Below are 287,558 nucleotides of genomic sequence, written 5' to 3' on the forward strand. Positions count from 1 at the left end.
TAAATCTGTTTTTGTCTGTTATTTCTTCTGTATTAACCATAATGGAATTACCTCCATGTTCATATTGACGGTGATGCCGGACTGAACAAGGACTGAACCAGGTCCGGGACCAGAACCGGGACTGAGACCGATATAAGACCAGAACTGAAACCAGGATTGAGATCAGGAACAGGACCAGGACTGAGACTGAGACCAGGACTGAGACCGGGACCGGACCGGGACATGACCAGGACTGAGGCCAGGAATGAGACCAGGGCTGAAAACAGTTTAGTCCTGGTTTAATCCTGTTTTAGTTCTGGTTCAGTCCTGGTTCAGTCTGGCATCGCAGTCACAGAACGTCATGGAACAGGCAAATGACCGTTAAACATGTTTTTCCATTATTCATTTAAACACAAACTCAAAAACTGAAAAAAACAAATCGATATGTTTGTTCATTTTGGTTTTGGAGACAAATAATGAAGAAAATAGTTATTTTTTTGTTTTCTTATTTTTGGTTTCATATTGAAAAATGAGTGAACAAATGATAGACGGATTTGTGTGGCCTATTGGCCTAATTGGTTTGACCATCTCAAAAGAAACAGGCATAAATGTCCTGAGTAAGAGTAACTCTCATGATCATGTCGCACCTGAATCTACTTTCATACAGGCAGCTGCTGTAATCCCATGTTTGTCCACACGAGGGCAGGCTGTGTCTTTATTTGCATGGCTCACCCTTTTTAGTTCAGTGTCATAGTTTTTATAGCTGTAAGCTTGCATGCATTCTTTCAGTAAATAAACCACTTCTCACACGGTGCCTTTTTGCTGTTTCTGTGTAGACAATAACAGAACATCGTGTTAGGAAATGTTTACCTCTTATCTCTTATCAAAAACTAGTCTTGGTACTAGTCCTGCCACCTGTTTTACCACCGTGTAGCGTTTATCTTCACAGGAGCAAGCAGGTCACGCCACGAGGTCAAGTTACAGCTCAGATCTGTGGAGAGGTGACTCTGCTCACAGTAAGAATAGATTGTGTTTCAATAAAAACACCTGTAACTGAATAAATGAAAAATGTGAACGTGTGATAATGCCCTAGAGTGGAACATTCCAGGCAAAGCAATCACATTTCAAACCCAAAAACCATCAACCCAAGACATGCTGTATAGGTCTCCAGGAAGAACAGTTGATAGCTAAGGTCAATTAAAATACAATCAATCAATGAATCAGCCCAGAGACGACAGGTGGAAATAGCACTGGTGCTACAACCTGATGTACAACGCATCTCTCCTGTTAAGGTTCATGTAAAAATTGTGCGCTGTCCCTGACTCAATAAAGAAAATAAATAAATTTAATTAATAAATTATAAAAATAAATAAAAATAAATAAAATTTAAAAAATAAATAAAAATAAATGACAAAAATAAAATAAAAAATTAAATTAAATTAAATTTTAAAAAATTAAAATAAAATAATAAAATAAAATTTAAAAGAGAAAATTCAGTTGGTCGAATGGACAAAAGTTAGTTTGGTTGAAACGTTTCGCACCTCATCCAAGCTGCTTCTTCAGTTCTGGTCAGAATACTGGTGATAAAAAATAAATAAATAAAAATAAAATAAAAAATAAAATAGATCCCTAAAAAAAACTCTTTGGAGAAACAGGTGAGGTGGGGTTACAGGTCAGATCTGTGGAGAGGCGACCCTATTTTTCTAAGAGTAAAACACTTGTAATATTACACATATATGAAAATGTAATACTATTATGACCCAGCTCGTTGGGGTGAGGGAAGTAACAAAAATAACCAAGATGTAAAATGTTATATATTAAATAATGTTTAATTAACAGAGATGTAACAGGTAAATTAACAAAACCAGACTAAAATATACATGAAAATAACCTAAACTAAGAAACAGAACAACAGAATTACATAGTTTGGTGCCACAAAACGGGTCATGCAGGCTTACACAAAAACGAGGTTAAACTGAGGGACACACACAAACTAAAACACAAGTGCCCCAAAGTAAAAACCACATAAACCCACAAACAGAATCGACTGACCAAATTAAAAAAGGCACAAAACAGAACTAAAGAAGGTGTATTTGGGAAAAGAACTCACCCTAAATATGCAGGTCTGTTTGTAATGAGGAAACATTATAATATATATCAGAAAATAGCATAATATGGGCCCTTTACTACCAATATTCACTTTTGGGACTTAGCCTGAATCGGTTTCCCAGTGTCTTTTTGGTAAACGTGTGCGATTCCAGGCAGTGATTCCCAGCTGCGATTCCCGGCTCCTCGCTCCAGGGGAATCCAAGAGAATACCTAATGTTCCGAGCAGATTTTTCTTTGATTCTGGGCCAGATATTAGTCAGCAGCAACAACAATGTGAAAAGTGGAGCTCTATGTGAAATCAAAACCACACGAGTGAAAGTACAAGAGAAAGTCCGGCCTAGAGTGAAAATTGGCCCTGTGATAAGAAGAGGTGCGTTCACTGGCTTCACGGAAAAGACTTGGATCACTGGAAAGGAATGGGGCTTGGGTGTTCTAAAGGGAGATACTGTAGTTTAGTAAAATTTGTATTGGAATTTCGTATTTAAAGCTGAATATTTTTGTAGGTTTTTTGACTCTTGTGTGTTATAATGTTGTTACTTCATCACAAACAGACCTGGAGTTGTGTTTTGTTTCATTCACACACATTTGACACACATATTTAGACTTCTTTTCTCAAACAGTAAACACTCTGTTCCACCTTGTGATGTTATGTGTTAATACAGGAAGTGCTCCAATCCATACACCTTCACTAGAATCATCTGGATAATTTCAGCCCTGGAATTGCCAATCTCTACTGAACTAAAGATAAAAGGAGCTGTTGACTTGAAACTACTGCTTCATGACATCACAAGGTGCAGCAGAGCATTTTGAGCTTTGGAGATTTAGACAGACTAATGATAAATGGTTGTGTGAATGACACATACTTCTTCATTTGTACTTGTGGTAAAAATATAATGCATAAGCCGGTCTTGGGGTTAAAATAAGTCCATTCACCCATTTTCTTCTGCTTATCCTGGGCCGGGTCGCAGTTGCAGCAGTCTAGACAGTCAGACTTCCTCACCCCGGACACTTCCTCCAGCTCTTCCGGGGGGACCCCAAGGCGTTCCCAGGCCAGCCGAGAGACATAGTCCCTCCAGCGTGTCCTAGGTCTCCCCCGGGGCCTCCACCTCCCGAGGGAGACGCCCAGGAGGCATCCGGAACAGATGCCCGAGCCACCTCAACTGGCTCCTCTCAACGTGGAGGAGCAGCGGCTCTACTCCGAGCTCCTCCCGTGTGACTGAGCTCCTCACCCTATCTCTAAGGGAGCACCCAGCCACCCTGCGGACGAAACTCATTTCAACCTCTTGTGTCCGCGATCTTGTCCTTTCGGTCATTACCCAGAGCTCATGACCATAGGTGAGGGGAGAATCGTAGATTGACGGTAAATTGAGAGCTCTGCCTTTCGACTCAGCTCCCTCTTCACCACAACGGTCCGATACAGCAACCACATCACTGCCAACGCTGCACCGATCCACCTGTCAATCTCACACACCATCCTCCCCTCATCGTGAACAAAACCCAGAGATACTTGAACTCCTCCACTTGAGGCAGGGACTCTGCATCCACCCAGAAAGGGCAAGACACCTTTTTCCATTCGAGAACCACGGCCTCAGACTTGGAGGAGCTGATCTTCATCCCAGTCGCTTCACACTTGGCAAACCGCCCCAGTGCACACTGCAGGTCCTGGTTCGATGAAGCCAATGGGACAACATCATCTGCAAAAGGCAAAGATGAAATCCTGTGGTCGCACAAACCATAGTAATTATAAAGAGTTTTATTGTCCAATAATCAGTAAGTATGCGTTAGCATGCCAGTTGTTATCAGCATTACTCTGAAAATTTAAAAAAAAGTGCTTATAAACTCATCATGGTGAATAATTAGGATGCTCAAAATGCCTCAAGTGAGGAATAACTCTGGACCACTGCAAATTCAGGTACAGTGCCTTTAAAGGTGCAGGGCGTAACTTTTTTGGTGGAGGGTCCATCATTACTTTACATTTATTCAATTACAGGTGGTTTTATAGCTCAAAAATACTTGGAAAACCAGGCATTCTGACTGTGTGCGGGGTCGCCTCTCCACAGATCTGACCTGTAACGTGGTTTGGTTTGATCTCCATGAAGAAACATTCCAGACAAAACAATAACATCTCCACGGAGAAAAGCTTTTGATGGATCCTCCACCAGAAAAGTTTCACAAAGCACTTTTAAATCAGCAGAACTACCTTAGTCTAAAACTGTTTACAGACAGTTTTATTCTTAGATGACCCAAAATAGCGCTTAAACTTGTCGAGAAGTTGCTAACACGATGTTTTTTCTTCTCCTCTGTACACATCACCAGACCAGAGCAGACCTCATTTGGAGATTGGGGCTGGAGAAGAGGTCTGGGGCTCAGGGGAAATCTGCTCCTCGGTGCCCCTCAGCTCATTACGGTCTGGACTAATTGGGCGACTAAGTTTAGCGAGCGCAGCCTACTTCCAGCTGTCTGAAGAGGAGGAGGCGGGGGCGAGAGCTTTGTGAAGTTTCTCAATATTACCGTTTTTTTAATATTACACGTCTACGGGGTATCATCTGCGAACACACATTTAGATCACCATGTTACCTTTGATTGTTTTGAAAAAAAAAAAAAAAAAAAACATATTAGCATATTCAGTTCAGTTTCTGATACTCTGAGTCTTTCCACCCTTTGCTCCCCATGCTAAGTCACTCCCCCTTCAGAGAGATGTTGAAACTACTGCACATTGCATCAGGTTTGTGAAGTTGTAGTGTCTCGTTTTGTTGCAGATAATGGGGCCTGGGAGAGCTCGCTATATTACTCAAACGTGAATCGATGACAATTAGGTTACATTCAGACTGCAGGGCTTAATGCTCAATTTGTATTTTTTGTGTGAAATCCGATGTTTTTGCGAGGTCGTTCACATTTCCAATTAAATGTGACTTGTATGTGATCTCCAGTGTGAACATTAAATGACCCAAAAGTGTCCCGCATGCGCACTGGAGGACACGATGACGTCAAACGCAGCGAGCGTGCTCTGTGTTTACGGAAGTTGACGCGAGCATTGAGCACCTGGAGATTTTAAAGTTTCTCTCGTACCGGAGCCAGAACATGAACAACTTGTTTGTTTTAAGGAGGAGATTGAGAAGGAGAAAGGACGAGGTTTTTGGCCGTGGTGTTTTGTGACACAGCGGCAGCGACGTCCGTTGAAAGGAACGTGTGGATGCGGAGACGTAGCCAAGAGTGGTGAGTGGTGATGTGCTTCACTTCAGTGACACGGAGTTCATTAACAATTTTCACCTACTTCAGCGCAGAATAGTGACGTTTGTGGCTTGTTGATAACGTGTAAGTCGGATGAATGCACTTTGGCCGTTCAGACTGAAGTTGCATGTCAAAAGATCAGATATGTATCCGTTTCAGGAGCACATATCCAAGTGTCCTGGGTCACATTTGAAAAAATCTGATCTGTGTCGTTCAGACTGTCATTAAAAGATTAGATACAGGTCACATAGAAGCCAAAAAATCAGATTTGGGTCACTTCAGGCTGCAGTCTGAACGTAGACTTAGAACCTCTTCAGAAATTTTTGATTAGGGAACAATGTTTATTTATTTATTTATTTATTTATTTTTGCCTGTATAACATAACAATAAAAATACATACGAGATAAAAAAAAAAAAAAAAAAAAGTAGGTGCTGGAAAAGGCAAAAAACCAAAAACCTCTGAATACATTAAAAATTGAACATTATCGCTGTGCATCAAAAAAAAAAAAAAAAAAAAAAAAAAGTCTGGTGATGTTTTATGGACTTAAAAACTGTGCAGGGTCACTATCTATGACTTCACGATCCTGGAAAAATTAAAACAGATTTTTAAGGGAGGACATTTTACAGAGGATTACTGAAACCAGTGTGAATAACATGAGCTACAATGTTTGTTTTTAATGAGAGAACAATATTCTAACATGATTAAAAGCTCAAAAATGACCATTATAATATGTGTAGTTTAAGATGATCTGAATCGTTGGACTCACTGTCGAACTCCAAAATCCTACAAAAGCACTGCGGTATTTGAAGTACAGACAGTTGTTTATGGAGAGTAAAGTTTGCCTGAGGTGAGTGGGTCTGTTGGGGTTCATTGAGCTCGACTTGTCCCCGTGGGTCCAGTGATGAGAGAAACAGAAGTCCCACCCCCTCACAGATCATGTACTGAAGCCCATCTGCTGCTGCTGGAGACGCTCATACCTGCCATAGTTTCTGGAGATTTCACCTTTTTTTTTTTTTTCTGTGTCATAAGTCAGTCAAGCAAAATAGAGTCTAGGGTTGTCAAAATAATCGAAAACCGTATACTAATCAATAAGAGAACTACCTATTCACAGGACAGATTTTTAGAAGGCGCCAGTCCAGTAAAAATCTACGATATTTTATGTTTTTTTTTTAAATCAAAATGATGCAGAATCATGTTATTAACATTGACGCCGTTTATAATCACCTACGGTACATAAATAATAGACTACAACACATGAACCAGGTCTAAACCAGGACTAAAACAGGACTGAATCAGGACTAAAACAAGATTAAAACAGGACTAAACCAGGACTAAAACTGGACTAAAACTGGACTAAAACAAGACTAAAACTGGACTAAAATAAGACTAAATCAGGACTAAACCAGGACTGAACCAAGACTACACTAGGTCTAAACCAGAACTGAACCAGGACAAAACCAGGTCTAAAACAGGTCTAAAACAGGACTAAAACAGGACTAAACCAAAACTGAACCAAGATTAAAAGAGGACTAAAACAGGACTGAACCAGGTCTAAACCAGAACTGAATCAGGACTGAACCAGGACTAAAACAAGACTAAAACAGCACTAAACCAGGTCTAAACCAGGACTGAACCAGGTCTAAACCAGGACTAAAACAGGTTTAAACCTGGTCTAAACCAGGACTAAACCAGAACTGAAACAGGGCTCAACCAGATCTGAAGCAGAACTAAAAGAGGACTAAAACAGGACTGAACCAGTTCTAAACCAGAACTGAATCAGGACTAAACCAGAACTAAACCAGGTCTAAACCAGTCCGGAGTGCAGGAGGAGAGCTCAACACACAGATCAGGCACATAACAGGCGACCCACAAAAAATCTCTTGAGACACACCTGACGTTCGCGACCCAGTCTTTAAGAAATAATGTTTTAGACTGTATTTTGCAAATATCTGTGAACTGTGGAACTCTCAAATGTGAACAGTTCAACATTGCATTTAGAAAACTGTATTACCAGTGCTGTAAAGCATTTTTTTGCATGTAGTTCTTAACAAACTGGTCACAGATGGATGGTCCTGACTGTGGGAATCTCCGTTGACGTGTTGTATGTTACAGTTACAGCATCAGTCATGGGAAAAGGGTCTCTGTGTTGAAAGCGCAGGAGCGGGCTGTCATATAAAAGCTCTGCGGTGTTATCACGTGATGTTAAACTGAGCAGAGCAATGGCCTGACAAATGGCCGTAACCGAGACGAGGTAAGATGACACTACTGTTCGAGAGGGAGTCCTGATGAATGCGATGAAGTTAGGAAAAGTACACCAAGTCTGAGCTACTTCCACTGCATGACATCACCGGACACCTGATACTGGGAAGGGCCAGAGCTGGAAAACGCCAGAAAAATACATTATGATAAACTATAGGCTGAAGTTTTGAATGGGTCTAATTGTGAAGATTAAACTTACTTTACTGTTTGGTTTAGGGCTGTCAAAATTATCGAAAATCACAGACTAATTGAGAAGATAATAAGTGTGTTTACATGGATATCAGTATCCCAGTTATTAGCCATATCCCGGGTATTGCAGTATTCGGGATACTGCGTTTACATGCCACAGTATCTCAGTTACTATCGGAAAATCCTCGCTACCGTATCCTGGTCTCTCATAACCGGGATACTGGCTTATTTGGAATACTAAAACCGGGAAACTGTGTCTACATGCACCATGAAGAAACCGGGATACTCAAAAAAAAAACTATCATAACCGGGATATTGATGTGCATGTAAACACACTCATTGATACTAAAAATGTTCCATTCATATTCTCAGGACCCTCTGTTCCACTCTATACACCTTCCCCAGAATAATTTGGATCAGTTCAGCCCTAGTTATGCCAATCTCTAGGGAATTAAAGGTAAAAAGCAACTTGAAAACTGCCACTACATGACATCACAAGGTGGAACAGAGCATTGTGAGCTTTGGAGATGTAGACTAGTAAAGCAGGGTCACTCTGACATGTGTGAACGAAACAAAACACAACTGCAGGAATGTTTTTGAGGAGGAACAACGTTATTAGTCAGGCTGGCGCCACCTACTGCCTCCACTCAATTTCATTTCTCTCCAGCGGCTAGATCAGGAATCAGAATACACTAAACGGTTTGCAAGAAGCCCAGAAGTTGTAGACCGCACACCGGCCAATCAGCGAAGAGCTGTGAAGCCATGACGTCAAACTCAAGCGTCTGTCTGGGTGCCTTTCTTGGTACAACACAACAGTAAACAAAGCGTCGAGATGGATGTAGACGAAGACAGACATTCTGTGTTGGCAACGATTCCCGACACTGAGGATTTAAAGCCGAAACTAAGAGAATGTTTGGTTAATTTTATCAAGGGGAAAGACGTTATTGCCCTTCTTCCTACGGGATTTGGAGCATTACATACATCATGACCAAATAGCAGCGACTGGTTAAATAAAAAAGTACCTGCCTACTGTCACAGCACAACAGTAAACAAAGCGGTCGAGATGGAATGTAGACCGGGGGTGGGCAAACTTTTTGACTCGTGGGCCAGAAAGGGATCTACAGGTGTTTTTTGGTAATCCACCTCATAAGAGAAAAAATGACACGTTACAATATTACATTATTGAAATATCCCACAATTGAAAATCATTACAAAGCATGACAACAAAACATCTGTCTTTCAAGTCCCACGGTATTTACTATTTATTGAAATGACTTAAAACACTGAAAATCATAATTATTATTATTCAAGTTCGGTGGGCTAGATTAAAAAGATTAAAGGGCTGCATATGGCCCCTGGACCGTAGTTTGCCCACCCCTGATGTAGACGAAGACAGATATTCTGTGTTGGCAACAATTCCCAAGATCAAGGATTTAAAGTTAGAACAAAGAGAATGTTTGGTGAATTTTATCAAGGAGAAACACGTTATTGCCCTTCTTACGGGATTTGTCGCATTACATACGTCACGACCAAACAGCAGTGATTGGTTAAATTAAAAACGTACTCGCCTACCATCAAGCGAACGAATTCCTAATGCTGCGAGGTCAGACCGCCTGATGAATCAAGCTACAACATTATAGCCTGGCTTAAAGTTCACAAGAGTCCATTTTGAGTAATATAAAACCTTTCACTTGAGCGTGTGTCCTCATTATAAAAACAACTTCAGACCAGTCTATACATATGAAATAAAGAACTATGACATATTGAGTAGTTTTTAATTGCAGCTCCGATATATAATATGGAGGTCAAGTGAGTTCCATTGTGACGGGTGAACCCTGTCAGACAAACGTAAACCATTTGGGATTTGACTTATGTTTTGCGCGCAGCCCGTTTGTGCTGATAAGATTTAAAATGGCTCAGTTCCAGGAAACAGCTATAGGGAACAACAAATCAAAACTGTGATAGAGAATTATTATTAAGTGTTAGTAAAAATGTGACTGTTCTGTTGGGAGAACCACCATTTGCTCGGAATGTTACGCAGTGTGACATTAAAATAGTCTATCTTGTGTTTATTCAATTACAGGCATTTTACTGAATTTGTGTATCATTCATTCAATCGTTTTTTCAAAATAAAATCAAAAATTAAGAAAACGAAAAAACAACTATTTTCTTCTTTATTTGTCTCCAAAACCAAAATGAAAAAAACAGATAATGATTTGTTTTTTTCATTTTTTGATTTTGTGTTTAATGAAAAATGGAAAAAACGGATAACGGCCATTTCCCGTTTCTGTGACTTAAATTGCGATGCCAGACTGAACCAGGACTAAACTAGGACTGAACCACGTCCGGGACCAGAGGCGTGCTTACTTTTTAGATTTACCTGACGCCAACTTCCTGTGCCAGAGGAAGTCGGGCTTAAATACCCTGCAAAGTCTCTGGCTGGTGTCAAAGATTTTAATGATCTCCTTCATTTTAATTAATTATATAGCTCTTTTAAACTGGTTTTAATGGGTACTTAACTACATTTTTTACGACAGGTAGATTTTAAACTAGTTTAACATAGTTTTAATCCTTTTTAACACTTGTTTATCCTTTTATCGCAGGATTATTCTGCTACTGTCTCCACAAAATATTTCAATAAATACTGAAGTGAGAGGTATATCGTGAAAATATCGTACACAGAGATTTGGATATTGTTACATTCCTAAACACAACTATTAGTTATCTCAGGCAGTTCATCTTTTTGCATCTCCATATTTACTCTTCATAATGTGACGGTCTGACCCGCCCCTTTAAGGCATTTCCTGAGTCTGTGCGTCTCAGCTGATGGTGCAGAAAAAGAAGTCAAATGTTCAGGCAAACACTGTGTCTATGTCGGGCCCACGGGGACAGAACACCACAGCGTTCTCACACAGAAGATCAAGAAGATAAGAGTAAAGCACCACCAATCACTCATACACACACTGCATCTATACATGGGAAAAGCAGATTAAGTGTCTTGCCTAAGGACACAGCAAGAGTAAGCACCAGAACCACTGCTGCCCCACTGAGGCACCGAGTGTTTTCAGAAGTCTCTCATCCCGAGTACTGACCAGCCCAGCCCTGTCTAGAGTTCAAGTTCAGACGAGATCTGGCTTTGATAAAACATCCTGCTAACAGCTATGGTTTTTAGCTTTATTTAAACAGAAGAGGGCAGTTTTTCAATAATTCTAGGTAATTAAAGGTAAAGTATGGAACATCTTGAAGTTGGCACATCACCTGTATGATTTCATGTGGTTAAAGTTCAAATCAAACTTCGGAACATTCTCCATGAAGATAGATGTTTTATGTCATACTGTCAAAAGATTATAGCCACAGGAACATTTCCATGGAAACAAGAGTCAGGTTTGTGGAGATGCAAGTCCCCTCAGAGTAAGGACGCATGTTTTTCAGTGCAATAAACACAACCAAAATGAAATAAATATTATTTTAGTCTATTGTTAAGCTGAAAGGTTACATACTGTGGCCATATCGGCTTGTCAAAGCCTAATCTCATCAATATCTCAGAAGCTCAGAAGGGCCGGGGCTGCTTAGTATTTGGATGGGAGACCACAGGGAATTCCAGAAGAACAACCGGAGTATTTGATGATCATCAAATACGATGATGATGATCTCTTGGCAGCAGTAGACCTATTGTATCAATACAACTTAATGGAAGAAGAAACCGACCTGTGGAGGGCTTGTTTTTAACTGTCTATGCTTGTATTTGCATTGTACTGAATTAATCATTTGTGTGCTTGGATGTACCCTGTACTTGGCCCCTTAATGGCCCCTGTGTTCAAAAAAATCCTAGAACCACTACTGGCTACTGAACTGAGGTTCGAGGGTAGCTGTTAATTTGAAAACTAGCACTTCCTGACATCACAAGGTGGAACAGAGCGTTTTGAGCTTTGGAGATATAAAGAGACTAATAATAAAGAGTTACTCAAACATGTGTGAATCAAACAAACACAACTCCAGGTCTGTTTTTGAGGAGGGAACAACATTCATTATAACATGATGTTGCTTAACCTTTAAAACTGCTCAGTGTACCAGCCAGTCAGCCACAAGAGCAGCGAACTACGGCTACATTTTCAAGTTTGCATGTTACACTGGGAAAAAAACAATATCTAGGTATGTTAAAATGAGTTCAATTAAGAACATTTTACTTTATTTGAGCAGATTCAGGTTGACAGGTAAAATTATCAAGTGAGTGTGTTTCTCTTAATTCAAGCAACATTTCGATTTTGTTTCTTATTTTAAGTGCAAAAAGTTGTTGTTTTTCTTATTTTAAGTGTAGTGAGATGCATTTTCATATTTTAATTACAAAAAGTTTTGTTCCACTGGTAGATCATTTTACTTGTTAAGTGAAATGCACTCAAATCATGCTCAAACTTTCTTAATTCAAGTCAACTTAACTTGACTAGATTTTGTTTTTTGCAATATATGGATCAATAATATCTAGTTAAGAAAAATCTACCTGCGGATTTTTGCCCACCTTTTACTATTATCACACGTTGAATAACTGTTTACAAGAAACCTCTTGAACCTTAAACTATGCACTGTTTGGGCCCTGAGTGCGTCGGTCCAGGCAGGTCCTCACACGTCTGGAGAAAACACTTATTATGTGGCCATCATTTGTGAGAGGGGCTGTGGGACTGACATGTGGTTAGCTGAGCCTCGTCCTCGGCCTGTGTTTGTGTCTGTGCTCTGTCGCTGCGGGGCTCAAACTCTCACAGCGCCACTCGGGATCGGGAGGTTTCACTTGACAATGAAGTCATGGGGCTGTGGGAAACACCATATAGAATAGCAGAGTCAATGGAGAGCCTTGTCTGAGGTGTTAGTCATTATTTGGCACGAGCACTGCGGTACAACGCTGTGAAAAAAAAAACACAAATCCAGGAGAGTGATTAAAGCTACAACTTGGAATTTTGTGGAGATGGCTCGTCACTTGTATGATTCCATGGAAAAAGAAAGAAGCATTTTCCCTGGAGGTAAGTTTAAAGACATACAGTGGAAGATTAAAGCCAAAGGAACAAAATGGAAACAAGCCAAATAAGAGTCAGGTCTGTGGACATGTAAGCTCACTCACAGTAACAATGCATCTTTCTCTACATTTTTTCAGTGCAATAAAAAAAAAATGGAAGAAAACATTTTTATCTTTACTTTTAGTTTATATTTTGGCTAAAAAGTTGCATACTGTGACTTATGCATGTATGTATCCTGTACTCTTACTGTTTGAAAATGGACACCCTCATGTGAAAGCTCAGAACCTCCAGAATTCCCTCCCTGAGCTGCAGAGGCTGCACTAGCACTGATTTATGATTGGCTGTAGGTGCTGGGGTTTAGGTAGTGAACATTCAGATCAGAGAGAGGACTTTTATGTTTGGATAAACTGCATTTCAACAGTGAAACCGTGGAAGTATAATAAAATCTGGAAGATGAACCACGATGGTGTCATGTTCATTTTCAGTGGCTTGAGCTCATGATGTAAAAGGCTTAAAAAGTTTTTTTTTTTTTTTTTCTTTTCTTCTGCATTACTTCTGGAATACTGGCCTACGACTGCCTGCTTTGTGACGTCAGAACTATGCACTCAGAGCGAGAGTAGCTAGAGTTAGTAAGTATTTATTTATATAGCACTTTTCACAGACATTAGTCACAAAGAAGCTTTACAGAGCATTATTCAGTCACTCCTAACCCAATGGTGGTAAGGTACTATTGAAGCCACAGCTGCCCTGGGGCAGACTGACTGAAGTGCAGCTGCCATGCCAATATGCACCACTGGTCCCTCCAACCACCATCATCACTCACACACGCACGCACGCACACACACCACTTTCATTCTAGGCAATGTGGGTGAAGTGCCTTGCCTGAGGACACAACAACAGTTTTTATGACTGGCACCCCCCGTGGCACCTGGAATTCCCAGGTTTCCCATTCAAGTACTGACCAGGCCCGGCCCTGCTCAGCTTCTGAGATCTGATTGGATCAGGCTTTGACAAACCAGTAGGGCCACAAGAGCAGAGCTCGAGTGGACTCAGATCAGGGCTAGGCTGAATGTTACAAACCTTTAAGCATTTCAAGGATTTAAAAATTCTAAAAAGTTCATGTGGTAAAAATACATTCATTACAAAATCTGACCTTTGTGACGGCTTTAAATCTTATTTTACACTCACTGTAGTCAGACTCAACTGGTAACATCTTTACAACACCTTTACTTTTTACCATTGTCATAACCAGACCTGGGATTTGTACAGCTCCTGGGTCACCTACGGCCCTTTGGTTGACTCTGACCAGCCCGTTTAAGCTCATTTGGAATTACAAAATAAACATATTTTATAATTTTACCTCATGCATGGACAAAAGCTGCATTGTTTTTATTTTAGAGGTGTTTCTTTAAATGGCATTTTTTGTAAAGCAGCCTCACTTTTTCATTGCTTAGTCATAACATAAACTCTGACCAGTCTTTCCATCTTGTCAAAAACAATGATATTTACTACTTTTTGTAAAGAAATACAATTAATATTATGCAGAATTGAGATAAGCATTTCCACAATATTATCATATTGCCCCATGGAAAAAATAATTGCCCACCCCTGGTCATAACCAACATTACATTAAAGTAAAAGTACTAAGGTATTAAGTACTTGAAATTATGTGAAAAATGTCAGATCTTGATTTGCATATAAACAGAAAGTTTTAGTTTTGTTTTCTCAGTGACCTAAAGTGTGCACTTCCCCTGTGGGCCGTCCTCTGTGACCTCCGCTGGCCCCGCCTTCTCTTTACACTGTCTTTGTGCACTAATGATGCCTATTAATACAACAGCAGAGGAGCGCAGTGGTATAGGGTTTCCTCAAAGGTTACTGCTGGAATCACTTACCTCCAGAGGCCAGTCCATTGAGCCCGCGCTTCAAAGGAACAATGTGGCCGCAGATGTCCCCCGATAACTGAAAACATCACAGTATGATCCCGGAGTTTAGTGTTTAAGTCTGCAGCAGCTGCGTTAATACATGCTTAGATCTTAAAACATTTCAATACAGGCTGATTGGGATAAGATTAAGTCAAATATCAAATAGCCTATTCAAACTTAAACCCTACACATGTTAAAGAGGCCTGTATGTGATTTGAAAGCGCACACCAAAGTTCTTGTAGAGGTGAAAATGAAAAGAACAGCAATATAAAAGTGAAAAAATGCATAGCGCACTCAGACGGGCGATGTCCAAAAGCTTTTTAAAAAATTTTAAATAGCGTTTCAACAAAAAAGCCTTCGTCAGATCATTTTTCTTGCTTTGGACCACAGTCTACAAAATGGTTGCCAGTCCAGCTGCTCATATCCCTCACAAAATGAATGGGGGATCCCAAAGTGAGGTCACCCAATGAGATCAGTCCACTATATAACGAGAAAAAACAGTTTGATATTTATATAAAAACATTCTCATAAAATACAAGAAATAGTTTGACCATGTCACAAAAACAGGGTGACCAGATGCTCCTATTTACTCGAGACAGTCCCAGTTTTGAGCCCTGTGTCCCCTGTCCCAGAAGATACACCCTGTGTTCAATTATCTTCCGACTCCCACTTGGACCTCGGATTTGACGTCGTGTCCGAGCTTGAAACGTATTATTGTATTTCGCATGTCGGACTCAGAGAGACTCACCACAACACCGACTACCAAACCTACAGGCAGTGATATGGACGTGGTAAAGTACTGCAGTAATAAGACTTAATGAAATTGTCATTTAAACCACCAAAGTGTCCAAACACAATGAAAACACTTCATATTTACACGTCACAGTGGGCGCAGTCATCTTAGAATCTGACTTGGAATCCTTGCTCGGTCTACTTTTTCCACCACTGAGGTCCGAGTTGCGATGTCCCAGGAAAAGGGGCGTGTCACATGTGTCACTAGGCAACTTCCTAGGAAAACCGATTTGGAAGGATAATCGAACGCAGGGTCATATTCCCCACAAAACCAATAGGAGGTTCCAAAGTGAGGTCACCCAGTGAGATCAGCCCACTCTACAACAAGAAAAAACAGTTAGATATTTATATAAAAATATTCTCATAAAATACAAGAAATAGTTTGACCGTGTCACAAAAATAGGGTGACCAGATGTCCCTACTTACCCGGGAGAGTCCCAGTTTTGAACCCTGTGTCCCCTGTCCCAGCAGATTTATCCAAAACCAGTGATTTGTCCCAGTTTTATACAAGAAATGTCCCAGGTGTCACTATTCATTCAGCAGCTGTCTCCCCTAATCTCTGGAATGAACTGCCTCCTTACCTACGCACTCTAGATCGTGGAGTTCAGGAGTGTCAAACTCAAATTCACAGAGGGCCAAAATTAAAAACTGGGACTAAATCGTGGGCCAAACTAAATATTTATTGAAAAATTTCAACAACATCTGCATGTTTTCTCTTCTTTTGATATATGTAATGTTAAACCTTTTCTTATTAAAATAAATATTTAATAATAGTTTTGCATAAACATTGAATCCAGAACAAGCATAATATAAAATTATATATAATTATGTTATAAATCTAACATTTTAAATAAATAATGTCTCTATAGTCTATCTGTAGCCGGCCAGCAGCTCTAATACAGATTTGATATGATCTTGCAGGCCAAATATAATTATATCTTGGGCCAAATTTGGCCTCTGGGCCTGAGTTTGGCATGTCTGGCATAAGGTAAGTGAGGAATAACTTTGGACCTGCAGACTGATTAGAATTAACTTTTTTTTCAGTAATCAGGTAGGCCTATAGTGCCTATACGCAACTTAATTACTAATATATTTTAACAGGGTAAAAGATAACACAATTTGATCATAAACAGGAAAAAAAAAACTGAGAAAAAATTACCCAGATAATTATTCAAATTATTATAATTATTTTGGGGAAATAGGCTACTGGGATACATGGAAATTTTTGTTTTTCTCTTTAGTTATTTTTGGCTAGCATAATTATCAATAGCTAACGCTGTATGCTATTAATAGACACTAAATAGGCTAGTTATTTATTTTCATTAAGATGCTATTTTCTATTTTATTTTTGAGAGAATATAAGTAACAGCAAATGAATCAAAACTACTTACATAAAAATAAAAAAATAAATGAAGTAAATAACAGCGTGACCTTTGACCCTGATTGCGTTTTCCGATGCTGGCGTCAGACGACATGGAGCACGCACGACGCCACGTTTTTTTGTTTTTATCACCAACACCACTCAGCAGCGCATTTTTATCAACGCATTTTTGGACGAGCAACACGGTCAGTTTTCCAGTGCGACCAAACCGGACCGAACCGCGTTTCTGTTCCCGCTGAATAATGAAGAACGACTGGGTTTGGTTTTTATCACCTGCGCGACGATCTGCAGCTGCACGGAGCCCCGCGCTGCGCCTGCGCCGTGGCACGACGTCTCGACACAGGAAAAGCGGTAAGTTCAAATCAACAATGTGTTTAATTTATTTACTGCGCAATTCGTGTGTTATTAGAAAAAAAAAAAAAATGTGTACATGGTGTGATTCTCAAACGGCGGGCAGGCCTGTTACGTGTGGCTTTGATTTTGTGACTATAATTTACAGATGCAACTAAACCAGGACCGAAAACAAAGAATAAAACTTGACTTCGTTCATTCGTTTTTCAAAATAAAACTAAAAATAAGAAAATGAAAAAAACAATTATTTTCTTCATTATTTGTCTCTCAGGCCCGGTCTCAGGCCTGATCTGGACCTAGTCTCAGTCCCTGTCTCCTTCTCGGTTTCAGTCCTGGTCTGCTCCTGGTCCCGGTCTCAGTCCTGGTCTTAGTCTTGATCTTGTCCTGGTTTCAGTTCCGGTCTAGTCCCGTTCTGGTCCCGTTCTAGTCCATGTGGTCTTATACTTCTGCTACAGCTCAAGATCATTCTAAAGCCTCAGGAAACATTTTTGCCCTGTGAATCTGACTTTTTTTAGTATCGATACTTGTTCAGATGAGAATCTAGTTTCGATACTAGTTTTAATATCAGTTAGAATCTGATTTTCGATACTTTTTACAACCCTAGTCTGTGTTCAGTTCCAGTCAGATAAAAGCCCCGGTGTCTGTGCACAGCCGCTGAACGATGACAAAGCCTAATTGGTGCGGCTTTTCAATTGCATAATACTGACAAATAATGGATAGGCAGTGTCTCCAAACATCGTTAGCATGACGGACATCGAAGAACACGCGGGCCCGCTCTCAATAGAGTTATGTCCCCCTGACAAAACCCAGTGAAAAATTACAAAACTGACCCCAGACGTTGCATAACCCGAGCTTCAATTTACCAAAAGGTCACTGAGGGAAAGATTGATGGTTTGTTTTTTTCGAAAGACATATTTTGAACAATTCCGAACATTTAATTTCATAGATCAGATCTGGACAGGATTCAAAGAGCGTTTCTTGTGTAACCGCGGCAGATGGAGCAGGCGACGAGCAGGTTTTTTTTGCAGGTTGTTTTCACACTTTAAAATATTCTAAAGATGAGTCATGTGGAGCTTGGAGGTCAAAGGGCGCCCGTTCTGACTGACGAGGAGCGCTGTGATGTTTTGCATGAAGATGTGTGGAACATTTGGATTCTTTTCAAGGTTACGTGGAGTCGGGGATGCGCGTCCTATTTTAGATGATGGACACTGTGGATGAGTACGTTTTTAAGACCTGATTTGCAGAATACCAAAGATTATGGGTGGGTAATATATCCAAAAAAATAATAATATATATTTTTTCCTCCTCCGTTTTTTTTTTTTTTAACCAGTATTGGTATCGGATATTTGGTCTACTGTCGTGGCCAGTAACCGATATTAGCTTTTAAAGTCCATGGCACGAACTTTTGTAGTAAGTAGGGATGAGCATTTGATTCAATTTTCTTTAATCGATCATCGGAAGACTTAACAATCGATTTTTTTTATTAATCATTGACGTTTTTATATTAAAATTATCATCATTATTATTTCTATTACTAAGCTGCAGAGGTGAGGACTTGCAAGTCGTGACTTGGACTTGAGTCAGACTTGAGTCACTATTTTTTCGGACTTGAGACTGAACTTGATAAAATGGATTAAGACTTGGGACTCGACTTGGACTTGAAGGTCAGTGGCTTGAGAAGACGTGAGAAGCACTTTAAAATTTGAATTCTTTCTATTCTGACCGTAATGATTCACTCCAAGTTCTTGTCAAGACATTTAAAAAGGAAAAATAAACATTTCTACAACTCTTTTTACTCATATATAAATATACTATTATTTTTTAAGTACAATTTAATTTAAAATTCATATAAATTGCAGAAATCTTTGGTTTAAAGGCTTGAAATGACTTTAAGTTCAAAGCAGACAACTTGGACTTGACTTGGACTTACCTGTATTTGACTTAGGCAAGTCCAAGGCACAATTACCACTAGTAGCACCTCTTGCGTTCGGTCTGTGTGTCCATTTTATGGTCCTGGCAAATTCTGAATACAGTGGTGTATCACAGTTAAGACACTTAATTTATTTAAGATGATTAAAATTGAAATTTTTTTTAACTTTAAAAGGTTATGTTTTTTTTTAATTTCGCAGTGGTGCCAGGGTCTGGGCTTTTTGTCAACGACCTTAAGGGTCAGTTTGATAAGATAGATACAAAAAGATCATTGCATTCATGAATAGTTTTGAAGTCTGGAACATAATCTTTACGTATAAAACGAAAGCAATTGAGACTAGTTTTAATCTTCTTCAGTATTTTGTGTGACTGATAAATTAGAAGTATTTTTACTGCCTTAAAAACATATAAAGCAGAACTCGTTAATTTTAAATGGGGCATAGTGTTCCAAAGTTATTCCTCACTTATCTTACGCATTCTGAACATCCTAATTATTCACAGTGATGAGTTTATAAGCACTTTTTACAACTCTGAGACCAGCAAGGAGTTTCCTTCTAATTCTTAAATTATTTTGACCTTAAGAGCTGCTTATACAATATATCTGTACTGGAGCAAGACAAATTTTGCTCAAATACATGGAAAAAAATAAGGAGCTGGGCTTTTAATGACTAGACACACTTAAACTCTTGCAACTATTCAGCTTCAAGACCTGTGACTAGAGTGGTTTCTAATCCGTGTATCATTCATTCATTCATTTTTCAATACAAAAACAAAAATAAGAAAACAAAAAATCAGCAGTCTTCTTCATTATTTGTCTCCCAAACCAAAATTAAAAAACAGATAATGATTTGTTTTTTTCATTTTTTGATTTTGTATTTACATTTTTAGATTTTGTATTTAAATGAATAATGGGAAAAAAACGTTTCCGTGACTTAAACTGCGATGCCGGACTTTTGCACCGCATACGGACTAAACCAGGACTGAACCAGGCCTGAACCAGGACTGAACCGTTTTCAGTCCTAGTCTGGTCCCAGTGTCAGTCCTGGTGTCAGTCCTGGTGTCAGTCCTGTTCTGGTCCTGGTCTTCTCCCGGTCTCAGTCCCGGTCTTGGTCCTGGTCCTGGTCCTGGTCTCGGTCCCTGTCTCAGTCCCGGTCTGGTCCCGATCTGGTCCCGGTGTCAGTCCTGGTCTGGTTCCAGCCTCAGTCCTGGTCTCGATGCCTGTCTGGTCCTGGCCTCAGTCCCTGTCTGGTCTCAGTCCAGGTCTCAGTCCAGGTCTCAGTCCAGGTCTCAGTCCAGGTCTCAGTCCAGGTCTCAGTCCAGGTCTCAGTCCAGGTCTCAGTCACGGTCTCAGTGCCGATCTGAGTCCCGGTCTCAGTCCTGGTCCTGGTCCTGGTCCAAGTCCTGGTCTCAGTCCCAGTCTGTTTCCAGTCTGGGTCCCAGACCTGGTTTAGTCCTGGGTCAGTCCAGCTTCACAGTTTAAGTCACAGAAATGTCTGTTTTTTCCATTATTCATTTAAACACAAACTTGAAAACTGAAAAAAGGCAATCTGTTTTTTCATTTTGGTTTTAGAGACAAATAATGAAGAAAATAGTTGTTCTTTTTTTTTCTTTTCGTTTTCTTATTTCTGCTTTTATATTGCAAAACGAATGAACGAATGATACACGGATTGTTTTGCTCCAGGAATGAGACAAAAATGGATCAAGAGCATTCTCTGAGTAATACATGTTGACGTATGATGGTTAACCTCAAGTTGGAGGACACTACAATAATCACCTCTGAATCTCTCCTCCCATACCGACCCCAGCAGCACATTAACACTTAACTTCACTCATCCATGTTTATTTGAGTCCTGCTGCTGCTCTCAGAAGGTGACAGGTGCTGTGGATCTGGTGAGAAGGTAAGGCGAGATGGTTTGACCTCCACACCTCCACAGCCCAGAGTGGCTCCTGGTAACACGACTCTTATGGTACGCGACAGGGGGGCCCGCTCTCCTCTCTCTTCTCCTGCGCGCTCCTGTGGCTGATTTATAAGGTCTGCACTTGACTTTGTGGCCTGTGTTTTTATATAGCACGCTGTGTTCGTATTGTATGTTCAAAGGTATAAGCTCCCAACATGGCTGTAAAACGGGGGAGCATGAACAAGCCAATATAGTTTGAGATAAATGAGGTGCATCGCTATATTGACAATTGTGAGAATTCAGTGGCTATTGTCCATTTTAGTGTTGTTAAATGTGTTTTTTTGTGGTATGTTTTATCAGGAGGAACATTTAAAAAAGCTTTAGTGAATTATTGGCCTATGGAGCTCAGAGCAGTATTTTTAATATAGACAGATTGTGCCTTTGTCATTTATACAGTTACATTGAAACCATTGGACATTTTGAATTGCAATACTGACTTAAAACAACTTTAATTAAAGGAATGAGTCCACTGACTTCAAGTTGAAAACTGAAAGATCGATTTCCACAGCCTCTTTACATGTTTTTGTGCTGAACCGTTGCAGTACAATTCGGTGCAGGACTGCGCACGGTGCAGTGAATTAGCGCAATTTGTGTGTGTTTACATTCTGCCACTACATGAGCAGCTACATGGAAAACTCAGCTCTTTAATGTTCACAAGGGAACTCGTTCATGATTGGAGTGGCAGTGTTTCCCGCAGCGCTTTAGTTAGGATTGACAACAATTGCCTTGACAACAATTGCCCCCCGCCTTGACTTGCGTCCCTCCGAACCACGTGAATCCTCGCGAAACTATGATCGTCACGCTCCGGTCCTCACTTTAGTCTTTCGCCGACATGAAATCTCCAGCAGATCTGCACTTACTGCAGACAATGTGGACAAGTTGTTTTTTTCTGGCCAAAAATATGAAGATTGAGTAAAATTTCATGCTGGAATTGTTAGTGCTGTGTTTACTGTTTACTGATTTTTTTTTTTTATAATATTTGAAAATTTGTTGATTATTTGAGAATATATAATGTTAAAACAAATTGTTGGTTTAATTAAAACACAAATAAACAACAAGAAAATTATTTAGCATTTTGTTCCCAAACTGTACCGAAAATGAACCAAACCGTGACCTCAAACCCGAGATACGTACCAGACCGTGATTTTTGTACCATTACTCCCCTACTCTTTAATTTAATAAAGTATTAAGTAGTTTGTGTTGATGGGGGGCAATTTTTGAAACAATGATGTCTTGAATACAGGAGAACAGAGATTACTCAAACATGCATGAAGTTCCCTACATGAAACTTAAAGTAGGTAAATGAGAAGGTAAATAATTATGGGTAAAAAGCTCTTCACATTCGACATTGCAGAATATGATGAGAAATATGAAAATAATGACGCAAAAGGAAATGATTAATCAAACTCTGTGGTTGCAAGAAAGCAGATGTCCAAGACCACAGAATGAAATGTTCTGTAAAACTAAATCTCATGTCAATACTAAATCTTGTCCTTAAAGCTCCACTGCGTAACTTCATCCAATAAAATGGACCAAAATAAATGCCATTTCCACGCTCTTTAAGTCACCATAATCTTACCGTGCTAAATTTTGCAAACAGCTGTCATGCGGATATCTCTGTATCCCTACTGACTGATGTCTTTATGGTACACTTCGAGATGGTCGCCTCCGCAGGAAGTCTCCGGTATCACCTTCCTCTTCTCCATCCTAAATCACTCCTCGTCCTCCGTGCTTCCCTGTATTCTTCCCCCCCGTCCAGATGTTTGCGTCGCTGCGTCGTATTTGATGGCTGCGTTTTATTGGGAGCAGGGTTTCCGACGAGGACGCGCTCCTGTCCAGTGTGTAATCGAGGACTTCATAGGTCTGCTCCCGCCCCGGGGCTGTGCATGCGGAGTTCAAACGCCGAGGAGGAAGAGGAAGAGGCCCGCTGAGCTTCAGAGGAGGCAGTTTCAGGGCCTGTGGGGGAGCGCTGGTGATCGAACAGCTGCAAGGCGCGAGGAGAAGTACACTGAAGGGCTCGCTGGATGGTTCAAGCAGGGTCAAGTCCATTCAGTAAAAAAACCCACTTATATCATACCATACACTTTTATATCTGGTGTTTAGTCGTTTCACATGTTCATTGCTGCTTTTCCTGCCTCTTGATCTTGGCACCTCACTGTAGCAAACTGTAGATTTTCATTTATAGTGTATTTATTTTTGTAGTTTAGCATTTTTAACATAATTTGGATGTATGACCCCTGAATTTTTCAAAGTGCAGAGCAGTGGATGTGGTAGGACGAAGGTGAAAACTGAAAATTTCAAATTCAGTCCACTAAAGCTGGATAATGGCATACTCAAACTTGGATATAGGGGTGGGCGATATCTCGATATTTTAAATATATTGAGATATTTAAAAAACTCGATATGGATTTTGACATATCGTATATATCGATATAACGCTTATATATTCTGATTTCGCCTCTTTGATTGTTTGCTGTCTCTGTGCTTGTTCCCGCACGCCTCCGCCTCCTCGCTTTTGTTCCCCCTCCTCTCTCATGCTCCCCTCTCGTGTCTCATTCAACACGGCGGTGCCCAAAACCAGTCCAGAGGATACAGAACTCGTCTCAAAAAATTACAGCTGGCTCCATTATACGGAGATACTTTGATTTTAAGGCGTCGGACGAACAGCAAACACGTGTCTATTGCCGTGAATGCCGAAAGTTACTAGCACCACATACCTTTTCCACCGTTTAGACGTTGTTGTTTTTTTCACCAAGCCCCTTTTGACTATTCTGTAATTATTCTGTTTTTTGTGGGGCAGTGTACAGTAGGAATGTACCGATTTTCAAATTTCTCGATATGGTATTTTCATGATATACATCCCACGGTATGATATTTATTGTGATATTTTGTAGAGGCTAACAAAATTGTGAAAATACAACTTTTTTTTCTTCTGAAATACCTTACCAAGATGTTTTGTCAAAAAAACCCCCAAATAATTAAGATTTAAATGTGCTTTAAAATTATGATGATTATTATTATTTCTATTACTTTTCATGTAGTCTGCACTGTAATGTAGTAAAGGATCATGGTGTAGTAGTAGTAGTAGTAGTAGTGACTTGTAATTCAATATACGGTATTGTGAGACTTTTGACGATACAATATCACAATATTTCAGTTATTGTTACATCCCTAGTGTACAGTAATGAACATTATGTGATTGTAAACGTAAACAAATTAGCCACAACAATAGATATTTTATTGATCCCAAAGAAAATTCATTTTTTTGTCAGCAACAATGGAAAATAATAATAGTAATAATAAAGCAGTAATTAATCATTTATAGCGATGCGTTGTACAGCCGTATGGTGTGTGGAATAAATGACTTCTAGAGTGTGTCTGTGGAGCAGGACAGGGGCAACAGCCTGTCTCCTGGAGAGATGGTGCTGTGGATGCGTTGCTGGTGCCGTGGAGGGGGTTCTGGTGCCGTGGAGGGGGTTCTGGTGCCGTGGAGGGGGTGATGGTGTCGTGCAGGGGGTGATGGTGTCGTGCAGGGGGTGATGGTGTCGTGCAGGGGGTGATGGTGTCGTGCAGGGGGTGCTGGCGCCGTGGACGGGTTGATGGCGCCGTGGACGGGGTGATGGTGCCCTGGAGGGAGTGATGGTGCCGTGGAGGGAGTGATGGTGCAGTGGAGGGAGTGCTGGGTGTCATCCAGGATGGACAAGAGATTGTTTAGGGCCGCCTTCTCAGCCACAGATGTGAGTGAGTCAAGCTCTGCACACACTACAAATCCTGCCTTCCTCACCAGTTTATCCAACCGCACGGCGTCCTTCTTCTTGAGGATTCCAGTCCAGTCTGTGGTCGAGCTGTCAGCCCAAATACTTATAACTCTCTACAGCCACCACAGTCTTCCCCCTCAGTGGTCACAGGTGCAGTTGTGGCCGGTTCCTCCTAAACTCCACCACCATCTCTTTGGTCTTTGCAGTTTTCAGTTGAAGGTTTTTAGCCCTGCACCAAACCACAAAGTCCTCAGTGGGCTGCCTGTACTCCTCTTCATCACCTTTCCAGATTCACCCCACAATGGCTGTGTCTTCAGAGACTTCTGCATGTGACACAGCTGTGAGTTGTATCTAATGTCTGACGTGTACAGGGTCAACAGAACTGGTGACAGTAGTTAGTTTTCTCTCAGGTGGTAATGCACTCCCTCAAAATAGTTACTGTAAAAGTCACATGCATAACACATGCATAACAATAAACAAAACAGAGCCCATACCTTTGTGTTTGTGTCTGAGTCATCTTTTTGGCATTTATTTGATAACACTGAAATGATGGGTTCTCCCTCACTGGTCAGGATACTCCCAATTTGAGGTTTTGTGGCACCAGGGGAAAGAAAAGCTCCATAAACGCCACTTGAGTTTAAAAGCGTCACTAGACCTGACCCAATATTCAACAGTTGGCCTAGAAACAGCACTCCTCTGGTTTCCTCTTCAGTTTGTTTTCCCTCCAAAGGCAGGGATTTTCTGCTCTTTCTGAGCTCTTGTGTGATGTGATATCCCACTGTTGGGTTAATCTGTGCTTGGGGCTGAGCCTAAGCTCTGTGTGGAGAGATGAGGAGGTGACCTTATACCTGCTGCTGGGGTCACACTGACGCTGAGGACTCCTGACTGGACCATGGAGCTAGGGCTGTGGGAGAGACTGGGGGGATTTAAGTAAAGGGTAAAGGTTAATTCTTTGTTAGTCAATGTCCACATATGCCACATTTACTCAGTGTTTGGGTGGAGTTGACTGAGTGCTGTAGTTAACAGAGTTGAGAATATCTTGAATCTGAATAGTTTAAAAGGCAAATATGCTAAACTGGCTTCACCCAAAGCAGACTTTCTTTTGTCCATTTTGAAAGCATATTTAGGTCATCTCGTTCTGCAAAGTTCATATGCATCAACATCATCATCATGTATGTAATATTTGATACAGTATATTTATATATTTTTACCATACTCTGTTTCAAGACCGAACAGGAGTTCCCCACACAGTTAAGCGCTGGAGTACGCAGAGTCGACAGCAGCCAAAAGGAAACCTGTTTATGTCATCTCCATGCTGGTGTGTGATTACAGAAAATTAGGTATTAAAACAAACAAGCATGTCCAACTCAGTACATGTTCAGTTCAGTATCTAGGTTTGATTAGTGTCTTGTAAGGATGGATCTTGTTAAAGCTAAAGATAAAATTGGTAGCAGATTGTACACACATCACAGGAGGAACTCTTGAGTAGAGCTGCTGCTCCTCCAGGTGGAGAGGAGCCAGCTGGGATGTAATTCTTAACTGAACTGCACAATTTATTCTTGTCTTGTCTCAGGTTACGTTTATATGATGATGGTCTGAACAGAAGACGCAAAAGTGGCATCGCGTCTTCACTTTTTATTCCGCGTTTAGACAAGCGTTTTCGGGAGGAAATCTGCGGGCATACGGTGATGCAAAAGCATGCCAGGTGGTATTCACTTAAAGCAACAAGGGCATCTTTGGACATAGAGAAGTTTTCTCACCACGCATTTTCATCAGCTACTCCTTCCACAGAGTTGTCCCAGCATCCACTGGTTCTCCAGGTCTCGTCCATATCTGTCTGATTCACCTGCGAACAACTGGTGCATCCAGAATTTTGACAGAGGTGATTGCAGATCCTTCTCTGTTCACTAATAGTATCTCTGCAGATTCTGTACATTTGTTGGGAGCCTCCTGTAAGTTTATTAGAGCTGCCAGAGCAGCTTGAAGGTCTGACACGTGGAAATGATTTGACATGTTTGTTTCTGTGTACTGTATGTATGTGAAGTAAACATGTACGTGACCTGAGCAGATCTGACCAAAGTTTTGCATCTTGGGCAGTGTAGACAGAAATAGTTACGGCGGAGCGTATTCAACTTTTCCACTCTGGAGGGTGCTTTCAGACTTTTTCGCATTTTTAAGCCCCAAAAATGTCTAAACAAAAGGCACATTGATAAAATATTTTGTCATTTTTACCCGCAAGCGTTCTCATGTAAACAGGCCCTCATTCTTGTGGACCCTATCTCATGTTTCAGCTCGTTTCAGTATGTCCCATCCATTGTTTCTGGATGTACATTTTTGGATAACTCATAATATGCCCACATTTTGGCATTTTATAAAAAGAAAAGCACAAAGTTTCAGTGACAGATCTACTACTGTCATGACTTTACATGTAAAAAGTCATGTTTTGTGTTGAGTCCAAATAAGCCTTTTGTGATGACTGTCAGGACCCTTTAATTAGAGGATTTGTGCGTAAAGCTGCCCCACATACAGATGTCAGTGTAACACAAAGGAGCACCTGTCCTGTAGTGTTACGCCCGTGAGAAGTGCTCTGGGCCTGGGCACACCATGCAAAACTCTGCCCCTGTCTCATGCAAAACACCCATACCTCACAAAAGGAAGAAAGGCGGCTGCAAATATGGCAGCCACAACAAAGAGGGTTTATATCATTTATATCAGCATGTATGGAGTTCTTCAGCCTGAGGTGTTCTTTGTAGGTGAGTTTTTATGTTTATCATCCTTGTAGCTGAATACTTACACTACGAAGCAAAGGTTTGATTGTAGTAGATGCGGTTTCACTTGGCGGGTTTCAGACGATCACAACATACAGACCAGTATTATGTAATGTAGATGGGGCAGCTAAACTTATTACTGTTAAAACATAGATTTGTTGTACTACGGTGAGTTATTGGGACCAGTCAATAATATAAATGATCAGACTCAGTTCAGTTTGAGAATTTACATTTTGGCTATTTTGTGGCAAAGTACAGTAATAGTAAAACTTCTGAAAATCACACATTCATATTGACAGCCTTTAAATCAGTGTAGATTAAGGGTAAGGGCCCATCCACACTAGTACGTATTGGAGTCGTTTTTGTTGTGGATGCAGTGTTCGTCCACACTAATTCGATTGAAAACGGCTCCAGAGTCGGAACGATCTAGTGCCGCCAGCTCCCATGAATTCATCTGAGAATGGATCTGATCCAGCACTGGATGACTGAAAACGTTGATATGCTGATGTAGGAGCTCTAGTTGCGTCATTCCTGTGCCTCAGAAAATAGACTTTAAAGCAGCTCTGCTTGTGTACAAGTCTCTCCATGGTCGAGCACCAAAGTACATCTGTGACATGTTAGTGTCATATGAACCATCTCGGACTTTGAGGACCTCAGGGACCGGCCTCCTGCTGGTGCCCAGAGTCAGGACTAAACAAGGGGAGTCAGCGTTTCAGGTTCATGCAGCTAAAACCTGGAACAGTCTTCCTGAACATGTGAGACAGACTCTTCTGTGACGCTGTTTAAATCCAGGCTCAAAACATTTCTGTTTAACTGTGCAAATAACTGAAAGGTTTTCATTCCGCACTCTTCTCTCCAATTTATGTCTCTCTTTTTTAATTTTAATCTTCATGATTATTTATGTTTTGATTTGTTTTTATTATGATTTTTAATGTATTTCTTATTCTGTAAAGCACTTTGAATTACTTTGTGTACGAATTGTGCTATACAAATAAACTTGCCTTGCCTTGCCATTATTGGACCACGTCACTGTGATTTGCACCTTCCTGATTCGCTGGGTTTGTGACATTGGTCATGTGACGCTATTGCGGAAATATTAAACAAACCAGAGACAAACGTCTTAAAATCCAGTGTTACGTTCAGTAACAACTGAACCTTATCAGTACACGAAAATTTTTCACACTTGCCATCGTCCTCGACTTGAAATTGGCTGCTGCAACTTCAGACACGGTGCTCCACTTCCTTGTTTTTATCACCCACATGACTTTGTAATGACGTGACACCAGCCTAGTCATGTGACTAGCATTTTATGTGGTTTCTCTTTACTGTGTGAATAGGGAAGGGTTTGATTGTGGACACGGAAATGATGTGTCTGGACGCAAATCTTTTCTGATACAGTGAATCGTTTCAGTGTAAACGTAACCTAAGAATAACTTCATGTTCTAGTTTTGGAGACATTTGAGCTTTTCGCCAGTCATTCATTGGAATTTAATACAATTGGAATGAGTACCAATATTTTATGGCACTTTTGATATTTTTTCTTTTTGTAAGGTGTGCTATTCAAAGATTTTTTTTCTAAGTACACTGATTAGTAAATTTTCTGGTCAGAATAATTAACAATAGTTTTCAGACACCATACTTCTGCTCACACCTAAGTAATATATTAAAAGCTAAATATTTTGTATTTTAAAATGCCAGACTTCAAATTATAAATCAGGTACCACCCAGACTCTTACACTTGCTCATTCTTGCTCATCGAAGATTGATGGATATCTGTGTTTCTTTTTCTGTATGAACCATTTCGACCCGTCTTAAGAGCTGAAGGCCGTCTTGCACAGACCTGTCCTCAGCTATATTTGGACTTTAGTTTGACTACAGCAAACCAAATGATTTTTCACAAAGAAAACTTGAGCTTATTCAGATTTAAATTGTTCATGAAAACCCTTGTTTACTTTTCAACATCTGTGATATACAAATTCTTGAATCAGGTTAGTATTTGGTGTGTAAAAACATTAGCATGCAAATTAATGGACTTGACCTCCTTACCTTGTAACTAAATACAGACAGCCCACATACAGTTGTAACCTTGACATACAAGTCTGCAGAGAAACCAAATGGGACTGAGGAGGTGGTAGGTGCGAGTTTAATAGGTCTTTTGAGTTATATTTGCTCAGCTGGTAATACAATAAAATGTCTTAATGGGTTTGGAATGAAGTAGGTTGCCTATAGTTGTTTTGCCTGTTTATTTATGTAAAGATGAACACCAAAATTACTGTAAATGCAACCTCGTAATGAACGTTTCTTAAAGATTTTTCTTGAATTGGATATTATTAACATGTGTTAACACATAACTTATTTGTATCACTATATTACCTTTTATTAGCCAGGTTGTCGCCGTCTAGTGCCTCCACTCAATTTCATTTCTCTCCAGTGACTAGGTCAGGAATCGGAATACATTACACAGTTTGCATGCACCCAGGAAGTTGTAGACCGCACTCTGGCCAATCAGAAAAGCTGTGAAGCCATGACGTCAAACTCAAGCGTCTGTCTGGGTTCCTTTTGTGGTTCAGCGCAACAGTAAACAAAGTGTCGAGATGGATGTAGACGAAGACAGACATTCTGTGTTGGCAATGATTCCTGAGATCAAGGATTTAAAGCCAGAACAAAGAGAATCTTTGGTGAATTTTATCAATAGGAAAGATGTTATTGCCCTTCTTCCTACGAGATTTGGCGCATTACATATGTCACGACCAAATAGCAACGATTGGTTAAATAAAAAAAGTACCCGCCTACCATTGAGCGAACGAATCCTAATACTGCGAGGTCAGATGAAGTGAAACCGGCTGATGAATCAGGCTAATCTTTTATTGTTTTGAATGCTATATTTCAAAAGAAACACAAAATGCACACCAAAATTCTTGTAGAGGTGCAAATGCAAGGAGCAGCTAGACAAGGGTGAAAAAATGCATAGCACACTTGGTTGGCCGATGTCCAAAAGCTTTTTTATTAACAAAATAACGTTTCGGCAAAAAAAGCCTTCATCAGATATTTTTCTTGTTTTGGACCACAGCACACAAAATGGTTGCCAGCCCAGGTGCCCATATACCCCTGGGCATTTTTTTCACCCTTGAATGCTATATTTGCCAAAAATTTGGTTTCAAAGAAGAAGTTTCTGCTTGAAATCATCACCATCTGTGCTCTGCAGCTCCGTGTGCCGTTCACTTTAGCTTCTATGTCTTCCCCCTTTTGACTCAGTGTAGACCAGGGGTGTCAAACTCAAATTCACAGAGGCCAAAATTAAAAACTGGGACTAAGTCATGGGCTAAACTGAATATTTATTGAAAAATGTCAACAACATCTGCATGTTTTCTCTTCTTTGGTGACATGTATAATAATAGTTTTGCTTAAACATTAAATCCAGAAAAAGCATAATATAAAATAATAACATTTTAAATAAATAATGTCTCTATAGCCTATGTGTAGCCGGCGGGCAGCTCTAATTACATATTTGATATGATCTCGCAGGCCAAATTTGGTCCCCGGGCCTGAGTTTGACACATCTGTGGTAGACTTTTATTTGACTGTTTTTTTTGTTGTTGTAGTGTACATCCGTGCTCTTGTACACAACTTCACTCTGTGCCCCAAACTCACTGGCGGATCTAAATACACCATGCAGAAACATGCTTTGTGCGTGACTTTGGATCAGTTGGCTCGAAATTAACGTTTTTTCATTCAAGTCATAGTATGTCAAGCGTAATTAGGCTTACACAAAACCACATATTTTTCTAGTGTAGCCCATAGTGAATAATCCTGTTCCTTTTGCACTTGTAAACACACTAATGGAAGCGTGCTATTTTACAATCTCGGTGGAGCTTATTAGGATTACAATGTGCCATAAACGCACAACTGGTAAAAGGTTCACTGCAAGGTTGTGTTTACGCTCCATCAAACTTGACATGCAGCCATCACAGAAACCGTCGCTAAATTCATAAATTACTCCTATCTGACCAGTCGGAAGCATTTGGGCAAGACCTGTGTTTAGACTACCAGTTCCACTAAGCTTATTTCCTTGATAGTTTTAGGCCACAACATTACAAATCGTCTGCAGAATTACCCCTTCTATCATTGCACCACTTGACACACATTGCGCAGTAAATCTCGTCTTCGCGGTGGGACCAGAACAGTAGTGCTCTTAACCGCCGCGCTATGTAAACCAGATGACATGTCTGACTGGCTCATCTGATGCATTTCTGTGTGTGCGTTCCAGCCCACTTCACATGTCAAATAGAGTATGTAAAGAGAAGGATTTGTCAAAACAATTACCTCTGTCTGGTCCCTATGGCGTTCCTCATTCCTACCAACTTGGACCGAATCAGAATGGAGGAAATATGTACTGAAATTGAACTAGTTCCATGCTCTCTCAAACTCTTCCCTCATATATTTTTTGGGGGTGTGGACAGATTTAGAGCAGCTTTTTCAGACGGACAAGTGAAACAGGGTGGAATGCCAAAGCACAATCTATCCACGTTTGTCCCAAAATACAAAACATGGTGGTGCAATGAATCACAATTACATTTTGTCACACAGGACTTTTACAATATACTCTATGGTGGGAATACAAAATGTTATCATTTACTACATGAGAGTCAAGTAATGTATAAAACTAACCCTAACCAAAACTACATAAACGGTGTAAGTAAAAAATTAATGAAGAAGAGCAGAAAGAAGAGTCATCTTATGTTATCTGCCCCCTTTTCCAGGATATTTAACTTCCAATCTGGTTTGTGGAGCCACCAAAACTTTTATATCTAAACGAAAAGTAAAAATGTATAAATAAACTATCCATCTATGTATCTGTATTTGTTTATTAGTCAGCAAATGTTTCTGTGCCATTTGAGGAGAGTAAACAACCCTCAGGACAAGAATGCCCTTACAAGAAATACTTAAAATTAAGCATTAGGGGTGTAATGATATCCAGTTCTCACAATACGATATCATCATGGTATGAACCTCACTGTACGATATTTATTGCGATATTTTGTGGAGGCTAACAGAACTGTTAAATATGCTTCTTTTTCCTCTTAAAATTCCTTGAAAAGACTTAATCCAAAGAACTAAGACTTAAAAGTGCTTAGAACTGTTATTTCTTCTTGTAGTCTACACGGAAATGCAGCAAAGGATCATGGTCTATGTAGTTCCATCTGTCTTTTTTTAACTATTGCTGCACCATAACTCTTAATTTAAGCAAAGAGACTTGCAATTCGATAGCTTGTGATGGTCCATGATATTATTGTGAGAACTTTGACGATACAATATTTCAGTTATTGTTACATCCCTATTAAGCATATAAGTTGTATGCGTATGTGGCTGAGCGATATGGCCAAACAACAAACTCTAGATTTTTTTTTTCTGACACTGGATGATTACAAATTTAATCGATTTTAATCGAGTCAGAGCAGGGACTGCTGGTCTTTCAAACAGGGAAGCTCTTTACATTTTTATTATCATATCATATTATTTAAGACATTGTAAACTGCATTCAAAGCCGTAATAAGATTTTTTATTTTTTTTGCAATATCGATTGTTTAATTGCGCAATAACCCTGCTTTGCAAGAACGTCAGGCTTAAACTTGTTCCCTTGTAGTTGTAGTCCTCGATTTCACAATTTTTAAATTTTTCAAAGTAAAATCTCAATTATTAAAAGCATGAAACAATCACATTCATTTGAGTAACTGCTCAGGCTTGTGTGTGTCTGTGTTTATGTGTGTGGCAATTTTTATTTTATATTCTTTCCAAATGAAATATGGTGGTGAATTGTGATCTATGTTGCGATCTAGGGAAAGATAGTATATGTAGATTCAGTGGTCTTCCCAATAACCCTGAGTTATTGGGTAGAGTGAGTGAACTGAGTGAGTGACTTTAGCTTTAACCACATTGAGGTGCAAACTCTCACAATAAGCACATAATAAACATAAACATCTGCATATAAAAGAGAAAATTTCAGCTTCAAGACCCAAAATAGTGGTACACATTTTTCAAACTCAATTTTAAGTTTTATTTAATCACCACATCAGTTTTGGTCATTACTTGGGTCATAAATAAAATGAGCAGGCTTCTGGCTTCTTCTTACATCAATATAAAAGTGAGCCACTATGTCTAAACTGTTTTTTGAAGATTTGCAGATTCCAAAAAACTCTGCTCCCATGTAGAGCCATAAATCCGCGGTGAGCTCCAGACGTTGTGCTGCGCAGCCTGTGATTTAGCCTGCACTTATCAGGCTTTAAGAGGGGCACTGCCTAAGCATGTCTGCCCCAGGGAAAGTCACACTCAAATCATAACTGGGTTTAATGGCTACCTCTGCACGCTCAGCTGGTTTGACTGAGATTTTAGAGTTGTTTTGTGGGATTAGTCGTGGTACTCCTCTGTTTTTGAATTCTTTTTAGAGGGAGTGCAATGCTCAAGGGGCTTATTGTAAATTGGTAGTCTCATAATAAAGTGCAGTGTTAGAAAACAGTCTAAATTGATCTCGTGTTGTGAATTGGATTTAAATGAATAATAGTTTACATAAAGAGGGTTTTGCAGGATTTCTGACGCTTCTTCCAAAATGTGTGAGTGCATTGTCTGACAGAGTTGGAATATTCCACATAAGAGTGGTTGCCATGTCTGGAGCTTTGACTTGGCAACGTGTGGGGTTTCCTGTAGGATTTAGCCAAATTTGGTCCTGCCTTTGACTAATCTGCATCCTACCTTCCAGACTCTGGAGAAGCACTGCAGTCCTTTAGTCATTTCGTTGATTAATCAGAGTAGTCAACCAAAATTTATATTGGTCGACTATAGTGCTGTAAAGATAATAAATAATTCAATTAATGTCATGATAACTTTTAACGAGCTCGATAGCTTTTCCAGACGCGATAATTTCTGTTTGCGTGCTTGTTTGTTTTTCTCGTCTCTCTCTCTCTACCAAAGAGACTGAATGTCAAAAGGCTTCTGTCTCTCTCTACTGACTTCTCTCGTCTCCTTAGCGTAATGACTCTTGGACAAACATGCCAATTACGCTACGTGCCAGCATAGACTGAATAAAAAAGTGGACTAAGCGAGTGAGTCACCCAAAGCGTTCTGCTCCACTCAAATGAAGCTCCTGATCTGAGTGGTTACAGGGGTGAATTTGGAGCGAGTCTCTATATTATGAATAGGATTTTTTGATGAGCAAAATGTTTGTTTTCATACCTGACAGTTTCGACTGCTCACTTACGCTCTTCCTCAGAGTCACGTGTTGTTGCTGTGACGTGTCTGGTCAGCTGATTTATACAGGTTTTGGAGGGACTGTAAACCAGGACGAGGGGGCTTTTTTACTCTCACACACCTGGGATACTGTCTTAAGGAAGTCTGACTACAGATGGCGCCGTCGTTCTGCTTCCACCGGTAGGAAGACAGCGCCAAAACCTGTTTAAATCAGCTGAGCGACACGTCACAGCAACATCACGTGACTCTGAGGAAGACAGAGAGTGAGCAGTCGAAACTGTCAGGTATGAAAACAAACTCTTGGTCTGAAAAAAGAACCTAATAATACGAACATAATACCTAATTGAACATTTTAAGCTGCAGTTGCAGAGAGAGGCGCCACAATATTCCAATGTAAGTCAATGGTAGCCAGAGTCAAAAATGGTAAATGGTCATTTTTATACAGCGCTTTTCTACTTTCAAGGCACTCAAAGCTCTTTACAACAAGGAATGACTCACCTATTCACACACCAATGCACGCAGAAACTGGGGGTGAGGTAGGTTAAGTGTTTTGCCCAAGGACACAACGACAGCATTCATCTGTGGGAGCTGGAATCACACCTCCAACCTGTGGGTCAATGGATCTGACCGCTCAACCAATGATGTTTATGTTGAGAGCGGGATTCAAACCGCCAACCTTCAACCAACTGAGCTACTGTCACCCCCACAGCGCAACATGTCCAACAGAAGGAGCCAGAAGAGCAAATAAGATGTGAGCTTCTTATTTGGTTTCGTATCACCACTGAGTAGACAGAAGTGCAAGGAGTAGAGTGTCACAAATTCCTTGAGGTTTGAAAACAAATGGAATAAATTTCAAAGCCGAACACAAAAGCTGCAGTGTCGGGACCACTCTGGATTACAAACCGAATGATCGGGGTGAACCGCTTAACCTGTGCGAGCCAGTACGTCGCATTTGTGCTAAAACAGCGTCATCTAAACATGGCAATACAACGAACATGCAACTGTACTTAAAACATAATCACCCGGTGTTTTCCCTGTCAGAGCTTGTTGATGTTTAATAAATTTTAAGGGCAATTTTGTTAGAGACTTAATAATCCATTTTATTTATTGTTTTGGTTGTGTTTGGTTCAACAATGGTTTATTCAAGTGCATTTTTTGTTAACAAGTCCTTGCGGTAAGCCAGACTACATTAGGTTATTAGTCTATTTTATTTAAGCCTGTTGTTTTTGGTTGTCTTTCAGGTTCTGTGTTAAATGTTCTTTAGAAAGTAACGTATTGATCTTTGAAAGGTTGTATTTGCATTTTTATTCCATATTAGTTGAAAAAGGTCTCAAAATATCAATATTATCGTTTGTCGCCATAATTTCTTGGCCAATTAATCGTCTAGCAAAATCTGTTATCGTTATAGGCCTAGTTGACTAATTATTTTATGTAGATTATAAGGTGAACATTTGTTATCTTTTAGTATTTATATACAAGAAGTCAAATTAAACTCATAATTCATGAGTACATTGTTTTATATGATTTTTATTCTGCATGAATAGTTTTTGCATGTACTCCCCCTGCAGGTGTAGGCTTGTAATTGCAGTTACAGATACAGAGATGCATAATAGTTTTGAGAGCTTTTGCCACCTACCCTTTTTAATCGACTGAATTGGCAGGACATGTCGAGTCCAATCTAGAATGTTTTTTTTTCAACTACAGTCCTACTCTACACAATAACATCTGACTTGTCTGTTCATGGACCTTGTACCATATTTTTAGACTATAAGGTGCACTGGATTATAAAGCGCAATATGAATAATGTTGAATTTTCAAGTCTAGTTTCATACATAAGGTGCATGGAGGACTCAAATATACACTGAGTACTAATGTGTTTAATATAGCTTTGTGCACATTTGTTTACATTTTACAGAAACTAAACGTAAAACCACATGGCTCATTTGCATAAACTATATGTGCTGATAAAAACAGCTCGCTCCTTGTGCGCTGATGCAGTCAGTTTCTGTTGGATTAACTCCACAAGGCTCCTGACTACAGCAGCCGTAATGCTCCGACAATCCTTCAAGAGGTGCGGCTTCGTAGTTTACCAAAGTCGTACTAAAACATTTTGACAGATTTTTGAGCACCATCTACCACATAAAATCGGTTCGAGGTCACAACCAGATTTAATACATAAGGCGCACCGGATTATAAGGCACACTGATGATTTTTGAGAAAATTTAAGGATTTTAAGTGTGCCTTGTAGTCCGAAAAATACATTATACTAACTTGACAAAGACTAAGCTCTTAAAAAACTGAAAATGGAATACATTTTATTCTTAGCATTGGCATATTAGCTGTTTCTGGATGGGTTAACTCTGCCCATGCACTTGTTTCACTCAGTGCTATTTGAGTATGCAAACTGCAAGCCGAGGTCAGAGGTCAGGGCCTGCGTGAGACCAGAATACCCCACGCTGTGACGCAGACGGGCAGAATGTGGATACTGTGGCAAGAATTCACGTGGGACCGGCTTTATGAAGGGCCTCCTCAGGTATTACTGGACAGTGCTGATCTCTGTCAAACCCTGTGTCACAAGGAGGACTCTGTAGACATGTTTTTTTTTTTTTTTTTTTTTTTTTCAACAAATAAAATGTAAATTGTACCCGAGTTATACTTTTTCATCACAAGTATAATTTCAGTAATTCAAGAAACTTCTGGTTTATCATCAGCTTTGTTTATTTCATGTCTCTGCAGCTCTACATTGAGTTGTAACCTCTATGTAATACAGTGAGATTGACTAATATTAAATGCATTGTGAACAACAAATATCAGATTGTCTGTACTGTGATAAACAGAAACCTGTCGATAAACAGAAAACTGCTGTTGTTAACGTTGCCCATATTTATAGCTTTGATTTGTGAAGCATGTCAACTCATACACACCAGATATCAGCTCATCTGTTGTAGTTCCAACTAAATCAGCAATTTTTGGTCAGATTGTGTTAAATAAAACTCAGATTATAGTTTAAGGGCGCACTCACTCTAGGACTTTAGAACTGTGCCGTTCTCAAACATGATTGCGTAGGGTTCTATGTTCCGCACTTACACCTGCGCAACCGAACCTGGCCATGACCCAATGACGTCATCACACGGCGCTGTTTGTTTACATGTACTATTGCTTTTGGCAGAGAAAATAAAATCCAGCAGCAGAAATAAGTGAGGCAGGTGTGTGTCCTCTTATGATACGCGCTCCTCCGTGAGTTTATGGATACAAAAACAGCACGAAGCAGTGATGACAGCAGCAGACGAGAGGCAGCTAAACTTCTGTCTGTCTGCAGGTAGTCGCGGCTTCACTGTGTGTTTTGGAGCGGATTCCATTCACTGTTTTCCTCGTAAGAGTAACATCAGCGCACACACAAGGCTCATATGGTAAAGTCATGCATGTGCGCGTACATCAGCAGCCGTGCCGTGCTTTGGCCCACCTCCTCCAACCGGGCCAAAGTCCCAACTGTGCCAGGCCTGGGCACAGTTCAATTGCGCTCACACTGGACAAACGTACCGCACTTTAGGGGCGATTCATGCCTAGCCACAGTTCTAAAGTCCTAGTATGAGTGCACCCAAACTACAGTAACAGAACTTCAGACAGAGCCTTCAACCTTCACACTTTCACACCCTCACCTTTTACCTTTTAGTATTTGATTCAGCTATAATTGCTGAAAACTCCATAAAGCATGTTTACCAAATTTTTCGGACTATGAGTCGCTCCGGAGTATACGTTGCACCAGCCAAAAACTTCATAATGAATAAGAAAAAAGTCGCACCATACTGTAAATCGAACTTTTATTTTATAAAATCAGAGATCAAGAACAGACATTTCATCTTCAAAGTCAAGTTGTAGTAATAACAATAGAAAAGAGAACACCAGACTGTTAACGTCACATATGAACAGTTCTTCAGATAAACTATAACATAAACAACAGAACAGAACAAGTTTACCAAACTCTCCATCTCACTCCAAATCACTAAATCCATTCAATTCTTCATCCTCTGTGTCACGTCTGAGCAACTCTGCGACCTCCAGAGGTAAAGAGAGTGCCGCTTCCTCTTCTGTGTAGCTGTTGTCAGACTCAGCATCAGTTCCACTTAGAATTATTCTGGCCTTTCTGAATCCCGACAGGATGGTTTCGGTGTCACTGATCCATCCAATGACGTCCAGGAAAGTTGAATGTTGCATCCTCCCGGTGTCACAAGTTTCTTGCTCACTCCAAACTTTCTTTCTGCTGCTCGATTATTGCTTTCAGCTGCACATTTCACGACTTGCAGTTTGTAATCTGCAAAATATGATTTTCTTTTTGGGGGCATTTGTGTTCAGTCTTCTCAGTCGTCTTTATACGTTTGTTCAAATTTAAAATTTTCAGTAGTACAGAAGTAATGGTGCGATCGACTGACATGATACAGACAGAACAGAGGCTTTTTTTGCAGGAGACATGCGCAGTAGAGCCAAGTGACAGTGGTGCAGGAGGAACAGGAGCAGCAGATACTGACACACAAGACTAGAGCCTCTCCACGCTTCAGTGTGAACATTGTGATATATAAATCACACCGGAGTATAAGTCGCAGGAAACACCCAAACCATGGAAAAAAAAGTGCGATTTATAATCTGAAAAATATGGTAATTGGTTTCGGTTTTAGAAAGCACAGGATGCCAGCACTCAACAGCCACGGAAATATCTCGCCAATTCCACTGCAAACACATTATTAGTTCCCGCTCATAAGTCTGAACAATACCTCAGTATTCCATGGTATCTATTTATAGCATATACATTTACAGTTCCTTTCAACAAGACAATTTCCCCCATTCTACTTCCCTAAATCCTGGAAGAGGCAATTACTCATTAGTTGGCTGGACCGTACATGTCATCAGGTGGTTTACATTAGATTAATATGTGATGAGTGAGGCTATTAAAAAGACAAGGGGATTTCTGTGGTAAGGCTGTAAAGATGGTTGTATCAAGTCAGCGCTGATAAAACCACTGGACTTGTTTGCCTTTCATAATGAAGAAGAACATGACGTGTTTTATTGTGGGTGTTATCAAGTGTTTGCTACGGCCCTAACCTTTGGACGCACACTTTTTGAATACACATTTGATTTATGTAGGAAGACGACTGACAGCGGTGCAGAGGGTTAGGCATCCGAAGCTGTTGTTGTGTTCCTGGGCAGGGCTCCTTCAGGGGATTGCAGCACAGAAATGATCAGAGTGAGTTTGGTTGACTGGATGACATCATGAAGTGAGACCAAGTATTTTCAGTTTTGGAGTGAGATGGTCTAAATGTATAGAATTGCTCAAACAAATGTTGTAATGTTCCCTCATCGTAAACGAGCTTTATTTTCTTTCATTCACACATATTTAATACACAATCCCTGCATATTTATTTGAGTTCTTCTCTAAAACACAAAACACTCACACACACTGTTCCACCTTGTGATGTCATCTGGTCATACAGGAATTGCTCCACTACATACACCTTTTTCAGTGCTATAATTTCTAATCTCTACTGAATACCATACTCCATTGTTTCCCAAAGACTGGGTCCTTGAGTCACCACCTTGCCTAAGCAATTTTCTGTGGGAAACACTGATTACTGTTTTTCATTGTTTAAAACTTGTGTAATACTAATGGTGAGAGACAAAATCACTTAGTCAACAATAAAATATCCTCATTAATGTTCAATAATGGTCCCAAATTTATTTTGTGACTTACCAATATTGCCTATTGACTTGAGTCGCAAAGATTTGTGACTTTTAAAATATGGGTGCCCAGAAAAAAAGTTGGGGAGACACTGCCATACTCCATGTAGATTTACAACAACTCACCTCTATAGTATAGTCTAAACTTTTTTCATCAAGGGCCACATATCTAAACACAGATGAAGTAGAGGGCTGATTGAAGGCCATAGAATGTATATAACTTTACACATACACATACACATAAAAAACCTACAGTGATGTAAGGTCCATACAGTTAAAATACATACAGCTGGCTTTTCCAATATTTCCAGATGTCAGAGTAATATTGAGTGTCACTTTCCTTTAATAAAAGTCAAGCACGTTATAATTCCATTTCTTGATTCATTTAACCTACAGATAAATTCATACATGAGGTTCCTCATTAGAGCATGGAATGTGGGAATATTTGCAGTCACAAACAAAGCACTCGCACTTTCTCACCTTGGAGTCTTTAGCAGAATTGTGAGAGCATCGTTATACTCCACCTTGATCTTATTCATCTTTGCTTTGCTGGTGCTCAATACAGTGAACAGTGAATAATGGAAATAAGTGCATGTTTAACACGTTAGAATGAGCCATCAGTCTTTATTCATGCTAAAAGCCTTAAAACCACACACTAAATATTAACTATTAGCATTATTAAAGTATATATTAAAAAAAAAAAAGTTTACTAACATTACTAGCAGCAAAAAGTTAATTTCTAACTGATGCAAGGTAATTTGGGCCAATTCACCTAGAAGCCTGAGTCCCAAGAAAAATGTCTCTGAGGGCCGCATTTGGTCCACAGGCCATAGTTTGGAGATGCCTGATAATAACAGATAAGCCTGTGTTTCTGTCGTCATATCATCTTTGCACTTGTTTTCCTTACGACCTCTTGTATATAACTGAAATACTGTATTTATTATTACTCTATTTGGTTTTTACCTATCCTAGTCCATTGCTATTTTTCACTGCTACTTTTTTAGAAGTTTATTACCATTTCTTATATTTTTACTCTTTGTTATTGTAATATAATGACATTTGAGCTACTGTGTCCAAGTAATTTCCCTTGTGGATCATTAAAGTCTAAGTTTAAAGGTAAACGGGAGTGGTTATATTGAAAATTATGGCTTTATGGCATCACAAGGTGGAACAGAACATTTTGAGCTTTGGAGATGTAGACAGACTAATAATAAATGTGTGAATGAAACAAAACGCAACTCCAGGTGTGTTTTTGAGGAGACAAAAGTATAACAACATGTCTTAAAGCTTGTGCTATACAGAAAAATCCAACTTTGGCAAGGTTTTGATGTAGAAAATGTCCACGTTTGAAATCTCAAGTCAATTTAACACAATACAGGACTTTTAACAATGTTACGTGAGGTTTGAATATTTATTAGTGGAATCGCAAATATGAAAAACCTCACCGTTAGAGTGGGCAAGATGACAGAACATTTTAATATTACATAAAGTCTTAGTCACATGACTCAGAAGATTCCTGTTTTTTTTTCTCCCTGACTCCCGTTCTCGCCCACTTCTCTGCACTTACTCAGTTCTCTTGTTTAAAAAATGCTGCATGCTGTGTTGACATTTACTGTGATGTACTGTAAAAGGGGCAGGAGGAAATCAGCGCGACACTTTCCAAAAGTCAGTGGATTTTTGGGGTTGTTTTTTGCTTTTTATTTATTAAGTTGTTTTCAATATTGCAACTTAAAATGTTCAAAATATAACACAAAGATCCACGGGGGTCCTTTATTACACAAAATGATTTCTTGTGAGCTATAAGTGTTGTTAGAGGTGGAAAAAAGCTACAGTATATAAAAATCTGACCATTTACCGGTGTAATCAGGGTTTGAGGGTTTGAATAGGGTCCAGGAGAGATCACTGGATTACTCAAACGTGGATATCTAAAACCTGTACAGGCATGTTTTTGAGAGAACAAAATTAAACATAGTAGAAAGCTCATAAAAGTTGATTTTGCATAAAACCACCTCTTCAAAGAAGACATGCAGACACAGACAGGATTGATTGCGTCATTTCACTGTGGCTGTGATCCAAAGTCATTCCTCACGTACTTTATGCATTTTGAGCATTCAAATTATTTACAGTGATGAGTTTATAAGCGCTTTTCATAACTTTTACAGCCATGTTTTTTCACCATGGTCTAATAACTAACACAAATACACACTTCCTGATTACCAGACAATAAAACACTTAAAAATAATTTGTTGCAGACAGCACGCAGCTGACTAGTTTTGACCTCAATAACTGTTTATACAATAGTTCTGTACTGGGGCAAGAAATTAAGGCTACCTTCAGATTTCAGTGTCTAATGCTCAATTCAGATTTTTTTGAGAAATACGATTTTTTTTGCGAGGTCATTCACATTTCCAATTAAATGTGACTTGTATGTGATCTCCAGTGTGAACGCCCCAAAAGTGTCCTGCATGTGCATTGGAGGACACGACGACGCCACACAGTGCTCAGTGTTTACGGAAGTCGCCTAAACGCTGGGCTCGTCTCCCAAAATACCGTCTAGTTCTTGGTAAAATGGACAGGTTACACGTTCACAGCTGCTTCGTTTGTTTGAGTCTTTAGTCTCTTTATTTTTCATTGACACTGGAGCCAGGACGTTTGTAGCCGCGCTCGGACATTTCTTTGGCAATCATTTCCAAAATTGCCCTGTTCCGATAAGACCCCTCCAATTTGTCCTGAATACAGCAATCCCCTCAAATGTCAATAAACTCACTAACCTCGCTTTCCCTCCATTGATTAGACTCTGAGCCTGACGTGTAGGTGGGATGAATGTGACCTGGCCGTTCAGACTGAAGTCCCATGTCAAAAGATCAGATATGTATCGGTTTTAGGAGCACATATCCAAGTGGCCTGGAATCGGATCTGTGTCGTTCAGACTGTCATTAAAAGATCAGATACAGGTCGTATAGGGGATGAAAAATCAGATTTGGGTCACTTCAGGCTGCAGTCTGAAGTCCACTTTTCATACTTTAACACTTTCCATTTTGCTGTCCTTAACTGTACTACAGAACTCTGCGCGTGTTTGATCTCGAGTTTGTCAGGTGACGAAAATTCAGCGGCATGTAAATACATCATATAACTATTTACATATAAATTTAAATATTTCATATAAATATAATTTTTTTAAATTGAAAAAAGCTACAAAATACAAGATGCCGACATATTATTTGCCAAAAAGTACCATATTTTCCAGACTATAGGGCGCGCTCTTAAGCCTCCAACCCCATCATAAAACGATTGCGCGCCCCACAATCCAGAGTGCCCTATACACAAATCCACTCAGGTGTCCCAGCACGACTTCAGTTAACTACAAAGCCTCACCACCCGCAGTGCAGCGAAAAACACCCGCAGACACACTCATCACTCCACGCCGACGAGGAATGCAACGGAGGAACAAACCGAAAAAAGCGAGCGCAATGTGCCACTTCTAGACACAACTGAACAACTGAGTCACTGCGAACATGCCCACAATCCGTTGGTCCCAGACAGCACCCTCCCTACACGCCACAACTGAACAAAGCCCAGAGTCACCTGTGAACACCACAAACAAAGTCCCACTGACCCATCCAAACTGTTGTGTTTCGTATAAAGTCTGGTGCGGTTTATTTGTGAGAAAAGTTCGAAAATAGACCATTCTATGACGTTTTATAATCCAGAGCGCCTAATAGTGCGGAAAATACGGTAATAAAAAAAAATAGGCCATGACAACTTTTGAGGATTGCTTCAATTGTTGGGGGTCAGATGGGCTGGGGCGCCGGTCAAAGGGGCGTGGAGGGCCAGAGTCAGCCTGTGGGCCTTAGTTTGATGACCCCTGCGCTAATGTTTCAGGGAATAATCGGGAATATGGCCCTTAACACAATTCCATATAATGCTATTACGCCCACTTGTCAACAGAAAAAACATATCCGATTACTTCCTGTTTTCCCTCAAACAGTAACAGGACGTGGAAGTAGATCACTATATTCTAAACCTGAATGTGTTGTATTGTTAGCTCTGGCCCCTCCGTCTCTCCTCCTCCTCCTCCTCCTCCTCTTCCTCTGCAGTGTTACTCCCTACGGATCTATATGTCTGCTTTTCTTCATCATTTTGTTATGTCTACAGTCGTGCCCTCGAAATACATGGCACTATTTATGGCACCGCAGCAGTTTCAACACCAACGCGCTGGGCAAAGTGGTGGGGAAGTTGGCATATTGGACCCAGAGGTTTATAGTATTAAGTAACAAGCAGTTTTAGAGTTTGCAGCGTCTTTTTATGGCGGTAACAGCTGTATTTGGGGGTTGCTATGGACCGAACCAAACAGTGCTATGCCAAATGGTCAAAAAGAAAAAAAAATACTCTAACTAGCTTTCGTACAAGATCTATTTAAAATACATTAAAGTAGAGTTATTGTCAGCTTGGGTGTATTGTAATTGGTTGTTAAAGGGCTTATATTGCCCTATTTTCTGATCTTTTATGTCGTTTCCTCATCAAAAACATCGGCAGAGTTGTGTTTTGTTTCATTCGCACACATGTTTAACACGCAAAGTTCTTCTCTCAAATGAAAAACACTCTGTTCCACCTTGTGAAGTGCACCACTGTGTTTTTAAACTCCAGACATCTTCACTAGAATTGATTTTATCTTTATTTATTTGACTTATTTGGAGGATAAGCCCCTTGAGATGTCTCACCATCTCGTTTTCGAGGGGGGTCCTCATAGTTACAAAACCAAAAGACGGATACAGTAGAGTAGAGAGTCGACTACGTAAATTCAAATAAATAGAAAAAAACTAAACAACAAAATCAACACAACCATGACTGTTACTTTTGTTCAAATTTGATTATGTGTCTAAGACAGAGTTCAAATATAGTCACAAAATACAACAAGATGAACAACAAAATTCAACAAAATGATCAAAAACAATTACACGGGTTATGTAAATATTGAACCAGAGCATTTTTAAATGAACGGATAGAAGTTAATGTGCAAATCGATCAAAGAGTGCTTTATATTGAAATTAGTGTTTTCCTAGTTGTTTTTTGACTCTTGGGACAACAAAGAATATCTGATCTGCGAGACATAAACTGTAAGAGGATCTGCATGGAACTATATACTAGGGGTGTAACGATATCCAAGTCTCATGATACGATATCATCACTGTATGAACCTCACGGTACGATATTTATTGCAATATCGTAGGAAAGCTCATGATACGGTGGGGAGGCTCATGATTAGGGATATAACAATATCCAAATCTCTCTCTGTACGATATTTTCACAATATACATCTCACGCTACAATATTTATTGCGATATTTTGTGGTGGCTAAACAGCTAAAACTGTTAATATGCTACTTTTTCCTCTAAGACTTAAAAGTGCTTAGAACTGTTATTTCTTCTTGTAGTCTGCACTGAAGTGGAGCAAAGGATCATGGTCTATGTAGTTCCCTCTATCTTTTTTTTAGCTGTTGCTGCACCAGAACTCTTAATTTAAGCAAAGAGACTTGTAATTCAATATATTGTGATCTACGATATTATTGCGAGAACTTTGACACTTTGATATATCATGATATTTCGGTTATTGTTACATCCCTATTAAATACTGTTTTAAGATATTCAGGATAACTGAGATTAATGCATTTAAAGATAAATAATTACCAGTGAAGTTGGCGTCGTGAGGACAGAGTGAGCAGGACAGCTGGTGGAACATCACACAGTGGTGAGTTCTTGAAGGGACAGCGGAGAATGAATTTTCACAGACTGTTATAACATTGCGTGGTTGGAGGACAGAAGGACATTTTGATGATTTCAGCTCTTTCAGCCAGTCTCTACTGAACTAAAGCTCGCTGTTTATTTGAAAACAACTGCCTCATGACATCACAAGGTGGAACAGAGCATTTTCAGCTTTGGAGATGTAGGTACGGTAGCTATTGTTTAAAAGAGCGTATAGCACGTAAACATTTAGATCATCGTGTTACCTTTTATTCCACTGAAAATGCTGTATTCGCAGAAAACATTATGTATTAGAATATTAGCTTCATTAGTTTCAATTTTGGTTTTGATGTTCTGAGTCCTCCCTCCCTTTGCTCTCTGTGCTAAGCAACTCTTCTACAGAGTGCTATCACAATCAGCGAGTGTCCCACTAAAGAAACTACTGCACATCACACCAGGTTGTAGTGTATTGTTTTGTATCATGTATATTTTTGCAGAATTAACCTGTATATCGTATTGTTTAATGTGATGATACAGTATCGATATCGTGGGCTGCTGTATCTATATATCGCCAAGAGTATTTTCTGGTATATTTTACTAAATTATTTTGTTAAAGCGCGACAGTTTTGTTGCTTGTTTAAAGGAAGGAAACTCGTTTATGCGACACATTTGACATTTTCACTGTTTTGATGATTAAAATGTTTATTGCTTGTATAAAATGCTTATGAACTCTGCACAAGAATTGGTTTAACAAAGAGTTTTAGTAGCCTTTTTTTTTTTTTTTAACCGTATCGAATCGATTTGAAATGTATCATATCGAATCAAAAGTGCACTGTATTGAGGTATGTATCGTATTGGCAACTTCTTAATGATACCCAGCCCTATTAACCTGTGGGATTATGGGTGCGTAGGCTTTTGAGCAGAGCATTGCACAGAATCTTACAGCTAAAGGTTTGAGGGTTTGAATAGGGCGCGAGAGAGATCACTAGATTACTTAAACATGCAGGGATGACGTCTAAAACCACTGCGGGCATGTTTTTGATGGGGGAACAACATTAACAACATTATGTTTTGAAAGATATAGAGCTCTGGAATGAACAAATTAGGCTACGTTTATATGATGACGGTCTGAACAGAAGACGCAAAAGTGGCATCGCGTTTTCACTTTTTATTCCGCGTTTAGATAAGCGTTTTCGGGAGGAAATCTGCGTGTATATGGTGACGCAAAAGTGTGTGGAATTCGATTGGGTATGCATGCCAGGCGGCACGGTGGTGATTGTATGTGACGTAAACGTGTACGCGACATGAGCAGATCTGAGCAGTGAGCAGTTTTGTGTCTTGGGCAGTGTAGACGGAAACACTACAGCGGAGTGTATTCAACTTTTCCACTCTGGAGGACAGTTTCAGATTTTCGCGTTTTTAAGCCCCCAAAACGCCGTCACCAGTCTAAACAAAAAGCACTTCCATTAAAATATTTTGTAGGTTTTACCCGCAAGTATTCTCATTGTAAATAGGCAGGCAGTTTGTTTGAATTTATATATTTTCTCTTAGTCGTACGTGAAATTGTAAATGCACACGTGCTCTTCATACACTGCTTTTTTTTCTTGGAATTCTGTCATAGTTTAACAGGGTTTGGCATTATAAGTACTTTTTACTTCAGCCTAAACCCTTTAGATCATGATCCATGGGGTTGTACTATATGTTTTGTTTTGTTTTGTAGTGCTGAAAAATCAAATAAAAAACTACTACTAAGGTGGTTTAATGTTGAAATTAGATGCATGAAAGTTTGGGGGTTCAATCAGCAGGCTGCACATTAGTGAATTAACCAAGAGCCACAAAGTCTTCTCAACCTTCAAAATGTGTTATTGTAACAAAACAAAAAAAAAAATCAGCCATAATTTTCTAGACATAAAACATGAAATCCATTTAATCACTCACATACTTCATACTTCATATGAGCCTGTTGTGCTGAATGGGAATTGTTGACATTCCTGGTTTGAATCTGGCTGCAGTAAATAAACTGAAGCACCACAGCGTAATGAGCCCGAGTCGTAAAGCATCTGTACAAACTGCTGATGTACGACCACATGTGTTTGGCTCGAGTCCAGCATGCCCACTCCTCCTCCTCCTCCCCGCACGCTTTTTAAAGAAGCTGTCAACACCAATCCGCCAATATAAGTGACTGACATGAGTGTGAAGTGATTTGCGACGCGACGGAGGAAAACACGTGAGGAAATTAAAGAAAATACACAGATTTAAAAGGTCATACAGAACTCCAAGAAGGTTTCGGAGGTGTATTTTGTACAATTCTCACCTCTTTCTCACGTCTTTCCTTTGAGAGCTCAGAACGTCTGCTCCCACTGCATGATGTCAGCAAGTGGTGCTAAAAACAACTAGCATGCAAACAATGCAGACCATAGATACTCATAGACGTTACGTTTCATGTCAGTGTCTGTAGCTACAACTCAATTGCTTGGCTAGTTGATATCTGATGTTATGTCAAGTTGAAGGTTCCTTTACATACAGTATGTAAGTACTAAAGAAGACATTGTGGGCGGCTGTAGCTCAGTTGGTAGAAGGTTTGGCCACTGATCCGAAGGTTTCAAATCTTGCTGTTGTGTCCTTGGGTAAAAGACTTGTCCTACATCGCCTTTAGTGTCTGCGTACACTGGTGTGTGAATGGGCGAATGGTTCCTTGTTGTAAAGCGCTTTGAACCTCGAACGTGGAAAAGTGTTGTATAAAAATGTGACCATTTACCATTTGTTTGCGTTTACTGCAGTTATAATCTATGACACCAGTGGATTATTATTTTATAATTTCCATCCATCCATTTTCTTCCATTTTTCTGGGGTCGGGTCGTGGGGGCAGTAGTCTAGGCGGGGACTCCCATACTTACTTCACCCCGGACACTTCCTCCAGCTCCTACGGGGTGAGACTAGTTCAAGAACGATGCCAGTTACCTCACCCGGATTGGCCTCACTGGGGCCCAACCTACAGCCAGACGTGGGGTGGGCGCTTAACAGTGAGCGTCTGGTGGCCAGACCTTCCCCCCACAGGGACCAGCCGGGCACAGCTTGACGGAGTGACGTTGGGCCGTTCCCCCATGGACCCACCACCCGTGAGAGGATCCTTAAGAGGCCGGCGCAAAGAAATCTGGGTGGCAGTCGAATGCCTAATTTGGACATTTTACATAGCGATGTTCATCTAAAACGACTTGATAACTGAAACAAGTCTGCATTAGAGTCTGCACAACTGCATTAGAAAACTGTAGTGCCAAATGGGAGCTGTAAACATCATCACAACACAAAGCCATGCAGCTGCTGGCACCTCTGATGGACAGCCGCAGATCAAGCTGGCAAGTCGATATTTTTCATTTGTATCAAAGTGATGATTCCTATGCGCATCACTGATTAAGGAAATAAAATTGGAGAACATAATAAATACAGAATAGTGGCAACAAGATTACTCATGTACAAATCACTCCAAATACAACTTCGAGAGAGGAAATGAGAAGGAGGAACAACTATAACATGGCTTAAAAGCTGTGAAAAGTTCATATAGATCAGCTTTAAATAACAAAGAGCTAGGCGTTATGCAGAGTCGTAGAACATCACGACACACACGAACTCAAAGTGTCGGTTGTAATTCTTTGTCTTTGAGTTGAGATCCATCATGTCCGCGCTGGAGGCTCGCCCCAAACTCGCAGTGAACATTAAAGTAATTTATTTCACCGACACAGAATAGAGAAGCGCCCTGCTTTTCTCTCTCCCCTCTCCCTCTTCTCCTCCCCCATCTTCCTCCTCTGTGCACCCACTCAGCAGCTGTCCCTCTCACTTCCCTCAGACGGCTGCTGTAGCTGTGACCCCCCCATTAGGGCTTTGTTTCATTTCAGCGTGGCGTTTGGGACAGGGAATCCCCCATCTGAAGTGGAGCAGTGGGCAGGGACAGATGCAAGAGAAAGTTAGATTTATAGTTTTGGCACCGCCTTTCACTCTTGCAGCCTGTTAATGTGAAAACGAGGAATCATTACTTTTAAGGCTCCTATATTACACAGAATTGACTCTTGTGAGCTTTAAGACGTGTTATAATGTTGTTGTATTTTGTTTCATTCACACATGTTTGAGTAATCCTGGTTTATTATTAGTCTTCTCTACATCCCCAAAGCTCAAAATGCTCTGTTCCATCTTTGTTTGTTTTTTTCCATGTAGCTTTAGTTTCCATGTTAACAGCTCTTTTTACCTTTACTTCAGTAGAGATTGGCAATTCTGAACAGAGATGGGACCAAGTTGTTGTTTTGCAAGTCCCAAGTCTTTGACCTTAAGTCCAAGTCAAGTCCCAAGTCAAAGAGAGGCAAATACAAGTTAAGTCGTCTGCTTTCAACTTCAAGTCATTTCAAGTCTTTAACCCAAAAAAGTACCAAATATAGCTTAGATTTTTGTTATTTATATGACTTTTAAACAAAATTGTACTTAAAAAGTCATGGTATATGAGTATTTATATGAAAGAGTTGTAGAAATGCTAATTTTTTCTTTTTAAATGTTTTGACAAGAGTGCCAATTATTGCTGTCAGAATAGAAAGAATGGAAGAAATGGAAAGATCATGTTCTTTGTAGTTCCCTCTGTTTTACTACTGTATTATACTGTATATTATTCTATTGTACTGTTGTTCTGTACATTACTGTAGTACATCTGAAAATACCACATCACAGTACTTCAGTTACATCCAAAGTAACAAACAGAAGTGGGAGGAACATGTTCCAGTTTGTTCCTGTAAAATTAAACACTGCATATATCAACGGTAAAGAGAAAAGTATTTTCTAAAACATATTTTTTTCAGGAGAAGCATCAAGTCTTCTCAAGTCACAGGTCTCAAGTCTGAGTCAAGTCCCAAGTCACTGACCTTCAAGTCCAAATTGAGTCCCAAGTAGGGCTGGGTATCATTAAGAAGTTGCTGATATGATACATTCCTCGATACACAGGCCATGATACAATACATAGATCGAAAACTCACTCCATCGAGATAAATCAGTACAATATGTTTCAAATCGATTCTATACGTTTTAATAAAAAATAATGTCTAAATCATGGCTGTGATACTAAAAGTGTTTGTTAAACCAAGTCTTGCTCAAAGTTAAAATGAAACACCCATTTTAATCATCAAAACAGTGAAAATGTCAAATGTGTTGCATAAACGAACTTCCTTCCTCTGAACAAACAACAAAACTGTAGCTCTGTAACAAAATAATTTAGTAAAATATACCAAAAAATACTCTTGGCGATATATCAATACAGCAGTCCCACAATATTGACTCTGTATCATCACATTAAACGATACGATATATTGATATTGCGATATTTTTGCACAACCCTAGTCCCAAGTCTTTGTCTGTTCTAAAAGGAGTGACTCAAGTCTGACTCGAGCCCAAGTCACGACTCTGATTCTGAAATCATCCACATGATTGTAGTGAGTGTGTGTGACGTTTAAAAATACAAAATGGCTTTGTTCCAGAAAAAACAAGAGTCTGAAGAGAGGAGGGTAATTCATTGTATTTTCCATGACAACATTTTTGTAATTGAACAGAGTTTTCATTCAGTCATGATTATAAATGTGATTAGTTTCGTAGCCTTAGTGCCAAACCACCACATTAACAACACACAACACCACATTTTGAGTAAATCTATGTTAAATGATTAAATGAGTGTTTTCTGTTTGAGAAAAGAAGGTTTGTGTGTGAAATAAAGATTGACTAATATGGGTTTTTTCGTGGCCAAAAAGCGATAATGATTGTGTGAAAGAAATAAAACATAACTCCAGATACATGATGACTAAACTACAGTAACATAGATCAGAAAATAGCCTAATATGGGCCGTTTAAGTTTCAGATTTGCCCCACTTTTTCAGATTACCGGTCGTATTTAAACCAAGACGTTACATTTGTTATGGTTGCGATTGTGAGGAAGTATTTCCAGATTAGTGCTGACAGATAACTCCCTTATGACTATATTTTATCTTCCACAAATACCACTTCTGTCCTTATTCTGGGATTAGGAAAACATGTCTCCTGTATCAGCAGTCCAGCTCCTGTCACGCTCCTTCTAAACTGTCTGAAAAAGTCCCCACAACGGAAACGGGAAATAAACAGCGCTGTCAAACCACCTCCTTCCTGAGCGTAAGGAAAAAAAAAAAGAAGATGGAGCTGTCTAGTGATCCGAGCCAAAGCTAACATTTTGAGAAGAAAAATTAAGAGTGTAGATTTTTGTGATTAAGAATATTTATGTTTTGCATCTGTTTTGAGTACAATTTAATGGCAACTCAGAATCTAATGTCCTCCATTCGTTTAGACTTAGGTCTCCAAATTTCTGACAAGTTTCTGGCTGCAGGGGAGCACGATGATGAGTTGAATTACTCTAGCTCCATTTCCAGTTAGGTTTAATACTTGATTATTGACCCCTAACCTTAACCAACGTAACTATGCAGCTATTGTACTGTATTTTTCAGACTATAAGGCGTACCGAATTATAAGGTGCAATATGAATAAAGTTGAATTCTCTTGTCTATTTTCATACATAAAGTGGACCAGATTATAATGCGGATTAAGCGAAACAAATGGACGACACTTGAGACTGATCCTTAGCCCAGGCATCCACGATCCATCTGCAGATCATGGCGTAATTTGCCCGGCATTACCTCCCTGTCTTGGTGAATGTGTATTATGAATGTGACTGTGGGTGAATAATTTAAGTTTTTTTTTTTTTTTCCTACAAGGACGACTCAAATATACATTGAGTAATAATGTGTTTAATGCAGCTTTGTGCACATTTATTTATGTTTTACAGAAATGAAACTTAAAACCACATGGCTAACTTGCATAAACTATAAGCGCTGAAAAAAACAGCTCGCACCTAGTGCGCTGATGTGGTTCAGCTTCTGTCGGACGTACTCCAACTGTAATCCTCCGACAATCAAGTGGTCTGGTTTCGTAGTTTACTGAATTTGTACTTAAACATTTTGACAGAATTTTGAGCGCCGTGTACCACATAAAATCAGTTCGGGGTCAAATCATATAAGGTGTACAGTCGATTTTTGAGAAAATTAAAGTATTTAAGTGCGCCTTATTGTCTGAAAAATATGATATATTAATGATAACGCTGAAAATAATGCTGAGATACTCTTCACAGGCTTGCAGAAGTCCCTTAAACTAGCGACTGACTCATGTTTGTTTTCATGGCTGATGCCGATACTGACTGTTTAGAATTCAGAGAAATCAATGGTCGATAAGCTCTGCTGATGTTTTTGGGCCAATGTGTACAGTGCTGATGATTCTACATAAAACACTGGAAGATGAGGGGCACAGGGTGTGTTTAGTTTGCACATGGTTCCTGTTAAAATAAACAAACACGTTCATCTCATAAAAGAAGAGATGCTTTACACCAGATTTAACATAAGCTTGTTTCTATCTACAGACTGAGAGATCCTATGCAGAGAATATTCAGAGAAACCATGACCGACCTAAAAAGTGTGTTGTGAAACTGCATCCAGTCTGGTGTTGTATTGCACCATAACCGTGTGCCTCTTCCACGCTCCTCTCTGCGGTCAACCATACACATACGCACACGTACAGCACTTTTACTGTGTGGTGTCCAGCAGAGAGGCCAGAGCCTTTACAAACATGTGGGCTGCTTTCCTGTTCCCCTGAGCATTTTATAGAGACAATATTACACCAGCTCTTTACGCCTCGCTCAGACTGCACGCGCTGCAGCTGCGATTCCTGTCTCAGACCAGTTTAGTTGTGGTGTGACATTCAGATGAGGACCAGCCTGTGGTCTGTGCTCCTTTTGTGACTTTAAATTATACTCAGTAATTGCGGCCACTGGATCAGAGCTGTCACATGTGCAGTCTGAGAATGTGTTTATATGATGACGGTCTGAACAGAAGATGCAAAAGTGGTGTCTTCACTTATTTTTCTGCTTTTCAGGAGGAAATCTGCATGCATATGGTGATTCAAAAGTGTGTGGAATTCGATTGGGTATGCATGCCAGGTTTCTGTGTACCGTATTTTCCGGGCTATTGGGCGCGCTCTTAAGCCTCCAATCCCATCAAAAAACTAATGCGCGCCCCTCAATCCAGAGCACCCTATACACGAATCTACTCGGGTGTCCCAGCACGACTTCAGTAATCTACAAAGCCGCAGCGCACACAAACGCACACGGAGCAGACAGCGATCGCACAGGGAAAACACCCGCAGTCACACTCATCACTCAATGCGAACGAGGAACGGAACGGAGGAACGAACCGAAAAAGCGAGTGCAACGTGCCACTTCAAGACACAATTGAACAACTGAGTCACTGCGAACACGCCGACAATCCGTTGGTCCCAGACAGCACCCTCCCTACACGCCACAACTGAACAAAGCCCAGAGTCACCGTGAACGCCACAAACAAACAAAACCACTCACCCATCACACTGTTGGGTTTCATTTAAAGTCTGGTGCGGTTTATTTGTGAAAAAAGTTTGAAAATAAACCATTTGATGACTGTGCACCTAATCCAGAGCGCCTAATAGCCCAAAAAATACGGTACTGTATGTATTAGGGATGTAACGATATCCAAATCTCTCGACACGGTATTTTCACGATATACATCCCACGGTACAATATTTATTGCAATGTTTTGTAGACTCTAACAAAATTGTGACAATGCAACTTTTTCTTTTTAAAATGCCTTGACAAAACTCTTCTTCATAAACCCAAGAATTAAGATTTAAATGTGCTCAAAAATTATGATTATCATTATTATTATTTGGATTACTTTTCATGCAGTCTGCACTGTAATCGAGCAAAGGATCATGGTATATGTAGTTCACTTAGTTTTTTAAGCTATTGCTGCACCAAAACAATGAATTTATGCAAAGAGACTGACTTGTAATTCGATATATTGTGTTGGCCCACAGTGGTATTGTGAGACTTTTCACGATACGATATCACTATATGTCAGGTATTGTTACATTCCTAGTATGTATGTGACGTAAACACGTATGCGACGTGAGCAGATCTGACCAGAGTTTTGCGTCTTGGGCAGTGTAGACAGAAACACTACGGCGGAGCGTATTCAACTTTTCCACTTTGGAGGGTGGTTTTCGATCTTTATGATTTTAAGCCCCAAAAACACCGTCACCATCTAAACAAATTTACAGGGGGCCTAAATTAAAAACTGGGACTAAGTTTATTGAAAAATTTCAACAACAACTGCATGTTTTCTCTTCTTTCGAGATATGTAATGTTAAACCTTTTCTTATTAAAATAAATGTTTAATAATAGTTTTGCTTATACACTGAATCCAGAACAAGCAGAATATAAAATAATAACTAAATTTTAAATAATAATGTCTCTATAGTCTGTAGCCTGCGGGCAGCTCCTAAGATATATTTGATATGCTCTCTTGGGCCAAATATAATTATATCTTGGGCCAAATTTGAGTTTGACATGTCTGGTCTAAATGAAAGGCACTTCCGATCAAATATTTTGTCGCTTTTACCCGCAAGCATTCTTGTGTAAACAGGTTCTGAGCCCGGGGTAAACATTGTTAAATAAACTGGTGAAGAAGGAACTGAGTTGAAATCAAAGCTATCAAAGTTATTTACCGCTAAATCTACATTCCTGCCCTCACCTATGGTCTTGATCTTTGGGTAATGACCGAAAAAACAAGATGGAAGATACAAGTGGTTGAAGTAAAGGCTTGGCACTCAACTGCAACTTCATTTCAAAAGGTCAAACAAAATGTCTTCTGCTTGACCTTGTTAATGTAAAGAGTGGCTCAGTTTTCTTTTCATTGGCCAGAGGGTTTCTTGGAAGTTTGTCCTAAGTGAAGCGATCGACTTGGTTATTAGCGGTGCAGAGCCTTAAGGCCACGGAGGTGAGCGCTGCCCTGAGTCTTTAAAGCTTTTATCAGACTTCCTGTGGCATTAACGTTGACACCAACAGGCTGCTCGGAGCTGTCGTCTCACTCACTCCATTTCAGTGTAACAGGCCAGTCTGGACAGTTGGTACAAGGTCAGGAGAGCCAGAAGAAACTTAAATGATGAAGTTTTGTAAGTACGTTTTGGCAGCTGGGGACAGTTAAAGTTACATCATTTCAAACCATGAGTCAGGAACATTTTTTATTTTGACGTTTAGCCCCGCCTATTTAGTCATTTCTGTCGTTGTGATATATCGCACCATGACACAGAAACGAGTCTGGAAAAGTGTCAGACAGTTGGTTTCCCGTGATTGTTAGTAACCAAGTGCCTGATGGATGAAAAAAAAAAATGTTATTTGTCTGTTATAGGCACCTGTATATAGGAAATCATTGTATTGATAATGAATTGGTCCCTTTTATTGGTGTAACTTTTCTGGAGGAGCGTAAAACACCTGCTTTTGTTGTGGACATATTTTATTATATTATTATTTTATTTGTTTATTTATTTAGTGGTCATGCTATTATTTTGTTGGCATCAATTTAAAGAGAACAACAACAACAAATCTGAAAATTAACATGAATACTGTATTTTTCGGACTATAAGCTGCACTTTTTTTTCATAGTTTGGGTCTTTCCTGCGACTTGTACTCCGGTGCGACTTGTACTCCGGTGCGACTTATATATTAAAAATTTCACTCTGAAGCCACGAGAGGCTCTAGTCTTGTGTGTGAGTATCTGCTGCTCCTGTTCCTCCTGTACCACTGTCACTTCACTCTACTGCGCATGTCTCCTGCAGAAAGAGCCTCTGTCCTGCTGCAAGTAGTGAAATATGCAGCCGAAAAATGGTAATCAAGCAGCAGAAAGAAAGTTTGGAGTGAGCGAGAAACTTGTGAGGAACTGACGGAAAGCGGGGATGGAGAACACAGCTTCACGGGAACCGGGAGGATGCATCATGTAACTTTCCTGGAAGTCACTGGATGTATAGACAAAGCTTGAACGTCAGTGACACCGAAACCATCCTGTCGGGATTCAGAAAGGCCTGAATAATTCTATGCCGAGTCTGACGACAGCTACACAGAAGAGGAAGTGGTGCTCCGTTTATCTCCTGAGGTCATGGAGTTGGTCAGAAATGACACAGAGGATGAAGAATTGAATGGATTTAGTGATTTGGAGTGAGATGGAGAGTTTGGTGAACTTGTTCTGTTCTTTTGTTTGTTATATTTATCTGAAGAACTGTTCATATGTGACGTTAACAGTGTGTTGTTCTCTCTTTTATTGTTATTACTAGAACTTAACTTTCAAGACGAAATTCGGTTCCTAGTCTCTGATTTTATAAAATAATTTTCCTCCACAAAGTGCATCTTATACTTTGGTGCAGACACTTGTTAGCTGTTATCTCCTCAAAAACAAACCTGGAGTTGCGTTTAGTTTCATTCACACATGTCTGAGTAATCCTTTATCATTAGTCTGTCTACATCTCCAAAGCTCAAAATGCTCTGCCCACCTTGTGATGTCATGTAGTGTTAGTTTTAAGCCTTAATATGCAGGGTTTGTGTGTTAAACATGTGTGTATGCTTGTTTTTGATGAAGAAACATTAGATCAGATAAAGCGCTATATAAATAAAGTGTGTTTACATACCAAATATATTACGTGTTAGCAATTAATATCCCACAGAAGTGTAAGGAACAATGTTTACTTCCAGTCTCTACTCTGGTTCAGGAGATATTTAAGCCCTAAGTATAGTATTGGGAGAGAAAACACTGGCTTGATAAACCTAAATTAAACTTGTGTGTGTGTGTTTGTTTTCCATCTTTGCCAGTTGAGGAATGCCATTGTGTAACAGGTGGTGAAAGCAGAGATATTTACTCCAAAACAAGAGCTATTTCCTTTTGGCGTCTGCACCTGCTCATGGCTCAGGATTTCAGAGAGTCATTGCTGGAGACGTGAACAGGGCAGATGGATCCCAAAGTCCGCAAACGACAACTAAGTCAACGCTAATTTAAATGTCCTATATTACACAACATTGACTCTCCTGAGATTTAAGTCACGTTATAATCCAAACCATACTTGGATTTCGGAAGAGAGTCTTTTCTGTTTGAGATTCTCTCTCTCACTCTCAAGTCCAAGATTAGTTCTGATTTGGACCTGGTTTAATCCTGGTTCAGTCCTGGTGTAGTCTTGGTTTAGTCCTGATTTAGACCTGGTTCAGTCCTGATTTAGACCTGGTTCAGTCCTGGTGTAGTTTTGGTGTAGTCTTGGTTTAGTCCTAATTTAGACATGGTTTAGTCCTGGTTCAGTCCTGGTGTAGTCTTGGTTTAGTCCTGATTTAGACCTGGTTCAGTCCTGGTTCAGTTCTGGTTCAGTCCTGGTTTAGACCTAGTTTGGTCCTGGTTCAGTCCTGGTTTAGACCTGGTTTAGACCTAGTTTGGTCCTGGTTTAGTCCTGGTTCAGTCCTGGTGTAGTCTTGGTTCAGTCCTGATTTAGACCTAGTTCAACCCTGGTGTGGTCCTGGTGTAGTGCTGGTTTAGACCTGGTGTAGTCTTGGTTCAGTCCTGGTGTAGTCTTGGTGTAGTCTTGGTTTAGTCCTAATTTAGACCTGGTTCAGTCCTGGTTTACACCTGGTTCAGCCCTGGTTTAGACCTGATTTAGACATGGTTCAGTCCTGGTTTAGTTCTGGTTCTGACCTGATTTAGTCCTGGCGTAACCATGGTATAGTCCTCATTTAGATCTGCTTTAATTCTGGTTCAGTCCTGGTTCAATCCTGGTGTAGTTCTGGTTTAGACCTGATTTAGACATGGTTCAGTCCTGCAATACAGCAGGAAAATGTATTTAACAAGTACTAGTGCAAATTGTTACAAGGATTTTTTTTTTTTTTAAAGTAAATCTTACAACTTATTTTTTTCAGTGCACCTGGGACATTTCTTATGTAAAACTGGGACAAATCAGTGGTTTTGGATAAATCTGCTGGAACTGTCCCGGGTAAATAAAGACATCTGGTCACAGTAGCAATATTAGTTCTTTCTGGTCACATTGTGTTAAAATAAAACTCAGATTGAAGTCTAACAGCATTACACAAACAAGGAATGAGCTGCAAAGTGTCATTTACATCTCGATTAACCGGTTAGAAGCCAGAACTTGGAATCGCTCTCGACCAATGAACCTTTCAACCTTGACATGTGTGTGGTCAGTTCTCTGCAGCGGCCATTGTCCTTGCGCCTGAGCAGATGTGTCCTGGACAATACAATGGGAAGTTGTTTAAAATAGGCCTGACCTCCCCCTGAGTGCAGCTCCCAGTCTGTCATGGTATTTGAGTTTTGAACTGTAATCCAGGAAGTGCCACTGTAACACTAAAACGAGGACGGGATGGACAGTAATGAGGAGCGGGCGTGTGAGGAAAAGGTGAGGTTTAAGCAGTTTTTTTGAAGGTGTTTAGTGAATCCTAGAGATGAGAGATTTCCAGAGGGTGGGGGAGGTCATGGCAAAGGCTCGGTCCCCCAAAGTGTTTGATTTAACTGTGGGATTGAGAAGGTTAGAGTCGGCTGTACAATAAAAAAAAATAATGAAAAAATACACAATTTTATTCATTATTTGTCTCCAAAACCAAAATGAAAAAACAGATAATGAATTGTGTTTTCAGTTTTCGATTTTGTGTTTAAATAAATAATGGAAAAAACTGATAACGGCCCGTTTCTGTGACTTAAACTGCGATGCCGAACATACGGACTGAACCAGGACTGAACCATGTCTGGGACCAGACGGGGACTGAGACGGGGACTGAGACGGGGACTGAGACGGGGACTGAGACGGGGACTGAGACCGGGACTGAGACGGGACTGAGACCGGGACTGAGACCAGGACTGAGACCAGGACTGAGACTGGAAACAGGGCCAGGACTGAGGCCAGGACTGAGGCAAGGACCAGACCAGGACTGAGACCAGGACTGAGACCAGGACTGGCATCACAGTTTAAGTCAGTTTTTCTGGGCCTTCAAGGTATTCGGTGAAGGCCCAAGAAAAAATACTGAAAGAATTTTTGTACTAGTAATATATTTTTTCAATATTTTTTATTCAGTGAGTAGTAAACACAACACTAGTAATAATTTCTAGATCATTGCCATAAACTTGAACTGATATTTCTTGGGAAACAAAGGGTTAATATAATGGGATGGCAATGGACCAATGAACAGTTTTTCTTCCAGTGGTATCTGGGTAAATCAGTGACTCTCCCTGCAGCGCTGAACTAAAGAAACACCTGCAGGACCTTTGCTTGCTTGTAGAGAAGGCCCGTGGAATTCAAGTCAATGTGGGGATGAGTTTGAGATTGACAGTTGTCTCTCGGTGCCCACGGCCGGACTGAAGCTTGCAGAGGCGCAGATCTATCCATCTGTATTTGTTGAACAGTAGATAATGGTTTTTAAAGAAATATATGAAGTAAGCTTTATTTCTTCACTAGGACCAGCAGTTGGTCCTAGTGAAGGCCCGGGGTCCAGGTCCACAGTTCGCCATTGTTTTTTCCATTATTCATAAGCTGCTCATGAGAAGTCCGCTCATTAGGAAGTGCACAATTAGCATGCCAGTTGTTAGTTTTACCATCGTGACAAAGCTCTGGTCTCTGAAAAGAAATAATTAGAATGCTCGGACATGCGTAATGTGAGTGAGGAATAACTTAAGTCCACTGTAAACACTTCAGTTTTCACGTTTTTAAGAAGTAAACATCATCTACAGCACATTTTAAAGCATTCATTATAACCTGCCACTTTTCATATTTGTCTTGGAGCCCACAGGATTCCCACACTATTCTATATTTGAGCAATATGTAATTCACAAAAATACAACGCTGTAATCACCATGTCGTTTTCATACGGTCCACTGCAGTCACATGTACACACTGCTCGCTCTTACTGTAACCTCAGCACACTCAGCACAACACGGCCCGGAGGAGGCGAGATATTGGCTTGTGGCGCCCTTGGGTGCTTCCTCCGTCGCCCTTGGGTGCTTAAAGTGCTGGGTCAGGGCGTCTGAGGGTGTTGAAGTCTTTATGGGACCGTCCTTCTGCTCACATCTGGAACCACTCAGGAGCCCGAACATCTGTATTTATTGTAAACACGAGGAGACCTTTCACTACGAGCTTCCTCCGCTGTTCAGACGTATTTCCATCAGCACAACTTGACCTGTAATCCAGCTTCTGTTTTGAAAAACCTAAAGATGCTCTACCTGATTTTTACCGTCTTAAAATCGTGAAAAACAGAGCTAGTCCATTTTAAAAGGTTTGGAGTCGTCTTACCTTATGATTTCCAAGTATCAGTCAACATTTATTCACCGTAATGGGTCTACAAGCATTTTTCATAACTTTCAGAGGTCACAGTAATGCTGACAACAACTAGCATGCTTACACACACTTTCTGATTATCGGTCAAAAAAATGCTTGGCAATTTAATTAGACACAGCTGAATTATTTTGACCTCAACAGCAAAAATATCGAAATATCAATACACTGTATCGTTTAAAGTGATAATACAGTATCGATATCGTGGGCTGCTCTATCGAAATATCGCCAAGAGTATTTTTTGGTATATTTTATTTGGTTAGAGCTACAGTTTTGTTGCTTGTTCAGTGGAAGGAAACTTGTTTATGCAACACATTTGACTTTTTTTGATTAAAATGTTCGTGTTTCATAAGAACTTTTCACAAGAAGTGGTTTAGTATCACAGCCATGATTTAGCCTTTATCTTTTATTGAACTGTATCAAATTGAAATGAAATATATCATACTGAATCGTATCGAATCATAAGATCACTGTATCGAGATATGTATCGTATCGTATCGTGGCCTATATATTGAGGAATGTATCGTATTGGCAACTTGTGAATGATGCCAAGCCCTTTTCAACGGCTGGGTATAAAATATATCTACTGGGGCAAGACACATTTTGATCAAATATAAAGGCCGCATGCTTTTTATTTTTTATAATAAGAGTTATAACATTTATTTAATTTTAACAAAGTGGTGGAGTCAGTTTCTTCAAATCATCTGGGTTCATCTAACTTCTTAAAGCTTCTTATCAAACTGAACTTTATTGTCAATTCGACCATGTAACAGCCATTACATAAGAGGATTGCGGTTTCTCCAGATCTCAAACTGTGCTTTTAAAAACTAAAAACACACACACAGAGAAATGAAATGTACATAGACATCAATAATAAATAAAATAAACACAATATACAGACAGACCAGGACATATACATTTCCACAATCTACATTTCAGGTTTTCTATGGAAGGAAATCAGATACAAGCACAGTTTTTCTTGCAGTCTGTGTCAGATCTTAAGAATGTTAAAATCATATTTCCATTTTATTAAGGACTATGTTTGCAATTACAAAACATTTTGTAAAAGTTGTTGATGCTTGCATGTTATGTTTTGGTTTTAGAGACAGTCAGAAAGCAGCATGTACTCCTCACTTTGAGTTGCCAGATCCTGCGTCTAAAACCAGTTTACAATAAATCAAAGATTTGTTTATGATATGATGTTTCCTCAGGGTATGACAGATAATGGCATCCAAAGGTCAGTTGTGTTCAGCTTAGGGGAGTAACAGTGCACAAAAATCAGTTTGTGAGGTATGTACCTCGGTTTTAAAGTCACGGTTTGGTTCATTTTTGCTACAGTATGGGAAAAAAACAAAACTATTTGCTTGTTGTTTATTTGTGTGTTTATTAAACCAACAATTTGTTTTAACATTATACAAATGGAAATTTAAATAAATGAAAAGTGCTGCTTGGTAATACTAAGAAGTGAAATAAAATATTCTCAAATAAGCAACAAATGCATGAAATATAAAAAATAAATTCCTTGTAAACAGTAAACAAAACTTTTCAAAAAAGTAAATCACAGCACTAACAGTTCCAGGATGAAGTTTTACTCAATCTTCATATTTTTGGGGTTCAGTTGCAGACTGTAGATACCAGACATGGGGACTTGCTATTTGTTACTTGGACTCGAGTCAAACTTGAGACACTATTTTTAGGACTAGAGACTTGACTTGGTAAAATGGAATAAGACTTGGGACTCAACTTGGACTTGAAGGTCAGTGACTTGGGACTTGACTTGGACTTGAGGCCTGTGACTTGAGAAGACTTGATGCTTCTCCTAAAAAATATATATATATCAAACGTGAAGAGAAAAGTATTTTCTAAAAACATATATGCAGTGTTAAATCTTACAGGAACAAACTGGAACATGTCCGTCCCACTTGTGTTTGTTACTTTGGATAAAACTGAAGTACTGTGATGTGGTATCCTCAAATGTACTACAGTAATACACAGTACAGTACAATAATACACAGTACAATACAGTAAAACAGAACTACATGAAATATGATCCTTCCATTTCAGTGCAGAATATGACAAAATAACTGTTATTAAGCACTTTTAAATCTGAATTCTTTTTATTCTGGCTGTCATGATTCACACTAAGATCTTGACAAGACATTTAAAAAGAAAACATTAACATTTCTACAACTTTAATAGAAATATACCATGACTTTTTAAGTACAGTTTAGTTAAAATTCATATAAATCACAAAAGTCTGAGCTATATTTGGCACGTTTAGTTTAAAGCTTGAAGCTCAAAGCAAATGACTTGGACTTGACTTGGACTTATGGGCCAGTGACTCGAGACTCGACTTGGACTTGCCTGTGTTTGACTTTGGGCTTGACTCAGACTTGAGGTCAAAGACTTGACACTTGCAAAACAACAACTTGGTCCCACGCCTGGCAGATACTAACCCAGAAACTCATTGGTATTTATATTTGGTCATTTGTTTTTGCAGAAATGTTTGTATAAAATCTGAACCTTCTGGTCAGAGGGCAAAGACTTACTGACTGCACCAATGTATCCATCATCAGCATACTGTAGTACAATAGAAATTCCACTGCAGATTATAGTTATAAACAAAACTGGTGCTGGCAAAGTCCCTGTAGACATAGCGACATTACGCACCCAATTTGTCACTGTCGGCTCGTCGAGTTGCTAAGAGACTATTTAAAAGCTTTTATGCTAATCTCTTGAAATATCTGGGCAGATTAATCTTTTAAATTGTGCATAATAAACGTGTGCTTCATTAACATCTGAATGCCTATATGCCAGGGTTTAAAAGCACTGTACGTTATCAATTGGGCCCTTTCAAGTCCGGTTTCCTTTGTAGGCTCATTCAGTATGGAAATACATTCAACCTCAAAGACCGTCAGACCTGCTGTTCGTCTTGTCACGATACCAAAACTTCAGACTTCTCAAGACTTGATACTCAATATTGATACTGACACCACAAAACACTATTTATTTAGACAATAAAAGGTGATTTTCAATACTTTTAACAACCACACCTACTATTTTCATTTGACAAAACTACAACTGTAATGTTTGGTAACTTTTGCGTCGCCTCTTGACCGATTTTGTCGTAATGGGCAGGATTTTTACACAGCTCCATAAGGATCTGCAAATCCCCTCTCCTAATTTCGGGCTTAGCGGATACAAAACCCACTATTTGGCTTTTTATTATGACCTGGCATGGGGGCCGCACCGATGGTTAGCAAGACGGACAGACCGATGGGACGGATAGCGAGCCGGGAGCTGAGAAAAGATCGGAAAGAATTGGGAAAAGTAGCAAGAATTACGAGCAGAAAGAGAAGTCGGAGGAGGGGAGGCGGGGGCGGACATTTTTCTTTTGGTACTGTAAATAATAGCCCCTGCTTGAGTTGGAAGGCTTTCACGGAGGCCTTTGTCCGCGCTGACATCTTAGGTTCCCCGATAGGCTGAGGAGGCAGACGAGGCTGGGGTTTTGGTGCCATGGGAAAAGAGTGCAGGGGGGTGGAAGAGGGGAGGAGGGCTAACAGGCTGTCAAGGTGAAGGGCAAGTAATGACGTTTGTTTTAATGGTCCTATATTAGGCAAATTGACTCCTGGGAGCTTAAAAAACATAACCTTGTTTCATTTGCACATGTTTGAGTATTGAATTTTCGGACTATAAGGCGCAATATCAATAATGTTGAATTCTCTTGTCTATTTTCATACATAAGGTGCACCGGATTTAAGCCGCATTAAATGAAACAAACGAACGACACTTGAGACTGATCCTTCAGCCCAGGCGTCCACGATCCATTGGCAGATCGTGGTGTAATTCGGCTCACCAGTGTTAGCCTCCCTGTCTTGGTGAATGTGTATTATGAATGTGAATGTGGGTGGATCATTAAATTTTTTTTTTTATTTTTTATTTCCTACTGAGGACGACTGAAATATGTACATTGAGTAATAATGTATTTAATGCAGCTTTACACACATTTGTTTACGTTTTACAGGAACGAAACTTAAAACCACATGGCTAATTTGGATAAACTATAAACGCAGTGAGGTTCATAACTACGGTAGCCGTAACGCTCTGACAATCCATCAAGCGGTGCAGCTTCGTAATTTACCAAAATCATACTAAAACATTTTGATTGAGTCATAAAAAAGTCAAAAATAGCGGTACTGGAGCTCTACGGGGGTTAAACTAGTACATGTTGCCCTTACTTAAAAATATAAAGATACAGAATCAAGGCACTGCAATTGAATATACTGAAAGTTCTTTATTACATGGAGGGACGCCAGCGCATTTGTCAGGACATCAAAAGCTCACTGTATTGAGATATGTATCGCTTTGTGGCATCATATCGGCAACTTAATGATACCTAGCTCTAAGATTCAATATTATTATTTTATCACAGTATAACTCTGGATCAATATATTGTGCTTTAAATTTTGTTATTGTGACAGGCCTAACATAAAGTCGAAGATGAAGTTTGATCTGAACAGCAGTGAACAATTACCTGTGAAAAATAACAATCACTCAAGAAGAAGAGAAGTCTGAGAGGATGGTTAGGTCTTTAATGAACCTGATCAAAGGATGTTGAATAAAGAGGAACTCCCCATGTCAAGATTGGAATCATTTGTGTATCATGCAAAAGGACGTCCGGGCAGTGCAGGGCCTTTCTGTGCTGAGTTTGCATGTTCTCCCTGTGGCTCTGTGGGTTTCCCCCAGGTTTCCATGGACATACTTTCTCTTTCTGTGTTGTTATTTTTTGTTTACTACTTTCTACATTTTAGATTGTTTGCGATTTCGATTTGTGTGTCAAGCGATCTCCAAACTAATAGAATCAAATTGAAACATAAAGCTTAACAAAGTTTATTTTGACATATTTTTTATATAAATAAGTATATTTATTTCATATTTTTTTAAATATAGAGGTTGTAGAACAGCTGGATATATAGTTTATTTTGGATACATTTACGTTTTTCTATGCCTTATTTCATGTTCAAAGTATATTTTCAATTTGAAGTTTTGTGTAAATTATCATTAACTTGGAAAAAACAATATCTAGGTAAGTTAAAATGACTTAAATTAAGAACATTTCACTTGATTTGAGTAGATTCCTCTTTAAAAGTAAAATTATCTTCCAGTGGAATAAGTGTTTTTCTTAATTCAAGCAACATTCGAATTTGTGTCTTATTTTAAGTGCAAAAAATTTTTGTTTTTCTTATTTTAAATGTAGTAAAATGTATTTTCATATTTTAAGTACAAAAAGTCTTATTCCACTGGCAGATCATTTTAGTTAAAAGGCTTTTTTTTTTTAGAGAGAGAGAGATAGAAATGCTGAATAAATCCATCGTGCAACCAAAAAATTATTTGAGATTTCACTATTGACCAAAATAATCGTGATAATGATTTTTTCCATAATCGAGCAGCCCTACCTCATATATGAAGCAAGATACAGTGTATGGAATCATGAAGTAAAGAATAAAAACTTAAATAACACAACAAAGCAAAGTGTGGAGACATTGAGGATGTGAATAGCAGAAAAAGTGCTTCTCGTGAATCTCCTGAAATGGTTTTTCAAGCCACAGCTGTGCCTTGTCAGGGTCGAAAAATGTCAAATTAACCAGTTTTACATGATCCTAGTGTTTTTATTTTGCCATTTTGCCCGTAAATCAATTTCCAAACATGAAAACTCTCTCACACTTTTCCATGACCCACATTGCCAAAGTGATTCTGCCTCATTGCCTGTCGTTTAGATCGCAATCGTCCGTAAGCCCTAACGCCAGGGCTCTCTAAGCTTCCACTAAAACCTTCAACATCTTCCATGACCAAACCACGAATCTGCGTAGAGACCATGGCGCCTCAGATCACCCCCCCTCCTTCCTGCAGATGTCTTCACTCAGCCCGCTCCATCTGAACAGGGCCCATAACGGAGCTCTGGCTTGGACTTCAGACAGCAGCTAATGTCAGTCTTTTCATCTTAACCCCAAACACATGCAGACGAGGGATGGCCCGTTCGTATTTATAGCTGAAGAGTTGGATCAGTTACATTAAATATGAGTCGAAATGGGTTTGGGCGATGGCAACGTGGAGTTAGAGATGTTATTAAGATTCAGGAGTCAACAGTGATTTAAATGTCTCGTGAAATCAAAGAGCGCTAGATAAGACAGAACAATAACAAAATCTTGCAGAATCTTGATGGACTTAAAGGCCCTGTCCCCGGTTTGCTTTTCAAGTATTTGCAACATTTGTAGAGATAGATTGTCAGTCTGAAAGTGGTGAAAAAAAGCTCTGAATGCATAAGGCAAGTGAGGAATAACTTTGAACCACTGCAAACGGTCTAAAAGGAACTATGGTAGTCCTGTTTTTACGTTTTAAGACCATAAAAACTGGGCAGTGGGCATGTTATAAAGCTGTTTACCTCCTCAAAATTATTTTTGTATTTTTCGGATTATAAATCACTCCAGACTATAAGATGCACTTTTTGGGGGAAATATATTTTATTTATTTCATTTTCTTGTTGAAAGTCAAGTTCTAGTAAAACAATAGAACAGAAAACAACAGACTGTTAACGTTACATATGAACAGTTCTTCAGATAAACTATAACAGAAACAACAGAACAAGTTTACCAAACTCTCCATCTCACTCCAAATCACTAAATCCACTGCATTCTTCATCCTCGGTGTCACTTCTGAGCAACTCCACGACCTCCGGAGGTAAACAGTGCCGCTTCCTCTTCTGTGTCGCTGTTCTCAGACTCGGCATCAATTCCAGTTAGAATTATTCGGGTCTTTCTGAATCCCGACAGGATGGTTTCGGGTGTCTTTACAAGTTTGTTTACATTTTTAATTTTCAGTGATACAGAAGTAATGGTGCGAATGACTGACATGATACAGACAGGACAGAGGCTCTTTCTGCAGGAGACATGCGCAGTAGAGCCAAGTGACAGTGGTACAGGAGGAACAGGAGCAGCAGATACTGACACACAAGACTAGAACCTCTCGAGGCTGTCAGTATGAAAATTTGTATATACAAGTCACAGGAAACACCCAAACCATGAAAAAAAGTGCGGTTTATACTCAGAAAAATACGGTAATCCCTTATTCATGTACACCTCAAAAGCTGAAAATGCTCTATTCCAGCATGTGATGTCTCGCTGTGGTTTGAGTGAATGAATAATGATCTGTAAAGCGCTTTGGGTAACTTGAAAGGCGCTATATAAATGCAATGATTAATGTGATAGCTTTCAAGTTAACGGCTGCCTTTTTGCCTTTTTAAAACTGGAGCTGAAATTATCCAAATGATTCTAGTGAAGGTGTGTGGAGTTAAAAACATAGCGGAGCACACTTGACATCACAAGGGGGAGTGTTTTCCATTTTAGACACAGAGAACACAGCCTAAATATGCAAGGTGTGAATGAAAACTGAACTCCAGGTCTGTTTGTGATGAGGAAACAACATTATAACAGATCAGAAAATAGTGTAATATAGTCCTTTTAAAAGTGAAGACAAATTAATATAAGAAATAAATTTCAGAACATGTTTGTACAGATCTAAACTTCAGGCATAGCAGCTTTTATGCAGAATAAGGCAGGAGATGTTGTTGATTGTGACGGAAATTATGGCACTTAAAAAACTGCAGACTTTGCGATTTGCTAATTGCTTTCATTAGAGATTTTGATCTTGCTCAAAAATACCGTAATAATCACATGACACCATTAGTAAACACTGTCCGCTCAGGAAATGCGTGTGTACCACCAGAGATAAAAAGCTCCATTAGCGCTAACTGCAGTGTGACAAGGCGACATCACATGATCACATGACTCACCTGCGGCATGATGTCACTTCCTGTTTTCCCCATGTGTAAACACGGGATCAGGCAGGACGGGAAATGGCCGCCGGTCCCATCCTGTTGGTGATTAGGGAAAGTCTGTGGCTGTTTTTTTTCAGCAGTGTCCCCTCACAACAACAACAACATGTCCATCTGTGTTCCTCAGAAACAGTTTGGAAAGTTTGGTGATGATGGAGGTTTTGATGTAGTAATTGGTATTTCAACAAGCTGTGACTTTCAAATGTATTTGCTTTTTCGAGTCATTACACATCTGTAGTAAGTGGTAAAAAAAGATGTATACACTTTTTGATATTAAGTTTTTATTAGGGCTGCGCTGAATTGCTCCTTTTTTACCTAGAGATTCAGTCATTTTTAATTGTGAATGGTATTCTTGGGTCTTTTTAAGGTCCATAATTCCAGATTGTGGCTAAAACTGGCACCTCACAACAAGAAGGTATAGGCTAATCCTCCAAATTAGTATCCCTGAGCGTAATAGTCCAGTGAGGTTAATTTGGTTTTCCGATAATTTGTTATTTGCCTCACTATTACTGGAAATTATTTTGATAGTTTTGAAAAAAGTGAATATGAATTTGATTTATACTTTTATTTTTTATAGATTTTTAGAGCTTTTAATTATGTTAGAACTGTTTACCCTTTGAGCAAGGTACAACCAAATCAACAACAATAACAAAAAAAACAACAAAATAAGCATATGTACATGTACGTATTACCTATGCATGTTTGAGTAATCTTTATTCTCCTGTATTCGAGACGTCATTGCTCCAGTTTATCCCCTTATTTTCACTGCCACTGGTCCACGCCTAATCTAATTCTAGTTTTTAAATCTGTGATACACTTCAGCATCGGCGGCATTGCATAGTTATTTCAGCACAAATGTAAAAATACCCATTGCTCGGAAACATGATCTTCAGCTCTCCATGGGAGGGGCTGACAGCATGGAAAATTGAGATGCCCATCACAATTGAAAATCCGAATTGTTTTTTATTTTTAGATTAATATTGTGATAAAAAAAAACAACAAAAAAAACACACTGTATTTTCAGAATATAAGGCGCAATATTAGTAATGTTGAATTCTCTCATCTATTTTCATACATAAGGCGCACCAGATTATAAGGTGCATTAAGTGAAACAAACGACACTTGAGACTGATCCTTTAGCCCAGGCATCCACGATCCATTGGCAGATCATGGCATAATTCGCCCGGCATTGCCTCCCTGTCTTGGTGAATGTGTATTACGAATGTGAGTGTAGCTGGATAATTTAGTTTGCTTTTAATATAGTTAGTTTTTTTAATTTCCTACAAGGAGGACTCAAATATACTTTGAGTAATAATGCGTTTAATGCAGCTTTGCGCACATTTGTTTACGTTTTACAGAAAGTCACATGGTTAATTTGCATAAACTATAAGCGCTGAAAAAACATCTCACTCCTTGTGCGCTGATGCGGTCAGTTTCTGTCGGACTTACTACATAAGGCTCCTGACTATGGTAGCCGTAATGCTTCGACAATCCATCAAGCGGTGCGGCTTCATAGTTTACCAAAGTCGTACTAAAACATTTTGACAGATTTTTGAGCGCCATGTACCACATAAAATCAGTTCGAGGTCAGTAAGCACAACCAGAATTAATACATAAGGCACAGGATTTAAAGTGTGCCTGATAGTCTGAAAAATACGGTATATAAAATTCTGAAATAATGATCCACATGTGTTATAGATTATAATGATATCAGACACAAGCACAGTATGTCTTCTTTAAATCTATATTTGTATCTGAGTACTGCAGACCCCACCCTCGTGCCCTCTGTGGAGACCAGTGCCTGTCTGACCGGGGCGTATCTGGCCGCTCTTCCTCTTGGCCCACGCTATCGTCTGTCATGGTGCCTGTGCTTCTGTGTTTTTAAGTGTGAGGTGTGGTGTTCCATTACAAAGGGTAGCCCGAGTGTGTTTGGGTTTGCATTCGGCCCGCTGACCCACATCTGCTCTGTTTGTGTGCAGGCCAGGTCAGAGAGCAGAGCCGCTGATTGACGCGCTTGCTATTTTAACGGTATTTTGGATTCTTTGTACTTATCAAAGGTCAGCAAGTGGCTAATATTAACAATCGCTCCAGTTCACGTGTCGGTGTGTTTTGCTTGGAAAGGACAAATGGTAGTTTCTTGAAGTGACTAAGCGTGGCGTATTTGACTTAAAGCGTTTCCCAAACTAAAAGTGTTTCTAGGGACCTTTTTTTTAAAAGTCACAAACCTTTACAACTTAAGTCAATAGACATTATTCGTAAATCACAAAATAAAGGTGGATTTGAGCATTATTGAACATTAATGAGGATATTTTATTGTTAACTGAGTGATTGTGTCTCTCTGAAAAATTTGTATTACTGAAAGTTTTAAACAATGAAATGAAGCAATAAAAGGATCTATAAGTCGCCTATTTGGACTTTAAATGAAGCCCATTTCTTTTTCTTTTCAACATTCAATTGAACCAGCAATATTGGAACAAAATAGTCAATAAAATAATTACAAAAATATTCAATATTTCTGATGAGTTTTTGTGGCTCTTTCCAGTCCGGGCTGCAGGAGAGCGCAGCGGCAGATTAGGCGACCCCAAAAAAATCTTTTGCGCACCCAGTCTTTGGTAAACAATGCTCTAAATGATTTCTTTCATATAATAAAGTAAAATTCAAACAACATTGAACAGCGCATCCAAAACACCATAATTCAACAAACAAAGACAATCAACATACAGTGTGATAATAATAATAATAATAATAATGAAATATTAATCATAGTAGAAAAACATTGAATAATAATAAAATAATAAAGCATCTGCGAACCAAGAAGTAATGCTAGTGCTCTGTTAGAATGCTAGTTGTTGTATAAACATTACCATGGCAGCAAAACATGCTGGCAATGAATGTTGCATTTTACATTTTGCATTTAACACTATATCACAATACCAGGGTAAATGGTCACATTATTAGGTAGCACTTTTCCAGACACTCAAAGCACTTTACACCAAGTAACCACTGACCCATTCATGCATCAGTATAAGGAGAAACTGGGGGTGAGTGGGGTTAGGTGTCTTGCCCAATGACACAATGACACCATTCATCTGTGAGAGCTGGATTCTCAGGGCCAACCTGCGGGTCAGTGGATCTGACAGCTCTGCCAATTTTGTTTATACTTAAAGCGTGATTCGAACTGCCAACCTTCGGATCAGTGGACAAACTGTTTACCAACAGAGCTCCTGTCGCCCCATATCACACTTACTGTCGCCTCCTTTGTGAAAATATGGAAAGCATTTAGTTTGACAAGTCACTTCTGCTGCTTTGAAAGACAGGTCAAATGTATTTTGGCTAATGTTCTCTAAACTCATCGCAGTGAGTTTAAAATAAACTGGTTCTGATTTTCATATATGTAATCCAGTAAAAATGAACTATGAACTGAATAAAAATTTGTCTTGTTTCGTTAAAATACTTTGAAAATCCTTGGAAGCCTTGAAATGAGTTGTGTGCACAGAGGCTGCAGAGCTGCTGTTTGAATCCCAGGAAAGAGGCAGGAACAGCGGGGTGAGCTGGCCCGGGCGGTGGGGACTTTCCTCCGTCCGGTCTGGCTCTGCTTTAACAATGGCTCTGAGTCACAGCGTTGTGAGTGGCGGGGCAGATATGTGGTTGGCTCACGGCGATCGCAGCAGGTGCTTTAGTAGTTTTGTGGTGTTTACTTTGGGCAGTGTCACAGGTTTGTACTGTCACACTGGAGCTTTGATGTGGAGGAATAAGTAGGGTGGGTTTGTGGAAAACACTAGGCTGCTTTGATAGAATAACCGCCTAGTACAATTTCGAATTTGCAACTGCTTAAAGTTTGACGTGGTACATCACCTACATAATGCCATGGAAATGGAAAATTAAAACCATACTTAATAACTTCCTCATGGAGATTTTAATCCATACTGTAATATTATAACCAAAGGAACATTTCTATGGAAACAAGCTGGAGCGCCTCGTTTTATTTTAGTCTATTTTTGACTCAACATTACATACTGTGGCTTTAAAGGTTCTATATTACGCAGAATTGTCTTGTTACCTCCCCAAAACATACTTGGAGTTGTGTTTTGTTTCATTCACACACCTCTGTTATTAATGTCTGTCTTCATCTCCAAAGCTCAAAATGCTCTGTTCCACCTTCTGATGTCATGAAGCAATAGTAGAAGTCAACAGCTACCAGCTTTTACGTTTTGTTCTATAGAGATTGGCAATTCCTAACCAGGCTGGTGCCACCTAGTGCCTCCACTCATTTTCATTTCTCTCCAGCGACTAGGTCAGGAATCGGAATACACTGTACGATTTGCAAGAACCCCGGAAGTGGTAAATCGTGCACCGGCAAATCAGCGAAGATCTGTGAAGCCATGACGTCTGGGTCCCTTTTGTGGAACAGCACAACAGTAAACAAAGCGTCGAGATGGATGTAGACGAAGACAGACATTCTGTGTTGGCAACGATTCCCGAGATCGAGGATTTAAAGTCGGAATAAAGAGAATGTTTGGTGAATTTTATCAAGGGGAAAGACATTATTGTCCTTCTTCCTACGGGATTTTGTGCATTACATACGTCACGACCAAATAGCAGCGTTTGGTTAAATAAAAAAAGTACCCGCCTACTGTCGAGCAAATTAATCCTAATGAATGAGGCTATGCAATTCCAGGGCTGAAATCAAAGAATGGTATATATATGTATATATATATATATATATATATATATATATATATATATATATATATATATATATATATATATATATATGCTCTTTAAAGAAATATTTCTCTATTTTTTGCTGGTACAATAACATTTTTGTTTACATCCATTACATATCATTATGATTATGCTGTGATTATGTTCAAATCAGGGTCAAGCTGACTAGTCCTTTCTAATGTGAAAGGAGAGAACGCTTTGACCGTTAAAATAGATTTGATAATCAGATATAAATTTTCATGTTTTTGTTTTTGTTTTTTTGTTTGTTTTTTTAAAGTAAACTACTCTCATTTAAAGTCATATTGAGAGAAAATCAAATTGCTCTGAGGCCATTAGTGGTATTGTGGGCAATTGGTTGGGGTCCCTCCAGGTTCGGGGGCCCTAGGTTACCGCCTGCTGTTGCCTAATGGTAGTGCTGCCTCCGCCTACAGACAAATTAAGTGATTGGTTATTATGATATGATACACTGAATTCAAGTGATTTAAACTACATGCATCTCTATTGGCGTAATATTCAACAGTTACCATGGTGACATGATGTAAACACAGCCACAAATGTTTTAATATAGTCTGAAAACTCAAAAATGAAAATACACGATGGATTTTAAAAACATATTTTCAGGAGTCTGCGATCAATACGACCGTTCGTGGTACCAAGTCAGCTCTTTCTGGCCAAATTGTATTAAAATAAAACTCAGATTAAGACTAACTTGAGTCTAACAGAGCAAGTATGAATACATTTAGGCCTTTGCAGTCTTTCTGAACCCCTTCATAGCCTTAAACATGTTCTTTATTTTTCCCTGACTGTTCTCCAGCCTGCCCCAGTTCTGTAGCGGAGTGACGATCGGAGTGGGCCTTAGTCGCGATGCGGTAATTGGTCAGGAAATGGGCTGCCCTCCCCTCTTCTCCTCTCCTCTCCTTTCCTCCCCCCTCCCGGCGGACATCTGCTCGTCTCTCTCTCTCTCTCTCTCTCTTTCCCTCCCTCTCTTCCTCCAGTGTCTCTCCATCGCTCTGAAGTGGACTACGCACAGACCGGAGCGCACTTCAGTCGGCCCCTAGACAGGTCTACCCCGTCACTCTGTTTTGGAACCTAAAGGATATGGAGCTAAGCTGGAATAGGAGACTGCACACTTATTTTCTGTTCTTGGGAATGGTCAGTTTAAGGTAAGTGATAGGACAGCTTATTATTATTTTATTTTTTTATATTATTATAGGAATTATTTATATTTTTTGTCAAGTTTAATGCCACATTTAAGTAGAATTTTTGTGTTTTTTTAATCAGTTTTCAGTGCTACTATTTTGAAGAATTGATCAGAAGTTTGGATCATTTTTTTAGCCGTGGATTTAGAGTCTGGTTTGGTCTTGGATTGACCTGGTATAGTCCTGGTTATGTCATAGTTAAGTCCTTGTTTAGTCTTGGTTTAGTCCTGGTTTAGTCTTGGTTTATTCCTGGTTTTAGAAGAAGTTTGAACCCAGTTTTCATCTTTTAGTTAGAACCTCTTTAAGATCTGGCTTGGTCCTTCTTTGACCTGGTTTAATCCTGGTTATGTCATAGTTTAGTCCTGGTTTAGTCCTGATTTTATGAGAAGTTTGAACTTGGCTTTTGGTCTTTTAGTTAGACGCTCATTAAGATCTGGTTTGGTCCTGTTTTGACCTGGTATAGTCTTGGTAACATCCTGGTTTGACCTGGTTTAGTCTTGGTATTTCCTGGTTTAACCCATAGTTTAGTCCTGGTTTAGTCCTTGGTATTCCCTGGATTAAGCCATAGTTTAGTCCTGATTTAGTCTTGGTTTACTCCTGGTTTTAGAAGAAGTTTTTGATCCGATTTTGGTCTTTTAGTTAGACCCTCATTAAGATCTGGTTTGGTCCTTCTTTGACCTGGTTTAGTCCTTGGGGTGTCCTGGTTTAATTCCTGGTTTAGTACATTAGAAGTTTGAATTCAGCTTTTTTGGTTAAGATCTGGTTTGGTCCTGCTTTGACCTGGTTTAGTCCTGGTAACATCCTGGTTTGACCTTGTTTAGTCCTTGGTATTCCCTGGTTTAAACTGTAGTTTAGTCCTGGTTTAGTCTTGGTTTAGTCCTGGATTTATAAGAAGTTTGAACCCAGTTTCTGGTCCCAGTTTGACCTGGTTTAGCCCTTGGTATTCCCTGGTTTTAGTCTAGGCCTGGTTAAGTTCTGGTTTATTCTTGTTTAAATCCTGGTTTTATCACATTTCAGTGCTACTCTTTTGAAAAATACATTAAGAATTTGGACTGGATTTAAGTTATTCTGGTGAGCCCCTCATTAATACCTAGTTTGGTTTTGTTTTGACCTGATTTAGTCTTTTGTTTCTGTAGGGATTTTCTTTTGGTTTCATTTTGATTTGGTCCTCCTAGTTTAGTTTTGCTTAATCCTTGTTTCGACTTGATATAGTGCCGCTTTAGTCCTTCCAACTGTTGTTCTGGTTTAGTCTTAGCCTCGCTCTAGTCAAGTGCGTTCCTCCAGTCTTTAAAACCGCCACCTCTCGTCAATTCTAATCACAGAGTTCGGTTCCAGGTGTCCATAAATTAGCCTGCGCACCGTTTCATTTCAGGGTGTCTGCGACGGCACCTTTTCCTCACTCTGCATGTTTATCAGGAAGATGACAAGAGTTCTCAAACGGTGGGACAAAACTAGGCCTGTGTGTTGGCGTAAAAAGTTTGTAAAGAGATTGGCACATGCTTGTTTCCATGGAGATGTTATTGCTTCGCCTGGAATGTCCCAAACTGTTTAATAGGGATGTAACAATAACCGAAATATCGTGATATCGTATCGTCAAAAGTCTCACAATATATCGAATTACAAGTTCCTTTGCTTAAATGCATGAATTTATAGAAGGAACAGCTTATAAACATCATAAACTATATATCTCATGATTCATTTCAGTGCAGACAACATGAAGAAACATGCTTTTTACTTGAATTCTTGGGATTATGACAGTAATAAGTCACGCCAAAATCTTGTCAGGGTATTTTTAAATCCCTTTGCGAGTTACTTGGAAGTGGGCGGAGAGCTACTGGTATCTCCCGAGCTACAGGTTGGAGACCCCTGCACTAAGCTGTTGATGTAACACGACTGTGACACGTCAGATTTTTCATACAACAAACATGAAATATCGGAAAAGATCTAATAATTTTAACTAGGGATGTAACAATAACGAAATATCGAAATATCGTGAGATCGTATCGTCAAAAGTCTCACAATATATCGTAGGCTGTCACAGTATATCGAATTACCAGACAACAAGTTGAAAAATGGTTTTGACTTGAATTCTTAGGATTATGACGGAAATAATTCACGCCAAAATCTTGTCAAGGTATTTTAAAAGCAAAAAAGTGTCCTATCTACAATTATATCAGCCTATTCAAAATATCGCAATAAATATCGTACTGTGAGATTTGGATTTGGAGATATCGTTACATTCCTAATAATAAAAGTTTAATAATAATAAATGTGAGATTCAGTACCTTAATATTCAGTGTCAATGTATAGAAGCAGGCGGCAAACCACACTGAAATTATGGTCTTAATAAGTTAGATCTGTAATTTAAATCTGGAATAGAACTCGATGAAATAGATGGAAGACAAGGGACTTCCAACATTTTAGTCAATCACGACAGCCGTCCGTCAAGCTTCAATCATGAAACAATGTGGGTTTGGCTAAATCAAAGTGCAGCATCATGCAGTTTTACTTTTTCTTTCTTGTTGGCGAGTATGAATAGAATGTTTGTGTTGGAAAATATATGCACCAAAAGTCGCGCCAACTCAAGAACGGACCAGCTGGGATCCGTATAAGATGGATTATTGTGTCTGAAAACTGCTTTAATAACATGATGTAATATAATAACGCTAAATAAAGCCATTAATTCTTGTTCTAATGTACTACAATGTGAACTATAATAAAAAATAGTGCATATACAATTATTTATTTAACTATTTTCTATATATTTTCCCAGCTTTCAAGTATTCCTTATGTCAATTTTAGGTAGAGCCCCAGTATTTGGACTTTTTCGAGTGTCAGCAAACGACCTTAAATCTCCAGCACAGGCCGATATTTTGTTTAACATTTAACTTTAATATTTTTGTGCAAAGAGATAACTTCACAAAACATGTCTCCACAGCTTTCTTACAGGTTTGTGATTAAAAACTGGCTGTGAGTGAGTTTGTAATATCATTAAATGACATAATTTCAGGAAAATTATATAAATCGGTTCAGAAATATTGATTGACAGAGCTTATCCCCCACCGGTTTCTCTGAATTCTAAACAATCACCACGGGCCAAAAACTCATACTGGTTTTTGTCAACTCCTTGTCTCCTTGAAAATGTTATTGCTTTGCTTGGAATGTTCTACAGTATTGCCTTGTCAACTTATTTATCTTCATTTAAAAGCAGAAATACCTTGGGAAAAATATTCTTACTGTCAGAATGTTGTGAACAATTTTTTTTTTCCACACATCACATCACACAAACCCTGCATATTTAGGCTGAGGATCTGTTTACACGAGGACGCTTGAGGGTAAAAACGACAAAATATTTTTATCGGAACTGCCTTTCGTTTAGACGGCGTTTTTTGGAGCTCAAAATTGCAAAAATCTGAAAGCACCCTCCAGTGTGGAAAAGTTGAATACGCTCCGCCGTAGCGTTTCCGTCTAGACGCAAAACTCTGGTCAGGTCTGCTCAAGTCGTGTACACGTTTACGTCACAAACATCACCACCGAGCGTCAACACCTCGTCGCCTGGCATGCATACTTAATCGAATTCCACACACTTTTGCGTCACCGTATGAACGCAGATTTCCTAAAAACACTCGTCTAAACGCAGGATAAAAAGTGAAGACGCGATGTCACTTTTGCGTCTTCTGTTCATACCGTCATCATATAAATGTAGCCCGAGTTCTTCTTTCAAACGGAAAACACTTTTTTTTCCCACCGTGTCATGTAATACAGGAGGTGCTCCACTGTGTTTTTAAACTCCATAGACGTTCACTAGAATCAGTTGGATAATTTCAGCCTTGGAGTTGCCGAGCTCTACTGAATAAAACGTAAAAGGTAGTTGAAAATTAACACTTTTTTTGAGCTTTGGAGATGTAGACAGACTAATGATAATAAATGACGACACAAACACGTGCGAATGAAACCAAACACAACTCCAGGTACGTTTTTGAAAAGGTAACGACACTCTAATGCGTCTTAAAGCTCACAAGAGTCCGTTTTGCGTAATATAGGACCTTTTAAAATGTCCTTCCTAATTGCAGATCCTCCTGTTTGCCATCAGAGTGAAAGTCCTTGGTAGATTCGTCTAACCTGACACACGCGCTCCTCTGTGGGCTGTCCTGGTTCAGATCGGGCTAAATTCAGCTGTGGAGGCGAGCGCTCCGATGGGTGAACTAGTTTGTGGTGGTCCGCTTTGGCCTGGCTCTGTCTCTTTTATGTAATCTTATTGGTTGCCAGATTTGAGGTTTTTTACCGCGTATGGTCAGTGGGTTTCCTGTGGCTGGTTTTGGCTCGAGAGCAAATATTAAGTCATAGGGTCTCGTAAATGACATGTAGACGTTTTTGGAAAAGGACAAACTATAGCATGTTTTGGGAAATCTATATTTACATTAAAGAGTGGATATTTTACTTCTATGCGGTATTAACTGCTAACATGTCACATTTAAATCAACATTTTTACCTTTTATTGTTTAGAAAATGCTGTATTTGCAGAAAACAACGTATTAAGAAACGTATTGTCTCCTTTCCTCCTCCTTCAGAGCGCTATCACAGCACAATCAGCGTGCATCCGGGTAATGAAACTACTGCACATCACATCAGATTTGTGAAGTTGTATTGTTTTGTATCCTGCTTTTGTATATTTATGGAAAATTGGCGCACAAGGGCATGGATAATGTAGACTTGTGGACTGAGCTTTGGAGAGGATTGTACTGCTAACCATAAAGAGAAGAACAGAGCCTGGGAGAGATCACTAGATTACTCAAACATGCATGGATGACTAAAAAACCTAAAACCTCTCCAACAATGTTATAAAATGGTAGAAAGCTGCTGAAAATGCATTATACTCCCTCTTTACTTCAAACATTCATGGGTTAAATTTCAAGTTTTTCCAATTCAAAAGACGGAATATTTTGTTTAAATTGTTATTTGCTCTCAATTATGAAATCCCTGTCGTTCAGGTAGGTGCCATAGTGGTCCACGGGTGCATAGTCTGTCTGTTTTTTCAAGTTTTATTAGTAGTGGTAGTAGCAGTCGTAATCGTCATAGTAGTCATTGGAGTAGTAGTAGCAGTCGTAGTATATTTGGTCCTTTGCAGCACTAAAAGGATATATACTACATCTATATTTGGATCTTGCCAATTATCGATTAATATCTGATTTTCTGTGCTTTTGATTACCCTAGTACTAGGAGCGTAACGGTACATATTTTCACGCTGAACCGTTTAGATACAGGTTCGGTCTAGGTCTGTGTACGAGTGAGTTCGCACAATTTGTGTGTTTATATTCCGGAATTACACATACAGCTACACGAAGGCTCGGCTCTTTAATGTTCACGAGGGAACTCATCCATAATTGGGCTGGCAGTGTTTCCCACGGCGCTTTATAGTTAGGACGGCCACCTTGACAACAATTTCCCCCCTCCTTGACTACGTCCTTCCGAAGCACGTGAATCCTCGTAAAACTATGGATGTTGTGCTGCGGTCTTCATTTCTTTCACCAGCACAGAATCTCCACTCTCTCCATACCTGCGACCACTGTACCTAGCAAAAGTGTATTTTCAACCGCTGGGACGTTGAAACTGCAGCAGATCTGGACTTACTGCAGACAGTGTGGACAAATTGTTTTTTTCTGGCCGAAAATCTGAAGATTGAGTAAAACTTCATGTAGGAACTGTTAGTGCTGCGCTTTACTTTTTGAAAAGTTTTGTTTACTGTTTACAAGGAATTAATTTTTTTATAATATTTAATACATTTGTTGCTTACTTGTATTACCAAGCAGCACTTTGCATTTATTTTATTTTCCTGTTTGTGTTATGTTAAAACAAATTGTTGGTTTAATTAAAAACACAAATAAACAACAAGCAAATGGTTTTGGTTTCATTTTGTTCCCATATTGTACTGAAAATGAACCAAACTGTGACCTCAAAACTGAGGTACATACCGAATCGTGATTTTTGTGTACCGTTACTCCCCTAACTAGTACTATACATGAAATCCTTGTAGTTGTAGTATATTCGGACATTTGCACCACTTAGAAGAATATCTATTACAATTGCATTTTTTTTATTTTTTGTACTTTTGACAATGAAAACCCTAGTATTAATACATGCGAACCTTGTAGTAGGAATAGTAGTATATTCAGTCATTTGTAGTACTAGAAGGGTATCGACTACAACCCCATTTGGATCATGCCTGGTATTGATTAGTATCAGATTTTCAATACTTTTGGCAACCCTAGTACAAATGCATGCAAAGCTTGTAGTAAAATAAGTGCGTGTAGTTGTTGTTGAAAAGTCCCTGAGCACTGGGGTCTCTTCCTGAGTCGTGTACATGTTAATCTGGGGCCAAGCACACTTCCTCCTCCCGCCCACATCCGGAACACAACTCTGTCCTCTATGCACAAATCTTAAAGTCAACATAAACACAGTCAAACCTCTGCGCTTTTACTTCAGATATCTGTTACTCTGATACTAAATACGGCCACTAATCTCAGTCTGTATAATGTATTGTTTTGAATGCATGCTATAGGGCTCCAAGGTCCATCATAATTGAATCAAAATTGCGATACGGATGGAGGCACTTAGCAAATCGCAAAGGCTGCAGTTTTTAAGTACCATAATTTCCTCCACAAACAGCACAATCTCCTGTCTTATTCTGCATAAAACTGCCAAGCCTGTAGTTTACGTCTGCACAAACATGCTCTGAAATGAGTCTTTTTGTCGTTCTTTTTAGCACGTTTAATATGTGAACTTTTACACGACGGTTTTAGAACACCACACTTTTTCCAGTTTTTTTTCCAGTTTACTGTTGACCAAAATGTATTCTAAACTTTTGATTCATGAAAGTGTCCATCTTTGGCAGATACAACAGCTGAACACACTCGTGGCTCGTTCTTTTTACAATAGAAATCAAGATATTCTTCAGAAAGTTCTTCCCAAGTCTGTTGCAGAAGTTCCCATAAATGTGTGGCACTTGTAGGTTGCTTCACTCTTCTGTCCAGTTCATCTCAAACCAGCTCGATTGGGTTTAAGTCTGGACACTGTGCTGGACATTCCTTGTGTTTTGTTTTTTTTAACCTCTGGCTGTTCAGTATTTATCTTTGTACCATTTCAAGCGCTTCATTGGACTTGCACGACTTGAATTGCAATAAATAACTGGAAAAATTAGGATGTTCTAAAACTTTTGACAGGTAGTGTAGATTTAGATTTTAGATTTTAGATTTTGTGATTCACTAAACCGTGAATCGCAAATCTAATCACAGTCACTTTTAATGATTGTCAGAAAAATCACAATTACACATTTTTCACAAATGGTTCCGTCCTAATTCTTTACTGACAAACATCTTATGCTGAATTGCTCTTTGCACGGCCAGAGATGTGTGAATCAAATTGCCCTTTGGGATTAATAAAAAGTTATTGACTGATTGGATTTTCCCAATAGTATTATCAGATGGTGCTTGTTTTTGCAGTATGAACTTTTTAGAAATGTGCTAAAATGTTCCTCTAAATTGTTTGGTTTAGGTTAAAGTTCCTAATTGACTCTTGTGAGCTTTAAGTCACGTTAAAACGTAGATACCTCCGCAAAAACAGACCTGAGTTATGTTTTGTTTCATTCACACATGTTTTAGTAACCCTTTATTAGTTTGTCTACATCTCCAAAGCTCAAAATGCTCTGCTCCACCTTGCGATTTCATGAAGTGTAAGTTTATGGAGTTAAAAACACAGTGGAGACATCACAAGGTTGAGTGTTTTCTGTTTCAATATACAGAGTTTGTGTGTTAAACAACATGTGTGAATGAAACAAAACACAACTCCAGATCTATTTGTGTTGAGGAAATTATATTCTAAAATGACTTAAAGCCCTCAAGAGTAAATTTTGCGTAATATAGGACCTTCCAGATTTATATAGAGGATTGTCTTGCCCAAGAACACATGATATTCACGCTTTTCTGGGTAAACAAGAACTTTTGGGGTAGTTTTTTTCAGAAAGTTGGGTTTCGTGGTCCACTTTGTCTCACTTTTGTTTTGAAATTTGAATGCTTATTGAAATTTAATTGCTACTTCAGGAACCAACGTTACCCATTGCCTCTTTGTTTTCCCAAATTATCCAATTCAGAATGAGCCCATCTCCTGTCTGCTGCAGCTCTACGGTTTGGTTTTCAGGCATTTCTTTTGTTAGAGGCTCCGATTGGCTTGATTTCTGCCTAAACCACGTCTCTCCGCTGTTGCCAAATCTGCGGCTGGACGGAGCTGGAGATTCCTGGAGTTCTGCTGGCATTGAACGCAGCATTTAAGCCCCAGGGAACACCTACAAGAATGTGGAAAACCCTATACAAACACAACTCAGGAAAAGTCATATTTCACACTTAATCAACATTGTTAGTTTAGTGTTATTAGCTTCAGTTTGGGGCATAATTTGGTGTTGGAGATGTGTTATTGTAAAAGTCTGCGCATGATTTATGGGCTCTCTCAATCAAGCAAAGTCTCGCAGTGGTGTTGCTTCTCTAGCTGGGCCGTCAGAACAGTTTAGGATTTTGCAAAATTCATGTATTGGAGCGCAATTAAATAAGAGAAGAGAAAACAAAATGAAAATCAGTTTGTATTAAAAGGTGCTTTGTGTAGCTTTTACGGTGGAGGGTCCGTCAAATGCTTTTCTCCATGGAGATGTTATTGCTTTGTCTGGACTAGGGATGGGAATTCGATAAAATTTTCTTAATCGTCGGGAGAATTAACAATCAATTTTCGATTAATCATTAACGTTTCTTATTATTATGACTAATCTGCATTAATAAATTCAACTTTACAACATGTAAACCATAACAATTACAGGGTCACGTCAGCCCGTTTGAGATAATAATGTGTTTAATGCAGCTTTGACACATTTGTTTACGTCTTATAAACAAACGTGTTTAAAAAGTTAGAACCACATGGCTCATTTGCATAAACTATAAGTGCTAAAAAAACAAAAATAGCTTTTTCCTTGTTGCGGTTCAGCTTTTGTCGAAATAAAGGGCGTAACTGTTGATGATGATAATGGTGAGTCTGTTCTGTGTGTGTGTGTCGCGTTGGAGATGGTTCATGTTTTCAGAGATCAGACGTGTGCAGGTTTAGTGCAGCTAAACTTGCACACCTAACATCATTTCACTCACTTTATTTATGTTGGTCACTTTATTTATTTTGGCTTCTGTTGTGATGGAAAGACTGAAAAGTGCTTGTCTTTTGGGCGCATGCACACTCAACTTTATTGTGCAGTAACTGGGATACTGCGTGTACATGCACCATGACGAAACCAGGATACTCAAAAATGCTCTTATTGAGTGTTACAGTGATCTCCAAGGAGGTGCCAGAGCCCAAATGTGGGACTGTGATGACACAACTCCAGTGTTTGTGTCAGATGCAGCCTCCTTACCCTACGCACAGCAAATTACATTCAGTTTGTTGATTAAAAATGAATGTGATTGTCGAAATTCTTAATGATCAATTATCAATTAGTCCACTAATCATGCCCATCTCTAGTCTGGAATGTTTCACAGTTTGTTATTAAACCATTCTATCTTCATAAAGACCAAACCAAACTAGGTTACAGGTCAGATCTGGGGAGAGGCGACCCGCTCACAGTCAGAATGTCTGTTTTTCTAGTTCTTAGCTATAAAACCACCTGTAATTGAAAAAATGTCAAGTAGAGCTGTTTAATGCCATGCTGTGGAACATTCCAGGCACAGCAATGACATATCTCCACCAGAAAAGTTACACAATGCCCCAGTATGTAAACTTTCAGCCACAATAGCAAAGAAAAGAAAAGAATACGATGGACCCTCCGCCAGAAAAATTACACAATACACATTTTAAATTATAAAAATATATTGCTGACAGCCGAATGAGAAGACAATGCTGAATTTGTGGGAGTGAATAATGAGTTTGTTTTTGTACTTACAAATATATATAGTTTACTGGTACTTAGTTTTGTGAGCCTGTGGCGTTTGAGTGCAGTTTAGGTCAGAGACGTGGTCAGGTCATAAAGATACTGAAGCACTATTCTGGGCTACGCATCTCCACCCTTTTAGTCCATTAACTGATTTATTTAGTCTGCTATGGCCTAGGATTGTCAAAAGTGTCCAAAATTAGAGACGAATTGATACTAAAAGTGGTATCGAAACTAGACACTCATTTGAGCAGGTATTGATACTAAAAAGTCACATTTACAGGACAGAAATGAGCCTTTGCTGAAGAGATTTAGAATGATCTTGAGCTGTATCAGAACAAGTCTTATGGCCTGTTTACAAAAGAATGCTTGCAGGTAAAAACAGCTAAATATTTTATCAGAAGTGCCTTTTGTTTAGACGGTGATGGTGTTTTTGGGTCTTTAAAAATGCAAAAATCTGAAACCACCCTCCAGAGTGGAAAAGTTGAATACTCTCCGCCGTAGTGTTTCCGTCTACACTGCCCAAGACACAAAAACTCTGGTCAGATCTGCTCAGGTCGCATACACGTTTACGTCACATACATACAGTACACAGAAACAAACATGTCAGACCTTCAAGCAGCTCTAATAAACTTACAGGAGGCTCCCAACAAATGTACAGAATATGCAAAGATACTATTAGTGAACAGAGAAGGATCTGCAATCACCTCTGTCAAATTCTGGATGCACCAGTTCGTCGCAGGCGAGTCAGACGGATATGGACGAGACCTGGAGAACCAAGTGATGGCGGGACAACTTTGTGGAAGGAGTAGCTGATGAAAATGCGTGATGTGATAACTTCCGTATGTCCAAAGACGCTCTTGTTGCTTTAAGTACAAACATACCCAATCGAATTCCACACACTTTTGCGTCACCGTATGCACGCAGATTTACTCCCGAAAATGCTCGTCTAAACGTGTAATAAAAAGTGAAGACGCGACGCCAAACCATCATCATATAAACGCAGCATAAGAGCAAATAGACGAGTACACGCCCATGGACCACTGTGGAATCTACTTGGACCACTGAGAGATTACACAGATACACAGATAAGACCACATGGGTATATAAAAGAAAGTACTACTATTTAATGTTGAAAATAAAATTGTTTTTTCATTTTTTCATTATCATTGTGGTATCATAATCGGTATTCAGTATCTATTCTAGTCTAGTCTAGTGTATTCTTTAGTATGAAAACAAGTGTAAAATGTTAGTATCATTACAACTCTACTACTAATATTTAGAATTATAGGTTGTACCAACAAGGATCCTTAAGGTTGGAGGGTAAACACTTGACTTACTACTCCACACCTTTGCCTTGTTATTTTTGGTATTTTTAAAGGTTCAGTCACTCTAGTTTACTGTAGTAGTGGAAGGCTGGATAAATACTAGAACGCTTCCTCATTGAAACCTAACTTTGAGTGACAGGCACGACTGGACCTGCCTTATTAAAATAAGCTTTTGGCTGTTTTTGTTTTGGTGTGAAGTCTGTACCCATGCATCACTGACATGAGCCCGCAGAACCAGCTGCTGTGTTACATCTACAGACTTCCCACATGTCCACTCCCAGTACACTGTGTCTGTATCATGACTAATGACAGTTTAACTGAAAGCAATCTTTGTATTTGACAGGAGTGTGGTTATTGACAATGAGTTTCTCTGATTGACTAATCGGCAGGTAAATCACACCCATCTGATCTGGAGAAGGTGTGATATGTTGCTCAGACTACCTGTCTTTGTCAAGTATTGGAAAAGTGTGAATACTTGTCCTCAGTGTATTACCCAAAAGTATGAGTCAAATGCAGTACGGCTGAACAGTTTTGGCAAAATATCTTAAGGCTACGTTTATTTGATGAAGGTCTGAACAAAAGTGGCATCGCGTCTTCATTTTTTATCTCACGTTTAGACAAGCATTTTCAGGAGGAAATCTGCGTGCACACGGTGACGCAAAACTGTGTGGAATTAGATTGTGTATGCGTGCCAGGCGGCTCGTTGGTGACTCTAGGTGGTGATGTATGTGACGTAAACGCGTACACGACGTGAGCAGATCTGACCAGAGTTTTTGCGAAACACTACGGCGGAGAATATTCACCTTTTCCACTCTGGAGGGTGGGTTCAGATTTTTGCGTTTTTAAGCCCCAAAAACGCCGTCACCATCTAAACGAAAGGCACTTCTTATAAAATATTTTGTCATTTTTACCTGCAAGCGTTCTCATGTAAACAGGCCTGAATTGCAATTTCTCTGTGATGAAAAATGGAGCGACAGTGGCTCAGCTGGTAGAGAGTTCCTCCTCTGATCTGAAGGTTAGCGGTTTGAAGTCCCTCTCTCGACATAAACATCGTCGGTAAAGCGGTCAGATCCACAGACTCATAGCTCCCACACATGAATGCTTTTGTTGTGTTCTTGGCCAAGACACTTAACCCATCTCGCCCCCTCTGTGTGTCTGTGAGTCGTTCCTTGATGTAAAGTGCTTTGAGTGCATTGAGTGCCAGTAGATTCAAATTGTGAATTAATTAATGATAAATCTTGTAAAGTTTCCTTATGTAATACCTTCTGGACATGAACATTTCAACAGTTATATTTTCTGTTCTTATGTTATGTCCCTCAACAGCCAAAGGTAGATTAGCTTTGCCATTTCCTTGAAAATGGACTAAGGGACTGTGAGGTCACCCATAGCGTTCGGCTCCAGGCAAATGAAGCTCTTTGAGGCTAGTAAAATACTGAAAATAAATAGGAAAATAACAGGATGACGGGTCTGACATTAGCAGTTACAGAGTGAGGGAAGATCACGGATACAAGCGGTCGAAATGACTTTCCTCCGCAGGGTGGCTGGGTGCTCCCATAGAGATACGGTGAGGAGCTCAGACACATGGGAGGAGCTCGGAGTAGAGTTGCTGCTCCTTCATGTGGAGAGGAGCAGCTGAGGGTAAGGCATCTGTTCCGAATGCCTCCTGGACGCCTCCCTCGGTAGGTGTTCCGGGCATGCCCCACCAGAACGAGGCCCTGGGGAAGACCTAGGACACGCTGGAGGGACTATGTCTCTGGGCTGGCTTGGGAACGCCTCGGGGGGCCCCCACAGAGTAGCTAGAGGAAGTGTCTAGGGTGAAGGAAGTCTGGGAGTCCCTGCTTAGACTGCTGCTCCTGTAACCTGGTCCCAGATAAGCATAACAAAATGGATGGATAGATGGAGTGAAGGAACAGTTTTTCAATAGGAAGTGAATTGGAGCTAGTCTATGGAGCCGTAAGTGCCCCCATGTTCACTTCCTATATGGAATGCATGGGCTGGGTTAGCTATGTCCATTATATATATATACAGTCTATGGTACACACCCATGTGATTCCGGAGAGCTCTTTTAAGTGACTTCACAGTGCACACAGTTAGACCTTCCTCGGCCCCCTGCTTTTGTTTACAGTAAGAAGACCACCTCCGCTAGACTGACTCCAACCCTCCACTTCACTCGCTCTCTCTTTCCGGATGCCATTTTGAGCGAGTGACCATCTCCATAGGCAACAAGGCAAACTGCACACGCCTCAGTGGCAGCTCCCCCTGTGTGCAGAGCGTGTTTGTGAGCAGAGGGGCTGTGCTGGTGAGGACAGTGCACAGGACAGAGGGAGATTGGGCAATGTTTTTTCAGTGAAGAGAGGAAGAAAAGAACAGGTTAGGTAATAGTGGACAGTAGAGATAAACATGGCTCAGTCCCTCTACTGTCAGGGTAAATATTATGACCGGTATCCCTTTGAAATAAATGGTAGTATTGGATTAAGCAATATTACATCGTGGTCTGTACCAGTGTTTCCTAAACTTTTTTTGTGGGGACCCATATTTTAAAAGTCATAAAACTTCACAACCCAAGTCAATAGACATTATTCATAAATCACAAAATAAAGGTGGATTTGACTATTATTGAGCATTAATGAGGATATTTTATTGCTGACTGAGTGATCGTGTCGCTCTGAATAATTAGTATTACTCAAATTTTAAACAATGAAAAACTGTCATTGAAGCAGCAATAAAAGGATCCATAAGTCGCCTATTTGGACATTAAATGTATCCCACTTCTTTTTCTTTCCAACATTCAATTTAACCAGCAATACTGGAGCAAAATAGTCAATGAAATAATTACAAAAAGATTAGAAATGATACAAAACATGTCTTGACATTTCTAATGAGCTAGGTTGGCCTTACCGTATTTTTTGGATTATAAGGCGCAATATCTATAAGGTTGAACTCTCTCGTCTATTTTCATACATAAGACACACCGGATTATAAGGCGCATTAAGCGAAACTGAGCGAAATTGAGACGTTGCAGCTTTGCGCACATTTGTGGTTTTAAGTTTTGTTTTTGTAAAATGTAAAATTTTACAAAAACAAAACTTAAAACCACATGGCTAATTTGCATAAACTATAAGCGATTAAAAAAACAGCTTGCTCCTTGTACGCTGATGTGTTTCAGCTTCTGTCGGACTAAAGATCACGACTCAGTTAAATATGTGTGAAAATCGGTTTGAGGTCAGTAAGCACAACCAGAATTAATACATAAGAGGCGCATCGGATTATAAGGCACACTGTCAAGTTTTCTGAAAATTAAGGGATTTTAAGTGTGTCTTATAGTCCCAAAAATACCGTGCTCAAGTTTTAAGCAAGGAAAAACAGTAATCAGTGTCTCCCACAGAAAATTGGCTAGGCAAGGCGGTGCTGCCAAAAAAATGAGGAGCAGTGCGTGCGCGGAGATGTATGTATATGTATGAGAGACAAGGCGACCAAAAAAAAAATCTCTTGCGACCCACCTGAGTGTCGTGACCCAGTCTTTGGGAAACAATGGTCTATACCTTTGAGAATCGTATAAACATAATTATTGTACTTAGGGGTGTTCAGTTATATCGAAGTAGTGATATATCGAGATACTAAATTTGGTGATACAGTGTTGTTATCGTGGGCTGCTGTATCGATATATCAGCATGAGCATTTTGTGGTGTCTTCTAGCAATTTTTGTTGTGACTGCACGGCAAATTTGTTTACTTATTTAGCTCAACAAGCAAAGAAATACTGGGCCAAATCAAGTTTCAGTTAGGATTACAAGAACATTTGTAGTTGGCTTTAAAACATGAATTACAAAATGTTACTAATATATTCAAATTAGAGCTCGACCAATATGGTTTTTTTTTTCATGGCCAATGCTGATGGTTTAGAATCCAGAGCAACAGATGGCCTAAGCTCTGTTGGTATTTTTGGCCCAATATGCGGGGCCGAGTTTGATTTTTTTTCTCTCCCAAATTATGTAATTAAAATTGACTAAAAACTCACCCACAGCCCTTTTTTTTTTTTTTTTTTATCACAAACCCATAAAAGAGCTGTGTAGTCACATTTTCAGCAGTAATCTCTCCACTAAAGTGACAAATAAAGCTCTGTGGGTATTTTTAGGCTGCATGTCACCCAATACCAAAAATATTACACTATGCTGGAGGTTTATATAAAAGCCAATACACAAAAAAGTCCAAATATTGGCCCAAAATATCTGTAAAATGTATTTCATAGTAGTGACTAGTAATTTTGTAGTGATTTTTGTAAAGAAATTGTTGTTAAAATGTATTTGGTTCTTAAAAACAGTAAAGTATCATGTGCAATACATCAATTATCACATGTATTGCCATATCTTGATAATATCGTATCGTGTATCGATTTGTGAGAGACTCTGTTATTCCCAGCCATAACTGTACGTAGGCCAATTGTCCAATTTTTGAAGGTAGCAGTACTTGAAATACTGTTACCGGTTCCTGAATGGTATTTTTTTCTGGTACAATTTCTAGTATTATGATCATCTAGAGAATAATAAGAGTTACAATGTTCATAAATTCTATGGGAAAGCATTTCTTGGAGGGAAAAACAGTATTTTCCTTTCATTCATTTGTGGTCACACTGCCCAGGAACTTTCTGCAGCTCCCTTCCAGCACAGACCACTCGCATAAACACTGTTATCAAGAGGAAAATATTATGTTTTTCTAATATTTGTACCTTGACTCCTCCGTGGTACCGCACTGGTCAGTCTGGTCAGTTTGGTTTTTGAGTATATAAGCTTTCATGTGGAAACAACAAAACTGTCCGCTCTGTTTTAATAATTACATTTAATCGACTTGTCTCCAGAGAGTTATATGGAACATTGTAACTTCAAAGGCTGTTTTCTCAAAATGCATTTCCCGTCATGGATCAGCTCTTCAAGTAGCAACTACATCACCACAATTTGCAATATACAGAGGAGATTTAGGATATATTTTTTTAGTATTTGAGCAAACTAGAGGTGAGTAAAAGTCATTCAAATTTTGCCTCATTTTTTTAGAGTAAACTTTAAACTTTGATAAGACTTGAAATTAGATTCTTTGCATTTTGTCAAAATACAAGAAATTGGAAAGTTTGGTGTGTGTGTATTTCAAATAACACCAGAAACCAGAAGGAATAAAATGTCAAAATTGAAATAGGCACAATGGCTGTTTTTTGATTGGTGCTATTTGAAATAAACTTTAAATTTAATATTGGAAATGGAGGTTGGTGTTTTGTTTTTGTTGACACTTAACGGAATAATGAAATAACAAACTCTTTTCCCATTTCATTGTTATTGATTCTTAATTGAAAAGAATGAATGGTACACAGGCCATGCTACATTAAGCCCTGATCCTTACTGTATGTCCCTATGGAGGAAATGCATTTTTACAAAACGGTCTTTGAAGTTACAAAGTCTCATATAACCTATGGATGGACATATAAATTTATGGATGCAAGCTGATTAAATTAAATATTGTGGACAGTTTTTTCTTTCCACATCAAAACTTGCTAAGAGACCAAACTGACCAAAAAAAAAAAAACATATATAAGGCGCATTGAACTATAAGGTCGTTTTCACACCGCTAGTTCGATTATTTGGTCCGCACCAGGCAATAAAATTGTTATTATGTAGCAAATACACTCCAGTGTGGTCCGCGTTCACACCGGCAAACGAACCAAAACTGGTTCGATTCACGTGTCTCTGTTTCCCCGGTAAAACAGCGATACTCCAGTTACCAACACCGATGTTCCTGTTAAAACCACGGGCCGTCCTCATCTCAAATTATCACCATGAACTCATAAAACAGCAACATGTAGAACTTTGTACAAACTCACCGCATCAGCCCAGAGCTCGGGTGACAGCAGCAGCCAACAGCGCTCACAGTAGCGCGCAGCTCCTCAGGACGGGGCTGGGGTCTGGTCCTTGGTCTTCTGTTACAAGCTCGTTGGTCAGATGGTCTGGAGGCTCCATCCTCCATGTGCTGGTTCCAAACGGTGGCGAGAAAGAAAAGTGGCGCAATGACTGGGTCTGAGCGGGTACGTTCCGTCGTCTGCGCGCTGGTTCTGTGCGGGAAAAGCGAGAATGCGCTATGGACTACAGGTCCGGGCGCTGCTCCTGTCCTCCGCGCTCAAGAACCGCGGCTGGTTCCGAGGTGGTGCAGCATCCGGACAGAAGCGTGAGTCCAGTTTGGTTTGTTATATGTTGTTCTGAGCGTCCGTCTCCGCGCGCATTTGGTTCTTCCTGGGGAAAGTGCTTCCTCAGGTCGAGGCTCCCCGCTCCAGCTCCTCTGAGCCCGGCCTGAACCGGAGCTGCCCCCGCTGGTTCAGGACTCTGGTTTGGATCTAGTCCGACTGTATTTCTCACACTAGGCTAAAAACAGGGACTTTTTTAAGTTGTATCAATTGAATGGGCGATTGCCTATTGCCATGAAATTATTTGGTTAATTAAAGCCTAAAATAACAAATGTTGGTTGCTGCGTGATCACGGGGAACACCGGGTCGTCTCTGTGCGTGTAGGTCCAGAACAGGGGTACGCACCCCCAATTTTGACTCACTCTGGAGCCACACGTTCGCACACTGGTTCTTGCTCTGATCTTCGTGTGTTACATTCTCTGTATTGCCCATTGTTGGTAAAATAATTCGAAACTGAATCGCGTCTGCGTCTGGACAACAATCTGTTACTGCGCTGGAGTCGTACAGCGCGTCATTTCAGGCAGAGGAGACGCGTGTCCCTCCCATGATGCATTTCGAATAGTCTGTTTGTCCATACTGTCTATGGCTTGGACCCGGGTTCGCGTTCACACCAGAGGAACTGCACCAAAGTTGGTCATTTGGTGCGGATTCAAGCGAACCGAGACCACCTCATTTTTGCGGTCTCGGTCCGCTTCATTTGGCTCGGGTCCGAGTCCGATTGACGCTTTCACACCAACGCAAACGAACCGAACTAACCACTTTTGGTTCGAATGGAACGTTTGGTGCGCACCAAATACTGTCGGTGTGAAAACGCCCTAAGTCACACTTTTTAGGGTAAATTTAAAATCAGAGACCAGGAACTGACATTTCTTGTTGAAAGTCAAGTTTTAGTAAAAACAGTAGAACAGATAACAACAGACTGTTAACGTCACATATGAACAGTTCTTCAGATAAACTATAACATAAACAACAGAACAGAACAAGTTTAACAAACTCTCCATCTCACTCCAAATCACTAAATCCATTCAATTCTTCATCCTCGGTGTCACTTCTGAGCAACTCCCTGACCTCCAGAGGTAAACAGAGCACCGCTTCCTCTTGTGTGTCGCTGTCGTCAGACTCAGCATCAGTTCCAGTTAGAATTATTCCGGCCTTTCTGAATCCCAACAGGATGGTTTCGGTCTTCTTTATAAGTTTTTCAGTTGCACAGAAGTAATGGTGCAATCGACTGACATGATACAGACAGGACAGAGGCTCTTTCTGCAGGAGACATGCGCAGTAGAGCCAAGTGACAGGAGGAACAGGAGCAGCAGACACTGACACACAAGACTAAAGCCTCTCTCTGTCAGTATGAAAATTTCAATATATGTCACACTGAAAAAAATACGGTACTCAAAATTGACTCTTGTGAACTATTCTCCTATTATCTATCTTTCCCTGTTGTGTGAATGAAACAAAACTCCAGGTCTGTTTGGGATGAGAAAACGACATAGATCAGAAAATAGTGTAATATGTGCCCTTTACGTCCGTCTCTGTGAACAGTTAATAAAAGCATCGTGGTGCTCAGCAAGTTTAAGCTGAAGGAAACCCAAATGATTAGCTATGTTAACACTAGAGATACGCTAAACTCACAGTATTTGTTTTTCATACTGTTGCTGCTGTTAGTATTGGACTGGAGCGTAGCAAGGTGCCGAGTGGAGAGGCTTGTCCGTGCATATGTCCGTGCTCAGACGTGTTGAAGACTGTGAAGGACTTCTCGTTTTGGTTGGAGTCCAGCCCAGAAGCCCAGAGCCTTATCCTGGTTTTTCTAGCGGCTGAAACTCACTTATCTCCTCAACATACCTCGTCTGTTTGTATTCAAGATCATAATCAATCCGTATCCTGAAAAGTATCCTTATGTTACCTGCTATTGTTAAGACTTAGGCTCCAGCTGGATTGTACCACGATCCCTGGTGATTTACTGTGCTGAATGAGCAAAGTTATTCCGTGTAATGAGTAAAAAAGAAGTAAAACCACTTCAGTTTCTTCCATCACAATAGGTCAAATCTTCAAGTAGTCCTGACCAAGACTAGACCAAGATCTGGAGATGGGTCCCACTGCTCCTGAAGGCCTTGATGGATGGGTCAAATGCAGAAGACAATCTCTCTCTAAAGTCTTTGGAACTTTTCTGGTTTATTAAGAAAACCAAAGACCAAATTAAATAAGAAATATTTAACAGTTCAAAGGTGTGTTGTGTAACTTCTGTGATGGAGGCCTGACACTTTGGCGATGTTATTGCTTTGTCTGGCCTTAAATGTCTTGAATTAATGCTCAAAATCATCATGACAAACATTCTTACAGTGAGCTTGGTTCGCCTCTTCACAAATCGGAACTGCAACTTATATTGAAAGGCTGTTAAAGATTATAGACCGATATATTTTATAGACCTATATATTGCATATCGACTTTTGGTTGTAAACCTCCAGCATAGGGCAATATATTTGGTATTGCTGACCTGCAGCCTTCAGCCGGTTTCACTTCGTCACCTAATTAGGATTAGTTTGCTCAATGGTACTCTACGACGGGTACTTTTTTTATTTAACCTATCGCTTCTATTTGGTTGTGACGTATGTAATGCGCCGGAATGGTCAGTGATGTCCAAGCATGGATCTGTCCAAGTAATTGCCGGCACAACAGCAAACAAAGCAGTGAACATGTCTGTCAATGACCATTGTCGTTTCTGCGAGGTGAACTTGCAAATTAAAGGTGCAATAAAAATGCAAAGTTTGTATTTGACAAAGAAAGTCCAAAGGAAGATAATGTCTGCAGTCTGCTATTGCAGCTCGGGTTGGTTCAGCTTTTCGCTGATTTGCCGGTGCATGGTCTGCAACTTCCGGAGTTTTTGCAAACCGTTTAGTGTATTCCGATTCCTGACCTAGTCTCTGGAGAGAAATGAAATTGAGTGGAGGCACTAGGATGGTGCCAGCCTGACCATCTAAAAATACCCATAGAGCTTTATTTGTCGCTTTGGTGCAGAGAGATTACTGCTGAAAATGTGGCTGCACAGCTCTCTTATGAGTTTGTGATAAAAAGGGGCTGTGGGTGAGTTTTCAGTCAATTTAAATTACATAATTTAGGAGAGAAAATCAAAATTGGCCCCACATATTGGTCCAAAAATATCGACAAAGCTTAGGCCATCTGTTGCTCTCTATTCTAAACTATACCTCGTATTGGTCGGTCTCTAAGTTTAATACATTAGTAACAGTTTGTAATTCATGTTTTAGAGCCAACTACAAATGTTCCTGTAATCTGTTCACCATCTTTGTAATCCGGACTGAAACTTGATTCGGCCTTGTGTTTGTGTGGCCTAGTATTTCTTTGCTTGTTGAAGTTTTCTGGGGTCATCAGATAAGCTCGACTCTTGCTGCAGGTTTCTGTCATCGCTCGGTTGCGCTTGCCTGCTCTGGGAGACTGTTTGCCCAGGCAGAGGTGCTCATTATGGGATGTCCCGAGTGTGAGGAGGGGGCGGGGGACAGATTGTGTTTGGGACCGGGGTTTAGGGGCGTCACGGGTCACTGGGCGCTCAGCAAGCAAACTACCCCTACACTAACAGGATAGGAACGGTGATGTTATGGGCCTTTGGGATGAATTGAAAAGCAGATTAACATTTTTTTTATACTGCTGCTGTAGTTCGATTAGGGCTTGGTTAATCGTGTTGTATGCTAATATGAAAGTTCTGTTGTTTATTGAGTTTTCGCAGCTCTTAAAGCTCCTATATTACACACAAATGACTCTGATGATTATGTTAAGATGTTGTTTCCTCATCACAAACAAACCTGGAGCTGTGTTTTTCTTTCATTCAAGCATGCGTCTCCAAAAGTTCCAAGTTTAGTTCAGTAGAAATTGGCAATTCCAGGTCTGAAATTATCCAAATTATTCTAGTGAAGGTGTGTGGAGTGTTTTCCAACTGAGAGAAGAACCCTAATCATGCAGGGTTGTGTGTTAAACATGTGTGAATGAAACAAAACACAACTCCAGGTCTGTTTGTGATGAGAAAACAACATTATAACAGAATAAAATAGTGTAATTTCGGCTAGATCTTGAGCTAGTCTTGGTCAGGACTACCTTAGCTGGAGGATTTTACTTTAAAAGCTGTAAGTCTAAAATCACAAAAGCTTTATGTGGACAATATGAAATAATTTGAACATTTGTGTTTCTTGCAGCTCCTTCAGATGATTTAGTTTGTCTTATTTTAATACTAAATAATAATGTCTTAGACTTAATACACTTTACAGGTTGGTCAAAGCCTGTCAGATTTTTATACTGTCGTCATTACTCATTCACTCCACACTCGCTGATGGTGAGTTACTGTTGTGGCTGACTGACGGAAGCAAGACTGCCTCTGACCAACACTCACACACTGCTTTCACACTAGGCAATGTGGGTGAACTGTGATGCCTAAGGACACAACTGTAGAACTTGGTCTGAGCGGAACTTGATTCTCCTAATTTTTGGCTTTTTTTTTTTTTTTTTAACATCATTAATAATAATAATAATAATAATAATACAGAAATTTAAAATGATGAATCCCATGTTACTTTCAGACAGTTGCTCTTACAGTTACTCTTCATTAGGGATGTGCAAAAAAAAAAAAGTTTAATGTGATGATACAGTATCGATATTGTCGTGGGCTGCTGTATCGATCACCTAGAGTATATTTGGTGTATTTTATTAAATTATTTTGTCACAGCGCTAAAGCTTTGTTGCTTGTTTAGTGGAAGAAAACTCGTTTATGCGACACATTTGGCATTTTCACGGTTTTGAGGATTAAATATTTATTTTTCATATTAACTTTGCACAAGAAATGGTTTAACAAAGACTTGAGTTGGCCTTTATTTTTTACTGAACCATATCGAATTGGTTTGAAATATATCGTATCAAACCGAAAGTTCACTACTTCGAGAGATGTATCATATTGAGGTATTTATCGTATCCGCATCTTCTTAACGATACCCAGCCCTACTCTTAATTGACTTGTAGTTTCCCAAAATACTATACTCTTACTTTGTACTTCTACTTGAGTAATATTATTTTAAGGTATTGTTACACTTACTTGAATAAATATTTTGGCTTTTCTTTACCAAACTCTGGTACCAGGACGTCATAGAAGTCTCATTCACATTACAGAATTCTATGTGAAGTCAATATTTATTTATTGATTCAGATTGGACCCAGGTTAATTTTGTAAATAAAACAACTTGACAACTTATAACCCTAGATCTCTAATGAGCAGATCTAGTACACTGTTCATGTTGAAGGTCTTTGAGGTATCGCAAAGGTTAAAATGACTTGCAAAAGGAAAATTTGAATAAAATATGTTGCCAGAGTTGTGAGTGGGATGCTGCCAGTTCATGTCAGTGTGGATTCTTAGAGGGGGGTGGTATTATCTTGACTCTGGGGGGGTGGGGACTTGGTGGGACCCCTGCTGCTGGGACCTGTGCGTGTCCTGAAAGAATCTTGACTAATGGCTGACACATTTGTTTTGGAGATAGACTGAGGGCCATTGTGTCACGTGTCCTCCCTGTGTCCCCCGAATGTCCCCTGTAGTGGTGTTTTTACTGTCCTGCTGTAGACCTGCCCAATACAGAACCACACACACGTACAGTTGGGGTAATGACCATACACCACCTCCTCTACAGGTCTCTACAGAAGTCTTAAAGCTCCTATATAACACACAATTGACTCTGATGAGCTTCAAGTCACGTTAAAATGTTGTTTCCTCGTCAAAAACAGACCTGGAGTTGTGTTTTGTTTCATTCACACATGCATCTCCAAAAGTTCAAAGCTTAGTTTAGTGGAGATTGACTATTCTAGGTCTGAAATTATCCAAATGTTGATTGTAGTGAAGGTGTGCGGAGTTAAAAAACACGATGGAGCAATTCAGAATGTGGAATAGAGTGTTTTCTGTTTGAGAGAAGAACCCAAAAAATGCAGAATTTGTGAGTTAAACCTGTGTGAATGGAAAAAAAACACAACTCCAGGTCTGTTTGTGATGAGCAAACAACATTCTAACTTTTTTGTTTGTTTATTTCATTCTTAAAATATAAAAGACATTAGACATTAACAGTGTCACAACATCAAACATACAAGAAACTAATGAAAAAGAGCATTATGTTATCTTATGTTATCTGCCCTATTTTCCTTTTCCAGACAATACATCAACACATCAACAATAGTTACTTTATCACATCAATTGCAAACAGAAATCTTCACTATTTTGCACAACAACTTAGTTTCATTTTTCATACATACACATTGCACTAAATTTTATGTGTTTTTTTTTTTAATGCCATCATTGTACTTGATACTTTTATATTTCACAACACATAGATCAGAAAATGGCGTAATATAGACCAGATCTTAAGCTAGTCTTGGTCACGACTATCTTAGCTAGAGGATTTTACATTTTGTGCATGTTTTGAGCTTCAAACCTGAGATTTATAAAGCAAACATGCATGGTAGAAAACACACATCTCCATCTTATGTTTTCAGTGACGTGAAATACTATTATTTGTATTATTTTTAAGTGCAGTTTCTTCATGGAGTAACATTTCTTCACTAGTGCTGGATATATGATGTACCTTGATACATAGGCCACGATACGATACATATATCAATACAGTGCGCTTTTGATACGATACGATTTATTTCAAATTGATTAGATACAATTCAGTAAAATATAAAGGCTAAATCATGGCTGTGACACTAAAAGTCTTTGTTAAACCACTTCTTGTGCAAAGAATTTACAGATTTTCTTCAACAAAACAGTGAAAATGTCAGATGAAAATGTTGAATGATGTTTCCTTCCACTAAACAACAAAACAAACAACAAAACTGTAGCGCTGTAACAAAATAATTTAGCAAAATATACCAAAAAATACTCTTGGCGATATATTGATACAGCAGCCCACGATATCAATATTGTATTATCACGTTTAAAGAATAGGATATATCGGTATTTTAATATTTTTGCAAAGCCCTATTCTTCACGCAGTTACTCAAGTAAAAGTATGGAATTCAAAAACTACTAGTATAAATTTTTAAGTTGCTCAAGTAAAACTATGGGGTTCAAAAAGTTGTTTTAGGTTAGTCTTGTTTTAAAGTTGCAGAACACACCAGAGCACCCAAACTCCAAACTCAAGACAGCACACAAACTGCACACAGAATGGCCCCACGCGATCCGGGAATCCAACCCAAGACCCCCTGCCGCGAGGCCCGAATGCTACCCACAATACCGCCGCGCCACCAAAATACGTCTCCCTTTTAATCCAATCAGCGGCCTCCAACATGGCAGACCAGCTTTCAATGGACCAGAACCCCCGAGACAAAACGCTAAACAAGTCTTCAAAATCCCATAACGATTGGAAACCCGGACAATGGCCTTCTCTGGACGCTCAAGTGTATTCAGCCCGTCTAATTGCCACGGTGGAAAATGGCCGACGTTCTTTGACAGCTCTGAGTTCTCCTCGTTGCTCTGATGTTCTACACAAAGCCTGCGTGAAGAGGGGGCTTTGGTCTGGGCTTGTCTCTTTGCCGGACTTGGACCTTATGTTTCTCTTTGTACGCGCGATCTATAGAGTCGGACACTGTAGGATAAAAGTGAGCCAGCTGCCTGTTATGTCTGGTGGGCCTATAGTTCACTGATTCAAGGTTGGATACTTTGGGTTTTGAAACCTAAAGCTCCTATATTATACGCAAAGTTGGTTCTCGTGAGCTTTAGTGAGTTGTTTTGTTTCATTCACACATGTTAGAGAAATCAGAATCCATTTAAAAAGTGTAATCGCTATTGTCTAGAGATGAGACAAGATCTCGTGCCACAAGATCTCGCCAATCCAAAAGACTGTGCACATGTGAGAAAAATGATCTCTTGACATTTTTTTCTCCTTTTGCTTGGACAAAAAAAAAAAAGTTAAGAGCTGGTGAGTTACAAATTTGGGAAGCCATAGTTGCAAAAAGCAGTTCTACAGTAACTGCTAAAGTATTACATAAAATAAATAAAAATATTGAAGTCAAAACTGTGAAATGGATTGCACTACGTTATTACTTATTACAAATTATGTCAAAATCCGTCTTGGGAAAATTGTGTCTCGTCCGACCCCTACTATTGTCAAAAACTAGGAATGAGCTTCAGAAAGGACTAATAGTACAAATTAAACTAATCAATTCAAGATTCAGAAATTGTACTTTAAATTCTACATTTGAAATACGTGTTTTTAAAGATACTGTATGCATCTACCATACAAGGATTAGGAAAAGACATGACTCCGTTTGTAAATGCTGTTATAAGGCTTGTTTTAATGTACACTTACACAAGACATTTCCCTTCGTTTGTATTCATCTTTTACACGCAAACGGCAAATTCACCACTGAAAATGAATCTTTCTAAAAACTCTGGCTAGAGTGGAGATTCTGAAAAACTACGGTTTGGCATTTACGTGTAAAGTGACAGAAACTGAGTTTTAGAAGCTGACGCGCCAAAAGTGTGACCAGTGTTTCCCTTTTGCTCTGATGATGATGATGATGATGAAGCATCAAAGCAGCAGTCGCATTTCTTCGTTTTTCAGGGTTTTTGTGTGTAACACAACTGTTATGGAATAAATACTACAGGTTTGAATCCAGGTGCTGCCCAGAGGTTTGGCGTAGTTATGACGGCGCTCGATGGCCTATTTATGCGAGTTGATGTAAACGAAAAGTTTTTTGAAAATGTTTTTCGAAATAACATCGTGCTCATAGCATCAAAGGGAGGGAAATATTTGTTTTTCAACATCCCCTGACAGTTCTTAATAGTTGTCTCAAACTTTTAGGTAATGACCATTTCCCAGTTGTTTCTGATGTAGTTCTGTGTGGTTTGGTACTATTCTAGTCCTGGTTTAGTTCTGTTGTAGTCCAGGTTTAGTCCAAAGTTTGTTAGCGACAAGCAATAATTTCTTAGACTCAAACATCATATGATTTTAACCCTTTTTTTTTTTTTTTTTTTTTTTTTTTACTTTTACTATTCAACTTTTTGGAAATACCAGAATTTGTGCAAGTTTTAGATCCTCTGGCAATTCTGAATAGCTACCCAAACTTTATGGTAGTGACTTTTAGTTGTTTTTTTTTTTTTTTGCTTTTTGTGCCTTTTTGTGCTTTTCTACACTCAAATATTCCACTAATCAAACATAAAAGCACAACTCAACCAAGGCTGGAGCAGGAGTAAAAAAAAAAACACAGGGAGCGGGGATGAAAGCGGAGCTGCAAACGGCCTTAATGTGGAACTCCTGTGCAGCTCCTTGTAATTTGCAGCTGGGGCCCGAGGGGGAGGGGCCTGCGTGCGACGGGGGCGTGGCTTCGACCCGGGGGGGAGGGGCCAGAGTGCAGAGAGCAGAGGCTATTCATTCCCGTGCAAACACACAACTGAGGCAGCCTCGCACTCATGTTGTCTCTGGAAGTTTGCTCAGAAGCATTTCGCTGGACGTTTCGCTGGATATTTACAATGAGCGGAAGAAGTACGTGAGGACTACTTCACTGCTACTGCTGCTACTTCAGCTGCTAGTACTGCAGTTTGTACCGGGGAGCTTGCATTTGGAAGTACTTTGGATATGTGTACTTGGATATTCAAATCAGAGGTTGACAATTGAACTCTGACTGATACTGGTGAAGGAAGATACAATGCCTACCGGTAAGCAAATAAATTTGTGTTAATTCAGAAAAAATTTGCATAATTTTTACCTTTGGCTTTTTGTACAATTGTAGTTTTCTAACCACTATTAAAATCTGAAAAAAGAAAAAAGAAAATCATTATTCAAATAGTTGCTTATACTGTTTTCTAATGGTAATTTCAAGTGTTTACAGTGTCTGGTTTAGTTTAAAATATGATCAAAATTGCAGTTTGTATGGTGAAACCTTTATGGTCCTCCTCCTTGTGTGGGATTTTTCACAACCGGAGTCTTAACAATAGTGGTGGAGTGGCCAGCCCATTTAAAAGTCTAGGCTACTTGCGGTCTTGAATGCACCGCTTTGTTGGCTTCTAAGTTTAGTGACAGTCTAGATGCTTTAAAAGAAATTGTACCTTTAAGAGCCGTACTTTTAACTTCTACTTGAGTAATATTTTTGAAGTGATAGTCTTACTCGAGTATAAGATTTGGTTACTCCTCCCAGTGTAGTTTTAGATGTTTTTGCACTTGTCTTGGTTTGGTCTTGATGTAGACTTGTAGTCCTGGTTTAGTCCTGGTTTAGTCCCGGTTTAGTCTCAGTTTAGTCTCAGTTTGGTCCCAGTTTAGACCCAGTTTAGACCCAGTTTGGTCTCAGTTTGAGTCCCAGTTTAGTCCCAGTTTAGTCCCAGTTTAGTCTCAGTTTGGTCCCAGTTTAGACCCAGTTTAGTCTCAGTTTGGTCCCAGTTTCGACCCAGTTTCGACCCAGTTTAGACCCAGTTTGGTCTCAATTTGGTCTCAGTTTGGTCTCAGTTTAGAACCAGTTTCAGTCCCAGTTTTTCTTCTCAGTTTGGTCTCAGTTTAGAACCAGTTTGGTCCCAGTTTGGTCTCAGTTTAGAACCAGTTTGGTCCCAGTTTGGTCCCAGTTTAGACCCAGTTTAGACCCAGTTTGGTCTTGGTTTAGACCCAGTTTGGTCTCGGTTTACTCCCGGTTTAGTCCCAGTTTAGTCCCAGTTTAGTCCCAGTTTAGTCTTGGACTAAACCGGGACTAAACCAAAACTAAACTCAGTTTTGTAGCTGTTTTGTCTCAGTTTTGTAGCTGTTTTGTCTCGGTTTAGTCTTGGTTTAGTTCAAAACTAAACTGGTCCCAGACTTAACCAAGACTTAACCAAGACTTAACCAAGACTTAACCAAGACTTAACCAAGACTTAACCAAGACTTAACCAAGACTTAACTTAATCCAGTTTAGTCTCAGTTTAGTCTCAGTTTAGTTGCAGGTTAGTCCCAGTTTTATCATCTCAAGTCTGGTAGCAACAAAATCTATTTTATGTTTCTCAAACTTAACCTTCAAATATGATTTCACCCTTAAAATTGTTGTCAACTTTTTGAAAACACCAGAATTTGTGGAAGTTTTTTCTGTCACATTATATTAACTTATGTCCAGTTCCTTGGATATTTTCCCCAAATACTTTTATACTGAAATAAATATTTGAACTTCTTAATTCTACTTTTATTTTAGCACACTGTTTGACCACATTGTCCTCTCTGATCTTTTGGTCTTTTATTACCCCCTATAACGTTAACAACATTACATACGCCTGCTAACTGACCGATCGTAAAACTCATTATTTGACTATCTCTTCTCTTGATTGCTCATTACCAGACTTTGTAGCTGGACAGGTAAGAATTCTCAGGTGGAGTCTGCGGTGTCATAGATTTTTTTTTTACCTGGTTTATGGCTCATATCTCTGTAATTACGAAAACTGTCACAAAGTCCAACCTCTTTTCTCAAAAGGAAGAACAAATGAGATTATTTACTTATTACTTGTACCCGATTCTTACTCTTTTACTCTGTTTACAATGAACTAGTTCTGTTATTCACATTTTTAAGACCAAAATATCCTGATGTGATATATCGTCAAAAGTCTCACAATATATCGAATCTCAAGTTCCTTTGTTTAAATGCAGGGTTTTATAGAAGAGACATCTTAAAAACATCGGGAACTACACATCCCACGATTCATTTCAGCGCAGACAACATGAAGAAATATGTTTTTGACTTGAATTCTTGGGATTATGACGGAAATAATTCGCACCAAAATGTTGTCAAGGGGTTTCAAAAGCAAAAAAAGTGTCCAATCTACAATTATATCAGCCTCTTCAAAATATCGCAATAAATATCGTACCGTGAGATGCATATCGTGATAATATCATACATCCCTAATCCAAAGTTATTCCTCACTTACCTTATGTATTTGAGTTTATAAGCACTTTCCGCAAATTTCAGACCTGAGAGCGTAGTTTTGCTGTGACGGTAACCCTAACAACTAGCATGCCAACGCTCACTTCCTGATTCTTGGACAATAAAACACGTTATAATTGCAGATGACAGACTTATTTTGACTTCGAGCTGCTTATACAATATATCTGTACTGGGGCAAGACACATTTTGCTCAAATATATGGGGGGGGGAAAAAAAATCATGTATGGTTTTGGACCCAATCCCTAATGACTAATAACGTTCAATGTTTGTTTATTTCTATTTTGGATATTTTTTCAAAATACTAATTCCCAGCTCTATATTGGAGATTCAGAGTCCCTCATGATTCGATACGATACATAATACATGGATGACGGTTCGATATTATCACGATATGGCGATACAAGGCGATAATCGATTCATTGCAGGTTTTATACTGCTGTTTTTTGTTTGTTTGTGCAAAGTTAATATGAAATACCTCCTATTTTACTTTCAAAACAGTGAATATGTCAAGTGTATTTCATAAACAAAAATAAGTAACAACTAAATAAGCAACAAAATTGTCACAGTCACACATAAATTTGCTAAAAAAATATAAATATACATGTACTCTAGCCACGATGACAGTACTGTATCACCAAATTAGTATCACAATATATTGCTATTTTGATGTTTTTGCACATTCCTGACCTAATCAAATTGTAGAATGCGAGTGATCCCGGCCTGTTGTGTTGTTTATGGTGGTCCCCGTGCAGCTGTCAGTGCGTATAGTGTGTTTGAAGCTCTTGTGTGGACAGGCTTGTTTTCCCTCCAGCCCCCGGCCCATAAAACGACCGTCCCCTCTTGTTTGCTTTCTCGCACCGAGCACGGGCCCTGTCCCAGTGCAGGTGAAGACCACACTGCCCCCTGCTTGGACCAGTGTCTGTAATGCACAAAGATTGAAGTTTTAAAGGTGCTCTATATTATGCAAAGTTGACTCTTCAGAACTTTAAGACATGTTGAAGTGTTGTTACCTCCTCAAAAACAGACCTGGAGTTGTGTTTTGTTTCATTCACACATGTTTGAGTAATGTTTTTATTGCTCTGTTCCACCTTGTGATGTCCTGAAGCGGTTCAAGCGATATTGGCAATTCCAGGGCTCATCCATTAATCTTGTCCTCCTGTTCCTGTTTTACCACATGACATCACAAGGTGGAGTGTTTTCTGTTTGAGAGAAGAACTCTGCAGGATTTGTGTGTTGTGAGAATGAAACAAAACACAAATCCAGGTATGTTTTTGATGAGGAACCAACATTATAACATAAAAAAGCATAACATTGGCTATTTTTAATGTGCCCATGTCATGCAAAATAACTCTTTTCACATTGTATCTTATGCACAATTTGGGTTTTGGAACATCCATTACACAATAGTTATGAAATCTTACTGATTTCTTGGAGGCATCACAGACCAGGAACTATGAAAGGCCGACTATTGCTCATCCCCCCGCCCGTCCTGAGAAAGCACAGGCTCCACCCTCCAAACCTGACGTAGGTGACGAGTGAGCCGCCCTTCCTCCGCCATCTCAGGGAGGGAGGGGGAGACAGACGTGCACCCTGATAGTGGCAGGAATAAACTTTTATTCATCATGGCGTTCAGCCGCATGTGTTGGACCCGGAATCGGACGAGGAGTTTGAGGAGCACGAAGCTCAAGCACCGCGTCGACATCAGCTGAACATTACTGATTGGTAAAGTATTAATAAACACTAAGTAGATAAACTTACTATATCGTGTTTACTGCAGTGTAGAACAATGATCTTATGCTGTCGCTTTTGTTCAGGTGTTCATGTGGAGCAGGGGAGGGCTGCAATTTGTTTAAAAAAAATGCCGAATCAATCTAAAAACCACTTGGGTGACATATACAAGGCCCACACATCATTCTTAGAAGGTAGAAAGCTCTGAAAAGTTGATTTTTGCATGAGATGGGCCCTTTAACAGTTTGAAGTGGTCCAAAGTTCTTCCTCACTTCCCTTTTGATTTTATAACATCCTAATCCAAATACTATTAAAAAAAAAAAAGTTTATAAGCATTTCAAAACTCTTAGAGAATAGTGTGGAGTTTTACCGTGATGGTAAAGCTAACTGTGCACTTCCTGATTAAGTGTTTGGATTAAGGCTTGGTGTCTTTTTAATGCAGAGATCTACTGCCAATCCTCTGTAAAAGCATGTGGTTTGGCACAGAAGGAAAACTTTGGAGGAAGTAGTTTGAGCTGTTTTTAGTGGTTAATTGCCGTAATTTCAAGTCTGCATTGTTTATTTAGACTTAAGTCTGTGTTTATGTTTGAGGAATCAGTCTCGCAAGACATTTTTATTTGTGTTTAATTTAACAAAATAAAATGCAAAATGTGTGATTCATTTCAAAATGCCCTGCCCTGTAATCAACCATAAAATTATCAACCGTTTTAGGAACTAGTCAATGTTAGTCATATTCAGGAACAAAATGTGGCTTGTTGTTTGCTTTAAAATGTTGCTTTCACTTAACAAAGAATAGATTAAAAAAGTACTAAAACAATTAACAATGGATGCAAAAGTGTATATTTTGAGCTTTTAAAATGTCTCTGATATGTGACAGTGATAGATTTAGGGTCCTACCATGTTGTTCTGCAGACTCTGTACTAAATGTTATTCTGTTACTGTACTGTACTTCTCGTTACTGTAGTACTTCCCATTACAATTGTACTTCCTTTTACTATTGTACTTCCCTTTACTGTTGTACTTCCCATTATTGTAGCCTCCGTATGTTTTCTGTCTAATACATCTTTGTGAGTAACTAGTGGATCAGTTCTCAAAAGTTGGTTAAAAATACCTGTATTTCATTATTTCAATTTCCTCACTGGACTATTTTAAAAGAGAATTAAAACAAACATTGATTTTGCAATGATCTTTAATATTTGGACTACTGAAAGTCAACTTGCCTGTTCATGACTGTTGTGGTAAAATCATGTTTATACAGGAGGTGATCTTATAAGACCAAAAGCTCTGCTCATTCTCTCCTGCACAGTTATTTTCTTTTGTTTCTACCTGTTTAAAATTATGTTTTTAATATATGTGCAAATAAAATCTGTCTACCTATTACTTTTACACTCAAATTAAACAAATCACATTTTCTTACTCCTGTTACTACATGTTTAAGTAACTCATTATTATTAGTCTGTCTCTCAAAATGCTCTGTTCCACCTTGTGATGTCATGACGCTGTAGTTTTCAAATCAGCTCCTCCTTTTACCTTTAGTTCAGTCTAGGGGTGTGCAAAAATATTGAAAAATCGATATATCGTATCGTTTAATGTGATGATACAGTATGGATATCGTGGGCTGCTGTATCGATATATCGCTAAGAAGATTTTTTGGTATATTTAACTAAATTATTTTGTTATGTTGCTTGTTCAGAGGAAGGAAACTTTTTTTTTTATGCGACACATTTGACCTTTTCACAGTTCTGATGATTAAAATGAGTGTGTTTCAACTGGACTTGGCACAAAAAGTGGTTTAACAAACACTTTTACTCATTAGTGAATTGGTCTTTATTTTTTCGATTGAATCGATTTGAAATATTTTCCTATATCGAATCGTAAGATCACTGTATCGAGATATGTATCGTATCATGGACTATGTATTGGCAACTTCTGAATGATACCCAGCCCTAGTTTAGACAGTAGGGACATTCCAGGACTGTAATTATCCAAAGATTCTAGTGAAGTTTTTTTTTTTTTAATTTGAGAAGAACTTCAGCTCTAAAATTTTGCAGGATTTGTGTGTTAAACATGTGTTGAATGAAACAAAACACAACTCCAGGTCTGTTTGTGTTGAGGAAACAAGATTATAACAGAGATATTTAACTTTTTTTTAACCTCATAATACCTGTTTATGTATTTACTGTACTTCCAGGATGTTTTGGTATTCTCTACACTGACAACTATCTCGTTGTCATTCCGTACAAACTTACTGAAACCTGGCCAGCACACATGGTTTTGCTTTGCTCCTTCTCGGGCAGTTTTGACAAAGTATTGGGATGCCAGTCTGCAGCCTGTGACCCAAATTAGGGGCTGGGGGATTGCGGGAGGCGGGTGGGAGGTTTGGGTAGTTTGAGGGGGGTCGGAGTTGTGTTGTGTTGGCTACAAATGGGAAAAGCCCTCAGTGAGGAGTGAGGAGAGAAGAGGGAGAGAGACCATCGGGGGTGAATAATGACTGTGTTTAGAAGGTTTGATTTGAAGGTGCAAACAATAGGCCCCTCCTCCAATGCTACGCCCACTCCCCCTGAACAGCTGCCCCCCAAGAAGAAGCAATCACGTGCAGGGGAGTCAGGATTTCAACACTAAACTAGTTTGAAATGTTGTCTAAATAAATAAAATGAAAATACTCTCAGATGGAGGCAAGAGACCGATTTCCCTTTTGATTGCGTTCTACTTTGCCATGAAATATCCAAAAGGTAAACGCACAAAAATCCATGTATCATTCGTTCATTCATTTTTCAATATAAAACCAAAAATAAGAAAATGAAAAAACAACAATTTTCTTCATTATTTGTCTCCAAAACCAAAATTAAAAAACAGATAATGATTTGTTTTTTCAGTTTTCGATTTTGTGTTTAAATGAAGAATGGAAAAAATTGATAATGTTTACGTGACTTCCGTGACTGCGATGCCGGACTTTTGTGCCGCATACGGACTAAACCAGGACTGATCCAGGTCCGGGACCAGAGCGGGACCAGAGCGGACTCCGAGCTTTGACTCCGAGCCTCAACTTCGAGCTCTGGACCTGCCGTGGGCTCTGAGCCTCCGGTCTGGTCCCGGCCTGGTCTCGGTCTCGATCTGGTCCCGGTCTCAGTCCTGACCTCAGTCTTGGTCTGGTCCCGGTCCGGTCCTGGTCCTGGTCCTGGTCTGGTCCTGGTCTCAATCCCACTCTGGTCTCGGTCTGGTGCCGGTCTCAGTTCTGGTCTCAGTCCTGGTCTGGTTCCGGTCTGGTCCCGGACCTGGATTAGTCCTGGTTCAGTCCGTATGCAGCGCAAATGTCCGGCATCGCAGTCACGAAAACGGGAAACAGCCATTATCCGTTTTTTCCATTCTTCATTTAAACATGAAATCAAAAACTGAAAAAACAAATCATCACAAATCATTATCCATTTTTTTCATTTTGGTTTTGGAGACAAATAATGAAAAAAATAGTTTTTTCATTTTCTTATTTTTGGTTTCATGTTGAAAAATGAATGAACGAATGATACACGGATTCACAAATGTTGAACCTGATCATAAATTCGATTAGTGTTTCAACCCAAGAACTCACTGCATTAAAACAGAACTATATTCACTTCAGCTGCCCAACATCTGTATTAAATATGATTGGCCTATAGAAAGTTGCGATGCCGTCTGAAACCCAGATGTTCATGGATTACACTCCCCACATTACTGTCGAATTACTTTTAATTTACTCTCATCAAAATAACTGGAAATGTGGATTTGGCGATCGAAATGTAGCTCATGACGCTCGATCCGTGCGCTGTGTGGATGTAAACAGACACACGTGAGGAGCTACTCTTGCCTTTTTACTTTCAAAGAACACGTCAAAGTGGATTAAAAGGGCTGTTGTGTGGACTAAGTGTCATTATTTACGGAGGACAGTTTCTATAGATAATGTGGATGAGATGCTGCAGTTTATATTTCCAACTTTATGAGAGGTGAGTAATAGTTATTTTCGCCATTTCCTGTGTGACTCCTCTGCCCCTGTCGCTCTGTTTTATCATTGTTACCGTAGCGTTGCTGATGTTTAGTGGTCATAATCTGACAGAGCAACTCAGAGTCACACACACGAGGCCAAAATCAGGCAAATTCTCCTGTAGTGTGAAGCGGCTTTTAATAATACATTTGACGTGATTCACAATGACTTTATGCATCTGTTTCGATCTGATCGGACGTTTCACCGCTGCTGATCTTGCGGTGATTTTAGAAAATTTGTATGAAGAATAACAGAAATACACCACTTCAATCCAGGTTAAAAATGCATTGTAGCGCGCATTACTGACATTTGTACCAAGCAAAATATTACCAGTTATTTTTCTGTGATGCCTTACATTACTGTGTTACCGCAAAAAGCAATGCATTAAGAGTAATTTGTTGCTTTTATAATGCATTAATCCATTAAAACACTGATAATTAGGATGCTCTGAATGCTTAAGGTAAGTGAGGAATAACTTTGGACCACTGAAAACCGTTTTAAATGAACTAGTTTGTTTTTCAGGATCTTTTTTTTTTTTTATTTTTGGATCAGTTAGAAGTTTTCAAGTTTTGTTTACCTTGCATGGACATCTGCCCCCCAAGTGGAGGAGCCCTCACGTGCACAGGAGCTGGGGAGAGGTGTGGGGGTTGGGGGCCCTTGGGTGGCTGATGGTCTCGGAGGGGGGGGTGCTCCCTAAGGTCATCCCTGGAGCAAAACAAGTGTAACTTACATGATGGATGTAGGGAAAGAGCAGCGGTGCAGAGGTTTTATATATGGCTGCTTTATTATTTGAGCATTTTCAAAACACAAAAAGTTCACATGTAACAGGATATCGGCTGAACCTATATTTGGAAGCCAATATCCGATCCAGAAAATGTATCGGGATCAGCAACTACATGCATAACCAGTATCAGATTGCTGCATCCAGAGTGACATTCAAACTTAGACCTTATGGAAATACAGTGTGTTGTCATTCCTCTATGTGATGATGGGTGTAATTTTTTTATGGACTAATATTTTACATGGAAAACAGTTGTTAAACTTTACCATGGTAATAAGCCTCCAGGGAGTTCTAGTTTAGACCTGGTTTAGGCCTGGTTTACATATGGCTTTCACGTTTTGTCCTTTTTTCTTGAGAGCTAGTCCTGGTTTAGTTTTTTTAATAGACTAAGTTTTGTCAGTTTTTGTACTATTATTATTATTTTTGGTGGTTTAAATTTACATAGAATCCAAATGCCTTATTGAATTATTTAAAGATGCATTATGTAACTTTTCTGATGGAGGGTCTGCCAGCTGCTTGTCTCTATCCAGAACCAGACCGGGACTGAGACCGGGACTGGGACCGAGACTGGGACTGGGACCGAGACTGGGACTGGGACCGAGAGCGGGACCGAGAGCGGGACCGAGAGCGGGACCGAGACGGGACCGAGAGCGGGACCGAGATCGGGACCTGACCGGGACCTGACCGGGACCTGACCGGGACCTGACCGGACCTGACCGGGACTGGACCGGGACCAGACCGGGACCAGACCAGACCCGAACCCGAACCAGACCAGGATCAGGCCGAGACCAGACCGGGACCAGACTGGAGGCTCAGAGCCCACGGCAGGGCCGGAGCTCGAAGCTGAGGCAAGGAGCCAAAGGTTGGAGGCCGCTCTGGTCCCGGACCTGGTTCAGTCCTGGTTCAGTCCCTATGCATTGCAAAAGTTCGGCATCACAGTCACAGAAGTCACGTAAAGGACCATTATTTGTTTTTTCCATTCTTCATTTAAACACGGATTACCCTCAACCAAAAAGTTACACAGTGCACCTTTAAATCTCACTATTTTAAAATAATTAATTGCTCTATAAGTTAAATGTTTGAAGTTTATGTGAGCAAATGTGAGCCTTGTGGTGGACCTCACATTGCTGCTTTGGGGTCTTCGGTTATCGGAGAAGGGTCCCGCGCGCTGCAACCCGAGCGCGGTATCCCAGAACGGGGTTAGTGTGTCGGGGTGGGCACGGGGCTCCCATGGGCGGGTGCCACGGTCCAGAAATAGGGTGTTGTAGGTTCAAGGGGGAGGACATTTTCCCACAGACGCTGAACATGGGTCCTGTCATCTATCAGGCTTTAAACGGTGCATTCCTACAGCATGTCACTTGTGCTAATACTAACACTAACTAGGATAAATAAACACAGGAACTGGACGAGTGTTAACCTGTGTTGGAACTTGTTGAAGTGTAAAAAAAAAAAAAAAAAAAAAGTTAAAAGCCCTGTGCTGGATTTTTACTGTCTTGTAAACGTGAAAAACTGGAAAACGGAACTAATTTGAAGTTATTTCTCACTTTCCAAATGCATTCCCAGCATCTTTTTTATTCACCGCAATGATTTTTACAAGTTTTAGAGCCCATATTGGAGCACTGTAGTCACAACTAGCATGCTAACAATGCACTTACTGATTCTCAGACAATGATAAAAGCTCCATTTCATAATTTTGACCTTGAGAGCTTTTACAATAGATCTATACTGGGGAGAAAACTGATTTTTATCAAGTGTGTTTTGAATTTATTGAATGATTTAAAGGTGCACTGTGGAACTTTTCTGGTGGAGGTGGTACTGCTTTACCTGGGATTTTCCGCACTATGGCTTTAAACAAATATATCTTGGATTTATTCAATTGCAGGTGTTTTATTTCTCAAAACTGCTGAAGAAACATGTATTATTACTGTGAGCGGGCCCACTTCTCCACAGATCTGACCCCTAACTTGGCCTGGTGATGTGGCTGCTTGTCTCCATGGAGATAGTTAAATTAAATGCCATACTGTAGAGAATTTCAGGAAAAATAACATGGTGGAAAACTGACATAGTGCACCTTTTAAGATATGATTTTAGCCTTACTGAGAAAATGAAAACTGAGCGCATAAGAGAAATATTTGGCAAATCTTTAAAATTGTTGGAATAAACCTTTTACATTGACAAACTAAATCCAAATCCACTTTATTTCTGTAGCACATTTTACAAACAAAGCAGTTTCCAAAGTGCTGCTCAGAAATCGTTAAATGAAGACAACAAAAAGGTAAATTGCTCAAATTTAGTGATACGAGTCCTAAGACAATAAAACAAGTAAAAGCAAAAAAACTTAAAATTATATATAAAAAAACAAAACAGTAAAATCAAATAAAGCAAAAAAAAACACCATAGAATTATAAAAAACAGTAAAAGAAAATAAAAGCAAAAAACATAAAATTATAAAAATCAGTAAAATCAAATAAATGCAAAAAAACATAAATTATTAAAAAAAATCTGTAAAAGCAAAAAATTATATTTAAAAAAACTAACAAAAAAACAGTAAAAGCAAAAAAAAAAAAAAAAAAAAAAGTCTTATCGCTTACCAGATATTATTGCAGTAGTTAAAGGTGCATTGTGTAACTTTTCTGGTGGAGGGTCCGTCAAATCCTTTTCTTCATGGAGACCAAGACCAAGTTACAGGTCAGATCTGTGGAGAGACGACCCCACTCAACCTTGTTTTTTTTGTTTGTTTGTTTGTGTTTTTAAGCTCTAAAGAATTATAAAACCACCTGTAATTGAATAGAGTAAGTTTAAAAGAGCTGTTTAATGTCATACTATGGAACATTCCAGGCAGAGCAAATGACATCTCCACAGAAACAAGCAGGCAAAAAGTTATGTAGTGCACCTTTTCACATATGTTAGGAGCAGGTTCAGGCCTTGACGTCGGCGCGGTTGTGACATGTGGAAGTGCTCTGTCTGAATGAGCAGCTGTCTCTTCTGCTTCGACAAATAAAGTTGGAAGGTTCGAATTCCCCAAGGCAATGTGGAGTTGGGAATCTTTCAAGACCAGTGTGGGTGAAATGGAAAAAAAAAAAGACTAATGGCTTGATCCTTTGGACGTTTTTGGCGTGTTTTGTTGTGTTTAGAAAAATGTCACTTTTCGTCCGAATGCTTGGAATCTTGGACGTGTCTCTCTCTTCCCCGGTATTGGCAACGTTGGGGTTTTGTTGACGTGACAAATTGGAAACACGACATGATGCTTTATAGTGAAGACAGCTTTAAAGCACTGAAATGAGGATAGATTTTAAAACCATTCAGGGACGCTTCCAGGTTCAAAAGTTTGCACATACCTACGCATTCAATGTTTTTTACTACTTTCTACATTTTAGATACACATAGAAGAAAGTTAAATATCTGAAGCGAGATATATGGAATTATGTAGCAAAGAAAAAAGTGAAATCACAAAATATTTTTATTTATTTTATATTCAAATCACAGTATCCACCCTTTGTCGAGGCCTTGACCTTCTCTCGATCAGGCGACGTTTATATGATGACGGTCTGAATAGAAGATGTAAAATTGGTGTCGCATTTTGACTTTTTATTCCGCATTTAGACAAGCGTTTTTGGGAGGAAATCTGCGTGCAATGTAGACAGAAATGCTACAGCGGAGTATATTCAACTTTTTGTTTTTGGAGGGTGCTTTCAGATTTTTGCATTTTGAAGCCCAAAAAATGCCATCACCGTCTAAACGAAAGGCACTTGTGATAAAATATTTTGACGTTTTTACTCGCAAGCATTCTCGTGTAAACACATCCTTTGCTCAATGTGTGTTTTCACTTCAAAATTCACTATGTGATCTTAAAAGAATGCCAAAATCCAAAGCAGTGACCAATTTAAAAAAAAAAGAAATCTCAAATCTAAAGCAAGTTTTAAGGTATTTTGCGTTTCTTTTGTTTACAACATTATGCTATTCATAGTTTCAATTAGGGATGTAACAATAACTAAAATATCATGATATCGTATCATCAAAAGTCTCACAATAATATATCGAATCACGAGTTCCTTTGCTTAAATTCATGTTTTTTTATTCGCAACAGCTTATGAACAGCAGAAACTACATATCCCATGATTCATTTCAGTGCAGACAACGTGAAGAAATATATTTTTGACGTGAATTCTTGGGATTATGATGGAAATAATTCACATCAAAATCTTGTCAAGGTATTTTAAAAGCAAAAAATCGCAATAAATATCGTACCGTGAGATGAATATCGTAATAATATTGTACGGAGAGATCTGGATATCGTTACATCCATAATTTCAATACATTTTGTGATTAAGCTACATTGTAATAAAAAATGTAATAATAAAAAAAAAAACCCACATAAATTAAGTAGAGTGTCTAAACTTTTGACTGGTTGTGTACATTGATCAGACTGTGCACATAATTTCAGAAGAAGAGCAAATGGTATTAAAAACGTGGACAAAAACACAACTCATAATAACTTAATTAAAAGTACAAAAAACTGGATTTAGTGTAATACTTTATGTTCCATTTCGCTTTTTCAATTAAAATCATTCACAGTAACATTTTGAAGCATATGTGTTTCATTTGACTTGCTTTTTTTATGCTTTATTTGCCTTCAGACTCTGGCAACAGCTCCCGACATATGGTCAAAGCAGCTGCCCATTGTTTTTGCGGTGACACCCGCCAAGGCTGCCCCCTCTCTCCTCTCTTATTCTCCACAGCTCGTCCTCTCCCTTCGCCTTTTGGTCATTTGTCCGCTCTGTGAAATCCCCCGTGACACTTTCGGGCCGTTAGCGTCAGCGCGAATCAAGCCAGCGTCTCTATCACCGACCGCTGGATGAGAGGAGGTGTAAAAAAGAGCAGAATTTCAACAAAAGGGAGGATTCAGATGTAGAAGAGGATGAGCGAGAGAGACGGAGAATGGACAGAGTCACAGGCAGTGGGTGGCGTTTGACCTCTGACCCTTCATCTGTTCTTCCTACTTTGTCATTCCGCTGCATCGTCCTCCTCGTTTCTCATTGTCCCAAATCCTCTTGTTTCTAAAAAAAGACAAAAAAAACATCTAAATAGTGCTACAAATTTTGTCTTTTTCACTTATGTCAAGGGAGCATTATGCATTTTTGAAAATTTGAACACACAATAGGATTTAAACTGACCGCGTGTTATTTGGAAAACATTTTTAAAGGCACACTGTGTAACTTTTCATGGGGAGGGTCCACCACCTGCTTGTTTCTGTGACGACATTACTGATTTGTCTGGAACCACAGTACGCCATTAAATATGTCCATCTTGCTTTCATTCAATTAAAGTTGTTTTTAGTGCTCAAAAATATGTATTGTTACTCTGATTGTGGCCACCTCTCCATAGATCTGGCCTGTAACTTAGCTTGGTAGAGTCACATGCTTGTTTTTATCAAAATGGGCAAGACTTAGCCCACCTTTAAAGTGTTGTACCTGAATTTTACCATCTTAAAAATGGGAAAAACAAATCTAGTTCATTGTAAAGAGTTTGCAGTGGTCCAAAGTTATTCCTCACTTATATGCACTCAGAGCGTCCTAATTATTCACCATGATGAGTTTCTATTCTTTTATTTTTATTTTAGCAATTGCTTCTACAGTGAAACACAAAGAAAACATTTTCAACATTTTTTCAACTTCTATTTTTTATTTTTATTTTTTTTAGAAAACAAAAAGTATAAAACAAAGTATTAAACAGTCTCTGCCCTTCCCACCCCCAAACAAACAATACATATTATACAAATACATTATACATAGACATATATATATATACATTTATACATATACAACCACATACTCTCCTACCCATCCACTCGCTCGCACACACTCATACAGGCTCACAAATATAGTTGGTCCATTATAGGGCTGCACAATATGGAAAAAAAAGAGAAAAAAGAAGTATATAAATAAATGCATCAAAATATTTTGTAGATTCACCAAAATTGTGATACCAATTCAATATATGGTGCCACCCTACCATATACACATAAGTGTGTATATATTAAAACATATCCATATACATGTATACAAAATATTTAAAAAAATAAAATACAAGAAAGAAGCAATGCTCAAAAGGACATGACAGAAGCAAAAAGTTATTTAAGCCTACCCCCTTTCACATGGAACATTTGCTGAAAGACGTTATACTAACTAATACTAACAACAACTAGCAAGCTAAAGTGCACTTCCTGATTATCAGACAATACATGCATTCTAATAGGCTGCAGACACTATACTTTGGACTATTTTTGACCTAAAATCTATATTGGGACAAGATACATTTAAATTTAAATTGCCTATATTATGATTTTTTTGGTATTTTCTGATTTGTTATAATATTTTCTCATCACAAACAGACCTGGAATTGTGTTTTGTTTTGTTCAAAAAACACTTTGAAAACACACTAGAAAACACTCTGGAATTGCCAGTCAATACTGAAAAAAATTAAAAACATGAAAACTACAGCTTCATGGCCATTTTGAGCTTTGGAGATGTACACAAACTAATAATAACGGGTCTGTTTTTGAGGAGGTAACAGCATTATAACATGACTTAAAGCTCACCAGAGTCATTTTATTATTTATTTTAGGACCTTTAATTATTTTAATTGGAAGGAACAATTGGATTACACGCCTGCTTTACCTTCAACTAGCAATGATGGAATGTTGTTTTCATAACAAAGCTTAAAATATTATACTTGCTCACTTGTTTTTAAGTGCGTGGGAATTAGCGTTGAAATGATGACGTATACAAAAGGACTCTCAAGGTCTTATCATTGGCATTATTCACAATTTTTAAGAACAGGATTCCCAAGACGAGATCTGGAATTTGAACTTTTGATCACCGCAAACCCATCCGTCAAAGCCCACGGTGATTTTTGCGACGTGAAATGGTCCGTGGAGGAGGCCGGGCCTGTTCTGAACACATGTGCTCCAAATGCAAAACCCAGCCGCGGTGGTCTGAGCTGCCAACTGCTGTGTATTTTTACATAGAAAAGTATATACTGGAGAAGGCACGGTCCAAGCCTATAGGAATGTCCTGCTCAAATGGGCCAAAAGGTGTTGAAAAAAAGTGGAAGAAGATTATAGAGAATTACGGAAACAATATTGGACAATACTAGACGGAGATAAGAGCTGGAAAGAGTGAATACACCAGAACAAAAGCTCATTGTTTGGAAGTAAAGTGATCTATTCTTCTTTGTCACCTCTTTGTAGTACTGGCCAGTGGTTCGTCTGCTGTGGTATTTGAGTTTCTTCTGATGCTACATTGAACTTTTTTGCAGTTCTAGAGAAGGCAGAATTGTGATTTTTACTGCCAAGATTTGCGTTTTATGTTTTAATAATAGGATTCTGTTTAAAGTTCACATTTAAAAGTAGCCTGATTCATCAACCGGTTTCACTTTGTGGAAAATTTTTGATCTCGCAGCATTAGGATTCATTAGTCATAGGACTCGACGGTAGGCGGGTACTTCTTTATTTAACCAATCGCTGCTATTTGGTCGTGACGTATGTAATGTAAGCTTTTCCCAACCCTCATAGGAAGGAGGGCAATAACGTCTTTTTCCTTGATAAAATTCACCAAACATTCTCTTTGTTCCGGCTTTAAATCCTCGATCTTGGGAATTGTTGCCAACACAGAATATATGACTCTTTGCTGATTGGCTGGTGCCCGAACTCGCACTTCTGGAGTTCTTGCAAACCATCTAGTGTATTCCGATTCCTGACCTAGTCGCTGGAGAGAAATGAAATTGAGCGGAATCACTAGGTGGTGACAACCTGGTTAATACTGTAGAGCATTTCAGGAAAAATAACATGGAGCCAAGCAAATGGTGGAAAAGTTACACAGTACAGTTTTAAGATATGATTTTTAGCCCTACTGAAAAAATGAAAACTGAAAGCACAAGGGAAATATTTGGCAAATCTTTAAAATTGTTGGAATAAGCATTTTAAATTGCCAAACTAACACAAATATATTAACAATAAACTAAACAAACAAAAAGTCTTACTGTTTACGAGGTATTATTGCAGTTTACATCCATCTCGACGCTTTGTTTACTGTTGTGCTATTCCACAAAAGGGACCAGACAGGTGCTTGAGTTTGACGTCATGACTTCAAACTCTTCGTTGATTTGGCCGGTGCGCGGGGTTCTTGCAGACCATCTAGTGTATTTTGATTCCTGATCTAGTCACTGGAGAGAAATTAAATTGACTGGAGGCACTAGGTGGAGCCAACCTGAGTAATTTAAAGGGCCCATTTTACGCTATTTTCTGATTTATGTTATAATGTTGTTTCCTCATCACAAACAGACCTAGAGTTGTGTTTTGTTTCATTCACACATGTTTAAACTCACAAGCCCTAAATATTTGGACAGAAAATCCTTCATTCCACCTTGTGATGTCATGTGGTAATACAGGATGTTCTCGATTGTGTTTTTAGAATCATTTGGGTCATTTCAGCCCTGGTATATTTGGAGATCTAGGCAGAGTAATAAACCAGGATTACTCAAACATGTGTGAATGGAACAAAACAAAACTCCAGCGATGTTTTTAAAGAAGGAACAGCATTATAACATGGCTTAAACCTCACAAAAGTCAATTTAACAGAATATTGGACCTTTAAACCACTACAAGTATTGACAAAAAGACTGAAATATGAACTGGGAAGTCACGTTTCAGGACACGTCCGTACAGATCTAAACCAGTACCAGTTTCATCCAGAATAAGACAGGAGATTTTGTTGTTTGCTGAGGAAATTGTGGTATTTCAAAAATGGCAGCCTTTGTGATTCGCTAATCGTGTCCATTCAGATCGCGGTTTCGATTCAGATGTGATTAATGTCGCTGCCCTAGATCTACTTACTCTACATTTTAGACCTAGATTAGCCCGTATTTAGTCCTGGCGCTGTTCAAATATAAGGCAGTACTTCCTATTCACGTGAAAAACTATTGAAGGTAGATAAACATTGGATGCAACGTGAGGGAAGAGTCTTGCCCAAGGACCCAGCAACAGTATTCATAGGTCTGAGCGCAAAAGTGTTTTTACCACTGAACCACTCCTGCGCCACTATTTCCTCTGGTATTCCAAGCGGTCTCCCATCCCAGTACGTACCAGGCCCAACCCTGCTTAGCTTCTGAAATTAGATGAGATTTTGGCATTCTCTAGATCTCTATCTCGGGAACTTCTCTAACATATTTTGATGGGTCGCCTTGTCACGATCTGCATGCAGGTCTGCGATAAACATATACATACATCTCCACGCTCCTCACTTTTTCGGTAGCAGTGCCTCGCCTAACCAATTTTCTGCGGGAAACGCTGATTACTGTTTTTCCTTGCTTAAAACTTAACTACCGTATTTTTTCGGACTATAAGACGCACTTAAAGTCCCTTAATTTTCTGAATAATCCAGTGTTTCATGTATTAATTCTGCTTGTACTTTCTGACCCCGAACTGATTTTCACATATATTCCACTGAGTCATGTTCTTTAGTACGACAGAAGCGCACAAGGAGTCAGCTTTTTTTTTATTGCTTATAGTTTATGCAAATTAGCCATGTGTAAAATGTAAACAAATGTGCGGAAAGCTACATTAAACACATTATTACTCAATCTATATTTGAGTCCTGCTTGTAGGAAATAAAAAAGTCTCAAGTGCCGTCCATTTGTTTCGCTCAATGCACCTTATGTATGAAAATAGACGAGAGAATTCAACATTATAGTCCGAAAAATACGGTAATACTAATTGTTCCAAGAGACACGATCACTCAATCAACAATAAAATATCCTCATTAATGTTCAATAATGGTCGCCAATTTATTCTGTAATTTACGAATAATGTTTATTGACTTGGGTCGCGAAGATTTGTGACTTTTAAAATATCGGTCCCCAGAAAAAAGTTTGGGGAACACTGGTCTAGACGGTATGGCCTCATCAAACCTCATAAAAAATGCAAGTGCTTTCTGTTTCTTCAAAATAAGTGTAGCATCCAGTCGAATTGAGAAGCCCAGATCTGATGGTTAAATGACTTTTAATCGTTTCCACGCCGTGTCATAGAACCAACGTAAGAACTAAAGACAAGAAGAAATTAACAGAAATTAAGGTATGATCATCGTATCACTAGCTCATTACGTTGTTTAACCGTTACCCATATTTTAATATTAATTCAATAGAAATGATAAACTCAAAACCCTCAAACCTCTGCGGACTGTTGCTATCTTTAGGTTTTTTATTTAACTTTTCACCTTTTTTTTTTTTTTTTACCATTTACTGCATCTTTTCTGTATCTCAAGCTCACGTTTTTACCGTCACTTCTTCTTACACAGGAAGTCACCAAAATAAAAGCATAACCTTACTATTAAATGCCATGGACTGAATGTTAATGTCTAACTTTTAGAATAAGGTTTAATAATCATTTTTGCATCTGATTTTTGCTTCGTAAAAATGTAAAAAACTGAAAAAAAAACAACATTTAAACAGTTTGCAGTGGTCCAAAGTTATTCCACGATGAGTTTCTAATCGCTTTTCACAACTTTCAGAGACCGGAGCGGAGTTTTGCCGTTACCGTAAAGATGATAACTAGCATGCAAACGTGCGCTTCCTGATTATCGGACAGTAAAACTCTTCATAATGAGATGCAGACTGTACACAGCGGGCGTATCGTAGAAAAAAATCATGTACTCCCACAGCCCACAGTACAAGCAAAACGCATTCATCGGTCAGTGCGGTCATCCCATTTTTACTCATGGGTATTTTCCAGATTCCATTTTTACGCCGAAATTCCCTTTTTTAATGTCCCATAGTTGTGTTTTTTTACTGTTACACTACGAAACTAAACTACATGTCTGTTTGGTCACTGCACGTTTTATTACTCCAGCTCAGACCTAGTCATTACGTCCACCGCACGAGCAAAAAATACTGCTATTCGCTGTTATTTTCGACCCGACATCTGTGACATAAGGCGTGTTTTGCGATGGTGAAGCCTGCATGTGTACACAGCTATTACCCGGCCTCAGAGTGGTGTTTTAAGGGTCGCTGAGGTTACAAGGGTAGGCCTAGGTGTTTGTTGACAACTTGGTGCTAAAGTGCACTTTGTAGGGAGGGTCCAGTTTGAAGTGGACAGGTTAAATATCTTTGAAAACGTATAGGCCTAGATTCAAATGAGCAAATAAGGGGTTATGCATTTCATAAGGAATGCCGGGTCACAAGACGAACCATTCATTTTATATTCTCTCTACATTTAAACTGCAATTGAACTGTGGATGCAGGAATAATAAGTCTGCGCTCAATTCAGGAGTCTGAGTCTGCCCTCCCATGATGCATTTCGAATAGTTTGTTTGGACCTACTGTCTACGGTTTGGACCCGAGTTCGCGTTCTCACCAGAGGGAGTGCACCACAGTTTGGCATTTGGTGGAGTCTCTCTTTTTTGGGGTCTCGGTCCCCTTGATTTAGTGCAGATCAAGTTCCATTGAGGCTTTCACACCAACGAAAACGAACCAAACTAAGAGCTTTTGGTTCGAATCAGCCCTTTGAATCCGGTCTTTTATTGTTTTGTGTTATGTCTCTTTGAAACTGTTTTGTATTTTGTATTGTTCTATGTTACCTGCTGAGGAACAACAGATGGAAGGGAGAGTTTTTACTATAATTTGGCACTGTCAAGTAAAACAGTAAAGTGCTTGCATGGTATCCAGTAGCTTGATTCACTAGCCGGTTTCACTTCTCGCAGCTTTAGGATTCATTCACTCGACGGTAGGCGGGTACTTTTTTTATTTATCCAATCGCTGCTATTTGGTCATGACGTATGTAATGCGCCAGAACGGTCAGTGGTGTCTGTCAGGGAATTTACCCTAAGACATCAAAATACATTAAATAAAGACACACCAAAACGAGTTAAAAGTAATCACTTGCGCAAGGGAGAGAGAGCTGTCAGAGCCTGTCAATACCACTGGCTGAGCCTACTCTACTCTGCCAGCTCTCCTCCCAACAGCAGGTTTTATTGCAGTCATTTCACAGATAACAATACAGTACATTATGTTATATCACACAATGGTTACAATGATCACATGCTAACAATCTTTAGGCTAAACCACCCTCCCATTTCACACTTGATTACAGGCTCCAGGTGATAAACAATTTGGTCAGTTTTCTCCCAAAAACTTATGCTAACCACATGAGGGAAAAAACCCTTAGCTGTCTTCTCATGGGTGACTCAGTAGATTAGCTTAATGAGTCAGGAGTTCTTGTACTAGGACATATGATATACATATGGAAAAACCCTAAAACGCAATTGTTGATAACTTTACAAATGATTATGATTTTAAATGATTCATAATATTTAAAATAACACAGAAATTCTTTCACAGTGTCCAAGTATATGCAGGCATAACAGCGAACAAAGCAGAGCGTGAAAATCCTCGATCTCGGGATTCGTTGCCAACACAGAATGTATGCCTTCATCTACATCCATCTCGACAGCTTTGTTTACTGTTGTGCTGTACCACAAAAGGGACCCAGACAGATGCTTGAGTTTGACGTCATGGCTTCACAGCTCTTCACTACTTGGCCAGTGCATGGTCTACAACTTCGGGGGTTCTTGCAAACAGTCTAGTGTATTCCGATTCCTGACCTAGGCGCTGGAGAGAAATTAAATTGAGGGAAGGCACTAAGTGGTGCCAGCCTGCCTAGGTATCCAGGAGACTGAAACACACAGATGCAGAAACAATGAGCAAAGCTAAACTGATAATCTGAGAGGGAAATGTGATTTTATTTGTAAATGATGGGTAACCAATGAGCTCCTTGGTTTCACACGCATCATTGAAATAAACAAATCTGATCTGACTGTGAGTGAGTCTGGCCCAAGGCGTGAAAATTCAAATTGCTATTTTATTTTGGAGCTAAATGATCTAATAACATTAAAAAAGGGTGTAATTTGTGTACATTTTTTAACAGTTTTGAACTATGAACTACATTTTGTGCAATACTTAGACTTTAAACAAGACAATTTAGCACATTTTTGTTGGATTGCCATAAAATTGTGATCTATAGGGATAACATCATTGCAGTATTTTATAGTCATGGGACGAGATACTATTTCCACAAGACGAGACAAGACACAAGACTGGATCTACGAGCAAGAGACGAGATGTGATTTTGACATAATTTAGGCTATAATAAACACATCATGCATTTCAATTCCCAGTTTTAGCCTCACTATTTTTAATTTACTTTATTTAATATTTTTGCTGTCATTGTAGCTGTACTTTTTGGGACTAGGCAATCTCAAAAAATATAACTCGCCAATACTTTATCTTTTCAATCCAAACATAAAAACATGAGGGAAAAACCCACTTATGACAGGAGATCTTGTTCCATCCCTAGTCTTTTATATTGCCATAACTCACTAGTCAATACAAGCACTATTTATTTACCCATTATGTATAAAAAAGAAAAAGATTTAATCCTCTGTCAACGTTTCTATGATATACAAGTCTCTTCAAATATTGGTACTGGCCTGGGTTAGCTGATATTGACATAATTTCACAATCCATTTTGCGGATTTACTCCCTGGTTTCACCTTGTTTTATTAGGCCATGTCACGAAGAAAAACTGCTGACATTGCCTGATCTATATCCAGGATCACGGCTCATCCCTTTGACCGTGTTATGGCTTTATGACTTTTTATGGCTCACAGGAAATGATCCACAGTTTCTCAAGGCAACTCAATAACAAGGAAATGAAGGAGATGACCAAACCAGAAGTGACCAGTGTTATTATTTGGACAAAGGGCTTCTTCATCTGTGTGGTTTAAAAGAGCAGATGGAGCACAGGGGGGCTAACCGTGCTGTTAAAAGAAAGTAAATGAGATGTGAGTTTAACTGCTGAATCAATATCAGGGTTCATAAAGCATGTCAGGACTATCCGGGTCTGTTTTTCAAAATAAAGCCAAAAGTAAGAAAACGAAAAAAAACAAAACAATTTTCTTTATTATATGTCTCCAAAACCAAAATGAAAAAAAAAAAACTGATAACGATTCGTTTTTTCGATTTTGTGTTTAAACGAATATTGGAAAAAACAGATAATGGCCGTTTTCCGTTTCAACCAATTTTGACCATGGATCCGTAATAAAAACTGGAGATGCCGGACTTTTGCACCGCATACAGACTGAACCAGGACTAAACCAGGACTAAACCAGGACTAAACCAGGACTAAACCAGGACTAAACAGGACTAAAACTGGACTAAAACTGGACTAAAACTGGACTAAAAACTGGACTAAAACTGGACTAAAACTGGACTGATTCCAGGACTGAACCAGGGCTGATCCCAGAATTGAACCAGGAGGACTAAACCAGGACTGAACTAGGACTGAACAAGGACTGATCCCAGAATTGAACCAGGAGGACTAAACCAGGACTAAAACCAGGACTAAAACTGGACTGAAACCAGGACTGAACCAGGACTGAACCAGGGCTGATCCCAGAATTGAACCAGGAGGACTAAACCAGGACTGAACTAGGACTGAACCAGGGCTGATCCCAGAATTGAACCAGGAGGGCTAAACCAGGACTAAAACTGGACTAAAACTGGACTAAAACTGGACTAAAACTGGACTAAAACTGGACTAAAACTGGACTGAACCAGGACTGAACCAGGACTGAACCAGGGCTGATCCTAGAATTGAACCAGGAGGACTAAACCAGGACTAAAACTGGACTAAAACTGGACTAAAACTGGACTAAACTGGACTAAAACTGGACTAAAACTGGACTTAAACTGGACTTAAACTGGACTCAGCCAGGACTCAACCAGGACTGATCCCAGAATTGAACCAGGAGGGACCAAACCAGGACTTAAAACTGGACTAAAACTGGAAAAACTGGACTTAAACTGGACTTAAACTGGACTCAGCCAGGACTCATCCCAGAATTGAACCAGAAGGACTAAACCAGGACTGGACTAGGACTGGACTAGGACTGGACCAGGACTGAACCATGACTGAATCAGGACTGAACCAGGATTTTTATTTTGAAAAACTAATGAACGAATGATACACGGATTTGGGACTCTACCACAAAATTAGGGTGCTTTGTCGTAACATGAAGTCGTCAATATAAGATGTAAAGTATTACAAAATAAATCAATACCCAGATACTATCATCAGTAGGTCATAGTTTAGTCGATTGAAGATGTGCTTTTGGTTGGGTGTCCGTCGCCTGCTTGTTTCTATGGAGATGTCATTGTTCTGCTTGAAATGTTCCACAGTATAACATTAAACAGCTCTACTTTATGTTTATTCAATTACAGGTGGTTTTATAGCTCAAAAATACCTAGAAAAACAAATATTCTGATTCTGTGCGGGGTCGCCTTACCACTAAGAGTGTAACAATAACTGAAATATCGTGATATCGTATCGCCAAAAGTCTCACAATATATAAAATGACAAGTTCCTTTGCTTAAATACATGGTTTTATAGTAGCAACAGTTTATAAACATCCGGAACTACATATCCCATGATTCATTTCAGTGCAGACAACATGAAGAAATATGTTTACTTGAATTCTTGGGATTATGACGGAAATAACTTGCACAGAAATCTTGTCAACATATTTTTAAAGCAAAAAAGCATCCCATCTACAATTATATCAGCCTCTCCAAAATATCACAATAAATATCGTACCGAGAAATTTGGATATCGTCGCATCCCTGCTTTCTACAGATCTGGAGAAACCCATTTGTCAAGCCCTTCACCTGAAAAGTTGCACAATACAGCATTAATCAGTTGATAGCTAATCATTTATAGCTTTTTATATTTGGGTGATAAGGATTTCTGTGTGGAACAACAGCAGAAAGGAGAAGTGAGTGAGTCAGTTACCCGGTATTTAAAAGGCAGATTAAACAATTTGTATTCGTCTTTATATAAATACTTTGTGCAAATAGTAGTTTTTGCACGAACTCCAGTGCAGGTGTAGTCTTGTGAGTGCAGTTTAGATTAAAATACAAACAGTTTTTAGAGCTTTTGCCACATTTTAGTCGACCAAGATTAGTTTTAGTCGACTACAGCCCGAAAAACTAGTGAAAATGAACAGAATTAAAGTGTTGATACTGAAAAAAATCATATATATGAGATCTGATTTGAGCTTTCTGGAATAGTTTTAGAAGAATATGATTGCAACTAAGATCACTCTGTAATATTATTTAAGAAATTTGCATATTTTATTATCATTACTGTGGTATTTAAATTCATCTTGAGCCACATCTTCGGTATTGAAATCAAGTTTGAAATGTTTATTATGTGACAGTTCTATAGGACAGAATAGAATCTTTCTGGAAATTGTTCAAATTCTCTCTCTCTTTTTTAATGTAACTGCTCCAAATTTTTACACCTGATGCCCTTTCTCTTACAACCATTGATACATATACGATTTGAGTGGTTACTGTGGGTGTAGTGTTGAACCCAGAGACATGTTTGTACAGAACCTGCAACCATATAGAAGAAGGGCACTTGACTACTGCACCACACAGTTGCACAATCACTACTGTAAAGCAGAAGTTTATAATATACAATGGAAGGTTTTGCAGCAGTACTATGAAAATACTGTTGTAGGAGGAGGAGTAGTAAGAGGAGGAGGAGGAATAATATTAGTATTAGTATTAGTATTAGTATTAGTATTAGTATTAGAAGGGGGAGGAGGAGGAGGAGGAGTAATAGGAGGAGGAGTAATAGGAGGAGGAGTAATAGGAGGAGGAGGAGTAATAGGAGGAGTAATAGGAGTAGTAGTAGGAGGAGGAGTAATAGGAGTAGTAGTAGGAGGAGGAGTAATAGGAGTAGTAGTAGGAGGAGGAGTAATAGGAGTAGTAGTAGGAGTAGCAGTAGTTGGAGGAGGAATACTAGCAGTAGGAGTAGCAGGAAGAGGAGTATTAGTAGTAGGAGGAGTAGGAGTTTCAAGAGAAGTAGGAAGAGGTGGAGTAGTAATAGGCAGAGGAGGAATACTAGTAGTAGGAGTAAGAGGAGTAAAAGTAGTAGCAGGAGGAAGAAGAGGAGACGGAGTAGTAGAAGGAGAAAGAATAGTAAGAGTAGTAGGAGTAGAAGGAGGAGGAGTAGTATCCATTTTAGCCCATATAGTTCAAATGAAATGCTTTAAAATGAATCAGAACTGCAGCTGGATGCATTTTCGATCGCTTTTCCTAGAAGTATTTTCAAATCTCTTACTCTTATTTCCACTGTGATTGGATCAAGTCAATTCCCAAAGACTATTTTCTGTAAAACACGTGACTTATTTGTCTGTTTTGGCTCCAGTCTGCTTTCCCTTTGTGACCAGACAGACCCGATGTTCGCCATATTAAACTTGGATGGACAGCTAATGCGTCGCAGCTCTCTGAAGTTAAATGAGGGCCAGACTCGGACTGGATGCAGGCCATTTCTCTCGGATTCATTCTCTCTCTGTAAACTGGCCCATGCACAGTCCTACTCTTGCACACCCTGCTAATCCCTGTACACAAACACAAGAAAACAGTGCAGGTATTATGGGTCGTTTACACAGATCAAGTTCAGGGTAATCTCATAACAAAATCCTGCCATTTGAATTGCAATATGTAAACGGCAAAAGATATACCTTAGAACTCCTGAAAATCCTTTAGGGCGATGATTCATATATAAAAAAAGTATATTAAAATAGCGACTGATCTTGTTTCAGTTGCACAAAGAACTCTTGGATTACTCCCATAGAAAAGGCTGCTGTGCAAACTCAACGCTCAGTCCAACAAGTCTGGTCTTTTGTCTGTCTTTTGTTGTCTTTGTCTGTGGAGCAATGCAAAACAATGACAAGTTTTGGCTGAATTGAAAGGATTAATTCAGTATTACAGACTGAGATCATTTAACCCTTCCAGACCGATGGTTTTGTACACGACATCGACAAATATGTTTTATATAACCATGCATAACGTTTCAACCATAAAAGGTAGAAACTTACTTTTTTTTCCCTTGAAGAGCTGAGTTATGGTAGCCTGATTCATCAGCCGGTGTCACTTCGTGGACACCGTCTGATCTCGCAGCATTAGGATTTGTTCGCTCGACGGTAGGCAGGTACTTTTTTTAATTTAACCAGTCACTGCTATTTGGTCATGATGTATGTAATGCGCCAAATCCCGTAGGAAGAAGGGCAATAACATCTTTCCCCTTGATAAAATTCACCAAACATTCTCTTTGTTCCAGCTTTAAATCCTCGATCTCGGGAATCGTTGCCAACACAGAATGTCTGTCTTCATCTACATCCATCTCGACGCTTTGTTTAATGTTGTGCTGTTCCACAAAAGGGACCCAAACAGACACTTGAGTTTGACGTCATGGCTTCACAGCTCTTCTCTGATTGGCCGGTGCGCGGTCTACAACTTCCGATGTTCTTGCAAACCGTCTAGTGTATTCTGATTCCTTGACCTAGTCGCTGGAGATAAATGAAATTGAGCGGAGGCACTAGGTGGCGCCAGCCTGGCTAGAGTTACGGTTTTCCAATGATATTTCTGTCATTATCCTCCTTCACACGCATGCTGTTTGATGACGTAGGGAAAATGAGTGTGCAATAGGAACTTTGTTTTCCACCAAACTCATGCACTCCGTCCATTTTGATTGGCCCAAACTTTTCAAAGAGTGTAGTGAGTCAAAATAGTCGACTGCTCTGAGTGTCTGTGCTTGTAACAATTGAAAAAAAAAAACACTCTAAGTGCAGTTATTTCGCAATTAAATGGCAAATTACACATCCTGATTTTTTGAAAGGTTTATTTCAGTCAAAATGTCCAAATCCAAATGTAATAAACACCATGGAAATGCAGGAAGTGATGTGGCTCTGTGCCCTGGACCTGACATGAGCTGTTTCCATGACATGTTTCCAAGTCATGGGGCAATTGCACTTTTTTTGTTTTTATTTTGAGGCAATAAGTATATTTTTATTTTACATACAGACTTGATATTTTGCCCTAAACTAAACATTTATTATGTCCAAAAAAGTTGTTTACATGTGTTTGCTGTGTGTTTTGTATGAAAGAGTGTGAATTTTATTTTCCAGCATGCAGATTGTGAAATAACAGGTTGTACTGAAAAAAAAACAAAAAACAATTCATTAAGGAGTAAAAGGAGGAGTTTTAATTGCAAAATGAAAAAAATCCAGGCAAGGACAAATGTACTAAAATCATCCTTAGGTCTGGAAGGGTTAAGCTGCATATTTTGTCGACAAATTATTATTTTAAAATGACTACATCTTGAAGTCCACCTGCTTTTCACCCTAGAGATGTTATTGCTTTCTTGGAATGTTTAACAGTTTGGTCTTTTGTTTCCATCTGTGAAGTGGTGCAATAGATTAAGTGATTATAAATGACTTAATTGATTCAAGTTGCTCATTTTGTTGGCTAAAACAAAAAATAAAATACAAAATCTTAGCACGGTAACTCCTGGTGAAGAGTTTTCCACCTGCTTGTCTCTGAGATGTTATTGCTTTACCTGGAATGTTTGAACAGTGTGATATTTGTCATTAGTCACCATAAAGACAAGCAGGTGGCGCCTCCCAAGCCAAGTTACTGGTCAGATCTGTGGAGAATCAACACTGCCTCTCCAAATAAGACACTTTGTATGTGTTATAAGAAAACCAGTGGTCCTAGTATGGAGCCAAGGTGCACTCCACACCGGCAAAAATGCTGGAATGGTCCCGTATCAGCGCTCGTGTTTGGGTTTCAGTGTGAGCGGAAACCTTTGCAGTCCGTGTATTTGCTCTGCGGTGGGTTTGTCGCACGTGCACGCACTGACCTGTCTCCTATCAGGTAGCATTAGCCCGCCCGGGAACCATTAAGCTATTAGCTCACTTAGCCTTATCTGCACGTTGATAAAAACTAATGCATTTTCGGTGAAATATACACACACAGTTTTCAAACACTGACGATAAGCCGGGAGATATTGGAGTTAGGTATTTACTGTGAGAGGCAATAAGGGAGAGCTTTGTGCTGATGGCAACAGGTGGGGCATTAAAGGAGCTGTAACATGATTGTACAGAGATTGTGTAAAATTCTCCTTTTGGTGCACTTCAGTGTTCACTTCAAGCTGGCGCTGCCTAGTGTCTCCGCTCAATTTTATTTCTCTTCAGCGACTAGGTCAGGAATCAGAATGCACTGAACGGTTTGCAAGAACCCCAGAAGTTGTAGACCGTGCACTGGCCAATCAGTGAAGAGCTCTGAAGCCATGACGTCAAACTCAAGCGTCTGTCTGGGTCCCTTTTGTGGAACAGTAAACAAAGCGGTTGAGATGGATGTAGACGAAGACAGACATTCTGTGTTGGCAACGATCCCTGAGTCGGAACAAAGAGAATGTTTGGTGAATTTTATCAAGGGGAAAGACGCTATTGCCCTTTTTCCTACGGGATTTGGCGCATTACATACGTCACGATTAAATAACAGCGATTGGTTAAATAAAAAAGTAAATGCCTACCGTTGAGTGAACAATTCCTACTGCTGCGAAGTCAGACGGTTTCCACGAAGTGAAGCTGGCTGATGAATCAGGCTACTTCAGTGTAGGGACCAGTCTCAAATACAAAGATAAAAATACTGAGGCACTCAAAAAGTACAAAATAATTGACTTAAAAGCCTTTAATAACACATGGCAGATAAAGTTAAAATCACGCCAACGCATTTCAGTTCTTCGGCCTTCGAGACCTGATGAAAGCTGAAGAAATTTGGCATGATTTTAACTTTATCTGTCATGTGGTATTAAAGACTTTTCATTATTTTGTACTTTTTGAGTGCCTCAGCTTTTTCAACACAAACACTTCATAATTAGGAGTTTTTCTCTCAAACAGAAAACACTCACCTTGCGGTCCACTGTGTTTTTAAACTCCATACACCTTCACTAGGATCATTTGGATAATTTCAACCCAATCTCTACTAAACAAATGGTAAAAGTTAACTTGAAAACTAGTGCTTCATGACATCACAAGGTGGAACAGAGCATTTTGAGGAGATGTAGACAGACTAATGATTCAGAATTTCTCAAACGTGTGAAAACAAAACACAACTCCTGGTATGTTTTTAATGAGATAACGACATTATAACATGACTTAAAATTCACAAGAGTCAATTTTGCGTAATATAGCACCATTAAGCCAAAACCAAGCAAAACATTATGATGCCAGGAAACCAAACGACATTACCACAACCTAGCCTTGTGTGTGTTTGGTGCTGGACTGACACTGCTCAAAAGTAGGTCAGATTATGTTAGGGAGGGCGGTATTACATGTGCTCCTAATCAAGTAGTCTTGTTCTGGAGGAGACGGTTTCATGGCGCGGTGCTTTCTGGACGCTTTATTTCCCTCTTTGTTTTCTTGGGAAATCAACGGGGCCAGATGAAAGACGGAAAACTCAACATGTGTACTTTGTGTTTATTATTTTCACTGAAAAATGCTGAACTTTTAAACATGGGGACACTGTAAGGTATTCTAATGCAACAAGTGGTAAGAGCAAGGGTTATTATAAGTATTATACGAAAACTAATCTTGATTTGAGAATTTATCAATACTAAAAAAGTCTCATTCACAGGACAGAAATGAACCTTTTCTGAATAGCTAAAATGATCTTCAGAACAAGTATAAGAGCACATAAACTAGTGTAGACCCCTGGACCTCTATGGAACCTACCTGGACCACTGAGGGATTACACAGATATAAATACACAGCAGTTTATCCTTCAACAAATATCTTTTTCTCTCCAATGTTAAGTATTTTTAAACCTTGGTACTGACATTCCCTTCCATGACATTAAAAGTAGTTTCTTTGCAATAATAAGATAAGAAATTAACTATTTAATGTCATATTATTATTAGACACTTCCGATCGGAGGCGGTGCTACCAATAGGCAAAAGAAGGCAGTTGCTTAGGGCCCCCAAAAGCTAAAGGGGCCCCCAAACAATTGCCCTCCGAGGTCTTTGATTTTCTCTCAATATGACATTAAATGAGAGTAGTTCACTTTTAAACAATAATCATAAGACTGCATCCATTACATATTATTATTATTATTATTATTATTATTATTAAACAAAAATGTACTACAATTACATTTTTGTTTAATAATAATAATAAGCAAAAAAAAAAAAAAAAAACTTTTGTTCAGCTTTTGTTATCTAGTAGGCGACCGAAATAATAAGACAAGTTTCCAATCCATCATAATTTAAAAAAATTTGAAATGTGCATGTCTCAAGAACAATGGGGGAAAACAGACAATAAATATACACAATTTAAAGAAACAAAAAGAAAAAACGATGCATGATACGATGCATGAACGATGCAAACTCAAGTTCACCTAGGATGTACCAAGGATAATTGGCAAAGGTTCCAGCAATAATATAATTTTAACAATTTGTAAATAAATATTATAGTAAACACATCAGACCAGTAAACAAATTCATGGTAGAGTGTTGAAGTCAAAGAGACACTGGGGAAAATGTGATGGATTTTCACTTTTGAACAGTGAAGCACATTTATAATTTTATATTGTATGAAACGGTGTCTTGCATTTTTGGAGGATGAATGTATTTATTCAAGACAATCTTCGTGCAAGCAACAGTTGATGCCAAATATGTCTGCTGTGTACTCTCTGTGTCCATTTTAAAGCATTTTATCGTTAGTTGTCCCCTGAAAGTTATGAAAAGTGCTTATAAACTCATCATGGTGAATCATTAGGATGCTCTGAATGCATACACTGCAAAAACCAAAATCTATTTAAGATGACTTGAATTAAAGTTTTATCATGATTTGAGTAAATTTCACTTGACAAGTTAAATTATTTGCCACTGGAATAAGACTTTTTGTACTTAAAATATGAAAATACATCTTGCTACACAACAACTTGCACTTGCACTTAAAATGAGAAACAAAATCGAATGTTGCTTGAATTAAGAAAAACACTTATTCCATTGGTAGATAATTTTACTTGTCAAGTTAAATCAACTCAAATAAAGTAAAATGTTCTTAATTTTAGTAATTTTAACTTGTCTAGATATTGTTTTTTTCAAGTGTAAGACAAGTGGGGATTAACTTTGGACCACTGCAAACTAGTTTCAAATAAGTGAAACAACAACTTTTACACTTAAAATAAGAAATTAAATCGAATGTTGAAACACACACTTATTCCATTGGTAGATAATTTTACTTGTCAAGTTAAATCAACTCAAATAAAGTAAAATGTTCTTAATTTTAGTCATTTTAACTTGTCTAGATATTGTTTTTTTCCAGTGTAAGGTAAGTGAGGAATAACTTTGGACCACTGCAAACTTTTAAGATGGTAAAAATCAGGTACAGCACCTTTTTTTAAATCTTCAAACATTGCCAACACCTATCGCTGTAACGATCTCATATTATGCAATCGTCAATAGAAAGACTTCCCATTAAGGTAAACTTCTCCTAACTCGCTCCCCACCTATAGTCAGGATGTTAATAACACAATAGACGGCTGTAAATAGTGAATGTGGTATTGTTTAGTCTCTCATTGGTTCCCGTACACATGTAATCCTCCACCACATCAGACGCACTGCTCCATTGTCCCTCCTCGTCTGAGATGATTGTTCAAAGGGATTCTCATGTACTTGGGCTGCCCTCAGGATTAACATGGGGTTTTCTATTCAAATCATGTTAGCTTTGGACTTTACTGTAAAACACGAGAGGAGCGTCACAGCGGGAAGTCTGTGCGATTGGCGGTTTTCAGATTCTGACGCGACGATGTCATACTCCCAAATGGGAACAAGAGTCAGTTTTCCGATTGATTACGTTGTACTTTTCTGTGAAACAAAGGTGGGGACCAAGTTGTTGTTTGGCAAGTCTCAAGTAAGTCTCAAGTCTTTGACTTATGGGCCAGTGACTCAAGACTTGACTTGGACTTTAAGGTCAAAGTCGAGTTGTGAGTCACTGGCTCGCAAGTCCAAGTCGACTCTCGAGTCACTGGCCCGCTAGTCCAAGTCAAGTCATTTCAAGTCTTTAAACCAAAAAAGTACCAAATATAGCTTAGGTTTTTGCGATTTATATGACTTCTAAATACTTAAAAAGTGATAGTATATTTATATATGAATATTTATATAAGAGTTTTGACAAGACTGAATTATTACGGTCAGAACAGAAAGAATTACGATTTAAAAGTATCAGTTATATTGTCATGTAGTCTTCACTGAAATGGAAGTATCATGTTCTTTGTAGTTCTCTCTGTTTTATTGTATTGTACTGTATATTACTGTAGTACATTTGAGGATACTAGGGATGTAATAATAACTGAAATATCATGATATCGTATCGTCAAAATTCTCACAATAATATCGTGGACAGATTTTTCTCCTCGCCATTTTCCACTAAGGGAAATTTTCAGTTTAAAGTGGGAAGGACATGTTCCAGTTTGTTCCTGTAAAATTAAACTCCACATTTATCAACTATAAAGAGAAAAGTATTTTCTAAAAACATATTTTTTTTTAGGAGAAGCATCAAGTCTTCTTAAGTCACAGGCCTCAATTCCAAGTCAAGTCCAGAGTGACTGACCTTCAAATCCAAGTAAAGTCCCAAGTATTTGTCCCTTTTTATCAAGTCAAGTCTCAAGTCCTAAAAATTGTGACTCAAGTCTGACTCGAGTCCAGGTCACGACTTGCAAATCCCCACCTCTGCCATGAAATATAAAATAAAACATAAGCACACGAACGTTTCACTCTGTAATTTCTTTTTCAGACTAGACCCATAAAGAAGTGGAATAAGGGAGCGTGATGTAACTACTGCAGCTTTCATTTTTGGGATTGTGACAAATTCAAATGGCAATTTCAAATGTATTCTGATTATTCTTTTAGATATGTTATTAAATAGTTGAAGTGAATAAAAATTCAGGTCCAGCGTTACAGTTAACTCCCTAAAACTGCATCACATAATTTCTGTCAATCCCATAGACTCATAGTACGTTTAAATATGAGAAATCTTTGTAGTCTTGTCCCATATTCTTCTACCTTTTGTTTTAGTTTTCCGTTTCATGTTTCTGACTCTGATCTGTTACCGTGCAGAGCTTTGAAGTGACAGAAGCTTCTCGTGCCCTCAGACCTCTATCTGTGGGACCATCCTGCAGGGCATCTGACTGTTTTCACAACACGCCAGCTCGGGGCCAGTACCACTCCGCTCGCTTTGATGGTGAACTCTGACTGCTGGTGGAATCGACTCGGTTTTCCCCTCTCACATACTCAGCTTTGTTATGGAAATCGGACATGGAATTGGATACAAGATGGTTATGTTTAAAGCACGGGTCTCCAACCTTTTTCCTCCAGTGAGCTCCTTTACAAGAAGAAAATGCCAGAGAGCTACTAGTTTTAGCGGTCACCAGAAATTGAGTATATTTAAGAGCCACAGTGAGCCTTAAATGAGATGATTAGACGCCTATAAACCATAAACCATGTGTCATTTCTGAGCAACTGCGCGGCCTCTGGAGGTAAACTTACTCTTCTGCGTAGCTGTCATCAGACTCGGCGTCAGTTCCAGTTAGAATTATTCCGGCCTTTCTGAATCCCAACAGGATGGTCCAGGTTTTATCGATCCATCCAATGACTTCCAGGAAAGTTGCATGGTGCACTCTCCCGGTTTCACAAACTTCTCCAACCTTTCTTTCTGCTGCTTGATTACCATTTTTGGCTGAATATTTTGCTACTTGCAGCTTGTAATCTGCAAAATATGATTTTCTTTTTGGGGGCATTTGTGTTCAGTCTTCTCAGTTGTTTTTATAAGTTTCAGTAGTACAGACTTAATGGTGCGATCGACAGATACAATACAGACAGGTCATAGGCTCTTTCTGCAGGAGACATGCGCAGTAGAGCTAAGTGACAGTGATACAGGAGTAACAGGAGCAGCAGATACTGGAAAAAATTGCACCGGAGTATAAGGACCACCCAAAGCATGAAAAATAAGGGATACTAAATTGAGTAAATTGTAATGAACTTAATTATTAAAGAATGTGGAAGCATAGACTGCATGAAGCTCAGGAGACTAGCAGCTATAGCAGTGATTTTGGCCACTTTCATATTAAATAGGAATATGTTTATGGATAAAATAGTGAAATAAAAACACCATGATCACGTAGAGCAGGTTAATACGAACATTTTAAGACTAAAATAATGAGGCTCACTGCAGCAGTTTCAGAGAGAGGGGTGACAGTTTCTCATTAGAAAGTGAATTGGAGGTGGAGTCAATGGAGCCGATAGCGTGCCCAAGGTTACTTCCTGTTTGGAACGCAACGACTTGGGCTAGACTAGCTATGTCCATATACAGTTTTATGTCTAAAAGCGGTTGTTTTTGTCAAAAACCACCACAGGAAACCAGGATAAAACAGACCAGCTGAGGTGTTTAGCCCAGAGTCAAAACAATGGCAAGTTTTTTTGGCTGAACATTGTTGTTTTTTTTTTGTATCAGAATATTAAAATGTGTTTTTGGAGATGGATATCATGGTAATGTGTTCATAGATGCATGACCTTGTATGTCTTTCTTTGCTTTAATTGTCTTTTAGTAACAATTGTTGCCAAATTAGACAAGACAATGCGACCCATGTTTTGTTTACTGCAGAACTTTAGTATGATTAGAAAGTTGGATCCCTTCTTTCAACTGAGTTCTTAATGAAAATAACTTTCATTAAACCATGAAAGCCATGTCACACCGTCTCTGTTAGTTCTCTACTGTCCCTCTCTGTGTGTGTTCCTCTCTTTTGCCAGCTGGCCCTATGCTTTCTAACGGATCTCTCTCTCTGTGGACATGAGGTTTGGCACCAGCCCGGAGCCAAAGAGCCAAAGAGCCTCCTGTCCTGTCTGTATACATCCACCACAGGGACGTGCTTCACTCCACACAACCGGGGAAATAGCGTCCTCATTCACCAGGGCGTCCAGCACTCGAGAAGAGACGTAATCCTGTTAGCTCAGGCTGTTTGCGAGTAATGCTTTGGAAAACATCACAGGGACGAGTAAATGGGACTTATTCAAGTTACTTCAGAGACATTCTGAAAAGTAGTTTTTTTTGGGTGTAATTTATGTCAGTGGGTGGAGGAGGTTGTTAGTAGTATTAGTAGTTGTAGTGTTAGCAGTAGATATAGTACTAGTTAGTAGGCAATACTTAGTAGTTGAGATGGCTGTAGTTATTGTTGTTAGTAAGAGAAGTAGTTAGGAGGTAGCAAGTAGTGGTAGGTGATAGTATTAGTAGTAGTGGTAGTAATGGTAGTCATGTAAAACATCACAAGGATAAGTAAAGAGGTTTTGTTCATTTATCTAAAAAAAAATATACAAGTAAAAGTAGAATTAAAAATAGAAATAAGGTAACAGTAGAGGTAGTTTTTGCACAGATAGTAGTAGTAGTAGTAATGATGAAATATTATCCAGTAGTTTATGTTATTAGGTTCTTTTTTCAGACCTAGAGTTCAGTTTCATACCTGACAGTTTCGACTGCTCACATAATAATAACATAAAATATCGGAAGATCAAATGAATTTCATTGGACTTTTCCAGTAGATGTTATGTTTGTATAGTAGCTGAGGTTATAGTACTAATAGTAGGTAGAACTTGTAAGTACTAATAGTGTTAATATTAGTAGTAGTTGGTAGTAGTTGATGGTAGTTAGTAGTTTCATAGTACTCGAGACTGGCCTTTAGACTGGCCTTGAGATCGCTTTTTTACAGTCTTGGACTCATCTCGGAGTCGAGCGCTTTTGGACTCAGTCTTTTCTCGGTCTTGATGGCGCTCGGTCTCGGTCTTGTCTCGGACTTGAGGTCTGACACTCGACAAGTGTGATCATATTTCATTCCGGCTGGTAAATGTGCAGAGGCTGCTCAATATCACTGCAAAACCAGTAAGATAATGCAACTGTAAATGTTATGAACCTGAAATAACTCCACTGTTTAACTTCAAAGTTGTTTTCTTTAAAGTGCCAGTGAAAGCGGGATTAAAGAAGTGGTTCTCAAACTGTTGGTCCGGGTCCAAAAATGGGGCATGTTTAAGTATTTAAGTGCAGTACAGTTTGCTTGGCTTATTTTAAGCCTAAATGAACATTAACCAGATCAAACGGAGATAGATTCATAGAAAGCATTGATATACAGTATATGTGCCAAAATAACTGTAAAATATAAATAAATGTAGAAAATGACAAAGATGGTCTTGAGTTGATCTCAAGTGGGCCGTGGAATTGGTCTTGTCTCGATCTTGTCCTGGTCTCGGGATCCTGTGGTCTCGAACTGGTCTTGGTCTCCATTACTGCGGTCTTGACTCTAATAATAGGAGTTTGTAGTAGAGTAGCAGAGAGTAATAGGAAACAGTTATACTAGTAGTGGTAGGTTAAAGTAGTTCTAAGTTATTTCAGTATTAGTAGTAGGTGTATTTCAGATTGTAGTTGTAATAGTAGGTACTGATAGTAAGTATTAGTAATAGTATGTATTAGTAGTGGCAGTGTAGTTATAAATCAGTCAGCATGAGTTGGCTTTGACACTAAAATGGTGGTGTAGCTGTAGTAGCACTAACCAGCTTGTACTTTTTACTTCCACTTGCAGTATTTCCAAAGTACTTGGACAGTTGTTGCCCTATTAGCCTGCGGTCGCTGGGAATGCTGGGAATTGCGTTGCCAAATACTGCTTAGAGGCCAAGGCTGTGGAATCTCAGAGTGTGGATTGTGAGAGTACCCGGGGTCCACAGTGGGCCCTTTTAGCCCAGCGCAGAGAGTGGAAAGTGCTGCCGTTTGGTGCATACATTTGAATGAGTTAAGTCTGTATTTAAGTCTGTGAGTAATGTATTTAAACAGCTGGACAGATGAAGGCGGACTGTACTTTTACCTTTAATTATAATTACTGGAGTCACTTTTTTAAGAAATTGTGTTTTTCAAACTTTTCTACCAGCATACTTTAAGTCCTTCTTGTGTAATACTTCAATTAAATATTAACAGTACTATTGTGTGAGTAAAAGTTGTGCTTCCTTTTCCCACTGTGAGTAAATCTACAAGTGACAAAAGCTTTTTGTTGACAATATGAAATGATTTGAACATTTGTGTTTCTTGCATCGCTCCTTCACGTATAATGTAGTAGTTTTCATTTTTGTGCCTATACTTTGAACAAAAAAAAAAAAAAATGGATTTTGTCTTTCTAAACAATTACATGAACTCTTTTAATGTTTTAATCTTCAACTCTTTCTTGAGTTGTAGATTTGTTTAATTTCTTTCTCCTTCCACTACTTTGTACTTCTACTTTAGTAATATTATTTTGAAGTAACATTGCTCTCACTTGAATATCATTTTTGGCTACTCTACCATCTCTGCCTATATGCACTATGGCTGTTAAGTACTGCAATTTTTTTTACATATTTTTTTTTTTACATATCAACATTCTATTGCTGCAAATCACAAAGGTTGTGATATTTTTTTTCCTCAAGCACCTTAGTATATAGTACTTTCTTCTTCAAATTCAAGAAGTTTATTATAAATTTTCACATGAAACACATGAAGAATTGAAATCATGTTTCTCACTCCCAATCTTCTAAATAAATAATAATAATACTAAATGGAAAAGTTCAAGTGTTCATCTTTGGGGATAAACAGATTCCTGTTTCTTGGGCGCCTGGTGGATAAAGAGGGGAGAGAGTTCAGCATCCTAACAGCCTGGTGGATGAAGCTGGTGGATATGAGTCTAGTGGTGCAGGAACAGAGGCTCCTGTACCTTTTCTCTGAGAGCAGGAGGCTGAAAAGATTGTGTGCGGTGCCACTTGCATCACTCACAATTGTGATGTCTTTGTGGGTGAGACGGGTGGTGTATTTGTATTGCAGGAGGGGAGTGGTGCACCAAATGATCTTCCTGGCTGTGTTCACTATGCGCTGCAGAGCTCTCCTCTCCTTTACTTACTTTTCCTTATACCATGTTTTCTTATATCTGTGTAATCCCAAGTGGTCCATGGGTGTATAATAGTCTCTGTGCTCTTATACTTGTTCTGATACAGCTCATTCTAAAACTATTCAGGCGAGGTTCATTTCTGTCCTGTCAATGGGACTAACTGTGACATTGAAATCTGAAATTTTAGCAACTTGACATTTCCTTATTTCGTCTTCCCTCTTTTTTTTTCAGACGACTACACCTACCTCCCCGATGTGCTGCCGCCTCTGCCTGAAGTGCCGGACTCCGTGTCGGACCTGAGCTCACGGTGCCTGCGTAGCCCCTCCTACCGCCAGGCCCCCTCCCGCTACAGTTCCTCCCACAGCATGGACTCCGCCCTGGACGCTACCGACCGGCCCGTCAGCTACACCTCCACCTCGTCTTCAGCGTCGTCCCGGGACAGCCACTGCTCGCTGGGCAGCCGCTCCACACTAGTCTCCGCCCCGATGTCGGACAGAGATTCTGGGGCGATAAGGTTGGAGCTGGTTCCGACCAAACAGCTGGAGGACGAGAGCGATGTGGAGTCCAAAACGGGGCAAAGGAGACAGAGTAACCCACAGACGACAACTGCGACAGAGATGAAGGAGGTGTCCACGAACGGGACAGGGGGACAGGGACAGAGGACGTACGTGGACAGGGTGGTGCAGGAGATTCTGGACACGGAGAGGACGTATGTGCGGGACCTGCAGAGTATTGTAGAGGTAAGACTTTTGGATTTAGGGCCTGTTTACACGAGAACACAGGTAAAAACGACAAAATATTTTATCTCAAGTGCCTTTCTTTTAGACGGTGACAGCGTTTTTGGGGCTTAAAAACGCAAAAATCTGAAACCACCCTCCAGAGTGGAAAAGTTGAATACGCTCTGCTGTAGTGTTTCCGTCTACACTGTCCAAGACACAAAACTCTGGTCACGTCGCGTATGCGTTTGTCACATACATACAGTACACAGAAACCTGGCATGCATACCCAAACGAATTCCACACACTTTTGCGTCACCGTATACATGCAGATTTCCTCCCAAAAAAGCTTGTCTAAACGCGGAATAGAAAGTGAAGTCACAATGTCACTTTTACGTTTCTCTTCAGACAGTCATCATATAAACGTGAACAAGTAAACAAAAAAATCTTAGAGCTGGACCGTGATTACATGCTTAAATCACAATTACTCACATGCTTTAACTTTTTGAAGTCGTAACTGTTTTTCAAATCAACAGTCTTTGTTTTTGACTGATACACGTGATCTGCATCAAAATATTTGATCACAATTGATTATTAATGCCGTTAATGCAATAAAATGCACTAACATGCTCTTTGAGGTCAGATGGGCATGATTGACAGGTGGATTAGCCAATCAGGGACATGCATCATCTATATCAAACAAACATGGCTGCTTACAATGAAAAAAAAAGACAAAAAAATTAATGAAAGACATTGCAGATTTCATCAGAATGAGTGAGCGAAGCACTAAACTCTGCTAATTTGAGGTGAGAGAAATGAGATTTTGTTTTGACCAGTGAGCTCATTTGTTTCACATGTGTCATTGAAATAAACACATTTGATTGGACGTTTGTGTCTGGCTCGAGCTGCGACAGAAGGAGTGATGACCAGATTGATTCAGGACTTTTACTCGATTAAAATGTATGTAAGTTTAGTCATAGTTGTAGCCATTATGATTATTTTTATGTAGTTATTTTAGTCAGCAAATATGACATTGACTTAATATAATATTTTGGTCATAGTTTTACGACTGAGTAAGAGAACGATATAAGAAATGAAGGAGTAATTGAAAGCAGCAGAGGTAGAGAATGGGAAACAGGAGCAGAGGAGATCAAAGATGGAGCATGAAGCTTTGGCACAACTATAAAAAAAAAACAGGATCAGGTCAAAACATATGAGGAGCAAGATGTTTTAATGCCTGACAACATCAACTTTAGAGATAGGATATGATTGCCAAGGACATCAGATTTATTTTAACCTTTGTACACCAGAAAAACATACTTGGCATAGTGTGTATTTCATTCACAGACATTTAGGTAACCGCATTTCTCAGGCCTGTTTTAAAAACACTTATGTTTTTAAAGTGAATACATTTTCACAAGATATTTTTGGTAGGGAGATTATTATCAAAACAAGACCCCATCTTTTAAGGGCCCATATTACTCTATTATCTGATCTATGTTATAATGTTGTTTCCTCATCACAAACAGACCTGGAATTGTGTTTTGTATCATTGAGAAACTCATAAGAGTCAATTTTAACTACCATATTTTTGGGAGTATAAGTCACCAGCCAAAAATGCGTAATGAAGAAGAAAAGAACATATATAAGTTGCACTTTTGTGGGGAATTTATTTAAAAAAATCAGAGACCGGGAACCAACATTTCATCTTGAAAGTCAAGTTCTAGTAAAAACAACAGAACAGAGAACAACAGACTGTTAACGTCACATATGAACAGTTCTTCAGATAAATATAACATAAACGACAGAACAGAACAAGTTTACCAAACTCTCCATCTCACTCCAAATCACTAAATCCATTCTTCTTCTGAACAACTCAGCAACCTCCAGAGGTAAACAGAGCGCTGCTTCCTCTTCTGCGTAGCTGTCGTCAGACTCCACATCGGTTCCAGTTAGAATTATTCCAGCCTTTCTGAATGGAGGATGGTTTCAGTCGATCAACAATGCCTGGACTTAGGCTTTGTTGATCCATCCAGTGTCTTCCAGGAAAGTTGCATGGTGCACTCTCCCGGTTGCCATGAAGCTGTTCTCCATCCCCACTTTCTACCAGTCCCTCACAAGTTTCTCGCTCACTCCAAACTTTCTTTCTGTTGCTCAATTGCTGTTTTTGGCTGAATATTTCACTACTTGCAGCTGGACAGTGGCTCTTTTTGCAGAAGACATGCGCAGTAGAGCCAAGTGACAGTGGTACAGGAGTAACAGGAGCAGCAGATACTGACACACAAGACTATAGCCTCTCCACGTTTCAGTGTGAAAATTTTAATATATAAGTCACACCGAAGTATAAGTCGCAGGAAACACCACACCATGAAAAAAGTGTGACTTACAGTCCGAAAATAAGGTAATATGACTTTTAAATACATGACCAGTATAGTGTCTGTCTCTCTCCTCTTGTTTTTGGCTCTGATTCTTCTCAACAATAAAGTCACCTGCCTTGGCTCGCGGGTGTGGTGCGCTCACGTTACACGCTTGCTCTGCCTTTGTGCCTCTAGCTACGCACTTTTCAGCAAACTCCCATCACATGAACAGTTTTTGTGTCCTCCGCTTTGAACTGCAGTGCCACACATTGCATTCATTCTCCTGTGATGGGAACTCATTTGACTGGAATCAAAGCTGTTTGTTTGTGAATGTTTGTCTTTCTGCAGGGACTTTTCATTTTTGCCATTGTCTGTTGCACAGATGGGAGTTGTGTACATTGCTGAAGCTCCATTCAAATTGCGTGTGAAAACTCATAAAACCCAGTCTCTCATACAAATACTAATCATTTTACATGTGGTTTTGTTCACTTTTAATAATTTTTCTCACCACGTTGTGATTCATAAAGGTCAAAATGCTATGCTATGCTGTCTTGAAAAGTTGTCAAAAGTATCAAAGATCAGATATTAATCATTACTGATACTAATATCGAAACTACTCATTTGGGCAAGTATCGATACTAAAAAAAGTCCTGTACCACTGAGGGATTACACAGATATAAGACCATATAGGAATAGAAAAGAAAGTACGACCATTTTGTCTAAAGAAAGAGTGTTTGTTATTATTATTGTGGTATCATAATCAGTATAGAGTCTGTTCCTTAAAGGCCCCATATTACATTATTTTCCGATTATAAAGTTGTTTCCTCATCACAAACAGACCTTCAGTTGTTATGTTTCATATCACACGTTTAACTCACTAACCATGCATATTTAGGCTGAGTTCTTCTCTGAAAACACTCTGTTCCACCTTGTGATGTCATGTGGTAATACAGGAACATGCTCTACTGTGTTTTCTAAACTCCATACACCCTGCCAGTCTCTTCAGAACAAATATAAAAGGTAGGTAGATAGATATAGATAGGAAAAGATCACGGATACAAGCGGTCGAAATGAGTTTCCTCTGCAGGGTGGCCGAGCGCTCTCTTAGAGATAGGGTGAGGAGCTCGGTCACACGGGAGGAGCTTGGAGTAGAGCTGCTGCTCCTCTACATCGAGAAGAGCCGGTTGAGGTGGCGCGGGCATCTCTTCCGAATGCCTCCTGGGCGCCTTTCTCGGGAGGTGTTCCGGGCATGTCCCACTGGAAGGAGACCCTGGGGAAGACCCAGGACATGCTGGAGGGACTATGTCTCTCAGCTGGCCTGGGAATGTCTTGGGGTCAATAAATAGTCATTAAAAGTTTGTGCAAGACATTTAAAGTTCGTGTGCATGAAGTGCTAGTTCTGCAGGGTGACAGGCTGGACTATGACAGGTTATAGAGCCTGCTGTCTGTGGGGTCAAAGGACCGTTCATTCCTACACTGGAGTGAGAGGAGCCGTCTGCCTTTGCTACTCCTCTGTGCTGGAGCTCTTAACTTGAAAATTACCACTTCATGACATCACAAGATGGAACAAAGCATTTTGAGTTTTGGAGATATAGACAGAGTAATAGTAAAGTGTTAATAAAACAAAACACAACTCCAGGTCTGTTTTTGAGACAACATAAGATGGTTTAAAGCTCACTAGAGTCAATTTTGCATAATATAGGACCATTAATAACAAAAGAGTTTGAAATAGTTGTATTGTGACAACACTACTAGCTAGTAAGATCCAAACAAATCAAAATCACACTTTAAATTAACACATTTGTCAATTCCAAGTTTTAATGGAATAAAATGTGCTAATCTCATATTCATATCTCTGCAGACCCATTATGAAACTCATGGGACTCGTTTAGCAGTTCATATTTCAGTTTTCTCTCAAATGTTCTTGCTCCTGGAAGTGTTAAAATGTGTACTGTCAACTGAATTCAGATTTAAAAACAAAAATCACAGTATTTGTCTAATTTTTTTACCCATAAATGTTGTAGCTCTCGTTTATTTTTTTGTTAGGCCTTCATCTACAAACTATAGCCAACCACTTTTTTTTTTTTTTTTTCCCTATTGATACTAAGATGAAAACTGAGGCAAAAACAGCACATTTTCAGGAGCCTGTGATCAATACAATTTGTGTATCATTTGTTTTTTCAAAATAAAACCAAAAATAAGAAGAAAAAAAAAAAGATTTGTCTCCAAAACCAAAATGAAAAAACAGATAATGATTCCAAGAGACCAGGACTGAACCAGGACTGAACCAGGACTGAACCAGGACTGAACCAGGACTGAACCAGGACTAAATCAGTCTCACTCCTGGTCTCAGTCCCGGTCTCAGTCCTGGTCTGGTTCCTGTTTCAGACCCGGTCTCACTTCTGGTCTGATCCCTGTTTCAATCCTGGTCTCAGTCCTGGTCTGGTCTCGGTCTATGTCCTGGTCTCACTCCCGGTCTCGGTTCTGGCCTCAGTTACAGTCTCAGTTTCAGTCTCAGTCCTTGTCCTGGACCCGGTCTGGTCCCGGTCTCACTCCTGGTCTGGTCCCGGTCTCACTCCTGGTCTGGTCCCGGTCTCAATCCTGGTCTCAATCCTGGTCTCAATCCTGGTCTCAATCCTGGTCTCAATCCTGGTCTCAATCCTGGTCTCAGTCCTGGTCTCAGTCCTGGTCTCAGTCCTGGTCTCAGTCCTGGTCTCAGTCCCAGTCTGGTCCTGGTCTGATCCTGGTCTCAGCCATGATCACCTGACAATCTACGCGGGTGCACTTCCAAGCTCGTCCCGATACTCAGTCCTGGTTTAGTCCTGGTTTAGTCCTGGTTTAGTCCTGGTTTAGACCTGGTTTAGACCTGGTTTAGACCTGGTTTAGACCTGGTTTAGACCTGGTTTAGACCTGTTTTAGTCCTAGTTCATTCCTGGTTCAGTACTGGTTCAGTTTCAAAAAAATGAATCTGTCTGTTTTTTCATTTTGGTTTTGCAGACAAATAATGAAGAAAATTGTTTTGTTTTTTTCTACATTTTCTTATTTATGTTTTTATTTTGAAAAACTAATGAATGATACACGGATTCTTGTTTAACGGCACGTATCAGCTCACCTGTTGTCATTCCAGCTGAGTCGTTTCTTTCTGGTCAGATTGTGTCAAACAAAGCTCAGATTAAAGTCTTAACAAAGCCTCAGACAGAGCATGCCTACAGTTAGCATCACACCCTCAGGCAACGTTGATGACCTCAGCTGAAAGGCATCAACGCGATTCACGACTTGAGACGACTCCTTAGTAATTCTTTTGGCTAACCCACTTTGCTTGAATGCGTTCTTCTAACACCTCAGTGATTTGTCTGCTAGCATTAGTTAGAAATCATTCCAAAATTCCAAAATCCGTCTTGACACTGATCCAGATTCCACCTCAGCGTGCCGTCAAAAGATCTCATTTTCAAGTTGAGCTCCAAGGCCTTTCTGTCCAACATGGTCTGAAATGTTACACCCTCTTCTATTCTCTACGGGTCATGTGCACCAAAGCGGGAATCAAATAGAAAATGCGTACAGCGCTTTTAAATCCCTATAAGAGGCCTTTAATTGTGAGTTTTATCCAGGGGTGGAGTGGGGCTCTGAAATCTACCGGGAGCGTGAGCAATGCAACGGCCCATATCCAGTCTGACAAAGCCCCTTTTATTCAGCGTGGTTGTTTTAAAGCGGATCTATTATACAAAATCGACTTTTTAGAGCTTTTAACCGTGTTACACTACCGGTTAAAAGTTTTAGAACACCCTGATTTTTCCAGTTATTTATTGCAATTCAAGTCGTGCAAGTCCAATAACGAGCTTGAAATGGTACAAAGGTAAAAACTGAACAGACAGAGGTTTAAAAAAAAAAAGATAAAAATACAGAACACAAGTCCAAGCTCTGCCAAAACTACTTCAAGAAAAAAAGAACAAAATGGTAAACTTGAAAACATGGAGTGTCCAGCACAGTGTCCAGAGTTAAACCCCATCGAGCTGGTTTGGGATGAACTGGACAGAAGAGTGAAGCAACCTACAAGTGCCACACATTTATGGGAACTTCTGCAATAGACTTGGGAAGAACTTTCTGAAGAATATTTGATTTCTATTGTAAAAAGAACAAGCCATGAGTGTGTTCAGTTGTTATATCTGCCAAAGGTGGACACTTTTATGAATCAAAAGTTTAGAAATACCTTTTGGTCAACAGTAAATAGTAAAAAAAAAATGGAAAATGTGTGGTGTTCTAAAACTTTTGACCTAGAACAGTGGTCACCAACCTGTTTTAGCCAAAGATCAAGAAAAGAAAGGTCTAAAAGAGCAAGATCTGCTAACATGAACATAAATAACAGCAACACAAGTGATCATGTTTATAGATTCAAACTGCTTTATTTTATTATTTATATTTAACTTAAAGGAATGCTCATTACAGAATTACAGTTTCGGTAATTTAACTGTTTTCTGGAGATTAAAACACTCACTGCAAGAAAAAATGTGGAATATAATAGAATTGCAGTACAAACAAAATGCAAACCAAGTGCAGTAGAAACAACCAAAATAGTGCAACCACTAACTACCACTAAACAGCATTAACAGTGTATCAAAGGGCCAATGAGAGAAGTTCTATTATTATGGTATGATGGTTGAGACTGAATTTCCTCGGGTAGTGCTTTGAAGTTTGGTTTATAGTTGCAGACAGTTAATCTGAGACGATCTGCGAGGTGCCTATCAGTCTGTTTCTGTGCTTGGATTTGAAGATTTTCATTTGTGAAAGGGCCACCTCACACGGGTAAGTTGAACTGAAGAAAGCACTCACTTTCAATGTAGAATTAGTAAGAAGAGAAAATGCCACAAATGTTAACATACATGCAATGATCAGTCCTTGAAGTGCATCTTGACTGCGCAAATTCTGCAAATTCAAGTTCGTCACTTTGCAGTCACAAATGATTGAATTAAGCTGGAGATCTACCGGGGACACGGCAAAGATCGAACTGTCAATCACAGTCTACGGGTTGGTGACCATTGCTCTAGAAGTTGTATTTCAAGTGATTTGTGCTTGTTTGGGTAATCTTCTTTTATATGCAAGCCGTAAAATTGACGCTTTTGAGCTTTTAAACATGTTAAGAGTGTTGTTTCCTCCTCAAAACAGACCTGGAGTCAAGTTTTGTTTCATTCACATGTTTGAGTAAATCTTTATTATTAGTTTATCTACTTCTGCAAAGCTTAAAATGCTCTGTTCCTCCTTGTGATGCCATGAAGCTGTAGATTTCAAGTTAACAGCTCCTTTTACCTTCAAATCCCGGGCCGAAATTATCCAAATGATTCTACTGAAGGCGTATGGAGTTTCAAAACACAGAGGAGCACTCCCTGTGTTGCCACGTGTTGACTGTTTGTGAAAAGAATTCGGCCTAAATATGCAGGATTTGTGTGTTAAACATGTGGGAATGAAACAAAACACAACTCCAGGTCTGTTTGTGATGAGGAAACAACATTATAACAGAGTAAAATGGGCTCTTTTAATCTTTGGTGTTTTTGGCCTGTCGCTCTGATGGATCGTTCACCCGCTCTCCCCCCTCCCTCCTCCTCTCACGGGGACGGAGGTGAAGAAAAGCTGTGGAGGAGGAGGAGGAGAGGAGGAAGAGAGGAAGAGGGATTTCACTGTCAAGATAACTGCGCTCGAAGTGGGTTAGAAAAACACTGAGCAGAGCCGAGCGGCCGCACCTAATAAAACTGACAAGTGCTCCAGACCACCCGTAGATTCAAATGGAGATGGAGACCAAAATGTGTCCCACAACTGTCCTAAAACGCAAATGCTTTAAAGGTTCACTCACCTATTTCACTATTCCTTGCTTGTCTCCATGGAGATGTTATTGCTTTACCTGAAATTTTCCACAGAATGGTATAAAACTTGTCCATGGCTGTAGTTCTTTAGTCATTTGTGTGTGTGTTTTTGGCCTTATTTCAACTAAAATTTGTTTAAGGCATGTTAAAATGCTGTTATCTCCTCATAAACATACCTGGAGTTAGGGCTGAATGATCTTTTGTTTTGGATCGAAAATTGCAATCTCAGAAGATTTTGGGAGTGTCAAAGCCGTGTTTTTGTTTTGTTTTTCTTCATTACTCCTAAAGCCCAATTTTAAGACCGAAGTATAGTTCTCTGTCGACTCAACGTACACTGCCACCGTCACCTTGTCGCCGTCGGTTTTTATTTATGGGTCTGCGTCGAGGGCTATTCGCTGCGAAGTAATTCACAACCACAATGCGAGGAGGAGGCGAGGATTTAAACCTGGCATTTGTGCAAAGTTTAACATGAACCATCTCCAACGCGATAGAAGCACAGAACAGACTCACCATCATCAGCACATCCTCTGTCACAGAAAGAGCACTCATATTTCCACTGAGTCGTGTCCTTTTGTCTGACAGAAGCTGAACCGCATCAGGACACAAGGAGCGAGCTGGTTTTTTTCAGCGCTTATAGTTTATGCAAATTAGTCATGTGGTTTTAAGTTTTGTTTCTGTGAAATGTAAACAAATGTGCGCACAGCTGCTTTAAACACATTATTACTCAGTGTATATTGAAAGAAAGGAAAGAGGAGTACAGGAAATGTATGTAGAGCGGTGGTAGAGAGGACCAATCACAGCCTTTATTGTCTGGGCAAATCGGGCTTTTACGATCCAGCGTCAAATTCGTCGGTGCAGGACTCTGGTATGATGTACATTTCTGTGATAAGCTTTAGGGGCAGGAGTGCTACTTGGATATACAAAAATTGTGCAGAATTGTACTTTTGGTGCTCTTCAGTGTAGATAAAAAGTAGTAAATAAAAAGTAGGAAAAAACTGAGGCAGTCAAAAAATATAGAATAATTAAAAGCCTTTAATACCACATGGCAGATAAAGTTAAAATCACGCCCTTCGGCCTTCATCAGGGCAAACTTGAGATGGATATCACAGTGAAGTCCGTCTCGAGTTAATTATTTTGTACTTTTTTAGTGCCTCAGTTTTTTCCTACTTTTTAAATTTCTCTGATGTTTGCAAATGTTCATGTGCACTGAAACTTGATTTAAAAAAACATTGTGGATAAAATCGAAATAGCAATATCTGCCAGAAAAATCACAATTCAGTTTTTTTTTTTTATCTTTCAGCCCTGCCTCGAGTTATGTTTTGCTTGATTCAACGTCTGTCTAATCTTTTGTTATTTTGTTATCTTTGTTGTCTCGTCTTTTGTTGTCTGGCTACATCTTCAATGCTCAAAATTCTCCGTTCCACCTGGTGATGTCATGAAGCAGTACTTTTCAAGTTAGTCACTCAGTCGGCTACCTATCTTTTGTTCAGTAGAGATTGGCCACGGAGATAGAAAAGGTGAATCCCATACCGTGGTGCAGTCTAGCCAAAGCAGTTACATCATCAGACGAGCAAGTACATAGTAAGTCCACTTTAACTTTTCAAGATAAGGTTTTAGTTTCTGAAAATAGTCCCATATCTGATCGGGTTAGAGCTGATCCATGACTGGAGACGATCACTTCTCCACAGATCTACAGAGGCTCCTCCTGTCTGCACAAACCAACTTCTGTCTTATTTATGTGGCAGGACATCAGCTCAGTCAGCTCTGAGGTTTTATCTCTGTAAACGCTTCAAACCTCAAAGTCATCCTTAGGGTTGTCAAAAGAAAATCAGATATTAATACCAGGAATGCAACGATAGTTTTCCCAAGATTCGATACGTGTCTTGTCATAATATCGATTTGATTTTGATAGGTTTTAAGACACACACAAAAGATCTTATGTAATTTTTTCTGTGTATAATATAATAACACAATGATATTAATAAAACATTACATACATTATATACAATACATTACAGTACAGTGTTTTAGTTCATTTGGTTCGATGATTTACAGCTCAGAATTTTTATTTAGTGAAAATAAGAAGGTTGAAATTTTTGTATTTTGACAACACTTCCTCTTTGAGATTTAAAGTTGTTGTGTAACTTTTGTGTAACTTTTCTGGTGGAAGGTCTGTCAAATGTTTTTACTTTCAAACCTTTCTATCTTCATGGAGGCCAAACATACCAAGTTACAGGTCAGATCTGTCAGAATGCCTGTTTTTCTAGGTATTTTTGAGCTATAAAACCACCTGTAATTGAATAAATGTAAGGTAGAACTGTTTAATGTCACACTGTGGAACATTCCAGGCATATCCATTGAAACAACACTGCAAAAAACAGAATCTATCCAAGTTAAGATGACTTGAATTAAGAAAGTTTTATCATGATTTGAGTAAATTTCACTTGACATGTAAAATTATCTGCCAGTGGAACAAGACGTTTTTGAACTTAAAATATGAAAATGCATCTTGTTACACTTAAAATAAGAAGAACAACAACTTTTTACACTTAAATTAGAAACAAAATTAAAGTGAATATTGCTTAAATTAAGAAAAACAAGCTTGTTCCATTGGTAGATACTTTTACTTGTCAAGTTGAATGAAGTAAAACATTCTTAATTTAAGTTTTTTTCCAGTGAAGCAGGTGACAGACCCCCAACCAAAATTTTCCACACCTGCATTTAAACCGTGTCCCTGTACAAAGGTCAGACTGGCTGGTCCCACTGCATGATGTCATCAAGATGAAATTCAGGAAGTGTCTCTGATAATTTCTGCCCTGAAAATGCCTCGCGTATGAATCACCTCCTGCAGTGTTCTTCAACCTGTTTGAGTCACGGCACAATTTCTGGGTTAAAAACATGAAATAACGCACGCACAAAGTCTGGTATTTTCAAAGGGTAGACACAACAATTTTGAAACAGAATTATGTCTGTAGAAGTTGTGCAAGAAACAAAAACATGCAAATCATTTCATATTGTCGACATAAAGCTTTTGTTACTTTAGACTCACCCACAGAGGGAAGAGTAACCACAGCTTTTGCTTGAGTAGGAGTACTGTTACTTCAAAGTATTACTCAAGTAGGAGTAAAAGTATGCAGCTAGAAAAGTACAATTTCTTTAAAAAGTTACTCAAGTAAATGTAAATGTATAAATGTTACCAGTGGTGGAAGAAGTGCTTGATTTTTGTACGTAAGTACAAGTAAAAGTAAGTAAAAGTGCAGATACTGGAGCAAAACAATACTCAAAAGTATCACATGAAAAAAGTAAAAGTATTAAAGAACTTGTTTAAAAATGTACTTAAAGAGTAAAAAGTGCAAATATTTTGTGTTGATTTTGAGATCTAATAAAGCATCTAATGTAGTGAGTTTGATTGAAAAAAAAAAAAAAAAGTTTTTTTTTTTTTTTAACAGAAACAACCGAATCAGTACTTTTTTGTAGCTACTGTTTTTTGTTTTGTTTTGTTTATTTTTGTTTGCTCAATCTACAAATGTGTTAAGAAATAAGCCGTCTTTAAATATAAACTGACTTTTCAGCAGGTCTCAAACAAAAATAAAAATGTGAGTTTGATTTTTATTTTTTTTTTTAAAGTTTTTTGTTCAACAGAAACAATTGAATCAATATTTTTGTAGCTGTTTTTTTTTTTTTTCCTTTTAGTTTGCTCAAACTACAAATGCGTTAGAAATAAACCCTCAGCCTTTTCAGAAGGTCTCAAACAATAATAAAAATACTTTTTTTTTTTCCTCTTCTTCCTCTTTTCAGATCTGTTAAAAATGTACTGGAATAGAAAGTACAGATATCTGCTCTCAGATGTAGTGAAGTAAAAATAAAAGGTATCTACTTTAAAATTGGCTCAAAGGTGCAGTGTGTAACTTTTTCAGTGAACCAGGACTGAACCAGGACTGAACCAGGACTTAACCAGGACTTAATCAGACCAAGTTACAGGTCAGATCTGTGGAGAGACGACCCCGCTCACAGTCAGAATACCCGTTTTACTTTACTACTTTTACTTCATTACATTCCACTACTAAATGTTTCTGAGTAGGGATGTAACAATAACCAAAATATCGTGATATCGTATCGTCAAACTTCTCACAATAATATCGTGGACCATCACAATATATCGAGATAAAAGTAAATGAATAGTTTTGGTGCGACAATAGCTAAAAATAACAGAAAAGAACTACATAGGCCATGATCCTTTGCTCTGTTTCAAGGCAGACTATATTTCTAAACACTTTTAAATCTTAGTTCTTTGGATTATAAAGTAGCATATTTACAGTTTTTTTAGCCTCAAATATCGCAATAAATATTGTACCGTGAGATGTATATCGTAAAAATATCAAACCAAGAGATTTGGATACATCTTTATTCCTGAGTATACGACCCACCTCTGTACATAATGTTTTGTGCTCTTCACTGTTAGTCCAGCTCTAATCTACGACTTCAAACATGAAAAAACATACTTCATAAGAACATGAAAACACAAGCATTTAATGAAATCTTGCCATAAATCTACATTCTATTTAAACACTATTCAACATTGTGCGCTTAGTATGTTTGCCTTGTGTATTGTCTAGACTTCCTTCCACTCTTCTGTTGGAAAAAAAGCTCCTCCGCTAATGGTTAACGTGAGAACGCATCAAGCCGCTGCATGTTGTGTCTTCTGGAGTTAGCGTGCGTTCTGCTAAATGCTGCCCTTTGTTCGGACTGGCAGGCTCGAGCTGCTGAGTGACTGGGTCGAGGGCGGGTCAAATGCGCGACCCCGCGGCTAATAGGGCATCGATTTACAACTAGCGTGGCAGAAATCTCGACACGACCCCCGTCTTGACCCCGAGATTTAGCGGCGTCTTACCTGTCAATATGACTTAGCTGCACTTCCTTAATCCTCAATGCTAAATATTTGCTCAAAGCTCATACCGGATAGTATTCATCCTCCACAGCAACTATTCACATTATATGAGGTCAAATGTAATATGACAACAGAGTAATTATATTTGCTTTGTCAGTGTTTACTTAATGAGATACAATACATAAAGGTGTAAGGTGTCGAAGTTTATTTAAAGGACCCATATTACACAAAACTGACTCTCGTGAACTTTAAGTCATGTTATAAAGTTGTTACCTGGAGTAACCTGGACCTGGAGTTGTGTTTTTTTTTTTGGTTAACTTTAATTTATTCATATTTTTGCATATGACAACACACAAAACGTTTTTCTAACTTGACACGTTAACTTTTGTTTCATTTGGTACTCCTAACAGGTTTAAGCAAGTCTGAATTAGTCTTGTCACGATACTAAGATTTCAAACTCTTGTTCAGTATTAAGGAATAAATTCGATACTCAATACCGATTCCAATACCACAATGATAATAAAAAAACTTTACTCTTTATTTTGATAATAGAATGTGATTTTCAGCATTCATGGTAGATAGAGACATGAGCATCCAACTAAAATTGTGACTGCGTGCTGGGTTCAAAGATAAAAACAATACAAAAAAAGGAAAGAGATCCGCACTGCAGTTCTTTGAAGCTCCCAAATTTTTATTCCAGTGACACTACAATGTGACGTTTCGGGCCAAGCCCTTTTTCAGACTGTCAGGCTGGTGCCACCTAGTGCCTCCGCTCAATTTCATTTCTCTCCAGCGACTAGGTCAGGAATCAGAATATACTAGACGGTTTGCAAGAACCCCGGACGTTGTAGACTGCACACTGGCCAATCAGCGAAGAACTGTGAAGCCATGACCTCAAACTCGTTGCACCTGTCTGGGTCCCTTTTGTGGAACAGCACAACAGTAAACAAAGCGTCGAGATGGATGTAGACGAAGACAGACATTCTGTGTTGGCAACAATTCCCGAGATTGAGGATTTAAAGCCGGAACAAAGAGAATGTTTGGTGAATTTTATCAAGGGGAAAGACGTTATTGCCCTTCTTCCTATAGGTTTTGGTGCATTATATACATCCCGACCAAACAGCAGCGATTGGTTAACTAAAAAAAGTACCCGCGTACTGTCGAGCTAATGAATCCTAATGCTGCGAGGTCAGACGGTTTCTACGAAGTGAAACTGGCTGATGAATCTTCAGACATATGTTGGCCTGAAACATCACCTTGTGGTGTCACTGAAATTAAAATTTGGGAGCATCAAAGAACTGTAGTGCAGATCTCTTTCCTTTTTTGTGCTATTTTCAGCCTTCATCCCTCCGTGGTCCAGGTAGGTTCCATAGTGGTCCATGGGCGTATACTAGTCTATGTGCTCTTATACTTGTTCTGATCCAGTTCAAGATCATTCTAAAACTATTCTGGAAAGGTTCATTTCTGTCCTGTGAATGGGACTTTTTTAGTATCAACACCTGCTCAAATGAGTATCTAGTTTCGTTACAAGTTCTAGCATTGATTGGCGTCCGTAGTCTGAACAACGCAAGCTACAACATTTCAACTTTCTGTACTTTCTCTGGCTCAGCTCCATGTGGCTGTAATAATGGGGTAATTGGGGCATTACAGAACATAAGACGCTGCGGTAGACTGGTATTAGCAAACACGCTCGGGGCAAGAACCGGCTAAAAACCACCTTTATTTTCCTTCTTTTCTTGTCTCTAAACGAAGCACTTTTTGTTTGCTTTCGTCGGACCACAGTGGGAGTTTTGTGTAGTCTTCTAATGTCTGGCCCAATGCTATATACAACGTTTTACAGCCAATGCTACAGTCACACGCACAGTTTAACGGATGTATGTTAACCGTAACGCACTGTTTACAGAAGCCCCGTGAGGCTCGCTGTAAAAACTAATCAGGTGATAACAATATGCCCACGGTTCTTCTGGGTAATCGCCTGAATGAAAGTGTAAATGAAAGGGTGGTATTTTCTGATCTGTGTTTTAATGTTTCCTCTCACAAACATACTGTATCCGGAGTTGTGTTTTGCTTCATTCACACACGTTTAACACACAAATCCTACATATTTTATTATTATTTCTGAGGCTGAGTAAACAGAAAACACTCTATTCCACCTTTTGATGTCATGTGGTAATACAGAGAGTGCTCCACTGTGTTTTTAAACTCCATGCACCTTCACTAGAATCATTTGGAACACTTCAGCCGTGAAATTGCCGGTCTCTACTGAACAAAAGCTAAAAAGGTAGTTGTTAACTTGAAAACTACCGCTTCAAGACATCACAAGGTGGAACAGAGCATTTTGAGCTTTGGAGATGTAAATAGACTAATAATAAAGAGTGACTCAAACATGTGTGAATGAAACAAAACACAACTCCAGGTCTGTTTTTGGTGAGGTAACAAAATTTGTGTATCATTCGTTTTTCAAAATAAAACCAAAAGTAAGAAAATGAAAAAACAACTATTTTCTTCATTATTTGTCTCCAAAACTGAAATAAAAAAATGGATAACGATTTGTTTTTGCAGTTTTCGGTTTTGTGTTTAAATAAATAATGGAAAAAATTTATAACAGCTGTTCCCTGTTTCTGTGACTTTTGCGCCGCATACGGACTGAACCAGGTCTGAAACCAGGTCTGAACCAGGTCTGAACCAGGTCTAAACCAGGTCTAAACCAGGTCTAAACCAGGACTAAACCAGGACTAAACCAGGTCTGAACCACAACTACACCAGGACTACACCAGGACTACACCAGGTCTACACCAGGTCTAAACCAGGTCTAAACCAGGTCTAAACCAGGACTAAACCAGGTCTGAACCACAACTACACCAGGACTACACCAGGACTACACCAGGACTACACCAGGACTACACCAGGACTACATCAGGACTACACCAGGTCTAAACCAGGTCTGAACCACAACTACACCAGGACTACACCAGGACTACACCAGGTCTCAACCAGGTCTCAACCAGGACTAAACCAGGATTAAACCAGGACTAAACCAGGACTAAACCAGGTCTGAACCAGGTCTAAACCAGGACTAAACCAGGTCTGAACCAGGTCTAAACCAGGACTGAACCAGGTCTAAACCAGGACTACACCAGGACTTGAATGAGAGGGAGAAACGAATTGTTATCCGTTTTTTCATTTTGGTTTTGGAGACAAATAATGAAGAAGATAGTTGTGTTTTTCGTTTTCTTATTTTTGGTTTTATTTTGAAAAATGAATGAATGAATGATACACGGATTTAACAACTTTCAAACATGACTTAAAACTCACAAGAAGCAATTTGTGCGTAATAGAAGGACCCTTAATGGAATTACAATGTCTAATTACACCAGGATACAGCGACTAGCAAATTAGTTATGTCCACTTACAGACTATGATTGCTATTTAATTGTCGTATATTGTTTTGTTGTGTGTGCAGGATTACCTAGAGAGCCTCAGCGAGCAGTCTGTGTCCGCTCTGAGCCCCGAGGACAAAGGATCACTGTTTGGGAACATCCAGGACATCTACCACTTCAACAGGTCAGTGCTTCATTCTTTCTCATGTGGCTAAAATTAAAAACTGGGACACTTTGGGGACAGTTTGTGGTGGTTTGTAATAATAAAATTGTGAAACTAACGCGCAATTAAGGTAAATCGTTCTGCACTTTTCCCATTTATGATTAATGTGAGTGAGTATAGTCATATTTTCTTTGTGTTTTGGTAAATTTTAAACAGTTTTTCTGTATTTTACCTAAACAAGTGACAATTTATGCCTCTCTTTACTGTTGGTAGGGATCAAATTGGTCAAAAATAGGGACATTTTTTGTATAAAACTGAGACAAATCACTGGTTTTGGAGGTAAGGAATCTGCTGGGACAAGGGACACAGGGCTCGAAAAAACCTAAAACTAACTTTTTCCCGTTAAGTTGGTCCACAAAAGACAAAGCAACCAATGACGAAGCAACGAACCAGTTTAAATGTTCCTCAAACTCACCCACAGCCTTTATTTACTACAAGTCTGTACAAGAGCTGAGTAGTCGCTGAAGTGTTCAAATAAAGTTTTATGGACGCTTTAGGCAGCCGGTCAGCCAAAACTAAATACTGGTCTGTGCCGGGGAATTTTCCTCATAGTTCTCCAATCTCTGCCTACTTTTCAATTGATTTCCCATGATTATTGTAGCAAAGAAAAATCTTGACAAGAGTAAATTTAAATCAGGTACAAACTTTTTAAAGGGCCCATGTTACACTATTTTCTGATTTGTTAAAATGTTGTTTCCTCTTCAAAAACAGACCTTGAGTTGTGTTTTGTTTCATTCACACAAACCCTGCACATTCACGAGTTCTTCTCTCAAACAGAAAACACTTGGTCCCACCTTATGATGTCATGTGGCAAAACCGGAAGCGCTCCACTGTGTTTTTAGACTCCATACACCTTCATTAGAATCATTTTGGATACTTTTAGCCCTGGATTTGCCGATCTCTACTAGGGATGTAACCATAACCGAAATATCGTGATATCGTATCGTCAGAGTTCTCACAATAATATCGTGGACCATCACAATGTATCGAATTACAAGTATCTTTGCTTAAATTAATAGTTATGGTGCAGCAATAGCTAAAAATAAGACGGAGAACTACATTGACCATGATCCTTTGCTCCATTTCAGTGCAGACTACAAGAAGAAATAACAGTTCTAAGCACTTTGGATTAAGTCTTGTCAAGGCATTTTCAGAGGAAAAAGTAGCACATTAAAATATCGCAATAAATATCGTACCATGAGATGTATATCGTGAAAATATCATACTGACAGATTTGGATATTTTTACATCTCTAATCGTGAGCCTCCCCACCATATCATGAGTTTTCCCACGATATCGCAATAAATATCGTACGGTGAGGTTCATACCGTGACAATAGCGTATCGTGAGACTTGGACATCGTTACACCCCTAATCTCTACTGAACAAAAGATAAAACATTAGCCAGACTGGCGCCACCTAGTGCCTCTGCTCAATTTCATTTTTCTCCAGTGACTAGGTCAAAATACAATAGACTGTTCGCAAAAACCCCGGAAGTGCAAGGTCAGGCACCAGCCAATCAGCGAAGAGACATATATTCTGTGTTGTCAATGATTCCCAAGATCGAGGATTTAAAGCCTGAACAAAGAGAATGTTTGGTGAATGTCTGGTGAATTTTATCAAGGGGAAAGACGTTATTGTCCTTCTTCCTACAGGATTTGGTGCATTACATACGTCACAACCAAATAGCAGCGATTGGTTAAATGAAAAAAGTACCCACCTACCGTCGAGCGAACAAATTCTAACACTGCAAAGTCAGACAGTTTCTACGAAGTGAAACAAAGTGAAACCGGCTGATGAATCAGGCTAATAAAACGGAGCTGTTCACTTGAAAACTACCGGTTCACACAGTGGAACAGAGCGTTTTGAGCTTTGAAGATGTAAACAGACTAATTATAAAGATTAACTCAAACATGAATGAAACAAAACACAACTCCAGGTCTGTTTTTGAGGAGGTGACAACATGACAACATGATTTAAATTTAAACAGTTTTTGACCTTTAGAATTTGAATTCCAGACTCTGACATAAGTTTTGCGTTCACCTAAAACACCCTTTGCCTCCAGAAATAACTCCGTGTTTTTTTCTTAACCAATAAAGCGTGTCCGTCTGGGGTCGTGAAACCAGCTTCCTCTGCGCACCTGTGGACTTCTGGGAAACATCTCAGGCTTTATAATGATCAGGTGGAGCTGTAATCGTCTCCTCCTCCTCCACAGCGGTGTCTGTACTGGCCCGGCTCGCTCATGTGGCCACTCAAGCACAGCCATGGTGGTCCTAAGCTTTAAGTGCACATGTTCCTGACCACACCTATTGGTTTTGTGGAGTGACAGGATTGTTGTTCTAAAATATATGGAGAAAACCAAAATCCTAAATCTTAAAGGGCCCATATTACATTATTTTCTGGTCTGTTATAATATTTCCTCATCAAAAACATACTTGGAGTTGTGTTTTGTTTCATTCACACATGCGAAACACACACACAAACCCTCCATATTTAGGCTGAATTCTTCTCTCAAACTGAAAACACTGTAATACAGGAAGACCTCCACCATGCTTTTAAACTCCAAATACCTTTAATAGAATCGTTTTTATTTGTAATTTCCACCCTGGAATGTCCCATTTCTACTGAACAAACAGCAAAAATGTAGTTGAAACTTGAAAATTATCGGCACAAGGTGGAACAGAGCTTTTAGAGCTTTGGAGATGTGCACAGACTAAAGCCCTATTCGCACTGGATTAGTTTTACCTGTGGACCTTTGGTGATTTGTAATAATTGCGGAGGATGCCTGAGATCTTAATCCCGAGTGAATGTGCCATGTGCGTCATTTGTCAAGTCAAAATTTTGCCGCAAATGACCTACTATATTTCACCAAACACAGACGTCCAGTGATAACACTAGTCTCGTGCGAATCTGCATCTCAGTGTTTGTTTTGCGTCTTTTCTATCTCTTTCTTTTCTTTCCACATTCTTTTCTCTTTCCATCTTTGTGTCAGTGTCAGTAAAATAGAGTAATTTATGGACTTTGCTTATCAGTAAGTAACACAGAAGTGGGGCGGTAATTTGCAAATTTCCAACGCCCCCAGGTTGTACTTATCCCATGCAAATACGGCTTAACAATAGAAGTTTACTCAAACATGTGTGAATGAAACAAAACATAACTCCAGGTCCATGTTTTTGAGGAGGGAATAACATTCAAGCATGGCTTAATGCTCACAAGAGTAAATTTTGTGCAGTATAGGACCTGTCTGCAACTAATTATAAAGCTTTTTATTGTCAGATAATCAGGAACTGTGGGCGTTAGCATGCTAGTTGTGAGACTTACTGTCAAGGCAAAACTCCTCTCAGGTCTCAGAGTTGTGAGAAGCGCTTATAAACTCATCACGGTGAATAATTAAGATGCTTTGAATGGATAAGGTAAGTGAGGAATAACTTTGGGCCTCTGCAAACTGTTTGAAATGAATTTACAATTTAGGACTGCAAAAAGTAGGTCATTTATTTCATTTGTTTTAAGTCACTGTTCTAGAATTTACTTTCTGAAAAGGTGAAAAACAGAAGTAGTTCATTTTAAATCAGGGGTGTCCAAACTTTTTTCATCAAGGGCCACATGTCAGAACATAGATTAAGCAGAGAGCTGATCGAGGGCCATCGACTGGTGGTCAGTACAGTGAATAATTGAAATATTTGCATTTTTAACACTTTAGAATGAGCCACAAGGCCTCTGTTCAAGCCTACAATCTCAAGGGTACACACTAAGTATTAAATATTGGCTTTATCAAGGTAGATTTTCACATAACTTATAGTAAAAAGTATTGAAGGTAGCAAACTAGTCAGTCACCACCATGAGTTTATAAGCTATTTTCTCAGATTTTTTCTCTTCTTTCAGATTCCAGAGCGGAGTTTTACCTTCATGTTACAACAAACAACAGCTACCATGCTACCAGCCTTACTTCTTAGTTCACGGACAATAAAAATGCTTCATAATTCATAATAGCGGTCTCATGTTGACCTTAAGACCTGCTTTTACAATACATCTATGCCGAAACAAAACAAATTTTTATTTTGTACACGAGCGAAATCGGGTACAATCCCTTTTAACCATCAACCTGGCACAAACCCCATCACTGACTGCACCTACTTATTTGTGAGGATCAGCCTAAACCAGTAAAAAGGAAGTGGTTTCAAAGCAGTTTTAGTGACCTCATGCCGGAGCTATGCAGCAATCAACGTAAGCCTAAGTGTTCCACAGCGAAGGACAAAGAGTGACGCGGCGGTTCAATAGAAGGAAGTGGGTGCAGAACGGCCGGACTTAATATGGATGACTCAGAGATGATAGAAGCTCGGATATGTCAGATATTAAGGATTAGTCAGATGAAAAGGGCCCGTCACGCCTCATGAATCCTAAGTCATCATGTGATTGTTTCGGCTGTATAGTTATAATCTGGATCGTGGATCATTATGTTGTATTTTGGACGTTTTAAATCGCAATATTGATCTTGAATGACTTAATAAAATAAACAAGTCTTGTGATTTATGTGTTAGAAAACTGCCCACGTCGCTGTAAATGTCTTCACAACAAAGCGCTGTGAAGTTGTGAGACACTCTGATGGATAGAAGTAGATCAAGTTAGTAAGCAAGTCCGTGTACCATTCGTTCTTTTGAATTTCAATTAAGAACCAATAACAATGAAATGGGAAAAGGGTTTATTTCAATATTCTATTTTAGTGTCAAACAAAAAACTGATTTTGGCCTCTATTTTCAATATGTAATTTAAAGTTTATTCCAAATACCGTATTTTCCAGACTATTAGGCGCATTCTTAAGCCTCCAACCCCAAAAAATCAATCAAAAAACGACTGCACGCTCCGCAATCCAGAGCGCCCTATACACGAATCCACTCGGGTGTCCCAGCACGACTTCAGTAAACTACAAAGCCGTACCACCTGCAGCGCACACAAACACACACGGAGGAGACAGCAACCGCGCAGAGAAAAACACCCACAGCCACACTCATCACTCCACGCCGACGAGGAACGGAACGGAGGAACGAACTGAAAAAGCGAGTGCAATGTGCCACTTCTAGACAGAACTGAACAACTGAGTCACTGCGAACACGCCGACAATCCAGCGGTCCCAGACAGCACCCTCCCTACATGCCACAACTGAACAAAGCCCAGCGTCACCGTAAACGCACCAAAGTCCCACTGACCCATCTAACTGTGTTTCATTTAAAGTCTGGTGCGGTTTATTTGTGACAAAAGTTCAAAAATAGACCATTTAATGACAAGTGCGCCTTATAATTCAGAGCGCCCTATAGTGCGGAAAATATGGTAACACCAATCAAAAAACAGTCTTGGTGCCTAATTTTGATATTTTATTCCCTCTGGTTTATTTGCCTACTTGTTTCTCGTCATGGAGTTCAACAATTACTTTCTAAGATGCGAAAATGAACACATCGCAATAAAAGAAGACGGCATGTTTATCCACAAAATTGCAACGATTTTTCAGCTGAGTCTTTCTAGCAGCAGAACTTCTGCGGTAAATAAACCAGAGAGAATAAAATATCAAAATTAAAATAGGCACTCAGACTGTTTTTTGATTGTTATTTAAAGTTTATTTCAAATAACACCAATCAAACAACAGTCTTGGTGCCTAATTTTGATATTTTATTCTCTCTGGTTTATTTGCCTACTTGTTTCTCGTCATGGAGTTCAGCAATTACTTTCTAAGATGTGAAAATAAACCCGTCGCTATAAAAGAAGACAACAAAATTGCAACGATTTTCAGGTACGTCCTTCCAGCCGCACAACTTCCAGGGCAAATAAACCAGAGAGAATAAAATATCAAAAAGATTGTTTTTATTGGTGTTATTTTGAAATAAGCTTTAAATTAAATATTGGAAATCGAGGTCGAAATCTGTTTTTTGTTGTTTTTTTTGAGACACTAAAACACAATAATGAAATGACAAACTGTTTTCCCCATTTTTTTATTTTTCATTATTCAAAAGAACGAATGGTACACAGACCCAAGCTGCGTTTTTTCTTTTGTTTTTGAGTTTTTTTTGACTACTTAATCCTACATGTATCACTGAAAATAGGAGAACACAGTAAGTGCAGTGGGCGTGTACCGGAGACACTGAAATTGTGGGTTGATCTGAGCATTGACATCTTGAATTCTGGAGAATAAAGATCATTCAAACATGCACAAATCATTCTAAATAAATACAACTTCAGAGGGTCAGTGAGAAGAAAATAACTATAACATGGCTGGAAGTCCTTTTTGCACAATAGGCTCAATAAATAAATAGATACAGAATAAATAAAGTTATAAATAAACACAATAAATACTTTAAACTAAATGCGATTTCAAGATGCTTGGATTTTGTACAGAGAGTTTGGTCATCAACCTAGTTCAAACCCGATTGCAGGAAATGCAACAAATACTGTAGTAGGATTTTTGTGTTAATATTGTCTAACGTCTTAACTTTTATTTCAGAAATCTTCTCGAGGAGCTGGAGAGGTGTGACGCGGACCCTGTGGCGATCGCAGAGTGTTTCGTGTCTAAGGTAAAACATGGTTTGACCCCTGACCTCTGTGGTTTTCTCCCGTGTTAAATGTGAGTGAGCCGGGCCTGTCTGAGCCTGTCCACGCTCACAGCTGCTTTACGGACACACACATACGCACACGGACACATGCACACGTACACACACACACACACACACACACACACACACACTGACATGCAGTTATGCAAGGAGCTAATCATACGGTACGCACAGGGCTGGCTAAAAGTGTTAAAAGTGTTAAAATTGCTGTATGTAGCCTGAGCTCTTACGGATAAAATAATAATGAAAGTACCAAATCCGTGTATCATTCGTTCATTCGTTTTTCAATATAAAACCAAAAATAAGAAAACGAAAAAACTACTATTTTCTTCATTATTTGTCTCCAAAACCAAAACGAACAAACAGATAACGGCCATTTCCCAGACTTTTGCGTCGCATACGGACTGAACCAGGACTAAACCAGGTCCATGACCAGACCGGGAGTGAGACCAGGACTTAGAAACTGGACCAGACAAGGACTGAATCTAGGACCGGGACTGAGACCGGGATCAGACCAGAACTGAGACCTGGACTGAGACGGGGACAGGACCGGGACCAGACCCGGGACCGAAGCTAGGACCAGACCGGGACCAGACCGGGACCGAAGCTGGGACCAGACCGGGACCAGACCGGGACTGAAGCTGGGACCAGACCGGGACCAGACCAGGACTGTTAAACCTTTTCTTATTAAAATAAAATACTTAAAAATAAAAGTTTTGCTTAAACATTGAATCCAGAACAAGCATAATATAAAATAATAACTAAATTTTAAATAAATAATATCTCTAAAACTTTTCTGTAGCCGGCGGGCCAGCTCGAATACACATTTGATACGATCTCGCGGGCCAAATATAATTATATCACGGGCCAAATTTGGTCCCCGGGCCAGAGTTTGACATGTCTCCTCTGTATAATAGCAGGAAGTTTTTGGACACAGAGCCCACATCACCCTCATGTTTACCTCTCTGCTCTGCTTCCTAATGCTTTCCTTATCTCTCCATCACCCCCCTCCCCTCTCATCCGGACCGTATAGGCTACTTCCAGACATCTGCACAAGTTTGTCGTTTTGGGACTCATTATGTAAATTAGCATCGGGAGCCGCTATGAAACTGAGTCACCGGCGCAGAGTTCAATGTTGTTGTGTTGTGTGTATGGTCAGGCGGTTCGGTGCGAGGGCGGAGAGGCTTGGGTTGTGGGGAGGAAATGGTGAAATACACAAGAGACGTTATCATAGGACATCATCTATTTTTACAGGGAGACGGCAGCGGGGGAGGATGGGGCTGTAACATGTGGTAAGAGGTAGGGGAAGTATTGTTTATGACGAAGTTGCTGAGCTTGGGTTTTGGGTGAAGAAACATGCAGGTGTAGCGTTCAAATGGTGATTACAGGTTTGGGGCGTCATTCAGCTGTGTTGTACTGCAGAAACAAAGTATAAGAATGTGATCAAATACAAATCAAAAGTCCGATATTATGCAAAATTGACATTTGTGACCTTTTAGCCATGTTATAATATTATTAATTCATCAAAAACATAACTGGAGTTGTGTTTTGTTTAATCTACACTTTAATTATTTAGCTTTTATTATTAGTCTACATGTACTGTCTACATTTCCAACGCTCAAAATGCTCTGTTCAACCTTGTGATGTCATGAAGTGGTCATTTTCAATTTAACAGCTACATTTTACCTTTTGTTCAGTAGAGATTGGCTATTCCAGGTCTGAAATTATCCAAATTATTCCAGTGAAAGTGTATATCAGACATGTCAAAGTTGGGCCCAGGGGCCAAATTTGGCCCACGATATAATTATATTTGGCCCACGAAATCATATCAAATATGTATGAGAGCTGGCCCACCGGCTACAGATAAATGTTATTATTTTATATTATGCTTGTTTTGGATTCAGTGTTTAAGCCAAACTATTATTAAACATTTATTTTAATAAGAAAAGGTTTAACATTACATATCTTGAAAGAAGAGAAAACATACAGATGTTGTTAAAATTTTGCTATAAATATTTTGTTTGGCCGACGACTTAGTCCCAGTTTTTAATTTTGGCCCTCTGTGAATCTGAGTTTGACACCCGTGGTGTATAGAGTTTAAAAACACAGAAGAGCACTTCCTGTGTTACCACATGACATCACAAGGTGAGATAGTGTTTTCAGTTTGCTAGCTTACCTACTAAATATGCAGGGTTTGAAAATAAGAGTCAGGTTTGTGGAGATTCAAGCCTACTCACTAAAAGGACACGGTTTTCTACATTTTTCAAACACAGTTTTTAAAAAAACATGGTTGTATTTTAGTAACTTTTCCTGTAAATGTGTAGCTTTAAAAATAACAACAAAAAAACATCCAACTTTTTACAGTGTTTTATTTATAATAGAACTAATACTAACTCTATTTGTTCTCATTCAGTTACATTTAATATTTGTCACCACATTTAACTGACCAAAGGGCTATAAATAAAACACCATCATGAGAAAATGCTAAGATACTTGATCCTTTTACCTCAAAGCTCCACTATAAAAATCATTGTATACTACTGTTACTTATCCTTATATTGTAGCCTGTTTTACTGTTAACGCCTGAAGACACCTCTGCTTCCCATTTACTGGAATTTAACTTTATTTTACAGCTTCCTCTCGACATTGAACCCCTGCTCGTATTGTTTTGTCGGGTTAGCCTGTGGTAAAAACGCCCGGTAACCCGACACCTAGCCGTTAGCCGTTAGCTCCTTTGTGTTATTTTAGGTTAGCCACAGTGGCTAATTCTCTGCCAAACCACTGAATCCTTCTTTCACTACCCACACACAAAGACCCACACTATTATACACACACTCTCTCATGTTTTAGCTGCTTTTCTTTTGTCCACAGCGCCACAAATCACAAAAAGCAAGAAGATACCGGCCCAGTTGTAAATCTTTTTTCGATAATTACCTAACTGTTTCATTCTGTTGAGCAAGGCTGGATGCGTTTATGGGTTGCTACTTGCTGACTAAGGGCCACTGGTTTTAATTTGTTTCTTGCAAGGTTCACCTCCTACCTGTGAGTCACTGTGACCCGTCTATTCTTGAAAAATCTTAATCTAGCTTTCAAAACATTTGCCGTTTTCCCGTATGTTATGTTGAAGTGGTGTTTTACCAAAGAAACGATTGCTCATGATGTGTTTCAATCTTTAAGAGGAAAATGTACTGTTGGTCTAAAGCTATTCTTGTTTATTTCTAGTTAAAGGTCCTATATTGTGCCAGCAGATTTTTTCAGAACTTTTAGCATAGTTTCTCATCAAAAATGTGCATGGAGTTATGTTTTGATTCACACGTTCCTTAGCAATCCTGTAGTTTGTATTTAGTCTGACTTTCTTTTCAGAGGTCAAAAAGCTTGAATCAACCTTATGATGGCATTAAGTATCATCAGAAATTGCTAATAAAATAAAAAATAAAAAAAGAAACTGGCTATACAATACATATATTGATACTTAGGTTACGATATCAATCTCAACAGCGCACTTTCAGTTGTATATAATCTGATACAATATATTTCAAATCCATTCGATGCGCACCAGTAAAAAATCAAGTCTAAATCATGGCTGTGATACTAAAAGTCTTTACTAAACCTCCACTTGTGCAAAGTTAATACGAAATACAACCATTATGATCATCAAAACAGTGAATATGTCAAACGTGTGTTACATAAACAAGTTTTCTTGGTCTAAAAACGCAACTAAATTTTAACGCTATCACAAAATGATTGGTTAAAACCATCTCAAGCAATGCTCTTGCTGATATATATTCATACAGCAGCCCACGATATCAATACTGTATCTTCAGATTAAACTATGTGATATATATCAATATTTTTGCACATCCCTATTGGGTAGTAAACCACAAAGTGCTTCTTTGTTTTTGAAGAATACATATTATGCATTCTTGTGGCTTCAATTCCCCTTTAAACATGCTTTTCAAAATAATATTTGTATCTGTCTATCTACAAACTACAGCTCTATTTCCAGTGAAGTATTTTGGTGTTGGAGCTTGCTCTGCTGTCAGCACTGAGAATGAACAAAGGATAAATAAACATCTTTATCCGTGTGAATGCTACACTAATAGAGCTATATGTTTGTTGTGAACACAGTTTGACCATGGAATGAGTCTGGAGATGGTTTACGGTAACCACGGAAGTCTGTATTTGTACCTACGACTCTACAATGCAGGCAAAACGCAAATGAATATTTGAGTGCTCAGAGAAGATGAAATTGGATGAATGGATTAATTAAACAAGGGTGAATGAAGCAAAGTACAACTCCAGGGATGTTTTTGACGAGGGAACAGCAATATAATGGTTCCATACACGATCAATGCACTCATTCTGGCCATTTCAAATTTCCAGCACCAAAACCCATGTAAAGTCCACGTTTCTTCCAAATTCAATTACGTCATTTCATAAAAGCCATGTTCTGAATATACGGTAGGTGCAGTCCATTGGGTCATGTTGTTCCACCATAGGGAAGTGCAGTCTGTCATTACGGGCTCTACTTGCACTCAGGCGGAGGCGCAGTACTTTATTATATAATCATGTGGAGAATATATACTTCCTGAGGTACAGTATCGTACACTTTGGTTACTTCAAGGTTTCCTGCTTTGGATGGATTTGTTTTTCCAAGTGGGACCAACTTTCCGGATATTCAGCGTACTAGAATTGCAACAATTATGGAAGATGTTGTCAAAGTAGAGCCGATTGTATTTACTACTTATAGTGGTGATGTTTCATTTATTACTAGTACTACTACTACAACAACAACAAATACTGCTGCAAGTACTACTATGACAATAACTAATACAGTGACAACTACAACTACTACCACCACCACTACAACGACTACTTTGGCAACTTCTACTGTAACTACTATTACTACTACTACAATTACGATAAGAACTATTACACCTGCTACTACATTTATTACTACAACTACTATTACCACCATCACTACTAGTACTACAACTACTACTACTACTATTTCTGCATCTACTACCACCACTACTACAACTACTTCAACAACTTCTACTGCAACTATTACTAAGTTTACTACAACTACTACCACCACCACTTCAAGTACTTCAACTACTACTACTATGACAACCTCTACTGCAACTACTACTGCTGCTACTACTACAACTATTACTACTACTACTACTACTACTACTACTACTGTAACAACTACCACTATGACAACAACTACTAGTGCTACTGCAACTAAAACTACAACTACCACCACCACTGCAAGTACTACAACTACTACTACAACAACTTCTACTGCAACTATGACAAGAACTGCTACAGCTACTATTAAGTTTACTACTTCTACAACTACTACCACTACTACTATTTCTACCACCACTTGCAGTACTACAACTACCACCACTATAACTTCTATTAGTACAAAAACAACTATAACAATCATAATATAGTACGACTATTAGTGCTTCTACTACTTCAAGCCTATTTTTACTACTACTACTTACTACTATTACTACTACTATTACTACAATCAGAATTATAGACTTCGTATAAGTTGTAGAAAGTGGGTTTAACAGTATTATGTGTAAATATTTAGAGAATATTATAATATTAAAATTAAAATACAAAATACTTACATTGAGTATTTGCATATGGATGTTGAACTGGCCTGTACGTGTCATCAGAAGTGGACAGAGGTCGGGTGGAACATCTGCTTGTGTTTAGGTTCAGAGAGACACAAGTCAACTCTGCTCTTCAATTTACTCCATTTCCCAGAAGCACCTGGAGGCACTGCTGACTCTGCATGTTCCCCTCATATTTGAATGACTAAAGGTTAAACCATTTGTAAACATGCGACAAAAAGCGCACACCACAGACACGAGGAGAACCTAAGATTTTAAATCTCTGATCGCAAAGACTGCAGCGGGATATGACTGAGGACCACAGGATACAAATTTGTGAATGCACCTACAGTTTCTACAGTAAAACCACTCACTCTGAGACTCTTAACTATTAAAAAAATCAGAGCACTGTACTTATAGTTTAGATAAAAGTCAAGACTGTGCGATACTATTGTGTGCAGTACTTCAGATGCGTGATTTTTAAGGCACAGAAAGTTGAGGATAAAGTACACAGGACGTAGAGTCTTGATTGCTAATCTGCATCTTCACCTCGATCCGTGCCGTGTGGATGTAAACAGACACGCGTGAGGAACTACTCTTGCCTTTTTACTCTTCAGATGCTTCAAACTGGATTAACAGCTCTGTTTTTTGGACTGGATGTCAATGTTTGCGTACGACAAATTGTATGGATGATGTGGATAAGATGCTGCTCTTTAAATGTACAACTTTACAAAAGATCCTGAGTTTGTATATTGTATCTTGTGTTCGTCGTTCCGTCTGCCCCTGAGGCTCTGTTTTATCCGCTGTTACCGTGGTTTGGTAGCCAGGCTGGCGCCACTTAGTGCCTCCGCTCAAGTTCATTTCTCTCCAGCAACTAGGTCAGGAATCAAAATACAGTAGACAGCAAAAAACCTGGAAGTGCGAGTTCGGGCACCAGCCAGTCAGCGAAGAGCCATACATTTTGTGCTGGCAATGATTCCTGAGATCGAGGATTTAAAGCCGGAATAAAGAGAATGTTTGGTGAAAGATGTTATTGTCCTTCTTCCCACGGGATTTGGGAAAAGCTTTTAATATACCTGTTAGCCCTGTTAGTGGCACATTACATACGTCATGACCAAACGGCAGCGATTGGTTAAATGAAAAAAAGTACCCGCCTACCGTCGAGCGAACGAATTCTAAAGCTGCGAGGTCAGACGGTTTCTATGAAGTGAAACCAACAGATGAATCAGCCTAGTGGTTTGGTGGTTATATGACAGAGCAGCTCAGAGTCACACTGACACTTCAAAATCGCACACAAAGACACAAAGTCGGATCACAACTTCTGGGAAGAAGCAAATCGAAGGCTAAATTGGGCAAATTCCCCTGTAGTGTGTGGCGACCTTTTAGAAAACAACTATTTATCTCCCTCCACATACCATTAGCCGAACAGAGCACACGCGGTTTTATGATGGTGATGCGTGAGGCCGTTTCCTGTTTGTTTAATGATGAGTTTGCAGATAGTTGTCGTGTTCCTGGGACCCCCTGCTGTTTGGGAGCTCATTTAGACTCCCATGTTATGTAAGTTATGTTGGGGTATGACTTTTTTAAACAAACACACAGTAAATAATGTTTAGAAGGTGTTTTGCTGAGCAGGAAATGAGAAGTAAAATCTGCATAGCCTGTGGGGAGTAAGGCTGAGTGATTAAAATAGTTTGGTAATTTAGTACCAACAAGACACGTCAGTTTTGTGTTTGTTGAAGGATTAATACAGGAATTAGTACAGTGAAAGGTTTGTGTACCGTCATTGTGTAAATGTCAGTACCAGCAAACATTTTCACATGAGTATCTTTTGAAGGGGTTTGCAGTTCAAATACAGCTTTCTCCAGGTCATATTATTATTGTGTCCTTAGGCAAGACTCATCACGCATCACCTCTGTGGTTGTGTTGTTCGAGTGAGTCAGTGATTGCTGGAGAGGCAGATGACACAGAATGGCAGACATGTTCATTTTTGTTTGGTGTAGCTTTCTCCCACAAGTGAAGAGTGAATAAAGACTGACCTACATTGTTTACCACCAGAATTCCCACATCAATGTTTCCCAAACTTTTTTCTGGGGACCCATATTTTAAAAGTCACAAACCTTCACGACCCAAGATAATAGACATTATTTGTAAATCACAAAATAAAGGTGGATATGACCATTATTGAACATTAATGAGGATATTTTATTGTTGACTGAGTGATTGTGTCTCTCTGAACAATCAGTATTACTCAATAAAAAACAGGAATTGAAGCAGCAATAAATGGATCCTTAAGTCACCTATTTGGACATTAAATGTAGCCCGTTTCTTTTTCTTTTTAACATTCAATTGGACCAGCAATATTGGAACAATATAGCCAATTCGCTGACTCACTAGCTGTCATGTGTCAGAACTGTGTAGTGCAGACCTACATGCAGATTGTGACAAGGCGATCCAAAAAAAAAATCTCTTTTGCGACCCAGTCTTTGGGAAACAATGCAATTCCTCAATACAGTGAGCTTATGATTTGATACGATTCAGTACGATATATTTCAAATTGATTCAATGCGGTTCAATAAAAAAATAAAGGTTAAATCATGGCTGTGACACTAAAAGTCTTTGTTAAACCACTTCTTGTGCAAAGTTCATATGAAACACAAACATTTTTATCATCAAAACAGTGAAGATGTCGAATGTGTTGCAAAAATGAGTTTCCTTCCTCTGAGCAAGCAACAAAACTGTAACGCTGTGACAAAATAATTTATTAAAATATACCAAAAAATACTCATGGCGATATATTGATACAGCAGCCCACGATATTGATCCTGTATCATCACATTAAACGATACGATGTATCGATATTTCAATATTTTCGCACACCCCTAACTAGCACAGATTCATGATTTGGCTGCAAGTGCTGAGGCATTTTAGGTTCAAACCAACTGGACTTAAGCATGATTCTGATTTTACTTTCTGATCTAATAATCACCTTGAGAAACAAAACACCAAATTAGAACAACTTGACCATCATGTCCAATGTTTTTGTAATTAAGAATAAAAAATTAAGTCAAAATCTCAAGGCCGTCCCTTAACAGAGCTGCGTGAATGGAAAAAGTCTTTTAGACATTTTACATATTTTACACACACTTACACACATTTACTCCAAAAAGCTTTGTCCTGATGGCGTAATTTAACCTTCTTTTGCCAGAAATGACTGAATGAATTAACCAAACAAGATCAGATTATGCTGAAAACTCAGTTCTCCAACAGAAAACAGTAAATAGTGTTGTTGGAATAAGCTAATGACAAGCGACAAAAAGCAAAAGCATGCGTGAATACTGAAGACAAAGGTTCCTGTGTACTTTCTGCGACCGTGGCCCCCTTACTGAAGCCTCATAAGCCTCCCTTTGATAGTGCAGTGTCTGTGTGCTGTTTTGATGTCACAGAAACATGTGAGGGCCAAATTAGAAGGCTTACATGTTAGACTATAGACTCGGGAGGACCAGAATAATCATCACCTACAAACAGTTTCAATTAGAAGGAAGGATCACACTATTTCACCTTCAGCTTATACAGTATCAGAGGGGAGAGGAGTTACAAATTGCACTCAAGTAGCACTGTTACTTCAAAATATTCTTTCTTAAGTAAAGGCCAAAGGTAAACGTCCATAAATTTACTCAAATAAAAGTGAAACTGTATTTGAGAAGAGTATTTGAGAAGAGTACTAAGCAAAAGTGGGGGATTGTATGTCGTTACTTGGATTCAAGTCAGACTTAAGTCACTATTTTTAGGACTTGAGACTCGACTTGATAAAATAGACTAAGACTTGGGACTTGACTTGACAGTAAAACAGAGGGAACTACACAGAACCTGATCTTTCAATTTCAGTGCAGACTACTTGACAAAATAAGTTTTATTAAGTGCTTTTAAATCTTAATTCTTTCTATTCTGACTGTAATAATTCTCACTCTTGTCAAAAATTTGCATTTCTACAACTGGAAGTATTCATATAAAAAATATACCATGACTTTTTAAGTACAATTTAATTGAAAATTCATATAAATTCTAAAATCTAAGCTATATTTAGTACTTTTTTGGTTTAAAGACTTGAAATGACTTGAAGCTCAAAGCAGATGACTTTGGCTTGATATTTGGACTTATGGGCCAGTGACTCGAGACTCAACTTGGACTTGCCTGTATTTGACTTGGGATTTGACTCGGACTTGATGTCAAAGACTTGAGACTTACTTGAGACTTGCAAAACAATGACTTGGTAACACCTCTGGTTGTGGTTGGTTGGTGTAACCATGACGACAAAACAAGAATAAGAATAAGAAGAGACATCTTTTATTACGTTATTTCCTAATCTATGTTATAATGTTGTTTCCTCATCACAAACAGACCTGGAGTTGTGTTTTGTTTCATTCACATATGTTTAACACACACACTCTGCATATTTAGGCTGAGTTCTTCTCTCAAAACACCTCGTTCCACCCTGTGATGTCATGTGGTAATATAGGAAATGCACTGTGTTTTAAAACTGCACACACCTTCACTAAAATCATTTGGATAATTTCAGCCCTGTAATTGACAATCTCTACTAAACAAAAGGTAAAAGGTAGCTGCTGAAAACTACCATTACATGACATCACAGGACATTTTTGACTCTCACCTCAACTTCCACCTTCATATCAAAAAAGGCGCCCAATCCTGTTTTTTCCACCTCCGTACAATTAGCAAAATCAAAACTATCCTCTCCTCTCCCACACTGATCTTGAGAAAGTCATCCACACCCTCCTCTTCTTCCGTCTAGACTCTAGACTATTGCAACTCCCTCCTCTCTGGTCTCTACTCCAAATCCATCCCCCACCTCCAGCTGGTTCAGAAGCAGCAGCTCGACTCCTCAATGAGTTTAACAAACATCAACATTATCCCTGTTTTACTTCCCTTCACTGGCTCCTGTGTGTTTTAGAATCGATTTTAAGATTTTCACTCATCACTTTTAAAGCTCGTTTAGGTCTTGCATCCAATTACATTTTCAGAACTTTTAACCCTGTTAGCCTCCTGCAGCCTTAGATCCTTAGGCAGGTCCCTGTTAGCCTGATTCATCAGCCGGTTTCACTTCGTGGAAACTGTCTGACCTCACAGCAGTAGGATTCTTTCGCTCAGCAGTAGGTGTGTACTTTTTTTATTTAACCAATCACTTCTATTTGGTCGTGACATATGTAATGAGCCAAATCCTGTAGGAAGAAGGACAATAACGTCTTTCCCCTTAAAATAAAATTCACCAAACATTCTCTTTGTTCCGGCTTTAAATCCTCAGTCTCGGGAATTGTTGCCAAAACAGAATGTCTGTCTTCGTCTACATCCATCTCGACAGCTTTATTTACTGTTGTGCTGCACCAAAAAAGGGACCCACACAGGCGCTTGAGTTTGATGTCATGGCTTCACAGCTCTTCAGTGATTGGCCAATGTGTGGTCTACAACTTATGGGGTTCTTGCAAACCGTCTAGTGTATTCTGATTCCTGACCTAGTCGCTGAAGAGAAATGAAATTGAGCGGAGGCACTAGGTGGCGCCAGCCTGGCTAGGTCCCTGTGGCTGTTCCAAAGTCCAGGCGCTGATCGAAGGTGATGGAGTCTTTTCAGTCCGATGCGCCTCGGCTTTGGAACGACCTGCTTGAGGAGATAAGGCTCGCACCATCAGTATCACCTTTTAAATCACTTCTTAAAACACATTTTTATCAGTTGTCCTTCCTTTAACTGGTTTTAACTTGATTTTATTCCTTATTTCCTTTATTCTATTTCTTTTATTTATTTATTATACAATTCCATTAGAACTGTTTGCATCATTGTCTGTTTTTGTATGCCTTCTAAAAGCTTTTTTTATGCTTTTTGTATTGTTCTTTGTGGCTTGTACAGCCCTTTGTAAATCTTTCTTTTAAAAGTGCTTTATAAATAAAGATTTATTATTATCACAAGGTGGAACGGAGCATTTTGAGCTTTAGAGATGTAGACAGGCTAAAGGAGTACTCAAAAACACAACTCCTGGTCTGTTTTTAAGAAGGTAACAAAATGGCTTAAAACTCACATTACAAAATTTTGCGTAATAAGTAAGTGAGTGAGGTAAAAATGTACTGAGGTATGTACTGTGTATAACTGAACCAATCCATTACTACTAACTGTATACCATTATGGGCAGATTACGCAACCACTGACACGTGTGAAAAAATGCAAACTGCCCTACTATGGACTTTTTATGCACTGTTTATTTTTACTACACTTGAGACTGCCACTTTAAGGTTTCACTCATCATAATAAATTCACTTTATGCTGGTAATAAAAACATATTTGTGGACTGAGTTGGTAATAAATTGTGATGTTTTGCGCTCTTGTTTTTCAGGATTTTACTAGAATACGTACATTGGTAGCATTAATCTAAATACGACGAGCTAATGTTCAATAAGTCTCTGTAGAAAATACCAGAAGGAAACAGTTTTGACAGAGTGAATATAATATTATAGAGAAAGTGTTGATAATTACACGTATTGCGTCATAATGGTGGTAGTTTCGCTGGTATTTTCATGAAACTTGAGCCTATTGAAAGTGGAATTCTAAACAGTGCAAGTTTTTGTTATGTCTGCCATTGTAAACTGCTCATTTATCTCTAATAGTCAGATAGTTTTGTAACAGTGTATTTATTTTGAATTTATGTGTCTGGTGTCCCCGATTTGAGTTTCCACCCTTTGCAGCCACTGTAGTTATTTGTTTCTGTCCACTTTGGAGTTGAGCAGGTTCTATGGACTCAAATGAACTTTTTGCAGAATATTTTATACTGAAAATTGATTTTGTGAAACTAATAAAACACATGAATGCCTTTGAAACTACCAGTTGAAAGTTGGGACACACTTTTTCATGTTTCTTCTTTATTTACATGATTATTTACATTGTAGAGTCTCACAGAAGGCATCAAAACTACAAATATTATGCCACCCTTTGCTTTGAACATTTCTTTGTACTCTTTAACATTTATTGACCCTGACCTGGCACAGCTGTGAAGTGAAAACCATTTCAGGAGACGTCATCAAGAGGCTCTTTCAGGGCCTGTTTACACGAGAACGCTTGCAGGTGACAAAAAAAATGACAAAATATTTTATCGGAAGTGCCTTTCGTTTAGACGGTGATGGCGTTTTTGGGGTTTAAAAATGCAAAAATCTGAAACCACCCTCCAGAGTGGAAAAGTTGAATATGCTCCACCATAGCGTTTCCGTCTACACTGCCCAAGACGCAAAACTCTGGTCAGATCTGCTCACGTCACGTACGCGTTTACGTCATATACATACACTACACAGAAGCAAACATGTCACACTTTTGTGTCACTGTATGTACACATATTTCCTCCTAAAAACGCTTGTCTAAATGCAGAATAGTGAAGACACAACGCTACTTTTGCGTCTTCTGTTCAGACTGTCGTCATATAAACGAAGCCTGAGAGAAGGTCAAAGGTTTGCGGCACTGTCCATAAAGTAAAGGGTGGAGACTGTGAGGATTTGGAGCTAAAATATATATTTTTTAAATTACTTGCTTCATAAATCACACTTGTTGCACCATATTTGATGTTTTCCATATATATTTTTTATTCCATTTTTGAAATATGTGTTTATATTTTTTTGGTTTATTTGCACATAATACTTTTTAAAATTTGATTTATTTAAAAAGGTGCACTGTCTAACTTTTGGTGGAGGGTCCGTCACCAGCTTGGAGTGTTCCACAGCATGACATTACACTTATTTATCTCTAAGGTGACAGCAGGTGATGCCACAGGACCAAGTTACATGTCTGATCTGTGGAGAGTCAAGCCCACTCACCTCATGAAATAAATAAAAAAACAATTTTTATATTAAGTAAATACAAGATGGGTGTATTTAATGCCACACTGAGACATTCCAGACAAAGCAACAACATCTCTATGGAGACAAGCATGGCGGGGAACTTCACCGGAAAAATTACACAATGCACCTTTAAATAAACATAGCCAAGGTAAATGTTTTTATAGAGGAGTTTCAATGCATTTTAATACAGAACTCATTGGATTGATATTGCAATAGACTTAGACAAACTTTATTGATCCACAAGAGAAATTATTATACAGATTAAAACAAAAATCACCAGTTTTACCCATTACTTTTTAAAATGTATAATCCCCCAACCTTTATTATAAAGCATAAAACCCAAAACATACTATTTTTACATGTATCTAACTTCTCCTCTTTATCTTTTCCAGAGCGAAGACTTCCACATCTACACCCAGTACTGCACCAACTACCCTCGGTGAGCCTCCTCCTCCTCCTCCTCCTCCTGTTTATGTAGTGTCCTCCTTTCCTCTTTCTAAACAACAGGCCTGCTCTGTATCTACCATCCCATCATGCACTGCTGTCATCTGATCCTCCTCTGCCCTCCTGTACTTTGCATACCTCCATCGGCAGCTCATATCTCCTATTGTCCCAGAGTCTGCTCCCAGACGGGCTCTGGGAAAGAGGAGGGGGCCTTGGGGTGCAACATACATTTATAGAGCTAATCAAAGTGAAGGTTTAGATTTAAAATTCCATATACATAACATAACTTTGTCCCTTGATATGCAGTAGACAAACTTCAAAAAGACATATTGAGCTTGAGTCTGCTATATGCTGTATTTTTCAGACTATAAGTTGCACCAGCCAAAAAATGTGTAATGAAGAAGAAAAAAACACATATGAGTCACACTTTTGAATGGAAGTTTATTTTCTAAAATCAGAGACTAAGAACCAACATTTCATCTTGAAAGTCAAGTTGTAGTAATAACAATAGAAGAGAGAACAACAGACTGTTAACATCACATATGAACAGTTCTTCAGATAAACTATAACATAAACAACAGAACAGAAGAAGTTTACTAAACTCTCCATCTCACTCCAAATCACTAAATCCATTCAATTCTTCATCCTCGGTGTCACTTCTGAGCAACTCCACGACATCCAGAGGTAAACAGAGCGCCGCTTCCTCTTCTGTGTTGCTGTCGTCAGACTCAGCATCAGTTCCAGTTAGAATTATTCCGGCCTTTCTGAATCCCGACAGGATGGTTTTGGTGTCACTGAAGTCCAGGCTTTGTCGATCCATCCAGTGACTTCAGGAAAGTTGCATGGTGCACCCTTCCGGTTTCACTCCAAATTTTCTTTCTGCTGCTGGATTACTGTTTTTGGCAGAATATTTCTCTACTTACAACTTTTAATCTGCAAAATATGATTTTTTTCGTGGGGGCATTTGTGTTCAGTCTTCTCAGTCTTCTTCTCGTCTTTATAAGTTTGTTTAAATTTTTTATTTTCAGTAGTACAGAAGTAATTTTGCGATCAACTGACATGATACAGACAGGACAGAGGCTCTTTCTGCAGGAGACGTGCGCAGTAGAGCCAAGTGACAGTGGTACAGGAGGAACAGGAGCAGCAAATACTGACACACAAGACTAGAGCCTCTCATGGCTGTCAGTGTGAACATTTTTATATAAGTCACACTGGAGTATAAGTCGCTGGAAACACCTAAACCATGAAAAAGTGTGACTTATAGTCTGAAAAATACAGTAGTTATAATCTAGTGGATCATTATGTTATAATTTGCACCTTTTAAATCATGATATTCATCTAAAACGACTTAATATAATAAACAAATCCACTGCCTTAGAAAACTGTGGTGTCCAATGGGAGTTGACATTGCGATAAGTGTCATCACAACAAAGCGCCGTATTCTAACACCCAAAACAGGTTAAATACTGTGGAGGCTCTGCAGACACTTAAAACACGTTAATATGTTCAATTCATGCTTACATCACAAACCAGGAAGACATTTGGAAACATGCAATGACAACTTCTGATGTAGTTCCCGACACTGGGCTCAAAGATCAATCAAAACTGACAGTGATAAAGCCCATTGAAGTAAATGTCATCAGCGGTAAAATAAAAGACTGCATTCATAGGTACTCTTTGGAATAATCTTGAATTTGGCACCCTTATCTTTTCTAATCGCATGTACCCAGTGCGCTCGGAGTTGTGCGTAAGTGGGGAAATGATGAAAACTGAGGTATGGTTGTAATTGTTGATTAGCCGAACATGACGGAACTAGGAACGGCGCAACAGCCGCACTTACCTCCGTGTGGCGCCGAGTTCTATGCCAGTCCTTTCTTCTGCAGTCACCCGACAGTCTACGCGCTCGTACCTTAGTCCTGGGTTATCACAGGCACGGGCGGTAATGGGTGGAATGTTAACAGGTCCAGGCGGGTGTGGGTCTCTAAAAATCGGACCCGTGCAAGACTCTGGGTCTGGTCACGCTGGTCACGGGCGGTGGGCCTCTTAGTACTGCAGTAATTCATTTTTGCGGTTATTTTGACAGCCCTAGATGGAACGTTACAATGACATGGAGATGAAGAAAACTGGGCCTGGGAAGTTGTAATCGCATCTTTCCAAACGTCTTCTTGGTTTGGTTTGTGACGTAAGCGCGAATTGAGCCTATTCTAAAGACGTGAAATAGTTTATCTTTGTTTGCTCCTACTGTAATCCCAGTATGAACCTGTTTACACTTGACCCACTTGTACGTCTTTCCTTTCTTTCCTCCTGGACTCACCGTTGCAGGAGTCTTCTTGTCTAGCATCAGATTTGCCTGAGAGACTTTCGCGTACCGCCCTCCTCCCTGCTCCATTTACTTTCTATTATCCTGTCCCCAATGACAGACTTACAGCCGGCGCAGTGACAGGGCCGCATTGTACTGTAGGCCCCGAGCTAACAGGGCTAACGCTTTATTTAGCCGTAGCGCCACCGCGGGGCCTAGCCTCGACGGGGCTCTTTGTGTCGACGCGCATTGTGCTAGCTTAAATGGGTTGAAACGTGAGGCTGGTGCTGATGCTAACGGAGATACAGTACGCGAACACCTTCACCTGTGGCTGTAGTTACGGTGGCGATGTGACGGGGCACGTGGACGCCAAACAATGACCGTGTAATGAGAGAGAATGGGGAATCACGGTTGTTGTCAAACCAGGCTAATTGGCGCTATATTGTGAGAAACGTGACACCGGAAAGTCACTGTGCGAGAGAATAAAGATAATGGGCCTATTCAAAATACAGTAGTAAAACGTGTACATGTTATTAGCCTACATCTTTATTACAGGTGCCAGTTTTAGTTGCATTCAAATACCCTTAAGCCAGACAGGGTTCGCCGCCTATTTCATCATCCCTTCATTACGACATGTCTCTCTTTAGACGTGCCAGTTTTCCGACACTTTTTATACATGGTGTTCTCCGCAGATCACCTACATGACGAAACGAATGAAGCACAAAGGGCCCATGTTTTTAAAATGCATGACTGTTTCCCACGGCGATCAGTTAGGACATTTTCCCACTGTCTGATGTCCTATGTTGCCAAAAGATTCTCTGATCCGGCCTAAGCATCTTAAGATAGAGTGACCAAATGTCTTTTTTCCAAGACATGTCAGTTTGTCATGTCCTGTCCTGGCCGTCCGGGTTTTTTTTTTTTTTATTTATATGTAAGGTGATGGAAATGTCTGGGTTTTCTTTTTCTTTCATTGGGCCCATTCACTTGACCGGCTTTCATAGCTCTCTGTAACTCAGAAGGAGCGGGCAGACACAAACAGTTGGCCAGCCTGCAACATGCCGAAGAGCAAATGCAGATTTAACGATGACTTGAACAAGAAATTCCCCGCTTTCCGTCCAGGTCGGGACAAGTGTGAGGCCATTTGCAGACTGTGCAAAGCAGGCACATATGTTTCGGTGTCCAGTGAGGGTGTCAGGGACCTCAAAGCTCACAAACATCAAACATTAAAATGCTTTGCCAGGTGAGAGTAGCTCAGTGTCTGTGACGGGGCCCCACCTCTCAACCCCCATACGGTGTCCTGGTTTTGACAAACGAAAATATGGTCAACTTATCTTCAGATATATGAGAGCGCAAAGTATAATAGGCTATCACATTAATATTATTCATGTCGGAAAAGAGGAATGTTTGAAAAATAGTAAAGTGCAACTACTCCAACAATGGGGGAAAAAAAAAAAAGTTGAAGTAGTGGGACACTTGAAAAATAATGTTTATGCTGCTACTCCGACAATTAGACGTCAGTGTCTAAATAGCGGCATGAAGGAATGGCTGTGTGTAACCAAGCCAGACTTTATTTTGGAATTACAAAATATAACATATTTTATAATTTTACCTCATGCATGGACTAAAGCTGCATTGCTTTTTATTTTAGAGGCGTTTTTAATGAATTTTTTTGTAAGGAAACCTCACTTTTTCATTGCTTAGTCATAACATAAACTCTTACCAGTCTGATCAGCTTGTAAAATTAAAGCTATTTACTGCTTTTTATAAAGAAATACAATTAATATTAAGCAGTACTGAGTTAAGTATTTTGCCTCGCCCTCCACAATATTTTCTGTTTCTCATATGGCCCTATGGAAAAAATAATTGCCCTCTCCTGCCTTAAGCAATAGTTGTACAGTTCATTCAGTCACCAACGGTAGCTGTGTATTTTGCTGCGTTCTTAGACTTCGACTTCAACAATCTTGACTCATCCACAAGGGAAATTACTTGGACACAGTAGCTTACACGTGACAATATGATATAATAACAAAGAACAAAAATATAAATGGTAATAAATTAAAAATAAGTAGTAAAAATGGGAAGAAACTGGTGTCAAACAAGGCGTAATTAGTCAAAATATACAACAATCGCAGTGTTTTAACCTGCAGATAGAGGGCAAATCCAAGTTCTTCTCTTTGCTGGGGTTTAGGTCGTGACCATTCAGATCAGACAGAGGCATTTGAGGTTTAAACCAACTCGATTTCAACCCAAATGAGATACACATGTGAGGCTCTCTGATTTGATAATCATCTTGAAAACCAAAACAACTTGTCCATCATGTCCAATGTTTTTGTGACTAAGAATAAGTCATCTGTCTGCTTTTCTGCACAAGCTGCACACTTGCATTTTTCCACTCAACATATTTTTACTTTTTAAATCAGGATAGTTTATTTGCTATTTGTGGAAAAACATGTGTAAACAGTGCACAAAGAGACATTAAAAAACGACCACATAAACAAACAATGGACAAATATTACAGACAACATGACACTGAAATAAACAAGATACAAATAAGTGGCCAAAATGGTGCTCCAATTTAGATTAAAAGGCACTGTAGCTGTTTTTACTCGCTTAAAAATGTCACAGTGATGCTACCATGCTCTTCCTGATTATTGGGACAATAAAATGCATTATAATTAGATGTGGACAGAAAACAGTGGACATATTTTGACCTTGAGAGTTGCTTATACAATAAACAAATTCTGCACAAATACAGGAGAAAGTGTGCGGACCCTCACTCACTGTCCTCCCCCATGACACAACACAGTAAAATTCTGAAATTCAAACCATATATTTAATCAAATGTGAGGGATTGCTGCTTTCATCTTTCGTTTCTTTTGTTTTCCATCATCAGAGTATTGAGACTTTGCAGCTGATGTCATCCACATTCCCTCGGGGCGGCTAACTGGAGCCACTGTTCTGTCTGAAGCTTTGCTCGAATTTAATCTGAATTTTATTTTAGCGCAATATGACCGGAAAAAAACGGTCTTAACAGGAATTACAACAGGTGAGATGATTTGTGCTGTTAAACAAGTCTCTCTCACATAAATAGGACCATGAACACTTGTATTGATCAGACTCCTGAAAATGTGAGGTTTAAATCAATTTTCTTGAGTTTTCAGACGACCTTAAAACTTATCTGTGTTTGCTAATGTGTGCGTTGTGTCTCCATGGTAACTGCTGAACATTTCGCCAAAACAATACAAATACACGTAGAACACCCCCAGCGCGAAAGTATCAATTCAAAACTCAATTGTAGTGTTCATTCTACAGAAGGATGGAACGCATTAAGGTCACACTAAGGTTTACACTGAAACGAATCACCGTATCACCGTCTCGAAAACGATTTGTATCGGAAACGAACTGCGTCCAGACACGTCATTTCTGTGTCCGCAACAACATCACGTGGGCGGTAAAAATAAGAAAGTGGAGCACCGTGTCTGAAGTTGCAGCAGCTGATTTCAAGCCAAGGAAGATGGCAAACGTGAAAACAGTCTTTTCGTGATCCAGCGACGAGGTTCAGTTATGACTGAACGTGACACTGGATTTTAAAACTATTGTCTATGGTTTGTTTAAACTGTTTTCCACAATAGCGTCACATGACCGATGTCACGAACCCAGCGAATCAGGAAGGTGCAAGTCACAGTGACGTGGTCCAATGAAGATGGCAACTAGAGCTCCTACGTCAGCCTATCAGCGTTTTCAGGCGTCCACACAGTGCTGGATCAGATCTGTACTCAGATAAATTCGTGGAAGCTGGCGACACCAGATTGTTCCGTCTCTGGAGCCATTTTCCATCGGATTAGTGTGGATGAACACTGCATCTGCAACGAAAACTACTCGAACACGTACTAGTGTGGACAGGGCCTAAAGTTGCATTGTGTAACTTTTTTTGTGGAGGATCTGCCACCTGCTTGTTTCTGTGACTAGAATGTTCCAAAGAGTGACATTTACCTCACATTTATTCAATTACAGGTGGTTTTAGAGCTCAAAAATACCTTGAAAAATGGTGCGGTCACCTCTCCACAGATCTGACCTGTAACTTGGTCTGGTTTGGTCTTCATGAAGATAGAAAGGTTTAAAGCCAGACTGTGAAACATTCTGGACAAAGCAAGAACATCTCCATGAAGAAAAGCATTTAATGGGACCAGAAAAGTTACATAATTCACCTTTAAATGAGTTGGACTTTGAGCCAGCTGGTCCAGACTTCATTCTATATCGTCGTTCACACATATCTGGACTTTCCCCTCACATCCTATTTTGGACCATGATTGTGTTGGCGCTAATATGAAACGCCCATTGTCCCCTTCGTCGGAAAAGTGAAGCTCGCGTACCCCCATCCCTCCGCAGCTGGTGACCCCACCGAAGGGCACACACGCTGGGCAGACCCGACGCAGATGTCCTGGCTCTCTCCGGTTTCCTCCACAACAATGACGGGCTTGTTCTGAGCGCGTAGGAATTCAGACACACAGCGCATGGAGTGTGGGGAGGGGAACGGGGGGAGCGGGACGATTCACTCACCAGAAAATTGAGTCCTAATAGGCTTTACAGGGGAAACATTGATTTAATATGACTTCCGAGTAGCCCAATAAAAAAAATCTGGTATGTAGCTGGCACGATGTCTTATCTGCGATTTCCGTTTTGTTTCAAAACCAAATAGTTTCCGGATTTCTGCAAAAATTAAATGCAGTAAGTACTTTGGGGGAGGGAACTGTTATGATATACAAAAGAGAATGTGTTGTGTTGAATTATAGTTAATCATTTCAGCAGTTTCTTGGATGTTTTCAGCTATTTTATAGGTGCATTGTGTAACTTTTCTGGTGGAGCCTCCATCGAAGGCTGCTTAATTAATCGAATTTTGATAACAGTTTTGATTTGTGTGTCAAACAATCTCCAATAATCATATAACTGAGTTGAAATAAGCTTAACATAGTTTATTTTGGGACTTTTAAAAATATAAATCAGTATATTTATTTAATTTTTTTAAATTTTAAGATTGTAGAACAGCTGGATTTAATGTTTTATACATCGCAAAACTGCTCTAACGTTCATATTTGTAGCCTATATTTATTTTCTATTTGAAAGTTTTGGGTAAATTATCAATACCAAAGTGGGATTGTTTTGTTTTGGGATTTTGGGGGGGGGTTGAAAGAGAAATGCTGAATAAATGCATCATGTAACTAAAAAATTATAATAATCATGATTTCAGTATTGATCAAAATAATAGTTGACGAGTGATTTTATTTATTTATTTATTTTTTTTAATAATCGAGCAGCTCTTCCTCCTTCACCTTCTTATTTCTATGGATATGACATTGCTCTGCCTGGAATGTTCCACAGTATGACATTAAACAACTCTACTTCACATTTACTGAATTACAGGTGGTTTTATAGCTCAAAATATCTAGAAAAACAGACATTCTGACTGTGAGCGGGCTTGCCTCTCCAAAGATCTGACCTGTAACTTGGTCTGGTTTGGTCTCCATGAAGTGAAACATTCCAGACAAAGCAATAACTGCGGTGCCCGGCAAGTGCAAAACACTTTTACATTTCACACACAAACAAAAGGACATTTAAAACACACATTTCCATCTTGAAAACAAATTCACGTTTCATAAAACACATTCAAATTCACAAAACACGAAACATTTGTACAAGCGCTGAGACAAATTTACATGTGGCAAAAACACAAATACAAACCAAAAAAGTTCTTGAAGAAAAGGGAATGTCCTAAAAAAGCAGAGACGAATGAGAAAAAAGTGATTCAACAGAAATAAGAAAGATATGTTCTGACTACAGTAACTCTCTGATTATAGCCGTGTTAAATTTATTTGACAGTTTTGTGGGTTATGGCAGTAAATTTGTCTCGGCGCTTGTACAAGTGTTTTGTAAATTTGTTGGCTCGGTTGCAAATATGCTTTATGAAACCTGGAATTTGTTTTCAAGACGTAAACGTGTATTCGAAATGCGACTTTATTTTCAAACTTGTCAATGTGTTTTGCACTTGCCGGCCACCGTAAATAACACCTCCATGGAGAAAATAACAAAGCAATGCGCTATTCGTTTCTTTTTGATTCACTGTTTACTCCCTGTTGTGGCCAAACCTCCTGTCAAATCCTGATCTTGTCTGATCTCAGAAGATAAACAGGGCAGGGTCAGGTTCGTACTTATTAGTATTAGTACATGGGAGTTCGCCAGGAAAACTAGGTGCAACAGCGCGAGACAGCAGCAGCTCTATTTGTTGTGTCCTTAGGCAAGACACTTGAAAAGAAACACACCCATATTTCCGAGTATGAATGTGGTTTGGGCATGAGTGTTTGTGGTGAATGGCCTCATTTTGCAGCTTTGGCTACAGTAGGAGTTTAATATGTACTGAATGAATAACATACACATTATGAAGTGACTTTGAAGAGCATACTGTACATGTGCAGTGTTGGGAAATAACTGAATACATGTACAGAATATATGTGTTTGAGTACCTATATTACAGCACAGTTTAGTTGCTTATCTAAAAATCTCCAATTAGTTATAAGAAATGCACAAACTAAATATAAAGCAGTTTTTAATTTTATGTTTCATTTTACACAATAGTAATCTACATGAAACTCTGTATAAAAGTATTCTTAGTATTCAGAACACTGTATTTTGATTGGACCGTGTAACAGAATACAATACAATGCATTTTAATTTGGATATTCTGTAACTAAATACATTTTCATATTTATTAATATATTTCATATATTCTTTCCATCACTGAACATATGGCTCCACGACCACTCCAACCACAAATCATTCCTTAAAATATTACATTTAAGTGCTGAAGTGTCTTGCCCATGGACACTACTTGGATCAAACCACACTTCTGGTTATAAGATGCCTCACTCTACCTCCTGAGACATTTTTTTTCTCAGCTGGTCTCTCCAAGCATTAAAGTTATTTGTATTAAATGTCTTAAATGTAAAAGAACTCAACTTTATGTAACAAATAACAATCCGTGTATCATTCGTTCATTCATTTTTCAATATAACACCAAAAAAATAAAAAACAACAAGACAGACTTTTGCACCAGGACCAGGGCTGAGACCAGGGCTGAGACCAGGGCTGAGACCAGGGCTGAGACCAGGGCTGAGACCAGGGCTGAGACCAGTTCAGTCTTGTTTTAGTCCTGTTTTAGTCCTGGTTCGATCCTGGTTTAGAGCTGGTTTAGTCCTGGTTCAGTCCTGGTTCAGTCCTGTTTTAGTCCTGGTTTAGTCCTGGTTTAGTCCTGGTTTAGTCCTGGTTTAGTCCTGGTTTAGTCCTGGTTTAGTCCTGGTTTAGTCCCGGTCCATAATGTTTTATTCCTGGTTCAGTCTTTCATTGCAGTTAAAGTCACGGAAACTAGAAACTATCCGTTTTTTTCCATTATTCATTTAAACAATTGGAGACAAATAATGAAGAAAATTGTAGTTTTTTCATTTTCTTATTTTTGGTTTTATTTTGGAAAAACGAATGAACGAATGATACGCGGCTTCATAGCCCCAGGTCCTGTCAATCATCATATCATCGTTGCACTGTCTTCCTATGACCTGTTGTATAAAGCTGAGATTGTATATTTTATTACTTATTTTTCTGTATTATTTTGACTTGTACATATTTAATTGTCTTATTTCACACCTGTCTCTTGCTATCTCTATATTTTTTATTCTTTGTTATGATATTATATTGTGTTGCGTGACCTACTTTGTCCAAATAATTCATCAATAAATCAATCAATCAATAAAGTTTGTCTAAGTCGAAATTAACTGCGCAATAATACCCAAGTACGGTACACTATTTTTGTCTTTTGAAATTTGACATTTGAATCTGCCTGAAACGTTCTGTACCCAATATCAGATCAGAGTTATGATCTGAAGTAGCTGGGGCATTAACCTGGTGTGTTTATTGCTTTATATAATTGTCTGAGCTGGTGTTTTTCCTCATATTCATGTGTGTGTGTGTGTGTGTTGTCTGCACAGGTCGGTGGCTGTTCTCACTGAGTGCATGAGGAACAAAGCCCTGGCCAAGCTGTTCCGGGAGCGTCAAGAGCGTCTGCAACACTCCCTGCCCCTGGGCTCCTACCTGCTCAAGCCAGTGCAGCGCATCCTCAAGTACCACCTGCTCCTGCACGTACGTAACACTGCTGAAGATACACCGTGGAGAGAGACGGGAGACAGCTGCTTTAGTGGGCCTGTATTACGCAATGTTTACTTTTGTCGACTTTAAGCCAAGTTATGATAATGTTACGTCCTCAAAAACAGACCTGGAGTTGTGTTTTGTTTTATCCACATGTTTGAGTAACACTTTCAATCATCAAAAGTTTTAGAACACCCTAATTTTTCCAGTTTTTTCTTGCAATTCAAGTCCAATGAAGAGCTTGAAATGGTACAGAGGTTAAAAAAAAAAAAGATAAAAGAACAAAACACAAGTCCAAGCTCTGCCAAAACTACCTCAGGAAAAAAGAACAAGATGGTAAAGCTTGAAAACATGGAGTGTCCAGCAGCACAGTGTCCAGACTAAAACCCCATCGAGCTAGTTTGGGATGAACTGAACATAAAATTGAAGCAACCTACAAGTGCCACACATTTATGGGAACTTCTGCAACAGACTTGGGAAGAACTTATTGTAATCTAATCTTAACTTATTGTAAAAAAGAACGAGTCACGAGTGTGCTCAGCTGTTATATCTGCCAAAGGTGAATCAAAAGTTTAGAATACGTTTCGGTCAACAGTAAACGGTAAAAAACTGGAAAAAGCATGGTGTTCGAAAACTTTTGACCCATAGTGTACATCTCCAAAGGTCAAAATGCTCTGTTCCACCTTGTGATGTAACCACCTTGCGGTAATTTTCCACATGTGAATGAAACAAAACACAACTCCAGGTATTTTTTTGGTGAGGAAACATAAAAATAGGTCATAAAATAACATAATATGGGCTCTAGTTTAGTTTAGTTTTTTTCAGACATGTTTAGAGTGAGCTGTTCCGCTCTGTTCCACCATGTGATGTTATGTGGTAATAAAGGAAATGGTCCACTATGTTTTTAAACTCCATACACCTTCTCTAGAACATTGTTTCCCAAAGACTGGGTGGGTCACAAAAGATTTTTTTGGTGTCGCCTTGTCACAATCTGCATGTAGGTCTGCAATATCTCCGTCCCTCCACCCCACTCCTCACTGCTTCTTTGTGCCCCTCACTTTTTCAGCAGCATCGCCTTGCCTAACCAATTTTTTGCGAAATACTGATGAGTAATACTATAATTGTTCAGAGAGACACATTCACACAGTCAAAAATAAAATATCCTCATTAATTGTCAACAGTGGTCAAAAATGTATTTTGTGATTTACGAATAATGTCTATTGACCTGGGTTGCGAAGGTCTGTGACTTTTAAAATATGGGTCCCCAGAAAAAAGTTGGGAAAGACTGACCTAGTATCGCCAATCTCTGTTGAACTAAAGATAAACAGTAGCTGTTAACTTCCACTACACGACATCACAAGGTGGAACGGAGCATTTTGAGCTGTGGAGACAGACTAATAATAAGCCATTACTCAAACGTGTGTGAATGAAACAAACCAGCGAGCGGGTTAACTATTTCCATCTATCTATACAGTACAGAATATGACTCAGAAACAGCTGTCTAGGAGAGGGTCATGCAGGTAATAATAAATAATGATTGGATTTATATAGCACCTTTTAAGACACCCAAAGCTCTTTACACTGCATTATGAGAAAAACATGAGGTATTTTTTCCAATCACCTGAAAAAAACAATAAACTGTTGCCTTGTCTTCAGTCAAACATGACTTTTATCCCATTATATACATTATTATTAAGTTTTAAAACATGAAATCCAAATGAACGGTTTCCAAAAAGGACAGTAAACATACTTTTATTATTTGACTAACTCCAAACTAAATAGCTTGAAAACAGTTTGCTCAAAACAAGTCTCCGTATTCTCTGAGCTGCACACGAGCCCCACATTTATCAAATCACATTTCACAGGAAAGATTTCCCAATGAATTGAGTTACAGTCGGATCAGAGCTTTGGATTAGATTACCTCAGAAGACTTTTAAAAGGCAGACCCACAGATACTGTTACAGGAGACGCTATTGTTTTGTTTCTATACACTTTGAGTAACTTGGTCTCTCACTATTAAATAAACAAATCATAAATCAGACTGGAAAATACTGCAACCACATTACATTTGATGGACTTGGCCATTATTGCAACTGATTTATAGCCATACGTTATGTCACCCTCTCACTGTGCACTGGGTAATAATAATAGGATTTCGGCTCTTTTATGGAATCTGAATCTTTAGGATCAAGAGCCATTCAAAAGGTCCTCTGGCTCTTTATTTATTTATATGACACAAGCAAATTTGAGAACTCATTACAACTAAAACTAATCACAGAAAGACATGACCAAGACTCAGATCTGTTTTTTAAAATGGTTCAAATTGAGTGTGAAAGTGAGTTTAACCTTTTGAAATTTTGAAATTTAAAATAAAATGTTGCACTACAATAATAATTTATTAAAAACTGTTATTGAGATGCCAAATATGTGTTTGGGTTTTTTTAGGTTTTTGCGCACAAAGCTTTCACTCATGTTGCCTGCTCTGCTTCTGTACTGATTCTTGTGTTGGTTCTGCGTCAAACAGTGGATAAATAACAAAAATTGGAAAGAAAAAGGATTTGGTTCTTTTAAAAAAAATCTGTGTATCATTCGTTCATTCGTTTTTCAAGATGAAACCAAAAATAAGAAAACAAAAAAACAAGTATTTTCTTCATTATTTGTCTCCAAAACCAAAATGAAAAAACAGATAAAAACTGATTTTTTTTTTTCCAGTTTTTGATTTTGTGTTTAAATGAAGAATGGAAAAAACGGATAATGACAGTTTCCTGTTTCCGTGACTTGAACTGCGATGCCGGATTTTGCATCACATACAGACTGAAACAGGACTAAACCAGTCTGAGTCCTGGTCTGGTCCCGGTCTCAGTCTTTGTCTGGGTCTCAGTCCTGATCACCCAACAGTCTACACGGGTGCACCTCTGGGTTCGTCGCAACACTCAGTCCTGGTTCAGTCCTGTTTTAGTCTTGGTTCAGTCCGTATGTGGCGCAAAAGTTCGACTGAACCAGGACTGAACCAGGACTGAACCAGGACTGAACCAGGACTGAACCAGGACTAAACCAGGACTAAACCAGGACTAAACCAGGACTAAACCAGGACTAAACCAGGACTAAACCAGGACTAAACCGTTTTCAGTCCTTGTCCTCTTCCTGGTCTCAATCCTGGTCTCAGTTCTGGTCTGATCTTGGTCTCAGTCCCAGTCCTGATCCCAGTCTCAGTCCCAGTCTGGTCCTGGACCTGGTTTAGTCCTGGTTTAGTCCTGGTTTAGTCCTGGTTTACTCCTGGTTTACTCCTGGTTTAGTCCTGTTTCGATAAACACAAAATCGAAAACTGAAAAAACAAATCATTATCTGTTTCTTTCATTTTGGATTTAGAGACAAATAATGAAGAAAATAGTTGTTTGTTCATTTTCTTATTTTTGGTTTTATTTTGAAAAATGAACAAATGAATGACGCACGGATTAATCATCAAGAAAAGTCGACTCGTTAAGCAAATGTCACATCTCTACTGAGTTAGTAGTGACATGGTTTATGGTCTCTATTTACTTTGGCAATATATTGTACTTCATCATGTGTTATTGTGACAGGCCTAGTCAACAGTGTAGGTCATTTTATTGCATTTCTAAAAGCAGTACTTGTGGATAACCCCCAACCTGAGAAGCCAAATGTTGAGCCAGTAGCCATATGGTCCCAGTATGAGTGTTCCTGTCTGTGCAGAGATCCTCACACTTTCTCTAAACCCTCATGTTATGTGTTTGTTATTGTGCAGGAGATCGCCAACCACCTGGAGAAGGACACAGAGACTCTGGAGGTGGTCCAGGAGGCCATTGACACCATGCAGAGGGTGGCCTGGCACATCAACGACATGAAGAGGAAGCACGAGCACGCCGTCAGGCTGCAGGTACGGAGGAAGGCGAGAGAGAGATACTAACGGTGGATATGTCACAGGAGTCAATCGATCAACAGTTTTATTAATCTCAAAGGGCAATTCGGTTTACACATCTCTGGTCGAGCACAATCCATTAATAAATAAAATAAAAAAGTAAATCAAATATATACAACACACTCGGTATCATTAAAAAGTTGCCGATATGATACATACCTCGATACATAGGCCACGATACGATACATATCTCGATACAGTGCACCTTCGACTTGATACGATATATTTCAAATCGATTTGATGCGGTTCAATAAAAAATAAAATCTAAATCATGACTGTGATACTAAAAGTCTTTGTTAAACCACTTCTTGTGCAAAGGTCAAATGAAACACAAACATTTTAAATAATAAAAACTGAAAATGTCAATTGTGTCACATAAATGAGTTTCCTTCCAATCAACAAGCAACAAAACTGTATTTGTAACAAAATAATTGAGCTAAAATACACCTGTATCGATATAGAAGCCCACGATATCGATACTGTATCATCAGTTTAAGCGATACGATATACTGATATTTCGATATTTTTGCACACCCCTACAACACACGGCATACATTCAAATCTCTGTGCATCAGGGACACAATAGCAAATTTACTTTCCATTTAAAAGATTTATGGCAGAAGGAATAAAAGTGTAGTGGTTGGTGTTTTGTTGTGGGGGTGACATATCGTCTCTCAGGGGGCATTTGCACAAACTGTGAGCGCTGTATATGGTTAGACTCACTCAGAATGGCCTTAGACTTTTGGAGCACCCGATGTCTCCACACAGACACCAAATCCTCCATCTGAACACCACAGATTTTGCCGCACACTTTTAGTATCTGGTTCAGACTGTTCTGATCTTTCACCCATAAACTCATAAAACCAACAAATAAAAGAAAAAGTCAGCAAACTTTCAATAAAGGAATGAATGAGAAGGAGTCCTCATTTGTCCTTTTGTAAAAGAAAAAAAAGCAGACCTATGGACACTGTTTTCATCATCATGAGGTTTCAACTTCCATTCAGAAGCTATTTTCAGTTTGATGGTACTGGTTTGAGATTTGTACTACACTGTACTGTATATAAGTCCTGCGGCCAAAGGGAGGAGTGCTTCTGGATGGGAGCCCAAATGTTTTGATGTCAAAAACAGTAGTCGTAGTAAATTGTCCTCTTATGTAAAAAGAAAGCTGCTACCAGTGTTAGTGCTAACCCTGTAATTTGGACTTCTGGAAACATGTTCTGAAGTGCATGGGAGTCATGTCGTTCACATATTTCACATGTCAAATGTCTGTTTTAATGGTCAGGGACATATTTCAAATGTGCAGCGTGAAGCATCAGGTTAGTTGTGATTGAGATATAGATCTAGATCTAGATCGTTGTAAAGGTTTAGGTCCAACTGTGTCCTGTTTATGTGTTTATAGTTAACTTTCATACTATTTTTTTTCAGTTCTGTGTATTAGGGAAGAAAAAATCAATTCAGTGATATCGTGGTACTTCACTGCACAATTCTCGAATCGATTCAAAATGGATCTGAATCGATTTTTTTTTTTAATTTTCACAAAAATTCATTCACTGAACTTTTCTGTTCTCTTCACTGTTCTCATGATTTAAAACTAAATATATAAATGATAGTTCTTACAATTGTGTTCGCTTGAAGGTGTAGTTGACTGTATTATTAGAAGTAATTATTCATAAATCGCAATATATCATCTACTGTTTTAGTATCGGGATATATCGGGATATATTGAATCGTGACATGAGAATCATTATATGTATCGTATTGTCAGACTCGAGGCAATGCACACCCTTACTGTGTGTTGCTCTGAAGCCAATAGGCAAGGAATAAAGGGTAGGCATAATAAGCTTAAGCTTCAGCCTTCACCTTTTCGGTCTATGTATGTTAAATATGATTGTCTGTGAATTAATGTCAAAATATACCTGTGACCGAAATAAATTATCAATATGAAATATACAATTTAATAACTAAAAAAAAACAGGCACTTTTCCTACAACAAAATGCATCTATGTCTTATTTGTTAAGGGTAAACTAATTTCAACCTAATGTAGCAAAGGATCAATCAATCAAACTTTATTTATAGAGCGCTTTTCATACAAAAAATGCAACACAAAGCGCTTAGGATCTAAGTTAAAGACTGGTACAGACTGTGCTTCTATGTGGAGCTCCTTATACGAGTGTTCATTATCACAGTGAACACAGAGAGCAGGGCCTTACACAAGAACAGAACAAGACAATAAAATCCACTCTTTGTTTTGTGCTCCTAATCATATTTTTTTTTATTGTCGATTCCAGGAGATCCAGAGTTTGCTGACCAATTGGAAAGGGCCCGACCTGATTGGCTACGGGGAGCTGGTCCTGGAGGGAACGTTCCGACTGCAGCGCGCCAAAAACGAACGCACCCTCTTCCTGTTCGACAAACTGCTGCTCATCACCAAGAAGCGCGAGGAGACCTACACCTACAAGGCCCACATTCTGGTCTGTCAGGCTCACCAAAGCGCAAAGTAAATGTGAAATGTGCTGAGATGAAGCTGACCTGTGTGTGTTTGTGTGTGTGCTCGTTTCAGTGCTGTAATCTGATGCTGGTGGAGGTCATTCCTAAAGAGCCTCTGAGTTTCAGCGTGTTTCACTATAAGAACCCAAAACTCCAACACACAGTCCAGGTACTGCAAAGAAATTGTACTGATATGTTTTTCAGTTATAAAAAACCCTGACATTTTACGTAATTGTCTTATTTATTATTTTTTATAAAGTCTACTTAAACAATTTTATATTATTCTGAAGTAATAATTCAACTTAAAAATTATGCAAAATTTACTTTTTAGAGCTTACTACCATATTATAATCCCTCATCAAAAACATGCCATGAAGAGGTTTTATGCCATCCATGCATCTTTGAGTAATCTAGTGATCTCTCCTGGGCTTTATTTGAAAGGAAAGTAAGGCAAATTCATACTCGAAGTAATTCAAAGTGCTTTACAGAATAAGAAATACATTAAAAACACAATAAAAACAAATCAAAACATAAATAATCATTATAAAATTAAAAAAGAGAGAGAGACATCAAATTAGAGAGAAGAGTGCAGAATGAAAAATGAAAATCTTTCAGTCATACGCAGCTAAGCAGAATTGTTATTTGAGCCTGGATTTAAACAGCGTCAAAGTAGAGTCTGTCTCACATCTTCAGGAAAACTGTTCGAGGTTTTCGCTGCATGATTTTGAAACTCTGACTCCCCGTGTTTAGTCCTGACCATTGTGTAAAAGAAGTGGACTAAGCGAGTGTGACGTCACCCACAGCGTTCAGTGCCGCTCAAATGAGGCTCACGATGCTAAAGGTTACAGGAGGGTACTATGTTATGAGTAGGATTTTTTTTGACAAAATAGCAGGAAAAAAAAATCTGGATCATGCAGAACGGGTTAATACGAACATTTTAAAACCAAAAATGACGAGGCTCACAGCAGCAGGTACAGAGAGGGGCAACAAGATCTCAGTGTAGATCAGTTGGAGCTCTAGGGTCAGAAGGAGCGAGAAGAGCCTCTTGGCAAACATCCTATTTGGCACACGGCGGACGAGAGCATCAGCTTTGTCCACTCATTTATGCGGTTCTATGGTCCTGACTCTGGGCACCAGCAGGAGGCCGGACCGTGAGCTCCTCAGAGGTCCTAGAAACCTCTTCATCGGTAGCTGTACAATCTTATCCAATGCTTAGATCTCGAGCCTCCCACACGACAATTATCCATAAATATACAAAAACGTGATACAAAACTATACACGACAGCTTGACAAAATAATGCAGTAGTTTGGTGAAGAAAAGAGGTAGAGCGCTTCACTGGGTCATAAAAGAGATAAAAAAAAATAGCAGTACAGGTTCTCTACGAGGGTTAAATTAGTAGTCTTAAACAGAAAGTTAACCTTACTGGAAAATGTGAAAGTGGGCAAGGTCCAAACCTGAGGCACTCCGACTGAATATAATAAAAGTCCTTTTATTGCATGAAGGGATACCAACGTGTTTCGACCAGCAAGATTGTCTTTGTCAGGGCAAAAATAAATAAATCACAGTAGTTTGTTTGTGTTGTGATAGCACTTTGAGGGAGGAGGGAATATGTTGTTTTTGATGAATATAGCATTTTCAAATCAAAAAAAGGTAACATGATGATCTAAATATGTTGTGTTTTAGAAATTAATATCAATAGAAGTGTAATAGCCCCTCTTTAAGTTCCTTTCATTAAATTCAATACTAGATAGGTGGAAATACTTTATTAATGCATTTTATTAAGAGAAACTTTTTCAGGTGTGACATTTATCGCATTGCAGCTTGAATACTTATATTTGAATACATTTTATTTGCATTTTCAGCCTTCCTTCTTCACGCGCGTGCTTGTATAACATAATTATAGTCTGAGAGAGTTTTGGCTCGATGCAGGAGTCTTGATTGTTTTGTAACACTTCTGCTCAGACTTGTTGAGTGTTACAATCTGATAAAGCCATTGTTGACTCCTCACCGCAGCCTCCTGGACACGTCCTGGAAGCGAAGGCATAATAATAGTGTTACATAAGACCGTGAAGGTTTTCAAAGTAGTTCTTAACTGTCTCTAATGCCCGATGCTATCTCTCTTCTCCGATGTGTCGCTACAGGCTAAATCTCAACAGGACAAGCGCATGTGGATTCTGCATCTCAAGCGGCTCATTCTGGAAAACCACCCGGCCAAGATCCCAGCCAAGGTACGGGCTAGTGCTGTCACGATACTGACATTTCAAAATCAATACCGAGTCCACACTCTTTCTGTAGACAATAGAATATGATTTCGACATGAAATAAAAGTACTTTGTTTGAGTCTCATTTGTCAAAGTGGAACAATAGCGGAACAAGCTAAATAATTTAACTGTTATGGCAACTGGACTTAAGTTTATTTTGGTCAAATATGTTTCATAGCTCGTCCAAGCTGTTTCTTCAGTTCTGGTCAGAATGCTGAAGGACACTGCCTTATATCTGCCTGAAGGAAGGAGCTAACTACAATGAAATTAATCTGAAACTTAGTAAACTAGTTAAATATTTGTTTAAAGCAGGCATTTCCAAACTATGACCTGAGGGCCAAATGCAGCCCTCAGACCAATTTTTCTTCAACTTTTCTTTCTTTCTCCAGGTAAATTGGATCAAATTACCTTTAGCAGTACTTTTTAATGTTTTTTGAAGCCAAGATTTAATATTTATTGTATGCTTTTGAGGAAGTTTGAATAAAGGATAGCTCATTCTATGTTCATATGTATTGAGCACCAGTTTATGGCCCTTTGATCGGCCTCTCCATTGTTTTGAAAGGTGGCCCTTGATGAAAAAAGTTTGGACACCACTGGTTTACAGATTCTGTTAGCTAGACTTATTGAAACTGCTCTAAATGTGGGGAAATATTAGTGTCCACCAGCATTCTGACCAGAAGTGAAGAAGCAGCTTGGATGAGATGCAAAACACAGTCAGCCAAAATAAACCTTTGTTTTTCCAGTTGACAAATAAAATTTTTCCTTTTTACCATGAATTCTACCTGGACAACTGAGAGATTTTACACACAATTTAATTTTTATTACATCCAGTTGAAAGAAAAGCATCTCCTTGTCCACAAATGCACAAAGCACTTACAGTCACAAACAAAATCGTGCGTCTGTTGGCGTTACCATGTTTGTTTTGGTTTGTTTGGGCGCTTCGCCTTTGGCAATTGCACAAACCTCATTGATTGGTCGCCAACCACCTGTCAGATTCTATCGCACCAAGATGGATTCTCCTGAGTTTGTGAACTCAAAATATTGCGAGAATCCCATCTTGCTGTAGAGGTTTACCACTTGAAGCAAGCCCAAAAAAACAATCTGTGACGCTCAAAATTTGCAAGAGACTTTGCCTGGAATGTTTCGCAGTATGGCATTAAAACATATCTTCTTGCGTCTATTCAGTTACAGTTGTTTTATCACTCAAAAATAGCTTGAAAAACGTGCATTCTTTGTTACGTGCCCGAAGATATCACCTTCCACCTGCTTTCCTTAGGGAGAGGTAAATTTAATACCATATTGCGTAAAATTCCAGGCAAAGCTATAACATCTCCATGGAGACGGGCAAGAGAAAAGTTACATAGTGCACCTTTTAAATTGTACAAAGTTTAGTTATGATTGATTTAGTTAATTTGGTCAGTAAAAAATATTAAACGAGGAGTGAAAGACTGAGAAGCGCTGCTAATCAGGGTCAAATCTGTAGAATCAATGCTGTGCCAGAGCTCCCTCTAGTGGCCTCAGCTCATATTTTCTGTTTTAATTCCAGGCCAAGCAAGCTATTCTGGAAATGGATGCAGTGCGTAAGTAACCTGCATATTAACTGTATTCATCATAATTTAAAAAAAAATCTTTAAATGTGTCTTTTAATATGTGTAGACCACCCAGGATTCCACTACAGTCCTGATGGAGACAAGAAAGACTCTCCCCAAACTAAGGAAGGTCCAACTCCACGGAGAGGACGCAGGAAAGGTACACAACAAATGCATTCAGTACTACTAATGTACTTTACACGCATGTTTTTACTTCATATTGATCAGCTTCTATTTTAGTTCAATTACTAAAATACTTTTGATTGAAATTCTCGGGAAGACAGACTTTGAAGGTGCTGTGAAAAGTGATTTTATTAACTCATCGCTATGAATAATAAGGATTTTTATTTTAATTTTTTTTAGCTAACACACAGTTCCTGATATTAATAATCTCATTTTGTAATTAGATGCACACAGCCGACTTATTTTGACCTACAATATAGCTGTACTTGGAAAATTTATTTTATTTTTTTGCAATTTAACACAAAGAAATCCAATGTATCCAAAGGCTTACATCCATTTCAAACCACTTGCTTTTACTAACTTGGCCTATCCATTAAGACCCAAGATGATCAATGATTATAAATGACTGAAACTTCATCGAAATTCATCCTAATTTCACTTTTTGATTCATGGTCCGAACTCTGTATCTGTTTTTGTGGTGTTTGTGTGAGGGACTTGGCATCACATGGAGTGGTCCTGCTCTGAATGTTTGACGTAGTATTGTAAAATCGGAAGTGATAATGTGGTGCCAAGTTCCTGCTCAAAATGAACATTAATCATGTAACTGCAGCTGCTTTTTCTCTGCAGAGCCCCTGTCCAAACTACTGAAGAACGCCAAACAGAACGCTGCCAACTCTGATGGAGAAAAGGTAACACTGAGATAAGATATTTATTATTATTATTATTATTTCAAATCCTAACTTTAGTAGTATATGAATAAAGATTTATAGAGCAGAAGTTTAAAGAACGTACTGTGTATGTCCAGCGGAGCAGTCTAGGGGCCACCCTGCTGTCCCCCGTGTCCCAGCTGGCTCTGGGCACCATCGGCCGGAGCCGCAGCCTCATCAACCAATCACAGGAGTCCTTAGACCCATGTGACCACTATTACCATAGCGACCGCGAGGAAGGGGAGGAGCCCCACCAGCAGGATGCTGATGACGAGGACGACAGCGGCATCGTAAGTGTAAACATTTTTTTATTAGTTATATTACGGTGATTTGAAACTGAACTGCTTTGTGTTTGTTTGTGTGCAGGGAGGCAGTAAGAAGCTGAGGGTCCCCGGTAAAGGCAGCAGGAAGAGGCTGAACCCTCAGGGCTCCGTGGACAACATTGATCAGTGGAAGGCTTTCAACATGAGCCCCTCTGACCTACAGGTATAGCCTTGTGATGTTATATCCTTATGCTCCTACAATATGTTAACAACCAGACCAAACAGTTACTCAAAAGTAAAATATTGGACAAGAAACCATTCTCAGTTCACCACTGCACTATTTTAGAGAAGTACAACTTGCTTAATTTTAATCATTTTGTTCATTTTTAATATGGCTATTTTGTTTATAAAGTTTTGTATGGACTTGCCCTCCTCCGTTACAGGATATTATTAAAACACAGACTGTCAGTGGGGTGGGAACTAGGGCGACAGCCTGGGGGAACTGTGAGCTCCCACACAGACACACCACATTCGGACAAAGTGTGTCTCAGTCAGAGGCACTAAGTTCTGGAACAGTCTCCCTTTATCAATAAGAGAGACTCCAACACTGAACACTTTCAAATCACACTTGAAACAGTGGCTAAAGGAAAACCAGACTTGTGGACACTTAGTTTCGAGCTGTCTCTATTGTCACTTGTTTTTTTCTGGTAAATTTGTGGTGTTACCTGCTGAGGGACTACAGATGGAAATTTTTTTGCTATAATCTGGCATATTTACACTGCAGTGTTGTTCATTAATATGCACTGCCCGTATTAAATAAATAAAATAAATAAATAAAGATATTAGAAATTTAAATAAAATTTTATTATAGTGGTAAACTACTAGTTGTCCTCCGATCTAAATACTAACCAGGTCCAACCCTGCTTTGTGTCTTAGATCTGACGAGATCAGTCTTTGATAAACCAGCTACAAGAAAAAAGGTGCAAGAAAAAACTAATGATGAAGATGGTAGATGACACCCAAATTTCAATTAATCATTCTGTGAAACACTGACATGACATGAAGAGTAGATTCTGTAAATAATTATGAACTGATATCAAATGTTACAGATTCAACATTACTATGCGCCTGCTAAAATTAACAGTTTTTCCCTTCTTCAGAGAGCCAGAGAGTCCCTGACTCGGGACAGCAGCCGGCACCCTCCACTGCGTCGGTCATCACGGGTCACTGAGACGCCCCCTGATTCGCCCATCCCCACTGTGATCGTCACGCAGACCGACCCATCAGTGAACAGCATCTGGGCGGACCACAGGGCTCGGCGCGCCATGTTTCCCACCCGCCAGCGCACCATGCAACCCGACGAGGACGAAGACATCTACCAAATGTTCGTCCCGTCCGAAGCCAGCCGTGCCGAACCGGAACCACAAACTCAGTCTCCCAGTAGAACGGCCCGACCTGTCAGCTGGCACGTGGAGCAAGTCCCGACGGTGCAAGTGGACCCCCCGCCCTCCAATGGGGGTAGGGTCCTACGCAGGGCGAGCAGCGTGGGGGAGAAGGCTACGGAAGCGAAGCAAAGTCCGGAAAGTGACCAATCTAGCAACCTTGAAGTCATCCACACAGAGTCCTCCAGCAACGACCTGTCTGCTTCCTCCTCAGCTGAACAACTAACTCTGGACGATATTGAAAACGTGTACGACAACATCAGCTACCAAGATCTCAAAAATATGGGACTGGTGAGGAGAGATCTTGAGGAAAAAGACGTCAAAGAGGAACACGGAGAGAGCCCTGTGCCCACGATCGAACCGGACACATCATCGGAAAGTAATAGGTCCTCAACGCATGAAGTAAAACCTTTTGAGATGAACGTCGAGGAGGAAAACATCTACGATACGATATGTTTTAGAGAACCACCAACGAAAGACTCAAAAGTTGACCTTGACCAAGAGCGGGACAGTTTGTTGGCGTCAGAGCAGGACTTGATGGAAAGTCTAAAAGGCTTTGTGTCCGAAGAAAGTTTGCAGTTCGAAGATGAGGCGAACAACAATGTCAATCCGTGCTCTTCCGAAGTAGATCTATCTTCTTCGAGTGCTTCTGAAACTTTCTCAAGACAGAAGGGGGATAAAATGTCGGAGCGGGTGGATGAGATTTGGAACGACTTGGAAAACTACATCAAGATCAACGAGAAGAAAGCCGATCGTTTACCTGCGGCTTTTCCGGTTAACGAATCATCCCCCAAGAAAAGGTTGAGTAAAACAAAAAGTCCACCGCAAACTTCTAGTCCTTCAAGAAAGCCTTCCACGCCAATGTTTAAAGTTCCGGTTATCAACATACCTGATATTGAAGTAACAAATGAAGAGGAACTAGCCAGCGCAACAAGTCAAACGCCAACTCCAACAACTCCAGAGCCCCAGCAGGGAACGGTCAAGAGTATACGCAACCGGCTAGCACGCCTCAGCAGTGGCAGTTTCCGATTGGACGAGGACGATGACCTTGTAGAACTTCCGCCAAAGTCTCCATCTCCGAAAGACCTCTTGTTCCCGGGAGAATTGGCGAGCCTTGATTCGCCTCTAGCTTCCAGTTCGTTGCTGTTGGGCGATTCGGTGGACTTTCCGTTGGAGCTGATGGACAAAACCAAAAGCAGGGTGTTCCTCATGGCGCGGCAGTACAGTCAGAAGATCAAAAAGGCCAACCAGCTGCTGCGCATGAGGAGCATGGACCCCGGGGACACGTGCAGCCGAACCAGAGCCGAGAAGAAGCAGAAGGACCTGGCAGCCATCTTGGAGGAGAAGAAGCAAGGAGGTGCAGCTATAGGTAATGCAAAATTTATGGATGGAATTGGTAGGATTTGGCTGTTGGCTGGTGGCATCTCTCAAGAACCTGAATATTGGTCTAACAGAGTATTTCTCACAGGGTTCCCACGGTCATGGAAATTTGTAAATCCAATGAAAGTTTTGGAAAAGTCATAAAATTTTTGTATCTCTTTCACGCAACTAGAGATTTCTGTTAAGTTATCATTTGGCTGTTATGGTTATTTCTGAATGTCTGCACCTTTGGTTTAAAAGAGACGACAATAAATGCACTGACAGTATTTTGAATGTAAAAAAACTATAATACCAAACAATAAGGTGAGTGGAAAGAGTTAACATTTCATATTTAGCCCTGAAAGTATGATCGATTCTACACATGTAGGGTGTCGTAAAAGTCATGGAAAATTCATTTTGGGACAGACATGTCAAACTCAGGCCCAGGGGCCAAATTTGGCCTGCGATATAATTATATTTTTCCCGCGAGATCATATCAAATATGTATTAGAGCTGACTCACTAGGATACAGATAGACTATAGAGACATTAATTATTTAAAATGTAGTTTATATTTTGCTTGTTCTGGAGCCAATGTTTAAGGAAAACTATTATTAAACATTTATTTTAATAAGAAAAGGTTTAAAATGACATATCCTGAAAGAAGAGGAAACATGCAGATGTTGTTGAAATTTTTCCATAAATATTTAGTTTGGCCCATGACTTAGTCCCAGTTTTTAATTTCGGGCCCTCTGTGAATTTGAGTTTGACACCCCTGCTTTAGGTCATGAAAAATCATGGAAAAGTTTTGAAATTTTGTCAGTGAAAGGAGTGGGAATCCTGTTCTCAAAAGGGTTCCTCAAGTGCAACTAATGATGTCACGATACTGAAATGTCTTTCGAACTCAATTTCAGTGCCAAGGAATAGACTCAATACTGATTCCAATACCACAATGATAAAAAACACCCTTTCTTTAGAAATTACAATGTAATTTTTAACATTACCTCATAGTACTTTCTTTTATATTACTATGTAGTCTTATATCTGTGCAATCCCTGAGTTTTCCAGGTAGTTCCATAGTAGTCCGGTATATACTAGTCTATGTGGTCTTCATTTAATCCAAATAAATGCCAGTTTTAAGGAGACAAGAAGGTTCTACCAGAGAAGTTTCGTAATGCACTTTTAAGTTATTGTGTGGACCAGGTCTTATGATGTTGGCAATGATGATTTTTTGAATTTTGGTTAATAAAAACATATGGGAAAAAAACCTCACAATCCTCTTACGTCTCTTTCTCTTAGGTGCCCGGATCGCCGAGTATTCCCAGCTGTACGACCAGGTCATGTTCCCTCCTGGCTCCTCCCCCTCCGGCCCCGCCTCCCCCGCCCCCCATCACCACCACCACCACCACTACCACCTCCCCTCCTCCCCCTCCCTGCCCGAGACCTCCTCCGAGCACGACTGGCTCCACTCCACCTACAGCAACGGCGAACTGGCCAGCTTCATCTCCTCCCTGTCCGCCGAAACCCCCCAGCTCCGCGCCGCCTCCACCCCGCAACGCCCTCCCATTCCCCCCGGTCCCGCTTCCAAAACCTCCCAGTCCACGCCCATTTCCCAACGCTGGAGCTCCTGCATGTCCGCCCCGTCTGAAAAAGAGGAGCACGTGTATAGCACTATCAAGAGACACACATCTTTCAACGCGCCGTCTTTGCCGCCGAAAAACGCAACCGAGCAAGAGAAGAAACCTAAAAGTAACAGGTCTTCCGGACACTACCCGAGCTTGGGGCGCACCGGCCGGCACAACAGCCTTCCGGAAAGCACGGACATCACCTTGCAAGACGGGCAGCAGGTCGTAGTGCTAAACCGCAACTCGGCGCTGAGCATTCTCACCGCCACGCAGAACTACCTCGCCAACTTCAAGGACAATGGCGAGGACGACGACGATTACGTAGAGATCCGATCGGAAGACGAAAGCGAGCCCGACCGCAACAGCAATTTCGGAGTTTCGCCGAACTTCCCCAAGGGTCGGGTCCAGTCGCACAGCTTGCCGAACACGCCTGTCCATAAGTGCGATTCGCTGAGGTCCGTAGAGCGCCACCACCTGGAGAAGTACTTGTGGAGCGAGCAGCAGCATCACAACCAACCCAAAATTGTCCAGTCGTTGAGAGACAAATTGCAGTGTCTTAGCTCGAGTAGTTTCGCCTAAAAATGTAAACGTATTCACAGCACGTTGGACTTATCGGCGAATACCATTTCTGGAGCGAAAACCGGCCCACGTAAGCGAGGTGTGGGAGGGTTTAGCCGCTGAGCAGTCGAAGAGAAAGAGATTTAGACCTGCTTCGCCGTTTTAAATAATATACAGTCCACTCTAGTATCTTTCAACGTAGAAAAAGGAACCAGTTATCTCTTCGTTACAGGGCTTTCATAGGTTGACTGTGCCATATTTGATCTTGCCTTAGCACTTTTCATGTGTACATTGATTACTGTTCACTGCAACTTCTGTCAATCTGTACTTCTCAGAGTTACAAATTAGCCGGTAATTGTAATAGTATTTCTCATAAATATATTCTAGATTGGTATTAAAATAATTCCACTTTCAACAAATAATAACTTTTACTTTTAAGTTAAAGGGCCCATATTACGCTTTTTTCTGAACCAAAGTGTTATAATGTTGTTACCTCATCACAAACAGACCTGGGGTTGTGTTTTGTTTTCATTCGCACATGTTTAACACACAGATCCGGCATAATTAGGCTGATTTATTCTTTCAAAACAGGAAGTGCTCCACTGTGTTTGTGAATATTGTACATCTTCACTAGAATCACTTGGAACATTTAAATCCGTGTATCATTTGTTTATTTGTTTTTCAATATAAAACCAAAAATGACACGTAAATATGACTATTTTCTTCATTATTTGTCTCCAAAACCAAATTGAAAAAACAGATTCGATTTATCAGTTTTCGAATTTGTGTTTAAATGAAAAGTGGAAAAAATGGATAACAGCCATTTCCCATTTGTCTGACTTAAACTGCGATGCGGGACTGAACCGGGACTGAACCAGGACTGAACCGTTTTCAGTCCTGGTCTGGTCTCAGTCCCAGTCTCAATCACGGTCTAGTCGTGGTCTGGCCCTGCCTCATTCCTGGTCCTGTTCCCGGTCTCAGTCCCAGTCTGGTTCTGGTCTTGTCCCGGACCTGGTTCAGTCCAGGTTCAGGCGCAAAAGTCCAACATCGCAGTTTAAGTTTCGGAAACGGCGATTATCCGTTTTTTTCCATTTTTCATTTAAACACAAAATCGAAAACTGAAAAACTGAATCGTTATCCTTTTTTTTTTTTTCATTTTGGTTTTGGAGACAAATAATGAAGAAAACCGTTGTTTTTTTTTCACTTTCTTATTTTTGATTTCATATTGAAAAACTAATGAACAAATGATACATGGATTAATTTCAGTTCTGAAATGATCAGTCTCTACTAAACAAAAGGTAAAAAACGGTGGAACAGAGCATTTTGAGCTTTTGGAGATGCAGACAGATTAATAATAAAGCTTTACGCAAACATGTGTGAATGAAACAAAACACAACTTCAATGGTTTCTGAGGAGGTAACAACATTATAAAATGGCTTAAAGCATCAAGAGTCAGTTTTGCGTAATATAGAACCTTTAAACAGTAACATACATATAACATACAACATACATTGGCTTGTGTTTCTATTCGCTTTCTATTCAAACTTGCAATATAACGCTTTTAATTTAGCATTTTACTGACAAGCTTTTAGCAATAATAAGGTATCCACATTATCTATCTATCGTGGCTAGTGAAATTAGACTTAAACTATAAGTCTTACTGTCAATAGTGTATCCTGCTTTTAAAATATCTATAAGAGCTATCTATTTATTTTCAATATGTGAGTAAATCTTATGGGTTGAAGTTTTAAATGGTTTTAACATAAAGGGACCAGGAAGGAGCACGTTGGCGGTAGTTGAAATTCTACAGTACTGTTTTTCTTTTTTTTTTTCTTTACAATTTCTGTTTAAAGGGACACTATATCGCACTACTGAACAAGATTTTTATATTTTTATTTTTTTTGCAAAATTTGAAGCCACACCCAGTTCGCACATTTCAATTGAAGTTCACACAAATTTTCACTAAATGTATTCTATTTATATGTCAACACACCTCTTTACAATTATCACATCAAATTGTAAATGCAAGTTAAATGTATTTATTTAAACTTTAAGAGACTCACAAAATTGACTCCAGTTCTGTTACACAATAAAATCACAAAATCTGGTCTTGTTTTGTTTAAGATGTGTAGATTCAAATGATGGAATATTTTGAAATATGAAGTAAGTTTATGTCCATGTGAGTCTCTGTTTCACTGATGGGGTTGGGCAGGTATCATTGACTCTTTTTTGCACTTTTTTCTGTTTTTACTTTTATTTGTAAACTCTTTGTATAGATGTACATTAGGAACATTATTCTCGTTTGCCATAGGTGTGATTTAATGTTTTCTTTTTTTTTGTCTTTTTAAGTTAAGTGTACTGAATTTTGTAACTGCCTCGTTGTCTTTGCTCAACAGAACTGTACTGCAGGAAATAAATATAAAGTAAATTTTAACTATATAAAAACTGTGTGTGTTGTCATTATTGGGCTATTATCTATGAGAATAAAATGTGACATGGTTTTAAATATATTTATATTAGCTTTATACCATTCATGTGTTTTGGATTATTTAATTTTATCTAATAATGAAATAAGTCTTTGTCATCCTGCACTGTGAAAGCAAAAAATTATATAATACAGAAACTTTGCTAAAGATATTTTCCACTTGTCCAAAGTAATGTGAGAATTAATAAATAAATGAATAAATAAATCTTCAAAATGACTATATATATATAGGCCTATACAGATGCTGCTATATCTTTGACATGTAAATAGTTTTTTACCCTTTGTACTTGTACATAGGCTACATGTGATTAAATACAAATTTGAGGAGTATAATTAATTCAGGATAAATAAAATAACAATATTGATATTACTGTGTTAGTATCGCAAATATTCATAATAAAATAATTATACATTTATATTAGTTTTAATATAAAACAGGAGGTCAAATCATGATGGAAAGAATAACATATAATCTTAACCTGCAAGGGCACAAGTACGATGAGCAATGGGAAAAGTGGAATAAATGACACCAGCAAAACAACGTAGTATATTAAAATGTCATTACCAAATGCATGTTTAAATAAGAACCTGTAACTCCAGACTGTTCTTACATTGATATATATATATATATATATATATATATATATATATATATATATATATATATATATATATATATATTTGTGTGTGTGTGTTTTTTTGGGTTTTTTTTGTATGTTTTGAAATGTAACGTAACACTAATAAAATAAATAAAATATTGTTTTTGTTTTTTTTAAAAAGGAGGACAAATCTTCATTCAACAGCAGATGACGCTCTACGCACGTTTATAATCTGGAGCAGCCATACGCACGAAGACGAAAAACTGCTCTGTTGCATTCTGGGAAATGTTGTTCGAAATTATTCCAGCTTTAAAACGCACTTTCCGTTATAACCAGGCTTTGTTTTGAACACGACGTTACAGCGCCCTTCCAAACAAACACATAACTTTAATACTATTTCCCGAAAACTTCTAGCAGCGCCATTTTATGATATTAATTTTCTTCTGGAAGCTTCGGAGTTTAGACCGGTTTACCCACAGTGCACCGCGGCGCTTCCCTTTCTTCTCAGATTGTACAGGGTCCAAAATGTCGCTCCTGGACGGTCCCCTAAACGTGCTCGGACAGAGGATAACCGGCGAGTCCGTCCGCACGCAGAATGGTCAGTGATGTCCGCAGTCTGAGCTTTATTTTAGTCCGATAAAACTGTAGAATTGTGCGTTTTTTGTGATCAGAAACAACCAAACTCATCCATGCTGCATCACACGTGTGGCTAATGCTACCGGCTAACTTCATATCAGCTTTGTGTTGTTATTTATGGATCATAGAATATTTACGAAGTCTTTTGACACTCTTGACAAAACTGCATATCGTAATTTATCTGTGCGTTTTTATGTTTTGGCCCGTTTTAGTACCTTCCATTTGTGTGCACTGAATGGGCGGCTATGCTAATGGGCTACAGAAACACTGTCATGGTCTGAAGGTGTGGCTATTGTCTGTGAACCACGCTAAATAATATGACAGAACATATCAACAAGGCAATTTAGGATTTAGATGAAGAAATTAAACTTGTATGTAAGTGTAAATAAGAGTAGATGGTGTTATTGTCTTTTACTCGTGGTAGTTTTGAGTGTAGATGCGATGATGTCTCAGATGGAGCAGTCTGAGCCAACATCCCTGATACAAAATGATCCAGTGTCCCGTTATATGTACTCAACAACAGATGGATATAAACATTTCTACACAATAAAGTTGATGTCATCAGAGATATGCCATGTTTGAACGTGAGAAAGGGATTTCATCTAAACTACACAATTTATCATATGACTCTTTATTGACAGTCCTGTTCCAATGCATGATTTGTTCAGTCCAGTTCAGTTTCCTAATTCGTTGACCATTTAATTTATTCATTAATCATCATTATTCTGCTCTGTAGTGGTTTTTTTTGGAGTTGCTCCTTGGGAAACCAGAGCTGGTGTTTTATACTTGCAGGTTCTGTCTTGTTTAAAATGGGTTTGTTCTTTTTTACAGTCATGGCTGCAGCATCCATCGCCAACATCGTCAAAAGCTCCCTGGGACCAGTCGGTCTTGACAAGATGTTGGTGGATGACATTGGGGTGAGTTTTAGATGATTAGTTTTTGTTTTTTTGCAGTTTCAAGTATGTAAATATCCCACATGAAGAGAAGAGACATCCTTTTTAACTATGGTGACCCTAAACTGTATACCGTAATGAAATAGAAAATCTAATAATTGCTGTGTGGAATTGTAAGCCACAGTTTCTGAATCCAACTCCTCGTGGATCATCATTAAAGTGTGTTGTTTTTAGGACGTGACCATCACAAACGACGGGGCGACCATCCTGAAGCTGCTGGAGGTTGAGCACCCGGCGGCTAAAGTTCTGTGTGAACTCGCCGACCTGCAGGACAAGGAGGTCGGGGACGGGACCACCTCTGTGGTGAGTGCACATGCTTTTGTGAACTGTTTGACCCTTGAAACATTATTAGGCTCAACCCTCAACAATCTGAGAGTTTGAATTAATAACATTTGAATACAATTATGCAACCTAAACATGAACTTTTATACTAAGTAAAAAAAATAATTGTTGTTTTTCGTCGTCCTGTTTTAGTACCATGCTTCTGCTTCCTACAGATGTGTGGCTATGCTAACAGGACAAAGAAACTGTCCCTCGGTGTCTGAAGGAGTTTAGGAGCTGCTTTTTTCAAACTCCTAATGAAACGATGGCACAAACCTCAACAAGTGTGGGGTTAAAGGTTCACTCTTGTGCTGTTTCTCATGCTCTTGTCCTTGACTGTGTGATGTGCTCTCTGTGCAGGTGATTCTGGCGGCAGAGCTGCTGAAGAGCGCAGACGAGCTGGTCAAACAGAGGATCCACCCCACGTCGGTCATCAGTGGATATCGTCTGGCGTGCAAGTACGTACATGATTGAGCTTTATCTCATATATTTATGCTTTTGGATGTTTGGTCATTTGTGAGTTCTTGTGAACAGCCGTTAAAGAGTGAACCTTCATTCACGGAGTTGTAACATTGTGAGGTTTTGACTGATGGCACTTCTGTTTTGCAGGGAAGCTGTGCGCTACATAAACGAGAACCTCACAATCGCAGCAGATGAACTGGGCAGAGAATGTTTAATCAACGCAGCAAAGACGTCCATGTCCTCAAAAATCATCGGAGTGTATCCTTTATCTGGTTGTCTTGGAATGAAATTATATAGGTTTGGGAAACATGACAGTACACCTAGAATTAACAAGTTCAAAAGACTGTTATTGATTAATCTGATTGTGATTGTGCTTTGTCTTGAATGTTGCACAGTATGGCATTAAAACCATCCATCTCAATTGAGACAAGGACCAGGCCAAAGATCAGCTCTGTTGACTGGATCTTTTTTGTTTTTATTTTCTGAAATAAAAATGCTTGTAATTCATAAATGGAAGATGGATAAGTTTAATGCTATACTCTGTAACATTTTAGCAGTTGAGGTTGAGAACCCTGTTGCAGAAAAGTTACATAGTCTGCCTTTAATTGACTTGTAGCTTTACACGGTACTATATCTTTAAAACAACTGTGTGCTCGATTATGGAAAAAATCATTATTACGATTATTTTGGTCAATATTGAAATCATGATTATTGAAGCAATTATTTTTTTAATTACAAGATGCATTTATTCAGCATTTCTACCTCTCAAAAAAACACTTTATTTAAAATTCACACAAACTTTCAGACTGAAAATATAGACTACAAATATGTACTTTAGAGCAGTTTTGTGATGTAAAATAAACTTAAAATTAAATGAATTAAATAAAAATATACTTTGAACATGAAAGAAGGTAAAGAAAAAACATAAATGTATCCAAAATAAACTATATATCCAGCTGTTCTACAATCTCTATATTTAAAAATAAAATAAATGTACTCACTTATTTTAAAAAAATATCCCAAAATAAACTTTAGTAAGCTTTAAATAGTTTCAACCCGATTATATGAGTTTGAGGATTTGACACGCAAATCGAAATCGCGATCAAAATTCTATTAATTGAACAGCCTTGGTATGTGTTGTGGTAAAAATGTATAAAAATGGCAGAAGGCATTTAAATATATCCCTTAACCGGACCCTCTCAGTGATTCAGACTTCTTCTCAGACATAGTGGTGGACGCTGCCATGGCGGTGAAGTTCACAGACGGCAGAGGCATGGCCAAGTACCCCATCAACTCCGTGAACGTGCTCAAGGCCCACGGGCGCAGCCAGAAGGAGAGCTTCCTGGTCAACGGATACGCCCTCAACTGCACCGTGGGGTCACAAGGTGCGTTTGATATCCACCCCGGGACGTCTGCTGACACCTCCCATTTAATTTGCTGCGACGCCCGTCCTGGTGGCGTACTCAGTGATACGCGTGGGAGACAGGAGCATGGCTGTGGAAAGAAAAAATGCTGCATGTTTTTATAAACTGTGGCAGCTCTTTTCTGGTCAAACAATTACTTATGACTGAAAATAAGACTGACACTTTGTATTTTTTCAAATCAAATATTGGTTTTACTGATAACAATTGTATCACTGATTATTAATTATGAAATTATTTGGGGGTTATTTTGAGAACCAATCAGAAAGCAGAAAGAGCCTCACATGAGTCTCATTTCAACATTGAAATCCAGTTGGTTTAAATGTAAAATGCTTCTCTGATCTGAATGGGGACTACCTAAACCCCAGCCCCTCATGAGGCATGAGTCGGTGCTAGTGCAGCCTCTGCAGCTCAGTGAGAGAATTCTGGAGGTTTTGAGCTTTCACGTGAGGCCTGGTCTGTCCTCACTGCAAAAAAGCTTGGCCAAAGATAAGATATAAAAACTCACCGTATTTTCCGCACTATTAGGCGCTCTGGCTTATAAGATTCATTAAATGTCATTAAATGGTCTGTTTTCGAAAATTTTTCACAAATAAACTGCACCGGACTTTAAACGAAACACAATAGTTGGATGGGTCAGTGGGACTTTGTTTGGTGCGTTCACGGCGACTCTGGGCTATGATCAGTTGTGGCGTGTAGGGAGGGTGCTGTCTGGAACCGCTGGATTGTCGGCATGTTCGCAGTGACTCAGTTGTGTGTAGAAGTGACACATAGCGCTCACTTTTTCGATTCGTTCCTTCGTTCCTCGTCCATGTGGAGTGATGAGTGTGGCTGTGGGTGTTCTTCACTGCACCATCGCTGTCTGCTCCGTGTGTTTGTGTGTTCTGTGGGTGGTGCGGTTTTGTAGTTTACTGAAGTCGTGCTGGGACACCCAAGTGGATTTGTGTATAGGGCGCTCTGGATTGTGGGGCATGCAATCGTTTTTTGATGGGGTTGGAGCCTTAAGAGCGCGCCCAGTAGCTCGGAAAATACGGTAAATCTATCAGTAAATGACTTAAAAGTAGTGAAATTACCTATCCATGCAGCAAGATCATTTTACTTGACAAGTTATCTTAAAATAAACTACCTCTAGACAAGAATTAAGCAGTATCTGGTGGATAACATGATATAAGTTTTAAAATCTTGGCCCAATCAGAAAAATGGGAACGAGTCAAACTTGGACTCTGTCTGCAGGTTAAGGCTCTGCACACACAGTTTCAGTTGTGACTATGATATAACCAGCTACATACACTTTATTTTAGGGCAGAATAAATGCTTATCAAAAACACGTAAATTAAAAAGTGTACCCTACAATAAAACGTTACCAAATGATGAACTTTTACGTAACTCTCTGTTGTGTCTGTGAAGGGATGGTGAAGCGTGTGGTGAACGCTAAAATCGCCTGTCTGGACTTCAGCCTGCAGAAGACCAAGATGAAGATGGGCGTCCAGGTCATCATCAACGACCCCGAGAAGCTCGACCTCATCAGACAGAGGTGAGAGGTGCAGTCCAAAACTATGTCTCCGCCGTCTCGATCAAGAGCCTTTCAAACCTGTTCCCATTAAATTTGCTGTGAGTCTCGGTCAGTAGTTTTCACAGTGATACGCGTGGGAGAAAACATGAGCAGTCCAAAGTCAAAACCTCCTCCAGCTCCTGTAGCTGTTGGAGCACTTTTATGGACTGGACAACCTCAAAACATGAACTTAAAGGTGTACTGTGTACTGCTTTGTCCTGAATTTTCCACTGCCTTAGACTCACCTCTCCATACATCTGGCTCGTAACTTGACCTGATGAATCCCCTGCTCACCTCTGTCCAGTTAGATGGATAAGTTTAATGCCCTACTGTGGAACATCCCGGCAAATACAATATCATCTCCATAAAGAAAAGTTGCGTCGTGCGTCTTTTAAAGGTGCATTGTGTAACTCTTTTGGTGAAGAGTCCTTTTCTCATTTTCGTTTTCCTCGTGGAAATGTTATTGCTTTGACTGGAATGTGTCACAGTGTGGCATTAAACATTTTTTTTAATCATCATGGAGATCAAACTAGGCCAAGTTACAGGTCAGATCTGTGGAGCAGAGGTGGGACCAAGTCGTTGTTTTGCAAGTCTCAAGTAAGTCTCAAGACTTTGACCTCAAGTCCGAGGCAAGTCCAAGTCTTGAGTCACTGGCCCATAAGTCCAAGTCGTCTGCTTTGAGCTTCAAGTCATTTCAAGTTTTTAAAGGGCCCATCTCATGCGGAGGTGGTGGAGCGGGTGCGAAGCCCTTTCTGCTAAGTCAACAGCGTCATCGGTGTATTGGCCACATCATCGTTGTAGCAGCTTTAGTTCGTTGTCACGTGGGAGGGTGGCAGAAATACGCTGCAATTTGTTAAAAAAAACACAGAATCAATCTAAAAACCACTTCAGCGACAGATACAAGGCCCACACATCACTCTTAGAAGGTAGAAAGCTCTGAAAAGTAGATTTTTGCATGAGATGGGTCCTTTAAATTAAACTACCAAATATATCAGGTTTTTGCAGTTTATATGACTTTTAAACTAAATTGTACTTAAAAAGTCATGGTATATTTATATATGAATATTTATATTAAAGTTGTCAAAACATTTAAAAAGGAAAAATTCACTTTTCTACAAGAGTGCCAATTATTACAGTCAAAACTGAAAGGATTAAGATTTAAGAGTGCTTAATAAGTTTATTTGTCAACTAGTCTAAGCATCAAGTCTTCTCAAGTCAGAGTCAAGTCCCAAGTCACTGGCCTTCAAGTCCAAGTCGAGTCCCAAGTCTTTGTCTATTTTAAGTGTCAAGTCCTAAAAATAGTGACTTAAGTCTGACTCGAGTCCAAGTCACGACCTCTGCTGTGGAGAGATGACACCGTTCAGTAAGAATGTTTGTTTTTCTGGGTATTTTTGAGCTATAAAGCCACCTGTAATTGAAGAAATATAAGGTAGAGCTGTTTAATGTCATACTGTGGAACATTCTAGGCAGAGCAGTGACATCTCCATAGAAACGAGAAGGTGACAGACCCAATCAGAAAGTTACATAGTACACCTTTAAGTATATTTATAATTGCACTGTAACATTATCACTTTATGTTCTGTGAGAGTAAATATATTAATAGTTTTTAAGGTTTGCATTGTGGTTATTCTTGGTTTTCCTCTCTACTCTCCGCACATAAAACCAACTTGGATTTAAATTTCAATCAATACTTTTATCTAATCTAGAGAGTCCGACATCACCAAGGAGAGAATCCAGAAGATCCTGGCGACGGGTGCCAACGTGGTCCTGACCACCGGGGGCATCGACGACATGTGCCTCAAGTACTTCGTGGACGTGGGCGCCATGGCGGTGAGGCGGGTGCTGAAGAGGGACCTGAAACGCATCGCCAAGGCCACGGGAGGTGAGGAGGGAAAGAAACATCTGCGCGGCTTATGTTTATGTCTGTGTTTACGCGCACGCCAGAAATGTGATCTGATTGTCTGATTTCTGGAGTTATGTGATTATTTGGAACGTCTAGGCCTGTCACGATAAATCCTAGATCGACTTTTCATTCAAATTAGGTGAACATTACTTTTTGGGGGTCAGTATTTATCGTGGGAAATTTTTCTTTGTACTCGTGGGAAAATAGTGGTTGTTATTCTGTTTATTACAAAGATTTGAGCTGTAGAAAGTTAAATTTTGAACTTTTATGACTCATAGATACAAATGAACTTAAGTTTTGCTTTCTTTTATTAATCACAGCTCATATTTCTTAACAGTATTGTACATTTTGAATTCTTTTTTGTGGAACTGAGTTTTGTGGATTATCCTACTTTATGGTTTGTTTTCAGGATTATCCATATTTACTTACAGCAATATATCATATTTTTTGGACTAAGGCACAATATCAATAATGTTGAATTCTTTCATCTATTTTCATACATAAATTGCACCGGATTATAAGGAGCATTAAGTGAAACAAATGGACGACACTTGAGTCTGATCCTTAGTCCAGGCGTCCTCGATCCATTGGCAGATCGTGGCGTAATTCACCTGGTGTTGCCTCTCTGTCTTGGTGAATATGGATTATGAATGTGGGTGGATCATTTAAGTCTTTTTTTTTCAACTCAGATATACAATGAGTAATAATGTGTTTAATGCAGCTTTGTGCACATTTGTTTACATTTTACAGAAACAAACCTGAAACGGATTATAAGGCGCACTGTCAATTTTTGAGAAAATTAAAGGATTTTACGTGCACCTTATAGTCTGAAAAATACATATATATCCCAAATGTGTTATCGTGACAAGCCGTGAACTGCCAGGTAAACAGTTGCATCTTACGTAAATAATCTGATATCTTTCTGATTGTTCACGCCAGTGCAAAGACAAAAAATTAAAGAAAAAATGTTAGAGTGAGTTTAAAATGTTATTTTAAAATCCATTGTACTTAGTCTTCAAAATCCTACAGTTCCTCTAAAATTCACGGATTCACTGACACAGATCAAATTTCTTTTATGCTGTAAACACACCAAAATCATATGTAATTATTGGGTTATCTGATTATTCTAGTTATCTGGTTTTTAATAAAGATGTTGATGTGTCGTAGCCACCGTGTGCTCGTCCCTGAGTAACCTGGAGGGGGAGGAGACGTTTGAGGCCACCATGCTGGGCCAGGCCGAGGAGGTGGTCCAGGAGAGGATCTGTGACGACGAGCTCATCCTCATTAAGAAGTAAGACCTCAAAATCTTTATCTCTATATCAAGGTTGTCCAAACTGTGGCCCGGGAGCCAAATGTAGTGCTCAGATTTTTGTTAACCCTCATTCTTCCTGCTGATTTGGCCAAATGGCAGTACTTTCTTCCAGAAATTTAAGTATTAGTACCACTATAATGTCCATAACATCACATAAATCAGGCATACAGACATTTTTTAACAGTAACCCTTTCCCTCGTCTCCTCCAGTACCAAAGCGCGCACGTCCGCCTCCATCGTGCTGCGCGGGGCCAATGACTTCATGTGTGACGAGATGGAGCGCTCGGTTCACGACGCCCTGTGTGTGGTCAAGAGGGTGCTGGAGTCCAAGTCTGTGGTGCCAGGAGGGGGCGCTGTGGAGGCCGCTCTGTCCATCTACCTGGAGAACTACGCCACTAGTATGGTAAGAACCGGGCTATTTAAGTTTATCTCAGTGTTTTTCCCTGTTTCAGTTTCATTCAGACAAATTGGTGAAGACCCTTTAATAAATAAATAAATAATAGAACATAAGCTTTCATTGAATCTTCTTTACATATAATCCAAAGTGTATTTTACTGAAAAAGCTATGACTAATCTCTGTGTTTGAACCAAATGGCGCTCACAAGACACAAGTATTTATTAGGGGTGTGCAAAATATTTAAATATTAAAATATCGTCATATCGTATTGTTTAATGGGATGAAACTGTATCGATATCATGGGCTGCTGTATCGATATATCACCAAGAATATTTTTTGGTTATATTTTGCTAAATAATTTTTCTACAGTGCTGCAGTTTGTTGCTTGTTCAGAGGAAGGACACTGTATGCAGCACATTTGACATTTTCACTGTTTTGATGATTTTAAATGTTTGTGTTTCATATGAACTTTGCTTAAGAAGTGGTTTAACAAAGACTTTTATTATCACAGCCATGATTTGAACCATATTGAATCAGTTTGACAAATCACATTGAATCATATCGAATCATAAGCTCATTGTATTGAGATATGTATCGTATCATGGACTGTTTATCGAGGTATGTATCATAACAGCAACTTCTGAATGATACCCAACCATAATATTAATACAGAAAAAGACAAATTCCATTTTTGAACAATGTTTATGCTGCCTTTTTACATATTAATACATGACAATACCAAATTTTCAACTCGCTCACCATTGTTTACAGACATTTTATTGATCCTGAGAGAAATTAGTTTTGTTACAGTTGACATTGCGACAACAAAAGACAGCAGCAACTCAAATGTTTAATAGCTGAATAAATAGCTGGCTCCTTCACTCATTTCACAAAGTCCAACTGTCCCTTCCTTGTGTCCTTTGAACTGCACATGCTACACTTCTTAGTTGGTTAATATCCCATGACAGGATGTTAAAAACTGAGCTTAAATAAAACATTTCAAAAACTGCTCTGTGTGTGAGCCAGCCAGCCACAAGAGCAGCCACCAGAAAAGTTGTTTAATAATGTAAATAATACACAAGACACAGATGAATCCAACAGCAGTAGTTTGTTTGCACGGTCCATGTCCATCCAGTTTGGAAATATTTTAGACAGTACTGTGGTTAAAGATGCACTATGTAACATTTTTTTGGTGGAGGTCGGCTGCCTTTTTGTCTCCATGGAGATGTTATTGCTTTGCCTAGAATGTTCCTTGTTGTGATACTAAAATTTCACTCACTACTTCGATAGTAAAACTGTGTAACATTCTTGGTACAACAATAACGTCTCCATGGAAATAACATCATCACCTTTTTTAAAATTATCAAATTTTTCCAGTTTTTCCAGCCTGCCACTTTTTGAGCGTCAAACGTATTGTTGTTTTCTACTTAAATTGAATTGTGTGTTGATGATTGTACTTTTCCTGTCCAGGGCTCCAGAGAGCAGCTGGCCATCGCAGAGTTCGCCCGCTCCCTCCTCGTCATCCCCAAGACTCTGGCCGTGAACGCCGCTCAGGACTCCACTGACCTGGTGGCCAAACTCCGAGCCTTCCACAACGAGGCGCAGGTCAACCCGGAGCGCAAGAACCTCAAGTGGTAAGACGAGAACACTACACTGCTCTCAGATAAGACATAGTCACAGCAGTTGCAGTAGTAGAATAGTTAAGAAAACAGCTTTTTGTTTTGAATATGATTTGACTTAGAGCTGTTCGAACTTTAACTATTGTAAATATGAGTTGGAGAGAGTGGAAATTGTACAAAACAGTGTCCCTATGTGCTCTTATTTTCTATACAACGTGCTAACCCTCAGATTATAAAATGGATAGTAGAGTTCCTGTTTTGAATGACAGTGGACTCTCGTTTATCGCAGGAGTTACAATCTACCTTTTGTTATTTTCTTCCTTTATGTAACGAACCGAAGATTAATTTATTTCATAATGGCGCCCTAAAGCCACGTAACTTCTACCTTTCTTCAGTGTGTCCAGAAGTCCAACTTTTTGTGTGATGGTTTGTGTCTTCCTCTGCCTTTTGGGTGCGACCGCAGGAGCCTTTGTCAGTGCAGAATGTTTCGTTTTCGTACATTGTGGGTTTTGTTGGGGAGAAAATTTGCAAACATACAGCACTTCAGAACCACACTGCTAGAGATCAAACATTTATGTACATTTTGAGTGTATGTGCGTTCATAAGCTGTAAAAAAAAAAAAAAAAAAAAAAAAAGGCTGTGAAAGGTGAATCGTGTTATAGGGAGGGACGACTGTATTTAACTGTAAACCAAACGATGGATTTGACTGACTTTTATGAAGAATAGCCCCGGACAATTACTAGTATTTACAAAACCTCTTGGCATTATAATAGTTAAGCAACTCACATTAAAAAATTAAAATATCGATATATCCTATTGTTTTAATGTGCTGATACAGTATCTATATTGTGGGCTCCTGTATCGATATATCGCCAAGAGTATTTTTTGGTATATTTTACTAAATTTTGTTAGAGAGCTACATGATTATTACATTGATGATTAAAATGTTTGTTTCATATGAACTTTGCAGAAGAAGTGGTTTAACAAAGACTTTTAGTGTCACAGCCATTTTTTAATTAACCATATCTAATCATTTTGAAATATATTGTATTGAAAGTGCACTGTATCGAGATCTGTATTGTATCGACAACTTCTTAATGATGCCCAGCCCTAGAATTTGTATAATTTTTTGGCAATCTAGAACTTTTTACTATCTTAAACGTGAATCTGGACCAGTGTAGATGGTTTAAAATCAACCATTAATTAAATGCGAGGAATAATTTGTTTGGAACACATGAATTTTAGGGCTTTTCGGAATAATGTGGACTTTTGCCGTTACTGTAAAAAAAAAAAACACAATATATCTGTACTTGGTATAGATGGGCCCTTTAATAGAACATAAGCTTTCATCGAATCTTCATTACTTATAACCCAAAGTACTGCTGTTTATTTTCTATTCTCACCACCCCTTTTCTTCGTTTTGTGTCTTTAGGATCGGCCTGGACCTGATCAACGGCAAACCGCGCGACAACAAGCAGGCGGGCGTCTACGAGCCCACCATGGTCAAGACCAAGAGCCTCAAGTTCGCCACCGAGGCCGCCATCACCATCCTCCGCATCGACGACCTCATCAAGCTCTTCCCCGAGCCCAAGGAGGGAGGCGGCTCGTACAGGGATGCCCTGCAGTCCGGCTCCCTGGAGGGCTGAAGTCCAAGTCCGGTCTTAGGTCCTGTTTCGTTTCTGTATCTGTATTTATACATCTGTAGTGTTCGCTCCGCACTTGCCTGTTTACTGATGATCTGTTGCTCTCACTCAGACTGTAAGAGATTTTTGTTTAGGACGTTTAAGAAAATAAAAGCCCCAACGGTTGTGAACGACCGTTGGAAATGACTGAACGTCTCTGTTTCATGTTATTTTATTGTACATAATTGAGGTTAGTAAGAAAAATACAAGATTTATTTCACTTGTGGCACTTTGCAGAGTTGGTCTAAACATTGAGAAATTACAGGAATGTTAAAATGCATGAAGGGTTAGTCACATAAATACAACATAACTACTGGGTTACAGATGACATAACATTGCATAGGTCTGCAGATTCAAGGAGAAAAGGGCAAGAAATATTTTATTCTGAGTCTGAGAAAACCAGAGAACATTTGGAAACATGCGGATGATGATTAGTAACTCTCAAAATCTGGAAAAACAGAAAACGGCTCAGTTTTCTTCATCTAAACACCTTTGTATTCTTTTTTCCTTTAATAAATTGCCCATTAACTTGTGTATTTATAATTTGTCTAACTTAATAAGAAATGAAAGATATTGTAGTGTTCCGTAATATTCAGCAGATAAAGTTACGACCAGCTGTCTGTAAGTGACATCGAAAACCCGCCGCTGCTAAGTCCACGGTTTAGTTGGTTAAAATCCCGTGACAGGATGTTAAAAACTGAGCTCAAAGAAAACATTTCAAAAACTGCTCAGTGTGTGAGGCAGCCACCACAAAATTAGTTCGATCTTTAATCATGTAAATCAGGGGTGTCCAAACTTTTTTCATCAAGGGCCACATTTCTAAACACAGACGAAGCAGAGGGCCGATCGAGGGCCATAGACTGGTGCTCAGTACAGAGAATAATTAAAATGTGCATGTTTAACACGTTAGAATGAACTGTATGTCTTTATTCATGCCAAGATCCTTAAAACCACACACTAAATATTAAATATTGGCTTTATCAAGGTAGATTTTCAAAAAACTTGCAGTAAAAAGTAAATTTTTCACTGATGCAAGGCAATTTGGGCCAATTCACCTGGAAGCCTGAGGGCCAAGAAAAATTGTCTGAGGGCCGCATTTGGCCCATGGGCCGTAGTTTGGACATGCCTGATGTAAATAATACACATTTGCTTAGAATTTTCAATGTTCAACAATATTCAGCAGATAAAGTTATGACCAGCTGTCTGTGACATCGAAAACCGCCACTGCTAAATCCATGGTTTTATCACATTCAAAGTGTCAGTAACTACACCGTAAGACGTCATCCGCACGTTTCCAGACGTTTTTTTTGGCGAATATAACATAAATAAAGCCCAATGAATTGGTCTTGTTCCTAAAAATTTACTGTGGATTATCTCTTTGAAAGCTCCGTGTAGTTCATTATTTGCTCCTGCCCCCATCTGAGAAAATGACATCGCGTTATTTCAACCTGGCAACCCGTTAAAAGCTTCTATTCACAATTACAAGTTATTTAAGAAGTTAAATTAAACTCTGTATGCATCACATTTAAAATAACATTCACTTTACTCCATATATAGCATTTTAATTAATCAGTAAAATAAGGTTTATGGCTTCACAACATTAGTTTGACTCAACAGTTATAAAGCCTTTAAGAGCGTTCAGCCTTCACGATGGACTCGGGATGTAACGATATCCAAATCTCACGGTACGATATTTACTGCGATACTTTGAAGAGGCTGATATAATTGTAGATGGGACACTTTTTTGCTTTTAAAATCCCTTGACAAGATTCTGGTGTGAATTATTTCCATCATAATCCCAAGAATTCAAGTAAAAAACATTTCTTCACGTTGTCTGCGCTGAAATGCATCATGGGATATGTAGTTCCCGATGTTTAAAAGCCGTTGCTACTGTAAAACCATGCATTTAAGCAAAGAAACTTATGATTCGATATATTGTGAGACTTTTGATGATACAATTTCACGATATTTCGGTTATCGTTACATCCCTAAAATGGACACAAACATTTCAAACCGCAGTTACATTAGAAGTAAGACAGGTCGAGCTACTTTTATGTATTGCTATAAGTAAAAGTTAAATCTTAAAGGTGTACTATGTCCTTTTATTGTAGAGCGTCCGCCACCTGCTCGTCTCCAATGTTTTGTCTTCAGTGATCTTCAGTAAATAGCATTAAAATTATCGATCTTTAAGTAGACAAGCCCACTTTTGGTAAGACTGCATGGTTTTCACTGTATTTTTTTTTTCTTTTCTTGGCAATAAAACATCTGTAGTTGAATAAATGCCAGATAAACTTATTGTGGAACGTTCCAGGTAGTCACATCCGCGGAACAAGCTGCGAAATCTTTAGCTAAATTCAAGTTGAGAGAAAAGCACAGGTATCTTTCCCTTCACAAATGCACGAAGCACAAATGCACGTTTCCCTAAATTCTATTAAAATAAAATCCGTGTATAATTCGTTTATTCATTTTTCAATATAAAACCAAAAATAAGAAAATGAAAAAAATACTATTTTCTTCATTATTTGTCTCCAAAACCAAAATGTAAAAAAACGATAATGATTTGTTTTTTCAGTTTTCACTTTTGTGGGAAAAAACGGATAACGGACGTTTCCCTTTTCCGTGACTTAAACTGCGATGCCGGACTGAACCAGGACTAAACCGGTTCCGGGACCAGACTGTGCTCGAGATTGGGACTGAGACCGATACTGAGATTGGGACCAGACGAGGACCAGACCGGGACTGAGACCGGGATTCAGACAGGGACCAGACCAGGACTGAAAATGGCTTAGTCATGGCTTAGTCCTGGTTTAGTCCTGGTTCAGTCCATATGCGGTGCAAAAGTCCAGCATCGCAGTTTAAGTCACAGAAACAGGAAATCCGTTTTTTTCCATTATTCATTTAAACACAAAATCAAAAACTTAAAAAATTAATCGTTATCAGTTTTTTCATTTTGGTTTTGGAGACAAATAATGAAGAAAATAGTTGTTTTTTCATTTTCTTAATTTTGGCTTTATATTGAAAAATGAATGAACGAATTATACACGAATTTATGTATGTCAGCGCCGCCGTGTTTGTTTTGGTTTGTTCAGCGCTGGTTTCTTTGCAAACACTTCAGGAGGAGCTGTTACACCTTTAAAACATTTATATATTCGATACTTGGTTGATACACTAAGCCACATTGAGCGTGAACCTGAGTAAAATCACGTTATTCCCGACAATTCCACAGTGAAGCAGCGTTACAGTAAACATAATTATCCCTCATTTTTGTAAACACATTTCCCAGTATTTCCCCGCACTCCCACGGCTGAAGTGCACATGCCCGTAGATGTTGGACGCGTTAGACGGTCTGGACGCACATGGCGATGCCCATCCCTCCTCCGATGCAGAGAGAGGCCACGCCCCTCTGCCCCCCGGTCCGCTGGAGGGCGTGGAGCAGCGTCACCAGCACCCGGCACCCAGACATGCCGATAGGGTGCCCCAGGGAGATGGCACCACCGCTCACGTTCACCTGGGAATGGACAAAGAAAAAAAGAGAAATAGCAAGGTGGTACTTTAATATGGAGAGCATTGAGTGAATGACAGATTTAGGCATTATTAAGGCATCTAGAATCTTTATAATTTAATTAAAACAGTATTAATAAATCTCTTATAACTCTTCTAAGTGCATAATTATTTTTCTATATTTCTATATTTATTTAATACTATTATATTTATTTTATTTTTCTAGCATATTTATTTAATTTTATATATATATATATATATATATATATATATATCATTTATTTTAGCATATTTTTTTTTATTTTTCTAGCATATTATATTTTAGAATAATATATTTATTTTATTTTTCTAGCATATTATACTTATTTTAGCATATATTTATTTTTTAATTTTTCTAGCATATTATTTCTATTTTACCATATTATATTTATTTTATTTTTTCAGCATATTATATTTATTTTATCATACTATATTTATTTTATTTTTCTATCATATTTTTATTTTATCATACTATATTCATTTTATTTTTCTAGGATATTATGTTTATTTTTCTATAATTTTTGTGGTAGCACTATTTTTTTAATGCACAGCGATCATGTTCAATTTGTAATGTTGTAATAAGATGGAGGCTTTAATATAAAGCCCCTTGTGTTTTTTTGCCTCTTCCGGCACCTAATTTTTTATCTAGTGTGTGTGTTTTTTTTATTGATATGTTATACGTGCAAAATTATTTATTTATTTTTATCAATAAAGTGTTATGGGTGTTTGGTTTTTTTTGAGAGAGAGAGAGAAATGCAGAATAAATGCATCGTGCAACAAAAAAATAATCGTTTGAATAATCATGATAATGATCTTTTCCATAATCAAGCAGCCCTACAACTACCACATCAAAACCTGAAACTAAAACTCAAACTAAACCAAATCTACATTAGACTGGGGCCAAACCATGACAAGTGTAACAATACATGTACTGCAGTGGGATTTCCTACAGAATAATTTAATTTAATCAAGCAAATGGACCACACACATGGATCGGCATGAACATAAAGATGACTTAACCCTGCTTTAGTTTAGACTTGGCTCTTTTTTAACATCTTGAAGTCTTTTTCCCAGTTCAGGACAATTTGTTTTTAAAGTTTTAAAGTCTATAACCAGAAGAATCTTACCTTATCCACATTCAGGCCAAGCTCTTTCACCACAGCGATGGACTGAGCAGCGAACGCCTCGTTGATCTCAAACAAGTCGACCTGCTCCAGCTTCCAGCCCGCCTTCTCAACCTGGAACATTCACAGTCAGACTCACTCAGTACGACAGACAGGAGGATTTCAGGAGTAGTAGTAGTAGTAGTAGTAGTAGTAGTAGTAGTAGTAGTTCTTACAGCCTTTCTGATGGCAGGTATGGGCCCTGTCCCCATGATGGAGGGGTCCAGTCCAGCCTGAGCCCAGGACACCACCCGGGCCAGAGGTTTGAGTCCTCGGCTCTGAGCCTCAGACTGACTCATGAGGACCACAGCTGCTGCTCCGTCATTTATACCTGAAAATCAGACACAAAACTGAGTGGAATGTGTTCAAAAGTGTTTCTGATAGATCTGTGAAATGGTTTTATTGTCAGTCCAAAATCGCCTGATATGAAATAAACTTCTACTAAAACATGAAAATGTGTTTGGTACCTGAAGCGTTGCCGGCCGTCACAGTCCCAGTGTTGTCTTTGATAAAACAGGGTCTGAGTTTGGACATAGTCTCCATGTTACTGCCATGTCGAGGGAACTCATCCACCTTCACCTCCACCGGACCTGCACACGGAGACAAACATGATAGAAACAGTAAAATTCTGGACAACTCAAAGAGAAGGAACCCAAACCCTTAACCGTAAAAACAATGACACAAAAAGCAATTGTTTATCAATTTAATGGAAGCTTTGTTTAACACCTTTATACATGATTTTTGTAATATATTTTTATTATTTTGTACTTTTTATAGTCCACATCCATAGACATAATAAGATAAACCCACAGCGTTCAGCTCCAGTCAAATGAGGCTCGCGATGCAAACGGTTACGGGAGCAAATTTAGATCCAGGCTCTATGTTATGAATAGGATTTTTTGACGGACAAAACAGCAAAAAAAACAACAACCCCAGGATCATGTAGAGTAGATTAAAATGAACATTTTAAGACCAAAATGATGAGGCTCACAGCAGCATTTATAGAGGAAGGGGTGACAATATTCCAATGTAAGTCAATCGGAGCCAGAGTCAGAAGGAGCCGGAAGAGTCTGCACGCGAACTTCATGTTTCGAACGTTGCAGCTAGTGCATAATATACAGTCTATGTTCACATCCAAATATGCATTCTTTTAATTTAATTTAAAATGAATGGTAAATCAATAAATGGATAACATGCTGAAAATATATTATATGTAAATAAATATATTTTATAGTATATATTGCTCAGCATACACTTTTATTTAATTTATCTATAACGTAACTCAATCACTCAGAATCATGCTGCTAGATCAAAATGGCTGCAGATGACCTCACCTTTCCGCGACGGGACCAGAACCGGGACTATCTCTGGATCAAAGTGTCCGGCCTTCTGCGCAGCCTCAGTCCTGTTCTGAGACTGAACCGCGAACTTATCCTGCTCCTCCTTCGTCACGCCCCACTGCTTCGCTACGTTCTCCGCTGGAAAACAGATTCGACAAAAGCATTACAATTCATTAACAGACTTTAGATATATGCCATTTATCCATATAATTTAAGTGACTGCACCTGATTTTTTCATGTAATAAAGTACAATTGGGTTTGGTCAGATTTATTTTCTGTGTTTAAGGCAGGTGAAAATCAGGTACAGCTCTTTTGTTTCACATTTGGCACCTGTTATTCCCATGTGGTAGTTGTGGAACGCGTCCGTCAAACCGTCCGCCACCATCGAGTCCTGCAGTGAGGCGTCGCCCATCTTCACTCCAGCTCTCATCTGGACTGTGTGAGGGGCCTGGGGCAAGAAGAAACATTATTTACAATTTAAAAAAAAAAATCAATTTAACATAATATACATAAAAATACAGACAGAGGAACTCATTCTCCAAAAGGTTTCTACAGCACTGCTCAAACAGGGAAAGATACAGGACTATAGTCATAATATAATACTCCCTACAACTGTACAACAACTCATCTTTATGTAACAGATAATACTCCCTACAACTGTACAACCACTCGCCCTTATGTAACAGATAATACTCCCTACAACTGTACAACTCACCCTACGTAATAAATAATGCTCCCTACAACTGCGCATCAACTCACCCTTATGTAACAGATAATACTCCCTACAACTGTTCTACAACTCACCCTTATGTAACTGATAATACTCCCTACAACTGTACTACAACTCACCCTTATGTAACTGATAATACTCCCTACAACTGTACTACAACTCACCCTTATGTAACTGATAATACTCCCTACAACTGTACTACAACTCACCCTTATGTAACTGATAATACTCCCTACAACTGTACTACAACTCACCCTTATGTAACAGATAATACTCCCTACAACTGTTCTACAACTCACCCTTATGTAACTGATAATACTCCCTACAACTGTACTACAACTCACCCTTATGTAACTGATAATACTCCCTACAACTGTACTACAACTCACCCTTATGTAACTGATAATACTCCCTACAACTGTACTACAACTCACCCTTATGTAACTGATAATACTCCCTACAACTGTATGACAACTCACTTTGTAACAGATAATACTTCCTACAACTCCTCCTTATGTAACAGATAATACTCCCTACAACTGTACAACTCACCCTATGTAATAAATAATGCTCCCTACAACTGCGCATCAACTCACCCTTATGTAACAGATAATACTCCCTACAACTGTATGACAACTCACTTTGTAACAGATAATACTCCCTACAACTGAACAACCACTCGCCCTTATGGAACAGATAATACTCCATACAACTCCTCCTTATGTAACAGATAATACTCCCTACAACTGTACAACAACTCAGCCTTATGTAACAGATAATACTCCCTATAACAACTCACACTTATGTAACAGATAATACTCCCTACAACTCCTCCTTATGTAACAGATAATACTCCCTACAACAACTCACACTTATGTAACAGATAACCCTATGTCCTGTCAATCATTCTAGCATTTTTGCACTGTTTTCTTATGACTTCTTGTATTTATTACTTATTTTTCTATTTTATTTTGACTTTGTGTGACCTGTTTGCTTTTTTGCTACTTATTTAGAATTTATTATTACCATTTATATTTTTGCTCTTTGTTATTATATTATATTGTGATGTGTGGATCAATACAGTTTGTCTAAGTCTAAGTCTAGTACGTCTCCTTTAAGTGTCTCCTGGTTGACCGAATGTCTGACCCGGCTCATGCTCTCCATCCCTCCGGCCACCACCACAGAGGCCTCCCCCGCCTGGATGGACTGAGCCCCCAGACACACGGCTTTGAGTCCAGAGCCACAAACCATCTGACAGCTCCAGGCCGGGACCGCGTAGGGGATACCGGCCCCGACGCTGGCCTGCCGCGCCGGGTTCTGACCGCTACCTGAACACACGCAAAAAAAAAAAAAAAAAGTGCAGAAATGTTTAAGAATGTTTAAAATGCCAAAATGGAACAGGTACAGGTAAGTGTTGGACTAGATGTAAACCGAGTCACCCAAACCCGTATTGAGAGTAACGTGTATGTACTAGACAGGTGACAAGTAATCAGCTCATTTTGAAAACATGAAATGGAAGCAAATACCCTTACAGTGAAAAAGTGGAAGGAGAGAATGTTGGAGAGAGTGCGCTTTTGGTTTGATACGATATATTTCAAACTGTTTTGCTATAGTTAAAAAAAATTATGTCTAAATCAAGGCTGTGATACGAAAAAATCTTTGTTAAATCAATATAAAACACAATATTACTCCACATATTACTTACAAAGAGGACACAGATATAACAATCACAGAGACCCATTTGTGAGCCTTACAGTGTCTTTTAGTGACATTTTCAGATCATTATCATATTGTGAGTTTAACAAGAGTCTCATTAAATTAGTCTGAATGTAACCAGGACTAAAACAGCCCCTGGTTTGGCTCTGGGGCTCCGGAGTGGACCTGAAAATACCTGCAGTGAGGACATGTCCCATGATGACCTCAGAGACGTCCCCCGGTTGGACTCCCGCCCTCTTCAGAACGTCCTTCATGACCACTGTCCCCAGCTCATGGACAGGCACGCTGGACAGGGAGCCATTCAAGCACCCTGGGAGATACAACACGATTCAAAACAATGAAAAATAAATCATAAAGTAAGATAAGAATAGTAAGCAGAGGTGGCGACCTGCAAGTCATGACTTGGACTCGAGTCAGACTTCAGTCACTATTTTTAGGACATGAGACTTGACTTGATAAAATGGACAAAGACTTGGGACTCGACTTGGACTTGAAGGTCACTGACTTGGGACTTGACTTGGACTTAGGGCCTGTGACTTGAGAAAACTTGAGAAGCACTTTTAAATCTGAATTCTTTCTATTCTGACCGTAATGATTCACTCCAAGATCTTGTCAAAACATTTAAAAAGGAAAAATTTACATTTCTACAACATTTATATACTCATATATAAATATACTATGATTTTTTTTAAGTACAATTTAGTTTAAAATTCATATAAATTGCAAAAATCTAAACTATACTTACATACTTTAAAGACTTGAAATGACTTGAAGCTCAAAGCAGACGACTTAGGACTTGACTTGGATTTATGGAACAGTGACTCGGGACTCAACTTGGACTTGCCTTTATTAGACTTGGGGCTTGACTCGGACTTGAGGTCAAACACTTGAGACTTACTTGAGACTTGCAAAACAACAATTTTGTCCCACGTCTGATAGTAAGTATGTAAAAAAGTAAGATGTATTTAAAAATTAAATGTAGACTATATAATTCTTTACATAAACTATAGAAAAAAAACAACCAGACATTCCTATTTACCCAGGACAGTCCCAGTTTTGAGCCCTGTGTCCCCTGTCCCTGCAGATTTATCCAAAACCATTAATGTGTCCCAGTTTTATACAAGAAATGTCCCAGTTGTCCCTATTTTTAACCAGTTTGATCCCTGCCAACAGTAAAGAGAGGCATAAACTATCATTTGTTTAGATAAAATACAAAAAAGCTGCTTAAAAATGACAAAAACACAAAGAAAATGTGACTATAATGCCTTAATAATAATGTTCCTTAATTACGCACTCGAGTCACAATTTTATTATTATAAACCACCACAAAATCTTGGTGAACAAAGATTATATTTTCATAACAATAATAATTTAACACGAATAAATGCCAAATACAGTAAATTAATTAATAAAAGTATCAAATTCCCCAATGTAAATAGAAAGACTTCGCCTCTTTTCGTGACCCCTTCGCGACACTTTACGTCTGGCCAATCACAGGCGGCTCGCGCTGTGTCGCACTATGACTCTCGGCCATTCAGAGCCCGAGTTAGACCTGCGGCTCAGCAGGCAGCCAATCAGAGCCCGAGTTAGACCTGAGGCTCAACAGGCAGCCAATCAGAGCCCCGCATGACACGGCGTACTTGTCTTCAATTAACCACATTAACGCGATGAATGAAAAGCAGCAGATTTTGGTTATTTTGATAAACTGTTTTAAATAAATAATAGGAAGAACGTGGTGCAGGAAATAGTAACTGAAAACGACGTTAAAAGCAATTTTGTGTGTGAATTCCGTACGTAAATGACAAAAACATGCGGTAAAAAGACGTGTTTTCGTTACCAATCGGTGTCCGCGCGGCAGAGACGATGACCACGGGCTCGGAATTCATTTTGGTGTAAGTCTGTGGAGTCTTTCACGTGCAGAGCCTGTAGTGTCCAGGTAATGTCCCGTAATGTCCCTGTCCTGTGTCCAGTGTCCACAGTGAAGGAGCTGCCTGACAGGACCAGGACAACTCAGCGTGAGGAGTGACGTGGAACCCTAGAGAGAGTACGTCAACTGCCGGCGCGAAACAGGCCGCCATTTTGGGACTGTAGGAAGTGTTGCATTTTGGCGAGTATGTCCACTGTACATTTATATCAAAGTAATTCAATGTAGCGACAGGAGTGTTTTTGAATAAAAGAAATCTGAACTAGATATACTCTTTGTGTTTACTTTACAAATTTTACCTTAAAGGCCCTGCGCCTGATTTGTTTCCATGTACTTGAACACACTTAGACTTATTTTACAGTGGACTCACTTTGTCACTGCATCCAACAGATCAGTGTGTGGATGCAAAACAACTTTCTCCAGCTAAACTCTGACAAGACTGAAGTCATAGTGTTTGGTCCACAGAAACAAAGGGACAGTGTCAGCATCACCTCCAGTCTCTCTCTCTAAAACCTTCAAATCAGGCAAGAAATCTAGGGGTAATAATGGACTCAGACTTGAACTTTAACAGCCACATCAAATCAATAACATCTGCAGACTTTTATAATCTAAAAACATTGCAAAAATCAAAGGTTTACTGTCTAAATCAGACTTGGAGAAACTTACCCTTGCGTTTGTCTCCAGTAGGTTAGATACTATAATGTTGTGCTCACTGGTCTCTCCAAACGAGCTGTGAGACGCTGCAGAACATCCAGAACGCTGCAGCTCGGGTCCTTACTCAAACTAGGAAGTACGAGCACATAAGTCCTGTGCTCAGGTCTCTGCACTGGCTCCTGTGGCTCAGAAAATAGACTTTTAAAGCAGCTCTGCTTGTACAAGTGTCTCCATGGCCCGAGCACCAAAGTCCATCTGTGACATGTTAGTGTCATATGAACCATCTCACACTCTGAGGAGCTCAGGGACCGGCCTCCTGCTGGTGCCCAGAGTCACGACTAAACACGGGGAGTCAGCGTTTCAGGTTCATGCAGCTAAAACCTGGAACAGTCTGAACATGTGAGACAGGCCTCTTCTGTGATGCTGTTTAAATTCAGGCTCAAAACGGTTCTGTTTAACTGTGCATAAAACTGAAAGGTTTTTATTCTGCACTTTTCTCTCTAATTTATGTAATTAAAGTCTCTTAGCTCACACATCACAATGTAATATAATATAATAACAAAGAGCAAAAATATAAATGGTTGAAATAAATTCTAAATAAGTAGCAAAATATAGTAAGAGACAGGTGTCAAATAAGACATAATTATATAAATGTAAATATACAATAAAAATAAACTAGAAAGATAAGTAGTAAAATATAAAATCACAGCTTTATACAAGAGGTCATAGAAAGACAGTGCAACTATGACATGATTGACAGGACATAGGGTTAGGGTGAGTTGTTGTACAGTTGTAGGGAGTATTACCTGTTACATAAGGGTGGTCCAGAAATAGCATATAAAATTTTTATCAGCTGCGTACAATTTGCATTTAATTAAAAAGTGTTTATAAATCATATTCTTAGTATTGGCAAAACTCTGCTCTGGCCTGAAAAAGCAATTATAAACTTACTGCAGTGAATAATTAGGATTCTCAACATTTATAAAGGTAGGTGAGGAATGACTTTGGACCACTGTGAACTGTCTAAAAGGGTAGATTAAGTCATCACGGTTATAAATAATTTAATAACATTTCATAAAACACACATCAAATTTAACAGATCAGATTAAAGTAGTTACAATTATAAATGGAGCTAATTATTGGTTTCCATGACTTTGAAAATAACCTACAGTCCAAACATGGCCGCCGGGATTCATTATTCACAAATCTTCTCTAGTGTGATTATAATCTGTCCTGATGGTACAAGGAGCTACTTCTTGAAATGCAGCACCACCTTGTGTTAAGGAGGTCAATTATATTTCAGAGAGTTGTAGAAGTAAAGTTACATAAAGTTACATGACTAAAATTACTCTACAAAAGTACATACGTTTTATTTTCATCTTAATTTTAACAAAACACTTGTAGAACATGTATAGTTTATTGTGCCATTGTTTCCCGAATCAGAGCACATTAGTAGTATTAAAATTCTTTATTTGGTCAGTACATGTAGAGGACTTAAGTCAGAATAATATGAACATCGCATATAGCTACGCACAACTGAACAGAATTTTTTGAACATAGTTTTTCTCTGAATGTAAAATTCAAATGGCATTAAAAAAAAAAAAAAAAATCTGGTCAACAACGTCATCTGAAAATGGCCTTGCATTTATTGAACCTACTGTAATTCAAAACAGTTTGACAAGTTACAACAGATGATGCATGATCTGTGTCAAGAGCTCAAACAATAACAGGAGACGTGCGCAGAGAAACGTCAGAATCAAACTAGTTTAAATTAGACTTACTTCCACTCAAGTCAAATCGAACATGAACCCATTTTAAATATCACCGTTTAGCAACACAAACCTGACTGGCTCACAGTAGGCAGGGGAACAAGGGTGAGAACAAAACATGTTGGGACTTGTAGCCTTGTTTTGATAGTATAAAAGGTACATGATGAAGTGGATTACAAAAGCGAGGAGTCTCCAGTGCCCGAGTCCAGGCCGTTGTGGGCGTGTCTGGAGCCTGCAGTCCGGGTGGCCCGGCTCAGGGCCTTGTCCTCGTGGGGGTCGGTGGTGGAGTCTGTATCGTTGGAGTGTTGGGTCAGTGACGTCTCACTGCCTGTGGGAGAGTCCACGCTCTCGTAGCCCGCACTCAGCTGGGCCCTGGCTGCAGTCTGACCCCCTGCCTCCTCTGAGTGATTGGACAGTTTGCTCTCAGCTTCTCCGGGGCTGGACACGTTGGGGGACATGGGGAAGTCCTCCTCTGTGCTGCTCACCTCCCTGTACAGGCTGGGCGTGGTGGTCTCGCTCCTCTGTGAAGAGTTCCCGTTGCTTGGTCCGTTGGACACCCTGTAGTCTTTGCCCACAGGTTCATTGGGAGTACTGGGCTGCTCCGGAGCAACTGGCTCTTTGGAGGCACACAGTGAAGTCCTGCTGGGCCCAGCCGCGCTGCCCTGTGCCTGGGACAGTAGCTGTCGGCTCTCCTTGAGTTGCTGCTGCAGCACCAGGATGGTGCTCTGCATGCCCTCCACCTCCTCGTCCAGCTGGATGATGAAGTCGTTGAGCTCTGAGGACACAAAGCCGATACTTAAAAGTAAAGGCAAAGGTATTTAATATTAGTAAAAGAGGAGACTTCAGACTCACCATCCTGGCTGCTCTTGAGCTCCTCGCTGTACTTCTTCTGCAGGGCCAGCTCCGCCTCCAGCTGAGCGATGCGGCCCTGGGACAGCTGCCTCCCCAGCTCCTGGTTCTCCTGGATCAACATTCGACACTTGGCCATCAGCTTCTTCCCCGTTTGGCTGCAAGGGAAATAAAGCTCACATCACAGGGTGAAGCACACCGCACACAGAAGGCTCCCTCTCCTCAGAACACAATTACACCATTTACAAATCAACTTCCAGTACAATTTCAAAGACAATGTTAACCAGCAACACCCTGATGCTGCGTTACACACCGCTAAGATCCAGGAACACAGCTTAAGCACTTATACAAACTATTTTATCTGTATGTTCAAGTTCTCAGTTATTACAGGGACTATAAGTAAAACGCTCCGTAAACAACAACCTTTTGTCATTTTACCTTAACATTAAGTGGTTTCACAAGTAAAGATTAAAACCAGCCAGGAAAACAAAGCATGAACTAAAACTGAAGCACTATGTTCTATTTAGCACTAATAATAATAATAATAATAATAAATGAGATTTATGTAGCGCTTTTTTGGACACTCAAAGACGCCTAGTATCATTTCAGCAAAGCACTAGAAATAATAACATTAACTTTCAACATAGCAAAACAAAGACAAATATTTGCACTTTTTTTACACATAAACCAAGATGCGTTTAAGAGTGAGCAAACCTAAGAACACAACACTTCTGTTTTTGCTACATGAGCTAATGCTGCAGCCTCTGGAGGCCCCTGGTTACAGGAAAACACTCATGACAGTCACTTGGCCAAAGGGTTTTAAAAAGGCACAAAGTGATTTAAATAGGATTTGTCTTTCAGCCAGGAAGAGTGAACTGAAGTTTAACCAAGATGATATTCTAAAAACAATGCTAAAGTACACGTCATAAATGAAAGTGGAGGCCATAGTAACTTGAGAATTGTGGCTAATGTTTCCTAGTTGTGTTCTGTGCTGCGCTGTACACAACAGTGTGCTGCTTTAGTTAAGTAACAGCTGAGGGAGGAAATCAGGTCAATGACAAACACAGTGAAAGATACATTTGCAGACTTTACATGAACTTGTTAAACATGTGGATTCACAAGTAGAAAACAGGACTCTCCACACCTACAGCAGTGGGTTTTACATCATCAAATTAGGCCAAAGCACAACTTTGTTTTGAGACTCAAACTCTCCAAAACCAATGATAATGTTCAACACACTGCAATAAGTGTCTGTTTGAGAGAAACAAGAGAAAGAGCAAATGAAATGCAATCAAAAGAAAGTCACAAAATAAAACATGTAAATTGACTCTACCGTGAGCGGCCCCGAGACCCTCAGGTCTGAACCGGTCCTTTGTGGACCACAGTCTTAGCAGTTTCTACCGAGTCTTCCCCCCGAAGTCTTAGCTTTACTCCTAGAACTGTCCTCACGTTTAACACTAGAGTCTTTACAGCTGTGTGTGTGCTGTGATCCACAGTTACTGTCTTATTGTCTTTATTAGGCTCGGGGTGCCCCCTGCCTGCCCCCCCTCCACCTTACCCCCCTATAGTATGTGAATGTCACTTTGAGCTGCGGGGGCGGGGGGCGTGTCCGTCCAGAGACCACCTCTCTCTTCAGAACAGTGCACACTCCTTGGACTCGGCCGCTGAGGCGTACGTGGGAGAGCTGAAACACAATGTCACCTGACCATACTGTCTCTCACCGTACCGTATTATGTGATATGTAGCTGGACAATAGAAAAACATGGCGCTGCTGTCTCTGTGTAAAGTCTGAGTCTCGGTGAGTACAGCGCTCAGCCGTGCCCCTCACCATTGTCCTGCATGGCTGCAGTGAGTGAGAGTGGGGGCGTGACAACATCTTGGCTTTCTGAGGATGGGGTTATTTTGATTGTCTTTACCTATCAGGTGTAAATTTCCAGGCACTCAGTTCATTTTGGGCCTGCTCCAGTTTGTCTTTAGTCTGTTCCAGTTCAGTCTTCATTTTGAGGAAAACTAAGTTGATGGCAGGGTCCACCATGGCCGACCGCAGTTGGGCTGCACTGGGCTGCTGGACTTGCTTGAGGTACTGGATTTGAGTCTGTTGAAGAAATAAAGTGTTAGTGGTCAGAATGACTATGATAAAACCACATTTATACCGTCTGTAGACTTAAGTCATCTTTTGTGTAGGTCAAATGATCATACATGTTTACACACCACAGGTAAACAGTATGAAAATGAGCTTTGACACACAATGACAGCAGTGTCTGTGTGCGCGTGAGGTCCGGCTGTGTGTGGAAATCTGATGTTTTTCTTTGGCCTTCAGTGTGTTGACCTCAGACGCCCTCAGAATAACATGTGCACCATAATTCCAGAGGCTCTACTCTGCAGCGTCTTTGATAAGAACAGTGAACCCTTTGGCCTAAATAGTAGTGCAACACTAAAAAGCACTGATGCATAATGTTTTACATGAACAATGCATTATGCAAAGCTTGCTGTGTTTAGCATAGACTGCAAAAAGTCTGAACTAGCCATATGCAAATTTTGGATAAACACGTTTGACAAAGGTTGTCCACACAGAAACACACTAGAATCTCTGAGATAGATACATACTGTGCACTCCTGCATCTCCTGCTCCTTGGTGGCCAATCTCATGACCAGGATGTTCTCCCTCCGAGCAGACTCCTGCTGCTGCTGCTTCAGCTTCTCCTCTGACTCCTTCAGTCCGGGCACATCATTAGCTGAAGCAGGCCAGGGGTCAACAAAGCAGCACATCAGTACAGAATGACTAAATAAAAGGCAGTCAGAAAAGTGATGCATGAATAGAAGATACTTACAGCACAAATCTGCATATTTAGCCTCCAGTGCCTGGAGATAGGACTCATGTTGTTTCCATCTGACAGGAGGAAAAGAAAGACATTAATTGTACATCTAAAAACAGCTCATATTTCTTCACAGCTTGTGTAAGTACCTCGTACATAGTTCCTCTCTGGTCAGCGTCTTCATGTCGGATTCATTGAGGCGAACCTGGAAAAATAATAATCGATATTTAAACCACTTTGTAATGATTAATGAATAATCTTTGATATTCAGTATGTGCACGTACCTTCTTGGGCAGTGGCTCCTCGTTGGTCATGGTAGACCTTTAGAAGAGAAAAGGACACAGAAGTCAGACATGTGTTGTGCTTGTTCACTGCATCATGTTCAGCGGTGACGTGCGGACTCCACGTTGTTGGACAAACAAGACAAATCAACTCGGATAAATGAAAAGCCGTGCCAGTTTATCTCACGAATGCCATCTTAAATCAAATAACAGTGAGGAGTCAGTAATACGCCAGCCTCTTCCATAAAAACATGTGAACCTTCTGTTTCAATGGGCGCCGCTGAGCCTGTCCGCTGGTGTGGCGTGCAACAGCAGCTGCCACGACAGAACCGAGCCAACCGACAGTTTAAACCTCTTAATACCGCCTTAAAACAAACACTTTGAGCTAAACCACACGCCCTTTGCAGTACCAGATGGAATAAACGCTCTCCCCGGGTGCAAATGTTGTCAGTCCGCGGGTCTCGCCTCTGTTTTCTGCTTCTTGTTACCACAAAATGGCGGTGAAGGAAGCGACTCCCTCCCTCGCGCTCCTTCCCTGACCTAGCGCGCTCTTGGCTGCGGAGGACGGGCCCGCACGCTGCCCGGGCGCTTACCTGCTGCGTTAAATCGGGTGTTTCCAAAATCAAAAGGCGCGTATAGTTCCGTACAGGGTGTAAAGTCGCAGAAAAGGGGTCGATGGAGGGTAGATTCACGTATTGTAGCGTAGGCGCGGCTTGTTCCCGATCATGTTTCTGCGAAGCGCTGCGCTGCGGATCCGGGCAGAGAGCGCAGAGGGCGGACACACCACTCACTCTACTGGGGTCCCCCCGGAGACAAATTCATAACTTCGCCGCTTTTAATTTCTCTTCTATTTTAACCATATTACTGTTTTATGAAAATATATTAAAATTTTAGTTTGAATTAACAGATTAAAAAGCGGTTTTGCGTTTTCCGCTAATGACCATCTGTTCCACTAACAATCTTTACTACGTTGCTTTCACGCAGCTCAGCAACGTTCACGTGATTTTAAACTATTTTCAAATTTTAACACAATTTCTCCCTTATTTGTGCTTTAAATGTACTTAAAATACGACGTGTATTCAAATTCTGAAAATTTTGGCACATTTTTATTTTCTTTTAATATTTACGAATCAAACGCACTTACAAAACTCAGGGGGATTAAACTATAAAAAAATATACAATCAACAGTTATATTTTGAGACGTACATAATTACGCAAAAATTTTGTAAAAGTTTTTCATATTTTGAAAAGCAATGCATCATTAAAAAGACAAATGTGGATTCGTAAAATATGCAATAGGTTATTTAGCAGCTTGAACTCCCCTATGTATCCACATGGTACGGTCCCAGGCCACAGCCTACCATAAATAATAGAACGGTAGATGTCGCATTGACTACCGCGGTCTATTAGAACGAATAGGTCAACGAAGCTGCCATCTTGGTACAGGAGTAACGCGGCTTTAAATAAGGCGATATCAGTATTTACCACAGACCAAGTACCAGTTTCTCTCGCTCTCTCAAGTCCAAGATTAGTCCTGGTTCAGTCTTGGTTCAGTCCTGGTTTAGTCCTGGTTTACTCCTGGTTTCAGTCAGTCTGGGTTCAAAACACAACATTTACTATCATAGGCCTATAGAATAAAATCTTATGAAATGTTATGTCTTGCTCTTTTGTCTTCTTATGTTGCTCGTTTGGCATCTTCGCTCGCTGATATTGTACGGTGACCAGATTTTCTAAATAAAAAAAACTGTGACGTTCTCGGTTTGAGGTGGTTTGTAATAATAAAATTGTGAAATAAGTGCATAATTATGGAAAACATGAATCAGTATAGTCACATTTTCTTTATGTTTTGGTCATTTTTAAGCAGCTTTTCTGTGTTTTAAAATCAAAAATAGAAACATTTCTTGTATAAAACTGGACAAATAAGTAGTTTTGGATAAATCTGCTGGGACAGGGGACACAGGGCTCAAAACTGGGTCTGTCCCTGGTAAATAGCGGCGTCTGGTCACCAGTGTTGGGAAGGTGACTTTTAAAATGTATTCCCCTACAGATTACAGATTACATACCCCAAAATGTAGTTTTTGTAACGTAATCCATTAAATTACTTAAAGTGAGTAATGTAATCTGAATACTTTGGATTACTTGCTGTAGAGAAGCAAAGACGAGGATATCGTAACATAAGATGGTTTGTTTGCAAAAAGAAAATAAAAAGCCCAGACTTTACTTAACCAGATTAAAAATATTATTGATAGAAGACGGGGAGGAGACACTTTAATCCTGTTAAATCCTGATTTAGTCCTGGTTTTAGACCTGTTTTAGACCTGGTTTAGGCTTGGTTTAGACCTGGTTTAGACCGGGTTTTAGACCTGTTTTAGATCTAGTTTAGACCTGGTTTTAGTCCTGGTTTAGATCTAGTTTAGACCTGGTTTAAGTCCTGGTTTAGTCCTGGTTTAGACCTGTTTTTAGACCTGGTTTAGACCTGTTTTAGACCTGGTTTAGATCTAGTTTAGACCTGGTTTTAGTCCTGGTTTAGACCTGGTTTAGATCGAGTTTACATGTAGTTTAGACCTGGTTTTAGTCCTGGTTTAGTCCTGGTTTAGACCTGGTTTAGATCTGGTTTAGATCTAGTTTAGACCTGGTTTAGTTTCCGGCAATGAGTGGAATTACTTAAACTAAAAAAAAAAAAAAAAAAAAAAAGGGATATAGCCCAAAACGTGAAAACAGGAAAATCCCGCCGTGTAATCCATTTATTTCAACAAAGTAACTGTAATCCAATTACCACTCACTGAAACAGTAACTGTAACCGAATACAGTTACTCATAACTCACTCTGATTACGTAACTCTGGTACATGTAATCTGTTACTCCCCAACACAGCTCTGGTCACTTTATGATACTGTGAAAAACTTTACCTAAAACCAGGGAAGTCCAGTACCAAGATGGCGGCGGTATTGACGCATGACAGGAAGCTGAACGCGACATCTACGTCTCTGTATGTCCTGCACTCTTCAAGGGCAGCGAGCACAGTGTGGTTCAAGCTCCTGGGTTCTGCTGTGTTCCTGTCTGTCTCTGCTCTGTCCCTGGAGTTAGAATGAACATGCTTTGCAGATCATCTCAAATCCGCAGGTAAAACTAACCCGCATTCATCCACCACGCGAGAATCTTAATTATGGACTACAAAATGAGCATTAAGGACTACAAAATTAGCAGAATGGCTTGTGTCAGTGAACTTGGCACTGTTGTTGTGTAGCCTGGATGCTAACTCTGTGTCTATTCATTACCAAATCTGTGGCGCATGTCTTTAAATAAATAATATCGGTGTTTAATAACGTTTGCATGCTCAGTAAAGTTAGTTTTAACTTCGATCCAGACAAGGCAACGTGTATCTAATTGGCTTGCAACTTAGCCAAGGTGTTTGCTTCAAAGTTTAGCCTTATTTAATCACTATACAGGATAACATGGCTATATTTATTTAGTCTTGGAGTCAACGTGGACATGCTCAAAATTTGTGTGCAGATTTTCTAAATGTAGGAAGAAAAATGCTTGGCTGCTTGTTTTGGAGCATAGACACAATAAATATACTTTTATTTTTCTTTTTGTGTCTTGAAAACTTACTTAGACACTTAGAATTAGACTTAGACAAACTTTATTGGTGCACAAGGGAAATAATAATAATAAAAATAATAATTGGACACAGTAGCTCACACATGATAATATAATATAATAAAGAGTAAAAAAAAATATATAAATAGTAATAATAAATTCTGAATAAGTGGCAAGAGAAAGGTGTCAAATAAGGCATAATTATGTAAATGTATATGTACAAGTCAAATTAAAATGGAAAAATAAGTTTAAAAAATAATCTCAGCTATACAAGAGGTTATAATAAGACAGTGTATTGTTTTGGAGCATAGACACGATAAATATAATTTTATTTTTCTTTTTGTGTCTTGAAAACTTACTTAGACACTTAGAATTAGACTTAGACAAACTTTATTGGTGCACAAAAGTAATTATTTGGACACAGTAGCTCACACATGGCAATATATTATAATAAAAAAGCGTAAAAAAGATAAATAATAATAATAAATTCTGAAAAAGTACCAAAAATAGCAAGAGAAAAGTGTCAAATAAGGCATAATTGTGTAAATGTATATGTACAAGTCAAAATAAAATGGAAAAATCATTAAAAAAAAAAAAAATCTCAGCTATACAAGAGGTCATAATAAGACAGTGTATTGTTTTGGAGCATAGACGCAATAAATACACTTTTTTTTTTCTTTTTGTGTCTTGAAAACTTACTTAGACACTCAGAATTAGACTTGGACAAACTTTATTGGTGCACAAGGGAAATTATTTGGACACAGTAGTTCACACATGACAATATATTATAATAACAAAGCATAAAAAATATAAATAGTGATAATAAATTCTGAATAAGTAGCAAAATATCAAGAGAAAGGTGTCAAATAAGGCATAATTACGTAAATGTATATGTACAAGTGAAAATAAAACGGAAAAATAAGTTAAAACAAAAATTCAGAGGTCATGGGAAGAAAAAAAAATTGTTGACCATTTGATTATGTAAAACAATTGGGGTAGGACATTAGAATGTTTTAATTTTTTAATTTTTTTTAACTTCATCCTACTCCTTTTGACCCAAATATGTGCATGTACATATCTTGTTTTTGTTTTGTTTTTTGTTAGTGTTGTTGATTTTGTCTTGCCTTGCTCAAAAAATAAATAAATAAATAAAAAGAAAAGGAAAAAATTATATGATGATTGACAGGACATCGGGTTTTCAGTTTCATAAAGGTGAGTTGTTGTACAGCTGTATGGAGTACAACTTACGAATACATTGTTCTTAAATAAAAATAATAATAATAAGAAAGCTGAAAAAGAGCTGGAAATATAGTTCTCACTATCAGGAACCAGACAGACCTGCCTTATGCAACTAAAAGTATAAACACGGATTGTGACTGGGCATTTTCTCTCTGCTCTTTGTTTTGTCTCAGTGGGAAACACACTGGATGACGACTGGAATACAGAACAGACGCTCTTGTTTTTACTAAAACAGAAAGCTTTGTGTCTGTGCATTTTAGAGTGTCAACAGAATATAGTATTTGTTTATTGATAAGCTGCATTCTAGTGTAGTTTGGGAGTAAAAGAGCATTGCAAGTGGACAGCTTTTATACTGCATAAAAAAAACAACTAACATTTCAGATGACGTTAATTCCCAGTTTTTGCATTTTGTAGTATCATCATAATACGTTAAAACAAAATACGTCTATAGTTTGTACTGAAATTTAGGGCTCTAGTAATTTAGTTAATGATGTCTTTATTCAACCAAATTTAATCTTTCTTAACAAATTATTTTATTAAGCTCAAACAGGATTTATATAAACAGCAAATGAAAGGACACTGGGCAATTTAATCTGTTTTTCTACTAATGAAGATGCTGTTTACTTGTATTTCTCTGTGTACATAGTTGTTTTTGTACTAGATATTTTTTTAAAAATGTGATTTTTTTTTCCAGTCATGCCACATTCTCTTTTAATTAATTGATGCTCAGGATGTTTATTTGGTTCACAACAGGCCAACTGTAATGCCAAAAACAACAGTTTCTCTGTTTTAACTAACTCCAATAAACTGCTTTACCACTAAGGAAAGCTGGCATGTCACTTTTTGGCCACCAGATGTCGCCCAAACCTCTGAATAATCACCCTGTTTGACTCTTTGCTGCAGAAGTTTTAGAAAAGATGACGCAATGATGAAAACACACTTTCTCTGGACAATAGAATGTGATTTTCAACATTAAATCTTAGTACTTTCTTTTATATTAACATGTTCCAGGAAGGTTCCATAGTGGTCCAGGGGCGTATGGCTCAAGATCTATTTGGGACAGTTTTTAGTATTGGCAACAGATAACTTTTTTAGTTTTGATACCGGCTCAAATGAGTATCTAGTTTCAAATTTTCAATATTTTTGTGTCGATTAGTATCTGATTTTCAATACTTTTGACTACACTAATCACAGTCGTCGTTTTGCAAGTCTCGTGTAAGTCTCAAGTCTTTGACCTCAAGTCTGAGTCAAGTCCCAAGTCAAATACAGTCAAGTCCAAGTCGAGTCTTGACTCACTGGCCCATAAGTACAAGTCAAGTCCAAGTCATCTGCTTTGAGCTTCAAGTCATTTCAAGTCTTTTAACCAAAATACCAAATATAGCTTAGATTTTTGCAGTTTATATGAAATTTAAAGTAAGTTGTTCTTTAAAAAAATCATAATATATTTATATATGAGTATATAGTTGTAGAAATGCAAATTTTTCCTCTTTAAATGCTGTGACAAGATCTTAAAGTGAATCATTAAGGTCAGAATAAAAAGAATTCAGATTTAAAAGAGCTTCTCAAGTCAGAGGCCTCAACTCTAAGTCATATCCCAAGTCACTGACCTTTAAGTCCAAGGTCCGAGTCCCAAGTCTTAGTCCATTTGATAAAGTCCTAAAAATAGTGACTCAAGTCTGACTCGAGTCCAAGTCACGACTTGCAAGTCCCCCCCATGACACTAGTACAACTACATTTTACAAAACCAGTTATGACATAAATATCCACACTAGAGATGTAACAATAATCGAAATATCGTGATGTTGTATCGTCAAAGTTCTCTCAATAATATCGTGGACCATCACAATATATCGAATTACAAGTCTCTTCGATTAAATTAAGAGTTATGATGCAGCAATAGCTAAAAAAAAGACAGAGAGAACTACATAGACCATGATCCTTTGCTCCATTTCAGTGCAGACTACAAGAAGAAATAACAGTTCTAAACACTTTTTAGTCTTAGTTCTTTGGATTAAGTCTTGTCAAGGCATTTTAAGAGGAAAGAATATAGCACATTAACAGTTTTGTTCGCAGCCTCCACAAAATATCGCAATAAATATCGTACTGTGAGATGTATATCGTAAAAATATCGTATGGAGAGATTTGGATATTATTACATCCCTAATGGTGAGCCTCCCCACCATATCATGAGCTTTCACACGATATCGCAATAAATATCGTACTGTGAGGCTCATACTGTGACGATATCGTATCATGAGATTTGGATATCGTTGCACCCCTAATCGATACACCTCCAGTCACAAATCTGAACACACTTTCTCACTTTCTTCTTTGTATATCAAATGTAGAGAGGAGTAAACATACAGAAGACATCAAATATACGACGCAAGAATGTATGGAATTATGTGGCGAAAGAAAAAAAGTTGCATGACTCAACAAAATAGTTTTTTAAATTTTTTTTATTCAAATGCTCAAAGTCTCCACCCTTCGCTTTGCCATCAGCTCCTAAACTCTTGACCTTCTCTCATTGAGCTTCATGATGACGTCTTCTGAAATGGTTTTCAATTCACACGTGTCTCTTGTTGGGATCAAGAAATGCCAAGTCTCCAAAGCAAAGGGTGACAGTTTTGAAACGAGAAACAAGAGAAAACCCACACCAAAGTTCTTGTCGAGGTGCAAATGCAAGAAACAGCAATTTAAAAGTGAAAAAAATGCATAGCAGACACAAAACCTTTTTTATTTTTTACATTACGCTTCAGCAAAAAAGCCTTTGTCAGATAATTTTTCTTGCTTTGGACCACAGTTTTTAAACAACTAAAATCTGGAATAAGTTTTGAGTTTATCTTTTGTTTACTACATTCCTTAGTTTTGACACCATTAGTGAGAATCTAGAAGGTAAATAATCACGGAAATAAACAAACATAAAAAGAAAAAGCGTGCCCAAACCTCGACTGGTAGTGTAACAAAACTTTGCGCATTGATCGCACGTGACGTTTGTGTTGCAGATGTGCGGCGGTCGGGTTGAGTCACTCGCTGAGCCTGGCGAGCGCGTCCACTCCGTCCAGACACAAGCACACTCTGCCCGACCTCATGTACGACTACGGAGCTCTGGAGCCCCACATCAGCGCCGAGATCATGCAGCTCCACCACAGCAAGCACCACGCCACCTACGTCAACAACCTCAACGTCACCCAGGAGAAGTACCAGGAGGCTCTAGCGAAGGGTACGGAGATGTTAATACAATACTGACATCTCGTTTTAGGGTCATTCCACCTCAATTCACCCAAAAAAATTGCAGTTTGAACCCTCACATTGTCCAATTGCAAAGAAAATTGTTGTATAGATAAGTCATAGCCAAGAAAGCCAAAATCTTGATACCGCAATTTCATTTTTTCACTTTTTTGTGTGGTTGCTAAATTTCAAATTGACTTGCCTACATACCAAGTTTCATCAACATTTGACAAAGTAGGTTTAAGTCATTGGGTGACCTGAGGCGGACTGAACCTTTTATTTGGTCAACTGCTCTGTTCAAGGCTATTATTATAATTTCCAAAAACTAAACTTGCATTTTAGCCAAAGTGTTACTTCAAAGGTTAGTCTCATGTTTAACTTTGGCCTAGTTTAATCATTATACAGGATAAGATGGCTGTATTAATCATGGCGTCAACATGGACCTGCACAAATTAGTTAAAAAAATTACAAAGAAATATCCCGAGAAGATGCTTGTTTTGAGGCATAGATGCAATACATTTATATTTATTGTTAAAATGGTTTTAGATTTTACTTTTTGTGTCTTAAAAACAGACAAATACTTGGTTCTTAAATGAATAATTTAATTAAAAACTGGGCTTAAAATGTAGTGCTTCACGTTCCCAGGACCCAAGCAACCTGCCTTATGCAACTAAGAGTACAAACATTGATTGTGAAAGGGCTAGACTATTATTATAATTTGATATTTTCAAATAAAGAAACAAGGGCTTTTAGTTTAAGCAAACAAGGAAAATTCAAGCAAACAAGGAAAAATCTTGTTTGCTTAAACAACATTTGTAGTTTAAGCAAACAAGAATATAAAAAATAAAAACAAAACATTTATTCAGTTGTTTCTGTTGAACAAAATTCAGCACAAATCTTTATCAAAATCACAACATGTGAAGATTTATTAGATCTCAAAATATGCACATGCAATCTTCAAGTACTTTAATACTTTTAGAGTATGCCATGAAAAACATAGACTTATATATATTTTTTTTTACTCTAGTATCTAGCAGCACTTTTACTTAAGTAACAAAATTGAGTACTGGAATAAACTAGAACTCTTCTAGAAGTGAGACTGGGCAATTATTAGAATTTGAAATTCTAAAATTTCAAGGATATTTCCTCGAGGAAATGTATGTGGTTTGAAGCAGAGTTCAGATTCTGAAGAATCAAATCTGACACTTGTGTGTTTGTGTGTTAATAGCAGCAATTAGGTTCATATCATTTATTTACAAATAAGGAAACAAGGGTTCTCACACATCACAAATCTGGTTGTGACTAAATCTGTAAACACCTTAGGGTAAAATGGGACTAAACTAGCCATTACTTTTGTGTAAATGTTTAGTTCACTGCTCGTTTTTGTCTTGTGCAGGAGATGTTACAACACAGGTGGCCCTGCAGCCTGCGCTCAGGTTTAACGGAGGCGGCCACATTAACCACACGATTTTCTGGACTAACCTCTCGCCTAATGGAGGCGGAGAGCCTCAAGGTAACGCTGAGCTTTCACTTTTTGTTCAACTCCTCTGTTATCTCATGAGAACAGCCTTAACTGAACGCAGGTTTAGTGTCATGATAGTGGAAAAAGCTTGTTGTGCAATAAGCAGATTTCAGCAGCTTGGATAGATGCATCTTTACTGTTCTTTTGTGTGGTAAACTTTACAAAAATGCACAGGTTAAACCAAGTGAAGTGGACCATAACATATTACAATACAAGGGTAATATCTCCCAAAAGGATTTTTTTTTTTTAAGTATAGGGCTGTGAAAAGATCTCATTCCACAAGTTCTTGTGTGATAAAATGACCACAAGATTGTGCACACAAAAAAGGATTAATGTTGCTCTCTTGAGAAACTATAGTTCTAAAAAACAGTGTTACTATGAAAACAAAAATATATTAAATAGTAAAAAGGAAAAAAAGAAAAAAGAGATGAGGCCAAAATTTGAGACATTGAATTGCACAATAATTATGTTAATCTAATTTTGTCTCATTCTTGTGGAAACTGTGTCTCTTACCAACAGAAATTTGCTTTTTTAAAAGTATTAAAATGAGGTTTAAGTATCAGACAAATGTATAATGGCTGTATGGCAATATGGACGTTTTCTGCTTAAATTCATTATTCAACTTTTGCGTGTACAATCCCTCAGTCGTTCAAGTAGAATCCATGGCAAAGGAAAAGCCGCTATTCAACTTTTGCATATCTTCTGAACTACATGATATACTCCGTGATATCATCAATATTCCAGTACAAATCTATAAACTAGTCTGTAATCTCATGTCTGAAATCTTCACTTCCAGGTGAGCTGATGGAGGCCATTAAGCGCGACTTCGGCTCCTTCCAGAACATGAAGGACAAGATGTCTGCTGCCACAGTGGCCGTGCAGGGCTCCGGGTGGGGCTGGCTCGGCTTCGATAAAGAGAGCGGAAGACTGCGCATCGCCGCCTGTGCCAACCAGGACCCACTGCAGGGCACCACCGGTAACGTAAAACCACACGAGCTTTGAAAAGGGATTCAGCCAGTGACCTCAAACTGTGAATATGGTACCACAGGAGTCCGACTTTAGGCAGTTTGTCGACCATTTTAATCATATTTTAATACAATTTAATTTACTCCCATTCATTTAATTTAGATTTAATTTTGCTCTGCTTGTCTGGAGGTGTTATTGCTTTGACTAGGATGATTCACAGCAGGTCAGATGTAGAGAAACGACCCCATTCGCCGTAAGAATTTGTGTTTTTCCAAGATATTTTTAAGCAACACAAACAATTCTAATTGATTTAAATACAACATGAGACAAGCTTGAAGCCGTACTGTGATAATATCTCGATGGAGACAAGCGGGAGGTGAACTTTCACTAGAAAAATGCGCAGTCTGAGTTTGTACTATAAACTGTATAAAGAAGAAGTGGATTAAGGGAGTGTGACGTCACCCATAACGTTCAGTGCCAGTCAGTTATAGGAGTGAATTTAGTGCAGAGTTCCATATTAGGAGAAGGAATTTATAAATAGGGAAATAAAAACAACAGAATCATGTAGAGTGGGTTAATATGAACATTTTAAGACTAAAGTGACGAGGCTCACAGAGGCACTTACAATTTTTCAATGTAAAATCGATGTCGATGGAGCCAGAAGCGACACCATTTTTTATTTTTATTTATTTATTTTTGTCAAACCCGAGGAGATCAGACTTTACACTCAACCAAACATCACTCACACATCACATCCATACCCACTCCTACTCAATACAGATCCATGAGAATAGTCTTCTTCTTCGTCTTCGTCTTTTTCATTGTCCTCGTCTTTGTCTTCTTCATCTTCTTCATCGTCTTTGTTTTCTTCTTCGTCGTCTTCGTCTTCTTCATCATCTTCGTCTTTGTCGTTGTCTTTGTCATCTTCGTCGTCATCTTCGTGTTCGTTGTCTTCGTCGTCTTCGTCTTCATCGTCGTTGTCTTTGTCTTCTTCTTTGTCTTCCTGGTCTTCATGGTCTTCGTCTTCTTCTTTGTCTTCAACGTCTTCGTCGTCATTGTCGTCTTCGTCGTCTTTGTCATCTTCGTCGTCTTCGTCATTTTCTTCGTCCTCTTCGTCGTCTTCCTGGTCTTCGTCTTCTTCTTTGTCTTCATGGTCTTCGTCTTCTTCTTTGTCTTCATGGTCTTCGTCTTCTTCTTTGTCTTCATGGTCTTCGTCTTCTTTGTCTTCAACATCTTCGTCGTCTTTGTCTTCATCGTCGTTGTCTTTGTCTTCTTCTTTGTCTTCCTGGTCTTCATGGTCTTCGTCTTCTTCTTTGTCTTCAACGTCTTCATCGTCATTGTCATCTTCGTCGTCTTCGTCATTTTCTTCGTCCTCTTCATCGTCTTCCTGGTCTTCATGGTCTTCGTCTTCTTCTTTGTCTTCAACGTCTTCGTCGTCTTTGTCTTCGTCGTCTTTGTCATCTTCGTCGTCTTTGTCATCTTCGTCGTCTTTGTCATCTTCGTCGTCTTTGTCATTTTCTTTGTCTTCTTCTTTGTCTTCCTGGTCTTCATGGTCTTCGTCTTCTTCTTTGTCTTCAACATCTTCGTTGTCTTTGTCTTCGTCGTCTTTGTCTTCGTCGTCTTCGTCGTCTTTGTCATTTTCTTCGTCTTCTTCTTCGTCATTGTCGTTTTCGTCTTCTTCCAAAGAAACATAATAACAAGAACATAAAAAGCACAATTTAAAAAACTAAAAACGGTATAAGCGGCTCAACAAAGGGCTCAAACCATATTAAAATAAAGAACACAAAAAATAAACAATAAAAATAATGATGATTATTATGACTATATCCCTAACACCAGTGAGCAAATATTCCATTTCCTATTACACTCCAATAATTTGTTATTCTCCATGGCAATAAGTTTTTCTAGGTTGTACTGATTGTGAATTATGTTTTGAAAGTTTCCTAAACATAAACACAAAAATAAAAAGCTTTCCTAGCAAAATAATTGTATTCAGAAAAGATGTGAATTTCCTCTCAAAAAATGATGTTCCTGGGGGAAATTTTTAAAGAAATTCTCATTGATTGTACCAAAGATCGAACAGAAATCCCAAACTTGGCAGCATTTTGTGGATTAAAAATGCATTTAAATTTGTTTCTGTACTGAACTGATTAAATCTTGGTTACAAAACATTTCCGAACCCATTCACCTCCCATAGTGACTTCTGCTCCCTCTTGCTCCCAGGTCTGATCCCTCTCCTGGGCATCGACGTCTGGGAGCACGCCTATTACCTCCAGTACAAGAACGTGCGCCCGGACTACGTGAAGGCCATCTGGAACGTCATCAGCTGGGAGAACGTCAGCGACAGGCTCAAGGACGCCAAAAAGTAGACTCTATCCCGACGACGCACCGGGAATATCAAGTAATCATTTGTACTCTGCAAAACTGTCAACACAAAACAAAGCCTATTACATAAACCATTCAAAACACCCAATCCTGTGAATATAAATCAATGTGGAAGTTATTTGTGATTGATACTTTGCGGTGAAATCACTCTGGGGGAATAAGCAAACTGAACTTTTTTATATCGTCTGAAAACTCAAACCACAAAATGGATTTAAACACATTTTCAGGAGCTTGTAATCAGTAAAAATCCTGTTTAAGTGTTTGATTTTCAACAAAAACGTGAGATTGACAAACTGGAAAACTGCCAACTCGCTTGTGACAGTAATTTTACGCACAAATAATCTCACACGTCAGCTATTTCTCGTCAAATTGTGTTAAAATAAAGCTCAGATTAAAGCCTAACTTGAGTAACAGAGCTTCAGACCCCATGATTAATGATTTTCGCTGCAAAGTATCAATGGCTTTTCACCATTGGTCCGTTCTATCCAAATATGAATGAAGCGCACAAAAACTACAACTACTTTTTCGTCAATGTTTTTCAATCAGTTTACGTCGGGCTAAAAGTGTTCCTACATATACAGAGAGAGCTGTGAAAAATTCTATGTGGTGTTTTTGATGTAATATAATAAAAGAGGATTTATATTGAACAAAGTGGTGTTGTCTTTATTAAGAAATATTTAAAGTACTTGATGAAAGTAGTAGTATTTTGCACTTATACACCAACTAACATGGAGACACCTAGAAACTTGTCGACAATTTTTGACTTGAACAGAGTCTGGTCAATATAATTTCATATTTTGACCACACTTCATGATTTTTTTTGTGGGTTTTAAATGCATAAACTTTTCATTCCTAAAATCCCAAATGGCTTTCTCAAATCCCAAAGTCTCTCCTCTCACTTTTGGTGCTGAGCTTAGCTATTTTTTTTCCAATTCCAATATTGGGGTTTCCAACTAGACTGTAAACCCAAATGCTCTAATTAAAACAATAAAAAAAATAAGTAAATAAAAAAAAAAAAGATTCCTGAATAATAAAAAAAATTACATTACATTAACTATAATTTTGATTTTATTTTATTTTATAAATTTTATTTATTTATTTATTTATTTTTAGATGCAATAATCTGAATTTCTGCACATTACTTTTATTTATTTTTTTCATTCGGGAACAATGACCAGAAGCTTTTTCACATGATCTGGACACTTAAATTCTACATTTATCTTGATCAATAATAATAACTACGCATAATAAAATATTTTAAGGAATGTAAAATCATTGTTTTTAATTATATACTAACTATTACTAATTAAAGATTTTGTGTGATAATTTTTTTTTAAATTTGCATTAATTAAATACAATAAGACTATAAAGGCAAACATGTACCTCAAATTTTTTTTACTTACTTACCTACTGCTTAATTGTTTGGGTTTACAGTGCGCCAGTATTTGCAAATAAATTGTGATCTTCCTGTCAACAAGAGTCCATATTACACTATTTTCTGATCTGTTATAATGTTGTTTCCTCATCACAGGTAGAGGGCTTCATAAAAAAGTTAAAAAAATAGCGGCACAGATGCTTTATGAGGGTTAAACTTAACAGTAATCTTAACAGAAAGTTATCCTTACTGAAAAGTGTAAAAGTGGGCAAGGTACAAACCCGAGACACTCCGACTGAATATATTAAAAGTCCTTTATGTAGGACTTTTAATATATTCAGTTGAAGTGCCTTGGGTTTGTACTTTGCCCACTTTTACATTTTTCATTGTAACTTTCTGTTAAGACACTTGGAGTTGTGTTTAGTTTCATTCACACAAGTTTAACACACAAACCCTGCAGATTTAGGCTGAGTTCGTGATGTCATGTGGTAAAACAGGAAGTTCTGCACTGCATTTTTAAACTCCTACACTTTCACTAGAATCACTTGACAATTCCAGAACTGAAATTACCCAATCTGTACTTGAACAAAAGATAAAACGGGCTGTTAACTTAAAAACTACTCCACGACATCACAAGTTGTAACAGAGCATTTTTAGCTTTGGAGATGTAAACAGACTGATAATAAAGAGTTACTCAAACTTTGAGATTTTATTTTGCACCTAAACGGGAATATTAATCAACAAATACACAATACTGTCGAGCTGCTTTGTTATTTTTCATTAGTTATTTAAGAATTGAGTCAATATTTAGTCTTCTCTATGAATATTTGTCAGCTTATATTTGTCCAACGTTTTACAATATGCTTATAGAAACTGCAAGTAGTTTTTGCCAACCCCAGAAAATGTTTAAAGTTATTTTAAGTGCAACATACATTTTTAAATTCTTAGTACTGTAAATATTTAATGTGCAGTAAATTGGATTAAATTATTTCCTATTGTGACCAGAAGGTGGCACTGTCGCTTTACAAAACATCTAGTTGCCTCTTCGTGGGTTTCAGCTTCTTCTTACGTGCAACATTTTCCCATTCAGAGTAGATAATTTGTTTTAAATTGTTAATCGCTATGGTAACAATACTTTTTTTTTTTTTTTTCGTTCCGAGTCCCATGAATACATTACATTGCTATTAGATCTTTTCAAGACGTTCGATCTCACCAGATATTTATGCAACTTTTTGGTTTGGGATCCATCACTTTCTTGTTTCTATGGATACGTCATTGCTCTGTCTGGAATGTTCCACACTATGGCATTAAACAACTCTGTATTTATTGAATTACAGGTGGTTTATAGCGCAAAAAATACCTAGAAAAAACAGACATTCTGACTCGTCTCTCCACAGATCTGAGCTGTAACTCGGTCTGGTTTGGTTTCCATGAAGACAGAAAGGTTTAATGCCACACTGTGAAACATTCCAGACAAAGCAATAGCATCTCCATGTAGAAAAGCATTCAGTAATGGAAAAAGAAATGGAAATACTTTTATATCTGACCCCAGAAGTATAACTATCTTAAATGTGACCTACTTAAGCTCAGTTAAAGTTATGGGGAGTACAAAAATGACTTCCCTCGCTCTTCCACAAGTCATAAAACACTCTTACAAAGATGGAAGTAGCTCATATTGCAGCGTCTCGAGCCCTGGGCAGACGCACAGGAAAATTCTACATTTTTCTATTTCTGTCCCACTCCTCTTCCTCATCGCCGTCATTAAAATGTGTTAAACTCTGAGCTCATGCAAAATTACGCTGACAATTACAGACCAACTTTCTTTCTGTGCTGACAGGAAAATAATTAGGCCAGTTTTCTGTTTTTCAGGGTTTTGATCAAGTTAATTTAAGTTCCAAATACACGAGGGTTAAAGGTGCACAGTAACTTCTAAGGTAGAGGGTTCAACACCAACTCAGTTTCTTTGCCTGGAATGTTTCGCAGTATGTTTTTTTTTTTTTTGTGTTTGTTTGTTTTTTTGGTGAAAAACTGAAAAACACTTGCCTGGTGCCGTCACCTTTTCTCCATGGGGATAGACCAGTTTTTAAAGGTGTTATATCTGATTTAAAAGCATTAAAAAAAAAAAAAAACTTGCCGTCGATTTGAGCTCCAGAGGCAGAAATGGAGTACCAAATAACATTTTAAAAGTGTTTTGGTTTTATTGTATGTTTTAACCAGTTAAGCATGTAAACAATGACATGTGCGTGTTAGATTTGCGACAGAATACTTACATTAGATGATTGAATAGTTTGAATTTAATATTAGATTTTTAAAATCATTTTCATTACATTGTATTTTAATTATTTAATTAATCATTGCGCCTTTCAAGATACCCAAAGCTCTTTACAGTTCATTATTATTTATTATTATTTTTATTATTTATTTATTTATTTCATTCATAAAGCATAAAAAGACATCTACAGTGTCACAACATCAAACACACAAGAAATGAATGAAAAGGAGCAGAAAGAAGAAAAAATCTTATGTTATCTGCCCCCCTTTCCTTTTTCAAGACAAAACATCAACACTGATCGTCACTAAAACATTCCATATCAGTTCAGGCACAATTACTGATCAATTGCAAACAGTAAATCTTATTATTATTCATTCACTCCAAACTCAGTTGTGGCACACTACTACTGTAGCCACAGCTGCCCTGGGACAGACTGACGGAAGTGAGGCCGCCAATCTCCTCCATCGACCCCTCCGACCACCATCAACACACACACACACACACACACACACACACACACACACACACACACTACACACACACACACACACACACACACACACACACACACACACACACACACACACACACACACACACACACACACCACTTTCATACTATTCAATATAGGTGAATGTTTTTTTGTGACTGGCGCCCCACTGTGGCACCTGATTTTCCCAGACGTCTCTCATTCAAATACTAACCAGGCCTGGCCCTGCTGAGCTTCTGAGACCTGAGGGGATCAGGCTTTGACAAGTCAGTATGGCCACTCATTTTCCATGTGTAGAAAACGTAACTTTGTTTAGAAAGACACTGTATAAATAAAGTATCACGATATTATAAAAGGTCAGTTTATTTTCTCTCTATGTAGTAAAAATGTGTCTTTAAATCATTCTAACTCTCCATAGTCACAACTGAACCTGTGTCACCAGAGATTTAACCTGTAGAGAGAGACTGTACCTAAAGAACAGTACTTTACTACTTTTACTTTGCTGCGTTCCACCTCTGATTTTAAGTTACCATAGGGTGACCAGATGTCCCTGTTTACCCTGGACAGTCCCAGTTCTGTGCCCCCTGTCCCAAAACCAGCGATTTGTCCCAGTTTTGTACAAGAAATGTCTCAAGTGTCCCTATTTTTGACCAATTTGATTAAAACCAGGACTAAACTAAGACTAAACCAGAACTACAATAGGTCTAAACCAGGACTAAAACAAAACAAAAAAGAGTAAAAAGGAGCATAAATTGTCTTTTTTTTTGCCAAAATACAGATAACCGTATATTCACGACTGGTCTTGGTCTTGAGACTGGCCTCGAGACGATTTTTTTGCGGTCTTGGTCTCATCTCGGATGCAACCGGGTTTGGACTCGGTCTTGAAGGAGCTTGGACTTGGTCTTTTCTCGGTCTCGAAGGTGTTTGGACTCAGTCTTGTCTTGGTTTTGAAGGCGCTTGGACTCGGTCTCGTCACTGCCATGAAGGCACCTGGACTCGGTCTTGTCTCGGTCTCTAAGGCTTTTGGACTCAGTCTTGTCTTAGTCTTGAGGTCTAATACTTGAGGAGTGATAAGATGGAGACAGATTTCTAAAAAAAACATTGATATATTTTTGCCAAAATAACTGTAAAAGTACAAATAAATGTCGAAAATTACAAAGATGGCCTCGATTTGGTCTGGGTCTTGTCTCGGTCTCGATCCTCAAAGGTCTTGCTCTTGTCTTGAGCTCGGGACCCTGTGGTCTTGGACAAGTCTTGGTCTCGATTAGTGCGGTCTTGACTACAACGACACTACAAATGACGATAAAGCGCAAAAATGCAGCAGTAGAAGATTATGACTGACACGAGATGTCCTGAGCTCATGGGGACACAATTGTTGTTGTCTGTCTGCGCTTGGACAAGTCTTGGTCTCGATTACCTGAACGAACAAACAAACTTACTCTGATAACAAAAGTAGATGTCTAGCTATGAAATACAACGACATACTAACACAATGAAAAGATACTTCTTGTAATGAATCAAGAGTTGCACAAACAAAGCAGCCCATTTGCGAGCTATATCAAGATATGAGTATGACACGAGACTGTATAATCTATCTATTTACAGAGTACGATTTTATATAGACTTTACGATATTACGATATATTCTAAACCACAATCTCACTCCTCAGCCCTAAGCGTGATAGATCCCTATGGATAACTGAGTTACAAACGCAAATCTTTGTACACTTCTAAAAACTTAAACACTATTCTTTCTAACTCATGTGAAGTCATAACAGCCACTCGAAATAGTGAGCACAAATAAGTGAGTAGCCACTGTGATAAGTTGATGGATGAGGATGCAGCTAAGTAACCCCTTCACACATCTCATCGACAGGTATGTTTAGTCTGGACACTCGCTGTTTGGGACCGCACCGCAGCTTCCAGCCCAGGAGCGTTCTCTACTAAGCCGCTAACTCTGGCTAACCCTGCTAACATGCTAACGGCGCAAAGTCTGAAGGATGAGTTTGAGGTACGCTTGTCAGACGGGTAAATGGTGTATTGAATCTGTTATGGACCACAAAGAGCCGAAACAGACCCTAGTCAGTGATTAGGTTGTTCTCTCAGTGACCTTTCGTTGAGCATGTAAAATTCAATTTGATTCAAGATGCTATGTTCGTTGGATCGTTGAGGTACTAAGCATTACACTTTGGTATAAAAGGAGGAAACAATCACCAGAAAATCATTTGTGAAATACATGTACGCCATCATCTCTCATACTTCATACAACTTACAGAAGACCTTCCCATGAGGAACTTTACTCGCCCTCGTTGATTATCGATATTTGCAGATTGTATGGATTAGTTGTGTACCAAATTATGATACTCTGAGCGGGGCGTTTTTTTTAGATAATTTAATTCTGGCTGCTCCTCGGAGTCGGAGTTAGCCAGTGTGTGGAGCCTTTGACACGACTGGAGAACAATGCTTACTAATTTGGCATAAGCTTATTTATTGGTGGTAGCTCTTTGATTTTGGACGTCTGTGCGTGTTATGAACTCTTTAAAACGTTTATTAATTGAGTTCGATGGGGAGAGAATGCAAGTCTGTCAGATTTGAGATGTAACAAGCTAGCTACGTAGACTTTCAGACTGGAGCTATCAAAACATGTAATATCCGTATATACACATACTGTACGTAAACCTGAAGTCGATTTTACTCTGCTCTTCCAGAACTGTGGAACCGGGACGCAGGACACAGCAGTACTAGGTACCATTGCGGCGCCAAACGGGGATCCAGCTTGAGACGAGAGAACACTGGTTTTTGTGATATTTCATTATCCTGTATAGTATATCGTTATTCAAGAAAATTTAAAGTCTAGAGTTTAACGGTTTACTAGAATTTGAACTCAAACCCTAGCTGGATTGTACAGCCAGCATGCACATAGTGAGTTTGAAGCGAACACTTTGTTTCATGACCATATATTTATATACTGATTTCAACGTATAATATTGTGTCACTAGTGGTGCGCTCTCGCTCTGCCAATACTATACTCCCAACGAAGTGCGTAGTATTATTATCTGCATTTGCACCTATTAACTAGTGTTAAGATAGTTCAAAATCAACTCAGTTAACATGCCTACCAAGTTTCACACGTGTTTTAAATCTCCCTGTTTATTTAGACTTATATTAGGGTGTGATCGGTAATATGCGGGTCTATGTACCCTCATGCTCCTAGCGTCACTTCACATAGTGGTTTTTTTTTGTGTTTTTCTTTCGTTTATACATGGGGTTGGGAAATAGTCGCTGGGGTTTTCCTAGGTGTTTTTATGTAATCATTGTGAGGGATCTTCATATACAGCTTTGTATTTTGAATGTAATGCCGACTCGACTACGATCTAGTCTCAGTGGTGAAATCAGAAAAGAAGTGAGGACACGAAACATCAGTCGAGTCCTCAAACATAGTGAGTGTCATTTCATATGCTTGCAAAAAAGCAAAATTTTACAAACCCAATCTATGCTCTCAGTGTTCCGTATTCGTGGTTAAATCCTCCAAATCTCGAGTAGAAACTGATCGAGCCAAACAAGCATAGTAACTTTGTATAGGTGATGTCCTTTTAAGTCAATGGCCCTTAGAGAGAGTGTGTACATCTAGTATTAGTTTACGTTATTACTCATAGAATTGTATGTTCTTTAATATAGATTTTTTTCTGTTTATAAAATGGATTCAGCGGTTATTATTAATATATTCTTTACTTGCACTTTTCGGTTTGATTTATTTCAAACTTATTTGCCTTTTTGCTACTTTGATTTATAAGTTCTGTGTTATATTGTGTTCAGTTTAGCGTTAGGTTTCCTCATGTATCGCAATTTCAATCATGCTACGTCGCCTCTCTTTACTTTGGTCCACCAGGAGCTGACGATTTAAGTGTTTTATACATTGCTGTGTTTGACTGATGATTACCCTCCTTCTCAGCTAAACGCCTATAAAGGTCTGGCCCTCTCGTTCGTTTATAACTCGTACTTTTTGTTACCGTTTGACATCCCTTCTCTTTAAACTGCTAAATTATGGGTGCGCAAAGGAGTGAGAGAAACTAATTGGTAGACGATGCAGGATTTTCCACAGAAAAATTGGACTTATTCCATATTTGCATATAAAAGTTATGATAAACATTGTGGTTGAAATTGTATTTTATTGAATAGGAAGCAGTACTACTGACTACTACTACTACTACTACTACTACTATCTACTACACACTACATACTACACTGTTACTGTACGTTACTACACTACTATGCTACTATGCGCTGCTACTACTATCATATAGTACTACTGCTACTGCTACTACTAGTAATACTTCTACTACTACTGTTACTACTAATACTACTACTACTGCTAGTACTGCTACTGCTACTATTACATTATTATTACTATTACTACCATTACCACTACTTCTAGCACTACTACCACTCCACTACTACTACTACTGCTAGTACTACATATAATAATATGAATATGACAGCTACTGCTACTACTATTACTCTATTACTACCACAACTACTACTACTACTACTACTACTATTAGTAAAACATGCATTCGTATTGACTACTACTTTTACTAGCGAAAATAACAAAGGAAAATGTAACTTGACATGGATTTATAAATTACTTTTACAACTTATTGTTCTCCAACACCATTTATACTATTGGATACTTTATCCACAATAAATTTAAGCTTTATTTGTTACGTAGTGTTTATCACTCGTTTTGGATTACCTATTATATTACATTCCACAATATGAAACATCTGAGACTTACGTCGAGCACCTAATTAATTTGATACACTTTTTTTACTGATATAGATACTAACACAATTCTATCCTGAATGACCTGAAGTTGTCTGCACTTATTCACCTCTGCTGTCGAGATGGAAAGAGTGGAGTCCTCGCATTCACTTCCTTAGGGCTGCATCGCTCCAATCTGTCCGTGAGAGTGGATAACGCTAGATTGGTAAGTTTTACAGTAGAGAGCGTTTCATACTTCAAAGTTTCGAGCCTGATGTGATTTGAAGTACTGAATCTATTCAGATTCTCTCTGTGTGCCGATACCAGGTATTACCACCTCTCAGTCTGACGTAATGCTCTGGGGCTGATTTCGCCATCCGTACAAAGCCTATAAATCATCGTTATAAACGTAAGTGTCCTTTTCTGACCTATACAATAAAGCCCTCCTAGTCAAACAGTAGCGTGAAAAACCTGCTCAGTACATAATTAGTGGGAAAGACAGTATCTGAGAGTTCACTGCAATTTCGTACCGGATATCTTACATACTACCTCTCGAAAAGAGAACCACGTTGTGAGCTATTTTACAGAAGACCTGAAATACCATCGTATATGGTGATTTATATTTTATGACAAGTTAGTTTATATTTCTCGGTTTGCTTGTAGTCTTTAATTTTTTATAGTGTGTTTATAGTCTTGCAATAGTCCACATACGCTGCTGTTGGTGGGACGATTTTTAGTACATTAGTATTATGACGTTCATAATATTCCATTTAATTGCAAAATAACAAAAACTATATAATAGTAGAAACATCTATTAGAAAAAAAATAACACCATTAATTAGTTGCTTCAATTAATTTTAATTGCTCTCCATAATCTCCCAAACTATGAACATAAGAGATTGTAATGATGTTTCGTTTCTCTCAGTCGTTTCATTGCACCCCATGACTGTCGATTGCTGGAATCTGTAAACCAACAGGACCTTGACAGCACCGAGATAACCTTAACCTATGCAAAAAAAAGACTTGGGAACACGGCAATGTGTATTGCCAGAGTTTCTACGAAACCACTGTCGTCGGGATCCGGCCTCTAGTGTAAAGAGAGTGCGACTCCATGGTAGGAGCCGCTACTCGAACAATATATTAAACATCAGTGAAATCCTAGATACTCGATAGAGACTACATTCAGTACCCATAGGAATCCAGGACCAGGGACTGTGTAGCATCAGTACTCAGTACACGATTGAGCTAGCTGAACCAAGTGACTAAGACCCAACAGATGATTCATAGAAACTGAGGTGACACGCGATGCACCAGAGGCAGACTGTAGTATTCCTACAGGTACTCTGTGAAGCACCACAGGGGACTGAATAACAGGATAAGTTCTCCGAAGACCATACACTCGGACCGAGAACGGATCCAGCGGGACCAGAACAGATCTTAGCAGAACCGGTCAGCGGTGACTCCCTGGATACTCACCACAACAAGGTAACTAGGGACACCTCGACCAAGGACTGAGACCCTGACGGAACTCTGAGCCCTAGGAAGATCTTGTACGGAGAAATTGGCAATCCAGTGACCAGACTTCTGCTCTAGCTGGGACCTAACAGAAAGTATCGAAGAACCAAGGACTGGACTGAAAGTAAACTGTTATGGACTCATTGACGGTAGTATTGAAATGTCTGGAGCCAGGTGACCTAGAAATGACAATAAACACTAAAATGTTTTTATAAAAGCATAAAAAGCCGACTACATAAGACATATATTAGGAAGCGGGATGAAAAGAGAACCGTCGGCAGACACGGAGGACAGGTACTATGAGAGGAACCCAAGGTACTAGAAGCTACTAATCACAAAATAAAACTGCAGAAAGCCCGTTCGGACAACCTGCTTTGTCCTAGTTCAGTTCTTGGGATCTATAAAAAAACTATTGGAGTACAAGCTGTCACGCTCTCGGTTCTCCAGTCCCTTCTACTTTCAAAGAGGTCACTGAAGTCCTCCAAGACCTGTCCTATTAATCAGCTGCGGTTAGGTTGTCTCAATACTCGGATGTCCTGATAGTGTGAGTGTGTACCTCGATATATATACAATCGTGCGCGCACCTCAGCGAGTGGAATCCACAGCGCACTTTAGCTGATTGAACTCAGTGCTAGTGCAGGAGCTCCTTTGCAGCTCGTGTGTGGAGGAATTCATTGTAATCGAGAATTCTGGAGCGTCTGTCACATGAGGTATCGGATACATTGAATTCGTAGGTTTACTGTGCTGACAGTGGTTGGTCTTAGAAGATTCCCACTACATACAATAGGGTTACGCGACTTTGTGACGTAAATCATGCGTCTTTTTATAATTGCCATAAAGATAGACATGTTCTTCCTATCGGCTTCTCGAACGAGTGCGGACAGAGGATCCTGTAGGCTCGTATGCACATGTGTGGTTAGACATGATCTCTGACATCTGGTGCCCCGAAAGCTATTCTTCTCAGAAGTCAAAGCATCGCCTCATGAGGATATTTTTCTGAAATTACATGTATGATGTTGGCTGACATATCAGAAAGTGAAATTATGAATTCAATGCCTCATTACCTTTGTAACTGTATCTTCTACTGCCTATTTTATGTTGATATATGATAAGCACAGAGTTGTGACTGATCTCTTCATTAACACTCGGCTCAAGCAGTTTTTTATGTTTTTTATAGGTTATATTCTAACATTTCTACTCTTCATAACTCTCTAAGGCTCTCATATTTACTCATAGCTTCTCACGTGTGACCTCTTAAAACTACTTAGGCCTACCCTATCTGCATTTTTGTTTTTTGGCACAAGGTTCTAGCATCAACATGATAGGGAAACAAACGGGTTTAGTGAATACTTCTGCGGTCGTCGAACATGGTCAAATACGGTCGCATGCATTGCAATTAGCTAGATGTTGATAGTTAATACACAAATCAAGCCATACCCTACTTACTAGTCTCCAAATTGAGAAACAATAAATATATGTAGATTCTGTAGACTATTAAGCTATTAAGTGTGTAGGATAAATGTTGAACTTTTGATGGAAAAGTTGGGTTTTTTTGGTGTGGGAAGTGGAATAGAGTTCACTTAAAAGAACTGCTGTACTCTGAGATCTGTTATTGTTATTATTATTATTTTCCTCTGTGCTGTCCAAGTTGTTGCTTGTTGTTTGCTGACAGCCGCATTCTTGGCTTCATCTTTTGTCAACAGCGTCAGGCAATCAAAAGTGATTTTACTTCAGCCTAACCCCCTCTGTCATAGTTTTATGTGAAATGTTTGTAACAGTCTATTAAGTACATGATTAAGTACATGACTGAAGAAAATAAACTACTACTACCACTACAACAACAACTGCTGCTACTACTACTACTACTACTACTACTACTGCTCTGCTACTGTAGAACCATTGTTAATCAGAACGCAGATACCATATTTTATATTAAAACACAATATATTTTACTTGTTTTTACCAGATTTAGTCGCACCAGCCAAAAAATGCATAATGAAGTAGAAAAACCTATATAAGTCGCACTTTTTGGGGGAAATGTATTTTATAAAATCAGATACCAGGAACCAACATTTCAAGGCAAGTTAAAGAAATGATGTCACATATGAACAGTTCTTCAGATAACTATAGCATAAACAACAGAACAGAACAAGTTTACCAAACTCTACATCTCACTCCAAGTCACTAAATCCATTCAATTCTTTATCCTCGGTGTCACTTCTGAGCAACTCCGCGACCTCCGGAGATAAACAGAGCGCCGCTTCCTCTTCTGCGTCGCTGTCGTCAGACTCAGCATCAGTTCCAGTTAGAATTATTCCGGCCTTTCTGAATCCCGACAGGATGATTTCATTTGTCACTGAAGTCCAGGGTTTGTCGATCAATCCAATGACTTCCGGGAAAGTTGCATGGTGCCCCCTTCTGGTTGCCATGAAGCTGTGTTCTCCATCCCCAGTTTCTGCCAGTCCCTCACAAGCTTCTCGCTCACTCCAAACTTTCTTTCTGCTGCTCGATTACCGTTTTCAGCTGAATATTTCAGTACTTTCAGCAGGACAGAGGCTCTTTCTGCAGGAGACATGTGCAGTAGAGTGAAGTGGCAGTGGTACAGGAGGAACAGGAGCAGCAGATACTCACACACAAGACTAGAGCCTCTCGCGGCTTCAGTGTGAAAGTTTTTATATATAAGTCGCACCGGAGTATAAGTCGCAGGAAACACCCAAACCATGAAACAAAGTGCGACTTATACTCCAAAAAATACAGCACTCCTCCTCCTACTACTACTACATGTTTTTACCAGGTCCAAGTATTTCACAGGCCTCAGTTGAAATCTCAGAACCTCCAGATTTCCCTTCCCTGATTCCCTGATTCATGACTGGCTGCAGGCGCTGGGGTTTAGGGAGTGACCGTTCAGATCAGAGCAGCATTTTAGGTTTAAACTAACTAGATTTCAGCATTTCAGCAACTGGCAACGCAAACGAGAGACTCATGTGAGGCTTATTCTGCGTTTTGATTGGATAAATGTCTTGCGAACCAAAACACTAAATTATAACGTAAATAAATGGATGTCCAGTGTTTCTGTAATGAAGAATACATCTGCATTTACAAATGTTACGAGTAAAAAAACGAGATTAGATCTGAGCCTGTTTACCTTGTAACTGGGCACACAGGTAGGTGTTTATCTAAATGTGAAACGGTCCAAATACTTGTAATGACATGTCTTATTTAAGTGGCTAGCCCCGTTGGCCTTTACTATCACTTTTAAGGCCAGCAACACAACCCAGACACTTGCAGAGGAAGCACACGGGGCCAACCTGGACTTTCTCCATCTAAAACTGGCTGACATTTTACAACTTGTTTATCCATTCAATCAAGCCATTTTGTTTTTCCACAGTAACAATACAGGATTTTCGAATGAGCCCGAAAGATGTTTATTGGAAAAAGTACCACACAATCAGCTCATATAATTAGAATAGTGTTGTACTCTTAAGTTATTTGTGTATTTTATTAGTCACGCGTCTGAATCTTCATGTTTTAGGTTGATGGGGAAACCAGGTGGACGAGAGGTTGGCAGGTTCCCGCTGTATTGGCGACTGATCTTGTGTCCTTGGGCAAAACACTTCAACCGCTTTACCGCCTCAATGTACGTGACTCAAAATGTGTGAAGGTTTGAGTAACATTTGAAGTAGTACTAGTGGTCATAGTAATAGTAGTAGTTAGTAGCAGTGGTCAAAGTAGTCAAAAGTTAGAGGTTTAAGTGGTAGTCTAATAGTGGTGGAAGTAGTAGTAGCAGTAGTAATGGTTGTAATGGTGATGGTAGTAGTAGTAGTAGTAGTATAGTAGTAGTAGTAGCAGTAGTAGCAGTAGCAGTAGCAGTAGCAGTAGCAGTAGCAGTAGTAGTAGCAGTAGCAGTAGTAGTAGTAGCTGCTGTAGTAATAGTGTAGTAGTAGCTGAAGTGTAGTAGTAGTAGTAGTGGTTGGAGTACTAGTTGTAGTGGTCATGGTAGTAGTAACAGTTGTAGTAGTCGTAGTAATAGTAGTAGTAGTAAAAGCAGTGATCATCGTTGTCATGGTTGTAGTAGTAGTAGTGATTGTATTAGTAGTAGCTGTTGTAGTAATAGTGTAGTAGCTCCTGAAGTGTAGTAGTAGTAGTTGTTGGAGTGGTCGTGGTAGTTGTGGTGGTCATGGTAGCAGTAGTAGTAGTAGTAGTCATAGTAATAGTAGTAACAGTAGTAGTAAAAGTAGTGATCATCGTTGTCATGGTTGTTGTTGTAGTAGTAGTAGCGATCGTATTAGCCGTATTAGTAGTAGCATTTGTAGTACTAGTAGTAGGTTAGTAGTATTATTAGTAGTAGTGGTCGTGGTAGTAGTAGTAGTAATAGTAGTGATCATCCTTGTAATGGTTGTAGTAGTAGTAGCAGAAGTAGTAGTATTAGTAGTGATCGTATTAGTAGTAGCTGTTGTAGTAATAGTGTAGTAGTAGTGGTCGTAGTAGTAATAGTGTAGTAGTTGCTGTAGTGTAGTAGTAATAGTAATAGTAGCAGTAGTGGTCGTAGTATTAGTATTAGTGGTAGTGGTAGTAGTAGCAGTAGCAGTAGTGGTAGTAGTAGTGGTCATCGTTGTCATGGTCATAGTAGTGATTGTAGTAATACTTCTAGTAGTAGAAGTAGTGGTATTAGTAATAATAATGATAGTTGTGGTTGCCATTGTAGTAGTAGTAGTAGTAGTCATATCCATAGTTAGTGGTCTAAATAGTAGCCTAGTAGTCGTGGAGGTAGAAGTAGTGTATTACTGGTCGCAGTAGTAGTATTAGTACTAGTTGTCATCGTAATCATCATAGTAGTAGTAGTAGTAGTAGTGGTCATATTAGCAGTAATAGTGGTCAAAGTAGTCATAGTTAATGGTTTAAGTAGTAGCCTAGCAGTGGTGGAGGTAGTAGTAGTAGTTGTGGTCATAGTAGTAGTAGTAGTACACATTATTTAGCAGTATAATCTGAAATATTCCCAGTTGCCTTGGGCCTCGTCTCTGGCTTCCTCGTTGCAGTATTTTGAGAGCAGAGACAGTCTTTTGGATCCAGGGAGGATGACACGAGCACATGAGGGAATTCTGAGGAAAAGTCTGCAGACGTACGATGTTGTCCATGTCTGCTCCTATGAGAAAACACATTACATGCTTCACATTCAATCGCAAAAAAAAAAAAAAAAAAAAAACTCTGGAAACAAAACCGCAGAAGAAGCATGGGAAACCTGAACGCTGGCCTGTTCTAAACACATGACGCGCTTTATTAGACGCATGTGCTCCGAACGAAGAGGAAAACGTGGAAGTCAAAATGGGAAAAAAACAAAACAAATGGGCTCTAAATCTGTGAAAAGTGTGAAAGCTGATGACTGACAAGGCCCTGACAGTAAAGGGAGTGTGAAAGGCTGCTGTTTCTGCGGAAGAGTGGGGAGAGACGTTTACTCACACTCTTGATTCGGTACTCTCTGCTGGGACCGCGAAAGTGTGGACATGTGGGGCTGGTGGTGGTTGAAGAGTTGTATAACTGTAAGAGGACAAAAATAACACAGCTTTTTTACTAATATTACCCTAAATAAAGTCCTTTTGAATATGTCGATATATAAACACAGCGTTTAAAGCAATTGAATACTATATTCTGTAGTATTACAGGTTTCGAAAAGGTACAGCAAAAAGTCCATCCATCCATTTTCTTCCACTTATCTGGGGCAGGGTCATGGGGGTAGCAGTCTAAGCAGGGACTCCCAGACTTCTTTCACCCCAGACACTTCCTCCAGCTCCTCTGGGGGGACTCCGAGGCGTTCCCAGGCCAGCCGAGAGACATAGTCCCTCCAGTGTGTCCTGGGTCTTCCCCTGGGCCTCCTTCCGGTGGCACATGCCCGGAACACCTCCTGAGGAAGGTGCCCAGGCGGCATCCGGAACAGATGTCCAAGTCACCTCAGCTGCTCCACTCAACGTGGAGGAGCAGCAGCTCTACTCCGAGCTCCTCCCGTATGACTGAGCTCCTCACCCTATCTCTAAAGGAGCACCGAGTCACCCTGCGGAGGAAACTCATTTCAACCACTTGTATCCGCGACACCACAGGTGAAGGGAGGAACGAAGACTGACCGGTAAATCGAGAGCTTTGCCTTTCGACTCAGCTCCCTCTTCACCACAACGATCCGATACAGCAACCGAAGTAAAAGTAAAAGTTTTTCTCATTCTCAGGATTTGGACAGACCATGCTTCGTGTGAAACTTGCATGGATTCATGATTGGCTGCAGGTGCTGGTTTTGGTAAATCTAAACACCAAATTGAAACAAACAATTTGCCCATCATGTCCAATGTGTTTGTAATTAAGAATAAATCAGCGTTTCAGTTATCATCAGTAAAAGCTATGTTTGATTTGAACATACACACCTCATATCTGGGGACACATTTGGGTCAAAATCATGAAATTTAAAATGTGTGTAAAATCCCTCAGTCGGCCAGGTAGAATCCATGGCAAAGGAGAAATTAAATTTGTCAACTGAACAAAAGTTTATTTTGGTTGAATATGTTTCGCAGCCCAAGCTACTCAGTTCTGGTCAGAACACTGGTGGAAATTTATAATGAAAATCTTACCAACAGTTCCTTTAAACCTGGAGCGATCATATTTTAAAGTAGCAAAACAACATCATTTTATCACCTTTCACAACTTAGCCTAAACACTGCCCCAGGGCAACAAAGACACATGATATTTAACTGAATAAATAATAATAAAGTGCTTTGAATCCCCTGTGCCCCATTTCCCCATGTATGTGAGCAAAATGTGTCTCGCCCCAGTACAGATAGAATGTCTCAACAGCTCTTGAGGTCATCATAAGTCAAAGATGTGCTGTTGGCATTTTATAAGCTGTATTTTATCTGAGCATCAGGAAGTGAGCAGTTTGCATGTTAGTTCTTCTTAGGCAAAAGTTTGCTCTGGTCTCTGAGAGTTGTGAAAAGCGCTTATAAACTTGTCATGGTGAGTAATTTGGATGCTCTGAATGCATAAGGTAAATTAGGAATTACTTTGGACCACTGCAAACTGTTTAAAATGAACTAGTTCTGTTCATGTTCATGCTCACGTTTTAAGGCGGGAAAAATCAAGTAACAGAACAGAACCTTTAAAGGGCCCATATTACACTGTTTTCTGATCTATGTTAGAATGTTGTTTCCTCATCACAAACAGACCTGGAGTTGTGTTTTGTTTCATTCACACATGTTTAACACACAAACTCTGCATATTTGGGTTCTTACCTCAAACAGAAAACACTCTGCTCCACCTTGTGATGTCATGTGGTGATACAGGAAGTGCTCCACTGTGTTTTTAAAATACATACACCTGTATGGAACACTGTAAAAAAAAAAAAAAAACACTGTTGTTAAAATGAGTTCAGCCATCTCAAATATAAGATGTGCATTTTTTTTTTTTTTTTTTATCCTTTTCAAACATTAAGATCGTTATTCAGTCTCTCAGTCTCTGGTCCTTTCACATTTAGACTACTGCTCTGTAATCTGGTCAAGTGCCTCAAAAAAGGATCTTGCCAAACTTCAATTAATCCAGAACATGCATGAGAGGTGATCCTGGTTTACTGTTGAGGACAGACTTACCTGTAGCCTTATTTTGTTTTTTAAAATTGTATGTATTTTACAAAGACCGTTGAGCCCTCTAATGGTCGGCATAGTTTTATCACAAGACGAGCTTCACGGGGACATTTTATACTTCCACTGTCCAGGACTAATGCCCCGAAAAGAACTGTTCTGTACAGAGCGATAGCGTTTTGGAACACGCTCCCCCAAACCTTAACTGTTCACAAGCATGATTCAAGTTTTAAGAAAATGTTAAAGAAATATATTGGAAATTGTACATAATTATATTTAGTCACTAGCTATGCATTGTAATTTATTGGATATATTATAATTGTAGTAGTGTTGTGTAGTGCAGTATACTATGGAACAGGACTGTATGAACTTATGTGTGAAGTTTTTGTTATTATAATGGTACATTTTATTTATTTACTTTACCTCAGTAAAGACTAATGGGGATCCAATTAATAAATAAATAAAATACACCTTTTACTGAAATAAAGGTAAAAAGGAAGCTCTTCATGACATCACAAAGTGGAACAGAGCATTTTGAGCATGGAGATGTACAAACTAATAATAAAGGATTACTCAAACATGTGTGGATGAAACAAAACACAACTCCACGTCTGTTTTTGTGGATTTAACAACATTATGATATGACTTAAAGCTCACAAGAGTCTGTTTCGCGTGATAGAGCCGCTCGAAATCGAGATAAAATTCACTTAACTCATTGCCAAAAAAAAAAAGTTAGCCACAAAAAGTTCTGGACTAGTTTTGCATTTACGATCAAAACGACAACGTGGATGACACATTGCAGCGGTCGCGTGAGTCAGATCTGTCGCGGTTAGCTGCACGTTTGCTAGCTAGCGTCGCGCGCACATAAATTCTATTAGCACTTTCTTAAATGCCAAAGTTTTATGCTGAATCGGCTGTTTTGTTTCTTATTTTCTCCCGGTGGAAAACTGGAGTTGTGCTTTTAACACATTGGACACATGTGCTTCTGCTGGAGGAAAAGGGACCAGAAAACAGATTTTAAAAGCTCTGTTATTCTCGCTACAGTTTGGGGAAAGTAGGACATCTCCTGTTTCTGACTAAGCCTGTATTTTAAAAAGTATCGATGTAAAATTGTCTTGTACTTTATTGGCTACTTGAAATCTTAATGGTCTGCGGTAAATTACACAGAAGTTAGGACTATCACGTCACAGCAAGAAGGTCCCTGGTTCCTTGAGTTCATGAGTGGAGCTGGTAGCTTTATGGATTGGGTGTTTAAAGTTTAAGTTTTTTAGTTTTCTTCCAAGTTATAACGTTATTCCCTCATCAAAACATGCCTGAAGAAGTTTTAGATGTCATCCATGTATGTTTGAATAGACCTTTTTCACAACGGCCAGAAGTTCCCGCAGTGTTGGGTAAATGTAACTCCCAGTTAAAGCTTTTCTACGGCAAAATATCTGTGGAAATGACTCACGTGTTTTCCACCAGTTTCATAAATCTGCTCCGTCTCCAAACCTTCATCTAACAAGGTCCACAAAGGATAAACATTCTGTCCATGAAGAATTTATCCACAACTATCAAGGTAAAAAAGACGAAAACGTAAAGGCGAAACAAAGACGACGCATTCGTGAACTACTCCTGAGCATGAACAGAGGTGGGACCAAGTCGTTGTTTTGCAAGTCTCAAGTCTTTGACGTCAAGTCTCAAGTCAAATACAGGCAAGTCAAGTCCAAGTCGTCTGCTTTTAGCTTCAAGTCATTTCACATCTTCAAACCAAGCTTAGATATTTGCAATTTATATGAATTTTAAACCAAATTGTACTTAAATAGTCATGGAATATGAGTATTTACTGTGTATAAGAGTTGTAGAAATGCAATTTTTTCCTTTTTAAATGTCTTAACAAATCATAGTGTGAATTATTACAGTCAGAACAGAAAGAATTCAGATTTAAAAGTGCTTAATTAACAGTTATGTGTCGTGTAGTCTGCACTGAAACGGAAGAATCATGTTCTATGTAGTTCCCTCTGTTATACTGTATTGTAATGTGTCGCACTGTAGTACATTTGTTGACACCATTTCACAGTACTTCAGTTACATCCAAAGTAACAAATAGAGAAGTGGGAGTATCAGCTGTAAAGAGAAAAGTATTTTCTAAAAACATATATTTTTTTAGGAGAAGCATCATGTCTACTCAAGTCACAGGTCTCAAGTCCAAGTCGAGTCTCAAGTCTTTGTCTATTTTATCAAGTCAAGTCTCAAGTTATAAAAAAAGTGACTCAAGTCTGACTCGAGTCCAAGTCACGACTTGCAAGTCCCCACCTCTGGTCATGAATAAAACATAAGTAACAAGTAATTCGTTAATAAGTAACTTGCTAACTCAGACTGATTCTAGAATTAAAATAAAAAATCTATTTCACGATGTAGATATTAGCACAGACAGACAGATTTGTGCAGTTCCAATGCTACAGATGTTCACAGATAACATGTCTAACAATTAAACAGCACAAATTTCTCTGTCTATGCAAATGTCGACATCATGAAATCGATTTTTTATTTTAGTTCTAGAATCAGTCTGAGTTCACAAGTTACTTATGTTTTAATAAATACCATAACATTAGTTTTGCTCAGGAGTAGTTCACTAATGTGTCGTCATTGTTCACCTTTACATTTTTGACTTTCTTACCTTCATAGTTGTGGATAAATTCTTCACGTTAGAATGTTTATCCTTTGTCGATCTTGTTGGATGAAGATTTGGTGATGGGGCAGATTTATAAAGCTGGTGAAAAATGCACGAGACATTTCCACAGATATTTTGCGATAGAAAACCATTAACCATCGACCAAGGGTGTATTAGTAATTTTTTTTTACCTTTCTACCGAGTTATAACATTGTTCCCTCATCAAAACACGCCTGAAGAGGTTTTAGAACTCATCCATGTATGTTTGAGTAATTTAGCGATCTCTCCCGGTCACTATTCGAACTCTGTATGTCTATAAGATTCCAACGCTCATAGACTGTAAAAAGAAGTGGACTTAGGGAGTGTGACGTCACCCATAACATTCGGCTCCAGTCAAATGAAGCTCACTGAGGCTTGCAGTTAAAGGGGTGAATTTGGGGCAGAGTTCCTTATTAAGAATTTACAGACAAAATAGCGCATTAGAGTCAAAGTTGCTCTTAGACTTAGACAAACTTTATTGATCCACAATGGAAATGATTTGGATTTGGATGGATTTGCTCAATGCTCGTTTCATATTTGGAACGCCACGTCACAACACACCTTTAAGTGCACTTTTACCTGAGTAACGTTTTATCTCGGTATCTGTACTTTTTATTAATTAACGATATTGAGTACATCATCTGTCACTGTCTGAGCGAGATCCTGGCTGTAGACCTCTGTGGACAGGTTCTCCTCAACAGCTCTGAAGATTGGATCAAAGGAAACAGCAGTGAGGCCTTTCATTAAAACCATCTCCATCACTCAGACTCAGCAATTTAGTCTTTGCTCTGAATATTATTTGGAACGTGTGCTCACAGTTTCCACGCGGCGGCACTTTGAGACAATGAGAAACAGCTGAGAGTGTGATGAATGACGGCGAGAGAAGCATTACTGTAGTCCTGTGAGCTCACACTTGATCCACAGGCGTTCAGCTGGTCGTCCTGTACTGTGTCCTGTGCGCAAAAGGCAACTACAGTGGTTAAATTCACATGCTCAACAAAATCTGATTGTCATTTGATTTTTGGACCTGTGCTTGTGTCCGCTGTACAGTTATAATAGAGCACCTGTGGATCATTATTTTATCATTTGAAATCTTAATCTAAAGTTACTTAATAAAAGTCGATATGCACCAATCCAGGTTTTTCAGTTCCGATACCAATTACAATACTATAACTTTTGTATCTGCCAATGAGCGACATCAACTGAACTGAAAACAGCATTTATTTCCTTTAAATTTCACATATTGTGCTGCTATATAGTTAGAATCCACGTATAATCCACAACATCCAGTTTTATGGTGTACACATTTTAAATGGCAATATAAAATGACTTAATTAAAGAAACAGTCAGCAGAGAAAGCTGCAGTGGGAGCTGCTGTCTCTGTACACCTCATCACGACAGAGACAGTGTAATGGATTTGTTGGTACTGGTGTGTAAATTGTTCATATCGTGCACGCCGCAGAAAGCTGCCTTCTGCAGACAGACGCACAGGCATCTGCACAGACCCCTGTCCCAGGACCTCTGTGGTGCTGTCTAAATCAAATGTTAATGTTAAACATTCTTCTGTGGCTTCCTTTGCGCCCTGTCTGAAGTGGAGATGTGGATTTACTCATTCATACATGAGAGGTTTGTATCTGTGACACACACAAACAGTTTTTCGTGTCTGGAGTCAGTGTAAAGGAGTCATGTGAATCCAGGGCAGAGCCCTGATCTCTACATTCATACATACGAGCTGACGTGCCCTCTTTGCTTCATAAATACAACTGGGGTGATTAAATAAAATGAGACACACTCAAAAGAAACTCATACATACAGGGTTTAAAACCAAATATTAGGTTTATTAAAGCTGGGTCCTTGCCAAGACACTCCCACATTGCCCCGTGTTGGCATATCACCACCACCAACAACACCAGCAAGTCCTGTGAATATCTCTACACCACACTACTGAGAAACACTTTTTTTTTTTTTTTCATTTGTACTACAATGACTACAACTGCGCTGCCGAATGCTGTGCATATCACTGATTGAGAAAATAAAATTGTAGAACCAAGTTAGTACGTTACAGTGGGCGTACGCTGATGGAGGTTTAACCCAGGGCATGATCAGCAATATGGCGTCTTGAATATAAAGTGATTAAAGTTTACTCAAACATGCACGAATCACTCCAAATGCAACTTCTAGAGGGTGAATGAGGAAGGGGAACAACTATAACATGGTTAAAAGCTCTGAAAAGTTTATTTTGCAGACTAGGTCTGCTGTAACATTATTTAAATGACAAAATTACAAAATCTGATGTGAGTATGAGGGACCATGATCAGAAACAAATGAGATGATGTCACTGTTTACATGTCATACATGTGAATGATGGCGAAGCACAGTAACTCCCTAAATCTTAAAATAATCTGATTTTGAGTGTGTATGTAACCACAGCCAGTGTCAAAACAAACAAGTCAAATGATGTGAACGCAGAATAAATGTTTGGTTACATAGGCCTCTTTTGGGAGGGTTATAACCTAGTGCTACAAAAGATACATTAAAACTCTAATAATATTTTCTTTAAAAGTCCAATATTACACAAAACTATGAAAAAGACTCTTGTGAGCTTTAAACCACTTTATAATGGTGTTTTACCTCCTCAAAAACATCCCTGGAGCATATTATGTTTCATTCACACTTGTTTCAGTAATCCATTATTATTAGTCTGTCTGCAGCTCCAAAGCTCAAAATACTCTGTTTCACCTTATGATGTCATGAAGTTTTAGATATCAATTTGTTCAGATGAAATATTTGGTAATCGAGAATTTTGACATTATTTTCTTTGTGAAATTACATCAAAACATGGACGACAGAAAGAGTTACTCAACAATAGTGTGGTGTACTGTTACTTGTTTGACTAGACTCCTGCTCCTTGTAGTGAGTAATAGTATTTTGTAATAGTACTTGGCCTCTGTGGACCCGGGGGAGGCCAGACCTGTGAGTGGAGCCTTATTTCCAGGGGATTTTCCACAGTCACTGCTCTGCTCAGAACCAGATGTCCCCCTGGCACCGGAGCAGCAGCCGGCCAATCAGAGGACAGCTCAGAAGCAGCAACAGGCCAATCAGAGGACAGCGAAGGAGCAGAGGACGTCCAATCAGAGGGCAGAATTAGAGGAGAAACTGACTAATCAGAGGGCAACATGGGGGCAGCCTCTGGCCAATCAAAGGACAACACAGGAACAGAGGATGTCCAATCAGAGGGCAGCACAGGAGCAGAGGACATCCAATCAGAGAGCAGCCGTGGATCATTATGTTATAATTTGTAAATTTTATGCCACAATATTCATCCAAAATTACTTAAAGGTGCACTGTGTAACTTTTCTGGTAAAGGGTCCGCCATCTGCTTGTCTCCATGGTGATATTATTGTTTTGCCTGGGATTTTCCACAGTATGGCTTGTATTTATTCATTTACAAGTGTTTTTATTTCTCAGAACTACCACAAAAACATATTTTCTTATTGTGAGCATTCCCACTTCTCCACAGACCTGACCTGTAATCTGAACTCATGATGTGGCTGCTCGTCTCCATGGAGTTAAATTATAACAAGCTTTGAAAATTCAATTTTATTTTATATTATTTAAATGACAACACTCCACATCTGATGTGAGTATCAGTGGGACCATGATCAGAAACAAATGAGATGATGTCACTGTTTACATGTCATACATGTGAATGATGGCGAAGCACAGTAACTCCCTAAATCTTATAATAATCTGATTGTGAGTGTGTATGTAACCACAGCCAGTGTCAAAACAAACAAGTCAAATGATGTGAACGCAGAATAAATGTTTGGTTACATTTGTTTTTTCATTCATAAAGTATAAAAAGACATAAACAGTGCGATAACGTTACAAGAAATGGATGAAAACGAGCAGAAAGACGTGTAATGTTATGTTATCTGCCCGATTTTTCAGACAACACATTAACACTGAGAGTTACTTTAAAACATTTCCCATCAATACATTTAATTTCAATCGCAAATATTAAACGACTTAATAAAAGAAACAAGTCCGCTGATGGATAGCTGCACATCACACTAGCGAGTAGCAGATGTGTTACAAAATGACTACGCAACGCTGCAGAATCCTACACATATCACCAGTTAAGACAATTAAATTGGAGAATCAACTAAGTACAGAGGAGTGGGCGTGTAGCCAGGCTGGCGCCACCTAGTGCTTCTGCTCAATTTCATTTCTCCCCAGCGACTAGGTCAGGAATCAGAATACACTAGACGGTTTGCAAGAACCTCAGAAGTTGTAGACCGCGCACCAACCAATCAGCGAAGAGCTGTGAAGCCATGACGTCAAACTCAAGCACCTGTCTGGGTCCCTTTTTGTAGTACAGCACAACAGTAAACAAAGCGTCGAGATGGATGTAGACGAAGACAGACATTCTGTGTTGGCAACGATTCCTGAGATCGAGGATTTAAAGCCGGAACAAAGAGAATGTTTGGTGAATTTTATCAAGAGGAAAGACTTTATTGCCCTTCTTCCTACTGGATTTGGCGCATTACATACGTCACGACCAAATAGCAGATAATAGATTTTTGCAATTATAAGAATTTTAAACTAAATTGTACTTAAAAAAAATCTGAGTATATGTATATATGAGTATTTATAGAGTATATAAGAGTTGTAGAAATGTTAATTTTTCTTTTTTAAATGTCTTGACAAGATCTTAGTGTGAATCATTACGGTCAGAATAGAAAGAATTCAGATTTAAATGTGCTTTTCAAGTCACAGGCCTCAAGTCTGAGTCGAGTCCCAAGTCTTAGTCCACTTTATCAAGTCAAGTCTCAAGTCCTAAAAATAGTGACTCAAGTCTGACTCGAGTTCAAGTCACAACTTGCAGGTCCCCACCTCTGCTCACAGCAACTTTTACAGAGAGTGGGGCGACATTTTCTGAATACAAAGTGAATTGAAGCCAGAGCTGATGGAGCCGGAAGTGCTACCATGCTCATGTCCTATTCAGGGTTTGGGTTGGTTGATAATAATAAGATTGTTCTGCACTCAGCACTAATGTGAGTCAGTATAGTCACATTTTCTTGGTGTTTTGGTAATTTTTAAGCAGCTTTTCTGTATTTTACCTAAACAAATTACAATTTATGCTTCTCTTTACTGTTGGCACGGATCAGATTGGTCATAAATAGGAACACCTGGGACATTTTTTGTATAAACCTGGGACAAATCACTGGTTTTGGATAAATCTGCTGGGACAGGGGACACAGGGTTCAAAACTGGGACTTATATATATAATCTATGCTCCAAATACATTAGTAGAACAGGTCTGCTTTAATACACAGGACAATAGATCTAGGATTACTCTCGGATTACAGCAGGACCACCGTAGATCACCAAAATCTGCTTTTATACATCATTTAGCACGTGGTATTAGAATTACATTAGCTACCACTGACACATAATCACGTCTTAAAACTTTACATAAAAACAGCGTCCATAGCCAGGAAAAATATATTACAATTACTTTCCTATTTCCTGTATGTCCACGTGCATTAGTCGAACTGAAGTCTGGTGTTTATATATTAAATTCTAAACTGGGGCACACCGGGGTTTGGATCTCTGCTATAAATAAAATTGTGAAAAGAGCGTGTAACGTTGTGCATTCTCGTGTCAGTCATGATCTGAGGGACTTCGGACACTTTTTTTTTTTTTTTTTTTGCTTTATGGTCATTTGCAAACACGGTTTTCTATATTTTGGCCAAACAAATGACAATTTATGCTCCTCTTTACTGTTTGTGGGGATCAGATTAGTCAAAAATTCCTGGTTTTAGTTCTGGTTTTAGTCGTGATTTTAGTCCTGGTTTGGTCCTTGGTTTTAGTCCTGGTTTAGTCATATTTTAGTACGGGTTTAGACCTGGTTTGGACCTGGTTTAGACATGCTTTTGGTCCTGCTTTAGTCCTGGTTTATATCTGGTTTTAGTCCTGGTTTTATTCCTGACTTTAGTCCGAATTTAGTCTCGGTTTAGTCCTGGTTTAGACCTGTTTTTGTCCTGGTTTTAGTCTTGATTTTAGTCCTGGTTTAGTCCTGATTTAGACCTGATTTAGACCTGGTTTTGGTCCTTATTTAGTCCTGGTTTAGTCCTGGTTTAGACCTGGTTTTAGACCTGATTTTAGTCCTGGATTAGCCCTGGTTTAGACATGGTTTTGATCCTGTTTTAGTCCTGTTTTAGTCCTGGTATAGCCCTGGTTTAGACCTGGTTTTAGTCTTAATTTTAGTCCTGTTTTAGTCCTAGTTTTAGTCCTGACTTTAGTCCTAATTTAGTCTCGGTTTAGTCCTGGTTTAGACCTGGTTTAGTCCTGGTTTTAATCTTGATTTTAGTCCTGGTTTAGACCTGGTTTTGGTCCTGGTTTAGATCTGGTTTAAACCTGGTTTAGTCCTGGTTTAGACCTGGTTTTAGTCCTGGTTTTAGTCCTGGTTTAGTCCTGTTTTAGACATGATTTAGACCTGGTTTAGTCCTGGTTTTAGTCTTGAATTTAGACCTGGTTTAGACCTGATTTTAGACCTGGTTTTGGTCCTGATTTAGCCCTGGTTTAAATAAAACTGGTCAAAAATAGGGACACCTGGGACATTTCTCATATAAAACTGGGACAAATCACTGGTTTTGGGTAAATCTGCAGGGACAGGGGACACAAGACTCAAAACTGGGACTGTCCCGAGTAAACACAAGCGTCTGGTCGCCCTGATTCAGTGACCTCATTGGGTGACCTCATCTTCACACATGAGCATTAGCACATTATTCCCTGTTTGTATAAAACGGTCCATAGATACAGAACAGTCCCGCTCCACATATGGACAAACTCAGCTCCCGTAGAATAACAACAGAAAAATACTATGGACATTACATCACTGAAAACAGAATTACAATAAAATATCGAGAAGCGAATGTTTTTTTAGCTGCTAACATATAACATTTAAATCACCGTGTTACTTTTTTTGGTTTTGGAAATGATATATTCACTGAAAATAACATAGTAACGTGTTTTATAAGTTTTATAAAACACATCTCTACCTTCGCTGTCCGTGCTTAAGTTACTCCCCCTTCAGAGCCCATGCAGCGTGTTAATTTATTCATTTATTATTATTTATGTATTTATTTTGGGCTTTAATTCTTATACAATGGAACATATAACATTAGTGAAACAGAAATAGAAATAACCACAACAAAACATTTGCCCAAAAAGGAGAAGGAAGAAGAAAAATTATTTAATCCCACTCCCACTCTTCTAATCTAACACAATGAGATATTTTTGGCATTTTTCAAACATTTTCCATTACTGTATTTGTTGGACTATAAGTTGTTCTGAAGTATAAGTCACACCAGCCAAAAAACTACATAATGAAGAAGAAAAAAACATATATAAGTCGCACTTTTTGAGGGAAATTTACTTTATAAAATCAGAGACCAGGAACCAACATTTCAGTTCGAAAGGCAAGTTCTAGTAATAACAGTAGAACAGAGAACAACAGACTGTTAACGTCACATATGAACAGTTCTTCATATAACGATAACATAAACAACAGAACAGAACAAGTTTAACAAACTCTCCATCTCACTCCAAATCACTAAATCCATTCAATTCTTCATCCTCGGTGTCACTTCTGAGCAACTCCACGACCTCTGGAGATAAAAGGAGCACCGCTTCCTCTTCTGTGTCGCTGTCGTCAGACTCAGCATCAGTTCCAGTTAGAATTATTCCGGCCTTTCTGAATCCCGACAGGATGGTTTCAGTGTTAATGAAGTCCAGGCTTTGTCCATCCATCCAGTGACTTCCAGGAAAGTTACCGTGAAGCTGTGTTCTCCAGCCCCGCTTTCTGATAGTCCCTCACAAGTTTCTCGCTCACTCCAAACTTTCTTTTTCTGCTCCTCGATTACTGTTTTTGGCTGCATATTTCACGACTTGCAGCAGGACAGAGGCTCTTTCTGCAGGAGACATGTGCAGTAGAGCAAAGTGACAGTGATACAAGAGGAACAGGAGCAGCAGATACTGACACACAAGACTAGAGCCTCTCGTGGCTGTCAGTGTGAGAATTTGAATATATAAGTTGCAGGAAACACCCAAACCATGAAAAAGTGCGACTTATAGAAAAATACTGTAAACTATATGAAACTACTGCACATCGCATCAGGTTTGTGAAGTTGCAGTGTACAGGTTTGTGTCATGTTTTTGTATTTTTATGGAGAATTGTTGAGTAGAAAGGCTAGACTTGTGGATGGAGCATTGGACAGAATCGCACTGCTAAACGTAAGGAGGGTCAGAGAGAGATCACTAGATTACTCAAACATGCATGGATGATAAAAACTATTCAGGTATGTTTTTGATGAGGGAACAATGTTGTAACCTGGGGGATACAACAATAAGCCCAAATTTTAAAAAAAATCTAATTGTGATCTAAAATTGCCTGGGTGAGATGCTGGTTCAATCCCAGCGCCCACAGATGAATATTGTGTCCTTGGGCAAGACACTTAATCCCCCTCTTCTACTCTACAGTGTAAATGAGTGAGTCTTAAGAGTCAAACCATGACATCTCAATTGCAGTTTCTGGGTTTACGAGAGTTTTGATGAACCCTATTTCGATTAGAATAGGACAGTTATGTAAATGTCATAATGTTTGATTTTTATTGGCTTTATTTTTTTCTGTTAAAACCATAAAAAAACCTCTCTACCACACTGACTAGACCTAATAATGAACCTGCCGCTAACAGAGTGCACTTCTGTAGACCCTGAAGCGTTTCAGAACACGTGTGAAGCCCATTTTCACGTGCTACAGTTGGCTCACACTCTCACACATCACACTGAACGGCTTTATTTGTCGTTCTGTTTACGACCAGCGGGCAGAGAAGTCTCCCTGTCAAACTCTGAAGAGGGGTGTTCTGCGGTCACACGTCCTCCTCCTCTTCGTCGTGACCAGAGTCCGTAGACCTCTGCGGAGATACGATCCACAATAAACTCATCAAACCCTCCCCTTTCATTCCTCTCCAGTCCGTGCGCTGACATGCAGATCAGGCATAGGCACAGAGCGGCGCTGGATCCTCTGTTCAGGCCCTCAGACCCTCTACTGGAGACTCAGGTTCACTGCATTTAATACTAAAAGTGATATTGAGACGTCTAAATACTGGCCTACCCCAATTTAAAAAGTATTTATCAAAATGCATGTAAACCGCGGTACTGCGTTTGAGGTGTCATGCTTTGAATCTCTAAAGTGTGTCTCACGCCTCACTCAGACTCTCCTGCTCCAGCTGTGACTGTAGTACTGGAGAGGTTTTGTTACTGCACGTGCGAGAGTGTGTTCATGTGAATACTTGTAATAATTATCCATTATTTATTATTAAGGGAAAAGGTTGCGGTCGGCTTTGGCAAAAATACACTCACAATGGAAAGAATCTGGAGCACCACAACTGCGGTGCCACTTTCACCACTTCTCTCTGTGCTTTGAATTACACACAAAACTCAGACACTGGACCAGAGCTGCACCATCTGTGGTCTGAGCCCCCCTCACTCACACCTGTTCAGCTCTGCTGGTGTACTTGTATACTGGTGTACTGTGTACTTGGTATACTTGTATACTGGTGTACTGGTGTACTGGTATACTGATGTACTTGTGCATGTGAACTGTTATAATAGTGTACTTTTATACTGGTGTACTTATATACTTGTATATTGGTGTACTTGTATACCGGCGTACTTGTATACTCGTGTACTTCTATACTGCTGTACTTGTGGATGTGTACTGAAAATACTAGTGTACTTGTATACTTGTATACTGGTGTACTTGAAAAATGGTGTACTTCTGCATATGTACTCGTATACTTGTATACTGGTGTACTTCTATACTGCTGTACTTGTGCATGTGAACTAGTATACTGGTGTACTTGTATAATGGTGTACTTTTATACTGGTGTACTTTTATACTGGTGTACTTGTATAATGGTATACTTGTATAATGGTGTACTTGTATACTGGTGTACTTCAATAATGGTGTACTTGTATACCGGTGTACTTGTATACTTATATACTGGCTTTCTTGTATACTGGTGTACTTGTTTACTTGTATATTGGTGTACTTGAATAATGGTGTACTTGTATACCAATGTAGGCTACTTGTGTAGTTGTATACTGGTACACTTGTATACTTGTATACTGGTGTACTTGTATACTGGTGTACTTGTATATATGTACTTGTACTTGTATACTGGTGTACTTGTATACTGGTGTACTTGTATAATGTTGTACTTGTATAATATTGTACTTGTATACTGGTGTACTTGTATACTGGTGTATGTGTATACTGGTATACTTGTGTACTGGTGCACTTGAATAGTAGTGTACTTGTATACTATTGTACTTGTATATTAGTGTACTTGTATAGTAGTGTACTTGTATACTATTGTACTTGTATATTGTAGTGTACTTGTATACTATTGTACTTGTATATTAGTGTACTTGTGCATGTGAACATTGATGCCGTCAGCTGCTGAGGTCTAAGTTCATTATTGTCATGAAAGTTCTTTTTTGTGCGTTTAAGTCGATGATGACTGAACTGCATCACTGCCACTGGAACAAAACGGACAAATATAAACAACACAAAATAGTGAATATGAAAAACAGATGGAAATAAAAAGTGTAGACGAGAGCAGGAGGCCAGAAGCAGAACGGGTCAGACGGGGTCAGACAGAGGAGGAAACTACTATGTGTTGGGTTTGAAATGTGAAAAAAGTGTAAAAACAAAAGTGGACGTGTGATTTATGGTTTGCTCAGGTGTCTCCAGAGTTTTTATTCTTTTTTATTAGAGTTTATTACTAAAAGAATGTGTTTTGCTGCGTACATCTGCTTGGCCTGAAATGGAAATAACAGGAGCCATTGGATTCAGTCATGGCTGCTTTCAGAGACCAGGATGATGGAGATCTGCTGCTACGGTAAAGAACAACAACAACAACAACTAGCATGCTAATACAAACTTCATGACTTTCAAACAATAAAACACTTTACAATTAGATGCAAACACAGCAAACTCAGACTACAATGAAATAAACTCAAATATCAGCCTCACAGGTTCATTAATTGACAGAAAGAGAAAGAGAAAGTGATTTACAGAACTTTGAATAATGTATTGTCATCATTATTTATTTTGTCTCTTTTGTTAGGTTCATTTTAAGAGTAGGCTATAGGGCGTTCACATCAATGACAGACACTTGCTGCACTTGCTGAAAGTGGCTGCAAAGTAAAATAGTTGTCCTTAGAACAAAAACAAACAGAAACTGACCATACAGTGGCCAGCGGGTGACAGTGGCACTTGTGCGATGGACGTCAGATACACACAGGAGCCGTACATGATGAGCCAGAGTCATAAGAAGAACATATGAGACTCTAGGAGCAATGGTACGATAAAGTTACAATATAAACTTGCACAATTAGTTTTAAGAACAGCAGTTGTTTAACAACAGGGAGGCCTATGTCTAATCTGTCCCAGAAGAGCACAGAGGACAGAGTGAGACACTAGGGGAAGTGCGCTTTAACAAACCAGGGGCCACCTAGTGGCAGAGAGCAGCAAGTGCGCACTGCTACACTGAATACAATCAGACTGAAACCACTAGTGAGTTCCAATCTGTTGTCCTGCATTCATACACAAGGGTGCTTCATCACTGAAGCCAAGGTGAGCTAAGTGTCTTGCCCAAAGACACAAAAACAGCATGCATCTCTTAAAATAAATACTCACTATAATAATGATCTTGTTTGCACACTTTCTCTGAAGACATTATTAGACAGGAGAGCTGGCAGGCACCTTACTTTAGGATTTTTAGGTAAAAATTGTATTATTTTTGGCATAAACTAACATCTTACTTATACGTTTCAGGCTTCTGTGCCAACAAATGTCCACAGTACAATCATCATAACGCTGCTACATCTAATAAAAATGAAAATCATTCTTCGAAAACCTCCAGTCTGTTTGTACTAAATCAGTTCTTCTTGATGTTATAAATCACCATCGTATTTACTCGGTCTGTGCGGGTGACCTCAGCTGCTCTGCTCCTGCCTCTGTCCCGCTGTGGCTTTTGAGGTGACGACACGCTGGAGGTGGCAGAATATATAGTTACCATGGCGACACATTGCACACTTCAGCAAACACAGCCACAAAAGTTTTAAAGGGCCCATAGTAGACTATTTTCTGATGTCCTGACACATATGTGGCCAATTCCAGACAAACTCAACACAATATTTTTCACAGTGTAATTCAACACATGGCAGATAGATATAAGTCACTCTGTCAGCTCGTGTCTGTGTGACGTAAACGAGCAGAGATATCAGACCAGGCACGTTCTGTCTGTTTCATGATAAACAGGCTGTTATGGAATAGAATGTGAACATACAGTGTGAAGATTTGACGATTTAAAGGGCCCAGATTACACTATTTACTCTTTATAATGTTGTTTCGTCATTACAAAACATTGAAAACTACCACTATGTGACATCACAAGGTGGAACGAGCATTTTGAGCTTTGGAGACATGGGTGCCTATTCAAGCCAATCCCAGCTACAGTCTCTTCTCCCCATCGACCAGTGCAGTAGTGGGAGCTGGAATCTGAATCTTGATTTACTTACTACTACTACTATGTTTTACTTGGTCTATTTTCTACTACTAGTACTACTACTTCTTACTTTGTGTACTTATTATTATTACTGCTACTACTACTACTACTACTACTACTACTACTACGACTACTTTTTACTTGGTCTATTTTCTACTACTACTACTTACTTGGTGTACTTATTATAACTACTACTACTACTTCTTACTTGGTGTACTTATTATTAATACTGCTACTTCATGACCTGTTTTCTACTACTACTACTACTACTACTGCTACTGCTGCTGCTGCTGCTGCTGCTGCTACTACTACTACTACTACTACTACTACTACTACTACTGCTACTACTACTACTACTACTACTACTACTACTACTACTACTGCTACTACTACTACTACTACTACTACTACTACTACTACTACTACTACTACTACTACTGCTACTACTACTACTAATTTTTACTTGGTTATTATTACTACTATTACTTCTTACTTGGTCTGTGTTCTACTACTACTACAACTACTTCTTACTTGGTGTACTTATTATTACTATTACTATTTCTTGGTCTATTTATTAGTACTACTACTACTACTTCTACTTACTTGGTGTACTTACTACTACTACTAGTAGTATAACTACTACTACTACTTACTTGGTCTACTTACTACTATTACTACTACTTCTTACTTGGTTATTATTACTACTACAACTTCTTACTTGGTCTATGTTCTACTACTACTACTACTACTCCTATTTCTTACTTGGTGTACTTATTATTACTACTACTTCTTGGTCTATTTACTAGTACTACTAATACTTACTTGGTGTACTTATTACTACTACTACTTCTTGGTCTACTTACTACTACTACTACTACTACTACTACTACTTCTACTACTACTACTACTACTACTACTACTACTACTACTACTACTACTACTACTACTACTACTACTACTACTACTTCTACTACTACTGCTTCTTACTTGGTGTACTTATTATTACTACTACTACTTCTTGGTCTACTTGGTACTACTACTACTACTACTACTACTACTACTACTACTACTACTACTACTACTTCTACTACTACTGCTTCTTACTTGGTGTACTTATTATTACTACTACTACTTCTTGGTCTACTACTACTACTACTACTACTACTACTACTACTACTACTACTACTACTTCTACTACTACTGCTTCTTACTTGGTGTACTTATTATTACTACTACTACTTTCTTAGTCTACTTACTACTACTGTGTACTTCTTAATAGTACTGCTGAGCCTGATACTGCTTCTACCTTTGGCACTGAAAGAAGAGAAAACAACCAGATGCAGTTTTCTGAGCTGAAAGGGAAATACAACTATTGCCAAATGTTATTTTTTCAAGACGCTATTAGAGCAAATACACATTTTGCAGTAATTTGAATGAACTGAACGTCACAATTACAGTATCAGAAATGATTTTTCTTTTGGCATTTTTATAAATCTGTGTGTTTATTTAGGCTTGGCAGTGGGGCATTAAACGTACAAACTGTCAAATCAAATGACTTTTTCTTTTGCCTGTTGAGGAACATTACTGCACCAAATACACTGGAAAAATGTAAAGTGCTTGAATGAAGTAGGGTTTATCTTGATTTGAATAAAGTTTGACAGTCTTTGAAAGCAAAACAGGACTTTTTATGCATGTTCCTTCTTATTTTAAAGCCCCACTGTGAAACCTATCAGCCCAAAAATAGGCTAAAATTAATTACAATTAAACTTATTGTACTTGTGTTTGCTGTACAATTATAGTCTATGACACCCGTGGATCATTATGTTATTATTTGCACATTTTAACCTTTATGCAACCCTTTAAAATAATCACCTGTGTTCCTTCGTGACAAAAATGTACACTGGAAAAGAATACCACAATATTTTTATGCAGTATGGATTTTTGTCCAACTTTTTATATCAGTATCTTCATTTACTTTAATCATACATACCAAAAATATGTAATATTTTCGCATCTTAACCCCTTAAATGCCATTTTTGACAGCAAAAGTAAAAATTATGTACATGAAAACAATGAAAAGATTTGATTTTATCTATATCTTTCAAAACATTTTAATTTGTTTGTGTTGAGATTATCAGAGGCTGGGGGTTCCTCTAGAACACAATTATATTTATCTATATTTAACTATATTTAACTATATTTTAACTTAAATATCTGTGTCGGCCTTCAGTGTGGCCTAATATGTACAAATGTGTTTGCTTCTATTGATTTAACCTTGTAATGTAAGATACACAGTAAAAAGAAAAATATCAAAAAATTCAAAAAGACTTGGAACTTGACTCAGACTTGAGACCTGTGACTTGAGAAGCACTTTTAAATCTGAATTCTTTCTATTCTGACCGTAATGATTCACTCTAAGATCTTGTCAAGACATTTAAAAAGGAAAAAAATAAATGTTTACAACTTTTATATACTCTATAAATATTCATATATAAATATACTATGACTTTTTAAATACAATTGATCTTAAAAGTCATATAAAGTACAAAAATCGAAGTTAGATTTGGTACTTTTTTGGTTTAAAGACTTGAAATGACTTTAAGCTCAAAGCAGATGACTTGGACTCGACTTGGACTTGCCTGTATTTGTATTTGTAACAGTAAAGAGAGGCATACATCGTTACTTGTTTAAGTAAAATACAGAAAAGCTGCTTAAAAACGACCAAAACACAAAGAAAATGTGACTATACTGACTCACATTAGTGTTGTTTCCAGCACTAATTTTCCATAATTACACACTCGTTTCACAATTTTAACAAATTCAATTACAAACCAACCCAAACCATTAATATCTCAGTTTTTTATTTTGAAAATCTGGTCACATTATCTTATATCATATTTACACTTACTGTTTAATGTTTTCTCAGATTGCTGAACGCTG

At 39.0% G+C, this 287,558-nt stretch overlaps 5 protein-coding genes and 1 non-coding gene across 6 annotated transcripts; 4 read left to right on the plus strand and 2 right to left on the minus strand.

The window, feature by feature from the left end:
* Positions 1–102,383: 102,383 nt before the first annotated feature.
* Positions 102,384–208,637, plus strand: LOC110162709 (pleckstrin homology domain-containing family G member 1). Its single transcript, XM_055149513.1, has 17 exons — positions 102,384–102,642; positions 141,545–142,053; positions 158,590–158,690; positions 165,219–165,288; positions 179,240–179,286; positions 189,624–189,774; positions 193,544–193,675; positions 196,007–196,189; positions 196,279–196,374; positions 198,348–198,434; positions 200,014–200,047; positions 200,124–200,216; positions 200,867–200,928; positions 201,045–201,236; positions 201,313–201,432; positions 202,370–204,020; positions 205,309–208,637. The coding sequence occupies exons 1-17, from the start codon at positions 102,633–102,635 to the stop codon at positions 206,211–206,213; spliced, it is 4,443 nt and encodes a 1,480-aa protein (XP_055005488.1). The 5' UTR covers positions 102,384–102,632; the 3' UTR covers positions 206,214–208,637.
* Positions 208,638–209,713: 1,076 nt separating this feature from the next.
* Positions 209,714–221,685, plus strand: tcp1 (t-complex 1). The gene is made up of 12 exons (XM_020927612.2): positions 209,714–209,874; positions 210,744–210,829; positions 211,040–211,168; positions 211,547–211,644; positions 211,796–211,906; positions 212,852–213,033; positions 214,477–214,603; positions 216,328–216,503; positions 217,692–217,815; positions 218,046–218,238; positions 219,703–219,866; positions 221,284–221,685. Exons 1-12 carry the CDS (start codon positions 209,802–209,804, stop codon positions 221,495–221,497), a joined length of 1,677 nt encoding a protein of 558 aa, XP_020783271.2. The 5' UTR covers positions 209,714–209,801; the 3' UTR covers positions 221,498–221,685.
* Positions 210,112–210,247, plus strand: LOC129407772 (small nucleolar RNA SNORA29). Its single transcript, XR_008631703.1, has one exon. It is a non-coding gene; the product is annotated as a small nucleolar RNA SNORA29 (small nucleolar RNA).
* Positions 221,686–221,689: 4 nt separating the features above from the next.
* Positions 221,690–232,047, minus strand: acat2 (acetyl-CoA acetyltransferase 2). The gene is made up of 9 exons (XM_020927613.2): positions 231,860–232,047; positions 230,198–230,332; positions 229,453–229,634; positions 227,907–228,024; positions 227,571–227,714; positions 226,704–226,826; positions 226,413–226,567; positions 226,201–226,311; positions 221,690–225,041 (listed from the first exon to the last, which is right to left on the minus strand). The coding sequence occupies exons 1-9, from the start codon at positions 231,906–231,908 to the stop codon at positions 224,871–224,873; spliced, it is 1,188 nt and encodes a 395-aa protein (XP_020783272.1). The 5' UTR covers positions 231,909–232,047; the 3' UTR covers positions 221,690–224,870.
* A 2,006-nt stretch (positions 232,048–234,053) lies between these two features.
* On the minus strand, positions 234,054–239,091 carry wtap (WT1 associated protein). Its single transcript, XM_020927610.2, has 8 exons — positions 238,909–239,091; positions 238,319–238,355; positions 238,184–238,239; positions 238,050–238,108; positions 237,826–237,953; positions 237,135–237,313; positions 235,222–235,376; positions 234,054–235,144 (listed from the first exon to the last, which is right to left on the minus strand). Exons 2-8 carry the CDS (start codon positions 238,346–238,348, stop codon positions 234,543–234,545), a joined length of 1,209 nt encoding a protein of 402 aa, XP_020783269.1. The 5' UTR covers positions 238,349–238,355; positions 238,909–239,091; the 3' UTR covers positions 234,054–234,542.
* A 2,222-nt stretch (positions 239,092–241,313) lies between these two features.
* On the plus strand, positions 241,314–251,908 carry sod2 (superoxide dismutase 2, mitochondrial). The gene is made up of 5 exons (XM_020927607.2): positions 241,314–241,437; positions 246,159–246,376; positions 247,781–247,897; positions 248,703–248,882; positions 251,096–251,908. Exons 1-5 carry the CDS (start codon positions 241,403–241,405, stop codon positions 251,239–251,241), a joined length of 696 nt encoding a protein of 231 aa, XP_020783266.1. The 5' UTR covers positions 241,314–241,402; the 3' UTR covers positions 251,242–251,908.
* Positions 251,909–287,558: the final 35,650 nt, after the last annotated feature.

The sequence above is a fragment of the Boleophthalmus pectinirostris genome, unplaced genomic scaffold (assembly GCF_026225935.1).
Source record: "Boleophthalmus pectinirostris isolate CB_2022bp ecotype Guang Dong unplaced genomic scaffold, ASM2622593v1 HiC_scaffold_13, whole genome shotgun sequence".
NCBI classification, from domain to species: Eukaryota; Metazoa; Chordata; class Actinopteri; order Gobiiformes; family Gobiidae; genus Boleophthalmus; species Boleophthalmus pectinirostris.

Coding starts and splice junctions, on each gene's coding strand:
- LOC110162709 (XM_055149513.1), top strand. Junction 179,287..189,623: donor TACTGCACCAACTACCCTCG/GTGAGCCTCCTC, acceptor TTGTCTGCACAG/GTCGGTGGCTGTTCTCACTG. Junction 201,237..201,312: donor ACGAGGACGACAGCGGCATC/GTAAGTGTAAAC, acceptor GTTTGTGTGCAG/GGAGGCAGTAAGAAGCTGAG.
- tcp1 (XM_020927612.2), top strand. CDS start 209,802: ATGTCGCTCCTGGACGGTCCCCTAAACGTGCTCGGACAGAGGATAACC. Junction 211,169..211,546: donor GGGACGGGACCACCTCTGTG/GTGAGTGCACAT, acceptor CTCTCTGTGCAG/GTGATTCTGGCGGCAGAGCT. Junction 213,034..214,476: donor CTGCACCGTGGGGTCACAAG/GTGCGTTTGATA, acceptor GTGTCTGTGAAG/GGATGGTGAAGCGTGTGGTG.
- acat2 (XM_020927613.2), bottom strand. CDS start 231,908: ATGAATTCCGAGCCCGTGGTCATCGTCTCTGCCGCGCGGACACCGATT. Junction 227,715..227,906: donor CTACCACATGGGAATAACAG/GTGCCAAATGTG, acceptor TCTGTTTTCCAG/CGGAGAACGTAGCGAAGCAG. Junction 226,827..227,570: donor TCTGGTCCCGTCGCGGAAAG/GTGAGGTCATCT, acceptor CTCCGTGTGCAG/GTCCGGTGGAGGTGAAGGTG.
- wtap (XM_020927610.2), bottom strand. CDS start 238,348: ATGACCAACGAGGAGCCACTGCCCAAGAAG. Junction 237,954..238,049: donor TAAATATGCAGATTTGTGCT/GTAAGTATCTTC, acceptor GGCCTGCTTCAG/CTAATGATGTGCCCGGACTG. Junction 237,314..237,825: donor AGGAGATGCAGGAGTGCACA/GTATGTATCTAT, acceptor TTTCTTCAACAG/ACTCAAATCCAGTACCTCAA.
- sod2 (XM_020927607.2), top strand. CDS start 241,403: ATGAACATGCTTTGCAGATCATCTCAAATCCGCAG. Junction 246,377..247,780: donor CCAGGAGGCTCTAGCGAAGG/GTACGGAGATGT, acceptor TGTCTTGTGCAG/GAGATGTTACAACACAGGTG. Junction 247,898..248,702: donor TGGAGGCGGAGAGCCTCAAG/GTAACGCTGAGC, acceptor CTTCACTTCCAG/GTGAGCTGATGGAGGCCATT.